This window comes from Hemicordylus capensis, chromosome 1 (genome assembly GCF_027244095.1).
Source record: "Hemicordylus capensis ecotype Gifberg chromosome 1, rHemCap1.1.pri, whole genome shotgun sequence".
Lineage (NCBI taxonomy): Eukaryota > Metazoa > Chordata > Lepidosauria > Squamata > Cordylidae > Hemicordylus > Hemicordylus capensis.
The window spans coordinates 179,684,585-179,969,656 of record NC_069657.1 but is presented as its reverse complement, the minus strand read 5'-3'; the positions used below and the strand labels follow the sequence as shown (position 1 = coordinate 179,969,656).

Below are 285,072 nucleotides of genomic sequence, written 5' to 3'. Positions count from 1 at the left end.
AATCATGCTTACAGCATATATTAACATTTATATGCACATGTGAAAGTCAAAATATTCACAGCCCATACCTATGTAATAATCAATACTTGGCAGCAGTATTTTCTGCATTCTGCTGAACACTGCAAACATATATCACAGAACATCTCATGTGCACATTTGACTGTGCAGCAAATGGATACAATATGAGAGCAATAACAGTACACTCAGAGGTAATAACATCAGTTAGCAACAAATCCTGCAGTCATTCCATACCACTTGCCTAACCTCTATCAAGACTTCTGTTTGTAGAAGCACAACAGTCAACTGGACAAAGTGTTAATCTAGATGCTCAACACATACTGTCTTGGATTACCTTGAGCAAATAATTTACAATGCAGCCCTTAAAAGCCAGTGTGATTCAATTGTTCAAATGTTGGATATAGATTCAAATAATCCCTGGTCAACTGTAGACTCACTGGGAAATCTTGGGAAAGGTTTGTCTCCACTCCAAATCACTATCTGTAAGGTGAGAAAAAGAGACTCTCCACATGGAGATTATGAAAATGAACCAGGTAAGATTGTAAAGCACCTTGCAGAGATTTTATAATGACTGATCGAGAGCAAGTACCTTGGATTTTGGGCTAGATTTCTACCCCCAGCTGTGTAAAAGTGTACAATCATGCAAAGCACCACTCTCCCAGCCATGCCCTTGTTGTCATAGTCTTACCTGCACCTTAGTACACAATATGTGAGTATGATCCCTCACCAGTTGTTATAAGTTTTATAAGTAATAAAATACTTCTTATAAGTTATAATTATTATAGGTTATTATAAGTATGATCCCTCACCAGTTATTATATTTATGTTATAAATAAAAATATGACACAGAGTAGAAAACCACCCAAAAATGAATGGACTCCCTATGGTGAGGTGGTTTGTTTCCCATCCCCATGTTAAGTCAATTGGGAGAAAAAACACCCCAGAAATGAATGGACTTTAAATGATGGTGTAGTTTCTATTCCATTACCATTTTAACTAAGTTAGGAGAAAACCAACCCCAAGAATGAAGGAACTCCCTATGGTGGGTAAGAACATAAGAACAGCCTTGTTGGATCAGGCCCAAGGCCCATCTAGTCCAGCATCCTGTTTCACAAAGTGGCCAACCAGATGCCTCTGAAATCCACAGGCAGGAGTTGAGGGCATGCCCTCTCTCCTGCTATTACTCCCCTGCAACTGGTACTCAGAGGCATCCTGCTGGAGGTGGCCTTTAGCCCTCCAACTACTAGCCGATGATAGACCCCTCCTCCATAACGTTATCCAAACCCCTCTTAAAGCCATCCAGGTTGTTAGCTGTCACCACATCTCGTGGCAGACAATTCCACAAGTTGATTATGCATTGTGTGAAAAAGTACTTCCATTTCTTGGTCCTAGATTTCCTGGCAATCAATTTCATGGGATGACCCCTGGTTCTAATGTTATGGGAGAGGGAGAAGAATTTCTCTCTATCCACTTTCTACACAACATGCATGATTTTATAGACCTCTATCATGTCTCCCTGCAGTCGTCTTTTTTCTAAACTAAATACTGTAGCACCAGCTATTGTAGCCTTGCCTTATAAGAAAGGTGCTCTAGGCCCCTGATAATCTTAGTTGCCCTCTTTTGCACCTTTTCCAGTTCTACAATGTCCTTTTTAAGATGTGGTGACCAGAACTGTATGCAGTACTCCAGGTGTGGCTGCACCATTGTTTTGTATAAGGGCTTTATAATATTAGCCATTATATTTTCAACCCCTTTCCTAATGATTCCTAGCATGGAATTGGCCTTATTCACAGCTGCTGCACATTGAGTCAACACTTTCAATGAGCTGTCCACCATGACCCCAAGATCCTCTCCTGGTCAGTCACAGAGAGCTCAGAGCCCATCAGCGTATACTTGAAGTTCCTATGCCATTCCCATTTTAAGCCAACATCCTGTTTCTTTTTAGAAATTTCTTTTTTATTTCCCCTTGCAAGCTAAACGGACCTTGAAAGATGATAGTGTCTGAAAAATAGTCTGAGACACTGCATAGTTCTCTGCTCCTAAATCAGGGCAGATTAAACCATCCGCTCAGACCTAGTGTCAGGGGCGTAACTACCATTAGGCAAGGGGAGGCGGCTGCCTGGGGGCCCCCATGCCTCGAGGGGCCCCCCCAGAGGCAAGTCACATGTGAAGTGAGTGTGTGTATATCAGCGAGGGGCCCATTTTATAATTTTGTCTCTGGGCCCACTCCAGCCTCGTTACGCCCCTGCCTAGTGTTTGGAATAATAAATTCACTCAAAAGCATCTGACCTCACAGAATCAGGCCAGAAGAACAAAGCCAAAACATCTACCACAGCAACAACCACCACAACATGTCAGCTTCAGTAAGCCTGACATCAGTGGATCAACCACTTACAGTACATCTCTGGTCTTTTCTAACTTTTTCTGGTGACATTCTGCACCACAACCAGTTCGTCACTGGCCCATTGCAGACATCATACAAGAACACACAGGGGCAGCATGTGAAACAATCAGAGACACTGTCATATGAACATAGGAAGCTGCCATATACTGAGTCAGAACATAGGTCTATCTACCTGTAGCTCAGTATCATCTACACAGACTGGCAGCGGCTTCTCCAAGGTTTCAGGCAGAAATATTGCTCAGTCTTATCTTGGAGCTGCCAGGGAGGGAATTTGGAGCCTTCTGCTCTTCCCAGAGTGGCTCCATCCCCTGAGGGGAATATCTTATAGTGCTCACACATCAAATCTCCCATTCTTATGCAACCAGGGCAGACCCTGCTTAGCTAAGGAGACAAGTCATGCTTGCTACCAAAAGACGAGCTCTCCTCAAGACCTACCATGAGACCATCCCACACTTTCTGCCCAACTCACCAAGAAAGGTGGAAGCACTGCTAAGATGCAGAAACATCCTACCAACAAACAGGAGATATGTACCCTGGGAAGCAAGCTGGAGGGCTGCAGCAAAGCTAGGCCTGCATGCTGTGCTGCAACGTGTACAGCCATGGAACAACACCTGGGGTTGCTTCAAGTGAATTGCTCCTCTCTATGCACTCCCAAACCCTGCTGGAGCATGTGCTGAGGGGTGATTCAGGATGAGGGGAAGGGCACAATCTTGAGGCAGTTTCCTCTTCCCTCTACAGGTGCCTGGACCTGCCAAAACTATTTCCCTGAGGACTTGGGGACCCTTACGGAGATAATTTCATGAGGCACAGGCAGCTGTAGAGCAAAGAGATTACAGCATATAATCTCCATCTGGTGTGTTGATGGAGGTTAGCGTATATGTCAACCAGTTGTTCCTTGCAGAATGCCTTTAGCTTTTACAGTTAAACATTAAAACGTTACTAAAGCTAGATAAATATGTTTATATTTATTGTGGGGGTGGGAATCAAATATAGCAATAGGAAAAATAAACAAATCAATTAACCTAATAGTGTTATTATAGACTATGCAAATTAATTTTGAATACATTTTTAAAAACTTTAATATTAGAGTGTAAATCCATTTTTTTTAACTGAAGAAAACAACGCATGTCATCTAAAATTAGCATGGAATTTATCATTACAAAACTGTAGAATATGGGACCATCAGTCAGTCAGTTTATTCTGCTACTGTGGATTTTCTCATTGTTTATAATATGTTAATTCTGACAAAATTGCTATACCCACATTTTAGATAATATTACCTACTTAGGGTTATAAGTTATTATTTTCAACGGAGGCAGCAGCCACCATTCTGCCCTTCTGCCTCATGGGAGAAGAGAGAGAGAGAGAGCTTTGGCTTTGGCTTGCCTTGCCTTGCCAGCCTCAGCCCAGCCTACCTTGCCACCCAGCCTGCCTGCCCCTGCTGGCTGCTGCATGCCAGCCTGGGAATGGATTATCTGCTGCATTGCTTTTTGGTTCCTGAAAAGAGATTCCCCCCCCCCCTTTCCTGCCTACTTTCAGAACACCTCAGAAACAACAAAACCCAGTACCCCATGGGCTTGTGAGTATGGGGGTAGTTGGCACCCTGTGTGCACGACACCACCACTTGCTCTGGGCCACCCCGGTGCCCCCCAAGTAGAGTTATGGGGCTGCTGAAATCCCCATTATTCCCTATAGGGGGAAAACTTAAAGATGTGCAAACTTCACAATTTATTTAAAAACCACCCTTTCCACCAATTCCTTTGAAATCTAGATGGTAGCAGGCACCCATTGGGGCACTACCACCTGACCCACTCTTCTGCCCCTGAAACCCCCTTTCTGCCCCGAATCTGCTGCAAAGACATGCCAACTTCAAAACTCCTTTAAAAACCAGCCCTTTGCCCAATTCCTTTGAAATCTGGGTGGTAGCTTCCTTGCACCCACTGGGCACTACCACCCACCACAACCCACTCTGGGCCACCCTGGTGCTACCCCCCCCCCCCACACACACAGAGGAGTTATAACTAAAGCTGCTGAAATCCCCATTATTCCCTATGGGGAAAAGCTTAAAGACGTGTAAACTTCAAAAATCATTTAAAAACCAGCCCTTTGCCCAATTCCTTTTGAAATATGGGTGGTAGCTTTCTTGCACCCATTGGGAACTACCACCCTCCACACCCCACTCTGGGCCACCCTGGTGCCCCCCACATGGAGCTATAAGGTTGTTGAAATCCCCATTATTCCCTATGGGGAAAACCTTAAAGATGTGTAAACTTCAAAAATTCTTTAGAAACCACCCCTTTGCCCAATTTATTTGAAATTTGGGTGGTAGCTTCCACTCATTGGGCACTGCCACCCCCCACTCTTTTGCCCCTGGGACCCTTTTTAAAAAAATTGAATCAATTCAGATTCAGAAAATTTGGGTACAAATAGAAGCTGGGGTGATTTGGGCGGGGGGGGGGGGTCAGATTTAGACCGAATCCAAATCAGGGTGTTTCAATTTGGGTGTAAATTGAAATGAAAAAATCGATTCGTGCACATCCCTAGAATTCATTCATCTCTGCCAAATCCATTGCCATGTCTCTTGTTGTGGTACTACTGTTTGTAGATCACTTTCCTACTTATTTTGAAAATTCATTTTTATTTCTTCTGATTAAATCAAGGAATTTATTAAGCCAAATACCCCTTTGCTATTATTTAGCCATAACAATAGCTCCACCTGTCCTGGCTCTCTAATCATTCTTTATTTTCTAATTATGTATGTATTGCAATTTTTTATCCCCATCCTTCTTCCAAGGAACTCGGGGTAGTATATATAATTCCCCCCATTTTAGCCTCACAATTAGTGGTATGCACGGAACCGCACCTCCACAGTCCAGCACTGGGGGAGGCTCTGTAAGGGAAGGGGAGGGTGTACTTACTCCTCTCACCGCTTTTCTCCTGCCAGCGCACCTGCTTTGTAAAGCATTTGGGGTGGCAGGGTACCTCCATGCTACCCATTCCCCCATTCCTTGGCAAAAGGCCTCAGAAAGCCTGACTGCATGTGTGCATGTCGCGTGCATACGTCAGACATGTGCACACGCATGAGACGTACACACGCACACGACTTGCACATGCGCAGTCAGGATTTCTGAAGCCTTTTGCTGAGAAACGGGGGAAGGGGAGGCAGGGGGTTACCCTGCTGCCCAAATGCTTTACAAAACAGGCGCACCGGCTGGGGGAAAGTGGCGGGAGGGGTAAGTACATCCTCCCTCACCCTTAAAGGTCCACCCCCCCCCACCGGCGCCGAACTGCCGAACTGGCCCCGTGTCTGGACCGGTCCGGAGGCATTTAGAATGGCCTCTGGACCTGTCGGTGCACATCCCTACTCACAACCACCCCGCAAGTTAGGTTGACAGAGAAGGAAAAGAGATGGCAGCAGGTAGGGTTGTGTCAATCCTCCAGGATTTGGCTGAAGTCTCCAGGTACTAACATCAATCTCCAGGTGACCATTGAAAGCAATTCTGGACATTTTAAAAAGATATATATTTGTATTATTTTATCTATAATATAAACAGAAAAACATAAGAAAAATAGAAAAGACATAAGAAAAGAAAAACAAAAAGTGATCAAACGATGCAATTACAATGATTCTCATTACAATCTGTGTACTTGCACCTGAACTCTTTACACTATCATCTCCCTCTTCCCTTCTCCAATCCGAAAGATAAATAGCTGCAAATCTAAAAACATTAATAGTAAGGTTAATAATTAGTGTACCTGTTATCTGCGCAGAACATTTAGCATAAATAAATAAATAAATAAATAAATAAATAAATAAAATATATCTACAAAAAGAAACCAGATCTTGGATGGGGAACCAAACTGTGATATATTATATTGAATAAATGCTTCCTGTGTCTGAGGGGAAAAAATCTTCAGATTTGTTCTTAATATATGCAGTAATTTTGACCATTGATGCATAATCCCAAAGTCTAAGATACCAATCATCTAGAAACGGAATCATATTTGTTTTCCAGCAAGAAGCATAGAAGATTCTTGCTGCCGTTATCATATATAAAGAAAGTTCAGTGTATCTTGCAGGAATATATAGTTTAGTGATATTTAACATTAAGATCTCTGGGGCGGTGGGGGGAGGAAAATCTATATGCAAGATTTGCTGCATCTTCAAATGTATTATTTTCCAATTTTTTAAAGCTTTTTACATGTCCATCACATATGGTAAAAAGTACCTTTCTGTTGTAAAATGTACCCTTCTGTTCTGTACATTTCCAACAATCCCCAGAGTATTTGTTGTTCATCTTTGAAATTTCTACTGAGGTAATATACCAGCATAGGTACATTTTATACCAGTTTTCCCTCAAGGTACTATTCACTGTAAATTTTATGTTTAACTTCCATTGAAATTCCCACTGTTGCATCTCTATTGTTCTGTTAAAATTCTGTATCCATTTTATCATACAGTCTTTCACCTATTCTGATTCCAAATTGTATTTCAGTAGTAATTTGTATAAAAGACCCAATAAATGCTCTGAGTTCTTTGTTATTAGAGTTTCAAATTCTGTTAAGTCTCTTCATTTTCCACCTTGCTTCCATAATTCTTCTTGGATTATACTATTAATCTGTGAGTAAAATAGCCAGGAAGGATGTTCATCCCACTCTTGACTTAAACATGGAATAGATTTCATTTTTGATCTTCCTACCATAAGATTTTGCAAATTGTATGCTCTTCATTGATCAAATTGTTTTGCATTTTGCATTTCTCCATGGAAATATATATTTGATATCAAGGCTAGAGGCGACAGTGCTGGACTTATCCTTTGTTTACACTTGTCTCATACTTTTAATAAGCTGTACCTAATAGAGTGATTTTTGATTTCTACATCCACTTTCTTTACTTCTGTCCACAAATATCTGTGTAGGCCATTAGTCATATCTGATCCTCCCATATTTGTAACCCATCCATATGGAGCTTTGAGCCACTCTGGAATCCATGTTAAACAACTGGCATGATAATATAGTTTCAGGTTTGGAATAGCTAAACCTTCGTGTTCTTTTGCATCTTGCATAACCTTAAATTTCACTCTGGGCCAGGGGCGTAGCCACCATTGTGTGAACGGATGCAAAGGACCGGGGCCGCCAATGGTAGGGGCCGCTGAAGCCCCCAGGGGTTTTCATTTGAAGCCCCCACATGAACCCCGCTTACGCCTACGCCCAAACTAATAAGAGCCCTGAGCGAGTGCTCACTCATCCTTTTCAGGCAGTGCTTGCTCCCTGAAAATGATAGGGAAGGGCTCACTCAGGCTCTTCAGAGCTTGAGGCCATGCCCCCTTTATACATGATGTCATGCGCAAAGGAGGTGTGGCCTCAAGCTCCAAAGAGCCCAAGTAAGCCATTTCCTGTCATTTCAGGCAGCACTTGCAAACACTGTCTGAAAAGGTTGGGCAAGCACTCGTTCATGGGTGGAGGAGGATTTCTTTTGGGGCTCAGGCACGCCCTGTGCATGTGACGTCATGTGCATGGGATGTCGTCAGAGAGGCTGCCGGGGGCTGGACCCAGGCTGCTGCTTGTCTGGCTCCACACCAGTTCTGGGCTTTTTATTCGTCCAAATAAAAGAGTTCACCTGTCCTTGCCATTTGTTTAATGTCTTCTCTTCGATTCGTATTGGTAACATTTGTAATAAAAAGTTAATCCTAGGCAAGACATTCATCTTAATCGCTGAAATTCTCCCTAACTATTAAAGATTTTATTTTTTTAATCTGTTCAGATCAGCCAGTATATTCTTCCATACCAGTAAATAATTATTTCCAAATAAGTCTTTGTTTGCTTTGTTACATTAATCCCCAAATATTTCACTGGTTTAACGCTGGACTGAAATCCTGTTCTTTCTTCCAATTCTTTCCGTTCCTCATCTTTAATATTCCATGTTACCATCTGCATCTTACTATTTTTCAGTTTGTATCCAGAAACCCACCCTTATTGTTCAATTTTCTCCATTACATAGTCCAGTGAAATCTTTGGTTTGGGAATTGTTGATACTTACTACATCATCCACATATAGCTTTATCTTATGTTCTTGCCTGGCCATCTTAATTCCTGCTGTATCTCCCACGCCAATGGTTCCAGAGCCAGAACAAACAACAACAGTGAAAGTGGGCATCTGTGTCTTGTACGTTTTGTAACAGAACATGTCTTTGATATTGCCCCATTCACTATTACTTTTGCTTTCTGATAGATACTTTGAATCCAAGAAATAAAATTTGGTCCACAATTCATCTTTCCCAGCACCATAAACAGGAATTGCCATTCCAATTATCAAAAGCCTTCTCAGCATCAAGAAAGACCATCACTGTTTCATTCTCCCTGAGGTAATGTTCTCAGTGGCATTCAAAATATATCTTAAATTATCTTTCCTATGTCTCTTTGGAAGGAATCTGGTCTGATCAAAATGTATTATATGTGCTAAAAATCTCTTCAGTCTTGTCGCCAAAATAGCTGCAAAAAGTTTGTAGTCCACATTCACTAATGAGATAGGCCTATAAGATTCCGGACGTGTTGGGTCCTGTCCTTCTTTCTTGTCCATGTGTTGGGTTCTGTCCTTTCTTTAAAGATCAATGTAATATAAGCTTCTTGCCACGTGGCAGGTATACTGTGACAATATTGTATTTCTTTCATTGTTTGGATTAATGGTTTAACCAGTATATCTTGAAAGGACTTGTAATACAAGGCCGAAAACCCATCCGGGCTGGGCAGCTTATTCGAATTTAGTCTTTGTAATGCCTCTCTAGTTTCCTCCTCTGTGATAGGTTTATTTAACATCTCTTTTTGTTGCTGTGTAAACTCTTTAATTTGTGAATTATCTAATTCTGGACATTTTAATAGCTTTATATTGTGAAAAATATTGGAGAAAAAATTCCCAGGAACAGCTTTGGTCAGAATGGGCAACCTGAACAGCAACAGCAGCATTGTATGAGTGGGCTGGACAATGGAATTGCTTTTCTTCTCTTGGCTGCTTGGCGGCGGCAGCGCTTACCTGCAGAGCCATGTACTAAAGTTCTTGAAACATCTGCTGAAAGCTCAATCCTAAGCAGCAGCAAGGTTAGTTGGGGCAGTAGGGATGATGGTCCAGCAGAAGGAGATATGCTACAGGTGCAAGCTTTCAGTGCTGTATCATTTCTTCTTGTTTCATACCCCTTCCACATCCAACACAATTACTAGGAAATAAGTTGAGGAAACATGTATAGGGTTGCACAGACAAAGAGGCCCTCTTGTAACTGTTTTTGTTTTGCAGAATTTTAATCTAGCTTCCCGCCATCCCCACCTCCACCAGCAGTTACTGAGCAGCAAGTCCCATTCAATTTAACGGAATTTACTTCTGAGTAAAAATGCTTAGGATCATACACATAAAGAAAAACATCCCTTTCCTTTTTGTGGGGGGTAGGTAACTCTGCATTGTAAACCTTGTGTTATCAGCAGTAGCTGCTGCGGTCTGATGTACAGAAATCTTATTTTATCTCTGTATTCAAAAGGTCCAAGTTTTTGCATCCTCTCTAATAAAAGCCTTGGTGTCTGTCTGTGGACGGACACCAAGGCGTGCGTTCATGCCTCCCTGGGCTGTTCTGGGCATGCGCGAAGCGCATGCCCAGAACAGGGCAAGGGAGACATGACCGCCAGCACCCAGCGGCCATCTTGGGCAGCCAGAAGCGGCTGCCCCGAAGAAGCCGGGTATGCGGCGGAGGGGAGCACTGGCCGAGGCAGCGCGTCCATTAGCTGCGGCGCGGCCGAGACGAGGCCGAGGCACCCAGAAGCGGCCACCCAGAAGAAGCCGGGAAGAGGCGGCGAGGGAAACGGTGGGGCCAGAAGCGGCCGTCCCAAAGACAGGAAAGAGGTGGCGGGGGAAATGGCGGGGCCAAAGACTGGGGGGCCTCCTGCTGCCACCCTCCACCTGGTCCGCACCCACTCCACTGCTGTCACCCACTGTACTGAACTACAGCTTTTCTGTAATTTTTACTGCCATGTGCTGGGATGGAGGATGAGCTGAGCAGGCCCTCCCCCCTCCCATGGTGGCGGGGATGGGTGGAGCAGCCGCTGGGCTGGACAGACAGGCCCAGGAGCTGCTCCACCCACTGCCACCACAGTGGGGGAAGGCCTGCTTGGCTCAACCCCCACCTCTGTACATGGCCACTAAAATTACAGAAAAGCCACGGTTTGGCATGGCTGGGCCTCGCGGCAGCAAGGGGAACGCTTGTGATAGGGAGGGAGGCTTTGCAGTGGCAGCAGTAGTGGTGGTCCGGGTGCCAAAATCAGCTAGCTGCAGCACTGCAGCAGGGAAGTAACTTGCCTAGGGAGCAAGAAGTTGCCAGCCCTGCTTGAAACACCTATATCAGACAGCAGCAATATAGGAAGATGCTGAAAGGCATCATCTCACACTTCACAGAAGATGGCAGTGGTGAACCCCTCCTGTATTCTACCAAAGACAACCACAGGGCTCTGTAGTCTCTAGGAGTTGACACCGATTCTACGACACAACTTTACCTTTATTTGCTCAATACAAACCAAAACAATTTTCCAGACTTGTTACTAGAAAATATACAGCATATCAGCATTAGACATACCACTTCTCCAGTAATGGTCAATTTATAATGTATAGATCAGTTTAAAGTGATGAGATGTTAAATACATTTGATATTTCATTTTAACAGGTTCTTTCTTAGATGTATAGATGCTAATGAATTCATTAGGGATGTGCAAAACATTTTGGGTACAGAATGATCTGTACTGGAATCTGCCTGTTTCGGGTGATTTGTGCACAAAACAAAGTGCCCCTCTGCAAGTCCTGAAAGATTCGGCTCCAAAACAAATTGCCCAAATTTTGTAGCCGAATGTTTTGTTGTTTCGGACCTCCATTTTGTGGTGATCTCCGTGTAGTCTCCATTTTGTCTTTGATGTCTATTTGAATTTCCTGCCCTTCCAAGCTTCAGATCAGTGAATGAAAGCATGGGCTGATCTGCTGACGATTCCCTCATGGTTCCAGATTGGCTTTTTTGGCTCTTGGCACTCCTGACTGACCCCACATTGGCCAGGGGAAGGGTCGAATAAGGGGCAAGGGTGGGGGGGAGTTCAAGGAGGGATTTTCAATGGAGGCAGCAGCCACCATTCTGCCCTTCTGCCTCATGGGAGAAGAGAGAGAGAGAGAGCTTTGGCTTTGGCTTGCCTTGCCTTGCCAGCCTCAGCCCAGCCTACCTTGCCACCCAGCCTGCCTGCCCCTGCTGGCTGCTGCGTGCCAGCCTGGGAATGGATTATCTGCTGCATTGCTTTTTGGTTCCTGAAAAGAGATTCCCCACCCCCACCCCTTTCCTGCCTACTCTCAGAACACCTCAGAAACAACAAAACCCAGTACCCCATGGGCTTGTGGGTATGGGGGTGGTTGGCACCCTGTGTGCACGACACCACCACTTGCTCTGGGCCACCCCGGTGCCCCCCAAGTAGAGTTATGGGGCTGCTGAAATCCCCATTATTCCCTATAGGGGGGAAACTTAAAGATGTACAAACTTCACAATTTATTTAAAAATCACCCTTTCCACCAATTCCTTTGAAATCTAGATGGTAGCAGGCACCCATTGGGGCACTACCGCCTGACCCACTCTTCTGCCCCTGAAACTCCCTTTCTGCCCCGAATCTGCCGCAAAGACATGCCAACTTCAAAACTCCTTTAAAAACCAGCCCTTTGCGCAATTCCTTTGAAATCTGGGTGGTAGCTTCCTTGCACCCACTGGGCACTACCACCCACCACAACCCACTCTGGGCCACCCTGGTGCTACCCCCCCCACACACAGAGGGGTTATAACTAAAGCTGCCGAAATCCCCACTGCATCAGAGGGTTGTTGTGATGATAAAAGAGGAAACCACAAACACATAAAACACTTAGTTTTAGTGGAGGTATGGCTATGGGGGCTATTATGTACTTCGAAATGTATTACCACACTAGAGATGTGCACTAATCACGATTTGACACATGATTCAGAACACATCCCCGACCCATTTAAAAATGGAGGGGGGCAGGTGCATACCTGCTGCTCTGTCACTCCCTGCCACTTGCTGAATCGGTGGTGCCCCTCCCAGCTATTTTCATGTGCCAGTGGTGCTCTCTCCCAGCTACCCTTGTACGACTTCAGCATGCACATGTCCTCCATGCATGTCAGCATCACCTATGTGCAGCTGTGGGAAAGCACTACCAGCACACAAAAATAGCTGGGAGAAGCGCCGCTGATTTAGGAAGTGGTGGCGAGCAGTGGCAGAGCAGGTATGCAACTGCTCTCCTCCATTTTAAAGGGGCCAGGCATGTGTTCTGAATCACGTGCCAAATCCTGATAATTTGTGTACATCCCTACACCACACCACTGAATAGAAATATATTGGCTGACATGATGCTCAGTGCAATGCCATTGTTGCCCTTCAGCTGGCGGTCCTGCACACTTGATAGGCAGCCCTAGTGTTGTGCAGCTGTAATTTATGGTAAGATTTTTTTTAAAGAGAAAGGGAAATCATTTATTCACTGACTAAGAATTGTATTAAGGTATTCATGGCAAATTGGTTAAATATAACTTTTGTTTAAAATTTATTTTTTCCAAAATCTACTGTTACATGCCTTCAGTCCTGGTCATTTTTTGTGGGTCTGTGGTGATGGTTCCCATCCTTTTTTGCACATACATCTGCTGGTGATCTGAGATACTATTTAGATAAGTAGTGTGATGTCCATAGAATGCTCATCAACACTGTAAGTTCTCAAGGAATAAAGCTGACGGCAGCAGAATGTTCACAGTCCAACTACTGTGAGGGAAGGGGAAATTGTTAGGTTGCTGGAATTAAAACCTCACAAGTTCTAGGAACAGAAGCCTATTTGTATGGCCTGCTGAAGACTCATGACCAAACTACATTAAGGCATGTGCTTTGAGCTGACAGGTTGTTTTACTGTCTAAGGAGTACCTAGGGAAGTGATTTGCAACAGGATTACTGCAGAAGTGAGGGGCTGCATCCGCCTCCCTTTGCCTGCATCCTCCCCCAGCAGCTGCTCATTGCCCAAAGAAAGAAACTTCCATTGCACTCTATATTTGATATGGCTGCTGTGCCTCTGACGGTTGCTTAGAATATTGCCTGTTCTGGTGTCACTGTAGTATTGTAACCTAGCAATTCTAAGGGGACAACAACAAGGGCTAAGAAATGAGGTAGGAGCAGAATTTAATCTCACACCTTAATTTAATTATTTAGCTACAGGCTTCTAGTTTAAGGTGGGACTATATAATATTCTGATCATAATGTGTGCCCACCATACATACATATAAAAGTAGAAGGGTGTGTGTGTGTGTGTGTGTGTGTGTGTGCACAAGAAAAAACATGAGATAAATGTTGTATCCACTCAAATACATTAAATATTACAACTAAAAATACCAGTTAATTAATTAGCCTGAAAAATGGATCAAAACATACATTTTTGTTAATTTTAATTGAGGGTATTATCTGGGAAAACCTGTCTGTGTTGAGGGCATTGCTGTCGAATATTTCTGTGAAACTTGCAATTTAGGCAAACAGCAGTCTAGCAAGGGTGATCTGCACATAGGAATGGTGATCAAGAGAGGGCCATGCCACTCTGTCAGTGGATTTGACTGTGGAAAGTGGCCATTTAAATGCATGGACATTGTGTTCAACTGATTGATAGATGATGTGCAGCATACAGAATATCTGCTTTGATGTTTTTAATGAGTTCTACCAGAGAGATTCATCTCCCAGAAGGGACCAGGGACCTTCCACATCATCCAAAGCCAACACATTAGCCACTGGACCATCCTGGCCTGTAAAAACCAGAACCAACAAAACCACCACGGAGCTAACTATGTAGCAGATTAGGAAATTGCCAGTTACTTTTAAAAAGAAATGGTTATGCTTTTGCACTTATAGATATCATGACCAAACTAAGGTGGAAGAGTGCGGTTTTCGATAGAAGGATGCACTTGAGTAGCCATGAGGCAGGAGGCGCGGGGGGAAAGTGCTGCGCATTCTGATAGATAGATGAATGGATGAGGAGTCTTTTTAAACACTATGAAGTCCCTCTTTCTCCCTTTCACCAAACACTCCCAATTGAAATGAAAGGCTCCTCTGTCCTATCAATGTCAATGGGGTTTTGTCATTTTGAAAAGCTTAATCAAAGCAGCTACTAAGCATGCTGAGTGACTCCTGGTCAGCATGAAATATCTCAGCTGTTCCAAACTATTTTGATTTGAAATTACTATAAGAGTGTAGAGGGCTAATAATTTTAATCTCCCCTTCCCCTTTGTTTTTAAAGGCCTTGTTGTTTAAAATGATCTGCAGGATGTCAGAATACAACTGCATGAAAACAATTCCAAATAATGGCCGCAGTGCCTCAGCTTTTTAAACTTTATGCCCAAGTATATAATTCACTCTAGAACTATCCAGCCTTAATGTTCTAGTGGGAAAATTTGCACTTGGCAAGCAATATTTAGAAGTCATGAACAAGAAAACCCATTTATGGAGTTGCTTTTTAAAGCAACAACAAGATGCCTGTAGTTCTTCTGCACATCTGAAACTGCCTTCTGCCATTGGTCCATCCAGTTCAGTATTGTTCACACAGACTGGCCATGGCTCCCAGGGTTTCAGACATGATTCATTCCCAGCCTCACCTGGAGATGCCAGGAATCGAACTCAGGGCCCTTTGAAAACAAATTATATACTCTGCTACTGAGCCATGGACCCATCTTTTTATCTAGTACTCACAGAAAGTTTTTTAAGAACCCACTATAACAGTGAGATCTTACAGCTTACAGACCCCATTCTGGGGTTGATTTTCCTCTTGCGGTTGCATCCGGGGAGGTTGGCTACAGGCCCATGGACCTTGAACTTCTTAAAAATATTGGCAGCTGTTGTCACAGGAACATCAAACTGCTTGGAGATGGTCTTATAGCCTTTGCCTTTAACATGCTTGTCTATAATTTTCTTTCTGATCTCCTCAGACAACTCTCTCCTTTGCTTTCTTTGGTCCATGTTCATTGTGGGACACACAATGATACCAAACAGCAGAGTGACTAATTTTCTCCATTTAAATAGTCTGAATGACTGATTGAGTGACTGGAGACATGTGTGATACTAATTTTAAAAAACAGCTAATTTGAAACATCACTCTAATCCAATTATTTATTATCTTTTCTAGGGGTACCAACAAATGTGTCCAGGCCCAGAATATCTTTATTCTGGGACTTTAGAATATCTTTGTAGAATAAGCAATACTTTATCTCTTTTCACACTTGCTTTGCTTTACTCGATGACATATCAAAGGCATACATGGGACAATTGCTTTTCATTTAATCGCTTTTCAGGAGGCATAAAACACTTTTTTAATGAGCTGTAAGGGTACCAACAAATTTGTCCACGTGTGTATCATCCGTGATAGTGCGGTGATATAGCTGTTCCTCCACATAAGGTAACTCCTTGGAACTATGAGATAGTGAAATGAAACATGCCATGGTATTTATGTTCACGATACGGTTCTACATTTTAAGTTTGAGCAATACCTTGACTCCACAACCTACTCTAAAAAGGGGTAAAGAAAATGCAAAATATGCTGTAATGCTTTGGAAACAAAGCTATTAAAACATCTCTATAGCAACTGATTTCAGGAAACAATATATTGGCAAAGATATGAACAATATCAGAAAACTGGCAAATAGATTATTACAATATTGTCACCCTTCCCAGGTTTTGATTTATTGTGTGCCCATCACTCATCTGGAGCCACACTGTCTCATCTGTTGGTTCCTGCATGTCACATGTGGCTGCAGCAGGAGAACTGTTCCCTGTGGGAGATGTTGGTGCCTATGAACACAGGCACTCTCCAACTTACAAACAAAGCTCCATAACCTATTATATCAGTGAAGTTCCAAACTTACAATTGCCAGTCCACACATACAAACAAGTCATCCCTCAAAGGAACAATATGTGTTCCAAGTTATGAACATCCAACTTACAACAAACCTTTGTAACACAACCTGTTTGTTAACTGGGGGCTTTCTATAAGTTCATCCTCTATGTCAGGAGCAAGCATAAGGTTGCTCAGGAGCTCCTGATAGCTCTGGGGATTATCTGAAGTAGCTCTCCAGGCATTAGGACTTGCTTCTTCCTCCCTTCCCTTCCAAATCTGATTGGCTGGCTGAGTGGGGCCATGGCCACATCATTTTCAATTTCTCTCTCTTTGAGTGATCAGGGTTGCTTTTACTTTCTCTCCCATTAATTTCTTTCTAGTTTCATCTTCTACCAAGCAACCCCTGGCCGCATTCACATATAACATGGAACCGCAGTTGAATGGGCCAAAGGTTCCACTGGCATTATTCCAGAATGTGGGGAAATGTGGTTTTGCACTGTGATGAAATGGAGGCTTCAGATTCAGAAATCTAATCTGAACCCTTAGGTTGTAGTGAGTTTTGTCACTGCAACCCAAGTTTGGATGCAGCCTGTGTGTTGGAACCGCAGGCTGCATCCCCTGGAACTGGAGTTGAGGGAGGAAGGGAATGTGATTGGCTGTGTGTCTTTCATTGAAGAAAGAAGTCCAAACAACCAGTTCCCTCTCCTCTCTGCAGTCTCACTGACTGCAGAAAAGATGGTCTCCCTATTGTCCAAATGCGGACGGACAGGAGAGCAGGGTGGGGGAGGGTAACCACGAGTCCATTGGACTTGTGGTTCTGCATTAGATGTGAATGTGGCCAAAATTGCTCTCTTCCTGTCCTGCAGTAATCAATCAATCTTTATTACGGTCACAGACCAGCATAAAGTACATTTTAAAACCTAAGTAGCAATAGATTTTACACTCTAAGACTATCATAAGATGATTTAAAATATACAATAAGAAATATAAAAGATACTAAAATACATTATTAACATAAAATGATTTAAAATATAAAAAACAGGCATGTGATTGCACTAAAAATCTAGCTATGGCTCTAACAAGAGACATAGTAGAATGTGGGCTACATTTTGATTTAACTACGGCTGCAATAAGAAGCATAGGAATAAACAATGGAGCAGTACCCTAGATTGCGTAGCATGCTTAAAACGTAAGAAAAGGTTTAAAAAGATTTAAAACAAATAAAATCATGACAGTCATCATTTAAAATAATAAGAGCTAATATGCGTTAAATGGATATCGTATAATATAAACAAAAATATAAGCCAGTAAAATAGTAGCCAGGAAGTTGCAGGTCTATAGGTTGTTGGGTTTCCACACTAAGGCAGTAGCCATGGCTCTGAGGTGGGCTCTGAGCACGCATGATCATTGTCCGCTGGATATTAATCACTGCCGCACAGAACCTGGCGACACTGTAGGTGGCCGCAGGGTTGCTAGCGGAGAGCAGCAAAGAAGTGTAAAACAGGTCTGCAAATTATGTAAGTGTAAAACGTGCTGCAAATTATTCTCTTCAATTTAGCTGAATTGTACTTGGGTTTTTATTGCCTGTGCATCCCAAGTAGATTTGATCAAGTCTCCTTGCCTTCTAAAAAAGTTATGTTTTAGAATGTCTTCTTTAAAAAATCAATACAACTCCCTTTTTACTTTGAACACAATTGTTTTTAAAAGACATATTGAATAGTCATGCTGTGATTCTGGCACATGGAACCACAGCAATAAACATGCTTTCCGCTGATTAAAGGAGAGCAATGCCTCAGCTGTGCTAAAGACCCCTGTGGAAGGGGCCAAAGATAACAAGGATCCAGTCTGTTGCAGACATCAGTTTCTTCTTAAAGGTTATTTAGTATTAATTATAGTTCTTCATTGCACTTGATAGAATCCAGCACGTGTAGGACAAGCGTTGTGGAATTACATAGGAACTGATGTAAAAACTCCAAGCAAGCATGGATCTTTTACTGCAGTGCTTTGAAATAACCATGCCTTCCACCTCAAATTTAACAAAACATTATAGAATAATTTGTTTTTGTTTTACTGACAGACACCTTCTGCTCTGAAATGCCTTATGAAAAGAAGAAAATTGGCAAATAAAAATGCAATAATGAGAGGCTTTGCCTACTGAATTTCTACCTGTTGCTTAGGTATAAAAAGTACAGCAGCATAATGTACAGGCTCCCTTTGGAATGTATAAGAACACTTGTTGAAGCACTCAGTTTCTACCATGTCTTAACAATAGTTAGAGGCTTTTCTCAGACAAAACAAAGACACTCAAAGCCACAGATGGTAGTTACCGCTTATATAGTCCATCTTACTGAGTATATATGAGTGCATAGCAAAGAATTTGATCTAAACATGCCGTGTAAAAGCACTACAGTTCTGTACGTAATTATTAAAATGGGTGGTAGGGCTGCTAACTAGATTTTTAAGTTGATCAATCATTGGCATTTTAACTAATGCATCACTAAACTGATTTTAAATAAAGTTACAATTCTCCATAATGCCAACCTCGGTACTAGCATAGTACCTAGATACTAGGTACTAGCATAACTCACAAACCCACTGATAAGAATTTGCCCTCACTAGTTAAAATTAGCTCTCATAATTAATCTACTTAAACCAATTGAAGCCCTAAGAATACTTGGAGGATGAGGGTGATTCTCACAATTACAAGGATTCAGATTAAAGAAATAATAATTCTTTACAATATTGTTGTAAAGTTAAGAATTTTTTATTACCACATCAGGTTATTCCAGACATTCATTGAAAAGACAAGTTTTCTGAAAGATGTGTGTCAGATGTTGGGGGGGGGGGGGCGCAATTTCAGTGCTTGCCCTAGGCGCCATTTTCCCTAGTTACGCCCCTGTGGGTTTGCAAGATTCTTTGCAGCTTTGCCATGTTATTTCCACCTGTTTCTGGGTATACCCAGTGCAGTGAGTCAGACACCAAGGCAGAGGGGAGGGCTGGCCAGGAGCTGTTGACGTCAGCTAAGCTGTTAACCCCTTGCTGGGTCGTAGCTGAGAAATGGGCAAAAGCCTGTGTTAAACTCTCTATTTGTCCCCCATTTTGGTTCATACACCCTAAAATTAAAATCAGGATCACTGCTGAGATAAGGCAAGCATCGCTTAGCTGCTGGGTAACAAGGTCAAACTGGGAGTGAGGTACTTGTCCAGCTATAGAGCTTCGGACCCCTTGTCTCGGGGAGTTTCCCTCCTCAGCCCTCTGATGAGACAATTTTAAGGTGGATTGTTTGATATCTGTCTCCTGGGGAGCCGACTTGGCGGTGGGGGTGGGGCTTCCATGGCCAGGGCTGAGAATCTGTTCTTGGTACTCACAGCAAAAGAGTCAGCCAATGCTGCCTCAGTGGGGGGTGGGGTGAGGAAGTTTTCAATCTTTAGCTGGTTCTTCTTCCTTGTTCTCTCCTTCCTTCCTGGGGGGGCAGGGCTCTTGCTGTTGGGGCTCTTCAGCAATCTTTTTCTCCCCCTGGGAGGGGTCAGCCCCTTGGGTGGCATGCCTGGCGTGGGGGAAGGTCCAAGTACAGGCAAGAGCTTGGAAATTAGGCTATTAGCCAATCGCCGTCTTGCCCCTCCCCCTGTCCTGCAGTAAGTTTTTCCAGAAATTCAGGAGTTTTAATGTCCCTTGCTCTGTTGATGTAATTTTTTGTACAATCGGTTACTTCCTCCTCAGGCTGCCATTTTGTGACTGACCGACTGATCCCACCTCCCCAATGTTGTTCTTTCATGCTTGTCGCTCCCAGGCTCTGTCAAAAAAGAAAAGAAGAGCGGGAGAGGTTGGTAAACTCCTGGCAGCTTTATGTCTTCCCACTCCTGCTCTGCTTAAAATGGGTATGCAAGTATCCTTGCCTCACAGCATGGTAGTGGTGGTGATTCATAGGCACCAACATCTCCCACAGGAAGCTGTCTATAGCTGCAGCCACCCTTAAAATCTGTTTGCCCATGCAAGTCACTCCTGGGAATGTGTGGTCTCATTGGCACATATATACACAAAATACAAAAAGTACAAGTATGATCACTTTTTCTGTGGGATTCCTTAGCTGGATTAACATTTTAGCTAATGAGAACACTGGCTTCTTTCTTCAGAAAGAGATTTGCTGTACTCCGTGCCTTTTACATTTCCTGTTTTTTCTTGTGTGTTCAGCCAGAAATTAACCAACTTTTAGCTTGGGATAAACCTGGCCCTTGTGATACACCCCTCTCTCAGAGTGGCGTACATAGTGATAGGTTAGGCTAAGAGGTCATGACTGGCCCAAGGTCACTAAGTGAGATTCATATTTTCCTTATAGTTCTGCCTGGCCCATGAGATCATGCAGAGAGGTTCTCCTGCATGTCCCACCACTTTCTGAAGAATGGTGTCACGTGGGCAAGCCTTCTCAGAGGAGGCCTGGCTTTCTGGAACTCTTTCCCCCCTGATCTTAGGCTTGCCTCCTTCCTGTTTAACTTGAATTCTTTTTTGTTCCAGCAGGTCTTTCCCTAACTTTATACATATTAATCTTTGACTGTCCTATTTTAATGATTTCCTTTTATCCTGTATTTTGATAATTTTAGAGGTTATTGGGTTGTGTTCTATTGTGTTTTTAATTTTGCTGTAATCCTCCATGAATTGTTTTATGGCAGGATATAGCTCTTTAAAATAATAATAATTAAAAAAACATAAATAAATAGATGAGAAAGGATTTATGCCTACTCCTTCCCACTCCAAGGCCAAGACTTTGACAGCTACAGAACACTGACTTTCAAATACACAAAACAAACCTGTCAAGTACTCTGATTTCTGTAAAAGATCATTTAAGATTGCAATCTTCTCCACATTTACTTGTGAGTAAAGTCCCATTGAACACAGTGGGACAGACTTCTGAGTCAGCGTGTGTAGGATTGGGCTGCAGGTAAAGGTCCTCACTACAGTTTTCAGGCTTAGTAGCAAACAAATGCAAGCCCCCCTTAAATCCCTCAATTCTCAGTTTACATATAATAATATCACATAATACAGGATGTGGTGATAGCAGGAACTAACAGCCTTGACAAGGCTTATGGCAGGAAGCCAGAGCATTCTTAGAGGACCACTCCTGCCTCCTGGGACAGCGTTGCTAGAGGACTGAAATCTGTCAGAAATAAACATTTACCATTTTTATTGCAGTGTGCATATAGTATACTCAACAAACAGCAAGCTTAAAATAATTTGAATTGCCCATGAATTGAAAAGACCTAGAGAGTGAATGCTGATCATGTACCAAATAGTCAGTTGCCGCAACTGCACATGCAATCACCACAGCTGCAAATCCCCTGCCAAATGGTGAAAATAAATTTACCTGTTTGCCTGGAGTTCCAGTCCAGATGCATTCCTCCTCTCTACTTGGCAGGTTTTATAGGCAACTGATGTACCCAGTGGTTCATCTGCACAACATATCGGATTGCTATTGGATAAATGGTTACTTTGAGACAGCAAGATCGTTTGGCACTCCAAGAGACACTTACCTGCCAGAGTCTACCTAGAGATACTTAAAGCAACAACTGGCCAGCTGATCTACTTGTTTGTGAAGAATCAAGTGCTCTGTATTATTAAGTGGCCAAACACCATTAGGTATTACCAGGCACAGCTCTACGATAAACAGCACTCTCCTTTGGTTCCCAATCTCAAAGCTAATTTATCAGTATTGCCACATTTTCTCTCTCTGTCTCACTGCAGACAGTATATAGACTGGCAGTATACCGCTGCCAGTCTGTGTAGACAATACTGGGCTAGATAGCCCAATGGTCTGACTTAGTATATGGCAGCTTCCTATGTTCCTATTCAACAGCAAGCTCAGCTTGCTTCCCCCTTCAGGTAGATGATCACCTGGTTTGACCACCCCTAAGGCCAGATCTGGGAATTATTGTCAACATAGAGCAGCCTAGGGAGTAGACCTTGGGGATAGGATTGCAGCTCAGTGGTACAGCATCTGCTTTGCATGCAAAAGGTCCCAGGTTCAATCCCCAACATCTCCAGGTAGGACTGGGAAAGACTCCTGCCTGAAACTTTGGAGAGCCAGTCTGTGTGGACAGTACTGAGCTAAATGGACCAATGGTCTGACTCAGCATAAAGCAGGTTCCTATTAGTTAGGGGGGCAATTTTGCAATGTATCTAGCACGTTTATACAGTATATCACAGACTGATATACAATTCTACTGTACCTCTGTATGGATTTTGATCATAAGCCACTTGGGAAGTCAGCTTTGGCTGAAAGGCAGAGTAATAAATAGATAGATAGATAGATAGATAGATAGATAGATAGATAGATAAAATCCCATGCTTTTGTTGAATAGGTGTGAAGCTGTAAATGTGAAGGTGAGTACTCATTTTATGCTGTGTAGAGTCAATGCTTCTCCTTTTAGCAGGTTGATTTAGCCCTTTGTTTAAAAAGTAAGTAATATAACACAATGAAAAAGGGTAAAGGATTTGGAAGCCTCATAATGTGTTTTCTGCTCCTCTATCCAGGGACCCAAACTGTGTTTCTAAGGTGGAGGGGCTCAAGGTGGGCTCCAGGAATGATGACTATTGCATACTTTTTTTCAGACACATGTTTGCATCTGCTATTTAATGGTAAAATAATATAACTACACTCTCTCACATTCAATACTGTTAAATGAAGTTTATAACTATTGTATACAGAGCTGAATGGAAAAAGGAAACAAATTTAAATTCTAGTCACTGATCTAAGTAATAGGTATAGAACACGTATAGAATTCAATTTGAGAATTCATGATAAAGCTAAGCTATACTAATTCCTTCTGAGAAGGAAAGGAAGGATGTAACAAAAGAGTCTTTTGTAAAATGCTATAATATTTTCTTTTTTATTGGAACATCAACTGGAAGGGTGGTTTGGAATGTCCTCCCAAGCAGTTATGCAACGGTGGGAATGTATGCCAGATATGGAGGACACATGGACTCCACAGGTGATTCAGAGGGCTGGTCACACATCTCATCTAGATCAGGCCTCTTTCCCGCCCCCACTTTCTCCACCACATCAGTTTCCCTGAGTTCAGCCTGATTCCCAAGGCACAGCAAGTAAGGCTCTGAAGTCAGCTGTTGGGTCTTAGAGAACAGGCTGCACTTCTCCCTCTCTTTTATCAGTCATCCCTGATCATGCCTCTGGATGTAGCAGTTGCAGGGAAGTAACATCAGGAGAGAGAACATGCCCTCAACTTCTGCCTGTAGGCTCTCAGCGGCATCTGGTGGGCCACAGGATAATGGACTAGATGGGCCTTGGACCTGATCCAGTAAGGTTGTTCTTATGTTCTTATGCCTGGGGGAGCCTCAGCCCTCTCTGCCATCCGCCCTTCCAAGGTCCTGCTCTTATGTCTCAGTTTCTCAGACACTTCTCACTGTGTCACAAAATGTAAGCCTGTGGGCAGTCTAGTTTTATTTATTGGACAGTGTTCTACAGTGTTCCCTCTAACAGGGATTCCCAGGTGTTGTTCACTACAACTCCCATAATCCCCAAGCAAAAGCCATTGCAGCTGGGGATTCTGGCAATTGTAGTCCACATCTGGGAATTCCTGTTAGAGAGAACACTGGTGCTCTGTTCAGAAGGCTCATATTTAAGATCTTCCTATATTAAAATCTAGAACTGTAGTTAATTCACTTGCTTTAAAAAAGCTTTAAAAAACCAACAACCAACCAAAAATGAGGCTGGGGAGAGACAGAGTAACAGTGTTAGTACATCTTCTGTCACTTATACTAGTTCATGACAACAAGGTGAATATACTTGGAAAATTTTAATTCCGGCCCCCCGCCCAAGTTTCAAATTCAGCATCAAAGTGATCATTAACATATTAACCAGCAGTTTCTTATTCAAACAGCTTTATCAAAAATTGCAAAAGAAATGATCTTGTGGATATTCTCCAATGTTCAGGCAGTCATTGCCAATCCAGAAAGCTTCCAAAAGTTCAAGTCTGTTAAAATTAGAGCAGTTCCCATGAGACTGAAGGCCAAGAAATTTAGGACCAACAAAAGAAAGTACTTTTTCACACAACACATAATTAATCTATGGAATTCTCTGACATGGGAGGTGGTGATGGCCACTAGCTTTGATTTTTTTAATTTATTGTTTGATTTTTATACTGCCTTTCAAAAAGTATCCCAAGGCAGTTTAAAAGTTAAAATACAATAAAATCCCATAAAAATCACATATAAAACCTTACAATCAGTAAAACAATAAAAACCATAAAAAACCAAAACACAACCACCATTAAAAATACAACAGAAACAGGAAAAGCTTAGAGTCCCGGCAGCCCCTAAGGGGTAAAAGCCTGAACAAACAAAAGGTCTTTAGTTGTGGGCACCAGGAGTCAAAATTGACTTGACGGCACACTTTACCTTTAGTTGTTTTTTAAAAGCAGCCACAGATGTTAAACAGCAGACATTCACTGAGAGAGCAGTCCAGAGCCTGGGGACAACAACAGAGAAGGCCCTGTCCCATGTGCACAGCAATTTAGCCTCTCTCAACATTGGCACACAGACCAAAGGCCCCTCTGACAACCTGTTGGACAGGCAGAAATCCTTGGGATGTCCTTCAGGTATCCACGTACCAAACCATTAAGGGCTTTAAAGGCAACTTGCATTGGATCTGGTTCCCCTAAGAAGTTGAACTGGGGTATTGACCGATTTAAAATCAAGCAAGTTGACTGTTTTAAATATTTAGGGGTAGTTTTCCAAGCAGAAGGCAGTTTAAATGCACATAAAGAGTTTGTAATGCAAAATGCCCAAAGAAGTACTTCAGCAATCTTGGTTTTTTTCTGAACAAGAAGCGGACAGTTTATCCTGGCTGCCATCAAACTATAAACTAAACTGTTAGCCCATCTCTTATATGGTGCCCAGTTCACCTTTTATTCCAGTTTCACAGCCTTAGAAACAACCCAAACCAAGTTTCTGAGAAGCCTACTTAAGTGGCCTGCTGTGTGCCTAATGGGATTTTATATTTAGAGGCAGGTGTCCCAAGTGTGGAAACTAGGGTCTGGCTACCGGTATGTAGTTTATGGCTAAAACTTATTTTTCTCCCTAAGGGTTTGGCACCTTTGATACTGAAGGATGTCTTTCAATCATGATGGAAATTACTAATAGTGAAGAAATACCATTTACTTGGATTCTCTCCAGAGCTGTTGATAGCATGGGGCCATGAACATGCCAATCTAGCTCTCAAACAAAGGCTTCTAGATAGTGCATGCCAAAACGATCTAAGTTGTGTTACAAATAAGTTTTACCTTGGGAACCAAATATATAACTCCAAATCACCTAGGTATGTTAGTATGTTAACGTTGTCTAGGTATAGAAGAATGTTCTCATTGGCACCTTTTAATGCTCTCCCATCAGTGGTTCTGGAGGGTAGGTTTAAGCAGATCCCTTATGAGGAACGGGTATGCCTATGTTGAGATGGAGAAGTTGAGTCTATAGCCCATGTTTTATTATACTGTACTTTTTATCGAGATGCTCATATTTCTGTTATAGCTCCTTAGTCAATACATTTTCCAGGTGAGTTCAGATTAGTTCTTTTGTTTGTTTTCTCCTTGCTGACCCTGACCCTGACATTATGTATAATGTAGTCAAATTTTGTGTGGTGGTCAATAGAATCAGACAGATTTTGATACCTAATCCAATTCTTATAATTAGGATGAACTGTTATTAATGTTTAAAATTTTGTCTGTCTACTTTTATTGCTGGTCAAAGACCGAAATAAAGCTGAACTGAATTGGATCCTTAAACAAATTGGCAGCCAGTGCGGCTTTTTCAAAATAGGTGTAAATGTGCTCTGAGTGAGCAGTTCTAGAGAGAAACCTGGCAGCTGTATTCTGCGCCAACTGAAATTTCTGAATATTCCTCAAGGAGCAGGGAGGGACTACCCTCTCACGCAACTGGAGTTCAGCTGGTCGCAGTTTGGTGAACATCTGCGGTGTGAATTTGAGTTAAGAATTGGAACCCTGGCCACAATTAACTGTGGTTATCCATTATGTCTGAATGTGGTCAGACTGTAACATACCAATTCTCAAAGGCCATTAAAAATTATTCAAAGAGTTGGTGGAAAATCTTGTGCAAATGGAAGAACATCTCTGGATTTGGAGGGCACTTTTCTCACGCAACACTTTTAAATGGTTGAAAACAGCCCTTCCAAGAAGAGTCCTTCAACTAGCGAAAGGATACCTTTGGTTCCAAGCCTGAGTATTCCATGTGAGCTTTACCATGCACCCCTATGAGAATAAATGCCTATAATTCCTGCCCATAATTAGGAAAACAAGTAAGGTTTACAGATCATGCCTATCTTTCGTCAAGCCATGTGGCCTGGGGAAGCAGGAGGTAATAATCCGATGATGGGGAATAGTTTGCCAGACATCTATCAGTCAAGAAGTGCTGTGACTGACTGACCAACACTCTCTCACACATTTTATAGCAGCTTTCCCTTTATTCACAGGAAAAGCTGCTGCAGATAAAAAATATATATATAATGCAGACACAGGGAACACAGTATACTAAGAAGAAACATACCTCTATTTAAAGCCTACTTTCCTGACCAAGAGAACAAATCTCAAGTTCCCAATAAAGAAGCACCAACAGTGAGTTGGGGGTGGAGGATAGGGTGACTTGTTCTCACAAAAGCAATCCTTTCCCAGAGCTCAGTTTTGCTTGATAATGTCCTGTTGGGCATACTCCATAATTAATTGAAAACTTCTTAATTAAAATACAGCCTACTGGGGAGGAATGTGGCAGAGCTATAAACGCACTGCTATCTGATAGCAGTTGCTATCAGTTCTTTCTTTCTTTTTTATCCTCAAAGCCCTTGGATACTATGTGAATCAGTGCTGTGTATACTTAGTCAAATTACACAGAAGAGATAGAATTCCCCTAGCTCTAGGTACAATCTCTATAGATACATGTGAAACATTGGGCCACAGAAACATTTCCTGGTTGGCTTACTTAATGCTTGAAGACTCTCTTGATTATTTCTAAACAGAAATAATGCCTTCCTGTGAATTTAGGCTGGTGTTCAAATCCCACTTGTTCCAGGGGTTTATTGTGGCTTGTTGAACTCCTGTGCTAGTCAGACCTATTGTGAGGTGGATTCACAGCTGGCTGAAAAGCCGTATCCAAAGTGCTCATTAATGGCTCCATTAATACCTGAAGTGAGGTATCATGAGGAGCTCACACAGACAGGGGCGGTCCTTCTATGAGGCAAGGTGAGGTTGTCACCTCAGGCTTGAGGAGGTGTGCAGGGGGTGACAAACACTGCCCCACTGCCACCATGGGAGCATGGCTGCAGATATTGTCCTTCAACTCAGGCAGCAACCTTCATTGGGCTGTCCCTGCACACAGAGCTCTCTCCTGGGCCCTGTGCAGTTTATAACAGGGATTCACATAAGTGACACTCAAATACTCATGAGTACCAAAAAAAATATGTAAAAGAGTACCCCAAACGTTCAAAAAATGCTCCAATGAGTACAGCCTGGAGCTGCCTCGCTAGCCTGCCCCCTCTTCCCACAGGCCGCCCTGGCTGCCACTCCCTTGTTGCTACTTGCCAGCAGCTCTCTGGGCCTTTCAGAGGCTGCGCGTTCATCTGTCAGGAATGCTGGAGCACAGAGCAGGCTGCTGGACTACAAGAATCCCAAGGTCTCTTCCTACTCTACATCCAGTTATTCCATTTCAGCTTTCTGCTGCTAGCAGTAAAAAGGGACGGCAACGGACTTCCAGTATTGTCAGCTCAGTGCTGTTCCCGGCTTGAGGAAACTTGAATGGGATTTCTGTTTGAATGATATTTCGGACTTAGGGTGGTTTCAGATGTGCACTTTAGAGCATATTTTCCTTATTTATAGATAGTCATACTAACACTGCCAATATTAATACTACTACTAATGTATATATGGGGGAAGAGAAGAAGCATCTATGCCACTCCAAGTACTTTGGAGGATGTTGATGCGGAGGAGGAGGAGGAAAATTGTATATTTTCAAAGTGAGTTTCCGTATGTATTCTTTGCACTGCCTACCTCTGGTAGCTTGAGATCCGAGTAAATGACAATATTCTAATCCCCCCACCCCACCCCACCATCCTCTTAAGACTGAAACACTCAGAAGAGACTTGAGCAAAGGGACTTCGTGTAATTTGAAAAGTCCACATTTACTAACTTGAAAAAGAGCAAAGGTGCACAGGATTTTAAACTGAACATGTTGAGTGCCATTGAGCATGTGCAGAGTGCCTGTTGTCACTGAGCAACTATAGCTTGGCTTTTGCTCACACAGGATTAAGCAGCAGAGCTTACAGGACAAATGGCACAACTTTTAACCTGGCTCAGCTCTCTGCACCTCCATCGCCCCCTTTAGAAATTCGACACTGCCTTCATATTCCATACACATAGACAGAGTTATTCATTTTACCCATTACACACAGCAGTCAGGGAACCAGAGAGATATTAAAGCAAACGAATACACCGGATTACTTCAAGAGATACAATTTCTACAAACAATTTAGAGAGAAAATAAATTCAAATTGCACTTCATAGAATGGCATGAATATTCCAGGTTACTTAATGCAGATTTCCCTCTCAAACCTAAACAGCACTGGCACAGTGAAGATAGAATGAAGAAAGGAATGGTGTTAAGCATATATTATGGTGACTTCCTACCACAAAGTCTGAGCTGTTCCACCTCTTCTCAGATTCAAAAGTTAAACCTGATGTATATTTCTGACTCCAAGTGATAGTTCAAAGGACACAATTTCAGCTGAAAAAAATCCTACCCCAAACCCCACAACCAGAAAAACTAGCCAGTTTTTAGGCCAATTTTATATTGTTCTGCTGTCTGTTCACTTTTATTTTTACGTTGGTTGCTGCAGAAAGGGGGCAGTTGTGATGTGGCCTCCTACCACAACCCCAGAGCCTTCCTGAGGCATTTGGGGTGACAGGAAAGTGCTGCTTGCAGCCCCTTCATTTGCTCACACAACTCAGTAAAGTGTGCTGTCGAGTTGGTGTTGACTCCTGGCGCCCACAGAGCCCTGTGGTTGTCTTTGGTAGAATACAGGAGGGGTTTGCCATTGTCATCTCCCACACAGTATGAGATGATGCCTTTCAGCCTCTTCCTGTATCGCTGCTGCCTGATATAGGTGTTTCCCATAGTCTGAGAAACATACCAGCGGGGATTCGAACTGGCAACCTCTGGCTTGCTAAGCAAGTCATTTCCAGCTGTGCCATTAGGTGGCTACACAACACAGTACACTCACTTAATTCTATGCAAGAAGAAGGGGGAGAGAACAGGGAGGCCAATGAGAGCTGTGCTCTCCTATTGCCCTACCACAAGGTATATGGCAGGAGGAAAATGCATGGACTCCTGCGGACAGAGTGGGCAGCACCTGGCTTGCAGTCCGAGGGGTGTGTGTGTGTGGAGAGAAGAGAGGGTAGAGTGCTCCTGTTGACTGAGCAAGCAGGTCCCTCAGGGGCACCTGCTTCCAAGCCAGCCTCACCTTTACAGCAATGGGAGTGCCTGGATCAGTGGGTGGTGATGAAGACAAGATTGCTACAGTCAGCAGAGGGGAAGATCAAGACCTCCATCTTCAGATGAGGAAACAACACAAAGCAACACTGAAGGGTTAGAACATCTAAAGCATAAACTACGCTAGCATAAATTGAACATACGAAGTTGGGTTATACAGTGCCAGACCATCGGTCCATGTACTTGACAGTTTTCCATGCCCAAGGCAGATGTCCTGCTACTTCGGTTCCCCTTAACCCTTGTTGCTAGGGATTAGCTCGGGACCAACTGTGTGCAAAGCATGTGATCTGCTCCTGAGCTGTGCCCCCCACCCACCCCCAAAATGTCTGCAGATAAGCTAAACCAGTTTTGGAAGCTGAGTTCACAAGCTGCAGCAACTATTCAATTTCTCTCTTTTGCTCTTCCTAGTTCCATATGAAAGCAAGGAAGCATGCTCCTTAACCTTATTTATAGGTGTTTCCCCCTCTGCGGCACCAGCCTGGTCTCCCTTTTTGATTGCCTGTTTGTTTCAAGTACTGCTTTCTCCTGCATATCTACTGATAGGAAGAAACCAGTAAGTGGAAGGACACTGGAAAATGCTTACAACCTGTAATTGGTTGAATTATATTGAAACAATTCAGTGCATGGTTGCCATGAGAGCCATGGTGTAGTGGTTAGTGCTGGACTAGGATCGGGGAGTCCAGAGCTCAAATCCCCATTCAGACATGAAACTCACTAGGTGACTAATGTTCTCTCTAATTTTTTTAATGCGTGCGCTGAATGATTTTGTCCTGGGCAGCAGTATCAAGGCAGTGTGCGCGCACATGCATTCAGAGTGGGACCTTCCTGATTCAATCTGAGCAGCATCTAAAGTTAACCGAGTGGACAAAGAAAATGTGTGAGTGCATGCACATGTGCATGCCTTAGAGGGAACACTGTAGGTGACTCTTGGTCAGTCACTCATCTTTCAGCCTAACCTACCTCACAGGGTTGTTGTAAGGATAAACAACAACAAAACGTGTACTTCACTCTGGGCTTCTTGGAGGAAGAGTGGAACATACATGTGAAAACAAACAAAATAAACAAAATCCTTGGAGTCCTGCTGCTCCAGAATTGTGCCCCTAACCCACTACCTGATGCAGCCCAATTCACCTTGCTTTATGATAGGCAGGGACAGTGGCTGCTTTCGGCCGACTGTTGGGTGCTACAAGGGCAACGAGATACACACCCTGCCCGGGCCAGCAGAGCAGCTCTTTGGGACCCATCTGATTGTTGCAAGCTTTACAAGCAGTGCCTCTCTTCACACTCCTTGCAAAGCTTGAGGAAGTATGAGGAAGATAGACAAACATTCATCCTCCAGCTTTCAAAGCTGACATGGGTCCATTTTGAAAGGGGGCTGACCATAGTTGTGGGGCAAGGCAGCATTTTGTGCCTTGACTCAAAGACCATGACACCATGGGCCATTCCTGATGATAGGACTGTCTCTGGAACTGAGGGTTACAGCCAGTGTCCAGAGCTCATCCAGTTCAGGTATCATGGAGATCTTTTCTGGATCTGTGATGATCTCCAGTCAAGTCACACTCTAACAAGCTGCATGGTGTAATAACATAGGGATAATCAATGGGATTATCATATTATCATAGGAGGGAACACTCCCCCAGGATCTATAGAAAAAAACATTGGTGCAGGGTGTAGTCTGAATGCACACGGTGAAGCAATCTGAGGGTAGGCAGATATGGATCCAGATTTGCCTAGATGGGAGATTACTTGAATGGTCTATATATACCACTACCTTTAGTTCCACAGAAAAAGGATGGGCAACATACACTTTTGAAGCAATACTCAACATACTTCTGCTATACTGCAAAACATTCTTGCATTCTGAAGTAGCAAATAGCTTATATATGAAAAATCAGGTCTTCATGGCTTTACGTGTGGATTATCAGTTCTAAAATTAACCTGTCGTCTTCAAAGCCGGAAGTGAAAACCTTTTTCTGTTAGAATGATTACAATGGTTTGAACGTCTGGATTTGAAGCCAATTGTTCCGTCTGCTGCTGCTATAAGTATCATACTTCTGTGATTGAGTTTCAGATCAGCAGCAAGTTGCACAGGATAAGCTAAGGAAGCAATCAAAACTTTGATGAAGAAAATTACATTGTGAAATAGCAACAGCAGCTCCTTTGTCATTGAGACTGCTCTTCAGAGATGAAAACCAGACACTTCAGATCGTTGTTTCTGTACATACAAGAGCTGTTTCCACACTGCCACACCCATGTCCCTCTTTCAACTTGCCTTCTCATCTCCAATATCCTTCTAACAGTAGAGGCCTCCCTTGTTATTCAGTTGGGTAACTTCCTGTGTGATCTTGGGATATTTATACTTACTGCAATCAAAATACCAGTTCTAAAAGTAGCTATTAAATTGACTTTGAAGACCATTTAACTGTTGTAACAGCCAAACTATCTGTAGAAATTACACAGAAAAAAGCATTGTGTGTAACCTCCAAAAACCTTTAATTTTTAGCTGGTTTCCAAAGTAATTCATGTAACATACTGAGTGAGAAAGAGAGAGACACAGATGCTGCTGAATTCATTATAAACCAGGGGTGACTCCAAGGGGTAGTAAGGGCTAGTGGGTGTTTCAAGTTGTTTGGCTTGCTTCAAATGGCAGACAGACTATCTTTCAAACCAACTATATTTTTATTTACAGTAAACAGGTTCACAGAGCTTTCTCATTTTGTGTCCTTTCTCCTCTACAGCTAGGCAGGAAGTGGGCGTTGCCCTCAACTTCTTCCCTGTTCTTCCCATACTGTATACTTTAACTAGTCTGTCTCCAGTCACCCACTTCAAGTGCATTTCAGTTAGGGCTGCCATATTTTGGCTTTCCAAATCCTGGTGCCCAATTTGCATATTATGTAAATTGGCTTGAAAACAATTTTGCATATGCAAATTAGCAGCTGCACTTTCCAGTTGACTTGTATTTCTCCAACAATAGTTGGGGGAGATATCTTTGCTTGACCATTTTCCTTGACGTATTAACATCAGCAAAAGAACAACAACAAAAAGCACAGCTTTTTAATTAAGGCTGCAATTGTGTACACACTTATTTGAGAGAAGTTCTGATTGAAACCAACAGTACTTACTTCTAAGTAGGCATGCATTGAATGTAAAGCCAAGCAAGTCCTTAAATATTATAATACACAGCCTGGTAGGCAGGCAGGCAGTCATTTACATCACAAGTAAGCTATCCTCTCAACTGCCCAATAGAGATCCCCTGATGATAACAAACAAAGGCAATATTCCTCAGGGGATTTCTGTACTTGTGAACCACTCCCAGCTAGCCTCCTGTGCTACTTCTTTTAATCAAAGTCCAGCGGTTGAGCAGAATAGTGACTGCACATTTTGCTCCATAACTCCGCTTCTACAAGAACTAGAGCTTAGCTCTTATTAAAAAAAAAAGAAGAAGAAAGCTGAAATCCAGGCGAATCCAAGTGGGCTAAACAATTTGGGTGCCGTGCTTAAAATCCGGGCGAAAATTCCGCAGGGCATGGCAACTCTAATTTCAGTTCCATCTTGCCAGCTGCAAGGTGACCTCCTCCATATTGTTCCACTCCAATCTCAGTATGTGTCATTGGTACAGTCTCCCCTTCTGCATTCTTCTCCTCTGAACTGTTCACAGGCATGTCTCCCTCTTTGTCAGCATGTGATGCAGATTCTGTCATTGTTGCCTTGTGCTGAGCCCTCAGTTGGTATTTGTGTGCCTCATTGAGTCTATGGGTACACCAGATTCTTCTGCTGTTTTCCGGTGGTGTCACCTGTTACGTCTGAAAATCTGTCCATTGTCCATGTGCACCTTATAGGATCATTGGTTCTCTTGCTCAATTACTGTTGCTCATTCCCTTCCGGAATGCTATTAGTTTCTGATCATGATCCTGCTGTGCTTGCTGTAGACTATCACTCTATCCTACGATTTGCACATCATCAGCTATTGGCTGGATTCTTGACAGTCCCTCCAAAGCTTGGGGCAGCCTGTTTTGAAACACTTCAGGGGCTGGACGGATATCCACTGGTCTCCCCAGCCAATGGTATCTGCCCAAGACTGTGGCAAATGTTGTCAAATAACTAGATTCTTCATCCAACTTAATATGCCAGAATCAATTTTTTACATCACAGACAGAAAAGAGCCTTGCTTTAAATAGGTCTGGCAATATATCTTCTATAGCGGGGAGGGGGAAAATGGCTTTTCAGTGTTTTAGTCAAAGGTTTGGGGTCTATGCATATCCTATTTCCCTGATGGTTTTCTAATCACCACCATACTGCTTATCCAATCTGTGCTTTTCTCCACTGGTTGTAATGGTGCCTAAAGCCACGGGTACTTTCCTCTTCGGTAGCTTAACTGGCGGTACACTGACGTCAACCCCCATTTTTAAAAACTCCATCTAACTGTCCATCCCCCTCAAATACATACCTAAATTCCTTTTGAAACCTTTTCCAATTCCAGTTTCCATCCTCTCTCAGCTCCTGAGTCCTTCTGCCATCTATTTCCAGTATGTTCTGGTATTGTACCGTTATCATCAGATTCATTGCTTGAGCTGCCCTGCTTCCTATTGGGGTACTGCAGTCTCATTATCTACCACCACAAACTCTAGCCTGTATTTCTTCGTTGCTTTTGGATTCCGAATGTTGAGTTTAAATCTCCCAACAGATATCAGGGTAGTGTGGCTGTACGTTGTTAACAACCGACACGACTAGACTCCTCCAGTGAAATCCTGGGGCTCACCAGGTGCATGGGGATAAAATTGCATATGGCGGTACAATCTAATTGGAACTGAATAACTTCATCCCCTAGAATTTTATCCTCTAGAATTTTATCCACTACAATTGAATAATTTTATCCCCTTGAATTAAATAAATAATAATAAAATAAGCATGCTTGAAAATAAATGTTTTTGCTGTTCTTTTTTATTCTCCTGCACTGTATTTACCACTTCATCTGATACCCACAGCCTGTCTTCACATTCACTTCCCATATTTACAGTGTGCACTCTAGGTTTGGGCTTTTGTTGTTTTGTTTCAAGATACACTGGGATGCAAAGTGGTTCAATTTGTCACAATTGTGGCATAAGCTGGGCATTTCTCTTTTCCTCTTGGCTGTTCCCCCCCCCACACACCCATACTTGCATTGCTCTGTGGTGTTGTCTGTTGCCTTTATATTTTGTTTTCCCCTCTCATTCCTGATGACTGTATGAATGGGTCCCACTGTTTGCCTTTCCAGGGCTCTAGCCCTGTCCTTGGATAACTCTGATGCTCTGCATATTTCCAGACATTTCTCTAAAGTTGTCCACTTCTCGCAGCAATCTCTCTTTCACCCAGGTGTCCACACAATCCTGTCCCTAATCAATGAGTCTTTAATCATTCCAAAACTGCAGCTGTCTGCTAGGATCTTTAGATGGATAGAGAGTATTCCTCAGTGCTTTCCTCTATTGCTTGATTTCTGGGGAAAGAGCTATACCTTTCTACTGTTTCATTCTTTCTGGGGTTGCAGTGGGCATCAAAACAGCCCATGATGGCAGCCAGGGTCTGCTGTGCTTGGGGAATGTTTGCACACACCATGTCTCACTCATCTCTCTCCAATCAAGTATAGGAAGCATTTCATTTCCACAGCCTCCCCTTTATCTGCCATGGCAATATCTACATACACATTTAAAGCCTCCTTCAGGTCTTCCAAGTCTGTGCTAAGTTCTGGGCTTGTAGGCTTCATATCGCTGGTGGCTTCAGGCCCTTCATTATTGCCCTTGTTTTACTCTGGGTCTTTTCACTTTTGTTTTTCTGATAACTCACAGCTGATTGTTTTCCTGTTGCTTCTTAGGAGTCAGCCTGCCACCATGTTTCAAGTTGCTTGGCTTGCTTCAAAGAGCAGCAGACAGACGCTCTCTCTTTCAAACAAACGTTATCTTTTTATTTAAGGTAAACAGGTTCACAGAGATCTCTGTTTGTGTTCTCTCTCCTCTACAGCTAGGCAGGAAGTGGGCATTGCCCTTAACTTCTTTTTGTTTCCTCCCATATCCTATACAGTACTTTAACAAGTCTGCCTCCAGAGACTCTTTTAATATTGCTACAGTGGGCACCTGCCCCCAAATATTTCCCACTTCCCCATTCATCAGGCTGGAACTTTACTGCAAAGTATCAGACAATACATGAGAGGAGAGCTGGTCTTGTGGTAGCAAGCATGACTTGTCCCCTTAGCTAAGCAGGGTCCACCCTGGTTGCATATGAATGGGAGACTTGATGTGTGAGCACTGTAAAATATTCCACCTAGGGAATGGGGCTGCTCTGGGGAAAGCATCTAGGTTTCAAGTTCCCTCCCTGGCAGCATCTCCAAGATAGGGCTGAGAGAAATTCCTGCCAGCAACCTTGGAGAAGCCATTGCCAGTCTGTGTAGACAATACTGAGCTAGATGGACCAATGGTCTGACTCAGGATATGGCAGCTTCCTACGTTGTTGTTCCTAACACAGTCATAGTATATTATGGTCCTATAGCTTGAATTAGTTATTTCAAACATTATTTAAAGAAGCCTCATTAACTCATTCCTCTACCCCATAACGAGCATCAGGAGCCAGGTAGTTAGGAGACTTCTCCAGCCTCCCAGAAGTCAGGGAAACCCTTTAGCTTACTTCCTGGGTAGGAACTGGACTGGATGAGCGTCTCATGTGTGTGTAGGGATGTGTGTATTTCCGCTGCAAATTTAGCTGCCCTGCTACTGACTTCTCTCCCCACCTCAGTCTCTCCTGTCACATGGTCATGAACAGGGAGAGAAAACTAATCTGAAAAGCAGAATGGAAGGTTTGATCTAATCCAAAAATACAGTACAGTATTTTCTAACAGGAATCTGGCCCATTTCTGAATAAGTCAAGAAAGCATCTTTAATAAAGAAATAAACTAACAACATTAATTGCCTTACCTCTATAAGTATTTAATGTATAGCAAAATCCTCACCCCCTAATACTGCTCTTTGCCACATTTGGCCACCCAAACTAGTTGTTCTAGAGTTGCCCTATTACAAAATCAATTACAGTGGTCCCTCTACTTACGAAATTAATCCATTCCGAATGCACATTTGTAAGTCGAAAAATTCGTAAGTTGAAAAGCGGTTTCCCATAGGAATGCATTGGGAACGGATTAATGCGTTCCGGAGCCTAGAAAAAAGACCCAGACCCCCAGTAAGGCTTGCAAACTGCACAGGAACATTTCTTTTCAAGAATAAACAGGCAGTAAACAGGCAGGCAAGTCAAGGAAACCGCATGTAAAATTCGTAAGCCGAGGAAACCCCATCTAAAAATTTGTAAGTCGAGGAAACCCCATCTAAAAATTTGTAAGTCGAAAAAACCGCATCTAAAACCGGATCTAAAACTGCCGTTTGTAACTCGAAAAATACTTATGTCGAGTAGTTTGTAAGTCGAGGGACCACTGTATAATAAATACCGTTCAATAGGCTAGATAAAATTCTAGACTTTTGGTGAAGATATCTGATTTCTTTGCATAAAATGTCTGTGCGTCTCTGTCTTGCACTTTAGTCATAAACATTTTATGTGCAGGTTAGACCCAATTATGTGGAGGTGAGCAGTAGAGTGGCTTTCATGAAAACATGCTCAGAATCATAGCCCAACTTCTAATGGTATTTCTAAGAAATGGCCTGGAAATATACTTGTAGAGCCAAAGGCCTACAAATATAGATGTGTTTAGATGCCCATTGCAGAGGTTTCTGAATATGATAGTTTTTAGAGTGGTTGACCACTCTAGAAACTTTAGAAGTTGTTTCCTTCTAAGTTGTGAAGGGTGAAGAACCTTTTGGGGATAGAGACAGGTATTAATAAAGTTGCTGTGAACCACTCTGAGTCTATGGATTATGATGGGGTAGAAATATAAACATGTCCCTTAACATTTAATCATTTCCACGGCAGCATTTATCTGGAACTCCTCTTCGGAAGTTCCTGTTACATTTGTACCCAAGGGCCAGCTCTCATGAACCAACCAGCCTGGCAGTGCCCTTAGTGCCATCTTTGGCACTTGATTTTAAACCATGGCAACATTTCCCACCCACCCCCAGCCCTTAAGGATATGATTTGCCCGTAAGTGCTCTTTCATATGCACAGACCCTGTTACATTTGTATTTTTCTTTTTCAACTGATTAAAAATATATTTTGTAATCTCCTTTGGCTCCTTAATAAGGGGGAAAGCAGGGTACACGTTTTTTGTTTTTTTAAAAATACATATAATAAATAATCCAGGACCTTTTCTGATGGAATTATTTTCCTACATGGAAAGCATTTTCATGAGGATAGATGGTTGTGTATAAATACTTCCCCCCTGCGTTTCAGGGGTGGACCCTGCTTAGCAAAGTAGACAATTCATGTTTGCTATCGCAGGAGCCACACTTCAAGGGTGCCACCTCTGGCCCCTGGGCCTTACAGACATCAGAGACAGCCCCATATGAAAGGTGCTGAATTTCTCAAGTAGTCTTAAAATCGAGAATCAGTTTTATTTCTCAAAACAGTTTCTGCAACTGATCCTTAAAAATAGATTGGGCTTGATAAAAACAACAGTAAAGCCCCACGGATTTCAATAAGAAGAGTTAGGCTCATGTCATGCTGAATGTATAACTAAAATCAATGGGATTTAAAAGTGACTGTGTCTCATCAGTATCCATTAACTGCAAAGGGGGTTTCTATAGAAGTCTTAGAATTTAGCTGTTTGATACAGGAAAAAAAAAAAACTAAATTGGAAACCATTGGGTTCAAAACTATGCATTCTGTATGCTGACTTTATGACTGCTTTCAGCACTGCTCAACTTTGGCTGTCCTGCAGTTGTTGGCCTACAACTCTCCTAATCCCTAGCTATTGGCCACTGTGGCTGGGGATTGTAGGAGTTGTAGTCTAAAAACAGCTGGAGGGCCCAAATTTAGCAGGCCTACTTTAGACTCATGAACACCACACTGAAATGCAATGGCCAACTTCCTTTTGAAGGACTACATGAGGGCTTATTTGCCCACCTCTGAAGATCTCTGGGCTATATACAACTTGAAGATAGTAATCTGTCTTAAAATAGTGGGTACATCCATTTAATTTCAGTAAAGCTTTCATAGTCAAACCTCTTTATCTAAAATATAAACATTCTCAGGTGCATAAAGTAAAGTGACAATAAAAATTGAGCTGACCAACAAGGGTTCCATGCCACCTATAAATGTCCTGAAAGTGTTTATATTTCTGCTATTGGAGTAGAGGTGAGGCTAGACCTTTGCCAAGAAACAGGCAAGTCAGGCATGAAAGTTACCTATTTCCAACAGCACTGGGAATTTGCTAAACAAGTAATGAACAGGGTTTTTGTTTTGTTTTTTAAAAAATTAGGAACACAAAGGTAACTTACCTGCAGTTATGTTTATATCATACAATGATGATATGGAGCATCAAAGTGACATTGTGCTGTAAGCAACTGAAGCAATTCATCCTTTGCATTTCTGGTGTATAGTTCTAAAGTTCCAACTCTCCTGGATTAGAAAAAACATCTCATGTATACTAGTAGTTCCAAAAGCTCTGGTCCTCTTCTGTTGGCTATATAACTTGCTCCAGATGTTCAGCTCATCAGATGTCTGCTGTGCACACCTTGACTCATGTCATGTGTGTAACTATCAGCCACTATTTGTGTATATTAGCTATATTTGTTGTTCTGGACTCATGTGCAAATATGGCTTTCCTTGTTCATTTCATTGTTGGGATAGCTCCACACATGTATCTCCCAGAACATCGGATGATGTTCCCAACATTAAAGTGAACAAAGCAGATGATGCTCATTTGTGGAAATCCTTATAGAACCAAATTTCTGGATAGAAATTTGTAATCAGCGTGCCCTTATTTTTCTTTTTCAGGGAATCTGTATTGATAAAGTGGGAGAAGTGTAGTGGTAGTAGTGATGTTACAAGAACTAGTGTATTGGTACATTTCCTCTCTTGCAATGCAATCACTTTTTATTATAGCCTCTGTTGTTTTTTAATCTAATACTACAAAGGGAATAGAACAATTCTGAATCAAACTCTTGGGATTTACAATAAAAAATCATCCAGTAAACTTCAAGCGAAGAGGAACGAGCTTGAGAGGAACAGCTAGCTGGATCTTATTTCTTGTATCTTCCACTAGAACAGAAAATAAGGCATTTTAACTTGACACATCAAAAACTTATACTCTAAGTCAGGGGTTCTCAACGTTGGGTTCCCAGATGTTTTTGGACTTCAACTCCCATAATCTCCAGCCCCAGTGGCCTTTGGTTGGGGATTATGGGAGTTGTAGTCCAATAACATCTGGGGACCCAACGCTGAGAATCCCTGCTCTAAGTCATTGATGTTTCAATAAGAAAAAAAAAACTGTTCTGGAGGAACGAGTGTTTTATTTTATTTTTCTTTAGAAGCCACTCTGTTTCTCAGTGGCTGATGGTACCTTCTGGAGCATGACTTGAATGTTGTCAGTGACTTAGGAAAGCTTTATGAAGGTAAAATGTATTGGAGATAGAAGCTTCTGGCTATCCTATGATTTCTGGAAATGTCATCAGGATTGGCAGGGTTTTTGAGGTTTATGAAAGATGTGGGTTAACAAAACATTCCAAGGTTGAGGCATATTCAATTATCAGAATATTTGCCAATTTTAAAATATGCTTCTCTTTACCAAATACCAGAACTTAGGGTCACCTGACAAAAAAAAAAAAGATCCAGGACAAACCAAAAAAGCATTTCTTTGAACACACAAGTCTTTGCTAGAATATGCTGTGCTGGCCACTAGCATGAATGGCTTTTCAAAAAAGCATTAGACAAATTAATTTAACAATGGTTATTAGCCAAAAATGAAAAAAAGGTGGAAACTCCAAAGATGGTATGCCTCTGATGGCTGGGGACACATGAGAATTGAAATCAAGATGACCTGTTTGTGAATTTCCCATGGACAGCTGGCTGGCTGCTGTTGGAGGCAAGAGTGCTAAACCAGGTAGTGATTCTCTGGTGGAGTAAACACAATTCTTATGGGCATTGGTCCCCATGGAATAAACATTACCTGTGCTTAGTATCAGATCCTTCTAAAAATATCATGAAAATATATAGGATGTAGTTAACTACATACATGGAATTGTGATCCTTAAAGATATCTAATTATTTACAAGACAATTGTGATCTTCACAGATAACTCCTGCAAAAGGAACCAAATGAACTATTCCCTTTTTAAACTACAAGAGAGCTGTGAAGAATATACTGTATAACTAATCATGCAATCTAATATCTAAATGGACCTGCAGGATACCCAACATCTGTATTAATATCTGGACACAGCAGGTAAACTGAGAGCTGAGTCCCATAGTTTCTATTACAACCAAATTATCATGGCTATACATATTTAACTCAGCATTAATGTTATGGTTATTTAATAGTACAACACAGACTCCATTTAAAGTCAGGGACATGCACCCCCCTCCCAGACTGGTGTTGTGCAAGCATGGCCCCCTTTCGGAAGAGAACATCACAGTGAGGTTTTTTGTGTGATTTAATCATAATATCGACAATTTTATCAAATTTTTACAAAACTGATATTCTTTTTAAAAAATCTAATTCTTAGTAAGACTAGAATGGGGTTCTTTTAAAATAGAAAAGCATTATTATGCTACTGCTCTTCTGGAATACTCATATTAAAAACCCTATGTAGCAAAATACAAACTGTAGCTAATAAAAGGTAATTCAGTCCACCATGATACTTTATACCATTAAATTCTGGGAATCCACAATAATATTGCATTATAGCAAGTTGTCTGCACAATGGCATTGGCAAATTTAAATATAAAACAAAATTCCAAATGTAGCCTGTGGCCATTACTGATATGGGACATGAAAATGTGTTCTTTTTACCCTTTGGATATTGTTTTCAAAGCTAGTGCCAGCAATAAATTTCAGTCTAAATAATCATTTATAGGAACTAAGACTTTTTCATAAATAGAAGTTATTAAATGGTGTTCATAAATGCTTCATGATAGAAAGAAGAATAATTCCTTGGTTTTTTATATAATTTTATCACAACCCACCAAGAATAAATAAATAAATAGACACATGAGGATAGTTAGCACTTTATATCCTCAAAATACCACACAAACATCCACTATTCAATCTAATGAGAGGCTAATTAATCTTCTGGGGCCCAACTTCAATGTCCCACTTGTGATTTCTGTCATTGTGCCAAGTTACAGAATTAAATTATTCCACTTTCCAAAATGAGGGTATTTTCTGACTCTCTAAATATAGGAGTATCTCATCATAAGTTAGAAAGTTGGCATTTTTTTAAATGTTAAAATCTTCTGTTAGAAAAATATAGATTTGTTAAACAAAAAAATAAGTATAGAAAGAAGGGTTGGGCCTTGATTTAAAAAAAAAAGTAATTTATGCATTAATGCAAAGAGAAAGAAATGGCTCTATGGGCAAAATTCAAGTACGAGTGACCAGCTTTTTAATTGTAAAGTAGGTGCAACATTTTTTAAAATGTTACAACACTGCATGACCTGTAATTCTCACAATATTTACATTAACTGCTTACATAAAACCATAAAAACTCTAAAGAGGAGGAAAAAAATCTGTATGGACTGAAACAAACTACTCCTAGCACTCACATCAATGCCAATATTAACCAATGAAATCAAGTGCACAAAAATACTTTACATAGTCTACTAATGTAAAGTATACATTGGTGAGAAAAGTACAAACCTAATTAGTTAAAATGTCAAAAGAAGGGTTGATCAATACAAATCCAGGGACCAAAAAACAAAAAAAAGCAAACTTAAAAAAAATGATTATAAACACACAACCACACACCCACTCTCTCTTACACACACACACACACACACACACACACACACACACACACACACACTCATGAGTATTCATGAATAGAAACATCTGTTTAGACGAGAGCAGAAAGCAGGCTGGTACGAAAAATGGACAACATTAACTCTTTAAACGTAACAAACACATCAACTTGTAACAAAAAAAATAAAAGAGTGCTAACTAAACTACACAAAAGATCACTTCACATGAGTTTTCATGTAGGACTGTGGCAGGCTACCCTGCCATTACACAAAAGACAAAATGAACCTACCCAGCAGAAGGAAGGGTTCCTGTCTCCAGGCCACTGTAGCTTAGTGTAGCTAATTGCATTCCATCAGGTTGGGGTGTGGAAATAGGAATAAGAGCTGTCTGCATGGGATAAGCACACTTTATCCAGCTTAGCGTTAGTGCTATGTGCATTGGCACAGGAGACCTGACCATGGGAATGTCCTTCCTTGAGATCTCTTGTTCGCTGGGGCTATTGGGGCTCATATCACATGGAAAATAGAACTTGGGCCCTGAGAAGGTGAACTGGGCAGAGAATGACCAGAGGCACTCTTACCCCTGGACTTCTGGGCCGAAGTCCAGGGCCTCCACAGCCCCTGGGCCCCCCAAATCCTCTTTAGTCTGTCCAGGGTGGTGTGGTCGCCCGGCCAAGCATGACGATGCTTAATTTTCAGGGGAGGGTGAGCCTCCAAAGGCCTTTAGGTCCAGGCTCCAAAATTACCTAGGTGCACCTCTGACTACTCCTTGTACAAGCACTAAATTTTGGTTATCAGTATACTGGTACTGTTATCAGCCACAGATGATGCTGACTTACCAGCAGTCTTTGCTAGAAGAGGTAACTAAGCCATTATAAGGAATGAAATCCCAGGATAAAACAAAATGGTGGCTCCCAGATGAAGAGGTAGTAGATGGTCCTAAGGACTCCCATCGTGGGACCAGGCATGGTGAACCGAGATTAAGTATTGGGATGCCTGGAAGAGGGAAAAGGCCATTGCCACCAGAACCAGCACCAATGCTGAAAATGACACTGTGCTACATTAAAAAAAAAAAAGATATTGGTGTTTTGAGAATGGCTCACAGCTTTAGGTTTGTGTATCTGTAGTGTATGATCATCTTTCTAACATACATGTTTCACATTTCTTTCAAACTTAACATAACATAAATAATCTGGTTAATAAGATTCAACCTGCACATTTCTGCCACATTAATATATATATTTATATATAATCTGTTAATGGTATAAATAATTCTTTTTAAATAAAATAAATCTGATATGTTACATAATACTGATAAAACCACTGGCTGGGATCCAAAAAGAGATCATTTAGGCATGTTCAAGGATCTGGGCATGCCTGATGGGATTTTGGACTTTATGTGGTTTGCCACCTCACAGTGGGCAGGATCTGTTAAAAACAAACAAACAAACAAACAAACAAACAGAGAAGCCCCTTTGGGTGCACAGAACTACTTCTTTAGTTCTTTGGATCCCAGCCACTGCTGCTAGTAGTTTTGTAAGCCACCTTTCGCTTCTAGTTTATTAATACTGTAGAATGGATGTCTCTATGGCAGGCGAGGCAATTCAGTGACCGCTTGCACCGACAGTCTCACTGAACTCAAGAGAGACAAACAGGCACAAATGATCACTGACACCCCCTTCTTCTTTAGTTTTGGGAACACCTTTTTGCTCTACTAGCTGGTCTGATAGCGAACAACAATATTAGTAATGAGAACTGTTCATAACACTGGGCCATTGCTCTCATACATTTAAAGGAATGTGTTCTCTGCTTTAACTAAACCAGACTAGCCAATTTGGCTTCGAAGGGTTTCAAAATGAATGATGGTGTAAGGTGATTTTGATTTGAAAGCAGGTGGCTATGAAACTCTGTTAAAGCAATATCTGACTAAAAATATTCTATCTAATTTTTTTTAATAAAAAAATTCTACAGTACTCTAAAACTCAGGTAAATTTTTTAAAAATGCAACCAGTAGTTGCAGCTTTTGACTTCTTAATTCAACCTGCAATCCCACATCCCTTTCGGAATCTGCAAGGTTGCACTCTCCTACAGAGACCTGAAACGGAGTACAGTACTTCCAGGCAAGGTTCATTCTAAACAGACACTATAAATGAACACTCAGTGGCGAGAAGTGTTATGTCATAATTAAGGTATTACATAATCATGCCTTTCCACTGCTGTTAAATACAAAAACAGCATCTTTTACATTATTATATAAAAGCATTTAGGCTGTATTTTTATTTATCACTTTACACTGGTAGTCTCTTGTATGTGTACTCAATAGAAACCAAAGAATTTTGTACACTATTTTTTTGTACAATAAAAGATAAAGTGTGCATTAGGTACGCTTGTACATGACAATATTATACATTATTTACATTTCAGATATCGCCATGAAATTCTGTTTTATCTATATACACAATGAAAATTTTGCAGAAACATTTGGACTATTTCTTATAATCACAATTTTAGTATTATAGAAAAAAGGGTTCTATAGACACACTGTAACCTTTTGAAGATTTGAACTGACTTCTTTCTCTTTACCAACAAGAATACTGTACCACTGTTTTGTTTAGCACCCTGTGGTGATGAAATCTATCCATATATATTTATGTGCATGTTTGTTTCTATAAGTACTGGACCAGTAACAAAGACATTCAATGTTATCTAGAGATCTTCCTCCTCTTCGGTTTTGGAGGCTTCAACTGTCTGTCTCCCTGTGGAATTTGGTGTACCTGAGAAAAGAAGGATGGTAACATGAGACGTTAATAATAATGAAAAAGTAGGATGGATAACAACAAAATGAATATGACTTCTTGGTATTTATAGAATGAGTGTTCAAAATGCTTCACATATATTATCTCAGTAATCCTTACAGGCAGGGTATTAGTAGGTTGAATGCTACCAACTGCAGTCTCTCCCACTGTAGCCCCCCATGACTGCCAAATCCACTCCTGGGGTTGGAGGAACATCCATGCGCAAAGAAAAGACTGAACAATAGTGGCTTGCCTAAAGTGACTACATCATAGCTGAAGTATGATTTGACTTCTGATTCACAACTCCTTCTCTTACATATTGTGTCTATGACTGACTATATTTCTATGAAAAACTAGTCCTCCTGTTGCTAAAACTTTATATGGCATTTTAGATCAACAAAAAAGGTTTACACATAAAAAAGGGCAGACACATTATTCAAGATAATGAGACATCATCAGTTTGCTTTTGTAACACAATTGAGCACACATATTTTTAGGTTCATGCATTTTCAATTGTTTAGGGACACATGTAGTTCAGGGGCGTAACTATAATAGGGCAAGGGGAGACAGTTGTCTGGGGGTCCACTGCCTTGGCCCCCCCCCGAGGCAAATCACATGACTGACTCCTCCAGCCGCACACCCGCCCGGGCTTCCTTCAATTGTATTCATCCTCCAAAGCTGATGTGAGTGTTAAGACCTGGAGCTACCAGAATAGCATGTCCTTCTCAAGTACCATTAAATGACCTGCATCGTCCACAATTTACAAAACCTTAAAAAATAATAATTTAGGATGATGTTCTATTGTGGCACATAGGTGTGTGTGTGTGTACACACACACAATTTTACTATGCTTTTTGTTACCACTATTCAGCCTCATTTAAGATTACTTTACTTCATGAGCTGAGCTTCAGTGAGGGGGCCCCCCATTTTATAATCTTGTCTCTGGGCCCACTCCAACCTTGCTACGCCTCTGATGTAGTTACATGCTCAGGTTATCAACATTACAATAAGAGGAATGAAGCTGTCACTAGAACATGAAAACTGTGGTGTTGACATCTGTATTGGCTTGGATCCAGCAGAGCTCTTTCACTTGGGTTGGGTGTGTCCCTGATTTTCAGAGATTTCTCACTCCAACTGAACTCTGTGGCATAGTGAGTGTCAACCAGATTGTTCCCCAACCCTTTGGAGTGGCTTTTCAGGGGCTACAGTGGACAGAAGGAGTGGGGAAACCTTGTTCTGCAAGTGGAATACCAGTCATGGTTTTTTGGGTCCATGCAATGGACCGGCTTAGATGTTATTGGAAACCATGGCTTCAGGTGTCCTGAGCAAAGCGTGCCAACCCTTTCCTCCACCAACTCTCCCCTCACCTCCTCTTTATGTTCCCTGTCAGCATACAAAACATGTCATTCTTCCCCTCCACCACCCTGGAGGACCCTCCAGGCGAGTTTGTTTCCTCCCCCTGTTCATACTCCCCACTATTCCAGTGTGGCCTTCATGTCCCCCCTTGTTGCCTCACAAAAGTCAGGAGAAACAGCTAATGAATTGTGCCTCACCTGACCTTGTTAGCAGGTCCACCATGAGCAGTGTAAGGTGGAATATACTATGCATTAGTTGTAGGTTAATTATAGTTATGTGTGATTTGTTTCTTCAACCTTTTACACCGCAAGCAGAAAAATCACGATAAGCTCAAAAAATGGTTGAAATACAGTTATAATACAGTCTAAAGATAGAATACCACCAGGTGGCAGACAGAGATTTATAAATCCATGATAGGTATAAGCACATGAACCAGGAAGGAGCATGTGATCTTGACCAAGGCCCACTTGCAAGCTCTTAACCATATTTAAGAGTCTCTGAGCATTACTTTTGTATTAATCCTGAGATACCAATCAACACTTCAGTTTTAGAGGAAATAAGTAACAGTCTAAGGTCTTCAGAAAATGCTGAGACTAACTACTTTCTAAAGTTTTGGTTTAATTTCACTTGCAAAAATTATGGCATGATAGTATTTTGCTGGAAAATTTTTTAAAAGAAGTGAAATATTCTAAATACTTACATTACATGAGATACTTACATTCCCAGACATTTTGTCAAGTTCACTCATTGCCTCATGTATAGCAGCTTCTAAATGATTATTTAACTTCCCACTTCTAGGATAAAAACAGGGGAAGTTTAGAGTGATTCCCAAAATTCGTTGTAATATGCCATTTTAAAACATATTGCAAATAGAAATAACATTCCATTAGCTTCTCAAAGACAATAAGATACCGTTCACTGTACAAAACAAGCTTTCAGCTGAACACTGAGCTTAAAATTACAATCAATTTCTCAAAAAGCATAAAAACTGAAGGCAAACTGCAACTAAATAAAATAAAAACTTGCCTCTCCTGCCACAATACAGTAGAAAAGCAATCTAACTGCTTGATACATGGATTGAAATTAACTTAACTGTTCAGTCTATATTTTAATTTTACCCCTTTAAAAATAAATCCTTGCTTATAGCTACAAACGGTGTAACAGAAAAACACATTGATTGAAAGCAGAGCATGGGATAATAATCTTTTCATTGAAGTGATGAAGTGGATGTTTGAAGAAAGAATAAGTTGTCGTGGCAGAGGAGAATGAGGAAGATAGTGGACATTGAGATAATAATGTGCCCGTCTCTTTAATTTAGCTATGTACATCATTGTGTGTGTCAAAATTTGTGCCTCTCTCAAAGGCATGAGTCAACTCCTTGGGCTACTTCAAAGAACCACTAGGGTTCTGAAGAGCTGTCAACAACTGCTTGCTTTACCTGCCTGCTGAACACCACAGCATATCCCACAGCTAGTGGGAAAAATGAGACTTTACAATCAGCCAGTTATAACTCACTCTGTGACTTCCACTTTCAGTATAATTACAGAGTATTTCATGGTATCTGCAGCCCTTGTGGAGCTTGGGGTTCTCACAAGTGTGAGTCTTTTAGTGCTGCGTCACGAGGTTCTTATTTAGCTTTAAACTGCATTAGATCGTGAACTTGTTTGGCACAGTGAACCACCGTCTCATTCTGTGTTAAGCACCATGCCTATTGATGGCACTATATGAACAATAATAATCTTCAATTTTAGGAACTGTATTTGAAGTATTAGGTGCAACAAGCGCTTGTGTTCCTTTTACTGCAAGCACAGCAAAACCAGAAGGCCCCCACACAATGGCAAAGCAGACATGTGATGGCATTCATGCAGGATCCATGCAATTTCCTACATGAAAGTCATACCCAGGTAGAACATTAGTCTCGTATGAGCAGGAGATAACTTGACAGTATTGTGTGCTGTCGTACTGGAACCATTTGGCAGACCAGTGGTTCTGATTTTATTGGATTATTTGAAAGGCTTCATTAATGTGCAACTTTTCATAAAACTTACTGTTCACTGTTATACATACATTAGGAGTTTCACATTTCAAGGCCAGACTGAGGACTCCATCCCACCAATACCATGTAATACACAAAACATGGCTGCAGCTTTTAATTTTAACAGGAAACTGACCTAATCATGTTTAATCTATTATTTACCATTTCAGTAACACTTTAAGTATGCAAAGTCCGTGGATCAAGACTGAAATATCAAGGTTATTTGAAGAATGGGGAGAAATAGTAATATGACGGGGATGTTGCAATCGCAGAATATACCTCCATCTAGAATGCACAAGCCCAAGTTGTACTTGTTCGTCTGAAATGTTTGCATGACATGATCAACTTTATAGGAAAGCAATATCTTTCTTTCTTTCTTTCTTTCTTTCTTTCTTTCTTTCTTTCTTATTTATTTGATTGATTGATTGATTGATTGATTTTTATACCGCCCTTCCGAAAATACACAAATATAGTTAACGATGTTTACTCAAACATAGTTGCAATCTCTGCTGGAAACAGGAGGGAATTATTATTAACAGGAGGGTTATTATTTTAAAGCAGAACCAGCTCTGAAGGGGCAAAGCTATGTGCCTGGCTGCCTCTAGAACTGTGGACTGTTTCTTCTGAGGGCACATTGTTCTTCGGCCAGAAAGGATGTGCATGTTTTCACTGTCCTGAGAAAATCTTAAGGAGAGACACTTCCTGAGAGGTAATAGGTGTCCCCTACCAGTCTTTGCCTGTATCCCTAACTGATGATACTGAAGAAACTTGTAACAAAACCAAAACTAATACAAAGTGTCATTCATCACCTATTAAAGGGAAACCACCATCTGACACGGTATCATGTAGGATGAATTTGGGTGGCTGGCCCTAACAGAAAACTTTCTACTGCTTTAACTCACCAGGCTCATCCATCACTGGAATGCACACTAAGGACTTTCATTACCATGCCAGAGCAGCATCTCTGTAGGGAGATCTCATGTGGCCGTGCATTATGTGTGAATGATACAATCATGTGTCAAGAACCTGTTGAATGGTTGGCCATGAACATAACATACCTTAAATTTTAACACACGCTGAAACAAAATGCAAATTGTGAATTTCCTCCTATTATGTTCATTAAATTATGTAAAGTTACAATGCAAAGTTTAATTGTATAGGATATTTATCCTATATCTATTTATGGGCAGATATAAGGTATTTCCTTGGGTCCTATGAAGCTACCAAAAATCATCTACTATGTTGATAGTTTCCTAAAAATTAAACACACACTAAAATTGCATCAAGATTACTTCACTCAACTGCATGTTTGTGCTACCTCATACTATTATTTTAGTGTGCTCGGCACAGTGATTTAATATTTTCAAATAAATGCCTCAGCCCTTATGCCCCAGCTTTTCTGCTTGTGTGGTGTTAAATTTGCAAGGGGTGTTTGTGCTTTGCTAAATAAAAAGGGTGCTAATTGCCTTCTTCTCTGTCTGCTGTGCCATCTCCACAGGTCACTCGCTTAATTGCTCACCTGCTTTCTGCTTCTTAATCTATTAAGGTGCATCATTTCCCCTCTACAAGCTGCACAGTGGCATTTAAGATGTGGTCTCCTTTTCTGTGCAGTAATTACAAATGCAATACACTAATCAGCTTGTCAGGGAATATGTTAATTTCATGTCCTCTGGCAAACTGTGGATGGCCTTGGCTCTCAGCCAGGGATTGGCTATTTGCCATGTTTGGGATTAAGAAGGAATTTCCCCCAGGTCAGATTGGTTAGAGACAGGTTGGAGGGAAGACAAGGGGGGCTTCCTTCTCTGAAAAATCTTTATCTGTGTGCTCTGCAGGAGAGTTTCAGTCCTTTCCAGAAGTCCACTTCCATCCATCATGAGGCCAGTGTCTCTGACAGAGCAAGGCAAGAGGACAGGACATGTTTTCTGAACCTGGCTCTGTCACCTGTTTCCCCAAACCAAACAGCCCTCCAGGACCTCAGTAGGAATGTTTCCTCTACTCCAATCCAGAAACTGAGCTTGAGATGGAAGGGAAGAAGGAGACACTTTATACTATCTCTTCCTCTTCCAAGGCAGGCTCCTAGTTTGGGATGTCTGTATGGGGCTGCGAGCAGAGAGCGAAGCAGTGAAAATGTGTTGCTCTTCCTTCACAACCTTAGAGATACTTTCCCAAGAAGCATTTCCCATGGCGCTTCTATCAGTAGGTTTAAGTCAAGGACAGGTTTTGTCTGTCCCAAGTGCAGTACTTTACTTTTACCCATATAAGTGACTGGCTGCCATTCATTCCAATGAGAAAAAGGCATATGTTCAGGACCATCAGTGCGGTGGGGACTACGTCTACACTAGAAGATTCTGCCATCTCCCAAATGTGACCCCATTTATTTTGTCCTATGAAGCTCAGTAGAAGACAAAAGACTCTAGAGCAGAGGTGCACAACCCAAATGCCCTGCTGGCCGAAACTGACTGTGACTTGGTGTGTGGGGGCCATGGTCAATCTTTTGGGGGCTGATTATTAAAGTAATACTTAATATTAATTAATTAAATCAAATCAAAATGAATTCAATTACAATTTAACTTTTGTTGGCAAGCCCAGATTAATTTAAAATTAAATTTCATTCTAATAAAATACATAAATACACTTGTTAAAACACACACACACACACACACACACACACACACACACACACACACACAGAGAGAGCAGAGGCTCCTCCATGTATTCACAGCCCTTCTTGATAATTCACAAACAAACTAGCCCCCATGGTTTCACAGTTTATTATTCATACAAATCACCCCACTTAAGATGGAGCACTTGTAAGGAAAAAATTAAGAGAAGTTTTTATCTGAAATTTTGTTTAAAATTACATCTTGATCCTTCACCACAAACTCCACCAGTATGAAAGAGAAAGGGAGGCTTGACCAGAAAGAGGGCGAGGGGAGAGAGAGGGGTAGAAAAAGGAAAAGGGGATGGGGCAAGCTTGAGGGGAGAGAGAGGGAGGGAGGGAGGGAGAAAGCTAAAGAAGAGATGGAAAGAGGATGGGTAGGTTTGGCTTGAGAGAGAGGGAGAGAAAGACCGCCCACCCATTGCCATCATTTCCTTCCCGCTCGGCCTCTTTTGCCTGTTCGTCACTGCCATTCGCCGCCAGTTTTTTTGCCCACTGGCTGGCCACCGCCGACACCATTTTCTTCCCTCCCTGTCCCCGTCGCTATCCAGCAGCTGCTTACGAACTCTCGTGAGAGCTGCCACACATGGGATTTGTGATGGGTATGCCAAAGATAAATATATATATAGATTGTTGCAACTTTTATCAGACCAGATTGTAGTTCATATGTATGCAAAATATAGAGGAGTGAAACATGACTGTTATGCAAGTCTCCTGGCTTTCTTGCCATTATTGCAATGCACCAAAATAGATTCTGGACAATTCAGCAAGTCCTCAATGCACTGGATTACTATTCACTTTGATGGGCTTTGCAGGACAGCAGCCAGGGTCTTAAGATACAAATTAACATTTCTTCAAATCGAGTAGCTTTTTCTAGCATACCCTCCCATGCAATACTCCTCCTCCTAATAATAATAATAATAATAATGATGATGATGATGATGATGATGATGATGAATTTATTGAATATATATTAAAATAACACAAAGTCAGAACCAATTAATCACTAACGATATCAAAACTGTTGAAGAAATATTGTGTGTGTGCATGCTGACAATATTTTTTAAAAAATCCTACCAAAATGTTGCAGATCAGTACTCAGAGATAACCACTGTTCCTCTGATATACCAATGACAAATAAATGCAGGATGAGAAATACTTATAAAGGCTTACCTCACTATCCGTGGACTCAACATCTGCGGTTTTGCATATCTGCAGTTGGGTAATGGACACCCGACCTTGGCATATGCAAAAAAGATCTGGCCAAAAAGGGGTTAATTCCACATGAGTCAGGGGTGGCTGGCAATGACCTCCGAGGACATTGCCTGCCACCATCTTCTGAAGGAGAGCCATTTTATGGTTCATGCGTAAAAAAAAAATACTACCCCAAGCAGTAGTGTAGCTGCCCCAAGCAATAGTGTACTGGAGGGGTGGGGTATAAATATTTTAAATCAATAAAATAAAATAAAAATTAAAACACACACGCTTAATTTTCTGCCAAATTTGGGGTACTTTTGCACTTGTGGGGGGGGCGGCATCCCTGGACTCCTGATAGCCCACGAAGTGTGGTAGGGCACTTTATTTGGCCTCTTTTTTTGCATTTTTGGGGTGATGGGGGGTTGAGTCTGGGAACCTAACCCCCGCAATCCCATAGACTCAATTACTCATTATCCGTAGGTTTCGTTACCCGCAGTAATCTGTGGGAACAGAACCTTGCAGTTAATGAGGTACTCATGTACTATGTATAAAGTCCTGCAAATATTGGGCTGCATCCAAAGGTGCCCTTCTGCTTGTGGAAAGTGATTTCCACTCCCAGAAGGACCGTTTTCCATTTGGTGCTAGAAGAGAAAAGTGAAACTAAATCCGGAATGGAATGAGTGTATACTACATTGTCAGGGAGCAACAGTCCTTCAAACAGGGCCGGTGCTACCATTAGGCCAACTTGGCAGCTGCCTAGGGCGCAGACCTCAGAGGGGCGCAAAGTATCAATCAAAATGATTTGTGTGCCAAAATATTTTCTTTTGTATTTGAGAAAGACAATCAAAAATTAATGTATTACCTATTCTTGCAATTTAAAGTAAATTTAGCAGTTTCAAGTTTTGTGCTTTTCATTTTTTCTACAAAACATCTGTTTTTGAAAATTGAAGTTGAAATTTCTTTGCGGGGTGCAAGTACTTAGCCTTGCCTAGGGGGTAAAATAGTCTGGCACTGGCCCTGCCTTCAAGCTACCTTCATTTCTCTGAAAACACAAAATTGTTTCTATCCAGGCTGAAATGTTTTGTAAATATAAAATTACTTACTTTCTATTCCTCTTTCTTACATGGTTGTAGGCTTCCAGACCTTCTGTTAGTGTCTTCAATTTGTCCGGCTCCACCTGAGTAAAGGCATAAACATCAAACTACATTACTCAGGCACTCATATTTTAATTTATTTTATTTATTTAGATGATTTCTTACCCTAGCTTTCAGGCACAATGCCTCACAAAGCAGCTTACATAAAAACATAAAACATAGCAGTTTAAAATGAAAAGCCAACACTTATCAAAATCAACAAAAATAATAAGATAAAATAAAACACGTTCACTAAAATGCAGGCTGTGTGGATTAAAACTCTACAAACTAAAACAGGAACTACCAATGACTTCCTGGAAAAGATGTGTTTCCTTTCTAAATACTACCAAAGACAGTCTGGTGGATCTTTCTAGGGAGGGCATTCCAAGGCACAGTGGCATCACCAAAATAGCCTTGTCTCCAGTCACCCATTGATGAATTGGGGGTAATGGCAGGACAGAGAGCAGAGATGCTAATCTTAGGGCTTGGGCAGGCTCATATGACATGTCTTTTAAAGCAGTGGTTCCCTTATAATTAGCAAGAGGAGGGCAACTGTCCCATTTCATTCAGTAGCAGCTGGTGGTGATGGTGGTGGTGCTTTGTGTTTAGATTTGTGAGTCCTTTAGGGATAGGGAGTCATTTTCTTATATCTTTTGCTAGGTTAACAGCTTTGAGAGCAGCTGTTACTGTTGAAAAGTAATATAGAAATATTTTAACCACAACAAGATGGGCACAGGCAGTATTTCAAGTTTCCTGTCACAGGCCTTACTAAGCATTTTACAAACAGGCAATCTTCTAGTCTTTGGAACTTAGTGATCATTATTTCTTTGGTCCTAATGCACAGAGGTTGCCGGTTCGAATCCCCGCTGGTATGTTTCCCAGAGTATGGGAAACACCTATATTGGGCAGCACCAATACTGGAAGATGCTGAAAGGCATCACCTCAGACTGCGCGGGAGATGGCAATGGTAAACCCCTCCGGTATTCTACCAAAGACAACCACAGGGCTCTGTGGTCACCAGGAGTCAACACTGACTCGATGGCACACTTTACCTTTAAAGCACAGCTACACAAGAGCTTCATATCAACAGCCACAACTCACAGAGAGAACACCAACAAAAAACCCCCAAAAGGCTCAGCACTCAAACTAAAACATATTCTGTTTTTTCATTATAAATTAGCACTACAGTCCTTTGCAAATTTATCCTACAGAACTCAGCACACGTAAAAAATATGCTGATCTCACTAGAAGGTATGATCTAAATAAGAAATTATGTATGATATATTCTGTATTACTGCTATGGTTACTATGGGTTCGATCCAGAGATGCTTGAAAAGAACTCTGCTCACAAAATATATTTAAGTATTTTTGTATACCACCACATGCTTATTTCTCTGGGTGGTTTACAACAAACACAACACAAATTTAAAAACGGGAATTAAAACATTAAACACAGTTTTAAAATGAGCCACAATTATCTGGTGAATAAATGTGTCTAGAGAAGTGTTTCTCAATGTTTTTGGAGTCATGGACAGGTACATTATTCGTGCGCAGTTTCCCAGACCAGCAGTTAGTAAGGGGGTCACCCCCTTGCCCCCCCACCCCCTGGCACCCCCCAAAAAACTATTTTGGGCAGCTCTCCAGAGCTACCTTCTGGGCAGCCCTCAGTGCTGGATAATGTTCATTTTGAGGAATGAACGATATCCAGTGAGAGCTGCCTAGAAATGAGCTCCGGAGAGCCCCAGTCGGCCGTAAATTGTTTTTTTGGGGGGTTATTTTTATTAATGATGCCTCATGGACATAGTGATGCCTCACACCCAACACCTTGCGGACCAGCACTGGTCCCCAGACTGGTGGTTGAGAAACACTGGTCTAGAGGGTCTTTTTAAAAACTGTTAGAGATGCAGAGGCTCTTATTTTGAAAGGGAGCATATTCCAAAGCCTTGGGGCGGCAACAGAGACCGCCTTCTTCATGTATCCCACCACCTATTATGATCATCTGGGGAGGTCCAGTTGAGGTTGCCACCAGCTCGGTTGGTGGCAACTCAAAACCAGGCCTTTTCTAGGGTTGCCCTGGGACTTTGGAACGCACTTCTTGACAAAATTAGAGCCTCCCTTCTCTGGATGTGTTTAAGAAGCACCTGAAAACATGCCTGTTTAGTCAGGCCTTTAGTTTATAGTTTTAAGTTTTAGAGTTTGTAAACTGTTTTAACTGTATTAATGTCTTAATTGTTGTGTTTTTAGATTGTGAACCGTCCAGGGACTTGTGTATTGAGCACTAGTAAAATGTGTTCAATCGATCAATCAAAATAACAGAGAAGTCTTGTTCCTGAGTAGCCTCCAGACAAGCTGGTGGTAACTCTAGATGGACCTCTCCAGATTATTTCAATGGGTGGCAGGCCTCATAGCGAAGAAGGCATTCTCTTAAATACTCTGGGCCTAAGCTCTATAGGGCTTTATGGGTTATAAGTAGTAATTCGTGTCCTGCCTAGAAACATATTGGTGTTTACACATTAGGGGTGTGCACAAAACACATTTTGCGTTCCGTTCCGAGCATGGAACAAAATGCAAAATATGCGAAGCATTCCGTTGGAATAGGGTGAGCCAGTTGTCTGATGCAACAACCGCGTCCTTCTGGACTGTTCTGGCACTATTTTGGATTTAAAAATGTTTCCACTACTATAATAAGAGAACTATACTGCTACTAGGGATGTGCAGAATGTTCAGAAATTGGAACATTCCGCCTCAGAATGGGCTGTTCCGAGCTTGGAACAGAACACTCTTTTAAAAAGGTTTCCTGTTCTACGCTCAGAACAGAATGACCCATTCCAAGGTGGAACGTCCCAACCCTGCTCCGGCTCTAATTTTTTAATCCAAAATGGCGGCTCGACTGGGGCCAGGACATTCTACCTCAGAACTGGTTGTTCCGTTCTGAGCTTGGAACAGGACCCTGTTTTTAAAGGGTGTTCTGTTCCAAGGCAGAGGCCCATTTCGAGGTGGAATGTTCCGACCTCGGAAGGTTCTGCATATCCCTAATAGCCAATGTAATTCTTTTAATATAGTAGTGATATAGTCAGTCTCTTCAAATGACTCGGAAACCAACCTGTATTTTGTACCCATTGCAGTTTCCAGTCTACATACAAAGGCAGCCCTATATATAGTACATTACAGTAGTGAAGTCTACCCTTGCTAAATGGGCAAAGAGGCATCCTTTCAACAAGGTGATTCCCTTTATTTAGCAGGGGGAGAGAAACTGGCACTATCCATCCCCAGCACAGTACCCCCAGTGACTGTTGCTGGTTTCTATCATATGTTTCTTTTTAGATTGTGAGCCCTTCAGGAATAGGGATCCATCTTATTTATTTATTTCTATATTTATTTCTATATTTCTATATTTGTTTATTTATTTATTTATTTCTCTCTCTCTCTCTCTGTAAACCACTCTGGAAACTTCTGTTGAAAAGCGGTATGTAAATATTTGTTGTTGTTGCTTTCCAACATATGCACTACTGTTTTGAGGTCTGTCAAAACAAAGTAAGGCTTTTCCGCATGCAAAGAAGGGCACTTTCTGAGGACTAAGGGACTCTCTGAAGTCACAGTGAGGGGATATAGTGGGGAGTGTAAAATGAATAAATCAAATGGTGGCAACTTGCATGAGAAGAAGTGCCTACCACTCATGCAAGGGACTCTTCTGGATCCAAGCTATGAATAGATTATATATTCTTTATAATGTTAACACTGAAATTAAAGTCTGTTAACTATTGATTCTCTATGTTCCAAATCCAGCCATTTTATAAAAGACAAAGATCCAAATACACAAAGGGGTGTTGTTTTTCAAGTCAGGGTAAAAAGAAAGGCGAGATCACCAATGGCAGGTGTTATGAACACCAAAGGCTTTTGATGAGTTGACCCATCTCCAAACATTGGCATTCATTAGGAAGCTATAGTAAGGGAAGGCTGAATGGATTTTTAGGACAAACAGAACACAACAGCAGCACAACGTTACACACACACACACACACACACACACACCCTTATGTGGAAAAAGTAAGTAAACAGTCAAGGAGTTTGTACCACATCAACTAGAGGCCCGGAAAGGAATAGCTTGTCCACATGATTTAAGTACAAGTGAATTCTTACAATTCTTAGAATTGTTAGTTATTAAGGCACCGAAGGAACAGAAATGTTGTTTTGACCCCCATTCCACTATAGAATTTATTCCACTATAATTAACAACAAAACTACAAATTGGCCAACACTGTAGAGACTTCAGCTGCATGAAAGTAATAGAAATTATAGATTTCACTAACAGATGGCTCAAGTCAATTCTGTTCCTAATTGAACTTTGTAAAAGCGTGAGTTCTCTTTATTTTGTGCAGCCATATGTACCAATGAATTACAATTATTATTTGTAGATAACATTGTTTTTCAAGCAGTATTTAATTTTTTCACAGTTCATTTCATTTCACCAACAAAAACATTTAGATTAACATTTAAAATTCTAAAATAGTTCCATTATTTTACCCCTATTATCACTTTTATACAGCTTTGGTGTGTTATTTTATCAACTCTTTGTAGAGATAAACAGCTCACTTACAAATAGCAGCTAATTTCTTACATTTTATGAATGCCTAAAGCAAAGTGAACAATTGCAAAGTAAACACTCTTACTATGAACTTTCTGGAGAAAACTTATTTGGTCGACAACCTTCACTGAGAACACAAGTCTGAAAGCAGCCGCAAGACTGAAGCCTGATACGTCAGACCTGAACATCTGAGTAGTAGAGGTTCCTGTACTGCCACACCAATGTTCCTCTTAGCAGTAGCACAACACTTCGTGATGCTACATCAGTAGAACCTTTGCTATTCCATCTCTCTAGTAACTCATCTCCAGACACTACTAACTTAAAAAATGTAAATGAAGGCATTGGCTGTGCAAAGCGGCAATACCACAACTGCAAGTGCGCTGCAACACATCCCTGAAAGACAAACACTTGCTGAAAGAACCTCTCATCTACTATTGTGAATCCCACCCAGATAAGAGTGTTGATGGTTAATGAAAACAGTGGCTATAATATTAGTTTACATATCTAAGTCAGTAATCCAAAAGGCTTTGGTTTAAGGTGAGAGTTACGAGGCTTTCAATTTTCAACAAAAAACTATCAGTTGTATCAGTAGGATATGATTGTGGCTGGGTTAGGGACCTGTTGGAATTCTGGCTAGATAGTTATTATACAGGTAGCATTTTGGGGAAGCACTGTGCCTTGTGGTCATGTACTAGGCAGAAATTCATCAGGGGCATCTCTAGCAAGTGAGTGGGGAAGCTGCAGTTGTTGAATTTCTGTCTGGATGCAGGCTTTTCCATCCCAGTGTTGAGCCAAAAGACCAAGGCAAAGTGTGGGTGCATGGAGGTGGTCATCTTGCTGCTACCTTGTAATTTTCACAAGGACCTCACCATCCTGGCACAACTTCCATTGCCCCTGCAAGCTATTCACCATCCTGTCACATTTACTCACAAGCCCTTTTGCCTCCCTGAATGCCCTCACAATGCCCCATTACCTTGCTGCCACCCCAGCAGAGGGAGAAACAAATGCCCGGGGTGGGGGGGGAGAGGGGAAAGGGGAAATTTGTTTAATAATAAGAATGCCAGAGTGCTGCTAGAATCTCCTAATCAAGCAGCTATGTTCAGAATCAGAAAGTCACTCCCTAACTTGTTCACCTCAACTCTGACTTCAGAATCCTAAATGAGCAAAACCACTAATCTGGTCTGCACTTTTAGATAATTAACTTTGTTGTTATGGGGAAGCATGGACTAAGGAAATACAAAAAACTCCACACAAACCCCCCAAGCACTTATGCCTCAGTGTGTACCTGAATATCTAAAAAAAATTTTTTTAAGGGGGCATTAAAAAATTATAAGATATGTTACCCAATGGCAAAAAATCATAGAGTTGTTTACTAGAGTTTAAGGGCCAATATTTGAACTGCTTCATCTTAGCCGTTTTATATCAGATCTGCACTAGATTTGGATAGGTGGTGCTATTTGTCACCTAGTTGATGCCTTAAACTTTTCAAGCAGACTGGACTGATGGCTTAGATTGATAACCAATAGAATTATCATGGCTTATTACAGTAGAATGTTGGAACAGCTCCTCATCTCAATTACACTAGCAAGACTGTGCTGGTAACACTCACCCCTAGGCTCATTCGGAACATATGCAGTTCTGCTATTGCCATGTTAAAAGGTTCTCAGACAGCAGGGCTGAGAACTGTCCTTTTCCTGGACTGCTATTGCAAAGGTACACAAGATGGTGTCCATAGTTTATACATTGTCTTAAATTGAGTCAGACCATTTGAGCTATCTATATAGACCATATTGTGTGCTCACATAGTGGCTATCACATGAACTAAACTATATATTGTATGATGAAAATTCATATATATTAGTAACTTGGAATGTTACTAATGTAATATGTAATGTAAATATGTAATGTAAATATGTAATGTAATGTAAACTAATGTATAATGTAATTTGTAATGCATTGTTAAATCTTTATGGATGGTCAGTTCAAATTTATTTCTTTTTAATAAGTTTCATATTCTATATTACCTATTTTTGTTCTTGGGTTATTTGTTCTCTCATTTGTGTATCACAATAAACTTAAAAAAAAACCAAAAACCCAACCCCAATTCTTCAATACAATTATTGAAGAAAGTGAGGGACTGCGGAGACTGCGCGCACACAGACACACACACCCCGGTTAGAAACTGATTAGCATTTCTGAAGTGGGTTAGTGGTACAGGAGGATGGAAATGGGTAGTAATAATATAGTAAAGGTGTCATGTTTCCCAGTTGTGGGTTGTGATCCCAATGAGATTGCTGAAAGGAAGGAAAGGGGCTGCCAATCCCTGACTGCTGCAGGTCCACGTGTGTGCATGCACATGTGCTCAGCTCAAATACAGAAACAATAATAGTGACTGTGAGCATTTGCAGAGTGCTTTCCCCTCAGAACTGAATAATCAGTCTCCTTAGGCAGAGCCTATAATTTCCATCTGGCACCTCCTGATTAGAACACTACCGAAAGGAATGTGGAGGAAGAAGGTAATCGACCAGAATGAGAATGAGATCCCTCCTTTCACCAGTATGCTCAAATCTTGATCTCACTCTCTCCAATCTGACTAATAGCAAAACTCAACAGCTCCTAAGTTTTGCTACCGTTTCTGTCCTGCTGTAAGTGCAATCATGTTAAGACCATACACATTCACCTGTGATGTCACAAGTAGGATGAGGATGACTTGCTGCAGGGAGGCTATTTACTATAGCATCTCCTTGCTGTCAGAAATACATGCCTTGGCCCAAGGCAAATCTTTGATGGTTTCTCATTACAGAAATTGCAGATGGCATCACTAGAAGTAGATTTTTTAAAAAAGGACTTGGGGTATATCCTTCATTCTGGTTAGGTCATTTCATTAGTTATTACAGCTGGGATCCAATGGGCACTATGGGATCCAGAGGGGATTACAGCTGGGATCCAAAGGGGCAGGGACCTTTGTGTACCGGGTGCAATGTGACGTCTTGGGATGATGCAGGAGACTTGATAATTTCCCCTGTACATGCACAAGTGCATGCGGCTGCTTGGATTCTGCACACTATCTATTCTACCCAGTTTTTGGATATGTAATAAAATTACTTCCTTTAGGTTACCATACAGTTCGTATTTAAATCGTATTTAGCAGGATTAAATAAAGCTAATATATATACATAAATATACATTAAAACATATCAAAATACTGTAAGCTGCCTTGAGCCTATGGAATGGAGAGGCATTCTAATTCAATAAAATATATAATTAATGCAGCATTGTACATATTTAATTAGTTTAGATTGGTTCTATCTCTAAGTCTCACAAATACTGCAGTAAAACAAGTTCCTGTCTGGAATTCTAGTCATGACACAGAAAAGAAAACTCTCGGCACACTAAAAAGTATAATGAGAAGTATCTTTCTAAAAAGCGGACACACACATTTTTGACTGAGAATAACCCTTGTTAAATGTTATATAGATATATATGAATAAATATACCTTCCCATCCTCAGTGCTTTGTTGACACGAGTTGTGAACATCGTCTTCTCTTACTAATTTACCAGGCCATGAAGTCAGTCCTTTTATTTGGCCCCAGACCAAGTCCCCAACGTTAAACGTCCTTGGCCTGTAATGTATCAACTCATTTGAAGAAGGGGAATCGGGATTCCTTAGGTCATCTTCACTACTAATGCTTTTAGCGTCTGAAGGACTAGGCACACACCCATTAATGCTTTTGGCATTAAAGTCTCCATTATAATGGATGTAGTCTTTAACTAGAGAACTTTCAAAGCTATTCGAGGAACTTGGAGACTGCTCCTCCACTGCCAGGTCTTGCTTGGAAGCATTCAGCAACTCTCCAAACCCTCTGCTCTGTTGAGGCCTGTTTCCATTTATGTGTGCACATCGCTCCACAGTGCTCTCTAGTCTCTCTTTAAAACTCATCATAGTTCTTTTGTAATTGCTATACCTGAAGTTCTCCTCCAACATTTTATCACTTTGACAGTTTCGCTGTGGTAACAGTATTGGATGCTGCTTGCCTTGGACTAATGGCAGTGTGGAGACATTGTTGGGTCTTTCGTGGCAAGGGCTGCTGTGGATATGGGATGAATGGTCTAAAAACTCCTCACACTTCCATCTGTTCATTTCCCCTCCAGGACTTTGCTCCCCTTCCCACTGTTTTTTGGGTGTGTTGCAACCTGTTGGTTTATAATACTCTAAGCTATCCCCCTCACTGGAATTTTTAAGGTGTTCTGAGTTCTTCAGTATTCGTGCCCCCCTAGTGTTCCTTGTCCTACCTTCATGATCAGAAATGCCAATGTTTCTTCCATGGATTACTGCGCTGACAGCACTGGACAGATTTAATGGGTCACCAATAGAGGCTGTGAAGGCACTCATGGCACTCAGAGCTGGAATTGGGCTCATTTGTGTCGTACTGTTAACTGCAGTGGTAATTACTACTTGCATTCCCTTGCTTGCAGCATCCACCACTGCCTTGTAGATTGCATCGACAGAAGCATCACCCTGGGCAGCTAGATTGAGGTTGTCCTTTGCCTGCTGCCCTACAGATTGCTCCATCCTTTGCTGCAAGTTGCATGCTGTATCTTGAAAGGGAGGAAGTTGGGTGTTGGAACTTTCAGGAATTGATGGCATCCCCATCTGAGAGATCATTCTCTTGTTCAGAAAAGCAGCCTCTTCCTGCATTCTCACCTTTTAAAGGTATAAGGAAGAAGAAGAGTTAAAACTTATTTCAGATGATGGATGTTACATCTAATCAGGAAGTTGAAAATAGTGGATGAAACTACTACATGACACTCATCTAATAGATTCACTTTATTACGATCATAGATCAGACAGGCTGTTTTATATATCTTTTTAAAGAAAAGGGAAAAGAAAACAGCAACAAAGCATTTTCACTAATGAAAATTTACAATAATGCAGCAAGATGTTAACATTACAGGACATATCTATCAGACATAAGACAGTAAGAAAATAAAAATATATATAATTGAAATGGTGTATTATTCTTTGAGAGAGAAAGAATATTCTTCCAAAATGTAAAAGGTTTCCTCAAACCATGAAAGATAATCTGGATGTTTGTTTGAGTAAATTATAAGAGGACACCGATGATTAATAAAACAGTTTGAGATCGAGGTCCCTTGAGAAATTTGAAGTTGTGTTCCATCAGAACAATGTTCCAAAGGGATATATATCATTGCTATATGGAGGGCAATAACTGATCTTCCTAGGGATATGCAAGTTTCCTTCTGGCCACTAATAAGCTATAGGCCAAAAAGTCTTTCTAATTAATTGCTTTTTCTTTTGACTGTATCCCAATTAAAGCTAACTGTAGATCTGCTGTAAGTTAAACAACGAGGTGGTTCCCACAATCAGTGGGAACCGCAGATGGGGTTAAGTGGGCAGAGTGGGCTTAGCCCGCTCTCTGCACAGAGGGCCTGCAGAGCCCTGGGCGGTCGGACTGGCCACCCACACAACTGCTGGCTCCATCACCCTCCAGTTGGGGGTCTACTCATGAGTTGCCATGGTGCGGAGCTGCGCTGCAGCAACACACGATCTGGAAGCCCGGGTTAGAGGAGCGCTTGCTCCTCTAACCTGGGCTTAGGGGAGATAACTTTGGTGGGTTACCTGCTTTGGTGAGACCGGGCTCGGCTGTGAACCCGGTGGTTCTCACGTGCAGGCGAAATCGGGCTAGGCTCCCTTAGCCCAATTTCACCCGATCATGAGAATCGCCTCAACATCTAGGCCATTTCATGGCTCTGACTTATTTCTGACCCTGCCAGAGTCACTTGACTGTCATATCTGCTTTTTCAGAAAAAACTCAAGAACCTATTAGGACCCAGGGACTGGACGCCATGCCTGTAAATAGGCAACCCCCGCTACCCTGCCTTTCTAATCCAAACCACAATGTTCCACACACAAGTAGGCGTACCATAAATGTTTGCTGTAACTAGCGCTAAAACAGCCTATTACAGAAATTTAAGAAGCTGAAATTTCTATACCATTTTTTTCCTACCTTGACTAGCGGTACCAACTGCATACTATGGTAAACCTTCTCACTCTTCAGACTGAACCTCCATTTTTTTTCCTATCCTTAATTGCTACTTTTGGCTAGGATTCCAAAGATCCACAGAACATGTAAAAAAAGTCATACAAAACTGGTCTGGGGAGTGTAATTGAGAAGGGCTGACATGTTGCATACATAGGTGGTGGTCATCCACCTGCACTGCTGTGGGCTTAGGGTGAGGTGCCGGCAGTGTCGGGCATTTGCACAAGAGGGCAAATACTCCAAGGAGCCCACCTGTGCTCCAGAAATGCTGATCAGATTGGAAATGGGCTTAATATAAAAATGTTTTCTTAGCTGAACATTTGCAATCAAAGTCTTGATAGTATCATCTGAGTAAAAAACAACAGAAAGAATATTTTTAAAATATGCATTTATATGGATATGTTTCAGAATCTCAAAATCAGGGGGAAACTGTAAAAACATGCAATAAAAGGTTATTGGGTATTACTCATTCTCATGTCTTTTCATTTTCCTTCTAGACATTTTGCTTTAGTTTACCACAGGTGAACAGCCAACAAATGCTCATAATTTTAGGAATATTAGTGGATGTAAGATGTACTGATATGATAAAATGTAAGCTAAAGATTTAACTTCCAACAGCAACAAAAAGATTAACCCACCCCTGCAAAAATATTAAAACAGCATAGTTATTTGTATTCTGTTTCATGGACACACTCCCTACCTGAAAATTCTGGAACAAGCAAGCCATAGGGTTGGGGTTGTTAGGTGGCCCAGGAACAGGTGGCTGTCCTTGAAAGCCTTGGAGATTCTGATAGCCTTGGAGAAGCTGCTGCTGTTGATTTGATGGGAACATTTGATTGTTGTTGAAGAGTGACTGCAGATGACTTAGTTGATGGTTATTAAGAGTCGTGTTGATCGATGTCATGTCACCTGCAAATCCAAACACATGGATATTAACATGGAAAACCAACACCAGACATTTCCCAAGGACACGTGTGGATTTTTCCTGAGTCAGATTACCATATAGTGGCAAAGATATAGATTAAAACTTTTCTTTGCAAGTCTTTAGTGAACCAGTTGTCTGTGATACAATACAATAGAATGGATTTCTTTCGCTGCTATCACATCAATTTAAGCTTTGGTAGACAGAGTATCTAATTCTCGATTACCCTTGAAATAATATATAGATATACTACAACAACAACGACAAATATTTATATACCACTTTCCAACAAAAGTTTCCAAAGCGGTTTACATAGTGAAATAATAAATAAATAAGATGGCTTCCGCCAACAGCAACAAAAAGATTAACCAACACCTGCAAAAATATTAAAACAGCAGTTATTTGTACCAAATACCAAAGAAATATACAGAGTAAGGTATAGCATAATTAATTTCCTAGTATTCTAAGACGCATTCCAAAATGTCACACTAATAAATTAAAAAACCTGTTCCGCCAAGTTTTCAGTAACATTCAGAACGTTTCTTGAGGAACCAGCAATTTATTGCACAGTTTACATGGTTTCCATGTAAACCACTTTGAGAACTTTTGGTGAAAAGCGGTACATAAATATTCGTAGTAAGAGTAGATTATTGAATAAAAAATGTTTTAAGTCTTCACTTGCTGACATCTGAATTTTTAAAAAACTCATGTTAAAAATATCTTAACATTACTATGATTTTGTTAAGATGTGCCTGCAGATATCAACAATACCAGAAAAATTTAAAAGCATACACATTGGAAGTCCATACTGAGTAATGCTGGACACCCAGAAGGAAGTTATGCTTGTCCACAGAGAGGAGGGGCAATTTTAGCCAGTCTCCCCTTCCCACTGCTGTCCTGATGACCCCCCCCATATGTCCCAGAAGATCCCCCAGTCCTCAGAGCCATATTTTCAGGGGCACTGGGGCAGTAGAGGGAAGGGAAGATTGGTTAAAATCACCCCACCCCTCCCTGTGTGAGGGAAACCTCCTTCTGTGCATGCAACACTAATCAGTGAGTGACCATTGGTAAGTCATTTTACAAACTATTTCTGAATAATGCAAACAAATCTTTAAATATGTAATTTACAGCAGAAGATTAGAGGCTGCAATCTCAAAACACATAGTTGATGCAAGCCAGATTAATAGTTGTGACTGGGATCAAAGAGCCCCATGGGTACATCCAAGTGTATCCGTATATGCACTGGGGTTTTCTAAATTTTCTGTTCTGACAGCAACAGCCTGTGCTGCATCAAAAGCTGTTGTAGGAGCAGATGCTCATAAATGGGTAAATGGAGGGGTAGGACTCAGAAGACCTGTTTGGTGTATGGAAGCTCCATTCCCAACCTTTTGTATCCTGGACTATGTCACTAGTGCTTGTGGGATGTTAGACAGCAGGCTTAGACAACATTTTAGCCATGTGGACCTAATTTAATAACAATTCTGACACCAAATTTGGTTTTATTGCAAGTTCTTCCCAAGTTAGGCCTGTGTGTATAGTAAAAATGCTTTTGCAGATGCAGAATACTTTTAACTTTTATTAACAATAATTTGCTGAACTCCACTCACTGACATCCATCCATCCATCCATCTAAGTATCCATCCATCCATCATTCAGGGTAAAAACCAAAATCTGGCAGACTCAGGTCCAATTCACACAATTAAATCTACCACTGTAAAATCATGACTGGGTTTGGGTTTTCAACTAAATGGCTTCTCAAGTGAAAAAAATGAGGTACTGATGAAGATATTACCATCCTAGACTTAAACATGTGAACTGGAGCTCAGCTTTGTTTTAAGTAGATGTTTTTCAAACAGTTTGGAAATTTTTAGTTCTATGCTACCAAAAAACCAACAATCCCAAGAAGTATGAGAACATAAATGTACAGTGCTAGAAGAGCTCTGAGTTTACTTTGAAACCTGTGCAAGACTGTACTTGGGCTGCTTTTTAATGTATTGCTTCATAGTAATCTAGAGATTGGGTATATTGGCATATTTATGATTCATAAATTGATTTGGAAGCTTCTCATCTATTGTGCAGCTACTCATACTAACCCTGTGATGCCTTGGATATATTTTAAATAAAGCACTGCATTTGCAAGATGCACATGAGCCTTTATGAGATTCGAAAAATGTAAACACCATTCCAATTGGATGAATTTAGATGGCATCAGACTTTCTAAACAATAGAGTATTAAAATGCTATTTAAAGTTTTCTGTCAATCGTATTTGCAGTTTTTCAGTGGAATGGTTAAGAAGTTGACAAAGCATAAACCTTTTAGGAAAAAAGTGCAATGAAATTGAGTTTTGAAAAAAAGGTAGAAAATAGAAGTTTCCCCTTCCCACCACCATTTTTTTTCCTTTTTAAAACCTGTGAAAATATTTAACTTACCAAGTAGACCTGTCCCCAGTAGAGGGTTAAGTAGCTGTGGCACCACAGAGTTACTGTTGAGTTTAGCTGGACCAGATGTACTCCCAGCATTATTAGATATGTTCAGCAATGTTTCTGCCATTGACACCACTGCTGTCCCACCAAGTGTTGAGACAGACAGTGCTGCCACTGCTGATGATGTAGTGGCTGTGGTAGTGGTAGTCTGAGAGGAGGTTGCTATGGAAACCTCTGGATGATTAGCAGTGGTGCCCGATGTAGAGTTCAGAACACCTCCCAACAGCTGGGGATTCAAGGTCATTAATCCTGAGGCCCCAGTGACAGCTGGGAGGAGCAGGGGGTTTGAAGTAGTGTCTGTGCCTGAAAAGCTTGGGAAAGGGTTTCCCAGGGGATTGGTAAAGAGGGTCTCAGCTCTGTTGGTGTCTGACTGACTGGTTAGCAAGTGATCTGGTGGTGGGGCAGTCATCTGTGTTACTGAGGGCACAGGATTGTTTTGCTGTTGCTGTAAGAGATCTGAGATGGACAGACTGAAAGGTGCTAACGGGAGCATGGCAGCTGCTTGGGCTTGGTTCTGAAGAAGAGCTGCTAGCAGCTGAAAATGGACAGGTTGCAGCACCTGCCCATCCACATCACTGGAGAGCAAAGCTAAAGCAGCATTTACATTTGGGTTGAGAAAACCTAAAGGATTGAAGTTGACCTCAGACTTGCCTTCTCCTGCTGAAGGCTGCAGTATATTTAATAAATTCTGGTTTAGGAGGTGCTGCTGATTCACTGGCAAAGAGATAGGTAGAGAACTAAAGAGGTTTGGATTCAAAGAGTGCGGAAGATTGTTGTTTGAAGCGCTGTTCTGTGGAAAATGCAGAGCATGTTCATGGCCAACGAACGGAAAGTCATTTCCAAGAGGGAGCTGGCTATGAAGTGGGTTTCCAGTTGCGGTTGTGACGATGACACCATCTTGAAGAACAGATGTTGTCTTGGTGATGGCAGGTTGACTGGTGCCAGCTACAGCTGTGGATGATGATGGTCCTGCCCTCCCTGCAGATGAAAAATAAAAGTAATAATGCACACTGGAAGATAAATATTATAATGAGCAATGGTAATGAACTTGTCCAAGTATAACTGTGTGAAATACTAAAGAAAAAACTAAAAGTTATATCACGTCTTACAGTATTCTTAGGAACATAGGAACATAGGAAACTGCCATATACTGAGTCAGACCATTGGTCTATCTAGCTCAGCATTGTCTTCACAGACTGGCAGCAGTTTCTCCAGGGTTGCAGGCAGGAATCTCTCTCAGCCCCATCTTGGAGAAGCCAGGGAGGGAACTTGAAACCTTCTGCTCTTCCCAGAGCGGCTTCATCCCCTGAGGGGAATCTCTTGCAGTGCTCACACATCAAGTCTCCCATTCATATGCAACCAGGGCAGACCCTGCTTAGTTATGGGGACAAGTCATGCTTGCTACCACAAGACCAGCTCTCCTCTTCTTGGTAGCTTGGTTCTTGGTAGCTCACACAACAGATTACACATCATAACTGTAAAAACAAACAGAGCTCTAAAAGATTATAATCAAAGATGCAGTGCTGTTGCTAGAACAGCCTGTTTGGGGCCCACAAACAGTACCCCACTACGTGATTTGGAACTGCAGGATTACAGTCTCCATCTTGGTTGAGCTCATGGGCATGAACGCTGCACATGCCCATATTTGGCAAAATTCTCAAGTTGGTCTCTTAGCACAAGCAAACATGGGGCAACAATTACCCAAGGTCAGTATAACAAGTGACTGCAAGGTATAACCCTATGGCCCTCTATTCAGAGAAGGAAGTTGGCTGAGCAGATGCAAGTTAAGGAGAGAGACTATTTCTCAAGGAAATAGTAAAACTCCTTTTTTTTTTTTTTTGGCATAAAGCAGGCTTCTGCAACCTGTGGCCCTCCAGATGTTGCTTAACTACAACTCCCAGCATACCCAGCCACAATAAATTGTGGCTAAGGATGCTGGGAATCGTAGTTCAGCAACATCTGGAGGGCCACAGGTTGCGGAAGCCTGGCATAAAGTATTAGTTTTAGTAACTGTCTTCACAGAAACTCAAATAAGACTGAGTACTCCCAACCCACCATCACTGCACTAGCCTGGCATGAACCAGAAGGAACAGTTGGTATCAAAAGAATCATTCTCTCCCCACCTGGAAGGTCTTCTTGGTGTGTCAGATAAGATTTGAGCTCACCCATTCATTCCAGCCCATACAATTTCTTCAAACAATTTCATGTTATTGTTCATCAAGATCGCACCCACCAGTGAACGAATCAAACAATACTGAATTCTTTTGTCAACCATGGGTGTCAGCCCCAACTGCAAGGAGGTGTGACCTGTGTAATGCCTGAAGGCATGATTTTGTCTATTTCTAGCCCAAATGCCAACAAATGTTGTGCTTTGGCTTTAGCTATACCATCAGCTACAGCTTTTGCTCTAGTCTTGATTCCAGCTTGGATCTCGGCCTCCTGTTTGGACCTGTCTCCAGACCCAAACTGCACACCACGCTTGGCTGCCCTAGAGAATTGGACTCTAGAGACCCGACCACCTTTGGATTTTTGTTGGTACCAGACATTATGCTGGTTTCCTGGCTTGCGAGTGGCATACTTGCTTCTCCTTTTCCCTTCCTTGTCTGTGCAAAGAGATCCACCAATGCATGCTACCTGCAAGTGTGAATCACCACCGGATCTTGGATCGGTAATACTAGTTGCCTATCTTCCTAAATCTTATCTCCCTCTTCTCTTTTCTCTTTAAGTCTAAGTCTGCTCTTCAGGTCATTTCTCTAGCCAGCTCCAAACTGATTCAGTAATAATTTGAACCTTAAGCTAAAACACCTCTTCGTGAGATTATAAATTAGTGCTATTGGTTAATATTTTATTGCCTCCTTGCCTGCTTAATCAATTTTTCTCTTCTTGTACAATGAATTCCCTAAATCTCTCTCTCTCTCTTTCATTATTTCCAGACCAAAACTTTGAACAAACTCATTTTGTAACACACTGTTCACTCTTGTCTCGCTAATGCCCCCAAACAAGCCCAAAAGTAGTCTTTGGGTGCTCCACCAGCATTCTAGAACAATTCTGTTAACAGTGCTAAGGAGGGCTCAGTTGTCATGGTGCATGTCAGCACCAGCGATGTTGGGAAATGTAATCAGGAGGCCCTAGAAGCAAAATTGAGGCTGATAGGTAGCATATTGAAGTCCAGGACTACCAAAGTAGCATTTTCAGAAAGGCTACCTGTTCCACACACAGAGCCAGTGAGACAGGCAGAGCTGAAGGGCCCCAATGTGTGGATGAGATGGTGGTGCCGAGAGGAGGGGGTTTAGATTTGTTAGGCACTGGGATACATTTTAGGGCAAGCAAAGCCTGTATAAAAGAGATGGGCTGCACTGGAATCAAGATGGAACCAGACTGCTGGCACATAAAATCAAAAAGGTCACAAAACAACTTTTAAAATGACACCTGGGGAATTGCTGACAGGAGCTGGGCAGCATCCGGTTCAGCAAATGTCATCCCTTAAGGTGTGAGGGTGTAAAAGCTTCAGATAAACCAGAAGGGGACAGTGTAGAACCAGGTAAAGAGTAGACAGAAGGATGTGCTAGCTGGTCAAAGAGATCAAATGACCAAAAGAAAGATAGCACACACCAGGTAAGAGATTCAGTATATGGTGTTCATATGCTAATGCCAGAAACCTCCAAGCCAAGAGGGGCAAGTTGGAGTGCTTGGTTGCTAATGAAAACACAGATATAGTGAGTGTAACGGAAACACTGTAGAGCAGTGAGACCCAGTGGAACACTGTTATTCCAGGATGTAAACTCTACTGAAAGGGGTGAATTGGGGGGTGGAGTATAACTATATGTGAAAGAGGTGATAGGATCCAATGAGCTAGAAAACCTAGGAAGACTGGAGTCCTCCACAGAAACTCTGTGGGTGGCAATACAAGGCCTTAAAGGGAATGTGGTATTAGGTGTCATACCTGGGTGGGTCAGGTGTGATAGGAAGAACACTGTGGGAGCAGGCAAGGTGAAGTCAAACAAGTAGGTCAGTCTCGTAAGGGCAGGCAGGGTTGAAGTCCAAAACCAAGCAATGAGTCAGAAGCAAGGGAGTCTAAGAACAGGAAGCAGGAGCAGAACTAAGGTAGCATGCATCCACAACCAAATTGCTTTTGCAAACGGTGGAAGCAAACTGAGGCCTTAAATACAGAGCCAGCATTGCAGCCTCACCTAAGCCTGGCATGTCTTAAAGGGGCTGCATCCTATTTCTTAAGCGCTGGCTGTGTTATATCTGGGTGACTGATGGTGAGGATTGGGTTCATCCTCAGAGGACACAGGCAAGGGTGTGTTGAGGGCATCAGCAGGTGCTGGCATTTCCATTGGAAGGGGGTGAGGGCCCCTCAAAGTTTACTTCGTCCTTTCTCAGCCAGAGTCAGGCTCAGGGGTCACAACCACTTCACCTCGAGAGCCCCTGATGTCCAGCTCAAGGAACATGACCCCTTCATCCTGGGATTCCTCCATGTCAGACTTGGGGTTCATGACACTAGGGACATGCATCACCCTTCCGATCAAAATGCTGACAGTGACTGGGAGTTGCAGAAGGAAATCAGGGAGGTGTCAAAAAAAGACAGATCTGTAATAATGGTTGACTTCAATTACAAATACATAGGCTGGGTAAATTCACATTCATGTAATGACAAGAGGCCACATTTCTAGATATGCTGAATGACTGTGCCCTAGAACAGTTGGTCATGGAATGAACCAGAGAAAAGGCAACCTTCAACTTAATTCTGAGTGGTGCCCTGAACCTGGTGCCATGGATCTCAGTGTCATTGAACTTTTAGGGAAAAGTGACCATAGTGTGATCAAATTAAATTTTGAATTTCAGAAGAGAAACTTCTCTAAAATGAGTATTTTGGTGAAAAGAAAACTGAAAGGGAAAATCAAGAGAGTCACACTTCGCTTCAGAATGCATGTAGTTTATTTAAAACCACAATACTAGAAAGCCAGTTAGATTGTACACCAAAAAGGAGGAAAGATACCACCAAGTCTGGGCCTGCATGGCTAACAAGTAAAGTTTAGGAAGCTATAAAGGGGAAGAAGATTTCCTTCAGACACTGGAAGGCCTGCCCAAACGAACAGAAAGGAACATCAACTCTGACAAAATAAATGCAAAGAGACAATAAGGGAAGGAAAAAGAGAGTGTGAGGAGTATATATCTAGTGTCAACGGGAATAACAGAAACTTCTTTAAATACATCAGAAGCATGAAATCTGCCAGGGAGGCGGTTAGTCCATTAGATGATGAGATAGTGAGAGTGATTATGAAGGAGGATATGGAAATTGCAGAGAAGCTAAAAGAGTTATTTGCATCTGTTTTCATGGCAAAGGATACTGAACTTATACCTGTGCCTGAACCGAGCTTCTCAGGGAGCCTAAAGAACTGAGTCAGATAGAGGTGACAAGAGATGACATTCTAAACTGTATGAAAAAAATAACAAATCGCCAGGGCCTGATAAGAGTCCTTAAACAACTCAAATGTGAAACTGTGGACCTTTTTGAGGGGGAGATTCTTTATTTGATTTCTATGTAAATGTAACTTAGCCCTACAATCAGGGTCTGTATCAGAGGACTGGAAAGTAGCCAATGTAACACCTATTATCAAATAGGGATCTGGGGGGATAGGGGAAATTACAGGCCGGTTGGCTTAACGTTGGTGCCAGGCAAATTGATGGAAAGCATTCTCAAATATAAAATTGTTAAGCATATAGAAGAAAAGGCCTTGCTGAAGGAGAACCAGCATGGCTTTTGCAAAGATATATCTTGCTTCACCAACCGTCTGGAGTAATTTGGGAGTGTCAACAGGTATGTGGATAAAGGTGATCCAGTTGATATACTATACTTGGACATTCAAAAAGCTTTCAACAAAGTTCCTCATCAAAGACTCTGGGGAAAACTTAGCAGATATGGGAAAAGGGGGCAGATTCATGTGTGGATTGGTAACTAGTTGAAGGTCAGGAGACAAGCAGGTAGGAATAAATGGACAGTTCTCTAAATGGAGGAATAAGAAGTGGGGTCCTCCCACTTCTGTACTGGGACCTGTGTTTTTCAATGTATTCATAAATGATCTAGAAGTTGGGGTAAGCAGTGAGGTGGCCAAATTTGCAGACAACACCAAATTATGTAGAGTAGTGAAATCCAAAACATATTGCAAGGTGCTCCAAAAGGATCTCTCCAAACTGTGGGAGTGGGCAACAAAATGGCAGATGTGGTTTAATGTTAGCAAGTATAAATTGATGAATATTGGGGCAACCCCCCCGCCCCACTGCAATATATATGCTGATTGGGTCTGAGCTGTCGGTGACTGACCAAGAGAGAGATCTTGGGGTTATGGTGGACAGCTGGTTGAAAGTGTTGACACAATATGCAGCAGCTGTGAAAAAGGCCAATTCTGTGCTTGGAATCATTAGGAAGGGGCTTGGAAATAAAAATGCTAATATCATAATGCCTTTATACAAATTTATGGTGTGGCCAGATTTGGAGTACCGTGTACAGTTCTGGTCACTGTATCTCAAAAAAGACATTATAGAATTGGAGAAGGTTCAGAAGAGGACAACAAAGAGGAACAGGGGCCTAGAGCATCTTCCTTATGAGGATACAACAACTGGGCGTTTAAGTTTATAAAAACAACAACTGAGGAGTGGCACGATAGAGGTCTATATATGTATGGTGTAAAGGAAGTGGAGAGAAAGAATTTTTTCTCCCTCTTGCATAACACTAAAACAAGAGGTCATTCCATGAAACTGATTGCCAAGAAATGTAGGACCATGAAGAGGAAGTACATTTTCACACAGCACATAGTTAATCTATGGAATTCTTTGCCATGGGATGTGGTGACAGCCATTAGCCTGGATTGCTTTAAAAGGGGCTTAGACAAATCCATGGAGAACAGGTCCATTAATGGCTATTGATCTGGTGGCTATGGGCCACCTCCAGCCTCAGAGGCACGAAGCCTCTCAATACCAGTTTCAGGGGAGCATCAGCAAGAGACAGGGCATACCCTCACCTCTTGCCTTTCTGCTTTCCAGAGGGATCTGGTGGGTCACTGTGTGAAACAGGATGCTGGACTAGATAGGCCTTGGTCCTGATCCATCAGGGCTGTTCTTTTGTAAGACATCAAAAACTGTATTAATTACCACACAACAGCCTGTTTTTTTTTCTTATTTTTGATTTTACTGTTGTTTATTGCACTGGATCTCAATTAGTACTTTTATGAACAGAAGAAGGGGAGAAATGGCAATTATTGTTGATTTCCCCTGTCCTATGTAACCCTCTGTGCTCCCTCAAATGACTCTGAGGATTGGTGGGACCCTCAGGAATAGAGTTTTGTGGTGGTGCAGACAGGGCCAGATTAAGACATGCTGAGGCCTGAAGCTATGTCAGGCTTAAAAGACCCTGTAACATTACAAGAAGGGTCAAAAGTCCCACCCTGGCATGTCACCTGTCCTCGCTGCCCTGCTCACAGTTACAGCAACATTCATCTGAAGAGATGAAGACTGCGTGCAATAATGGTTGCAGGTGTTGGTCTAAACTGGGCCCTGGTCTAATAAAATTTCAATATAATTTATTGTTATTTCTGCACAGATTTATAAATCCAATATGATAAATAATTGTGACTAATGATAAAAGAAGTCTGGTTCTGGATGCCACCAGCGCGTTTGGTGGTGACCCATGACCGGGCCTTCTCTGTGGCTGCCCCAGGGCTTTGGAATATGCTCCCTACTGAAATAAGAGCACCTTCTCTGTTAGTTTTCAAGAAGATCCTAAAGACTCTCCTGTTCTTGGAGACTTTTAATTAGAATTAATTTTTAATAATTTTTAATAATTTTAAAAACTTGTTTTAATAACTATTTTATGCTATTGTTTTTATTTTCATTTATTTTAATTTGTGACTTTAAAATATTTTAAATTTTGTACCTCGCCTAGAGAGATGTACATATCAGGTGGATGAAAAATAAATAAATAAACAAACAATTATAATGATAGTTTTTTTCTCGTTTCTCCTTTAGTTTTCAATCAATTATGTAAATCTAGTCATTTGAGGGGTATTCTTGGTCCTAAATCTGACACTAGGTACAAGATTGCAGAGGGAAAGGCAAAGATCACCTTCTCCTCCACTGCACAAAGATAACTTTTTCCTTCTGCAGTAGTACTAGTTTGTATCCAATAGTAGTATTTATGTTATGATATTGTTAACTGCATTAAGAAAACTGTTATATACACATGTTAAATACACATACAGATTAATATGTTAAAAAATAAGTGCCTTCCATATCTTTCTAAAAGTGGACCCAGTGAGGCAATCTTCCAAGAGTTTAGTTTCTCTCAGAAAGTGCCTCTGAATAGCTATCTTGGTTGATCTTAGTCGGACTCCATATTCAAACCACCTGATATTTTCATATGAGAGGGAACCTGAAATGCACCTTCAAAGAATATTAAGCTTGTTTCATGAGATATATTTTGAATTAATTAGTGCACTACTGAAACATGTGGCAAGTTCACATTCTAATGATTAAGACTGTAGAAGGATTAGAGAGGGAGATTAGCAATAAGAGCAAATGCATTCTATTCTCAAGACTGCCACCATGTGGATCTATGTATCTAGGACATATTGAGAAACACATCAAAGAGGACAGACTATGACTTTACATGAAAGCACAAGTTCTGAAATTGTCAGGATAAAACCGATAGATAGAAAGGAAACTAATTCCGAAGTTCATTGTAGAATTTTAAGGATGTGTTACTGGTTAGCATAAAGAATTACATTCTTTTCTTCAATAAAGAAGAAGTTGCAAATGTGTGTAATTTATATTCCACTCTTTCTCCAAGAAGCTCATGGAAGTAAAAGTGGGGTTACAACATCTCGGTGAGGCAAGCTAGCCTGAGAGGTAGCAATTTGCTGAAGACCACTCACTGAGTTTCAAAGCTGAATGTTAATTCTCTTCTGAGGGTACTCAACATGTAAACTCAAATTGTAAAGCACTTCACATACAATATGAATAGTACTTCCAGTGATAATCACAGAACTAGCAAGCACAAACATGCCCATTTGTATGGGCATCAATTTCATTTCTTAGAACCATAAAAGGTTTTTGAAAAAACTTAATGTTTCAGTATTTTCCTATTATAGTTCTGGCTTCTTGACCGATATCATTTTATTTGAAGTAAACAGCATGCAAAATAATTATTGTTTATTGGGCCATCCTAACACAGAGGGCCTTGAAGGGTACTTCTTGGTATTAACAGAGTAGAAGGAGATTTCTGTAGTCCAAGAGAATATTCATATTAAAAACGGAGGTTAATACAAATTGGCAAACTGCTCAGTGAGGGATGCATGAATCACCATTTTCGGCAACTCCACAGCAATAGCAAATAGCACTGGAAAGATGAAGTTGAAGCAGGAGTCTTAGGAGTGTTTTTAAAGTGTTGGGGCTCAATGCAGTCGAGACATAATGAATGTCGCATAACCAAGCATAAATCAGCAGTTTGTTTTTTTCCTTATACATTGTTCTGAAAGTAATCAAAATCATTAGGTAGGTGTGTGAGAGATAAAAATTCACACAGACAGGTGAATCTATGGTGTGGTGGGAACCTCTTAGCATTCACAAGGGGAAGGGGAAGAGAGCTGGCAAGAGTATTCCTCTTGCCCTGCTGCTCCTTGCCTCCCCTGGCCCCAGTGATGACTGAGCTAACCAGTCCCTTCCTCTTACCTTTGCTCACAGCAAGAAGAAGAGGGAGATCATGCCAACGATATAGTGAGGCCAGGGCTGTCCTTAGGGTGTGGCGGCCAGGGCAATTACCCCGAGCCCCGCACTGGTACAGGACCCGCTCTCAGCTCTGGACACACTGCAGTGCAGCCTGCCCTCCTCTCTCCCCCAGTCCCAGCCACTTATCTTTCCCCCACAGCAGCCCAGCTGGAGCTGATCTTTTGTGTAGATGTGCAGCTTGAAAGGCTCCCAGGCAAGCTGCTAGAGCTCCTTCTCTCTCCACTTCTCATCTGTTCAGTGGGTGGGCGGGGAACTTCAGGCTTCAGAAAGGCCTCCATGCAGGCCTTGCTGAAGCCTGAAGTTCAGTTCAGGCAAGCAGGCAGAGTGTCCAGTGCTTGCCTGCCACAGCTCTCTGCAGACCCCCTGCCTTGCCCTGCCCTTGCCTGCTTAGTAATGGAGGTATGATGTGATTTGCTTTTTGTAGTTATCTCTCACCCCCACCCCCCACCCGAATATTTAGGAATTGGCTTGCTATAGGCCTTTGGTATTGAGCAGAGATGTAGGGCAGGGTAGAAGGAATATGTATATTTAAATTGAAGTAGATTATACAAATTGTTGATCTTTAATTTTTTTTTTTTTAAATTTAAAGAATCCATCAAAAAATGTCCTATAAGTGGCTTGTTTCATGGCAGAAAATTACAAAAATGTCTGGAACTGAAACCCCACTTAGACCATCATTCCACCCCCATATGGAAGAATTTGCCCTTTGCCTTCATAAAAATACCCCCCTGTCTGCCCCAGCCTTTAAATCACCTGGGATGACTTGGCGTAGGTCTTTGGTATTGAGCAGAGATGTAGGGCAGGGTGGAAGGAATATGTATATTTAAACTGAAGTGGATTGGACAAATTTTTGGGTTTCAATATATATATTAAATTTAAAATACCCATCCAAAAAGTCCTATAAGTGGCTTGTTTCATGGCAGAAAGTTACAAAAATGTCTGGAACTGAACATACACCCCTGCTGGATCAGGCCCAAGGCCCATCTAGTCCAGCATCCTGTTCCACACAGTGGCCCACCAGATGCCGCTGGAAGCCTATAGGCAGGAGTTGAGGGCATGCCCTCCCTTCTGTTGTTACTCCCCTGCAACTGGTACTCAGAGGCATCCTGCCTAAGCCCCACCTTAGACCATAATCCCACCCCTATATGGAAGAATCTGTCCTTTGCCTTCATAAAAAAGGGTAAAACACCCCCCTTTCTGCCCCAGCCTTTAGATCACGTGGAATGACTTGGCATAGGGCTTTGGCATTGAACAGAGAGGTAGGGCAGGGTGAGAGGAATATGTATATTTACATTGAAGTGGAATGGACAAATTGTTGGTTTTAAAATATTTTTTTGAATTTAAAAAACCCATCAAAAAGTCCTATAAGTGACTTGTTTCATGGCAGAAAATTACAAAAACTTCTGGAACAAACAATTTAATATGTCTGTGTGTGTGTGTGTGTGTGTGTGTACACACACACACACACACACATGATGTTCAAGCTGATTTGCAACCCAGGAGGTCTGAGAACTGTGAAGCATGTATTGTGCATTTCATTTTTTATTTTTTTAGAAATACATTATATGTCCAAGCTGGTGCACATGTCCAAAAACCTCACTCACATTATTTACACTGTATATCATCAATCAGTATGATTCTGTAATGATATGAAATGTTAAGGAGGCCCCGCACATGCTGATTCGTCCCCAGCCCCACACCCTACTAGGGACGGCCCTGAGTGAAGCTGTTGGGCTCCCTCCTGCTAGCTGGAGAAGAAGGTGGCAGGGGAAACAAGGCAAATCTACTGACCCCAAATTTGCTGCCTGAGCTGACAACTACAATCCTCTTCGTGGTAGGGCAGCCTTTGGCAATTTGGGGGAAAAGAACAGTAATCTTTAAAAAGTGGAGGGCAAAGGGGAAAACCTTTCTGTTTTGTTCTCCTCCCTCCTAGGTATTTTGTCAATAGTGACACATCCCTTAAGTTTTCTGAAGCATTCTTTTATGCTCCAAGTTTGGGGCCTATATTGCTTCCCTCTTATCTGAAGACACAGTACAATTTACTCAGAAATGGCTGAGGCCTTTTAATAAGGCATGAGTTGCAATCCTATGCACACTTACTTAGCAATAAATCCCAGTGAACTCTGTAGCACCTACTTGTGAGTAATCTGCATACAACTGGATAGTAATAAATTAGATGAAGCCTGCTCTCTTGCAAAAGGTGAGGGCAACCTGCAGAGGCTGCAAATGGGTCACATTAAGTTAATTATATTCAAAGGAGATCTCAGTCATCTTTCTCAGTACTAAAAGATGCAAGCAGTTCATGAATATTAACAGAATGGGAGAAGTGGAAGTTTGTAGTAGTAGTAAGTAAGTAAGTAGTAAGTTTATTGCGGTCACAGACCAGATTAACAAACAATAACAATTAATAGAAGTTTGCTGTTCAGACTTCTTTGGCCTCTACCTGAACCTTATTTATTTGTTTATTTATTTAATTTCTATTAAATACACACAGACACATGTATGTTCTGAGTCCAACTTCGTTCAGCTGGGGTTCTCCTGCTAGGCTCTACTCTGCTGCCAGCCACAGCAAGTAAGATGCTGCAGCTGCTGAATCCTACAGAAAACAGATAACTGCACATCTCTTTATCAATAAGATAATAATCACTGACTACAACTGATGTGTCTTTTGCTTAATTATCCCTGTCAGAACTCAGCCCCCACTGGACAGTCTTTGGTGGAGGTTCTAGTTTTGAAGTCCCCATGCTTCTGGGCATATGAGCTGAAGTATAGACAAAATGCAATTATTACATTATCAGACGGCTCACAATCTAATGGAGGGGTAGTATAAGATGTGTCACCTCTGATTTACTATGAAATATGAGGAACGAATAAGGTGCAGCCTGGTGGAGAGGTCAGTAAATGACTTGTGATCTGGCATGGAAAACAAATGGAGGAAAACAGTAGCTTACATTTGCTCATTCAATTCATATCTTACCTTTCCCACCCAAAAGAAACCCAAGGTATCTATCAGCATCAAAACAAAACAGTTGTAAAACACAAACATTGACTGGATCCTGCTGGAACTTGCTGTAGCCATTAGAAATCATGCCAAAAAGAGGTTGCTATCGATCACCTCGCCTTCCTCTCATGAACTGATAAAAGACTCATAAAAGAACTGATAAAAGACTCAGTAGCCAAGAAGGCCCTGAGTGCATCACTCGCCTGGACCTGTAAGAAAGTCTTGCCTACTTTGCACTACATTCCCTCAGAAGATCTATTATCACATTTCCTCAGATGCATGAACAGGCAAGGTTTGAGCACTGGCACACAGACGTGATTTGAGCACACTTTGGGCTTGAAAGGGGTCCTTCTTAGGGGGACTTCTTAAGTCCTTAGGGGTCCTGCCCCCTGGGCAGAGTTAGATGCAAATCCATCCTGGAAATAACTTTTAATTGATCAAAACAAAAGGCTTGATTAGCCTGGAACCCACAAAACTCTTGCTCCTGTTCAGATATGTTGCAGGATAAAAGATAGTCAAGTCGCCTCTCTTAATGCAAGTTCTTTTGTTCCTAACTGGCAGCAACATATACCACCACCACCACCACCACCACCACCACCACCACCACCACGAATATTAATATACTGCTCTTCAAACAAAGTTTTCAAAGTGGTTTGCACAGAAAAATAAATAATACATAAATAAAGATGACCCCCCTGTCCCCAAAGGGCTCACAATCTAAAATTAAACATAAGGCAGAAACCAGCAACAGCCACTGGAGGGATGCTGTGCTGGGGTTGGATCGGGCCACTTACTCTCTCCCTGCTAAACAGAAGAGAATCGCCACTTTAAAAGGTATCTCTTTGCTCAGTTAGCAGGGGACAGTGATTCCCATTCATTACTCATAGGATTGTATGTTTTTATCCTGTAAAAGGAGGTGTCTGCTTGACCTTGATGACTCCCTACCTCTCTCACTATGTTATTTTTTAGAACTCCCTTCAGACTGGGAAGTTAAATCTGTCCCAATATGCTTATCAATCCATACCAATTATGCAGCTGGCTACCCCAATGCTGCTTCATTAGATTTCCTCCTGACCCACTGCAATCCTATCTAGGGCATCAGGAAAGCTCAATCAAGAAGGCTGATTGCATTCACAATGGAAAGTGTCATGGGGCGGGGGGGATACAGGAGTGCAGGAAGTTGTGCCAACACTGAAATGGAAAGCAGATTTGCCCAATTGGGGAACCTAAACTGAAACCCCCTGCATTGATCCTTTTAGACTGCAACTTGGAACCAGCAAGTACATGCCACTGAAATAAAATCTAAATTTCTTCAAAAATAAAACATTCCAGATTGAATTCCAAGGCATTGTTCTTCTATACGAACCAATTAAAAATTTAATCATATATTGGCAATTATTATTAAAAATATTAGACTGACTGGAGTTCATAGTAATAGTAATATTATACTAAAAGGTTATATTCTCTCTCTGAATTGATGGAAGGCTATTCATGAACTTATGGGGTGGGGGAACAGACAAGTAAGCAAACATACTGACTCAAATGATTTTATATAGGTCACTGCAGTCAGTCAGAAAATGTTTGCTATTATGAACATTTAATCTAGGCTATTTATTTATTTATTTATTTAACATATTTTTATACCGCCCAAATTTAAACACCCCCATTCAGATATATTGGTACTCAGAGATGCAAATAGTAGATAAATGGAGTTATTGGCTGCCTAAATGTTTAGACCATTCACCACTGAACACTGTTTCTTGATTACAAAAAGGATAATTGCTCCAGGGGTGTATCTACATTATACATTTAAACTAGTTTAACAGACATTTGTACAGACAACCATTCTTCCCAGGACATTCTGGGAACTGTAGTTCCACGTGGGAGAGATTTGACACAATTGTCAGAATCCTCAACAAACTCAAGTCCTAAGAATCTTTGGGGAAAGCCAGGACAGTTACACTTGAATAAAAATTAATATAAGCTTGCAGTACAGGTAGGACCCAAGCCTCCCGAGCAGACTATCTGGCAATTGCTGCGATTTGCTTGAGTGAGTTTTCACTTCACAGCAAAACGTATTGGGACTGCAAGTACAATTGCATTTTAATAAGGGACAATGAGAAAAGTGTTATTTATATTTCTGGAGAACTAAATAGCCTCCTTAGTTTTAAGAAAGATGATATTATGGCCTGATGACACCAGTATATGACTAAAGGTTAACCTAAACACTACTGTCTAATCTTATTACCACTATTAAAATTGGTGGCCTGCATGCAGATGTGCTGAGAATTAAAAGGAGCTTTGCAAGAGGGCCAGACTGTGTTCCTGCATACTGGCAGCGGCGGTGCGGGTGGTGGGTGGTGGGATGGGGGATGGAGATATACAGGGAAACCTCCCCACAATTGATGGGGAAGAAGGGCTGCATATTTGTGCTGCCTTCGAACATCAGTGGAAGAGAGGAGCTTGCAGTTGCAACCCTCAGCTGTTTCATGGTGTTTCAACCCTCAGTGTTTCATGGTGGGTGTCAGTGAGGAAAGTAGCTATGCCCTCTCTCCCCCTCTACTTCTAAAGTCCCTCTGCCTCTTCTTCCCATCAGTAGCTCCACCCCTTCTATCAGCATTGCCTCTATTTCTGCCCCTCCTTGCAATCTCAGCTCTCTCTTCCCCATGCAGGACTTGGCTAAGAAGATCACCTGAAGTGGGGAGGGGCTTAGATTCTTGAGTACCTAATTGACATTTTACTATACTTTAAAGTTTCACAGTGCTTGAAATACTACAAGGTATTTGCCCCCACCTGCACTCATAGAACCCACCAGTTTCCTTTCTTCTCACAAATATGCACATGGCCACTTAAAAAAAGAGCAAGCCTTTTTTCTCCCTCTCCCACAATATAAACATATCTGGGGTATGTCCTTTAGGCTGCAATCCTATACACACAACAGTTCCTTGAGAGTAAGCCCCCATGAATTCATTAAGGCTTTACTTGGAAACTGTGTAGAATTGGCAGCAATTCTATGCAACATTTACTCATCAGATTTGAAAACCAAGCCATACAGATCACAGACACAATCAAATAATTTATGCTGAAGATCTCTCCTTTCAATACTACTACTAGTCAGCCCCCCCTCAAGTTTACAAAACAAAATAACCAACCAGCAGCAAACAAAAACTATTATAATAACTAGAGAGGCCAGGTTCAGACATAACATGAAACCGGAGGCTGGTGAACCCGCTGTTTCAATTTTGAACTGTAAAACGCATCACAGATGTTGGTCCAACCATGGTCCAACAACCTCAAATTCCAGGAGAGCGGAGCTTCTCCTTGCTGCTGGCTCATGAGGCCTATCCCAGCAAGCTCCATGACCATATTGTGGGCAGAGCATCAGCAGAGTGGCTGCGATTGGCCACAATCTCCAAAGGGGCATGCTGACTGCTATTGTGTTATTTCAGAGCAGTCTGCCCATCCTAGGCATGGAAAGGCATGGAAATTTAAATCTCTCTAAATGCCATGCCATGCCAGTGCTTCTTCTGATAGCGATGGCACCACCACCCCACCTAGAGTCTTGCACCCAAATAGTCCAGCACAAGGATGATGGGGGGCACTCAGGGAAGGGAAGAGAACATGATGACTTCTCAGGAGAGGATATGTAGGTGAGGGAGGGCAAATAATTATTGGGGGGGGGGTGGTGGCCTGTTCTGCTGTGATTTAGGATGTTCTTGCGAGGGATCACCCCAGCAAAGCAGTCCATGTAGACGAAATCAAACTCCAGCTCCACTGACAGCTTGCTGCTGGTGGGCTCGCCCTCTCATAAGAGAGCCAAGCTATAATGGAGGATGAAAGGGTGAGATCCCTAGGTCTCCCTTTGGATTGCATGCTCACAAGTTGAGCTAACCTACCAAAGGGGACCCTGCTTGTGTGGGGTCCCCAACTCTCCATGCTTGCAGAATCTCTGCAACCTCCCCCACTTCCCTGTGAAGCCTTGCACGCACTCAAAAGAGATTTGACTCCATGCATCATAGCCTGGCCTCATGCGTGGACAGGGGAAACACTGGGTTTTGGGATGGACCAATAAACTCATTCAAAAGGAGGTGGCTGTTTGGTGGTGGCTCCCAGAGGAAGTGTCAGCTCATCATATCCCAGCCCTTTCTCACGCAGGTTTCTAGATTTCTGAATGTTACTAAGTTTTCTAGTGAAATTTTAAAACAGAAAAAAGGAAAGGAAAAGAGAAAAGCTCCCAGCAAATGCTGGAGAAATCCAATGCTTTCTGAGGACTTGGTAGAGCTCCTATCTTTTCTGAACTCAAGACTGAGTGCCTCCCCCCTTTGCACAAATGATGACTATGCTTTAGAAAAGCTGGAACACCAACACAATGTTCTCTGTCTAATAAAAATGGGGCTTCCTGCTTCCTTCCAGCCCCATTAAAAAACTGTTTCTGCCTCCAGATGCTCCTGATTAGTGGTCAGGTAATTCAGCCATAGTGAGCTTTTCCTTATTGGCCTCCGAGGCTCCTGGAGGACCTGGAAGTGGCTCCTGGAGGACTAGCTCACCTTGTGACAACAGACAAAAAGCTGATTATTGGCTAGGAAGCTTTTTAATATTAAACTTGGGGAGGGAATGCTAATGTTGTCCATCAAGAGCACAGAGCCTGGAACCCACCCAAGCAACACAAACTGCAGGTCCTGGAGCAGCAGAGTCTTGAGAGATAGAGAGGATGCATATGTTACTGAATTCAAAATGATGCTGGCAATTTATAGTTAGGTGTGTAACATGGCAGCTGCAGGTGGAGATCTTTAGTGGGACTGTGCCCACTTTGCCCCTACACAGGAACCACCACTTCTGCAGGGACACTCTACCTAGTCTGTCATAGGATTCTAGAGTACTGGGGAGCTCCCACATGTGGGTTGTAGCTGGGTGTTTGTAGATGGCTCAGTCATGATAAGAGGCCAGCAAAGAAGATTCAGAGTAGATTCTGGCTACACTTTGGCTCAGCATAATTTGTCCCACCGAGAGAGGGGTCGGCATAATCTTTAGGATTGTCCCCACACACTGTGATTTGCACCCAAAATGGGCTACTGTCCTCTCCTGCCTATCTTCATTACCAAAGGGATCAGGTAGGATGAAGAACAGAACAGTTCCTACCTTTTTCTTGCGTAGGCACGGAAGGAGAATGGGCGGGGGGGGGGGCTTCCTGTCTCCTCTATAGCAAGAAGCAGACCAACTTTGAAAGTTATGAATTTGATCCTGCCTCTTGACATCTCAAAGTATGTGACTTCACGGGTGTCCAGGCTATTAACCTGCTCCTGAGGGAGAAACAGTCTTTTGTTTTGTTTTTAAAGAGATGCAAGAGAGACCATAACGAGAAATTCCTCTAGGAAAAGCTATATGGTTTCTATAGATTCTTGGTTTCCTGTATAGGTTGATTCAAATAGTTTTTAGAATATAATTGGAAGAACAGTGAAGTTCAGAGAAAGGTTCTCTCTGACAGGCACTCTTTAAGAGGATGTTCTATATAGAATAAATATTAATTCAGTCAGAAAATCTCATCCAAGAATCCTGTTCCCCACCACCTTCAATAATTCCGAGAAAGGTATTTCTAGAAAAGGCACATATCTCATACAAAAATATTCTGTCTGTATATGACAGCTATTAATTATGAGCTTGCCTACCCAAAGCTTCCTATTAAAAAAAAGTTGATAGTTGAGAATTTTTAATAGATGCCACAAAATTTTTTGAGGTATTTAAAGTGTTTAAAACAAACTAAACAGCGAGATAAAAGTAAAGTAGCCTAGTAGCAATGAAATAAATATTTATGAGTTATTGCCAATTAAACACTAGTCATATTCCTATATGCCACAATAAATAAAAATGCAAATGCTGACACAGGGATATAGGTCTGAGTCTTTTGCAAAAAGTTAATGCCATCACATTTAAAAAGGCAAACAACGTTTTAGAAGCAGTTTCACAAAAAGTTAGCATTTCTGTGGTCTGTAACTTTGGCCAAGAGCATTTTCTAATGATGTATCAGAGTGCTGCTATCATGTCTGCTTCTATTAGTTTTGTTGCTACTAATTAGATCTCCTGCTGTTTCTTTTGCATCTATATTGGAGGTTTCATATGCTGATGTTAATTTTGGTAAACTTGCTTACCAACAAAAAGAATGATAGGATGGATGAAAGTGCATGAATAAATAGTCATCGAAAATATACTAGCTGCATCACAACTACAAACACTGGTTTCACAAATGACCAACCTCTATTGCCTTTTAAGAAGATGCTCATATGATGAAAGGCAACGTTATTTACATGTCACCTTTCAATGGCAAATAAGATGGTCTTCTAACATCTGCAAGGATCACTATTTATTATCAACACTTATTGTTCTGTCTTTCCTCATCCAGAAATCCTCAATTTCTCTAAATTGCTTAGGCAAGAAATTCAACATAAATAACCTTCTGAAAGAAGTGTTAACATCCCACACTCCCTCTGATTTCATGCTTTGTGTGGCCTTAATAAGGAAGAAAAGAGACCAGCTCAATTCAGCTTTACTGAATTGTTCCCAAAGTGAAGAGTATTTTTATAAATAAAAATGCAAATGCTGACACACAAATATACATTCAGCCATTATACAGGTGAAACTTGGAACATTAGAATATCGTGCAAAAGTCCATTAATTTCAGTAATGCAAATTAAAAGGTAAAACTGATATATGAGACAGACGCATTACATGCAAAGCGAGATAAGTCAAGCCTTAATTTGTTATAATTGTGATGATCATGGCGTACAGTTCATGAAAACCCCAAATCCACAATCCCAGAAAATTAGAATATTACATGGAACCAAGAAGGGTTGGTTATGCATTTGAGGTTAAACTTCTATAACACTACATCAAAGGTGACTATGGACTGGTTCACACTTACTGGAACTATATGCATAGTAGGGGAACATAAACACTTGCAAACTTCCAGTACATATATAATTCTACATGTGATGCTAGTTTCATGCATATACATTGGTACCATCATTTTGCAGGAGGAGGACTGTGTACATTGCACAAACATATACACAGTCCTTATCAAACATGACAGCGGTGCATGATCCTTCATGAACCAGTATGAGCATGGATAAGCACAAGCCAGCACTGTTATAATTTTAATTTTATACGTAATCATATAACTCTGTTTAAGGCAATAGCCTGGTCATGTGCTTACTAATGGGCAGCTCTTCACAACTGCATTCCACTGGAAAAGTGCTTCACTAGTTTCTCTCCTTAAGAAACAGGAGCTTCCTATATCTCACAGAGTTTACCTCACCTTTTGCCAGTCTTGGAATTATTACAAGGTTAACAGTCGCAATTACTACAACGGCAGTTAGGGAGTTTATATAAGCCACTACATAGATTTGAGGTAATGGTATAAATGACGTGTGATAAGATATTAAGGAGTTGAAAGTCTACTTTGACTGCAGACAGAAAAGGACATCTACATTCATTTTAGGAAATGCCAATTTGAGGGCCTTTGATACAGGACTGATTCATGTATTACTCTGGGGTATGTGGCCAGCTGCAACTTTCCACCTAGGCTACCTACTGTGCCTATGCAAAATGTCCAAGTTCTCCATCACAAACCTGTTCCAACCACAGTGCATCACTGATTTTATGACTCAAAATTTTATGACTCAAAATAAAAAGTTTTCTTTTTCTTCACTCATACGAAGGGTGTACTAATGTGAACTTTGTAATGTGTGAACTGGGAGCTCAGACTTCAGTCACAGCAATTTTCAAAATGTACAATGAATACTTTTCAGATTGCGAAATTCTCATGGTTGATACATTAGAAGCCAGAATTTCAGTAAGTTGAGTCTTCACCTTTGCGATGACATAAGTTATGTGAAATAGCCCATAGGATTACATATATAGCATCCAATGTAACTCCCATTTTGATCTACTACCTAGCCAACCCTATCCTATTGGGCAATACTACAATATTTCAGCATTGAACACAGATCTATTTCTACAACTTGGTGGTTTTATAGTTTTCCAGTCTTTTCCCCCCTGAAAGAGCATGCTACAGACCAAAACCAAACAAAATGTCTGTGAATAAAGTCACAAACGCTTTCTTTTCCTGGTTGAAGCTATTGTATTTTTCAGCTACCCATCTTAAAGGCAGTAAACTATATCCATATCCTTCCAAAGATTCGTTCAGACAAACTTGTCAGAATTGTTTGGCTCAAAAATCCTATTATGAATCAAAAGTCATATGCAAAGAGTTTAACAAAAAAAGTGTTCTTACTTGCAGATGAGGCATAGCAGTGCAACCATCTGGTTTCTTCAGAAAACAGAGAATGCAGAATTTCTTATAATTGGTTTTCATATTCCCTTGATTTCTAGGGCATTAAATGGCCAGCATTAAAAAGTTTCCGGAACTTTTAAGGCATAGTGGGAAAAGATTTGGCCCCTCAAATTTTTAGGGAATCAAAATATTAAAAGATCATTTGAAGATAATGATTTCAAAATGGTAGTGCACTCACTGGTAACTTCTAGGTTTGATTACTGCAATGTGTTCTATGTGGAGCTACCTTTGTATGTAGTTTGGAAACTTTAGTTAGTTCAAAATGTAGCAGGAGCAAGACAGGAAAGTAACTGGGGAATCCTGTTCTCACTGCCTATTGGGCCAGCTACCTATTTGATCTAACTGAAGCTAACTTATCTATTGTGGTTACTGTTGTATTATAGTTTTATCTTTTGCTGGTCATTGACTGAAATAAAGATTGATTAGTAGAGCAAAGGACAGGATAACCCATCATGAGGGATGATTAACTCACACACTGTGTAAGAAATACGAAGTGCTGGTAATTACATTTAAAGTGCTAAATAGCTTAGGACCAGGTTACCTGAGAGAGCTCATCCTTCAGCATGATCTCCACTGCACATTAAGGTCATCAAGAGTAGTCTGTCTCCGGCTGCTGCCAGCTCATCTGGCGGCAACTCGGGACCGGGCCTTCTCTGTAGCAGCTCCTGGGCTGTGAAATGTGCTCTTGATAGATATGCGAGACTTAAAATCATTAACAACCTTTGTGAGTGCTCAACACACACTTTTTAAGCCTGGCTTTTAGACACTCTAAAAATGATTATTGTTTTAATTTTATTGGCTCATTTATTTTGTTTTTATCTGTTTTTATTGATGTGAATCACCTAGAGCCATCTGGGTGAGGTGATATAAAAATGTAGTAAGTAATAAATAAAATAAATGTATCAAAATGTAAAAATTATTAACCATGATATGAATATGAAATACATTGGTCCTGAAGTAGCACTATTGGTGCACAGTAACAAACAACCTCCCACAGAAATGCATACTATAATCCACTTTAACAGATTCTTGCAACAGTTTTATGGGGACCCAAGATGAATACTGCAATGCAGATATAAGAATAGAAATTGTACTGGCAGCTTAGATTTGCATAGCTCTCTCTTCCCAGATCAAAGCCATCATGTTTAACTTTTTACACAAAATAGCATGGGTTCATATATTTTGGAAGTTAAATTAAATTCAAATTCTGGTATACTCAGTATTTGAAATGAAACTGAAAGCTATTGTCTCCCAAAGTAGCCATGTATTCTTGCCAGCTGGCTCATAAGCAATAAAATAAAATAAAATAAGTATGGATACCAACAAACGGCTGCCTCTAACCTCTGCCCTTAACAAAAATGCTCTTCTTCAGGCCTTCAGCCAGCCTAGAAGAACTTGAGGATCACAAACATGGGGAGATGTTTCAGGAAACCCAAACCTTTCCCCCACTTCTGCCTTCCTAGAACAACCCCCTATTGTATATAGCATGAAAGGAGCGTCGTGAAGCTGGGGGCGGCTCGTGTGAGGCTGCCGCAACCCTTGACCCCACCCCCGCATCTGACGTCGGTCACAGCCCAGCTAGCCCCGCCCCCGCGCCTGGTCTGACTCCCTCACAGCAAAGCCCGTGTTGCACTCCTGTTTAACTGTCCCAGACCAGCTCCTAGGTACAAGCCACATTCCTTCTTCCACACTGCCTGGGGGCTTCAGCAGCACAGGCGTGGAGACCAGGGAGAAGTAAAAGGCTTGAATACAAGCCCAGCTATTCCCATGGAAATGGAGAGAATTGAACTGATAGTTTTGTTGCAGCTGCCCCCAGCCCCCTTCTGATTTCTCTCTCAGCTCTTACCACCAGAAGAGTAGGGAAGTCGCAGATCAATCCTGGGCTTACTCAGAAGTAAATCCCATGCTGTTCAATAGAGCTTATTCCCATGTAAGTGCATACATGCAGCTTTAGCTACATAGGCACGGAGGGATGACAACCTCCTCGCTTTTCCTGGAGATAATCCCTATTGAACTCGGTCAAACCTACTTCTGAGTAAACCTGCCTGGGACCGGGTTGCTGCCGGCTCCTTGCTGCCCAAGTTTCATCTCGCTTTCCCAGGATTGGGTGGGTTCTCCTCGCATGCCTGCCAGCTTCCCCCACCCCTTCCCGCCACAGGAAGGAGGATCCACCCGATCCCAGGAAGGCGAGATGAAACTTGGGCGGCAAGTCTGCAACTTCCCTACTCTTCTGGTGGTAAGAGCTGAGAGAGAAATCAGAAGGGGGCTGGGGGCAGCTGCAACAAAACTATCAAGTTAATTCAGTTCTCTCCATTTCCATGAGAAAAGTTAATTTTTTGCTGCAGCAGCTGAAGCACTCGCTGCTCTCTCTTGTTCTTGTCCATGGCCCACCTTCTGCTTTTGCAAACAATTTCCAAGTAATTTCCCGAGCCCCACCAAACCTCCTAGCAGCCAATGTGACGGGACTGGAAACTGGCACAAGGAAAAGTCTCCAGCAGAGCGGTCAGCTCAGCAAGCATTGAGAGGAGTAGTGAGGCTGGAGGCTGCCGCTGCAACCCCCTAGCCCCTGCACCCCGCGTCTGACGTCAGACACGGAGGCGTGTCCAGGGCCTGCTCATGGCCCGATTGGTGGGCGGCCCAGGTTCTTTGAACCCTTTCGCCCAATAGTGGATCCGTCCTTGTGAAAGTGCTGGATGTTTCTGGAGAGCACCAAAGGAATAAAGTTTCCTTTTTCATCCCCTCCCCCTTAAATCTTAGTCTACAGCAGAAGGAAAGGTGTAATTTTGCCCAAGAATATGCATCCTCGCAACTCACATTCACTCTTCCCCATTGGATATTATAAATCGTTAGGGGTTTGAGCAGGTAAATACCTCCCCGCCTTTTTCTTTTAACCTCCCTTTCTTCTCTTTTATCCTCCCTTTCAACTGGCATTCAAACTGCCCTCAACAATCCATGGAACCTGGGCATCACTTAGCTTTTTATAGGAATTTCCCCTCTCTCTTTAATGTACAAACCTGAGAACCCCCAGTGTACAGAAACCATTATTTTAGAATTATTAGGCCTTGATGGGGCAAGAAAACTGGAAAAAGACTCTGTAGGAAAAATGTTCACAAATTTTGAGCTACATGTATGCAGAGAAAGGGTGAATTTTTCAACCCCTTTCGGTACATGGATGGCTTCTGATTCAGTTCTATTATAGATAAAATAGCTGAACCCGCACAGAGCATCTGTGCGGTAGTTCACTTCCTTTTTGGGGTTAGTTGGGAGAATTTGTTTGCCTGGTCCTCCCACAACTCTCTCACTCGCTCTGCCCCCCCACACCGCCTCTATCGCTCACTCTGTCTCTCTCTCCGTGCTGTCTCTCTCCCCCCCGTGCCTCTCTCGCTCGCGCTGTCTCTCCCCCCGCGCCTCTCTCGCTCGCGCTGTCTCTCCCCCACGCGCCTCTCTCGCTCGCGCTCTTTCTCCCCACGTGCCTCTCTCGCTCGTGCTCCCCCCACGCGCCTCTCTTGCTCGTGCTCTCTCTCCCCCACGCGCCTCTCTCGCTCGCGCTCTTTCTCCCCACGTGCCTCTCTCGCTCGCGCTCCCCCCACGCGCCTCTCACGCTCGCGCTCTCCCCCCCCACACCTCTCTCACTTGCTCTGTCTCTCCCCCCATGCCTCTCTCGCTCGATCTGTCTCTCTCCCCCTGTGCCTCTCTCGCTCACTCTGTCTCCCCCTCCCCGTGTGCCTCTCTCGCTCGCTGTTTCTCCCCCTGTGCCTCTCTCGCTCACTCTGTCTCTCCCCCCCCACGCACCTCTCTCGCTCACTCTGTCTCCCCCCCACCTGCCTCTCTCGCTCGAGTCTGCGGCCACTACCAGTTGCCAGGCCAGGCCCACCAGCGTGGGCCGGCCAATTCTTCTCCTCCTGGGTGTGCCAACCAATCAGGCGCATCTGTAGCCCAGCCAATCAGCTGGGCTGCCGGGACGCATTTTCCCCAGGCACACCTAGGAGAAATATATAGATAGATAGAATAGATCTAGTAATCCTTTGTTCATCTACTCTTCCCAACTGCTTGCTAATAGTCCTCAATGTCCTTTAATAGATAGCAGATCTTTAGGGGGCATATGTGGTAAATTATTTGGAACTTATGTTTGGAAACCTGAGATTGAATATGGGTATCTAAATTATGTTCTTCAGGACATGGGTCTAACAAGGTTAGAGTGGGCCTTGGGCCAAAAAGTGAAGATAGGCCCCTCCCCCCACCAACCTCCTAGTCTTCATCTTTGGAAAGACGGGAGGGGAGAACAGAGACCAAGCTGTTGTTGAAAGGTTGGGCACTCTCCCCCACACGTTCAGGGGCATTTGTCCTCCTTTGTTTAATTATAGCTACGTCCCTGCTTCAGAACAATTTTCTCAGTTGTGATTGGCTTTAATAGGAAAATGACGAACGAATGACAGTCCTGTTCATAAATACTGGGGGAGAGAATGAATGGAATTGACCAAGATGTTGTGGTTGGTTTTGAAAGAACTCAGTAGGTTCTTCTTTTGAATTAAATAATTGATTTCACTTACCTTGACCTTCTTTGATATAATTTCTATGATATCATACCAGAAAGTCTCACTGGCTTATGTCTTCCCACAATATAAAAATTTACTAAAGTGTTCCATAAAATGTTCCTTTATAGATGCTACTCAAAGTTTATAAAGAGTTTTAAATAAAACAACCATTTATCTTTGACTCACAACATCTTTTAAAAATCCATGTGTATAAGATCTTATTCTTGTAAGAATAAATTCTTATTGGACACCATCCAATAAGTATTGTGAAGAGAGACAACGGCTTGGATCCTAAGTAGTGCAAATGCAATGGCTCTTTCACAAAGTGATTTCCCCCTTCTCCCTAGAGCAACTCCCCAAGTCCACCAAAATGCTGCTCCCGAGGATTGGGGGACCCTCCTCACAAACAGTGTAGGACCTGTGAGGGAGGCTGTAGTAGAAGAGAGGAATTCTTTAAAACTAGGTGTAAGCACCTTCAGCGAAACTGCCCACATTTGGTTTCTAGGTATTTTCCTTTCCACAAAATTCTTGAGGAATCTCTGGCCTCCAGGACAGACTTTTCAGGCAGCTTAGAGAGCTGCAGTAGGGAGGAGAGGGACGGGAAGATTGCTTGTGCAAGAACTACTGATTTGTGCTCCTTAGGATCCCGACATTCAGGAACATTCAATGCTCCGACTTCTAAGACTTCTGCAGGGAGCAAGGTTCTATTTAAGGTGCATAGCACCTACTCAACATACTGAAATTAAAAGGACACATTAGGTATTGCCTTCTTGTCCTTTTAATTTCAATGAGACTATGTTGAGTAATTTTCCTCATCATGTCAGCCAGTGAGTTTAGAGGTTCCTGGTGCATTGGTTCACTGAGAAAATTCTAGTAAAGACTAGAGATATATATATCACAATACAAACAAGTTCTCTCTTTTGGAAGGCATAATAAGACAGAGCTAGCTACCAATTAGTAAAATGTAATTGATATCTGATCGCATATAGCAGAGATGACTCAAGACAAATGGCATTTCCTAAGGGGGAAATTTGATATATAATAATGTCCCATAACTCTGCCAATTGATCTCCTCCTCCTGAAACCCCTTGCTTACATGGGCAGGAAAGGAAACACTGGAAAGCAGAGAGGGGTCAGGGAAGGTAGCACACTGTATTTGGGGAACCTGCAACCTTTTACTTGAGGGAGTTTTCTAGGAACCACACAAGGGAATATCACTGTTTTAGGGAGCCACCATATTAATCACCACTCCCAGTTTGTGTGGCTAATAAGCAAGTGCTAAAGATGGTCAAACTTACCTGGAATCAAAGGAGAATTAATGTGAATATAATACCAAAGTGAGCAACAAACCCAAACTTAACTACCCACACCCGATCTTAATTGTCATATTTCCACATATATTTCTGCCATTTTGCAGACATTTTGCTAGTGTTAGTCTATGATATGGACCCTTTTGTCTGATCCACCTACATATGCATCCTATTACATAGTAACTGAAGGGAGTGGGGAAAATTTCCTCATACTAAAGAAAAGCAATAGTATGCATCAATGCTCAGACAAAACCTTCTGAAAGGAAACAAATACTATCACCAAGCTCTACTTTAACTGAGAAAATGCCATTCTTGATGTTGTATTTAGATTGCATATTTGCTGATGAATTAGGTTGCCAAGAATTTGAAACTGAAATTTTCATACCTTTCTTGAAGAGAGGCAATGAAACATACATTTTTTAAAAAAAAAGAAATACATTCTCCAGAACATCCAGATATATTGACAGTTGCTGGAAGAAAACATACCTGTTTCAGGACTGGTTTGATTGCAACTGCTCACAATGCTGTTTGGTATCACTGGAGTGGAAGGTGCTTGGATTCGTGGCTGAGCTGGGTTCAGATGTAAAGAGTTTCCTAAAACCATTCCAGACTGGTTGAGCACCCCACAGTTTCCACTAGCTTGCATCTGATTTATTAGGCCTGCAAGATGGTTGTTTGGGCCAGGGCCTGGGCTAGTGCCATGGCCAAAGTTAGTGTTTGAATTCTGGCAGTGCATACTTTCCCCTCTTAAAGGTAAATTCTGCACCAGAGAATTCTGAAGAGTGCCGGAGTTCATATTAGTGTCTGTGAAATGCAGCTGGTTAGCAGAGCAAGGCAAAACAGTATTTGAGCTCCCACAACCAGAAGTACTATTGCTGCTTATATGAGAACTTTGACAGCTCATGGACTGAAGCAACTGGGACATAGAAGTGATGGGAAATGAACCTTGGTTCTGTTTTCTTATCAAATCAGGCCCAGATTTAGGAACACCATCTAAGTGAGACTGTCTAAGCAAACTCAACACTGTAGTGGTTGGTGGTTTTCTTTTCCTCAAAGGGTCTTTTTGTTGAGACATCAGTTTATCTCGTAGTGCTGCTCGACCACTTTGCCCCTCACTTGATGGTAGAAGCATGTTGGCAGTAGGAGGAAACATGGTGTTTAAAGTGCTATGTCCATCATTGCTGCCACTGCTGGCAACAGTTCCAGAATTGCTACTGCTGTTGCTATTGTTACCAGCAAGTTTATTTTGATTTGCTAGCTGTGCTTTGGCTGCTGCTGAGAGTAAACTACTAGCTGGAAAAGAGGCAGCATTGTGCTGGTTCAAGATCTGATTTAAAGGCATTCCCAGCAAGCCAGGCTGACTTTTCATGGGCCCACTTCCAGCAGATACAGATGGAAACGCTGCACTGCTTGGAGGATTTAATACATTACTCATTCCAGCAATCAACGGGTTAGGGATGTCCTTATATTGATGTAGTCCATCAGTCTTGGTAGAAGGACTTGATGGCATGGATGGTCTAGGTGATCCTATTGTTGACCTTGGTGATCGAGGAGGAACTTTAATATTACAAGATGACTGTGGTCCTACTGGAGGCATCATGAAATTTCCATGATCAGATGATGTGGAAGATGAACGTGATCTTTGGGGCGAAGCCTCAATCCTTCCAATTCCAGATCCCATCATATGAACTGGAGATGTTACTGGTGAGGGTGAGAGAGAGGTTGAAGCAGAGTGCTGAACTCTTTGCATGTGACTCCCATGGTTTGTGTGACCAGGTTTTACAGTTGGCAAAGGGAGATTACTTGGCAAAGGAACAACGGCTGGAGGCATGCTTACATTCATCACAGGTACCTGAGAGTGGACATTTGAGTGATAAGTACTTGGATTAATGATAACAGGATTCTGATTCACTGGTTTGCTAGGAATGGGGTCAAGAATGCCAAGTGGGTCCTTCTCTGAAGTTAATGGCTTTTTCTGAAGAGCACAAGAAGGTGGAGGAAGTGGTGGAGGACCTTGAGGTGGTTTGTGGTGAAACATTGCTCGTGGTATTTCCATACTAGCTGAGAAATTACACATGGGTTTTTTCATTACAGGACTTTTTGTGGCCAGAGTTGGGGAAAGAGGTATATTAGTCCTTCCAGCCATTGCACAAGACGACTGCACAGGAGAACCATGTAGCATTACTGAAGGGGGGGATAGGGGTGTTCTGTTCATATGAACAGGACTAGAGTTGGGTGCTCCATGAAAACTTGAATTATTCCTTGTGAAAATATCTGGACTTCCAAGTGGGTCTGTCCTAGGAGAGATTGAGCCATCTCCATATATTTGTGATCCTGATGAAGCTGGACTAGGCATTCCTCCATGACTGCCTCTATATGGAGACTTCTGTCCATGTTCATTACTACCCAATCTCTGCCTAGGATAGACAGAATGAAATTCTTGTGGCTGGCTTCCAGACATCTCTTGCACATAAAGCCTACCCATGGCGTTTGAGGCCCCCATCATCAATTTGAAAGGAGTCTTACATTCTGGCATCACAGAATTTGTAATTCCTTCATGGGATTTATTTCTGATTGATCTTGGAGTTGCTGCTCGTGAAGATACTATTGGAGTTGCACCTGATTTACAGAAAAAGAGAGTTACATTCTTGAAAATAAATGAAACAAAAACTGAGTCAAATTCTTTCCCCTGGGCAAAACTATATAACAGTACTGCACATACAAATTAGATATGAAATCCTCTAAGATGCCTCAAACCAAAAACTTGGGGAGGGGGCATGTACCTCACTTCCCTTACCAATGTGATAGCTTTCAAGCTAAAGCAACTTCTGTTGTACTGAACTCTGTTGTACTTCTGTGCCAACCACTGGTACATAGCTTATAGCTCAATATGCATCAGCTAACACTGGATGTCATTAGGATCCCATCTGGCCCAATAAAGCTGCTGATGCCAGCCTGGCTCCTCAATCTGAGCATCTCATTGTTTAGATGTAGTCTGAAGGGCTGACTGATTGATTTTTTGTGCAATTCTTTTTTTGTGCAAATTCTTGTTGTAATCCTTAAACCACCCTGTGAAGCATTATTACCATTCTGAAGCTCAGGATGAGAGGGAATGGCTTGCCTAAAGTTACCCCATGGCAGAGGTGAGATACTCCTTTGAAAAGGGGACTTTCTCATTCCCAATAGCTTAAATCCTTTCTGTCATATGCTATGGATCCATAAGCAAAAACCTTTATGTATCTTCTTTTTAAGAAGATACTAGGCCTCTTCAACACTAACAGGCTGTTCTCACACACAGGCAAAACAGCCCAACCTGTTTTTGCCTGCATGTGAGAACTGCCAGGAGCTGTGCAGCTCTCTGTGGTGGTACGGCGGCAAACCTGCAAGAGAGCCCTGGCTGTTAGCCTGGGTTAAGGGTGCAAACATACCATTAACTGACCGTGTGTTGGTGCCACACAGCTCTGGCACTTGCGCGGTGCATTATGGGAGTTCCATGAGCCTCCTGACCCCAAAACCTCCCTGCTGCCAGCAGAAGCTGGCAATTGTTTGGGCGGGCAATCTACCCATCCAGCAACAAGGAGAGAATCGTCTGTGGGGAGGGCAAGCTTTTTGAGGCTCCCTTCCCTCACCCCTTAAAGCCCTTCTCATGAATCGTTAGGACTATCTGCCTGAACCAAAATGTGGCTTTCCATGACCTTCTTGAATTTACTTTTAAGACAGTCACCAATAACAAAGCAAAATGAAGATAGGTCAAATTGCATTATCTCACATTTAAAGCAAGTAGTAAATCAATAGTGATGTCAAAAAGTTTAAAGTGAAATTACAAATCCTAGTGTATTTTGAACAAGTATAGGTAATCTCTTTCCTGTTCAGCCTGATAAGATACAGCATTACCCCGTAGCCTCTGATCATGCTAGGTACAAAACACTGTTCCAGGCCTTGAGGAAAAGACAAAACTAGCAAGACTGTGCACCACCGGATTGCTAAAAGGTCTGACAAGATAAGACCCTTCAATCTTCCCTCCAACCTTCAGTTTATATTCAGCATTCTGGTGAATACGTCCAGAATTTCAGCATTTCACCTATTTATGATTTTGGCTGCTGTGAATAAGGAGGTTTTAGGGGTTCCTGATGCTGCTTTTTTCTTACAGGTGTTTATTTTTCAAAACTGCTGCAATTTTATATTTTGCTGCTGTTTTATTACTACATTGCATATTTTTTTTAAAAGTTTTTTTCCCCTGTATACAGCCCTGGTGTCTCCTTGATTAAGGATGGTAAATACATTCTACAAACAGAAGTGTATATAACGGCATATAAAACTCCCTTATAAAAAGGCAGACCATTAGTCCATCTATTGTTGCCTTATTTGGCTATTATATTTCCCAGACCAGCTGCTCAAGATCTTTCAAACAGAAAAGCCAGAGATGGCAAGTAGGATCTTCTGCAGGCAAGGTAGGGGTTCTACCAATGAGTACAGCCCTTATAGGTCTATGACTTTCAAACTCAGGAACAAAGGAACTTTGTGAACCACCTAGAACCTTTAGAGTCAGGCGTTATATAAATTAAATAAATAAATAAATAAATAAATAAGGGGGAGGTTCATAACTAGGGGGCAAAGCAGAGCAAAACTGACCATATACAAGAACTTGTTTAAACTGTCATGACTGGTCCAGTAAAGTTACCCTATAGTATTTGTTTGTTCTACCTCACTTTGTATGTTTTGCATGTTGGCATTATAAACAGATGCCTTTTTAATCAACGGATTTCCCACAGTATATTAATTACTTCTAAAGCCATGCATGTCAGCATGTGAAAAATGCCACTTACTTGTTCCACCCCCAGGACTAGTTAGAACCAGTGAGGGATGTGGTGCTTCCATGCTTTTATGAAGTGTAGCCACTGCAATAATTTTCCGTTTATGGATGCATAGCTTAGTGACATCTTCATCTGCTTTAACATCTTCAGCTGTTCTTTGTGTTACAGCAACTCCAGGATCAAAATTAAATACCTTAAAAGTAATGCCCAGAGCCACAAGGTTACAAATACACTATTTTTGGTTAAGCATTTCCAAAAACACACTTTGGTGTACACTCATTTCCAATTATAAATTAGATTTACTTCTTCTTTTCAACAACTGACCATATAAATTGGCACTTGAGAAAAAATCCTGGTTTATAGAATACAGTAGATTATCACTGCTAACACCAGTGTAAGACGACAGATGAATGTTAGGAAATTAATAAATATTTTAACTTCGTTTTGTAATATATTAGTATTAATTAGTATATGAATTCTTGTTTATTGTGCATGGTAACGGCCTTGACTTGTTTTGTTTTACATTTTATATCCCCCTCTTCCTCCAAGGAGCCCAGAGTGGTGTACTACATACTCACAACAACTCTGTGAAGCAGGTTAGGCAGAGAGAGAAGTGACTGGCCAAGAGGCACCCAGCAAGTTCCATGGCCAAATGGGGATTTGAACTTGGGTCTCCCCAGTCCTAGTCCAGCACTGTAACCACTACACCACACTGGCTTGTACATACATTATAGATTTATATAATGCCAATTCAGTTGGCAGCTACTCAGAACTGGGCCTTCTCAATAGCTGTTCCTGAGCAATGGAATGTACTTCCTGCTGAAAAGCTGGGCCTTAAACCTCACCTCTTTACCCAGGTGTTTGGAATGGTTTAATCTGTGTTTTTAATTGTCTAGGTGACAGTTAAGTTTTAATTGTTGCTTAATTCTAACCGCTGTTGCATTCATATTCATTAGGATAGTGAAGCTGATGGTATTTCCTTCAAGCTCCACTACAGAGTGGGTGGAAATGTTCTGGATTAGATGAAAAACCGCTGTTGCATTCATATTCATTAGGATAGTGAAGCTGATGGTATTTTCCTTCAAGCTCCACTACAGAGTGGGTGGAAATGTTCTGGATTAGATGAAAAATTAATGCAAATGTTTGAAAGAGGATCAGACATACTCAACCATTTACCAAGTTATCTTCTTGGCCTACTAGCATAACTTATTTAAAAAACTATTTTGTTTCAAATTAATGGTTGTTAAATCTGCGTCCACCACATGAGAGATTAAGCACTAAAAACCCCTAATTTATGTCAAGTTAATGTTTTTAGCAGGAATTGGAAGACATTTAGTTCAATATACAATTTTTACATTCAGAAAATTCACAGGTATTTGATTTTACCTTAGGAAGGATGAGAGGACATTCTAAACCACACTTGCATGTTCCGTCAGTCAACAGGTATGTTTTAACCTGCTCCAAACAGGACAATAAAGACCCACTAGGACTGAAAGAAAATGTAACAAATATACGTTAATCAACTTTTTTAGAACAATTTAGGCAGCAATTTAGAAAAGAACAAAAAACCAACCATAGGGCACTGTTTCACTACTCCACAGCAGTTTTCACCAAAAAGTTAAACTTCAGTTTCTAACTTATTTGCCTCTAACCTACATTTTGCACTAATTATTCACAGCTTGACATTTCAAAGACAACCTATTTTTCTCTTGGGTAATAGACAAGGGTACCATCTTGTCTATTAATCTATAACGCACAGGATTGTGGCACTACTGGTGTGAAGCCTTTTCAGGCTAGATACACATTACACACTGCATGAATAAGCTACAACAATAAAATATCTGATTTCAGGCAAAAATAAAAAATAAATCAACAACTATGACACACATATTAGATGTTTTGAATCAAGCCATTTCTAACCTGATTGCAGGAGGTCCTACGGTGCAACCAACCAATGTTGCACAGATATAGGCAGAATACAAAACTAAAGTCACAAGTCTAGCTTGGAAAACTAACATCCAGATGTTTATTTGCATTGAACAGAAATGCTTTTCACAACAATATTGCTGATATACACAAAACAGTTCTTTAATAATACAATTTCCTTTACAACTGTCTATGTCTTTCCTTCCATAATTGCCACATCGTTTTTCTTCTGATTCAAGGTGCTGGTTAGATTGCATATGCCTGCATGATGTTCCATGTTCACACAAAAGGAACAACTATTGAATGTAGCCCAAAGCAACATGTTATATTGGGGTGCATGTTATACTGCATTTAATCTAGCTACTTCAACAGCTATTTTATTTTAGAATAATTTTGTTGGAGAAGCAAAATACCAACTTTTAAAAGTGGACAAGGGGCTCAAACATATACAAGACAACACACACAAGTCTCCCTTTTCAGCATTGACAATTTTCTTGGAGGTGTGTAGAGTAATTCCAAGAAAATGCGCACCTTGGAATGGAATGGTCTTCTACCTTCTCCAGTATCCTTCAGTGCAGGTTCCATATATTTTGGCTAGCCTCTTTAGTCAGCCAAAACCTATGGCCAGCACAACTCTACCTTTTTTCTGTAATCAGAAAGGAAGGAACAAAGTATTGTCTCTGATGGTATGCTGAGTTTCAAAGACACCGAATGCCACTCAAATGCTTTGGAAGGTCTGCAGTTCTTCACCTTCTCCTCCAGTTCTAGCCTCTGGAGACAGACAAGGGTTCACCTGTGTTACACTACACTTAAGTGTTAGGAACAACTCAAAAATGCAGCAAATTGCTAGATCCTTCTAGCTTTGAAGAAAGGAAGACACTACTCTCACTAAGGAGAAATAAGAACAGGGCTGCTTGCTGTGGTAAGCAAATTTGCAGACCTCTGGCTCAAGCAAACAAGACTTTAAAAAAATGCATATGTGGCTGACAGGAGTCCACAGCAATGGATCCAATTTAAGTGATAAAGCGTCAGGGAAGTGCAAGGAGCTGATTTGGGCAATAGGCCTGAGCTTCTGGATAGTGCATGCATACCTTAGTCTGATTTCTACGGTACCCCACTCTGACAAAACAAAGGCAAAAGCAGAAGAGCAGCACCATATGAATTCCTAAAATGAAACAAATGGTGGTGGTGGGGGGGGGGAGAGGACGACTCCCATAGGTGCTGGTAGATTTCAATGGATTTATTTAATACATATAATAATACATGTATATCTTTTTACTGATTCATTTCATATGGATAAGTTCAGTATTGCCTAATGCATTTCAAGCTAAAATGCTCTTCTTCAGAGGCAATTCTTAAGTAAAAGAAGAGATGTACTGTACATATCAGGCGATATAGAAATGTGATAAATAAATAAAGTTGATCACAATAGGTTGTGTTTGTTTCTTTATATAAATTCATCCGATCTGTAACTAAGGGTTGTGGGGGAAGAATAACTACGTCAAATACTGGTACCTGCAAAATAGTGCACACTCCGACTAAACCAATGGAATCTGCTTTTTAAGTTACAAAAGTGGGTAACTTTTAGGTGTGGATATGCAACATGGAGTATCTGCTTTTAGGCATGGCTTCATATTGTCATGAATCTTTCCTATTTCCTCTGATAAGCTATTTGGCACCACTCTTCCCTACATTCTTGTCACCCCGGCTTTAAAAAACAACTTGCTTTCTTGCTCATACTACAAACCAACTGCAGGTCTGTTGCTGCTCTACAAGACAAACAAGATTGAAGGATTGCTGGAAAAATGCAGCAGCATGGAACATAAGAAGCTGCCATATACTGAGTCAGACCATTGGTCCATCTAGCTCAGTATTGTCTACCCAGACTGGCAGCAGCCTCTCCAAGGTTGCAGGCAGGAATCTCTCTCAGATTCTCCTATCTTGGAGAAGCCAGGGAGGGAACTTGAAACCTTCTGCTCTCCCCAGAGTGGCTCCATCCCCTAAAGGGAAGATCTACAGTGCTCACAAATGTAATCTCCCATTCATATGCAACCAGGGCAGATCCTGCTTAGCTAAGGGGACAAGTCATGCTTGCTACCACAAGACCAGCTCTTCTCTCTTGACAAGTTTATCAACCAGCAGCTTTGTCCAAATCTTCAGGAAATGAATTATGGCTTGTGTACCTGACTCAAGCCCTCCACATACAGACAAAGAGGGTACGTGCATGCAATTATGCACACAGGAAAAACAGACTCCGGATTTTTAGTCAGATGCCCCAGGCAGCTCAGTCCCTGGTGCTAGCTATGACACTATTTGGCACAGAGACAGATCACACCTAGCACTGTTTAAAGAAATAGAGCAGAAAAGAAACTAATGGAGTTTTGAAACATAAATCCAGGAAAATAAATTTTTTAAAAATCAACTTTAAACATTTTCAATTTAACTTGTGACGGCAATATAATTAGGGAGTGTTATGCTGGACATTCTTGAAAGTAATACAATCCAGAACAAAATAATACCATAGCAAAGGAAGATGGGGGGGGGAACCCCTCATTTAAGCGGCAAGGTTAAGCTATATAATTAGAATAACAGAAAGATGAAGCAAATTATTATTTGAAGACTGAATCAAACTAGATCTGTTTATAAGATTTATTTTCATATTCTTCTTAAAATATTATATACATTTGGTCCAAATAAGTATATTACTCTTATTTTCATGTTTCCTTTTATCACATTGTTGCTAGACAGACATTGTTGTTAGACCTCAACTTTATAGAAATGCAGTACAGGACGCCCTCATTTTACTCAGAGGTTAGGTTCTCAGCCGCTTGAACCTATGGGAATCTGGGGGTTGGGTTCCTCAGAAAATTTCCGAGTCCCCCAAATCACCCCAAATCATACAAAGTGGGAGGAGGGAGCAGAAATACAGGTGAAACTCGGAAAATTAGAATATCGTGCAAAAGTCCATTAATTTCAGTAATGCAAATTAAAAGGTGAAACTGATATATGAGACAGACACATTACATGCAAAGCGAGATAAGTCAAGCCTTAATTTGTTATAATTGTGATGATCATGGCGTACAGCTCATGAAAACCCCAAATCCACAATCCCAGAAAATTAGAATATTACATGGAACCAAGAAGACAAGGATTGTAGAATAGAACAATATTGGACCTCTGAAAAGTATAAGCATGCATATGTATTCAGTACTTGGTTTGGGCCCCTTTTGTAGCAATTACTGCCTCAGTGCGGCGTGGCATGGATGCTATCAGCCTGTGGCACTGATGAGGTGTTATGGAAGACCAGGATGCTTCATTAGCGGCCTTCAGCTCTTCTGCATTGTTTGGTCACATGTCTCTCATCCTTCTCTTGGCAATGCCCCATAGATTCTCTATGGGGTCAGGTCAGGCGAGTTTGCTGGCCAATCAAGCACAGTACACTGTATACTTTTCAGAGGTCCGATATTGTTCTATTCTACAAGCCTTGTCTTCTTGGTTCCATGTAATATTCTAATTTTCTGTGATTGTGGATTTGGGGTTTTCATGAGCTGTACGCCATGATCATCACAATTATAACAAATTAAGGCTTGACTTATCTCGCTTTGCATGTAATGCGTCTGTCTCATATATCAGTTTCACCTTTTAATTTGCATTACTGAAATTAATGGACTTTTGCACGATATTCTAATTTTCCGAGTTTCACCTGTAAGTGATGAATACAGCACTTTGCCTTGGTTGCTCCAGCTCCTCAATTAACTGTTCTCTTTGCTAAGCAGGGCCTATCCTGGTTTACATTTGAATGGGAGACTACATGTGAGCACTATAAAATATTCCCTTAGGGCATGACGCTTCTCTGGGAAGAGTAGAGTACAGTACCTGCATGCAGAAGGTTCCAAGTTCCCTCCCTGCCATCTCAAGGCATGGCTGAGAGATACTCCTGCCTGCAGCCTTGGAGAAACTGCTGCCAGTCTGTGAAGACAATAAAGTACTGAGCTAGATGGACCAATGGTCTGACTCAGTACTGTGCAGTATAAGGCACAATACAGTACTGTATTGTCCAATACAGGATTGTACAAAGCACATACACTCCAGAGGAACAATCCCAAAGATGACCTGAGCAGCAGCTCCACTCCAAAGCACTAGAAACTCCAGACTCCTTCAGAAAGACACTCCAAAGCACTCCTAACTCCTCCAAGAAACACACGCCAACCTCCACCTTCAACTCCTCAACAACCCACAAAGCTCCTCCCTCAAACCACAACACTATAAGGCACATGCTAAAAGTGAAACCTTATTGCAGATAACGAGACGGGGTTTATGTTTGTCAACAGTAAATAAGCAAAACCATGCAAAACAAACCCTCAGAAAATGAGGGCCATTTGTACTGTGTTGGGCAACAGGGTTAACATTCACTTTACATTTCCATAGAGTCTGTGTCACTGATTCCCTCTCTCCCACCCCCAAGTGTCAGATACCAGTCCAAGTGTCTGCACATAGTCTAGTATTTACAAGGGCTGCACACTGCTCACCAAGAAGCCATATCCTTCCACTGAAATATGTCAGGTGAAACAAGATCTTTTCTTATTCTCTCCCATCTCTATTCCACTTTCTCTCTTGCTCATCAAAAATTCCATTTTTAGTTTCATTTCTATCACTCTCATACAAGATTTTCAAGCAAGACCTGAAGCATGTGTCCTGTTATTGCACACACAGCTCCAACCAGTTGACAGTGACAACATTCACAGTCCTTATCCCAATTGAATGGAATACTGCCATCCTTACAACCTCTTCCATAGCTAAAAAAGGCAGCTTAATAAACACACTACCGGAAGGAAGGAGGGCAAACATAAGGGACATAATGGAAAAACAGAAGTTTTATCTTAGATATTAATCTGTGCTATATGGAGTCTACTGAAGTTAACAATCAGATTTCCAGTTCTTTACCATTCCTCATTTTCAATGACCTCTCACAAGAGGTCCACCTGGCCCCTTAAATTTTCACTTTTAGGTGTTTGCATCACCTTGCTTTGCTAGGCCTACAGCCTTAAAATAGATTATTTTTTTGGTCTCCTGTGGTATGTCTGTGGTTTGTTGCACTCTCTCTTGATTTGTTGCTTTTAAGCAATTTTGATGGGAGTTTTATTTAGACTATATTGTTTTTAATATTACTGAACACTGCCTTGGATTTTATTTTATTTTTGTAGAAATGTGCAGTTTGCATTTTATAAGTAAATAAAATCTGTGTACAGAATCCAGACTAGTGTTGCACTAGTGTAACGCTTTGCATGATCATAAAGACATCACTTAAGGATGTCGTGCTAAGAAAGTAACCCATTCCAGACTAGTTCTTGAGTTAGCAGAAAATGTTGCACTACCTTCTGTGCAACATGGGACATGAGCTTGTTGTTCCACAACCCCTCACACAATCTCATATATGTCCCAGAGAAGGTCTTCCACTAGCACTTGCGCAACAGTGCAGAGCTGTGCAAACCACTTGGGATGCGTGGATTTTCTTCTATTACACTAGCACAACTAAATCAACATGACATTCTGGTTTTCATGGGTTGTGCCACTAATTAATCAGCATTTATAAGCTGCAGAACCAATTCCCCCCCACTTTAAATTGTATTATCAAATGTGATAATAGGGCTGTGTTCCTTTTAGGGAAGTGTGACACCATCTAGAACCAGCAGATCAAAATAGTCTCCTGAGTTCCGACACCGCACAATAAGTACCTCCGTCTTATCTGTACTCAGCCTCAGATTATTATCCCTCATCCAGCCCATTACTGCCTCCAGGCAGACATTTAGGGAGGTTATGCCTTCTCCTGATGATGTTGGCATGGAGAAATAGATTTGGCTGTCATCAACATACTGATAACACCTTGCACCAAATCTCCAGATGACACTCTCAGATGTTCCAGGAAGATTCTATGGTCGATAGTATTGAAAGCCACTGAGAGATCCAAAAGGACCAAAAGAGTCACACTGTCCATTCCTAATTGGAGATTATCCATCAGGCCCAATCAAGGCAGTCTCCACCAGTGGTTGCTCTAATTTTTTTCATCTGTGCGGAATGAGTTTTATTCTGGGTGGCAGTATCAAGGTAGTGTGTGAGTACCTGTATTCAGAGTGGGGCTTTCCTGATAGGATCTAAAATGAACTGAGCGGACATCCAAAAACTTACGAGCATGTGTATGTGCACACGCCTTAGAGGGAACAGCCCCCCGCCCCCCCAGCTAAGTCTCTTAGATATACACCAGGTTAGCCTCTTCACTGATAATCAAATCACGGATAATTTCTGGTTGATTCTGGACTGACCTCGCATTACAAAGGAGCAAGGTGAGGCTCTGTGGGTAGTTGGCGGTGTTCGCCGAGGTCAAAGAGCTGGCAGGACAACTGGAAGGGGAAGCAGCTATTACATTTCTGATTTCCCTTCTCCTGTCATGGCCTGCTGACCTGTCAATGCCACTTCTTCTATTCCCCACCATCACTGGAACAGCTGCCCTACAGTCAATGGACACACACTGTCTCCCCATTTCCATACAAACTCCGACACATTATAGACTAATTTCACATTAGTCTATAATCAACAGCTCATTTCTCTAATAGTATTAATAAATACAGCTGTGAGTTTAAGGAGCAGTGGGATTTTATTTTAGACAACTAGTGTCTTGTAAGCTAAGCAGATGACCATTAATTGGCACATCAACTCACTCTACCTGTCTCATTTAACCATCAGTCAGCCTCTTCTAATGAGTTTAAGTGGATGAGTGACCTGCAAGAAACAGACTATGTTGTCCATAGTTTCTCCAGGATCCCTCACTTGGGGATCACTTGCTAGTGGTAGCAAGCGACTGAAGAAAAAGAAACCATTAAAGGTCAAGTTATACACAGTCACAGGGTACAGAATTTATTGGACAATACTGTTGCAGACTGCAGGTGATGAAATGTGTGCTTGAATGTATCTCCATATAAAAATTTTCTTGCTCATGGAAACCTAGCATCTCAGGGATCTGGCCTAGATAACTCCCAATGTACTATTTTTCTTCATGCGGAAAGCTGTTTAAAGGAATAGAATTCGTGTGAAATCTGTCACCTGTAGTCTGAATTGGTAATAACACAGACTGATAGTAATGTAGTCCATGGCACAGCATGCTCTAGGCACTTCTGCATTGTAAAATCTATTCTGTCTACCTACCAGAAATGGTACAATCACATGAATGCTGGGCCACAGCATTTGTACAGCTACCTGTACTTCACTATATGCAGACCCAGCATCCATGATTTCGCATATCCGTGGTTCAGTAATTGACGGCCAACCTCATCATATGCGAGAAAAAAACTAGCATAAAACATGTTAAATTCACGTAACTTCGGTTTGGAGACAGAGATTTAGCCAAATGGAGCCATTTTGTGTCTCATTTCATTTTTAAAAACGTTTCCCCCCCATGAAAAAAAAGGAAAGATTTCAACTTCTGGGGGGCTGTTGGATTGCTGGAGGCCGAAGGAGCACGATTCCAAGCCATGAAAGGGCACTTTATTTCACCCCCGCTTCCCCCCCCCCTTTTTAACACAGTTTTTCAGCTCTCCGGGAACTTAACCACCACAATTCCATATACCTCGTAATTTGTATGTGTGGTTTTCATATCTGTGATAATTGCAGGGAACGGGACCCCCCGCGAATACCGAGGTAGTGCTGTATGCATATATGAATAGTCTGCAATCCTATGGAAACTTTCCTGAGAACAAGTCCCATTGAGCATAGTGGGACTTAATTCCAACTAAACAGTCATAGGATTGCACTGCACATTGCCTCTACATTCTGCCCTGACTGACTCATGCAACATTTATTGCATCTTTTTAAAAGAGCACAATACAAAATGAACAAATCTACCATAGTACTCACCCTTCCAAGATTTCACCCCCACCCCCCTGAATCCAACTAGCAAATGTAGAGGAAAAGAAAGACAGCACAAGAGTGACAGAAGAAAAAGCAGTAAGAAAAGGTTACATGAGATACCCAGAAATGAAACAAACTAACAACAAATCAACAAAAAGCATCACCACCAGAATTCAAAGAGCTCTAAGACAAAATACCAGACCAAGATACCAGAATTTTGGTAATACCAAAATATCACTGAATTTAGAGCTGGCATCACACTTATTAGATACTACTTGACTGTGCAAAGCTTCTTCCTCCAGATTTTGATGTGTGGTGGGTTTGATGCCTGCCTTTCAGTGTTCAAGGATAAGACATTAGCTATAATGGAAGCTCATACAGAGTGATTTAAGTAGCAATTCTAAATAATGCAAAATGCATGTTATGCAACTGCTTACCTAATATAAAGAACTCCATTTTGATCCACCCGCCGTTGCCAACCAACCGGGACTTGTACTGCAGGCAGCCCTCCATCCTTATCTCCACCATCACACTCCTTGCCTCCATTCATTTTTCTGATTCCGTTTATGACTCTTCAAAGATATCAACAGTAAGATGATATCCTTATTTTATATGTCATTGTGGCCTTCAGAAGGCAGGTATACAGTACAGATATTCCCAGTTTGTACAAAGTGCATTGGGAAGCTCTGGCTCAGTTTGGAACCAAGTCTGTAAGATCTGCCATTTTGGGGGGTGGGATGGGGGGTGGGGAGGGTTAGCAAGTCAGTTGCCCATTCTGATCAATGTTAAGTATGAAATGTTGTATTCCTTATGTAGACATAAGGATAGCCTAAATGGGTAAAAATTAATGTTTCCAACTTGGGAAAATCATAATCCATCAATGCTCTGTTACTGGCCAGGGAGCGAGAAAAAAAGTTTATTTCTAGTTCAGTAGCATGACTCCAAACTTAATGATTAATTAAGTTAATTTGTATTTTGGGAGAATAAGTCCCATTTTTATAGGCAGCCAAGACTTCCAGGTATTAAATCTTCTTATATTCAAAGTTCTTTTTGCTTTCTTGTCCTCTTCCATTCGTTGTCAAAGGTACTGATGGGCAATTTTCGCATGATGATATAGTTCCAATATGAAACCCTGAAAAAGAAAGCACACAAGCATTTAAAGTAACACCATCATAAAATGAAATTTGATACTGTTTCTGTTCTCTTATTCTGCCCCCCTGCCACCAGCCAATTGTTCCTGAGGCATGTGGGGTGCCAGGAAAGTGCTGCTTGCAGCCTCTTTGTTTGCTTACACAACTCAGGGAAGCAGAGTGTGCCGTCAATTTGTTGTCAATTCCTGGCGACCACAGAGCCCTGTGGTTGTCTTTGGTAGAATGCAGGAGGGGTTTACCATTGCCTCCTCCCACGCAGTATGAGATGATGCCTTTCAGCATCTCCCTATATTGCTGCTGCCCGATATAGGTGTTTCCCATAGTCTGGGAAACATACCAGCGGGGATTCGAATCGGCAATCTCTGGCTTGCTAGTCAAGTCAGTACACTAAGAATTCTATGCAAGAAGAAGGGAGAGAGACCAGGGAGGCCAATGAGAGCTGTGCTCTCCTATTGCCCTACCACCAAGGTATATGGCAGGAGGAAAATGCATCACATCAGTTCTGCCTGCTCAAGAGCTGCTTCATCTCCTGTCACCTGGTTCTAATGGACTCCTGCTGAGGGCAGCCCCTGGCTTGCAGTTCAAGCAGGTGGTGGAGGGAACAGAAGGCAGAGTGATCTTGGTGATGGAGCAAGCAGGAGCCACCTGATGCCAAGCCAGCCCCACCTTTACGGCAATGGGAGAGCCCGGATCAGTGGGAGGTGATGAAGACAAGATTGCTACAGTCAGCAAAGGAGAAGATCTAGACTTCCATCTTCAGATGAGGAAAAAACACAAAGCAAGGCGGCAAATTAACAACTCTGTCCTCGTCTGATATATCAATATTAGAAGTGCATCTTGAGTTCAACAGGAATTATTCCCAAGCGAGTATGCACAAATTGAAGCCTTAAAGTCAAATAGCTCAGTTGTCGAGAACTGAAAGAAGTTTTAGAAGCTGAATCGAATAGTTGCAGCAACTGCTCAAGCAATCTCCTTTCTCCCCATGCACACCAAAACAACTACAAAAGAGCAAAGAAACATGATCAGCAGCCTTATTTATATGCACACACTAGAATAAAATATTCTTGCCTGCTTCTCCTTTTTTTTTTAAATTTAAGTACAGGTTGGTGAGAAAACTGTAGAAACTGATATCCAAAGCAACAGGGTGCTGTGAAATGCTTTAATTTAGTAGCATTTGCTGGGATGCCATTCTAATTGCAAGAATTAAATGTATGGTTGTCACAGCAACCACTTGTGTCAATCGTTGCATTTGTGTTTGAAAATGGTAAAGGGGTATAAAATCTGCTGCCCAGGATACTGCCCTGAATCCAAGTAGGATATCTTGCCATCATAGCAGAGCATGCAAGTGGGAAGAGCAAGACCGGATGCCCAAGCTTCATGGGAGGAGCCTCCTGGGAAATAATTCACATTGCCTCCGGCATGGAGAGTTCACCAACTGTACCCTAATAGATAGGTTTGGCTCTTCTCAACTACTGCCACTACATTCATCTGCACTTGGTGCCGTTTTAATAGAAGGTGTGTTGCTTGGTAGACACCACACATATGAGGGTCCACTGAGGGTTCCACAGGAGCTACAGGTCTGTTTTCAGTCTCAAGCTGGCACCTCCTTGATGGAATCGGCACCTCTTAACTTTGGCACACCCTACCATGCTGTGCTGCACTGCAAAAGACAGCAAACCAAGACTATTTATTTGTATAACTGGTAGGAGATTCACAGAATCTGGAACTATCTTGTACTGACTTATCTAAGTTAGATAAGTTCCTGAGGGTTTTTTTTTTTTTTTTTTAAAGAACCCCAACCCTATATACCATTATCAAACTCAATCTAGCATACAGGAGGTTGGTTAGGGCAATAATGCCAGTTGCAGAGATTTCGTTCATGGTTTGCTGGACAGCTTGCAAATACAGTATGCTGTATAAGGAAAATATACATAAGGAAAATGGTTATTTCTCTATGTAAACCGCTTTGGAAACTTTTGTTGAAAAGCGGTATATATCAGTATTTGTAGTTGTTGTAGAGTTCAAAATAGCCATTACCAGCACCAGGGGCATAGCTAGGGAAAAGGTGGTCCATGTTTACCCTTCTTCCGGGCGGCCCCTTAAGAAAATATGGAAGGTTGGAGCTGGAGGGGCGTTGCCTGGGTTCTTTGAACCCACCTGCTCAATTATAGCTACACCTCTGACCAGAACTCAGCTCATAAGTGTCTCCCAGAGCCTGAGCCTCATTTAGTCCTTCCATGGAAAGTGGGACTACAAAGCTAATCCACACTATTATGATTTCATCAGATGTTTGGTTTGCCTATCTGGGATAGCAGGAGTGAGGGAAGCTTAGGGGTCTCTGAAACCAACAGACCCTGAAACCAAACCTAGGCATCAGAAATGAAACATACCCCATTCTTGCAGATTCTGTTCACGATGCCTCTGACTGAATAGTTCAGCCATTTCTTGGTTCAAAATGGAGAGGAAGGGAAGCTCCTGAACTCAGTCTAAGGATGAATTTTGATATTGTTCTTTTTATCTTTAGGTTTGTTGACTAGGTAGATAGTACTCTCTGAAGCAAATGTAAAGGCCAGTGTATGGAAAAGTGTGTTAGCGATCAGGAGAAAAGAATGAATAGGAGAAATGTGTATGTTTGTTCTAAGGGGGTACTGCAGGAAAAAAAACCCTGCAAGAGTACTGTAGGGTTTTCTTACAGTACAGCAAATATTTATATACTGCTTTCCAAAAAATGTTCCCAAAGCGGTTTACACAGGTATAATTTTTTTTTTAAAAAATGGCTCCCTGTCCCCAAAGGGCTCACAATCTAAAAATAAAACATAAGACAGACACTAGCAATAGCCACTAGAAGGATGCTGAACTGGGGATGGATAAGGCCAGTTGCTCTCCCCCTGCTAAATAAAGAGAATCACCATTTTTTTTTGTTAGCAGGGGATACAGTATTCTTGTTGATACTGTATTAACAACTTGTATTAAAGAGAGTATTTCTGTTATTAGCATATTTTTCCATAAATAAAATGTCTACACTAAAAAAGATCTTACAGTCAATCTACTATATGGACAACATACAGAGAATAACCCAAACTGCCAAATGAAATCAGTAACAGCATGCAATGGGAAACAGGGCTATATGAATCATTTGTATAAGTTAAAGGATTGATCATGGGGGCTAATGTCTAGCTGCTTCAAATTGGGGATGTACTATAACTGAGAAAGCTTTCTTCATGATGGTCAATATCTTGCTTCTAACATACCCTTGGCATAGTTTTGGAATTTTTTTTGATGTGTCAAATGCACCATAATTTTGCAACTCCAGAGAAGTACTAATTCAGATGAACAATCTTATTCCTAAACAGACCAATTATATATGCTCTTGATTTGTTTGACTGTCCTTATCTGTTTAACTTAACATGGGCTCATTACATTTCACTTCTTTCATACTCTGAAGATTCCAACTCTCCATTAGATTATCAGGATTAGAGTCAAGATCCACACACTGGAGAGCACAGATGAAATAAGTCATGACCACTGAAATGAACAGGGGTCAAGTTAAAATAAGGAATGCTATTTTATTTAGTTATCACCAGCTTAGTTCAGATGCTGCCCCACTTTATATGTGGCAAAGTGGGGCCTAAAGAGGAGATATTGTACCATATAAACTAGCAGTTTTCCACATGGCATGAATGTGTGTGTGCGCACAAGCACATGAAGCTCAACATAGGGCCCATACATTTTGGATGGGCTTGGTAACCAAGACAAAATATGTGGTTGCTATTAACCTGTTATAACCCATAACATATCCTCTATATTAGAACCAAAGATCAAAACCAAAGATTGGCCCTGTGTCCATTTTAAACGTCCCTACCAGAAACTTTTGGGTCATAGGCATGCTGAACTCATAGGCATGCTTAACTCAAGAATTATCTATCTAAAGGGTGCACTGTTAGAATAGTAAATGTTTATCTGCTCTTCCCCTAAGGAAGACATCCTGTTGTTGCATTAATGTATACCTCATGTTGATCCTTCCTTGCTGACTTACAACAGGGTACATTCCTAGATTGAGTTATGCCTGCCACATGTTATTGAAACTGCTTTCTTTCTTATGCCTAGTTTGCAACACAATAGGTAAAGCTGGCAACCAATTGTTTTAGGCTGTTATCTCCAGCAGTTTGATTGTTTACCTCCTAAAATGTCTGATACGATTTATCAGGTGGTTTTCCCTTGAAATGAAGATGTGCTTTGTCATGAGAACTGGGTGTTTGTAGTTTAGCTATTAACACGTATGGAGATTCATGCTGGATGTTACACTGCACCAAAGGCTTTATGTTCAGATCAAAGGATCAAGCTAGTATAAAGACAAGGGAGAAGCAGGCATAGATTCAGCAATCATTTGCTCAAACTCACTGACTCCGTTAGGCTTTACGACCAAACAGAAGTCCCACCAGATGTGGCTTGTGGCAATTCCCTCTGCATAGCAGGGAACTGAAGCAAGTTGCGATCTGCATTCGGCTCTGGGAGAGGATCTCCAAGACACATTATCTGTCGGCCTATCTGCCACCTCACTGGTCACAAGCTACATGGCCCAGCAACACTCACATGCTGACATCACCTAGAATCGGTAAATTCGGATTCTGTACAAATTGTAGTTTCCGAAGTATGTACAAAGGCAGCCCATGTAGAGGGCATTTCAATAGTCAAGCCTGGAGGTTACCAGCTGATGCACCACTGTTTTGAGATGTTCCTCTTTAAGGGCGATTCAAATCATGACAAGGAATCCCTGATAAATCAATATGAGATTGCTACAGGAGTAGTACTTAAGACTCTTAAGTTTATAAATTCCTTAAGATACATATACAGTAACAATTAATTCTACCATTATCAGAGGCGTAACTAGGGAAAACGGCGCCTGGGGCAAGCACTGAAATTGCGCCCCCCCGCCGCGCCCCCCACCATACATGGCCGCTTTCTCACCATCCTCCCTCAGGTTTCTGTCGATCATCTTACTCCTTTCCACTGCCGCCTTGTCCTCTGCGCTCAGGGTGCAGCCCAGTCCATCCTGGGGGCTTTTGATGATAGATGGAGTTTTTTTTAAATATCAGAACTGTAGAGAGGAGGACTGCGCTTATCGTTTCCTCAAAATATTTCACTACAGTTGTTAAAAGAGTGTGTGTATGGGGACTGGGGAGAGGATAACCCACCCCACCAAAAAGGAGGGATGCGTGTGTATGCGTTAAAAGTGCCTAGTTGTCAGCAGTCAAGGGCTTAAGGGGGGGTAAATATGCCCCTCTGCAGATACACTAAGGCAAGCTAGTCCTCAAAAAGAGATAAGTGCTCGCTCGCCCGCCCACCCTGCACACGCTTCCCTTCTCCTGCTCCTCCTTGGCTTCTATGCCTCGGTTTCCTCCAGGCAGGGACAATGCTGATGCTGTTTGTACAGCCAAAAAGGCTCCACAGGCGCCGCCACGGTCCCCGCACCAGTAGCAGCGCCTCACTCGCGCGCCCCCGCACGCTGCCTCAAAGCCAACAACACCTCCTTAACTGAAGAACTGTTGAGTCTCGCTCGGCGGCTCGCGCGTACCCGCGGTCTCTCTGTCATGTGCAACGGTTCTCACTCGGTCTCTGAAAGAAAGGGGAGGGGGTGCACTTGAAGCGCATGTGCAAAAAGAAGAAGGCAGAAGTCGGCGGGGGGATGGTTAGCATTTGGGACGATAGTAGAAAGTGAGGGGAGGGGGGAAGAGAAGGCAGAAGAACCCCGGATGAAAATCTTTAAAGGCGGTTACTATTACGCCCACTGACTGGCTTGATTCCATCCTGCCTTCATCAGAAAATATGCCCACGTGACATCAGCGCGCGCATTATTTAAACCTATAAATAAATAAATGGGTGGAGGAGGAGAGGAGAGAGCGAAACCTTTGGGGGGGATTGAAATGTAAATGGTTGTCTCCTACTGGGTAGCGGGAGGAGGCAGTGAGATAAACGTGTACGAGGCGAGTCAAAGAATGTTGGCAGTGAACGGGCGTGGAAGGGACCGCTCATGGGGGAGGGGGCGCCGACGCACTCCCTTGACTGCTGCTGCTGAGCCAGAGAAATTTTTATGTTAATTTTTTTAAAAAAAATTGGGATTGGCGGGGGTCATGGCGGCGCCCCCCACGTGACCTGCAAAGATGGCGCCCGGGGCACGTGCCCCCCCGCCCCCCTATCGTTACGCCTCTGACCATTATTAAAATCAATATATACAAAACCCAGTTTATCACAGTCTTGTCACACCTGGGCCTTTCCTATTCGGCAGGCTTAACTGAAGAGGGGTATTCTAGAGCAGGTTATGAAGTTATCAATTAGCCGCATATCATTGCAACAAAAATAATTCAAATAAACCTTGGGGCAGTCCGCATACGGCTGCTTTAATGCTCTTCTGTTCGGTTTCTTCTGATTTTTTTTCTGCGCACCATTCATACTGCTTGCTCCCAAGTCAACATGCACAAATTGGAGGGAAAGCCTTTCCATACCGGGCACTGGGCTCTGGGGCAATCCATTTCTCCGTGCCCACCCCCACAAGGACTTCTCCCAACATTCCCAATGAACACCCACCTGCCTTTCTACCTCCTTTCCCCACTCCCCACCCCAGCCAACAAATTGAGTCTGCATATAAATAAGCAGCAGCAGAGTGCTTGTGCAAGTGCAGCCCTCCTGTCTAAGGCATGCACACCTTTCTTGAGCTGTATTTACCTGTCTAGCAGCAAGAGGGCCTTCCCACTGCCACCACTGCTGCTGCTGCGGTGGGGACTCCACTTGCCCCCAGCACCGGGCTTTGCTTCTCACCGCCACCTCCTCATCAGCTGGACAGCCCCAGGAGCTGTTGCTACCACCAAGAAGCCAACCTGTAGCCCTGGCTGCATCCCCTTCATTCTGCATGGAGGATTGCTACTTTTGTTTGTTTGTTTTGGGGGGCAACTTCTCTAAGACCAGTAACTCAGCTAAACAAACCGCTCCCCCCCTCCTTTTCCTTTTGCCCTTCAGGAAGTGAGCCTTGTGGAAATTCAACGAGATGAACTGTTGGATTGCTCCCTCTTCTGACAGTCAAAGTTCCGCAAGATCACGGAGCAAAATTTTTAAAAAGGAAAGTTTAACAAGCAAGGCTTTAAGAAAAGGCAGTTTATCAGTATGTCCCCTCCATATATCTCGGAAGAAACATTGGGGTATATCGGATATTTCGGATTAGGTCAAAAAACAACATTAAAAGTGGATTTTTAAAACCATGGACATAATGCGGGCTAAGCTCCAGTGCTCTGGGAAAAACCTGAATTGTATATGGAGTGTTCCCCGATATCTCACACGGTCTTTGGCGCAAAGTAAAGTCGCTGTCTGGGAAAGACCCTGGAAAGGGGACCCAGGATAGAGCTATACAGATAGGGAGTGGCTCAGTTCTCAGCTGCTCTCATTGAGAACTGCAGAGGATAAAGTAGCTGAATCTGGGACACAACAGAGAAAAGGGGGGAAGCCTGCTACAAACCACAGATGCTAGAATCACATTGACTGTACTGTTATTCACTAGATAGGCATTGCAGTGGGGCCAAAAACTGCACTCCGGAATGGCATGGGTGGCAGTCTTTCCTACTTGTCACAGTGAGTGTTACATTTAGTATCAACTAGAAATAAAGTTCAACTATTTTCTTACTATATGTGACTTGTCAAATATGATAAACAGCAAAAGTAATTTGCATAATTGTCTATGGAGATTTTCACATTCTTTTTAGCTAGTACTGTAAGTAGGCACAAAGTGCTTGCTTCAGCTAAGAATGTCATTTTCAGACCAAGTCTACTTGCTGTCAAGCCTTTTAACCTTGAGAAGTGTTTGAAGTTGGACTGTAGACAGTAGTGTCAGGGTTTTAGCAATGTAAAAATAGGAGCATGTGTATGCTTTCAAGACATAAGCCACTTAGCATTAAAATTTCAATTTTTTTCTCCCTCCTTCAGGGATAAATGCTGCATGGAACACATGAAGACCCACAAGACAAACGTACTGAATAGTCCTAGCAATCATAGAACAACAAAGTATTCACAATGCCCACAGAACATTTCAAATGATAGCTTTCTATTCAAGAATGGCACTAGAGGGAAAAATCATTTTAATCAAGTGCTGAGGAACAGTGGAGAAAAGACAGTTTATTACCTTAATGCAATTACTGTAATGCAATATAATTGAGTAGTATGCACTTTAAATACATATACAGAAATTCTGAGACATTTTTATTGTAGCTATTTTCCCTTACCTATACATTATCAGTGCATATTCATTACTGAAATAATCAGATACCACTTCCATTTTCCTATTAAATTGTACACTAACACAAGGGAAAAGTAACTATCATTTGTTATCTTCCGATCTTTTAGAAATATGGTCCATAAATAAATTTTGTTTTTGTTCAGAACCTAATTACTCATTCATTCTATCCTCTGACAGTAAACTCCCAAAACATACTTCTCAGATTCTTGTGGCACATTGTCATAAAAAAACACCTATGGGTTCTGAGCAGACGTTTTTGTTTGAAGTGAGAGTGTATTAAAATTACACAGGCAACAAGTTCTTCGGGTAAGACAAGCATGATACTAGGCAAACATAAATGATGGTCTTTCTGTCCTCAGGCGTTTTACAACTTGGTTTCATTATAGCCATTGAGGATTCTTTGCTTTTCAAAACAAACAGCTTGTTGTGTTCCAGTGACTCAAACAATATTAAATGATAGCAATGTGCTGGGTACATAGCTTATGTATTTATTGTCTAAGAAGGATTTAGAGAATCAAGCTAACATCCATGAATACCCACTTCTGAGCATGGAAAAGAAAATATTCTCCATCTGATGGCTGACTGTTTAATGCTGTAAAAACCGTGTGTGTGTGCGCGCACACACATACACACAGTGACAAAATAGCTAACACAACATTTCGCAACCACAAGAGCAACTTCTACTCTTCCCAGAGCGGCTCCATCTGTCCCCTGAGGGAAGTACCTTACAGTGCTCACACTTCACACTGGAGAGGAGAGCTGGTCTTGTGGTAGCAAGCATGACTTGTCCCCATAGCTAAGCAGGGTATGCCCTGGTTGCATATGAATGGGAGACTTGATGTGTGAGCACTGCAAGATATTCCCCTCAGGGGATGAAGCCACTCTAGGAAGAGCAGAAGGTTTCAAGTTCCCTCCCTGGCTTCTCCAAGATAGGGCTGAGAGAGATTCCTGCCTGCAACCTTGGAGAAGCCGCTGCTAGTCTGTGTAGACAAGACTGAGCTAGATAGACCAATGGTCTGACTCAGTATATGGCAGTTTCCTATGTTCCTATGTTCTAGTCTCTCTTTCATATGCAGTCAGGGCAGAAACTGCTTAGCTAAGGGGACAAGACCAGCTAAGCTACCACAAGACCAGCTCTCCTCTCTTGAGAGGAGTGGTCCCACTTTGCTTTGGGGCTTGGCCTGTCCCCTCATCCTGAAAAGTACTTCACAGGACTGGGCAAGAGGCATGATGATTTCCTGTATCTTTGCTACCGGCAGTGAGGGAGCAGGAAATTGTGCAAATGCAAACTGTAGTCTGTGTGGGGTGGGGATGGAAAGGAGCGTAGCTAGAGGGAGGGTGTGTGCGAGTGAGTAAGTCAGTGTGAGTGTGCCTAGAGGGACTGTGTGTGTGCATTTGTGGAGGGAGGTGTGTGGTGTGTAGAGTGGGAAGTGAAGTACTAGAGGGACTGTGTATGTAGAGGGAGATGTGAGCGGTGCACAGGTGCTCTTACCCCTGGACTTCCGGGTGGAAGTCCAGGGTCCCCATACCTCTTGGAGGCCCTTTCAAATCCTCTTTAGTCTGTACCGGGGTGTGTGGTCACCTGACCAAGTGTGACTGCGACCTGCACCGGGGTGGCTGAGTGTGACCTCTGGGCAAAGAAATATCTAGGATGGGAATATGTTAAGTTGCGTGTTAAACTGTTTCTGCTAATGCATATTTGTATAAATATGCCTGTTTTATAGTCTTACATTTTTGTGAGTTCAGATGCTGTTTGTGTCCTCAAGAGCCCATGTGTTAAAAATACTGCATGTGTCACTCTGTGTGTGTGTGTGTGTGTGTAGGGGGGTTGATGCTTAACTTGCAATGGGGCCCCCGCCAAAGGCCATTAGGTCCAGGCTCCAAAATTACCTAGGTGCACCTCTGGTGGGATGGGGATGGAAAGGAGTGTAGCTAGAGGGAGGGTGTGTGTGAGTAAGCGTGACTAGAGGGACTGTTTGTGTGTGTAGCTAGAAGGACTGTGTGTGGGGGGGAAAGGAAAGGTTGTGCTGTCGAGTCAGTGCTGATTCCTGGCGACCACAGAACCATGTGGTTTTCTTGGTAGAATACAGGAGTGGTATTGCCTTCTCCCACGCAGCACCTTCTTATGTTGCTGCTGCCCGATATAGGAGTAACAAGTATATGGGAAACACATCAGTGGGGATTCAAACCAACAGCCTCCTGCTCTCTAGGCAGGTTGCTTCCCCACTGCAAAACTGCTCACCACTCTTTTCATGGTGCATTATTTGTTTCCTGGTGTGTGGTATGTGTGAGACTTATGTGCACACACTGCCTTGATACTGCCACCCACAACAAAACTCTTTCCGCTCACTGATGATAAAAATTAGAGGGAACCCTGGTAGTTAGCAAGTTCTCTAGGCACTAATCTTTTGCTTAACCACCCTCTTTTCACTTTCAGTACCCCCGTTGGCCATCAGTAAAGCAGTAAATTATGATCCAGTCCCTCAGAAAACAGTACTGAAAAATACTGAAATCTGATGGAGTAATGAGAAATTATGATCCAGTACTACCTAATGGTGCAGTGGAGAAATGACTTGACTAGCAAGCCAGAGGTTGCCAGTTTGAATCCCCACTGGTATGTTTCCCAGACTATGGGAAACACCTACATCGGGCAGCAGCAATACAGGAAGATGCTGAAAAGCATCATCTCATACTGCGTGGGAGATGGCAATGGTAAACCCCTCCTGTATTCTACCAAAGACAACCACAGGGCTCTGTGGTCACCATGAGTTGACACCGACTTGATGGCACACTTCACTTTACATCAGAAAACATTATCCACCGGAAAAGCTTACCCCAGTATTGCATGGGTGCTGAAAATTCTTGGTTAGTTCATCATAAATTAAAAAAGTATACCTGGACTTTCAAAAAGCTTTCAACAAAGTTCCTCAACAAAGTCTCTTGAGAAAACTTAGCATTCATGGGATAAGGGTAAAGGTCATGTGTGGATTGGTACCTGGTTGAAGGACAGGAAACAGAGGGTAGGTATAAATGGCCAGTTTTCACAATAGAGGGAAGTAAGAAGTTGAGACTCCCCCAGGGATCTGTACTGGGACCAGTGCTCTTTAACTTGTATCCAGAAGTTGGGGTAAGAAGTGAGATGCAGGAGTGGAGCCACCATTGGGTTCAAAGAATTCTGGCCGCTGCCAGTCAGGGGCCAAGATGCGGTGGCATGATTTTGTTCCCAAATGGGACCATGTGGCCCCGTTTGCAAGCGACATCTGCCAGCGCTGTGTTTTTAGCGCGGCTAGAGTGACTCTCCCTGCCTTTTAAAGGCAGAAAGAGCTGCTCCTGGCCGTGCTGCAAATGCAGAGCTGGCCAATTTCGCTCCCAAACGGGGCCGCGCAGCCCAGTTTGGGGAGTGAACCCCTGCCCCCTGAGTCTGATGTATGATGCAGGGGGAGTGGCTAAATGCACCCTGTGTCAGACGCAGGGCTGGGGGGGGGGCGCACTGCGGTGGCAGCAGAACCTGGGCCACCCCTTGGCTCCCTTCGCGCCTTGCAAGGTGGCCAAATTTGGATATGACACCAAACTATTTGGGTAGTAAAATCCAAAAGAGATTGTGAGGAGCTCCAAAGAGATCTCTCCAAACTGAGGGAACGGGCAACAAAATGACAAATGCAGTTCACTGTTATCAGGTGTAAAATGATGCATATTGGGACAAAAAACCACAACTGCACTGTTCTTATGTTCTTATTTGGAGGAAATTGCACTTTGAGAATGGAACCAATTCACTAGGGGCATAGTAGGCTGGAGATCTTTAAACAGAGGCTGAAGCCACCCATTGGGATTTTCTAAGCTCTGGATTTCCTAGACTGAATAAGGGTCTGGGCTAGATGGCCTACAAGATTGCCTCCAATTCTATCATTCCATTTAAAAAATATTATTACTAGCTGACCCGTGCGGCCGCCGCCGCCCTGCGGGGGCCGAGTGCGGCCACCGCCGCCTCGCCTCCGCGGCCGGGCCCGGCCAGTCCCGCCGCCTCGCTTCCGCGGCCGGGCCCGGCCAGGCCAGGCTACCTCTCTCTCTCCTCCCGCCCCCCGTCTCCGGTGGGGCAGAGTGCGGCGGCCGCCGCCAGTGGGCCTGGCCGGCCCCAGAGTGCCGCCGCCGATGCTGTGGCCGGCCCCAGAGTGCCGCCATCAGGCCCGCCGCCTCGCCTCCGCGGCCCGGCCAGTCCCGCCGCCTCGCTTCCGCGGCCGGGCCCGGCCCCGCCACCTCGCTGGGCCCCGCCGCCTTGCCCCGCCTCGCTGGGCCCGCCGCTCGCTGGGCCCCGCCACCACGGCCTGGCCCGCCGCCATCGCTCTGGGCCTGCCGCCTCGCCCCGCCTAACGGTCGGGGCCGCCGCCACCTTGCTGGGCCCACCGCCTCGCTGGGCTCCGCCGCCGCGGCCCTGGGCCCGCCGCCTTGCCTCCGCAGCCGCCCAGCAAGCGAATTCTCCTGGGTGTGCTGCCAGCCAATCAGGCGCCCCCTGCAGCCCAGCCAATCAGCTGGGCTGCTGGGACGCATTTCTCCTGGGCACACCCAGGAGAATTATATATATAGATACATTGAATTGATCTGTAATTTTAAAAACAGCATCCAGAAAACCAAACTAATAATACAAATGCATATACCACTCATATAAGAATATACTGAAAGGTAGAACATGTTATTTTGTGGCAGAGATTTTCAAAGAATGTATCTCTAATACATTCCGTAGCCAACAGTGGGTACTATCACATGCACATTAGTTGGATCAAGACTGCAAATAAGGAAATAAGTCCAAATATGCACATGTAGGGTTGGATTGCTCATCCCACTGAAATAAAAGGAATACAAGCAGTGTTTAAATGCCTAGAAAAAAATAAAGTCCCAGAGCTCAGCTCCTGTCTGTAAATATCAGCCTGTAATCTAGCAACCCAATTCTGATGCATGAAGCTTCTTTGTATACTCAGCCATGGAGACATTCTGCACATGCTCAGAGAAATTTTAACTTATTTTCTTATGTTCTAGGGCTGACCCTGGCATTGAAAACAGTTACTAGAGTTGAGCCTTAACACAAATTAAGCCCTGAATGCCAAGTCTTGTCTGTGATATTCAGCGTCAGGTTGAAATGGATTGGACTGCAATTAATTTATGTTGTATTCTATTCAGTACTTTAACATAGTAGATTAAGGGCATATTCATGTGTTATCAAGAAGAATGAGAGCGACTTCCTCGACTGTAGCAGCATGGAAAAAATACGTAGGAAAGCTGCTTTCACACTGCGGTAATACTGTATGAATCAGCCATATATTACCACAAAATGGCATGGCTACATTAAGCTGTGGGTTTTAAAAGGACCCTTTTAAAATAAAGGTGGAAATAAAGACAAAATTCTTATCAATTAAACTGACTTGGATCAAGACAGCTTTTCTATATATCATTTCTTTTACAGGTAAACAAACTAGACATATGGCATTTTCCCTCACTACTGTATTCTAGCTTAAAATACAACACGAAAAATCTGCTAGCTTTCACTTACATGCATTGGGTCGGGGGGCAGAATCAGAAGATACACTGTCACTGAATCTGATCAGTGACTATGTAACACTAGCATCTTTCTTTAGAGTTCTGGTAAGCATTTAACAATTTTTGCAAAATGCAATATAAAAACCAATTTTAAAGAACATCTCAGTCACGTAAGAACACAAAGAATCAAACAGTATATAATTACATTAAATTGTCTTGCTTTGCATCAGGAGCACTAATAGTGCAGATTCACTCAGATTCAACCTCTGTGCAAGCAAGTGTCAAAAATATAGTGGGATAGCAAATTAAACCTGTACATTACGCTTTTGTACTAAAGTACTAAGTCATGTGACCAAGCTATTTTTAGAGACAGTGAATGTTTTCCCCAAGTGCCGTTCTTAAAGTTGTTTACTGAAACATTCAGCAAATAATCAACAATTTCAAGAGAAGTCTGGCATTAAAAAGTACTCTTAACATAACAGGTTATGTATTAACACAAAATTAACTATTCTTGTTGAAAAATGTGTACTATTGTGAGTTAATTCATATTCTCTCTCTCTTGCATTACTCAACCATAAACATGTTTATCAGTAGATTTCAGTGGGACTTCATTCACAGTAGGTATGCGCACATTGCTTCTGCGGGTTCGTGTCCGGCAGAGCTGTCCCGGGTTGTGAGGAGTTTGATTCAGGCTCCTCCCAATTTAAACCAATCCCCGAGGACTTTGTTCTACTGTGATGCTTTTAATGGGTTCTTTGCAGACAAAATCTCCTGTATCCAGGCCGACTTGGACTCCACCGTTTTTGCAGAGTCTCTTAAGGTGATGTCCAGCAATCCCTCTTGCAGTATTAGATTGGATCAGTTTCAATCTGTGATGCCTGATGTTGCCGGCCACACACTTGATTTGGTCTTTTGTTCAGATCGGGGGGGAGGGGTGTTCCCTGAGTACGGGATCCTGTGGTTTCCCCATTGTCATGGACGGACCACTACCTGGTTAAGGTTGGTTTTACAGCCACAACCCAGCCCTGCAGGGGTGGAGGACCTATTAAGATGGTCTGCCCGAGATGGCTGTTGAATCCAGTAGGATTCCAAAAAGCCTTGGCGGGTTTTGATGTTGGTCCTGCCAGTGATTCTGTTGATGCCCTGGTGGGAACCTGGAATAGGGAACTCAGCTGGGCAGTAGACACGATCGCTCCTAAACTCTTCCGATCTGCTTTAAAAGTGGCCCCTTGGTATACAGAAAAGTTACTGGGTCTGAAGCAGCAAGGTAGGCGACTGGAGCGCAAGTACGAAGAACTCGGCTTGAATGTGACAGGACATAGCATAGAGCCCATTTGAAGGTTTATGCGGCCATCCAGAAGAACCAGCCGAGTCACACTCCCTCTGTCAATTCCCTGGTGAAGGTCATCTATCAGGCTGACCAAGGCCATCTCAACCCCATAGCCTGCCCTAAAGCCAGTTTGAAATGGGTCTAGATAAGCAGTTTCCTCCAAGACCACTTGGAGCTGGCCAGCCACCACCCTCTCAATCATCTTACCCAGTCATAGGAGATTGGAGACTGGCCTATAATTATCCATCACCAGGGGATCTGGTGGGCTCCTTCAAACAAGGTGGTATCATGCCACCCCCCACCCCAATCAGTGAGAGGTATTAATAGTATCAACGAGGCCAGTTCCAGCAACCTCTCTGCAAGATGAAATCAGCCATGTTGGGCAAGGATCCAAAGGACAGCTGGTAATCTGTACCACTTCAAGCAGCTTGTCCACATTCTCAGGAACCACGAACTGAAAATGATCCAATCTAATCTTGCAAGAGGGATTTCTGGACACCTCCCAATTGCCCTGCAGAAATATTAGAGTCCAGACCAGCCCTAATGAGAGAGATTTTATTTGCATTTAACACATTGAATATGTCAAGTAATACATTGTTTCCAGAAACAGATATGAAACAGAAGTAGCTTGAGTTAAACCCCTAACAATGAATTTGCAATGGATATCCATAAAGTCAGTGGTAGATCAGGCCCAAGGCCTATCTAGTCCAGCATCCTGTTCTACAGTGGCCCACCAGTTGCCTCTAGGAAGCCCACATATAAGAGGTGAAGGTATGCCTGCTCTCTTGCTGTTGCTCCCCTGCAATTGGTATTTAGAGGCATCTTGCCTATGAGAATGTAGGTAGCCTATAGCCCTCACACCAGTAGCCATTGATAGACCTGTCCTCCATGAATTTATCTAAACCCCTATTAAAGCCATCTAGGCTGTTGGCTGTCATCACATCTTGTGGCAGAGAATTCCATAGGTTTATTATTATTATTAATCATATTTTTATACCACCTGATATGTAGATCTCTAGGCATCATGTGAAAAAGTACTTCCTTTTGTTGGACCTAAATTGCTTGGCAATCAGTTTCATGGGATGACCCCTGGTTCTAGTGTTATGAGAGGGGGAGAAAAACCTCTCTCTCTCTCCACACCATGCATGATTTTATAGACCTCTATCATATCTTCCCTCAGTTGTCTTTTTAGCCTACTTTCCAGTAGGCTTATGAGATCACCCAGCATTCTCTGCATGTGTCTGTCCGTGTGTCTCCCCTACCTATCAACTTCACAATGCCTAGACCAATATTAACAAAATTGGGTACAGTTGTAGGGACACATAAGGACACCTCAACAGCATAGTTTGTGATTATGTCATCCATCACGATCCAAGATGGCTTTTGAGGCGCAAGTGGGCTAACTTGTGAACCACCTAACCAATTTGAACTAAATTTGCTACAGCTGCAGGGATACACAGGGATGCCCAAATGGCGTGGTGGGTGATGATGTCATCCACTCCAATTCAAGATGGCGACCATGTGAACATCTGAGGCACAAGCAGGCCAATTTGTGGACTGCCTAACCCATTCGAACCAAATTGGGTACAGTTGCAGTGAGTGATACACAGGGTCACTTCAATGGCACAGTTCAATGTCATCATCCACACGGTTCAATGTCATCATCCACACGGATTCAAGATGGCAGATGTGCAAACCTTTGAGGTGCAAGTGGGCTAACTTGTGAACCACTTAACCCATTTGAACCAAATTTGCTACAGCTGTAGGGACACATAGGAATGCCTTAATGGTGTGGTGTGTGATGATGTAATCCACTCCAATTCAAGATGGGGACCGCATGAACATCTGAGGCACAAGTGGGCTAATTTGTGGACTGCCTTACCCATTTGAACCAATTGGGTACAGTTGCAGTGAGTGACACACAGGGACACCTTAGTGGTGTCGTTTGTTATATCACCCACCCTGATTCAAGATGGCGGAACCATAAACTTTTGAGGTGCAAGTGAGCTAACTTGTGAACCGCTTAAATGATTTGAACCAAATTTGCTACAGCTGTAGGGACGCATAAGGACACCTCAAAAGTGAAGAGTGTGACAATGTCATCCACCCCAATTCAAGATGGCAGACACATAAACCTCTGAGGCAACAGTGCACTAACTTGTGGACAGTCTAACTAATTTGAACCAAATTTGCTACAGCTGAATGGACACATAGGGATGCCCCAATGGTGTAGTTTGTGATTATGTCATCTACCCTGATCCAAGATGGTGGATGCATAAACCTTTGAGGCCCAAGTGGGGACAGTCTAACTGATTTGAATTAAATTTGGAACAGCTGTAGTGAGTGACACACAGGGACACCTGAGTGGTGCAGTTTGTAATGATGACATCCATCCCGATCCAAGATGACAGACACATGAACATTTGAGGCACAAGAGATTTAACTTGTGGACCTCGATTTGCACACAATTTAGTCCAGATGTAAGACAGTGAAAGGAAAGCAGGCTGATTGGTTCTTACTAGAACTTGTTTCTAAACTAAAAAGACCCAGGTGTGGTAGCTTTGCCTCATAAGGAAGGTGCACTAGGCCCCTGATCATCTTGGTTGCCCTCTTCTGCACCTTCTCCTTTCTATAATGTCCTTCTATAATGTTCTATAATGTCCTTCTTATGGTGACCAGAACTGTATGCAGTACTCTAAATGTGGACACAGTATAGTTTTGTATAAAGGCATTATGATACTAGCAGTTTTATTTTCAACCCCCTTCCTAATGATTCCAAGCATGGAACTGGCCTTTTTCACAGCTGCTACACAGCTGTTGACACTTTCAACGAGCTGTCCAAGAGCCCTCTCCTGGTCAGTCACAGATAGCTCAGAACCCTTCAGTGTGTATATGAAGTTGGAGGTTTTTTTGCCCCAGTGTGCATCATTTTACACTTGTTAACACTGAACTGCATTTGCCATTTTGTCATCTCTCCCAGTTTGGAGAGATCCTTTTGGATCTCCTTGCAATCTCTTTTGGATTTCACTACCCTAAATAGTTTGGTGTCATTTGCAAACCTGGCCACCTCACTGCTTACACCAACTTCTAGATTATTTATTAATGAATTGAAAAGTCCAGTCCCACTACAGATCCCTTGGAGACCTCACTTATTTCTCACCTCCATACAAATTACTGTCAATTTATTTCTACCTTCTGTTTCCTTTCCTTCAACCAGTTACCAATCCACACATGAACCTGTCCCCTTATCCCATGTCTGATAAGTTTTCTCAAGAGTCTTTGATAAGGAACTTTGTTGAAACCTTTTTGCAAGTCCATGTATAATATGTCAACTGGATCACCTTTATCCACACAATTGATGACATTCTCAAATAACTCCAAAAGGTTGATGAGGCAAGATTTACCTTTGCAGAAGCCATGCTGGTTCTCCTTCAGTGGGGCCTGTTCTTCTATATCAGGGTTTCTCAACGTGTGGGTCCCCAGATGTAATTGGACTTCAACTCCCATAATTCCCAACCAAAGGCCACTGGGGCTGGTGATTATGGGAGTTGAAGTCCAATAACATCTGGGGACCCACACATTGAGAAACCCTGTTCTATATGCTTAACAATTTTATCTTTGAGAATGCTTTCCATCAATTTGCCAGCAACAGACATTAAGCTAACTCGCCTGTAATTTCCTGGATTTCCCCTGGATCTCTTTTTGAAAATCAGTGTTACATTGGCTAAGTTCCAGTCCCCCAGTACGGAGCTGATTGTAGGGATAAGGGGTTCTCCCCCCCTCCAGGAGGAAATTCTCCAATTTCACATTTGAGTTCTTTAAGGACTCTAAAATGGATGTCGTCTCACTCTGACAATTTTTTAATTTTTAATTTTTCCAGACAGCTGTAGAAAAGGCCCGGCCCCGAATTGCCATCAGATTACTTGGGGGTGACCCGCAAGTGGACCTCTACAAAACATCTTAAAAAGTGGTGGGAGTCCTTAAGGAGAAGGTGCTCTCTTAAATATTTTGAACCCAAGGCATTATAGGTAATAACCTATTTTGCTTGGAAACGTATTGGTAGACAGTGCGGTTCTTTTAAGATCAGTGTTATATGGTCTCTTTGGGTTGCCCCAAAGACCAACTTGGCTGCTGCATTTTGTACCAATTGCAATTTCCGGACAATGTTCAAAGGCAGCTCCACATAGAACACATTGCAGTTATCAAGTCTGGATATTACCAGCAAGACTATCATTGTTTTTAGGTCATTCTACCCTGAAAATGGCTGTAGCGGGCATATCACCCTAAACTGCAAAAAAGTACGCCTGGCCACTGCTTCAACCTGAGAAACCAGAGAGGCCTGGGCCAATAAGCACTCTCAGATTACATACCTGTTCCTTCTGAGGGAGTGTGACCGCTTCCAGAACACAAAGCTCTAACTCATCTTCTGAGTTATGACTCCCTACAATAAGTACCTCCATCTTGCTTCGACTCTTCTTCAATTTGTTCCCCCTCATCCAGCCCATTACTGTTATGCTGTTCCCTGATGAAGATGACATGGATAAATAGGTTTGGGTGTCATCAGCATACTGGTAACACCAAGCACCAAATGATATCCCCCAGACGTTTCATGTAGATGTTAAAAAAAAACATAGGAAACACTGGAGCCCCGTGGAATGCCATATAAGGCCTCCTATTTAGAGGAGGAATAGTCTCCAAGCGACACTATTCCAGAGATTCCATTAACTCTGGAATCCCCTTAAGAGATAGGAGTGGAACCACTGCAAAACAGTGCCTCCCACTCCCACTCCCACTCCCACTCCCACTCCCACTCTCACTCCACATAGATGATCCAAAAGGATACCATGGCCCATCGGCCACCAAGAATGGAAAAGTATTGAAGGCCACCAAGAGATCCAAAAGAACTATCAGAGCCACACTCCCTCCATCAGTTCCCAATTGGAGATCATTCTTCAGGATGATCAAGGCAGTCTTAACTCCATAGCCTGCCTGAAAGGTGGTTTGAAATGGGTCCATATAATCTATTTCCTCCAAGATTGCCTCCAAGACTGGAACTGGGAGGCCACCACCCTCTCAATCACCTTGTCCAACCATAGAAGGTTAGACACACCTATAATTGCTTAGCTCTGAGGGATCTAATGTAGGCTTCTTCAAAAGTGATCTTATAATTATCTCTTTGAGACAAGGAGGCATCCTGCCCTCCTCAGGGGTGCATTTATGATTTTAACAAGACCATCTCCAATAGCCTTCCCACCAGAGATCAGCCATGCTGGGCAAAGATCAAGAGAACAGGTAGTAAGCTGCACCACTCCAAGCAACTTGTCCATATCTTCAGGTGTCACAAGTTGAAACTGATCCAATCCAATCACACAAGAAATTTCTGGACACTTTCACCACTAGACTCTGTTACCCTACAGGTATCCAGATCAGCATGAATGCGAGGGATTTTATTTGCAAAAAACTCATTAAGAGCATCACAGTGGGTCACTGAAGGATGCAAGTTAGAATTCATGGAAGAACAAGCTTGGATTAGTTCCCTCACAACCTTAGACATCTCTGCCAGATGAAAACTTGCAGATGCAATACGAGCTGTAAAGAACTGTTTCGTTGCTGTCTGTATTGCCAGAGCATAGATCTTTAAATGTGCTCTATATTGTAACCTGTTGAAAGGTTATATATTGTAACCTGTTGAGAAAATCGAGCCTTTCTCCACTTACACACTAATCTGCGTTTGATTCAATTTCTAGGGTATGCCTGTGGTTCAGGCTCTGTAGCACCTCGATTGATAAGAGGCTCTTGCTGCTACTGGTCAAACTGTATGACAACACGAATCTTAGAGTGAGATGCAATTGGCAGGGCCAGTTATCTAGGCCTATTAGTACATCTAGGAGGGTTAAATGGGTGCATTCTGGCCCCATCATTGTTCAATATCTATGTTAACTCTTTAATCAAGTGCCTGCAGGGCTTAGATATACATGCTCTGAAGTTGGCTGACAGACAGCTTCCTGTTCTTTTATATGCAGATGATACTGTCATTTTGTCCCAGTCACAAGTGGGATGAGAAGAGAGCTTAAGGCCTTAGTCCTCTGTTGTGAGGAATAGCAGGTGGACATTAATGATCAGAAAACTAAAATCTTGGCCTTCTCCAATAGGAGAAAAAATAAATAAATGTAGGATTGACAATCATGATATAGAACAGGTTAAATATTTTAAGGATTTGGGGGTTGTATTTCAGGATTCTGGGAGGAAGACTGCCCAAATTAGATATGCTGCTGCTCAGGCACAGAGAAGTGCATCAGCTACTCTCAACGTCCACAGGTGGCAAGAAAGAAAGTTCATTCCAGATGCCATCAACTTATTCAAGGTGAAGTTGATGGCTCAAATGTTATATGGGGCACTGCTGGGACACTATGCTAACTATTCCCTCCTGGAGCGGGTCCAAGCCATATTCTTAAGAACATTATTTCTGACCCTGAAATGTATTTCTAATGCCACTTTGAGACTGCAAGTGGGTGTTATCTCAATAGAGGCCAGAGCTTGGTATCTAATACTGGGCAAGAATCAAATTAATGCCCTCTGGTCTCCTTCCCTTATTATTGGATAGGCACTGCTTGAGTTGGTGGGAGAACTGTGTTAGGAAACTCCATACCTACGGTCTTTCGCCTGAGACAATCCTTTCTGTGGGATTGGTCGGGGCCAAAGAACTTAGTAAACAAAGGATCTGAAATACTGAGTTTCAAAATGACCTGTTGAGGACATCTAGGTCATTCCACCTGCTCAGTGGTGGGATGAGAACTCATCCAGCAGATTATCTATACTTCTTCACCTTCCCTAAACATAGATGGGCCTTCTCGAGGGCCAGTATGAATGCCCTCCCCTCAGAACTACTGGCTGGCAGATATAGCAGAATTCCAATTGAGCAGAGATATTGCCCCTGTAACTCTGAGGAGATCAAGTCAGTTGCACATGTGCTCCTGACCCTGTTTTACACAACCTGCCAGGATATTGGACAAATTCTATGTTAAACTATCGGACCCCACAAAGAGCATCTGTGCGGTAGTGCACTAAGCCTTTGGCCTCTGCTCTGGAGACTTTGCTTGCTCATCCCCACCCCTCGCCGCTTGCCCATTTGTGTCCCCACCATCCGCTCGCCTGGCAGCTGTGGCCATCCAGCCCAACCACTTGTGCTTGCCCGTTCATCCCAGTCGCCATAAATGCCCCGACTCTCCCCCCCCAACCTTCAGCCCCAGCTTCCTCTCCCCCCCAACCTTCAGCCCCAGCTTCTTCTCCCCCTGCTCCGTCAGCCACCTCCAGTTGGCCTGCCACCTCATCCCACTGGCCTCTTCCTCAGGCCACCCTCACAAGAGTTCTGCCACGCATCCAGGACCGGCACGTCCTGGAGAATTATAGAGATATTTGTTAATAGTTGTGAAACTATTGTGAAATTCTATTCTTCTGTTGTGAAATTCTATTGTTCTGCATTACAAGTTTGACACACTTTGCTCACTAATGGTTAGATCCAGTGTACAGATATGTTATTAATATGGCTATATTTAAATTTTACATTTGTTTAGATGATTTGATATTGGTCAAAGACTGTAATAAAAACTGACTGATTGACACTCTAATCTTCTACTTTGCTGCTTCAGCTCCTGAAGTTCTTCCACATACCATGAAGCTAGTTTTGAAGCAGGTTGGAGAGGACATTTAGGTGTGATTGTGTCTACTGCCCTAGTGAGCGCTCTATTCTAGATCTCATCCAGGGCAGCAACAGAATCACTGGATGAGCCAACTATAAATCCTCCCAAGGCTTCTTGGAGTCCTATTGGATCCAATAACCTTCTTGGGCAGACCATCTTAATAGGTCCTTAATATTTGCACACAACAATTCTCTCTCATTCATATATGAAGCAATGTATAAATGATGGGTCAATATTTTAGTATCTGGAAAGGGCTTAAAGAACCTGGAACAATAACGTCAGTCATATATAAGAAAAACATTAGTAGCTAGTTAACTAGTTCTACCTAGCTATTACTTTGATTCGGTTGGTTCTGTTGGCCACAATAGTTTCTAACATGCTGAACCCTACTATTCTCTAGATGCTGTATGGACACAATTCTTATATAATGTTCAAAGGACATGTTGCCTCCCCTTTCACTTCAAGGCCTTGGGCTGAACAGGTAGAATGGTGATAAAGGGAAGACCTTTCTTGCTGGCAAAGGTATATGCAGTGAACACCAAGGTGTACGCTTAATGAGAATTAAAATTTGGAACTGAGAAAGAAGAAGTGTGGTTGTAGTGACCAGCCTCCCTTCCCTCTATAGACTTAACAGGAAGTCAACCCTTGTCTTGACTGACAGGCTGGTGAACTCCAGGGCACAACCAATCAGTAGACTGGGGGTGGGGGTGGGACCTAGAGAGGTGTATATGGGAATTCTGGGAACAAGAACGGAAGTTCTGCGTTAGAGGAGCAAGGCTACATGTGGCAATGGAGTTTGCTGCAACAGGAAGAGTGTAGCTCTTGGAAGATAGAACTGCAGGGGCTTGATTCTCAACAGGAGTTTGGTGAGTTAAAGGAAAGGAAGCCTGGGCTTTGGCTTCGGGAAGATTAATTTAGGGGAATGTTTGTTTAGTCAGACTTTGCATTAGAAACTTACATTTCTTTGTGTGTGTGCTTTTGCATACTCCTGATATTGTTCTACTATTTTGCCTGTAATGTAATTAAAATAAGAAACACTAGCCTATTCTCACCTTACCTAGGGCATTGCAAAAGACTCTATAAACATTTAAGTGTGCCTAAGACAACCCGTTTTTGTAACCTACTAAGTATTCTTAACTGTAGCTAAAAGCTGAAAAAGCCTCAGACAGAAGCAATCTGTAGTAATTGAATGAGACTTTTAAAAGTTCTTTTCTTTTTACAAGCCTCTCTGAGTTGGTTTTTAACTCAGGAAAAGTGGGGGCAAAGGGGGATTTCTCTGGTGCAAATACATCCTCAAATGTTCAGCAGCTATCAGTTTTCTCACCACATGTAGGCTTGCAAGTGGAAGATTTTTGTACTTATCCAATAGCAAAATAAAGAGAGTTTACCCAGGGATTCCACCCCAAGCCCAGGGAGATTCAAGCTCTTTTGATAAGGGGGTGGTGGCGTCAGCATTTTGAACCTACTGATAACACAGAACAGCTTTAGGAGCAACCTAGCCAGGAAGCTCAGGAGGAACAATTCAGCATTTCTTTCCCTCACGTGAGCTTGTTCTGAGACAAAGGCTCTAATCTGCCACAGTGGAGCAAATACATTATGAAGTATAAATTACATTCAGACAGACCTGATTATTCTTTAGGATATACATTCACTTCTCTGTCTGTATGAAAAGAAATTTCTAAGTGGGAAATCCTGGAATATTTTTTAAATCTAGCTACAGTACTGCAAGTCTCATACAATACAAGACCATGTGAGCATAATAAGAGCACCAATGAAAGAAACCTTCATTGGCCAGGGACTATCTAGTCTCGAATCCTGTTTCTGGCAGTGGCTGGCCAGATACTTGTGGGAAACGTATAAGCAGGCTATGTCCGCAACAGCTCTTCCTTGCTTTCTTTTTCCAGCCAGCATCTGGTATTCGGAGATATATTATCTCTTAACTTGGAGGTTATGTTTAGTTAAAACAGCTAATAGGCATAGATAGACCTATCTTCCATGAATTCAACTAAAACATAAGACAGTGGATAAAACCAAGTGCATTTTGTTGCTTCAACAATAGCTGCTAGGAACAACTAAGTCCCTTTTGAAAAAATACCAAGTATTGACCTAATGCTAACAGGAAGGTCAGTGCAGTTCTGTCTATCTGGGGTTTGTTCTAGTTCTCTGCTGCAGTTTTCAGAAATCTAGAAAAGTGTCTTTTGATTCTTGCTGTCGAACCAGTGGGTTTAGAGAATGTATCACCCTTTATGTTTGGTGTATTATTCCTGCTCCTGTATTTTAGGAACTCCATTCTTGATGGAGAATTTTGACCTTTATATGGTCAAAACTCACCTGCATCTTTGGTGATTAATTGATATCTCATACCAAGGCATGACTCAATAATAGGGCCTCTGTGCTATGAGAGAACTAAAAGATATGTGGAGAAGCAATGTTTTGATAACTGGATCTATTGACGATAAGCTTTTCAACTGGTCTTTGTAATTCCTCTATAGTTCTAAATAATCTGCCCTCAGATATAAAGAGTTTCAGACAAGAGAATAATAATGCTAACATATTCTGTGAATATTCATTACCAGCTTGGGTCATTACTTAAACTTAGAAAAGGGTAGGGGGGAAGCACCTTCCTATTTTCTGATAAATTATTTCATCCTTAGCATTCAGTGACTTGCAGGAAAGGGATTCTTGTGACAACCTTAAATCACTTTTAAAAATATCACATTACATATCACATTACCTGATCAACTTAGCATGTAATCACTCCATAAAAATACTGCACTTAAGGGGGAGGGGAGGAATTCAACAACACTTTTCTAACTACTGTCCATCCAAAATATGACAATGTTGATAAAGAATAGATGCTTCCATTATCCACAGTACAGCATAATCTGCTAGCCTCAGTTTATGCTCCAAATTATTTTCAAAAACCATTTTACATAAGAGATCATGAACAAAGACAAGGGTTTTACTGCACACAAAGACCTTAACTACTGCTTAGTCTCCAAGAAAAAACATACAAATGAACATAAATACTGATACTGACTTCAATAGAATGTGAGCTATACTTTAAATCTTCAGCTGAGGTTTGTCTGAGGGTGGCACCGGCTCGTCTGGTGACAACTCAGAGGCAAGCCTTTTCTGTAGTTGCCGCTGAGTTCCATCCCTGTTGACCTTTAGGAAACAACTGAAGACACTTCTCTTCAGCCAAGACTTTTAACTATTTAGTGGTGTTTATGGGTAGTTATTTTATTTTAAACCTTTATATGTTTTAAATTGTTTTAAAATGTCTTAGTTTTAATGTCGTAAACTGCCTAGAGACTTCAGTAGTGGGCAGTATACAGGTGGGCAGTATACAGGTGAAACTCGGAAAATTAGAATATCGTGCAAAAGTCCATTAATTTCAGTAATGCAAATTAAAAGGTGAAACTGATATATGAGACAGACGCATTACATGCAAAGCGAGATAAGTCAAGCCTTAATTTGTTATCATTGTGATGATCATGGCGTACAGTTCATGAAAACCCCAAATCCACAACCCCAGAAAATTAGAATATTACATGGAACCAAGAAGACAAGGATTGTAGAATAGAACAATATCGGACCTCTGAAAAGTATAAGCATGTATATGTATTCAGTACTTGGTTTGGGCCCCTTTTGCAGCAATTACTGCCTCAATGCGGCGTGGCATGGATGCTATCAGCCTGTGGCACTGATGAGGTGTTATGGAAGACCAGGATGCTTCATTAGCGGCTTTCAGCTCTTCTGCATTGTTTGGTCTCATGTCTCTCATCCTTCTCTTGGCAATGCCCCATAGATTCTCTATGGGGTCAGGTCAGGCGAGTTTGCTGGCCAATCAAGCACAGTACACTGTATACTTTTCGGAGGTCCGATATTGTTCTATTCTACAATCCTTGTCTTCTTAGTTCCATGTAATATTCTAATTTTCTGGGATTGTGGATTTGGGGTTTTCATGAGCTATACGCCATGATCATCACAATTATAACAAATTAAGGCTTGACTTATCTCGCTTTGCATGTAATGCGTCTGTCTCATATATCACCTTTTAATTTGCATTACTGAAATTAATGGACTTTTGCACGATATTCTAATTTTCCGAGTTTCACCTGTACATATAAGCTTCAATCAATCAATCAATCAATCTTCAGGTTATAAGAGTAGTCTTGCAACTTTACTACATGATTTCTTAAATGAAGCAAACTAACATTTTATAAATTAATGACTAGGTAAGAGGAATGTAACTTAGGTGTAATTTAGCTGGACAAAAGTTTACAAACAATGGACAGCAGAGATGAATAGCCATTAGGTTTATCATAATATATCTAAAATCGTAGACAGTGACATTGGTGCAATGACTATAATAACTATATTAGTTATTATAGTCAACTATAGTTAACTAAAATAACTAGCTAACCCACACAGAGCATCTGTGCGCTCTCTGGGGCCAGCTGTTCCTCTCTCCCTCCTGTCCCACTCTCCCTCCCCCTTCCTCCCTTCTGCCCCACACTCTTGCCCCTCTTCGCCTCCCTCCCTCCCACCCCACTCTCTCTTGCCCTCCCTCCCCCTCCCACCCCCCCTCTCACCCTCTTGCCCGTCTCTCCGGACCTCCCCCTCCCCCTGCTCCTCTTTCCTGCCCTTCCCCTCTCCCCCCGCCCCACTCTCTCTTGCCCTCCCTCCTGACCCACTCTCTCTTGCCCTCCCCTCCCCCACACTCTCTTGCCCTCACCCTCCACTCCCCCCCAGCCCCACTCCCTCTTCCCCTCCCCCACTCTCTCCTCCCCCTGCATTTTTTAAAGCTCTGCTTACCGGGCCTCCGCCGCTCCTCCTACCGGGCAGCGAACAGCAAAGTCCCACCGCCCAGTTCCCTCCCACGGGCTCCTGGTCCCGGCGCCGCCTGGTTGAGAGCCGCCTCTGCGGCCGGGCCCAGCGCCTCCGTGGCCTGGCCCGCCGCCGGGCCGAGGCCCCCTTTGTGGCCAGGCCTACCACGCCAAGTGCCACTTCTGTGGCCTGCTGCCGCCACTTGCCAGTCTCTGCGGCTGGCCTCTTTGGGGCTGTCCACCTCTCCCCTTACCCCCGGCTTCCGCCCCAGTATCTGGGCCCGCCGCGGCTGGGCCCACCACACCACCACGGCTGGGCCCATGGCCACTGTTGCCGGGCCAGGCCCGCCAGTTGGGGCCGAGTACCGGTTCGACACCCCCCTGCCGCCATTGGCCTGCGCCCCAGCCAATCAGATGGCTCGCCGGGACGCACATTCCATGGCACACCTAGGAGAAAAATATATACAGATACCCCAAAACTACAGTATACTAAAATCTTTATTTCATGTACATCCTGCTCTTCCTTCAAGGAGCCCAGAGCCGTGCACATGGTTACGTTTATCCTCACCACAACCTTGTGAAGTAGGTTGGGTTGAAAGATAAATAACTGGCCCAGAGTCACCCAGTGAGGTTCATGGCTGAGTAGGGAATTGAACTCGGGTCTTCTTTATTAGTTTATTTATTTATTAGGACCATCCAAAATTCCACCAAGTTGTGAGCAATCTTTTGCCTTCTTGAGAACCCTTCTTCAGGTAGGATTTCATCAAAATGCTTGGCAGGGGAGTCGGGGGGTGGGGAGAGAAACCAATGTTAAAATTTTAAAGCCCAGAAGTCTGCACTAACAGTCTTGAGATGCAGTGCAGGAGATGTGCACAGATAATTAGATTAGGTAAACTTGTTTAACTTCTCCTGCACTCAATCTTAAAACTGTTACAAACTACAGACGTCTGGGCTTCAACATTATGCCCTCCACTCCTACCCTGAGTGTTTTGTTCAGCATCCTGCCTGAAGAAATGTTCTGGAGAAATCAAAATCTTGCTCACAACTTTGTGACATTTGGGGGGTCCTAATATATTCAGGTATTTTCAGTACCAGTTTATAGTTCACCTAATGAGTATTTCTCACTTCACCAGAGTATTTCTTAATTACTCTTTATGCCTTTCAAAGCAAATATGCACTCTTCAGTGCCACCACGGTTGTGGAATTCCTTTCCTAGAGAGATAGGCAGACTCATCCCCAGTCATCTTCGGACAGAGGGTGAAGAATACTAATACAATGAATATTTATATACCACTTTTCAACAAATGTTCCCAAAGCAGCTTACATACATACATATAAAATTGCCCTCTGTCCCCAAAGGTCTCACAATCTAAAAAAGATAAATAAGATGGACATCAGCAACAGCCACTGGAAGGATGCTGTGCTGGGGATGGATAGGACCAATTGCTCTCCTGCTGCTCAGTAAAGAGAACCACCAGTTTTTAAAAGTGCCTTTTTGCTTAGTTAGCAGGGAACCCTTATCTTCTGGAAGATGGTTGATTCTGCTCCTTTAAATAACTTTATCTTCTGCTGTATTCTAGGCAGTTGCTATCCATTTTTCATTTGTTGATGGATTTTACTCATTTTATTATTCAATTCAATTCCTTTATTATAGTCATAGACCAGCACAGTTTACAAACAGAAGCCCAACCAAAAAACAAAACAAAAAACCCTACATGACCTACAGGGTTATGATACAGGAGTTAAGCACATAGTTAAGCATAAAGATCAGTTAACTTTGATTCTTAATGAAATCCTGGCGAATTTTACTAGCTGTTAAACAGAACTTAGCCACATTATAAGATCTCAAGTCATTCTTGTCAGTTAAAAGATAATCAAGATAAAAAGAATCTCATTTTATTATAGTAAGCTGCATGTTGTAAGCTGCTTAGTTATTTTTCTGTTAATAGCTGGATATAAATGAATGACAATTAAATAGTGGCTGGCACCAGGTTACAACACCAGCTAAGTAGTGGTAGGTTCCAAGTGACAACACCAGCCAAAGTTTAAAGGTAAAGTGTGCCGTCAAGTCAGTTTCGGCTCCTGATTACCACAGAGCCCTGTGGTTTTCTTTTGGTAGAATACAGGAGGGGCTTACCATTGCCATCTCCCACACAGTAGGAGATGATGCCTTTCAGCATCTTCCTATATCACTGCTGCCCGATATAGGTGTTTCCCGTAGTCTGAGAAACATACCAATGGGGATTTGAACTGGCAACCTCTGGCTTGAAAATCAAGTCATTTCCCTGCTGTGCCATTAGGTGGCTAGCCGAAGTTTAGGGAACACTAGATAAATGAGGCAGAATTTTTTTTTAAAAAACCCTTTCACTCACATTATTAGCAGTGTCCATGCAGTATTTTCATATACCAAATACTCTTTAGTCTGATTGCTATACTTTCGTTTGTCAAAAGCTCTACTTCCAGCAGGAAAACCTGAATATTTCTCTTGTGTTAGTAGCAGTAACATGTCTATCCAAACTGGGTTCTTTCAGACCAGGCCAAGTATTTTTATGTAAGACCAGAGTTGTAGCTATAATTGAGCAAATGGGTTCAAAGAACACGGGCCCCCAGCTCCTAAGGGCCCCCCAGCTCCACCCCTTCCTATTTTCTTCATTATCTCCCTCTCTCCGAGGGGCCACCGGAGAGAGGGGTGGACACGGGCCCCCTCTCCGCTAGCTACGCCCATGTGTAAGACATCTATGTTCTATACTGATAAAAATTCTGCACTGAACATCATTCTAACAATTTATTTATTTATTTTTTATTTATTTATTAAATTTATACCCCGCCCAAACTTACGTCTCTGGGAGGCTTACATCTTAAGTAATTACATGTAATTGAAATTACATGTAATTTCAAATTACATTATGATAATATGGAATGCTGAAAAAACTCAGTTTTTTAAATTGTGGATTTTAGAATATTTGGCTCTTAAAACCAAATGAATACATAACATTTATTTCAAGTTTAGTACTGAATTTTGATAATGACAGCAAGATAGATTTTACTAATAAGCGTGTAAATCAAAATGAAATCTGCCTATTTTGTAAATATTTAATTTGGCATGTTTGATTCTGAACTTAGTAATTTCATTTTTATAGAAAATAAAAACTAGTCAATTTAGTTTTAGGTAATTTAATATATATATATTTTAGAGTGCTATTAGCCAAGTGGCATGAGGTAGTATATAGAGTGAGGGAAAATGTTTAACGTCCATAAAGAAGAAGCTAGATAGAAGGCACAAAAGCTTTACTCTCTGAACACTGGAACACTTAATCCTATCTGGCGGTTTGTAGACAGCTCAGCAACCATATATTATGGCAATTTGCTTTATTCCTAAATAAAAGCTGGGATTCACAGGATTCAACAACAAATGTTAGAATCCCACAAATTCCAGTACACAGACATATTTTTAAAATGAGAAATGAAAATGATGTTTCTAAGTGTATGAGAATTACATCTACAAGTTCAAAATAAAGGCATACTAATTTAAAGAAAATACTATTTCTTCATCAATAAAAGTGCTTTGATGCATTCAAGTCTGCAAATGAGCCCTGTTGCTCCAAACCATAAGCAGATGAAGGCTTCCACATACATACATAGCCAATGCATCTATATATTGGCTACATATTCCAACTGCAAAGCTTGTAAGAGCCCTACTTTACTGGCCAATGTCTCTTTTTATGTTCATCCAGAGCCTCTAGTTGTATGTACAACTACAAAATGCATGCAAGATTGTTCAGTAGAGGTTTTGCTCAAACATATTCAATCAAACATATGCAATACAGTATTTTCTGAGCACTTCTGACTTTTAAAAATCCATTACATTTAGAATTAATTCAGAAGGATGTTCTTAACCAACATCTAGAGACATCCAGCAACTTAACATTTTGTGTTTATACCAAATGTAAATTCAAATTCTACTTCTGGTGAGAACTCTGCTTGACAATGAAACATAGGTATATTCTATTTAAATACTCCAATCACTATTTGCGTATATGCAACAAGAAAGGAAATGGTTGTAGTTCAAAACAAAGATGGAATATGGTATAACACACTCACATTAATAAATAGGTTATAAGAATAATATAGAACAGTAACATATTTTTATGCTACAGAGACAACCAATTGCTGAAGAAATTTAACATGATCTTTATACATAGTTTGAATAAAAACAATGATTATGCATATTTTGGAGATACTCTTTTAACTAGTCTACACTTATCTATGCTGCAGAATTAATTTAACAGTAACAAAACAATTTATATGAATTTTAAGAAAATCATAAGCCATGCAGCTGACTCCCAGCTAGTTTTTCAAAAACTAGGTCATAGAGACAAAAATGAAAATATTAGGTAGATATATATTTCTAATAAATCTATTCCAGAGCATAGTGTTTACTAAATCTTTACATATAGAGCATAGATTTCACAGTCAATAATATCAGTTTGAATTGCACCTTACTGACATATAATAAATGGAAGTGGGAAATTAAAATCTACAATGGAGGATCTGACTGAAAGGAAAAGTGCACTGTGAAACATTATACCCGTCACCAGGCTTTAAAGTCGCTGCACACAGTATATTGTTAGTATTCTACATATATCAATGTAGATCCCAAGAACTGTAGGCGACATTCTGATTGTGCAGGGGACTTTCCTGGCCTCCACTTTTTATATCCCTCCCAAAGCTGCTCCTGAGTGTTATATCCCTCCCAAATCTGCTCTTTTCAGATTAGCACGTGATTTGGGGAGAGGGGAGAATTACTGGAAATTGAATGACCCCCTCCTCCACAATTGCATTAGCAGATGCCTTTATTGTGTTCAAGGGGCAATTTGGATCCAAGTCACTTACTTTAGAGACACATGCTTTTAGATTCTGTGCAACATAATTCACAGTCTACCAATGAGAGAGATGCCACTAAATGTACTGGTATACATACTTTTTCTTTCCTCAAAAGATCCTGGGTGGCATCTAGAATGATACTAGCACAAAGAAGTGTTACTGAAAGTCATTTTTGCTTTCTCTCCCTCCTCTCAGCAGTTCCTAGAGTCACCTGAAAAGAACTTTTGACAACCGCTTGGGATATGGTGCAGGTGACAGCAGGGAGACTTCAGAAATGGCTTATGCCAATTCTGCCTTGTGTTTGTACCACTCTGGATGTCACCCTCTCCTCTGCTGTTGTCTGCTTATGCATACCAGATTCTCAGAACTGTGGCTTTTATACACCATTCCAGGTTTTACAATGGGCCAATTCACACAATCAGTTGAGCTGGTAGTTATCAAATCATCAGTTTATCACTTAATAAGCTTGCCTCCAGTGATCACACTGTTTGTGAAAGCTGATCAGCAATAGCTTTCATACATTCAGACTACCAACTGATATCAAGTAATACCACCTGAACAGTGTTCCCTCTAAGGTGTGCGCACGCTCACAAGTTTTTCAATGTGTGCTCAGTTAATCTTAGATCCTGCTCAGGTTGAATCAAGAAGGCCCTATTCCGAATGCACATGTGCACACACTACCTTATTACTGCCACCCAGAACAAAACTCATTCCGCACACAGACGAAAAAAATTAGAGAGAACACTGCACCTGAGTTATCAGTTGATAAATATGGTTCATTAATTGGCTTAATCTTGCAACTCCAACAGTTTGCCTGAAGACTGACAGCACTTCCAAGTGGCTTTAAATTTTATGGGACTAGTACTTTTGGTTAGGGGTGTGCACGGAACCGCGGAGCTGCAGTCCGGCACTGGGGTGGAGGGTTCCAATAAAGACAGGGGGGGCTTTACTTACCCCTCCCAACAAAGGCACCGTATTTTTTTTAGCAATCGAGCGGCAGGATATTTCCCTGCCACCTGCTTCAATTCCCGCTCGGTGCAGCTCCTCCTTTTGTATACATAATCGGGCGGCAGGATAGCTCCCAGTCCCTGCCGCCCCCTTCAAACTAAGCCCCGCTTGGCTGGTGGACGCCCCCTTCAAGCCCCCTGCAGCCCCCAAGAAGACCCCTGCCGCCCCCTTCTTGCTAAATGTCTCCCCATTGCAAGAGGACGGCAGGAGAACTCCCTGCCGTCCCCTTCCCCTTTGCCGGCTGGGCTGCAAATGGCTTCTAGGAAGCCTTTTGCGCGCGTGCGTAAAAGGCTTCCTAGAAGCCATTTGCAGCCCAGCTGGCAAAGGGGACGGCAGGGAGTTCTCCCGCCGCCCATTTTCTAAAGTTAAGAAACTTTAGAAAACGTTAAGAAGTTAAGAAACATTAGAAAACGGGCGGCGGGAGAACTCCCTGCCGTCCCCTTTGCCGGCTGGGCTGCAAATGGCTTCTAGGAAGCCTTTTGCGCACGCGTGCAAAAGGCTTCCTAGAAGCCATTTGCAGCCCAGCCGGCAAAGGGGAAGGGGACGGCAGGGAGTTCTCCTGCCGTCCTCTTGCAATGGGGAGACATTTAGCAAGAAGGGGGCGGCAGGGGTCTTCTTGGGGGCTGCAGGGGGCTTGAAGGGGGCGGCCGCCAGCCGAGCGGGGCTTAGTTTGAAGGGGGCGGCAGGGACTGGGAGCTATCTTATGTATACAAAAGGAGGAGCCGCGCCGAGCGGGGATTGAAGCGGGCAGCAGGGAGATATCCTGCCGCCCGATTGCTCAAAAAATATGGTGCCTTTGTTGGGAGGGGTATGTAAAGCCCCCCTGTCTTTATTGGAACCCCCCACAAAATCTATCCGAACCCAAACCACCCCGTGTCTGGACCGGTCTGGAGGCCTTTAGAATGGCCTCCGAACCGGTCCGTGCACATGACTACTTTTGGTGCCTTCTGTGTAGACATATAAGGGTGTATTCATATGTTTAAGTGCAGCATAATTCACAGAGACCAATGCGGAGTTTGTATTCAACACAGCTGGTCATCGACAGCAGAGAAGATGAGGAAGGGCACATCTTCAGTGCATCTAGTTGTAACCTAACAAAATAGGGTTCTTGGGAAAGCTACTATTGAGACACACCCCAAGGAAAGTAATCCACATGGAGCAATTTCTGTGTTACACTGTTAAGCAATTTAAGTGCTCACTCAAACAACTCTACAAAATAATATGTGCAGAGTTTCTTTGTTCAGAAATGGACAGGACCTATAGAAACATCCCATGACTTAAGAAAACAACAGTTCCAGTTAAAAGGCTAAGCACCTATGCTTATGCATCAAGGTGCTCTGTACAGACAAGAATTACGACTAAGCAATCTGTCCTAACCTCAACAGGTTGAGCTTTGATGCTTCGACTCCAAGATCCATCCAGTTTGTATTAACTTATTTCCAACAGTCTTGAATTTCTAGACTGCAGAAAAACTTCCTGACCCACAGTACCACTTTATTATTGTTGAATGGAGGCAACTTGAAATCATCCAAAAGCTTACAATTGTCACAAATTAGTGTGGCTAGATGGACAGAATCCCGAACTTATGCTAAACCACATGTCACAATAAATACTACGTGTAAACAAAAAAATATGCTGTCTTGGGGGAACATTTTTAGGGTCACTTCGTCTTTCAAGCATGCAGCTGTCATCAGACCCAGAAGATAAACTTTTTCTCCACTTGACTTTAAACCCTAACTCATTTCATCCAATTTCATTCTCTCTGGATTCAATGGCTGTCAGCTTTGTGCTGCTCTTTCTGTTGTATTCTATCATTCAGAAGATGCTCTCTCACAAAGGTGATTAATCTATTACAAATGGGGGAAGAGGAAGGAAGAACTGTACCCTGAAAAGTGAACAAAGAGGCACCTTTTAAAGTGGTGATTCTCTTATATTTAGCAGGGGAGGGGGAGCAACTGTTCCTATCCATACACAGAACAGCACCCCTCTGAGAGTTATTGTGGGTGTCTACATTATTATTATTTTTAGATTGGAGGCCTTTGGGTAACCATGTTATTTATTTACTAGTATCTTTCAGCCCGTTAAATTAACGGGAGCTAGTAGCCTTCTCCGCCCTCCCCCACCGCCTCCTCCCGCCCGGGCACACCGCCTCCTCCGGCCGGGGCCATCCGGGGCCGCTGCCGCCTCGCCCGGCTTCCCCCGCCGCCTCCTCACTTTGCCCGGCCATCCGGTGTCGGCGGCGTCCGCTTGTCCTCGGTGCAGCTGCCCAGCGGCGGCCGCTTCTCCTTGGCCTGCCACTGCTCCTCCTCCTGCCCGGGCCCACCGCCTCCTCCGGCCGGGGCCGGCGCCATCTGGGGCCGCTGCCGCCTCGCCCGGCTTCCCCCGCCGCCTCCTCGCTTTGCCCGGCCGCCCGGCGTCGGCCGCTTGTCCTCGGCGTGGCCGCCCAGCGGCAGCCGCTTCTCCTCGGCCTGCCGCTGCTCCTCCTCCCGCCCGGAGTCGGCCGCTTCTCCTCGGCCCGCCGCTTCTCCGCCACCCGGCCAACATGGCGGCCGGTGCCTGCGTCCGTGTCTCCCTCGCCGTGTTCTGCGCACGCGCACCACGTATGCACAGAACACCCGAAAAAGACACGGACGCAGACACCAAGCATCTTATTATATAGGATTATTTTTTCTATGTAAGCCACTTTGAGATCTTTTGTCAAAATGTGGTATATAAATATTTATAGCAGTATTAATAGCAGTAGAGCATGAGATCCAGAAATGAAGGATGGCCAGAAGACAGAAAAGCTCAGTGGTTGATTACAACCAAACAGTGACTTTGCAACCAAACTAAATGGGGTACTCCTTGTTAATCTCTTAACAAGAGCTATCAAGTATCGATGAACCTTCAAAGCCTTCAAAGAGTAAACCTCACATTAGCTATGGTCCAGATCAAGTATTAACTTCAAAATCCACATATAGTGGGGCTGGTGCCTACCAATTTGACATTGTTAGCTGCTTTAGCTTCCAAATGCAATTCCAGGATGGAAAATATTGCCACTTACTATGCTTCAGAATACCTCCTTCAACATGATAAATAATAAGCAAGATGTCGAAGTACTAGACAAGATGCCCATAAGAAAGAAAAGTAAACCTAACTTTTTTGTTTACACAAACTAACGGAGTTGGTTGAGTTGATTTTGCTTGCACTGCAAAATCAGACAGAAGTTACTCCAAGGATCATCTTTCCAAATCAAATACACTATCACCCAGCACCAAATTCCGACATAATATTAATCTAACCTGCTTTTAAAATGCTTCCAAATTAGGCAAAATTCTCAAACAGCAATTTACAGTGGGTATAGGAAAGAATCACCCCCTTTGATAGACCTTAAATTCTGGTTCCCTTACATCCTGAAATGAAAACACAAAGAAAATTCCCTTCACCAGCTGTACTTATCCAATGCAACCTATAACATCCAACTGAAAAACATCACAATTACAGTCCAGAAAAAGTGTCAGAGACAAAAAACAAGAATTACTGAGATGGAAAAGGATCACACCCCCAATGTCAATATTTTGTTGAACCACCTTTTGCTTTAATAACAGCCTTGAGTCTGTTGGGATACTTCTCTATCAACCTTGCACATCTAGACGGAGCAATATTTGCCCACTCCTCCATACAGAACTGTTCAAGTTCGGTCACATTGGATGGTAGGTGTTGGTGGACTGCTATCCTCCCTGGATCTGGTTGGCCCTCCAAACTGGATGGAAGAGCAAGGAGGAAACTGGTAAGAGAGGTTACCAAGAGGCCAATGGCCACTCTGAAGGAGTTAAAGGACTTCATGGCAAAGAGTGGTTGTTCTGTGCATGTGACAACAATTTCACGAGCGCTCCACAGATGTGGCTTGTTCGGGAGGGTCACAAGGAGAAAGCCACTTCTCAAGAAAGGCCACATTAAAGCTTGTTTGAGCTTTGCCAGAAGGCACCTTGAAGATTCTGATGCCAAATGGAAAAAGGTCTTATGGTCAGATGAGACCAAGATTGAACTATTTGGCCTCAACACCAAAACAGTACACCTGGCGTAAATCCAACGCAGCTCACCATCCACAACACACCATACCTACAGTGAAGCATGGAGGTGGCAGCATCCTGTTGTGGGGGTGTTTCTCTGCCTCAGGGACTGGGGCCCTCGTTAGGGTAGAAGGAAAAATGGATGGGGCAAAATACCATCAGATTCTGGAAGAAAACCTACTACCCTCTGCCAGACAGTTGAGGATGGGCAGAAGATTTACCTTTCAACATGACAACGATCCAAAGCACACAGCAAAATTGACCACACAGTGGCTGAAGGAGAAAAAAGTGAACGTCCTCATGTGGCCCAGTCAGAGCCCAGACCTAAATCCCATAGAAAATCTGTGGAGAGATTTGAAGATAGCAGTCCACCAACACCTACCATCCAATGTGACCGAACTTGAACAGTTCTGTATGGAGGAGTGGGCAAATATTGCTCCGTCTAGATGTGCAAGATTGATAGAGAAGTATCCCAACAGACTCAAGGCTGTTATTAAAGCAAAAGGTGGTTCAACAAAATATTGACATTGGGGGTGTGATCCTTTTTCAGTCTCAGTAATTCTTGTTTTTTGTCTCTGACACTTTTTCTGGACTGTAATTGTGATGTTTTTCAGTTGGATGTTATAGGTTGCATTGGATAAGTACAGCTGGTGAAGGGAATTTTCTTTGTGTTTTCATTTCAGGATGTAAGGGAACCAGAATTTAAGGTCTATCAAAGGGGGTGATTCTTTCCTATACCCACTGTATTTCATCAGCAAAGTACTTCATTTTGGTACTGCTCACATTGCAAACTCAGTTAATTTCCTACTCAGTTGCTGCTACAAGCAGTACCAAAGTACCACTTACTACTCTTTAAAGGTGCATCCAGAAAAAGTTAAATTCTCATATTGTGCTGGCCATTTGGAAGACATTATTCTAAGAAATTTATCAGCATTAGGATAAAGGAATAATATGATATATATACTTCATATTACTCTATATCTTCATAATAAGGTTTCACCATGGGGGGTGGTGGGGAGAAAGGAAATAACTTACTTAAGCAATTCTAAAAGTGACAGAAATGCCTCCAAAGCACTGGAATTGCAAAACTCCTTGGAAGGTCTAATACAAGGGCGCATAACTCAAATGCCCTGCTGGACTGGCACCAACCATGACTTGGTATGTGGGGACAGAGATCATTTTCAGTGCATTACTACATTAAAATTCATTATTTAAAATATTAATACAAGCAAGAAGCAGAGGGTTGGAGCCATGGGGAAAGGCGAGGGGAAAGAGGGGTGAGGGATGGTGTCAATGGGCTCCAGCCCAGGGGTGGGACCAGCAAGGCAGGAGGAGGCCATCTGGTCTCAAACAGCCAGCTGCATTGAGCTACTGCTGCTCATCAGTAAGACAGGCCGAGAACTCTCCAAGGCTCATGCAGGATATTCCTAATTGTGGTCCAGGAAAAAAAAGTCTCTGCAGGCCGGACTCGGCCTTATGCTGCTCAGGCCTGATAGGGTATAGTGCTCTGAAAGGCCGCTCTGCTTTCTCATATAGTGAATCAAAATTCTACATATTTTTCCTGAAAAAGAAAAGAAACACATACACACACCCTGCATACCAATAGCATTTATATGAAGCCAGTTTGTCTAACAGACATAGGCTGCATTACATTATCCAGTATGCATTCTTCATTCTACCCTGAAGGGATAAATTTGTGACAAGTTGCTTAAATGGAAAAGAAGAAAAATGGCTCCATAGCGTAGCACAGTGAAAAGGTCCTGTGGCATCCTAAAAACTAGATGGTTCTTTTGATGTCAACAGCCTACTACAAAAGTGGTATGGAGTAGAGTAAAATGCTGGTAGGCATGTAATATTATCTGTTTATTTCACACACATACTTCACATCTGTGTACACATACACACAGATGTGAAGGCAGAGAAAAACAACAAAAAGGGGAGGGCACTCTTCTTCATTTTTGTCCCTTTGAGACACTTTTTTCAAGTTTTCCAGTGAAAAAATGTGAGTATTTGGGAAATATTGAAATAAAACAGTTATGTAATATTTTCTGTTTTACAATGATGAGCTAAATGCTATTTAAAGCAAAATTTAGAACTGTGTTTCAGTTATGCATTACTCTCTCAAAATGCTTTCTAGCAATTACAGGTAATCTACAGTTTTGGGAAATAGAGATGTACAACTCAAATTCTCTTCACCTGCTTCAGATTCCTCCATCTTCTGCAGCTTATGAAAGAAACTGGTCTATGTTTGGAAATAAACACAAAAATTAGGGAAGTGCCCGAACCAGCTCAGGCAGCTGCGGGCGAGGCAGAGATCGGTTCCTTTAAAAAGCAGGTAAGCAGTCCTTACTTGCTCCTCCGCCACCCACCACTTTTCCAGGGGCAGCGCTCACTGTCCAAAAGGCTGAGAGTAGCTGCAGCACTGCACCCAGCAGCCTACATGCAGCATCGGCATGCACATGGCTTCTGTGCATTCAGCCACGTGTGGCCTTTTGGAGATGTGTGCTGCTCCCGGAAAAGCGGTGGGGTGATGGAGAATCAGGTAAGAACCTGCTTACCCGGTTTTTAAAGGAACTGATCTCCATCCCGATGAACTGGTTCAGATGCGGGTGCCCGACCTGGTTTGTGCACATCCCTACACCAAATCATAAGAAAGAGGAGAGAAGCTTATTTCAGTCCATACAAACTTTCCATTCTCTGATGTACTTGAAGATATAAATAAAAACAGAAGTTGGAAGTTTACTGATCTTTCAGAATCTGATATTGATTAGGGGAAAATATTTAGAAATATTTTCAAGACTTTATTATTTACCGTTTAAATGCCATATGAGCATTATCTAGCTAATTTGATGATGATACAATACTGAAGAGTTCAGAATTTGTATACAGTTTAATTCAATATCCACATTAACTGATAGTACTTAACACAGTAATTCCCCAGGCTAGAGGAAATCTCAAAGAGACGATATTACTCCTATACTAAAAGAGCTACACTGGCTGCTGCTAAGTTTCCAGGCAAAAAACCAAGTGCTGGTTATAACCTAAACATCTTAGGCCCTGGGTATTTAAGAGAACGTTTTTTGAGATCATCTGGAGAGGTTCATCTGCAGTTGCCACTGGCTTGTCTGGTGGTTTACTCAGGGATGGGCCTCCTCTGCTGCTGCCCTGAGCTTTGGAATGCACTCCCTGCTGAAATAAGAGCCTCCCCATCTCTGACAGCTTTTAAAAAGGCAGTTAAGACATATTTGTTCACCCAGGCTTTCAATTAGACTTCTTAACAGTTTTTAACATTGTGTTATATTTTAAATTATTTTAATGTTTTTAACGTTTTAATTTTGTTTTAATTTGTATTGTTCCATTGTAAGCCACACAGAGACATAAGTTTTGGGTGGTATATGTTAAATAAATAAAATGTAATGAAATTTTATTTTTGCTTTTGTGCTTACCTAGGTTATGTAAAAAAGACCACTTTAAATTGTGCAGTCCTTTTTCACTTGCAAACTGGCAGATGTTCAACTACTTGAACAGACTACTAATACTGATGATGAGGATGAGGATAATTTTATACACACATTGGCTGAGGTACACTGAAGAAATGCCAAAGTGAGACTTACATTACAGTAAACACCACACTGTGGTATTAGGAATATGGTACGTGATCTGTAAGCCACCTTAAGGTGCAGCGGGGAAATGCTTGACTAACAAGCAGAAGGTTGCCAGTTCGAATTCCTGCTGGTACTATATTGGGCAGCAGTGATATAGGAAGATGCTGAAAGGCATCATCTCATACTGCGCGGGAGGAGGCAATGGTAAACCCCTCCTGTATTCAACCAAAAGAAAACCACAGGGCTCTGTGGGCACGAGGAGTCGAAATTGACTTGACGGCACACTTTACTTAGTGATCTGTATTTGCTAGAACATCAAACCAAAGCACGGCTCATGTAAGAAATATGCTACACATTAAGTGGCCTCATCAGGAAGGTGCATAATTTGATAAGCTAGAACAGGAATGGCCATCATTTCCAACTTAAGGGTCCCTATACCTTTAACAGCTGCACAGAAGTGGATTTCAGCAGGTGTAGCTTGTCATGTCACATTGCTGCTGCTGGTGCAGAGGGTTGAAATGTCACACCCAGCCAGTTCTCCTTATCTCAATAGGAGGGCTTATAATGCTATGCCACCTCAGAGCTAGCAGTAAAGAGGGTTGGCACCTGCTGCCACCAACCTCTCTGTCTTGCTCATATTCTCCAACTCACTCTCATTTCCTGGTTTAAGGATATGGCATAAACACAAGAGCTGGAAATATATGCTGAACACTTTTATATTTTTCTTTATAAACGTTATTTAAACGAGTATCCGTGGACAGACTAACAATTCAACTTGGCCTCAGAATAAAGTTAAAGTCATTCCCAAAGTGCACACCTTTTAGAATCTTTAGCTCTCAAAGTTTCTTTTGCTCAGCTCTCTCAGGAGAGCAAAGTGACCACATCACCACCAAGGCACCTCTCATTTTCTCAAAACAACAGATCAAGTACTCATTCATAGAGTATTGGACTGGGAACAGCCATACAGAAAGAGAAAACAAATAAGACCTCTGTGAGAGTAACTGAATCCCTGAGCCATCTGGCCATTGCTTCTCTGACTGATATCAGGGAAGACCTGTCATTATCAGGCTGGAGACACGCACTTTGCGACTACTTTTGACACCATACATAATAAGATAAAGTGTGTCGACAAGTTGATTTTGACTCCTGGAGCCCACAGAGTCCTGTGGTTTTCTTTTGGTAGAATACAGGAAGGGTTTACCTTTGCCTCCTCCCGCACAGTATGAGATGCTGCCTTTCAGCATCTTCCTATATCGCTGCTGCCCGATATCGGACCGACAATCTTCTGCTCAAGCCACTTAAGGTGGCACCATACATAATACTGGATAATATACATGCAGTCATTTGCAGATGACACAAAAACCTAAGTTGGATAACTTACTGGACAAATATGACCCTTTTAAATGATGCTTGGTTTATCTGAGCTTAAGAAAACACTGTGGACAAAAGGCATTATCTTAAGAATGTACTATGTTCTATGATGGAGCTTAAGAACCAAGTTTAGGAATGAGTAACTTATCAGTGCTTTCCATTTATCAAAGATATGCTGTTCAGGCAACATTACTTCCCTTTGCTTCCATATTATTATATAGCAGCAAGCAGAAAAGAAACCATTTCTAAAAATGTGCATGTATAAATAACCAGAGACTTCAATTAAGTCAATAAATTGAATGCCATTAAAACATCTTAGAAACAAGTGACAGGTTTTAATAATATGTTTTATGACTGAAAGCAGACATTTGTTTTCTAAACAAATCTTTCTATTGACAGGAAAGGCATACAGTATTTTAGTTTACTTGCAATCCTTACTCAGTATAAAAACAGAATTAAAATAAGCTATTGACAAGTAAGTCAATATAATACAAAATGGCAGGAAATTATTCATATATGTCACCTATGCTAGAAAAAGGAAAAGCAGTTGTAAACTCCCTATGACTTCGCACTCACCCCTATGAACTGTTGGTTGCCATGGTAAGCATTTGTCTGTATACTGCATATTAACATTACAACACCATTCCCATTTCTCTCAAGGAATTAGAAGCTGATGTTTGGACTCTCTATTTAAGAAAATTAAAGGGTTTTAAATTATGAGTTTCACAGAAGTATACTGCAAGTGAGAAAAGATTTCTTATACAATTTAGGATACAAAGTAAACCTGAAGCCTACAATTTATTTATAGTAGCTGTTTTGCATGCATCTATATCTCCATCTTGCTTTCTAGCCAGAATAAAGCAGTCGAAGTGAATATAACGTAGAAGAACACTGCTATTGGAGTAACAGGCATGAAGGTGCTTTTCTTGTAGACATAATTTTGTCCCGTTTCCAGGTTAACTTTTCTAATCTAAGTAGGGAAAGTTCTGTTAATTTATTGACTATTTATCACTGTGGGGGCTACAACAAGCCACTTCCAATTAACTCTGCTCTCCTGCACACCAATTTGCTTATTGTAAACAAATGTATACAAGTATCACCAAATAATATAAAATGTCATCCATCCATATAGTTGTAAGCAAAGAACACAACAAGAGGAACCTGCCAACTTAATGTTATTCCCTACATTATAGTTTCTCAAGGCACAGCCATTCAAAGAGTGGGTGTCCACACTCAGCCAGATTAGCTTTCTGCTCAGGTGTTAGCAATAACATTCCAGAGAATTTTCTTCAATAAATGTGCCTGTTTTAATGAGGCCAGGCAAGTATCACTCCAGCACAATGAACAACAGGATGCCTCAAGTAATTCAGACGAGCACGTTTCCACTAGTGCTGGAGCTTGGCCCTGGTTCAGCATTGCCTCTGCTTCTGTCTGGAGTGATATATATGAACCTTGGAATGGGAGAGGAGTTCCACTGTGGGACACTGGTGCCACATACTGGTTCTTGTATTCCTTTGAAGGAGTGAACGCTAGTTGTTTAGGTCTATTTGCTCCAGGATCTTTCGTCTGGGCCAGAGGTCTCTGCTAAGGCTTGCTCCTCCTCCTCTTCCTCCTCATCTAAGTCAAGGCGGCTTCTGACATTTTTCCTACCGCAGTATTCTTATATACAAACTATGGCTGACATCCACATTAAGTTACTTCTTAGTATCACTCAGGAATTACCCTAAAGGTGATCTTACTGTCAATAAAATGTCAGCTGAGTCATTTAGTTAGGATGTCAGCCAATGCATTCTTCCTACCAGACTATATACAGGCAGTAAGCCACTTTTTCAAATATGAGAGGGTTTTTAAACTTCTTGATTCAAAATGAGAGGTGCATCTAGGTAATTTTGGAGCCTGGACCTAAAGGCCTTTGGATGCCCCTCCTCCCCTGCAAATTAAGCCTCATCATGCCTGGCCAGGTGACGATACCAGGTCACCTGGGACTACCATACCTGGGACAGACTAAAGAGGATTTGGGGGCTCCTAGGGGCTTTGGAGGCCCTGGAATTTGGCCCCAAAGTCCAGGCACTTCCGATCAAAATATAATGATGTCACATATAGTCTGAAAAAATCCACTTGCACCTTAACAAGATGCTGCTTTTGAATACTAGCACAGTAATATGAGAAACAATACATATGCATAAATAATTACAAATCAATAGGTTCATAAGCTGTACCACTCTGATTCTATTAGATCAGAGGATAAAGTGAATCAAGCTACCAGAAAACCATAATTTTACAAATGCAAACCACTAGGATATTACGATGTATAATGAAACTAGATAGGACACTGAGGACTTCATTAACAATGTAAATTTTACATAATTATTTCAAATAACTAATTAGATAAATCAAATGTGTAACTTTTCCGATTTTGGTATTACAGAGGACATCTGTAAGTGGAGATGAAGATGACAATTTTAATACTCTTAGGGCATGATCCATTGCTGATCACGTGCATCTGTACATGAGGAATCAGTACAGGGCTCAAGAGAGCTCTAATTTTTCCCCTTTTTCAGAGCAAATGTGCAATGGACCATGAACCATGGAGGGCTCAAGGATCCAATGCTCCCTTGGTCTGGCACAAGTTACTTATGCTCTGAATCCAACTGACGCAGTCAACTTGTCAGTCTATCTGCATGAAGGCGGCTGCCTTTGCTCAGGAATGGATGATACCCTTGATGTCTTGTGAAGATGTGTTTAAATTTAGAGCAATTTCATTCCATTCCCTCCCTCCAAATTCTAATATATATTTATCCATTAAGAAACAGGGATGGGGGGGGGGGGGACGGACAGAAAGAAAGAACATGGTGTTTTTCAATCTGTTTTTTTTTTAATAGTTAATTTTAGTACTCTTATTGTATCTGTGTCTATCTTATTGTTGTGAGCTGCTCCAAGCAGTGGTGCACTGGAGGAGCGGGGTATAAATATTTTAAATAAATAAATAATAACATATATTGTTTTTTAAAACTTAAAGTGCCCAGTCAATATAAAGTTAAAAAGCACATAAAGCCAGCGTGGTGTAGTGGTCAGAGTGCTGGACTAGGACCGGGGAAACCTGATTTCAAATTCCCATTCAGCCATAAGACTTGCTGGGTGACTCTGGGCCAGTCACTTCTCTCTCAGCCTAGCCTACTTCACAGGGTTGTTGTGAGGAAAAACTTAAGTATGTAGTACACCGCTCTGGGCTCCTTGGAGGAAGAGCGGGCTATAAAATGTAAAAATAAAATAAAATAAAATAAAAATAATAACTGACACATCCAATAAAAACATTTCCCTGAATAGTGACCACACTATATCTGGAGAAGTACTAGTATGCCTTCTTTTCAGCCCTGTCACTTAGTTTTTCTTCAGTCACCCAGAATTCGGCAAGGAGAAACCTATCACTAGGTGCTACTTGTAGAACTAGCCAATGACATGGCCTTTATCTTTTTCCCATAGCATGGTTAAAGTGTTTTTGGGTTTTTGTTTTTTTAAGGAAGAAATTTAGGCTTAAGGTACCCAAAAATGCATTTAATCTTCAGGCAAATGAAGGCAGCCATTTTGTAACAGAATGCAACATGTAAATGCATCCTCAATGTAGTCAAGAATGAGTTGGCACAAGTGTCTGCCTAGCTTCTCTGTGCCAGCTTTGTGGGAGGGGCAAGGAAATTGACAGAGTCTTTATACGTTTTTAAAGTTGGAGAGAGAAAAATAAGAAAGCCAGAAGAAGACGGATCAGAGGTGCTGCATGAAAGTGCAAACAACATTTCACACAATGCATAATCAACTTGTGGAGTTCTCTGCCACAAGATGTGGTGACAGCCAACAACCTGGATGGCTTTAAGAAGGTTTTGGGTAACTTCATGGAGGAGAGGTCTATCAATGGCTACTAGTCGGAGGGCTAAAGGCCACCTCTAGCCTCAAAGGCAGGATGCCTCTGAGTACCAGTTGCAGGGGAGTAACAGCAGGAGAGAGGGCATGCCCTCAACTCCTGCCTGTGGCTTCCAGCAGCATCTGGTGGGCCACTGTGCGAAACAGGATGCTGGACTAGATGGGCCTTGGGCCTGATCCAGTAGGGCTGTTCTTATGTTCTTATGTAAAGCTGCTGGGAGGCCTGAAGACAGGGGCGTAACTACCATTAGGCAAGGGGAGGCGGCTGCCTGGGATCCCCCACGCCTCGAGGGGCCCCCCAGAGGCAAGTCACATGTGAAGTGAGTGTGTGTGTATCAGCGAGGGGCCAATTTTAAAATTTTGTCTCTGGGCCCACTCCAGCCTCGTTACGCCCCTGCCTGAAGAACTGGTGAGTGCAGCTGCATTAGGGATATAGTTTTAGACACGATAGCTGGGTGTGTTTATCCTACCTTGTTTTATTATTTTTGACTCATATGTTGGGGGGAGAGATTTGAAGGGGGAAATCTTGCTTTAAAACATGTATATTCCACCTTTCTTTCAAGAAATTCAAGACAGTCAGAGGTGCAGCTACGTAATTTTGGAGCCTGGACATAGTGGGTTTATGGGGGCTCCCATTGCAAAATAAGGATCCTACACACACACACACACACACACACACACACACACACACACACACACACACGGTTTCACACAGCGCAACACCTGTGCCCAATATCAAAGCCCTAGGCCAAGCCATTTTAGGAGATCTAAAGAGTTGGGCAGATGCTTTTGTATGAAGGCAAATGGCAGATTCCTCCACATGGGGGTGGAATGATGGCCCAAGGGGCTTCAGTTACAGAAGTTTTTGTAATTGTCTACCATGAAACAAGCCAATTATACAACTTTTTTAAAGTTTGAAAATGAAGACATTGACCAATCTGCTTCAAATTAAATCTACAGAGCCTTCCCATCCTGCCCTGCATCTATGCCAGATATCAAAGCCATAGGCCAACCCATCTCAGAAATACACAAATGGGGGTGGGGGTAATCCATACAAGCCTCATATAGTCCCTGCCATACACCTTCTGCATGGCTGCCATGGTGAGGCAGGCACAGCACACAAGCAAGCAGTGGGAGAGGGGAGAGGCAGGGTACACGGGCTCAACTGTCTACTCCTTGGCAGCCTCAGAGCCCATACTGCTGCAGAGACATGAAGAGGCTTCCATGCTAGCCCTGCCTGCCCACCCACCAAATAACTGGTGGTCAGGTCGGGCGAACCAGGGACAACAGCAGCAGCCGCCTGCCCCCACACAGGGAGAGAGTCTTCCGATTGCCAGCACCAGGCTTCCAGTGTGCTGAGCAGGGAAGCATTGTAGAGCCTGTGCCAGGTGCTCTAGGAGGAGATTCCTGGTGCTGGCTACTGGCAGGTGTGCTGCTGGGACCCTCCATAGGACTAGGGAGGCCTGCAAGTCTGGGCCTAATGGCGCCTCTGAAGGCAGCTTACATACTAAAAATGTTACATAACAAAAAATTTAAAAACCATATAGAATACACAACATAACATTGTTCTGACAAACAACAGAAGGAGGAAAATGAAAACAACCTCAAACAAACTTAAGAGAAGTAACCTGGAAAATGTGTGTTTTGCTAGCCACCAAAACAACCCCATAGAGGAATCAGTTGGACCTCCCATGGCATGGAGTTGCATAGGGTGGGAGCAGCCTTAAAGAAGTCCTTTCTTATGTAGCCACCCGACATACCACCAAAGAAGGAGGCACATGCAAGAGAGCCTCTCGACAGGTTTTCACTGGATAGGCAGGTTACAATGAGAAAACCTAGATTTGGAGAAAACCTCCAAATCCTCATTCCCAAGTTTTAAGATTTTAAAAGTATTTTGATTTTTAAATCCTAACTGTTGCAATTTTTATAAAGCTCAACACAGATCATTACACCATATTCTTGATTCAATATGGAGAATTACATGTGTTTCCAAGTGAAGCAGAACAGTCCCTAAAGCCTTAACTTTGCTACCAAACTACTTTTTGATCTTTTTTTTGCTTACTGAAGTAGTAACTGGCAAAACCAAAATCCTGTAGTATCAGCACCATTTTCATATTATTCAGACAAACAGCTCATCCAGAAAAGAAATACAATTTCAAATATACAGTAGTTCTAATGCAAGACTGATATAATTTCAAATATTAAATGTTGTTCCCCAAAATTATAAATTATTCTTTAAAGCTGCTTCCATATCCTGAAATACACTATGGTTGCAAACAGTATTCTGATCTAACACCCAAAGTACAGATAAGAGCTGTTCTGCACGATAGGTGGGTTAGTTGGCATTGTGCACTTCAGATAATATGGCAGTGTCAGTAGGAAAAGATATACAACTCATTATCATCTTCAACAGGTGAATTAGAAAAGCAACAGCAGCAGTTGGAAAGAGAAAGAGCCCAACTGACAAACACAATGAAATCTCATTAATTACTGTGCTTCTGTGAATCATGTGTGTATAGCTCTGATACAGGCATGCACAGCAGGGTATGTTGTTGACAAGATGCATAGCTACAACAGATTCCATCTTTCCGAGAGATCCTATATCTGTGTAAGAACTCTGGGGTAAATAAACAATGCTTGCTGTTTTGGCTAATGTACAGGCATCTTATTCTTGAGGGGTGTGTGTCTTATGTTGACCTGGCTGATCTGTGGTGTAGTTGTGTGACTGATTGGCCTTGGCAGCCCTTTTCTTATTTCTTCTTCTTTTAAGGGGGTATCATCATCCCCAACTGCATTCTGGAGAATGCTAAAGACATCTACGGTAGTGCCTGAGGGGGGAAATCTATATTTCTTTTCCTACAGTATCCAGCGTGGTGTAGTGGTTAGAGTGCTGGACTAGGACCGGGGAGACCGGAGTTCAAATCCCCATTCAGCCATGATACTAGCTGGGTGACTCTGGGCCAGTAACTTCTCTCTCAGCCTAACCTACTTCACAGGGTTGTTGTGAGGAGAAACTTAAGTATGTAGTACACCGCTCTGGGCTCCTTGGAGGAAGAGCGGGATATAAATGTAAAATAATAATAATAAAAAATAATAATAATGGAGTAGTTCCCTCCAAACCCTTCCTTTTCCTCATTGCTCTGTCAATGCACCTCTGAAAATTTACAGAACCCTTAAAGTCAAGTACACTTCTTTTCTGGTCCTCCATTTCCTGCTATGAGGAGCTGTGATTGAGCCAAAAATCTGGAGATAGGTGGGAAATTTCATGAAAAATTCCTGGCTCCTTCTAAATGAATGCCCCTCCCATTTTGCTGTTGGGTTTGTAAAATCAGGAGTATAGAAAGAAGTGGCCATGATAGCGAGAGGAGTGTTACATTATACCTCCTCACTCCAGTAATCTCTGCTCTCATTCTAATTTTTGATGGTAAGCTCTCATACGTTTTCAAGCTTGTCACAGCTGCTATGTTTTCCAAAGTGAAGACAAAAAACCTCAGGATGTCAAATCCAGTGCTTTATATCAAATTCTATAGGTCAATTATGAAATGGCATAGTGGCAACAAACCAAAAACATGAGGATTTGCATTCCCATTTATCTATTTTATGTTAGAAAGTTGTTTTCCAATGATAATAGATTAAAAAGATCAGGGAAAAAAAATCAGGTACACTACAGGCTGCATCAACATAAAATTTATATATCTATTATATTAATTCTCCTGGGTGTGCCTTGGAATGTGCGTCTCAGAGCCCAGCTGACTGGCTGGGCAGCAGATGAGCCTGATTGGCTGAGGCGCACCCAGGAGGATTGGTTGCCGTGGCGGTGGCAGCAGGCTGCGGAGGCCAGAGGCGGCGGCAGGCCCAGCCCGGCCACGGAGGCAAGGCCCAGGAGGAGGAGAAGAAAGGGGGGAGCAGAAGTGGCAGTGGGGAGGAGAAGCAGCTGGGTCTGGCACGGGCCGGCCGTGGTTAGGAAGCGGAGACTGGGGCAGAAGGTGGGGGCGGGGAGAGATAACCACCAGTCCCAAAGAGCGCACAGATGCTCTGTGTGGGGTCAGCTAGTAAATTCCTATTTGAGTTAAGGACATGAAAACACATGTCTACATGGTGTTTTACAATACCACTTTTCACATATCAAATATTGTAAGCAAGATTTGGGGGCAAACTTGTTTTAAAATATGCTTATGCAACACAGATGATTGTGTTGACACAAAATAAAAGAAAACACTAAGCTAAAAAGTAATTTAAATCAGTGCTGGAACATTTCCCCCCCAGAGTTAAGCAACTGCATACACAGCCTGATGACATACACTTTAGAATCAGTGACGGATGGTGAATTTTGGAGTTGGTGGGGCTGCATGTGTGCGCTGTGTGTAATATGGTTAGGGCATACAGCATGGACAATTTCAGCACATCTATACATTTTTCTTGGACACACCAGTCTCCATTCAATGAATAATCACAGTCATTCACATGCTACTTTAGGGATAATATTTATTTTATTTATTTAAAATATGTAGTAGGAAATTGTCTCAATGTGTGTATAGTGCATTTTCCTCACTCTTGATAGGATTCCATTCTTCCCTTGTTTACTCCAACTCCTCCCCGTTTCTGCTGCTTCTCCTGTGTCATGTCCCCCCCACCCCCACTACTGAATAAAATGAGGCAGGTGCTCCTTATCCCACTTTTGGGATCATTTGCTACACATGGAACATGCTTTAGAACATATAGTACAAGATTACATATGTGAAGGAGCAAAAAAGTTAAAGAATAGTAAAACAATACCTTTATGAAAGCTCAGAATGTGAGGTTTTGATTTATACAAAATTCAATTTTCAGACTGGATGCAAAAAAGGGAGCAAAAGGAAGCATGGGGGAGGCAAGTAGAGTACTATGTCAGAGCAGCTAGGTAAAGTTTGGGTAGGGGTGGTTAGCGGGCTGTAAGAAGGCAATTAGCAGGCTGTAAGCAAGCCCCACCACCCATTGAGGTTGTCTGAGGAGGTCCGTCTCCAGTTACCATCAACTCGTTTGGTGGCTACACAGAGACAGGCCTTCTCGGTCGCTGCCCCGAGATTGTGGAATGCGCTCCCTGCTGAGATATGATCCTCCCCATCTCTGGCAATTTTCAAAAAACACCTGAAAACCCTTTTTTTTTGCCCAAGCTTTCTCAGCTTCCTAATATTTTGGGGTTTTTAATTTCTGGTTATTTTTAAATTGTTAAATTGTTTTAAAGTTTTTTATATGTTTTTAACTGGTTTTATGTTATTGCAAACCGCCCAGAGACAAAGGTTTGGGGCAGTATACAAATTTGATAAATAAATAAATAAGAAATAAATAAGAAGGCAAGAGGGCAATCCATCATCTCCACCAAGTCAGCGACCTCACTCGCCTTCATTAGTGAGGAGGCCATGTATGCTTTATTTACATTTCTATATGGCTTTTTTTTTTTGGTCAAGGCTACTCCATAAAGCTGTTATATAATATAACATCATGAAAGTGATAAAACAGTACAATAAGCATTTATATTAAAGGTGAAAGTTCCATTCATTTCCAAAGGATCTTCTCTGAAATAAGAGTGCAGGGAGGCAAATCTACATGTTACATTAAAAGCATATGTTGTCCCTATGCTTTTTTTTCACTGACAAATTGTACTATTTACTTAGGCATACTGTGTGCCATTTGAAAAACACATCCACTATTAAATCCTGTACAAGATTTGTTTCTCAAAAGAGGTTATGAACATTTGCCAATTTTTAAAGTATTATTAATCTGTTGACCTTCTTTCATCTAATACCTTGTTTTACCACAAGATGCATATACTTGTCTTCCCATTCAACCACTTCAGAATATTATCGGTCTCCAGTGTTTAGCATATACTAATCTTGCAGCACAAAACATTCAAGAAAATATTTCTTTGATTGCCTTGTCAACATATTTTGCATGCATCAACAGAGATCTGAGTTTAAGTCTATATTAAAATACTCTTAAGTATCAACTTCACGTTTAAACTTCCAGCCCAGTGGCCTATAAGTCCTAGAGGGCCTGCAGTGTGTGGAGAGGTATAATACATTTTCCTCTCAGGCTACAGTCCCGATGAAAACTGTTATAAAAACTGATATCTTTCTCAGGAGGAAAGCTCCCATTATACCAGTGGCACCTTCACTCCCAAGGACAATAGCAGATTTCGGGTGTGGGGAAATTCTTGTCAGGACAATGGTGTGTGAGGAAAAGGCTAAACATCCCCTTCTTGCATTCTGTGCCCCAGTCATTATGAACTCCCCCTAGAGCTGATACTGCATTTAAGTTTTTAAAAAGGAAAAAGAAACAAAAGTGTATTGCCAAATAATGTTTTTAATATGTACTTTGGCTTAGAATCCCACTTTGGAAATACAAAACCCAGCAGTTATCAGATTTGCATCCAGTACTTGTGCTTTTAGCTAGCTCAAGAGAAAGGTTAATTTGAACCCAGGTTTGGAATTCTGGCTCATGTATGTCTTAGCCCAGTCACAGAAATATAATCTCTGAGCATGAGCATAATGCCTTTCTTCCACCACTAGGTAAATTATAAGAGCTTATGGAATTAGAGAAATAGAATTTCTCTGATTATGGAATTAGAGAAAGGAGCTTGGGGAGTAGGGGATAAGATCAACAAGATAATGATCCAATACTGTGGCAGGCATCACTCCTCCTACCTAAATACACCAGCATACTCAGCTATAATATCCTGTCTCCCTTTTCATCCCCTAGAAATAACTTCATGCAATTATAATTAGAATAATTACTCACAATTCCAGATCCCATAAACATAAAATACATTCAAAAGATACCTGTCCCATAGATGTGTGAATTTTTAAAAAATTCAGAGGCTGTTAACCAATATGTTGATTCAGGCTTTGACAAGACCCTTTTGCATAAGTGAGCATGCTCAACCCTATTCCCCTCCCCCACTCCCACCAGAGCCCCTGGTGGCGCAGTGGTAAAACTGCCGCCCTGTAACCAGAAGGTTACAAGTTCAATCCTGACCAGGGGCTCAAGGTTGACTCAGCCTTCCATCCTTCCGAGGTCAGTAAAATGAGTACCCAGAATGTTGGGGGCAATATGCTAAATTATTGTAAACCGCTTAGAGAGCTCCGGCTATAGAGCGGTATATAAATGTAAGTGCTATTGCTATTGCTATTGCTATTGCTATTGCTACTGGAGTTTGAAAGAGAGACACACAGCAATGTGAAAACAAACAAAACCTCTGGTTAATGCAGTCTTGTATTAAGAATGAAGACTATTTAACTGCATTTTTTTCTTTTTGGCTTAAAATAGAGGCGGCTCCCCTGTACAGACCAGAGTTCTATCCCATCTCCATTCCCCACTCCCACAGCTAAAAAAGAAGTAGCTTTCCTCAACTCAGAAAGCTAGTATGACCAACTCATCATGACACCAACACAAAAATTACCATTTCTCAAATACAATACTGAAAAACCATTAATTGCAGAATTTGCCATATGTTGCAAGCAAATTGTTTATACAGTACAAGAGAAAGGCAATCCAAGACACAAATATGTGCAAAGGAAAAAAGTATTTTAAAACAAGATTATTTAAATTGTCACAGAAAGCCCATTACTAGCTATCTGCTATTATGATGTATATTTTTAGCCCCAATTTGATACAAGCAACTATAAGACTATATCTAGAACACACATTTTAATCAATATATGAATTTAAAAATTACTCTCTCTTACCTTTCCTGTGTAAAATCCCAGATTTTAAAAGTCTGTACTGTAAAAAGTATCATCTTCAGCAATTATTAATACATCCAGTAATATATTCTATCCATGGCAACCTGAAACACAGTTAAAAATTAAGTTGGTTACAATGCAATAAAATAAAACCACCATTCTTATGCACAGCTTTCTGTTGACATCGTTCAAGGTGACAAATGTTTACGAGCATGAATTCCCTTCGCTGAATGCAGAAGCCATATTACCTGTTTTTAAAAGACAGGAAATTTATAGATAGCTTCTAAGATACATATTGGAACCTAGTTCCTTACACAGTTAAATATTTTATTTTTATTCCTATTCTGAAAAGCTATTTAGAGCTGGAGATTTATTTTACACATAGTATATTCCATTTTAAAATATTTTAGAGCAAATCATGCTATGTAGTTTCAGATGAAACTAGCTTGACCCACACAGAGCATCTGCGCGCTAGTACTTGATATTGCTCAGTCTCATAAATTTCTTTAGACACACAGTTTTTGATCTCTTGATTTGCCGATACAATAGTTAATGAGTCAAATAATCTTACTTTTTAGAGACCTACATAAATTGGACCATGACTAAAAACTGGAGGACGTAGATGTCCTCAAACAACCCATGGGGCAATGAAGCCTGTCTTTTCAATTGACACCTGACATGACGCAACATCGCTCCCTGTACTCAAGCATGTGTGAAAAGAAAGAAGGTGAAGAAAGAAGGTGATTGATGTGGTGGCATTCGTGCACTCTGCTGCTCTCCTCCAGCCCCAGTATTCGTGGCGGGATACATTTTCATTGGTTGCGGATGTGCCACCGCCTGATTTAAAACTGTGAGGGAGGGACTTGCCATGTATCACCTAAGCCCTATCTATAGCTATAGATGGAACTGTATATACAAACCATTCACATGTTACATTCTCTTATGTGTTTAATAACCAAGATATACATTCAGCCCTCATTGCTGCTGAAGGTCACTTGTTTTCTCATTGTGCTCACCACTGCATTCATACTCAAATAGTAAAACAACAAAAATTAAGAACAATTGTAATTTAATTTTGATGGTCAGGATTTATACTGGTTAGTTACATTGTTGAAGGAATTAATAGTCGAAGAAGCTCTTGTTGCATTGTGAAGCACAATGCACGTTCTAAAGGAGAAAAAAAAGAAATAAATGAACACACTTTACAATTTCTTAGATCCAAACATCCACACACAATGTGCTGAATGCAAACCTGGGCTTTTATGTACCCCAGGGGCACTGCTATGCCTCCAAAGGATCTGGGGCCAGGCCCAGATTGTCAGCACCATAACATTTTTCAACGCCCTTTTTTGGTCTGCTGCTTCCTCAGTGTCAGCATCAGAACTAAACAGCGCACTACTGCCTGGCATGTGAAACATAAGAACATAGGAGGCTGCTTTATATCGAGTCAGACCATTTGGTCCATCTAGCTCAGTACTGTCTACACAGACTAGCAACGGCTTCTTCAAGGTTACAGGCAGGAGTCTTTCAGCTTTATCTTGGAGATGCCAGGGAGGGAACTTGGAAACTTCTACATGCAAGCATGCAGAAGCTCTTCCCAGAGTGGCTCCATTCCCTAAGGGGAATGTCTTACAGTGCTCACATGTATTCTCCAATTCAAATGCAAACCAGGGTGGACTCTGCTTAGCACAGGGGATAATTCATGCTTGCTATGACAAGACCAGCTCCACTCCCATAGTGTGCAACCGCCACCACTTCCCTGCTTGCTTTTCATATGCCTAGTGGCATAATTTTCAGCTACTCTGTTACCATCCTGGTGGCGGCGAGGCATCAGGCAAGGTGAGAGACGTTGAGGGCATCCCCCCAAACAGTGGGAGCCATGCCCCTATCCTACCCCCAGACACCACTGATGTACCACTTCCAACCACAGACAATTGTGCTCCCCAATAAGGTTTTTTTTAATCCAAGCAGTGACATAGTACGATTGGAGTGAGCCCTGAGACAGAACGTGAAGATGGGCCTCTAACCCCACTCTTCAAAGAGGCACAAGGAGGAGAGCAAAGAGCAAGCTATCACCCAGCCAGGGGCCCCCACTACCTCAGGGACCCAGGGACATGCCCCTCGCACCAAATTGCAGCTACACCCCCAAAGCCAACAGCTACAAGATTAACAGGCCCAGGAATCTGATGTGTCCATAACTCACACCATCATACTTCTAGTGCACTTAGTGCACAATAGGCAGCCTGCAGTGCACAACATTCAGTCTTGGAGAAAGAACAACAACAAATCTTACAGTCACAAATGAAGTTTAAAATGAAACCACGTCGCTCCTGGCTAGCTTATAGGAAGATAACATAAGATCCTACCATACACTGCATATGGGGCACCATCCTTCTTCAAATGGAGGTCCTCAAGATTTGCTTCTTAGCAATATGAACATCTGTCAACATTGACTTTTGTAAACAAAAATCTATTTTGGTATAACAAAAAATAAAATAAAATCACAAAGTAGATATGTACCTGAAGAGTGAACATTTCTCCAGTTACTAACATCTTAGCAACAGCAACAGGATTATTTGAATTATAGTAGATGATGCAAAAGTGAACATTTTGTGAAGATATCTCATTAAAAAGAAAAACATTTTCAATTCAGAGCTGCACTGAAAGTTGCAAGGGCCTAGAAACTAGGGATGTGCATGAACCTGTTCGGAGGCCCTTTTATGGGCTTCCGAACAGGTTCAAACACTGGGAGGTTCAACATTCAAGGGGGGGAGGGTCATTTTAAGGGAGAGGGAGGGTGCACTTACCCCTCCCTCCGCTGGTGCTTGGTATTTGCAAAGTCTTATGGAGCGGCAGAGTACGTCCTTGGTGCCCCATCTGCTCCCTGGCCGTAAGTAGATGACGCGCATGAGCGCACATGCCGCACTCACGTGTGAGCCCGTCTGATGTGCATGAAGGTGGCATGGACATGCGTGCCAGTTACTTCTAGTCAGGGAGCGGACGGGGTGGTAGGGAGGAACGCTGCCGCCCCATAGGACTTTGCAGATACTGAGCGCCGGCGGGGGGAAAGCGGGGGGGATGGGGGGTAAGTGCACCCTCCCATGACCTTAAAGTGTGACCCCCGCCATTGAACCACACCTGCCTGGTTCATTGCACATCCCTACTTGGAACTAGACAGGGCCTGGCTTTCTACTTTTAGATAGTTGCTAACAACTGTTCCTTCCTCTCCATATCCATTTCTCCATTACTGTCTTCTATATTATGTATCTGAAAGCCATAATCATGGCTATAGAACTGTGGGGGGTGGGGACCCCAAAATATACACAAATGTGGATACATTTATTAACCTGTAATATACCAAAATCCTGCTCACCACTAGGGATGTGCATGGAACCGCGGAGGCGTGGTCTGGCGTCGGCAGGCTCTCCCTTTAAGGGCGAGGGGGGTTGCACTTACCCCTCCCGCTGCTTTCCCCCCGCTGGCACTCTGTTTTTTTGAACCAATTTTGGGGCAGCATCATTCTTCCCTGCCGCCCCTGCCCCAGTAGTTTGTAGGAAATACTAGAAGAAACAAGTGTGCGCCCGCCGACACATGTCATGTATGCAACATGCACACGCAATGTGTGATGTACGCGGAGGGCACGCAGGGCAGCGGGCTCACACGTGCTTGTTACTTCCTGTATTTCCTGCAAATGATGGGGACAGGTGCAGCAGGGAGGAATGCTGCCTTCCCAAAATCGGTTAAAAAAACCCAGAGTGCTGACGGGGGAAAAGTGGTGGGAGGGATAAGTGCAACCCCCCACCCTTAAAGTGAGACCCCCCACCGGCACCAGACCGGGCCATGTTCGAACCGGTTCGGAGACCTCTATCATGGCATCCGGATCAGTTCGTGCACATCCCTACTCACGACATACAGTCCTTACAATACATCCCCAAATGTGTAGCAACTATAAATTTAAAGAGTATACTTTATCCTCTCTTTGAAGACATTGAGCCGGGTTTCAAGATCGGTGAGACTCGGTTTGGTGAGCTGAACAGGGAGAGTGGGCTAAGCCCGCTCTCCCAGCTCACGATCAGGGAGGGAGCCCTGGGCGGCCAGATTGGCCGCCCACATGATTGCCAGCTCTGTGATTAAGCTGGCAGGGGCTGCGGGGAGCGAGGGCCCGGAAGCTCCAGCATGCCCTGTGGAAGTGCGCAGGGCATGCTGACGAGACCTCCAGAGCCGGGAGGTGGCTTTTCGCCTTCCCTCCAGGGGTCTCCTCGTGAGTAGCTGCACCGCGGCTACTCACGATAAAAAAACTCGGGTTTGCTGAGTGCTTGCTCCGCAAACTCAGTTTTAGGGGAGGGGTATTTAGGCGGGTTAGCCACTTGGAGGCCACTGGGCTCGCTTGCGAGCCCGGTGGCTCCCACGATCAGCCAAAATCGGACTAGGCTCCCCTAGCCCGATTTTGGCTGATCGTGGGAACAGCCCCATTATTGAAGACACTGACCATTGCACAACCCCTGCAGAATGCTGTTAGATACCTTAGGTGAAGACCATAATGATAGAAAGAAAAAAAGGTATTTACTCTATGTTGCAGCATCAGAAATTTCTATTTATGCAACTTGTAATAATAGCTTACCAAAAAAACCCCAAAACCAAACACAAGACACCAAAACTCCTAGATTTTACCCTATAGCATAAAATAAAAGCAACAAGTGTTTGAGACAACTGGGTAAAGACTACTGAGACCAGAAAATTCATTAGAGTAGTTCAGCACTTCACACTGTTTAAGACTAAACTACTTGCACGAAGTGAAAAGCTAAGACTGCCTCAAGCAACAATAGTCTAGATATTATTTCGTTTAACACAGTTGTGTCATCTCACAAAACTGCCAGCTTTTTGGAGGAGACAAATTCTGAGTTAATGAGCTACAGACTAAGGAATTTACTTTCAAAATCAGCAAAACTTTATTGTTAAGTGTGATTGAGATTGTTATTCTCCTACATAAGTGTGGGTACATTTTATAATAATTTTTTTTAAATAACTGTGACAATTTTTTATTTATTAGTGTACAATAATTGTGTGCATACATGGTAGGAAGAGAGGCATGCAGATATTATGTTGAAAGAAGCGGTTTTTAAGTGTGCATTGTCATTCTAGAAGATGTGTCTTCGGTTGATTTGCCAGCAGTGATGCAAACCTTTGTCGATGTATTATTAACAGTTGTGATCCACACTATATCAGGACTAGGATGACTTCCCAGAATACTGTAGATTTTGTGTTTACAACTGATGAGAAGCTCCATTTATTGAGCTGAGGTAGTGATTCCTGGTAAGGGTTGACATCCTATGCTCAAATTTAGTCACTTAGCCCTTTAAAAAGCAATATACCATTTTTGTAAGGATTACTTTATAACCAATAATTCTTACCATCTCTACCTGCAATTCAGTGAACTGCTGAGAGATCTCATGAGAGTTAACTGTTGAATGAAGAGTTAGTAAAACTATTTGCATCTCTACAAACACTGGAGTATCTCATATGAAGAGGTGATTCTGTTTAACAAAACATTCCAAATACTTACAAAGCTTATAATTGTTCTAGAATGCAAAAAGTTGCCTCCTCTTTCTTTATGGAAATCCAAGTCTAGGACACACACAAACACACACACACACACACACACACACACACACACACACACACACACCCCTACCAATTTTTATATATTCTGAAAGATGAGAAGGTTTCTCCTGGACAAGAACAAAGGTCCATTTAGTCAAGATGGCCAACCAGTGGCTTACTGCCCTCACACCTGGAGGAAGCATATAGCTATCAAAACTAGCAATCATTAACAGACTTGTTCTCCATGAATTTGTCTTAATGGCTATCTAAGTTAATGACCATTGCCAATTAAAATAAAATAATTATTATGATTATAGTTATTATTTCTTTTCGATTTTCTGCGACTGTATACTTTTGACATTGAGTTTGTTCTTCCAGTAGCTCTACAGTCTCCAGCCTTGGTTGCTCAGCTGAAGATCCCGAGTCCTGTAACCCATTTTTCAACAAGTGCCCAGGGACTCTAGCACTCAACATGGCCCTTGTTGACCTGGGTGACGACCGATCCGGTATAGAATTTGTTTTTCTTGTTCTCACCATGGTTATGGGATTAGACACATTTAGTCTAGCTTCTCAGCAGAAGCCTGTCTGGTTTGGGTGACCATCCAGCATAGCCCTCTGGATTTTCGAATACAAACTGACAAGCATTTAGCGCACAATATGCTGGATCTGACAGTCATCAAGAAGAATCGGGTTCTGATAACTGATGTTGCAATCCCAGGGGATAGACGAGTCAATGAAAAACAATTGGAGAAAATAACTAAATACAAGGACCTTCAGATTGAAACTGAGTGGCTCTGGAAAAAGAAAACAATAGTGGTGCCAATAGTTGTTGGTGTCCTTGGTGCAGTACCAAAAGAACTTGAACACCATCTTGACACTTGGGCATCAATAAAATCACAACACATCAACTACAGAAGACCACACTACTCGGGACAGCACAGATACTACGAACCTATATTTAATTTTTCTTTTGTTATCCTAGACCCTTTGAAACGGCCCGATAATTAAAGTACCAAATCCAGTCAATAACATCTGGTAGACCATGTATAAACAGCATAATAAATAAAATAACAACAACAACAACTTGATTTGTTAGTCACCCCATAACAAATTGTTCTCTGGCTGACATAGCATTAAAACATCAAATAAAAACACATAACACACTAAATCACAACAGACCAAAGGGAGGGGAAATACAAAATAAAGAGAAATTTAAAACTTTTAAAAAATCAAATTTAAAGGGCCTGAATGAACAAAAAGGCCTAAAAGAACAAAGTGAAGAAACCAGGTGAACCTCACAGGGGAGGCTATTCCATAAACAGGGTGCAATCACCAAAAAGGCCTTCTCCTTAGCGGCCAGCTGTCTCACCTCATTTAGCAGGGGCACTCAGAGCAGAGCCCCCGAAGATCTTAAGGTCCGGGTCAGGACATATGGGGCAAGGAGCTCTCTCCGGTAACCTAAGCGTAAGCCATTTAGGGCTTTAAGGATTAAAACTAGCACTCTGAGTTTGGCCCAGAAGTGGGCTGGGGGCCAGTGCAGCCGAAGAAGCACCAGCATAATATGATCAAGAAGTCCAGGCACAGTTAATCATCTTGCAGCCCTATTTTATACCAGCTGCAGTCTTGGGCCCGTTTTCAAAGGCAATCCCACATACAAGCAGTAATCTAAGCAAGAGGTTACCAGATAATGGGCAACTGTGGCCAAGCTATCTCTATTCAGGTAAGATTGCAGTTGGTGTATCAACTGAAGTCGATAGTTAATAAAAGTAATATATACATTATGCACTGTATGAAGTAACTGTGAAGTCTATGTGAAGACTGTGTGTCTTAGATCATCTGTACCTTTGTATTTTAATTATGCATTGTTTTTATTATATTGTAAAATGATTTGAGATTATTTTAATGAAAAGCAGTCTATAAACTGAACAATAAACAAAGTAGTGCTTTGTTTTGAAACATGTCTATGCATTACTTAGGAGAATTTAAAATCTACTGGATTGTTTCTGCCAAATTGAAATTATCTGCCAAATATTTTGAGACTCATTTAAAAAGCAACTTATTATGCATGTTCATTAAAAAGGTTATTATTATTATTACATTTATATCCCGCTCTTCCTCCAAGGAGCCCAGAGCGGTGTACTACATACTTGAGTTTCTCTTTCACAACAACCCTGTGAAGTAGGTTAGGCTGAGAGAGAAGTGACTGGCCCAGAGTCACCCAGCTAGTTTCATGGCTGAATAGGGATTTGAATTCGGGTCTCCCCAGTCCTAGTCCAGCACTCTAACCACTACACCATGCTGGCTGTATCAAAAGCCCCAATTATTAGAGCCACAAACAATTAACTGGTAAGCTAAATGGTAATTTTTTTAATGTGAAAGGTTACTTCCCACAACCCTCACAGAATTATAAGTTTAGCTGAAAATCTTTCAGAAGCTCCTGCATACAGCATTTGATATCTGGTGCAAAATCTTAGGCTATTGTAGCCTTCCTTTCCCCTTCCCACAATGATCTCTAAAGTTCAGGGGATGAGCTTGGATGCCCTGAATGATTAGGTGCTCTTCATGTCTTCCAGTAACTTCCTCTTAACTTTGTCATCACCTGCACATATCTTCTGTTTGTCAACAACAGATACTGCTTGCATCCACACTTTTAAAAGAGAAGGGTGTGTGTGTGTTTGGAATCAGTTTATGACTGTCAACCTCTTATTAGACAATCCTGAAAATAAATCTAAAGTTCCCTAGAGTTACAGCAACACCTTGTACACAACAAAGTCCTAGTCACAAAGACACTGGGGTTATCTTTTGTAAATCATTCAAGGAACAAGGTCTAATTCCCTGCTAATGAGCAAGAGGCACCTTTTCAAAGTGATGATTATCTTTATTGAGCAGGGGGAGAGCAACTGGCCCTATCCAGCACCAGCACAGCATCTCTCAAGTGGCTGTTGCTGGTGTCTATCTGATGTTTCTTTTTAGATTGTGAGCCCTTTGGGGACAGGGAGACATCTTTATTTTTTAATTCTTATTTCTCTATGTAAACCGCTTTGGGGACTTTTGGCAAAAAGTGGTATATAAATATCCATAGTAGTAGTACAATAGTAGTAATACAGCAACTGATAAGTTTATTCAGCTTACATACTTTAGATATCTGTTGAATTCTAAACATCCATATGCAGAGCTTCTCTACAAAGCTGTCACTGAATACCATATTGCAGTAGCAGAATGAGACAACTGCATGTCCCTGTCTTTGAAGAACACTTGTAAACGCAGCCCTTGGCAGGCTGGCGGACCACAGGACAGGAACTAGGTTGTGCTTGTCTGCAATTAGTGGATTTGGAGGCCAACTGCCATGGGACTGCATGTCACCATAACCTGAGGGCCCCAGAGAGGAATGATAAATAAAAGGTTTCAGTAAGTTTAAAGCACACCCACTCTCCATGCCTGAAAGCAGCAAGAGATCACTTCACCTGTCACTTACATCCTCTAGACATGACCCTGTTGATAATAAATTATTGTTCCTCTGGGCATGGACCACAGGGACTGGTTCAGAGACATGCTGTATGCAAAATGCTTAATCAGTTTAATCCTTGCTCAGCTGCACAGAGTACATCACTGATTACACCATTCACAAGAAGAGGGAAATTCTCTCCTTGGGGCAAATTAGGCAGCTCTTATGCCTGTATTTATATGCCCCCTTTCTTTTGTGAACCATGGTGGATATTACTCAGTTGGGATGCACCAGATGGAGCATGGACAGGCCCTGAGGCATGAGTGTTGCAACTGAATGTTTTGTTGTGTATTGTGCTTGGCACAGCATGCAGGAAAGTATGGCCAACATACTGCCTTAAAGTCCCCCTTGCTTCAATACCATTATATTGGTGTATTTATTTTTTAACAACATTTTAAAAACAATATTTTATTAAAAGCCAACATAGATAACTCTTCCATAGGTATCTGAATATAATAGTCCATAATAATTAACTTAAAGAGAAAATAAGCCTATTTAGAGGTGATTGAGTAATCAGGACTGATCAACTTCTATTGACTTCAGTTACTTTAACACCAAAGTGATGTAATTCATTTATGTCTTAGTAATTCGTCTTAGTAGCAACACCACCTAAATAAGTGAAATAATTTAAAAGTAAAGGAATTTGTGAAGTTTTCAGTCTTCACCATTTATTGGTGTTTTAAGGCCATGCACAGTTGTAAGAAATCAATTTTATTACCCCTTTCATTTAGCATTTCATTTTGTACTTTGTACTGAATATTAAGAGTTCTACATGTCTTGATTTTTTCCTCACATACCATATGGCAATCTTTGCAACAACTAGAGCAATTGGTCACCTGGCTGTACTTAAGCATGGCAAAATTTTGTCAAATATTTGAGTAACACTAGGGAATACATGTGTACTTGTGAATCTGCACACTCCTTCCTGTTCTCACAAAATAATTAAGAATATACTTATATATCGCAAAGCAGTTTACATGGCAAAAAGGACGGCTCCCTGTCCCAAAGAGGCTCAAATCTACAAAGAAGCACAAGGGAGAATGCAGAAACAGACACTGGGAGGATACTATGCTAAGTTGAATAGGGACATGTGTTATCCCGCTGCTAGGATAGCGACACTTGCCTCTTTGCTCCACCAGGAGGGATTACTTCCTCACCAGGAATTAGTTACAGTGTTTCCTAGTTCAAGAAAACCACAGTTCACTGATATATCTAAACCAGCAAGCTATCGTTTATATGTCCCCAACAAATCAGAACTGGAAAACAGCTTCAAACTGTGGTTTACAATTCTGATTTGGAGGAGGGTACAGATCACAAAACCAATGTCCCAATCCTCCAAACCATGGAAATATTACATTTGAAGAAGCAGAATGGATGTGAATAGACTAATACTGTTGACTACCTTGTATTATATAATTTGGAAGACAGCCGTGCCTTAGGGAGTATGACATATAGGTTAAGGAAAACTACTTGAACTAGAAATTGAATATACAAGTGCTTTTCTGAAGCCGTTTGAACTGGAAATAAGTAAGACAAAAAACTCAAGAGTTTGTTTTTCTTCATCTTTTCTTATATTGAACAGTAGTTTGATCATATCTGCCCCACACAGCCTAATTCAAGCTCAATACAGTAGTTGATGGCTTAGTCATTGAGAAGACGAGAGTTTATAGGCTTGATCTGAAGCTGCACTACAATGCAGTATGTCCAGTGAAGAGGCATAGAATTAACATTTTAGAAGGCCAGAAAGGAACATTCCAGAATGTGCGGTAATCATAAAGGAACAACGTGTAACTGCAGTTCCCAGTTCAAGCTCATTTACTACTCGGTGTACATTTTCTTAAATTATTAAACCTTGCTGTATCATCCAAGAGTTAGTTCAAACAACCTTTTAATTAGTAGGATTTAAACTTCAAATATTCATTTTATAGAATATTGACCATAATAGTAAATTTGAATTTCAGAAAGATCTCCTGCTCCTCTTGGGTATGATGCTATTTTGGAATTATTAATCTGGTTATTGAATGTTAAAAATCTACTGAGAGTAACAGTCAAAATATAATGATATTATTATTTTCTTCTAAAGAACTACATAAATATTTAAATTTTAACTAAGCATATTTCAGTGTAAAAAGTAGTATATTCAGCTAATTTCAGTGGCAGGATTGTGTATGCAAAATTTGGTATGTACAGATCATGGGGAAGTATGACTTTATTTCAGAAAACTAAACACATTCTCAAATTACACAATAGATTATATTTATTCTGAAGAATTGTTCAGATTAATTTTTATCAAAAAAATTTGAAATGATTATTTGGTAATTTTATTTAGTACTAAAGCTGATACATACTTGTGAACTCATTAGGAGGTGAACCAGCTACAGTTCAATTAATCATGGATAGATGGAGGATATTTTTGTCATGATGTTCTAGGAAAGCCACCATCATCACCAAACAAGCTTTTAGGCTTGCTACTATTTGTTTATTCTGGCTAGTTTTCTTCAGCAACCAACCAACAAGAAACAGGAACATGTATTTTTGAATTATTAACTGTTTTCATTATAAATGTAAGGTGTTCTTAAAAAAAAATCAATAGGCAATTTTAGCCAAGTCAAAATGATAAACTTAAAATTTTGGGTGGCAACTCAGTCTTATTCACCTTTGTCTACCTGTTTGTTTATTCATCTGCAAAAGACAAACTTTGTCTTGTTATCTCTCAAGTCTCATCCCTCATCGCCATATGTCTGTAGACAAGTATGTCTACAGAATATAATTAGAAGTTATTATTACTATTCATGAAGATATATTTTATCTAGGTTCTTTTTCTACAAATTGTTTTAAGAAGAAAATAAAATCCAATTTAAATTTAAAAATCCGTTTAAGTATTTTATTTTATTTTTTTTAAAGACACTTTTTTTTTAATCAAACCTGCCCACTTTTTTTCTAAACTAAGAAGGCCCAAACATTGTAATCTTTTTCTCATAGGTGATTCACTCCAGCCCCCTGATCATTTTGTCTGCCCTTCTCTGCACTTTTTCCAGCTCTATGATATATTTTTAAAGGTGCAGATACCAGAACTGTACACAGTATTCCAGGTGTGGTCACACCATAGACTTACATAAGGGTATTACTACAGCAACAGTTTTATTTTCAGTCCCGTTCCCAATGATCCCTAGCATGAAATTAGTCTTCTTTACAGCCACCACGCACAGGATCGACATTTTCAGTGAACTGTCTACCATGACTCCAAGATTTTTATTTTATTTTTATTTATTTATTTACCGCCTGACTCCAGAGGTTCCAGGCAATTCACCAAAACCAAAACCAAACAAGAACAGCAATTAAAACAAGAATTAGAAATCTAACATATTCAAAAATTACAGCAATTTTAAAAATCTAAACAACAATTTATTGTAAATGTTTGCTGGTAAATGACCAAATAAACTTCTCTCTCTCTCTAAACAAAAATTAAAACGTTAACACTCAGAAATTACTAAAAGCCTGGCTTAAAAAATGTGTCTTAAGGGCTATTTTGAAGGCTGGTAAATCTGTTAAACTACAAGTGCCTATAGGAAATGCATTCCACAGCCCAAAGATCATTTTCCTGGTCAGTCATTGTCACTCAAACCCCATCAACATATGACATTTTTAGCCCTAATGTGAATCAGTTAACACATTGAACTGCATGCCATTTTCCATTCACTTAGGTAGGAGAGATCATTTTGGGCAATCTTTTTTTGTTCTTACCACCCTGAGTAATTTGGTGTCATCAGCAAACCTGGCCACTTCACTGCTCACCCCTAATTCCAGATCATTAATGAATAATTTTTTTAAAAGTTACATACACTGGTCCCAGTACAGACAGGGGTGGATTAATCTTTTTGCTGCCTGTAGGCAAAAAAGATTTGCCTCCCCGGCTTGGGGGGGGGGCGGTTGGGGGGGCAGATGCGGGAAAGTTAAATCTGTTCAAAGAACTTTTTCCAACTGCTGCTGCACAGTGGGGATGGTAGCAGAGATGGGGATGGCTGGTGGGGTGCGGGCACTTAGGGAGGTGAGGATCCTGAGGCAGGGAAAGTGGCAAGAACTCCTGCCCTGAGCCTGCCTGCCCCTCAAATGAAAGGCTGGGCCATTTCCGGGCTCTCTCTGCGTGTGCAGAGGCCTGAAATGGGCTGAAAAAGACCCGACCTCTCATTTGGTGGCAGGCGGGCCCAGAGAAGGAGCTTTTGCTGCTGTCTCTGCTGCCACCCTCCCCGCAATTTGCCACCTCTCTTAATTTGCCGCCGTAGGCAAGTGGCTATCTTGCCTATGCTTTAATCTGCCCCTGAATACACAGCCCTGGGGGGAACCACACTTTGCTGATCTCTCTACTGAGACAACTGTCCATGTATTCCTACACACGCTTTCTGTTCTTTAACCAGTTACCATTCCATTGGACGACCTATCTTCTTATCCCATGGCCAGGACCCTTTGGTGAGGGACTTTGTCAAAAGCTTTTTCTAAGTCCAAGTATACAATACTTTATCTACTGGATCACTGCTATCTATATGCTTGTTGACACTTTCAAAAAATTATAGGAAGCAAGTGAGACAGATCTTACACTTACAGAAGCCATCAATGCAGAGTAATAAGTAGTGTCATACTTGGCCTGGGGAGATCTGGGTTTTAGCTCTGCATGTTGGGTGATTTTTGGCTAGTCATTCTCTCTCTTTCTCTGGCTAACCTATTTCACTTGGTTGTTGCAGCCTCAAAAGCAGATATTTGATAAGTGGACCTTTTATATTGGATCAAGAGAAAGAAATACTCCAACCGATTTATAGAATGAAAGATTTTTATTTTTGAACTTCTGGACATTACATAATTGTATGTATGATTTCACTACACTGTACAGAATTTATTCAAATGACCATTACTCTTTACCTGAAATTTTATAAAGGATATACAGGGGCAGGGGAAATACCCCTAAAGTAGATGTTTGTATGACATGTAGCTTGGTGCAGAAAGGGTAGCATAAAAATATGAAAAAAACCATATATTCGTCAAAATAAGAGCTATCTATATACGTTCCCTTTGTCTCCACCTGGAATAAGGTCTAGGTGTATTTAAGAGACTGCCTTCTTTATCATGAACCTGCCGCCTATTAAGATCATCTGTTGAGGTCTAGTTATGGTTGCCACAAACTCATCTGGAGGAGACTCAGGGCCAGGCCTTTTCTGTGGCTGTCCCAGGGCTTTGGAATGCACTTCCTGTCAAAATAATAGCTTCTCCATTTCTGATTGTGTTTTTAAAAGTCCTTAACATCTGTTTTCTCAGGCTTTTAATTAAAATTAATTTTAAAATGTTTGTTTTTATTCTGTAAAATTATTTTGCTTCATTCTGAATTGTTTATGTTCTGTGCAAGTGTTAATTTTTTTTTTAATTTTTATATTGTAATTTGGATTATATACAAAGCCTAGAGATTTATATAACAGGCGATATAGAAATGATAAATAAATAAGCAAACAAACATTGGCTCTACCATATTCCAGTCAGAGTTGCTATTGTTCTTTGTAACATTACATGACTAATTATCTTATTTGTAAAAATAAAGAAATGCCTCATTGCTTTCACAGACTCAAGAAGCAAACCATTACAAAAAGACAAAGATGGCAAGATCAGTCACAATAAATAGACATGTACATGAGACTCTACCCCTCCCATCTTTCTTATTTTCATCTGCTAAAAGGAATTCATCAATCCGCCAAAAGTGAAACCATTTTTGGCATTTCTAATTCCACATATTTCTGGGCCATTCATGGCTTAATAACCATAGATGAATGGATTGTGTTCTGTTTTCATTAGAAAAATGTAAATTCCTTCTCAAATGGCTAATTAACTGCCTGAGTTTCTACAAAATCTTCTGTATGGCTTTGAATGAATATGAGGGTATTATACTGCATTCTCTGTCATTGGTTGCGTACCATGCAGTGACGACTATAACACTGCATCTAATTTATAACATTTTAATTATATTGACCATAGGAAGCATCACCTCAGGCCTTACTACCAATATAAAACTGGACACAAAAAGTTTATTTTGTATGTTCCAAAACAAGTGACAAGGTTTGTTTGTTTTTTAACATAATCATAAACAATGCAGCTGATACAGTTGAAGGCAATGGCAATAGTGTCATTAAATTTATTACTGCTAAATAAAAGAAAAAGGTTGAAGCCACTCAACCTAATGTATTTTTCTCTAAATGATAAAGCTTAAGAACTGTGAAATTGAAACAGAACTCTTTCTAGTTTTCATACACTACACCAGAGATACACACAGACACACCCACCCAATACTGTCTCTTCAACACAAGGCCCATCTGTGAAGAACTGGCAACAGGCTTTTCCTATGCTCCTCAGATGGGGGCAGTGGTGTTACCAGGAGGAGCAACAGGTGTGTCTATACAGCACTGCAGGGGATGTGGACAGAGATCTTTCATGTTGCTGATCCTGGAGATAAGTCATGAGCTGACAAGTCACTGTTGCATGTCTGTAGCCTGGAAAGTGTAAGGCCTACGCTTACGGCCACCAACACTGCAGACTAACAATGCATACAAGATTGAGCAAGGATGGGCCTGGCAGTGTTTTTGAGCGCTTCTGATTGGTGGGCCCCGACAGCAGCTCAGCTATGCTGACCTCTGCCTCTGGCCTTGAATTGAAATTTCAGCAGTAGGTTTCTCGACAGACGGATACACAAATGTGTTGCCAAAATAAATATGAAGTTGTAGAAGTAACCTGAAGAAACACTGTAATTAAAAATGGCCACCTATTCCGGCATCAGAAATGTTTCATCTGGATAATCTGACCCTAGCTCTTCCCATTTTTCAAATGAAGCCCTGCCCATGCAACAGTGTGACATCATGCCCCATTATATGGGCAGAAGTACAAGGAATTTTTTTTTTAAACCTGGACTCAGCAGCAAGTCTTTGCCAATAAGCACAGCATCACAAATAAAGCTTGATGGAAGATGTAGAGGGAGTGAAGCTGATCTGGCATGTGTCCTCCGCTCCATCTAAATAAGTTATTGGTCTACTATGTTTTTGCTGGCTAGAGAAACTGAAAATGAGAAAAAGAAGCATCTTCTGCAACTCTTGATCAAAGGCTCACACAACCTGTACTAGAGAATGTTCAGACATTGCTCCTCAGTTTCCATACTAGAGAGGTACAACTCCCAGAAGAGCTGTGCCAAGTGATTTTTCTGCACCCATAGACCAGCTCTTATTCTTCCTGTTTGGAAGACCAAGTTCTTCAGAGATGCTCAAGGCCACCAAGTTTGAGTGTAGCTGAACTGGGACTTGGTCCCAGCGTGGTGTAGTGGTTAGAGTGCTGGACTAGGACCGGGGAGACCCAAGTTCAAATCCCTATTCAGCCATGAAACTAGCTGGGTGACTCTGGGCCAGTCACTTCTCTCTCAGCCTAACCTACTTCACAGGGTTGTTGTGAAAGAGAAACTCAAGTATGTAGTACACCGCTCTGGGCTCCTTGGAGGAAGAGCGGGATATAAATGTAAAAATAACAATAACAATAACTTGGCATCTAGCATGTTCAACATACAATATGTATTAGAATACTCTATTAACACTTATATCTATTTAACAGTTTCCCAGACTTATTTTGTTCAATGGAGGCTAAGGTTAACTGAAATCTGTCATCACTATCAGCAACAAGAAAGTCAATTTTGACTGAGACACTGGACTTGGCTTAAAAAAAAAAAAAGAGTTTTACAGTAGCTGCACTATTTCAGTGTAACTGACTTCTAGCCCTCTGGATAGTTATTAATAAGTATTCAGTGATACTACAGTTATAGTTTCAAATTACCACTAATTTTCTCCTCAGAAAAGTGGACAGAGATCAAGAACCACATTGCCCATCACAGGCTGGTTCATATTCTTCCAAATGACTGACTGTGTAACAAATACAATAGAATCATTTGTGTATAGCAGAATCTAAGAAGCATTTCTAGAATTTCAGTGCAATATATGAATGTGATGAAGTCAACCTTAAGTGAGCAATCTCATCTCACCAATAGTTCACCTTGGCCCTTCACCTTGGACTTTCATAAGCTGCATATATAAATTTAAAATGGTATAAAATGACTAAAGTTGGTGTCATTCTCTGGAGAAATACTTGAAGAATCAATGATTCATGGATGTTTAAACCATGCCTTTGCCTTGGTATTGGCCAAGAAGCCGAGATGTCTAACAAAAATGCAGCATTCACTGATTACAAAAATAAGTTTTAGAACATAATACTTTATGAACATTAGTAAAATACAGATAACAAAAATAAGTCTTAGAACATAAGAACATCCCTGCTGGATCAGGCACAAGGCCCATCTAGTCCAGTATACTGTTTCACACAGTGGCCCACCAGATGCCTCTGTGGAGCCCACAGGCAAGAGGTATGCGCATGCCCTCTCTCCTGCTGTTGCTCCCCTGCAACTGGTATTGAGAGGCATCGTGCCTCTGAGGCTGGAGATGGCCCACAGCCACCAGACTAGTAGCCATTGATAGACCTGTCCTCCATGAATCTGTCTAAGCCCCTTTTAAAGCCATCCAAGCTGGTGGCCATCACCATATCCCATAGCAAGGAATTCCATAGATTAATTATGCACTGTGTGAAAAAGTACTTCATCTTGTCGGTTTCCCAACCTTTAGTTTCATGGGGTGTCCTCTGTTTCTTGTGTTGTGAGAGAGGTAGAAAAACTTCTCTCTGTCTACCCTCTCCACTCCATGCATAATTTTACACACTTTGATCATGTCTCCCCTTACTTGCCCCTTTTCCAAGATAAAGAGCCCTAGATGTTGTAGCCTAGCCTCATAAGGAAGGTGCTCCTGGCCCCTGATCATTTTGGTTGCCCTCTTCTGCACCTTTTCCAGTTCTACAATATCCGTCTTAAGATACGGTGACCAAAGCTGTACGCGCTACCCCAGATGTGGCTGCATCATAGACTTGTATAAGAACATTATAATATTTGCATTTTTTATTTTCAATCCCCTTCCTAATTATTCCTAGCATGGAATTAGCTTTTTTCACAGCTGCTGTGTCCTGAGACGTCACTTTCAATTAGCTGTCCACCACGACTCTCCTGGTCAGTCACCGACAGCTCAGATCCCATATGTGAAGTTGGTGGTTTTTGCCCCAATGTGCATCACTTTACACTTGCTTAGATTGAACTGCATTTGCCATTTTGCCACCCAGTCACCCAGTCTGGAGAGATCTTTTTGGAGTTCGTTACAATCCATTGTGGATCTAATTATCCTAAATAGTTTACTGTCATCTGCAAATTTGGCCACTTTGCTTGTCACCCAACTTCTAGATCGTTTATGAACAAGTTAAAGAGTACTGGTGCCAGTACTGATCCCTGGGGGACCCCACTTACTAACTACCTCAATTGTGAAAACTGTCCATTTATTCCTACTCTCTGTTTCCTGTCATTCAACCAGTTACTGATCCACACATGAATCCCCTTATTCCATGACTGCTAAGTTTACTCAAGAGCCTTTGGTTGGGGAACCTTATCAAAAGCTTTTTGGAAGTACAAGTATACTATGTCAACTGGATCACCTTTATCCACATGCCTGTTGACACTCTGAGAGAACTCCAAAAGTTTAGTGAGGCAAGTCTTTTCCTTGCAGAAGCCATGCTGGTTCTCCTTCAGCAAGGCCTTTTCTTCCATATGCTTCACAATTTTGTCCTTAAGCAGGCTTTCCATCAGTTTACCCAACACCGAAGTTAAGCTGAGCAGCCTGTAATTTCCCGGAACCCCCTGGATCCTTTCTTGAAAATTGGAGTCACATTGGCTACTTTCCAGTCCTCTGGTACAGAGCCTGATTGTAGGGACAAGTTATATATGGTTTTAAATAAGTGGTAGCAAACATGAATTGCTCCCTTTGCTAAGAAGGGTTCACCCTGATTTATACTTGAATGGGAGACTACATGTGAGCACTGTAAGAGATATGGCTGATCTGGGAAGAGCAGAATGTCCCAAGGTCCCTCCCTGGCATCTCCAAGAAGGGTTGGGAGGTACTCTTGCCTGTAACCTTGGAGAAGCTGCTGCTAGTCTGGATGGATCAATGATCCTCCTTGGTACAAGGCAGCTTCTTATGTTCCTATATAGTGGATTCAAAAAAGGGCACTTAAAGCTTTGTTTTTCTCTAATTAGGAAGTTTTAAAAACATGAATAAGGAGGGGTGAGTGCTGATTAGTCCTGATTCAGTTATAAGATTGCATAAAGGTTATCTAAAACACCAATCACTGGAAATAAAAATCCAAATCATTGTACAACAAACCACTGTAAACAAAGACAGTTTTCATGATATAACTTGCCACAATACTTGCACTCATTATAGCTTTTAACTTCTTTCCAAAATACATGGAAACAGAATCATTCTTTCACAGTAGTGGAATCAGCTTCCAAATTTGGCTTGAGCTTGTTCCATGCACAAGCCAACAGAAGTGATCAGAGTTCCATATTTGACCGCCAGGCACAAGACCATTGCTAGCAGCCTGTGCTAAACCACCTTAGGCCTACTGGTTAGTATACTTTATTTGTGTGGCATAGTAGCTTCTGTCGCGATTATGTATTTATTGAGTGGTTTTGTATATTTCTCACATATAAAGTTGATAAATCCATTATTGTAAGATTGAATGGACACTAAAAGGTGGCAGCTGTATATGCAAGCTCGTTGCCTATTAACTCAGACAAGTAAAGGTACTTGATCTGCACCCTGCCTGTATGAACGTTTTTTGGGAACAAATTTTTTTGGGTTTCTCAGTAGATCCTGAGAGTATAAATACTAGACTTGTGCAATTAAGCTTTGAAGGGTCAAAGCCAAATAATATGCATATGGCCCCTAATCCCACATGGAGACAGCCATTCCCTCTATGGACGTCCATGCAGAATGGTCCAGGAAAGACCCTTAAAGGGACCTAGAGCTGCAGGATGTCTGGGAAGGTGCGTGGGAAGGTGCACACAAAACACTGGGAAGTCCAGTCCTTTGAAGCTGAATAACTGTACAGGTGTAACATTTATACTCCCAGGAATTATTATGAACTGACAAGTGTCAGAAGTTACCAACTCACCCAAAATAAGCACATATCTAGTACTAATCCAGCTACCATTTTTTTCTTTCTATCTATCTATCTATCTATCTATCTATCTATCTATCTATCTATCTATCTATCTATCTATCTAATTTTTAACTCATCTATCATGAAAGCTGTGTGAACTACTGCACCACAACCATTTTCCTTGTGCAGCATCTCAAAGTTAATGTGTGTTTTTATTTTATTAAATGTTGAATTAATGTTAGTAAGTGGATATTTCTGTCTCAGGAACAACATGCTTTTCTTTCCATTAAATATTTATCTTTATGGTTAGCAAGCAAGATTACAATCTGATTATTTTGTTGTTTTTGTTAATTTGATTTCTATACCGCCCTTCCAAAAATGGCTCAGGGGGGTTTACACAGAGAAATAATAAATAAATAAGATCAATCCCTGTCTCCAAAGGGCTCACAATCTAAAAAGAAACATAAGATAGACACCCAGCAACAGTCACTGGAGGTACTGTGCTGGGGGTGGATAAGGCCAGTTACTCTCCGCCTACTAAATAAAGAGAATCACCACCTTAAAAGGTGCCTCTTTACCAAGTTAGCATGTTTGCTTTTCTTCATATTAAATTAAAACATGTAGAGAAAAATGAAAGAGTGTGAAACTTTGGACACAGTGTAGTTTTAAAAAAGGTGTGTGTGTGGGGGGGGATAGCTATTTCCCAAGATTGTGCACTGGGCTGAATTTACATAAAATTGCACTAAATGGAAAGGGATGTCCAAAAATGCTAAATTTCCCACATTCTATATTCTTTTCACTATGTTATCTAGATTAAATTTCTGTCACTTCCAATATTAAATGTCTGAAAATCAGACAACAAAGCCAAATGGGAAAGAATTCCAAAATCAAAATGATTTTGTTTCATACTGCCACCCATCCTCTTAGTGTACTTATAAAATATCCTGCACTGAGACTATCTGCGTAAGCAGCCTTCTTGTCAGCATTTCAGAAGCAGTGGCTTGAAAAAACTGGTCAATCATCATCCAGAGCAACAGAAAGATGCAGTTCTACAGACAATGTTTCCTTCTTCTAATCAACAGGACAGTGCACCTTTTGGATTAACAAACTTTTGCTTTAACTGCATTCTCCATTTGAGTGCTGGATTAGATAGTCTATAACGTCACCTCCAACTGAATGTTTACATAGTCTGAGCAATAGGACAAGTTTTTTCTGGCAGTGAAAGCTTTGGAAAGCTTTGGAAAGCGAGGATATGAGGCAAGACAAGGAAAGGAGAATTCAGTAGATAAGAGATAAAATGGCCCAGTTCAGATGCAAGGGGAAACCATGGTTCCCTGCTAAGAGACTGAGCCTCAGCAAGCCACAGGCTCATGTGCTCTCTGCCTCCTTCCTCCTCCTCCTCCTCCTCATATGCATGAGAGGAGAAGAAAAGCATTTACTTTTGATTTTAATTTAACCACTATTCTACATTACATATGAAAATCATCAAGTTGTGGTTTAAAATCCTGGTTTGGTTTTCCCTGTGATTTCAACTAAACCACAGTTCTGGCTTGCATATGAACTGTGTTGAAACCCACTGTTCCCAGAATTCGTATATAAGCAGAATTGTGGTTTAGCCAAAACCAAAAGTAAAAAAATAAATAAATCCTTCTTCTCCTCTCATACATAAAAGAGAGGAAGGGGAATGTGCAGAGACTCATTTCCAGAGCAAGCAGCTATGGTCTCTAATGACATCTGAACCAAGTCAATCTGACAATGGACAAGATTTGGTCAAGTTCAGTCTGATTTGGCTGTACGCTCCAAGAGATTCAGAAGCTGAGAGTGTGCATATTTGGGGTTCATAACTTATTTGTGACTGATAATACCACAGCCTCCCTGCTCCAGACAGCCTTGAAAGAAACAGATAATTTAGACCCATTTCAAACTGGTTTTTGAGTGGGCTATTTTAGGTGGGAAACTGCCTTGGTCGGTCTGATGGATGATCTCCAACAGGAAACTGATGGAGGGAGTGTTACTCTGTTGTTGGATCTCTCTGTGGCTTTCAATACTATTGACCATAATATCCTTCTGGACCATCTGAGAGGGTTGGGATTGGGAGGCACTGCTTTGCATTGGTTCCACTCCCACCTCTCGGGCAGATTCTAGATGGTGTTGCTTGGAGACTGTAGTTCTTCAAAATGTGAACTTTTATATGGCACCCCCAGAGCTCCATACTATTTCAAATGCTCTTTAACATCTACATGAAACCACTGGGAGAGATCATCAGGAGATTTGGTAGAGGGTGTTATCAATAAGCTGATGACACTCAAATCTATGTCTTCATGTCAACATTATAGGGGAAGATATCACCTATCCCAATGTCTGCCTGGAGGCAGTGATGGGCTGGATGAGAGAAACTGAGATTGAATCCAGATAAGACTGCGGTACTTATTGCGTGGGGTTGGAACTCAAGAGACGATTTTGATGTGCCAGTTCTGGATGGGTTCACACTTCCCCAGAAGAAACAGATATGCAGTCTGGGAGTACTGGGAGACATCTTATTTGTTATTTCTCTTTGTAAACCGCCCTGAGCCATTTTTGGAAGGGCGGTATAGAAATCGAATTATTACTACTACTACTACTTCTGGATTGAAACCAATCCCTGGTGTCTCAGGTTGAGGTGGTGGCCAGCCAGAGCTGCTTTCTAGCAGTTTTGGCTGATAACAGTTTTGGCTGATATATACTACCTCAAAACAGTAGTACATATGCTGGTAATCTCCAGACCTAACTACTGCAACATGCTCTATGTAGGGCTGCCTTTATATGTAGTCTGGAATCTGCAGTTGGTACAGAATGCTGCAGCCAAGTTGGTCTCTGGGTCATCTTGAAGAGATCATATTACTCCTATATTAAATTAACTACACTGGCTACCAATAAGTTTCCAGGGTACTGGTCATATGGCTTTATAACCTATAAAGCCCTAAGCAGCTTAGACCTTGGATATTTAAGAGAACATCTTCTTCATTATGAGCCTCATTGCCCATTGAGTTCATCCACAGAGATTCATCTGGTGGCTACAAAGGGACAGGCCTTCTTCATTGCTGCCCGAGGACTCTAGAATGTGCTTCTTGCTGAAATAAGAGCCTCCCCATCTCCAACTTTTAATCTTTAAAGACACATTTTTTCATCCAAGCTTTTAAGCTGGACTTGTGGTTTCACATCATTTTAAGGTTGTCATTTCTGTTTTAATTTACTTTTTGATGACAAATATTTATATATCGCTTTCAAAGAAAATCCCCATAGCGATTTACATAGATATAAACAAACAAACAAACAAACAAACAAACAAACAAACAAACAAATTGTTGTTGTAAACCGCCCGGAGACAGAAGTTTTGGGCAGTGTACAAATACAAACCAATCAATCAATCCAACATATGCAATAGCCATGGACTTTGCTATTCATAGATTCAAATCTACATTTAGTTTTTTTACAACATTTGGTGGGGGGAAATGAAGAGATAAGTGAAACTGACAGCAATCATTGAAATGTCACACACAGGTCCAATGCAAATGTCATGCCAAACCACTAATTATGAGGCTTAAACATAGCTTGGTTTGGTGTTCCAAGCTGACAAACCATAGTTTTCAATCAAATAAGAACCAGAAACCATGGTTTGACATGGATTTACTAACTGTAGTTTGTTCTATCTTTGTTTTGCTGTTCCATCCAGATTGACAAACCATAGCAACAGCCTTGGATGCTCTAACACTCCCAGAGAGTGATAGGAGTGTGTAACAGACACAAAATGAGAGCACTTAAGTAGCTCTTTCTGATGATTCCTTACGCACCAAACCATCCATGTGCCAGCTCTGCTGCTGCAGAAGCATACACCTCTCCGCAGTGCATCCTCTTTCAGCAGGAGGAAAAGAAACAGCATCTTCAGCAACTGTCCAAGGCAGCCCCTCAGCTATCACATCTAACTAAGTAGGGGGCTCCTGTTGAGTCTGTGTTTTCACAAGAGCATGGTTAGTCAGAAACAGCCCTTCTTCAAGAGATGTGTTCCCAGCTAATCCATGGAAGCAATGCTGAAATTCCAAACTACTGGAGATGGAGAAGGGTGAGTCTTTTTTATGACCTGCCATTAGAACAACTATGCTTGTTTGGTGAGCTATACCACAACAGTGTGTTCCAGGGCTTCAACATGAGAAGGTTGTGTTCTAAGAAAATCGCCTCAGTGGAACACTCACTGACTGTAGACCAGTCTCTCATTTCATTAACACAAGCCATGTGAGAATGAAAAATCCCTTCATTGCATCGTTTTAATTGCTAGATGCCACACCTTGGTGCTTTCCATGATACATTACAACAAAAAAGACCATTTTTTAATACAGCAATTGCACATCTCTAAGAAAATAGGTTGCTAGAATAACCTCTGGAAATGGGGAGGGAAAGGAAAAGGTTTGCATGGCTGCAATGTTAGTAGTAGGTATTTATTTCCAAATAGTTAAGGGAGAGGATGCTCTAAGGCAGGGTTTCTTAACCTTGGGCTCCCAGATGCTGTTAGACTACAACTCCCATCATCCTCATCCACAAAGGCAATGTCTGGGGATGATGGGAGTTGTAGTCCAACAACATCTGGGAGCCCAAGGTTAAGAAACCCTGCTCTAAGGAATACATCCATGAGTTTTTGACAAGAATTGTATGTAGTTGTGTTGCTCCATTAGGAAAAAAAACAACCTGGGGGGATATCTTTATTAGGACTACCTAAAATGTAGCAAATAGCCAGCAAGCTTTCAAGTTCTCCAGTACGGGCAAGACGTCCATCTAATAAAAAAGTGACAAGGCAATACAAAGAATGATGGGGGGAAACCCATAGTCTTTTAATTGTAAAAGTCTTAAGATGGAATATAGGATGTCTTATGCAGTCTTAACTAAATCAGCCTCTGCTAGGTGAAATGTGGATTTCACTTTGTACTAATTTCCACTAGGACAAATTGCTGTTACAAGCAGTTCTTTGGTTCTGTTTTCAGGACTAAGTGTGGCACACACGAGTCCTTTATAAGGCAGAGTGCAGAAGTAAGATGGAAGCTTTCACAAACTGCAGACTTTAGGGGTGCTTATTATTTATTATTATTATTAATGTTGCAGTACAGCTGCCACCCTTGCTGCTGTCTGTGTGCTGCCTGTGCCTGGTGGATTAATTTTTGGTTTTTGTGGTGCCTAGCCTGCCAGACTCCCTCTCTTTAACTTTTTTCAGGTTTGTTTTGTTTTGACCGTTTGGGTGGGTGGATGCCTGACTGGTGCCCACCTGCCCTCCCACCAGCTGTCAAGTCCCTGTGTCTGCTCAGCCCAAGAGTGCATCTGAAAGCAACACCTAGCAGACTCTAGCTGAAAATGCCACTAGAAGCCCCAGCTGAAGATGCTAGATAGGTGACCCCTCAATCAGGTTATTGGTCAGGTTATTAGAACTTAGAGTTCTTTACAGAGAACCTAGTTTGGGGACGAGAAGGATTAAGTGGCAGGAAAGAAGGGGTGGGTTAGAGAGAGAACACAGTAATGCCCTGTCCTCCATTGCCTTCCCTTCACTTACATCTGCCCCATTGTTGCTCAGTTCCCTCCAAAAACAGTCCCCCCAATAAAACCTGCTTCTTCTTTTTTTAAAAAAAATTTATAGCTTATGTGTTCACCACAGTGCTACAGATAGCACTGTGTGTGGAACACAGACCATACAGACCCCACTGCCCATTAAAGGTGCTTCTTGTACCGTCCCCTCCACCCAATCAGGGTTAGGGCTTAAACTAAAAACAAACCAAAATGCCCAGAAGCAGAGCCAGGAGCACAGTGGGAGGGTGAGAGGGGCCTACTCCCCAAGTTGTCCCTGCCTCTGATGTGGTTGTGTGCAGGCTCTACTACCCAGAGTCGCCTGGCCTTGCAGCACAGCTGCCTGTGGCAGTTGAGGCAGAAGTAGAAGACCCAAGAATGAAGGGCAATGCGGTTATGCCTGACATGCTGAGCAGCTGGAGGGACCTCCTGGTTGCAAAGGTTAGGCAAGCTGAGGAAAGGAGGCTGGGGTGCAACCAGGAAGAAGTTGCTAGAGCACCTACTGCAAGTGTGTATCCCACCCCTAGCAGCAGTACTATCACCACAGCTTCCCAGTCAGGCAGTGTAGGTGATCATGGCAGGGCCAAGTGAGCCAGCAGTTCTGCTGTCGCATTTCCACCCAGTGGTTCATGGAGAGGTTCCTTGGTGCCTTGCCAGGGGTATGGGAAGAGCCCATCAAGCCCTGCAGCAGTGGTGAGCAATGTGTCCTGCAATACCTGCAGGAGCTGATGTCAGACCAAAAAATGAAGCCAATCCAGACAACGCATTATCTAGTCTGTCTGGACTTGGCGACAGTTGCTGGACAATTCCTCTCATGCCCACAGTTGAGAGAGACAGAGAATCTCCATGGCCAGGGGCACAGTGACACCCCATCGTGCATACTTGGATGCCAAGATGGTGGAGAGGCTGGTCTTCCTGAAGGCCAATCTTCCCCTGCTGGGCTATCCTAAGCTGGCCATGGAGAATGACTGACTCATGGTCAACCCATCCTGGCCAACCCCAAACCCAGATGAGTCACAGTCTGTCCATTAGTGCTGCTGAAACACACAGGCACGCCACTGCCATGGCCAATGATGAGATATGGACTGGTGCCCTGACCCATGTATCAGGCTGTCAGCTGGGGCCCAGCACTAATCTGAGGTTTGGTGTGTTATCCAGACACAGGGCGGCAAGCAGGCAAGGATGTACGCTTACACTGGAGAAGAAAGAAGACTTTTTGTCATGGTAAGAGATTAGCTCCATGTCCGGCCTTGAGACTACCTTGTGCTTCACTCACTGCTCTGGTCTGCTCTGCAATCTGCACTGCAAAGTGTCCTCACAGTCAAAATGTAGCTGAAGACATTGCTGTAGTTGAGCTTATCGCTATGTTTGCTGGCTGCTAAGGTTGCTGCTGTGACAGCTGTTGCAAGTGAGAATGGAGTCATAATTGTGTGTGAGAGAGAGCAACATGTGCCAGTGATGCTACTGCAGTGCAGGCATTGTAGCTGGCAGTTGACTCTGGGCTAGTGATTCTTTTTTGGCCATCTTTGGACTGTGTGGTGCTCTGTGTGGGGAGGGTCTGTGTGTGCTTCTGTTCTGCAGTATTGTTTTGCAAGGCAAGGTTGCAAAGTGTGCACACTCTGGTTGTTTTGCTCATAGGGAACAATGGGGAACTCTAATCACCTCACTGATATTCATGGGTAGGTCCTAGGGACACCAAAGTGGCTTGGGTGGTATGGCATGGTGGGTACTAACTACCATCCAACCCACCAAAGAAATTGGTAAGTGGGTGATTATTTTATTTTTAAACCTAAACCCCCATAAGATCCTATGGGTGTTTTGAGGAAAGTTTTTTGTTTTTAATCACCTGCTTGCCCATTTCTTTTGTTGGCTGCGTGATAGGAGGCACCCATTTTGCCCTACCACCCAACCCAATTTCCCGAATTTCTGATTCGATTCGTCAAATCGACTGGCGCCCAGATGAAACGATTTGATTTCTTGCTGTTTGATTTGAGATCAAATCAAGAAGAAAAATCAATTTGTGAACACCTCTACTCTGTTTATGCCCTGCTAGAAAAGCTGCTTCCAGGGGAAATGTTGAGAAGAGCTTCAACATCCAGCTCTTGATTATTATTTGGCTATGAATAGGTGCAGCCATGTACAGGGTCTAGAAGATAAAAGGGGGTGTGGGGAGCTCACGCTTCTGAAGTGTGCACAAAGCTAGAATTTAAAGTTGGCTTCTTGTAACGTTGGCACATAATTTCAGTATTCAAGCTATATTCATGACCTCGTAGCCTAAACTTAAAGTTTCCCCCTTCCGTTCAGATTCCTAGTAGGGATGTGCAGAACCTTTAAAGCTCAAAATGTTTTGACTCAAAACAGGCCATTTTGAGTGTTTCAAGCTCGAAACAGAACACCCTTCAAATGAAGGGCCTGTTTCGAGTAGGGGTGTGCATGGAACCACCAAACTGCGGTCCGCCAAACTGCGGTCTCTGTAAAAAAACTCCCAGGAGTCCTTTGCGCGTGCGCACATTGTGCGCGCACTTCACGTCTCTGTGACGTGCGCGCGCACAAAGGACTCCTGGGAGTTTTTTTACAGCAACAGCGGGGAAGGGGCGGCAGGGAGGTATCTTGCCGCCCCAATTACTCCTACAATTACGGCGCCAGAGTGGGAAAGCGGCGGGAGAGGTAAATAAACTCTCCCGCCGCTCTTAAAGCTACCCCCCACCCAAACCGGACCGCCCAGGTCCGGACCGGTCCGGAAGCCTTTACAATTGCCTCCGGACCGGTCCGGGCCCATCTCTAGTTTCGAGCTCACAACACAATGACCCGTCAGAACATTTCGAGTGCCAGTTTGGATGCCTTGCTGATTGGTTTCGTTATACAAATCAACTTGATTGTATAACAACAAGCCAACCAAGAGGCAAGGAGATCGTAAGCCGGTGCCAAAGGCAGTCAGCAAGGCCTCCAAAATGGCGCTTGGGACACTTGAAATGTTTCGTGCTCATTCCATCAGAACAACCAGCACAATCAGTTGTTCTGACAGAATGTTGCAGGCATTTGTGTTCCATTCCAAGCTTGGAATGGATTGCAGATCCCTTTCCCTGCACATCTTTAGTCTCTAGTAAACACTGCAATTGGCAGATAAGAACTTAATTTGTATCCATCGTCCTATTAATTTTACAGCTCCAATCTCATTATCTGCAACAGAAAGGAGGGCATATTAACCAGAGCAATATCACAAACCATATCATGCCAAACACACTTCAGATGTTCTGTGAAGTCAAGATTAAACCAAAAGTGCTTGAAATGAATCACAGAATAAGCTAGGATCAGGCTTAGCATAACTGACCCTGTTTTGTTTCATAACTGGCATCATAACTGATCCTGGTTCCTTTCTAACCACAATCAGAAGCAAAAGTCTTCCAACTCACATGGGGGCAGGGGAGGGCAAAGAGTGTGCTCTCAAAGCTGAGGAATGGCATGTGAAGCCAAGGTTTAATATTTACTGTGTGTAATGACTGAACTCTCCCCTAGCATAAAGAGATACCTTCACAGCTGAAGATCAACAGAAATGATTCAGAGCCAATAACTGTATCTGAGGGTAAACTGAGATGACTCAGATGCCACCATTACAGTGCTTTAAGATGGGAGAGATATTATTTAATAGTCATGTGAGAAGCTGTGAAGTGTTAATAAGCTGTGAACATTCACCTTTTAGGATAGCACTGTTCTACTGGATTCTCTCCATTGTTAGTTGCAAAGGTTCTTGTATGGAAGAAAAACCTATGATGCCTCAATTGACTCTCAGTCTTAACATAAAATAAAAGCATAAACTATTCACCTAAGTTTAAAACTTACGTCTGTCAGGAGCAGAGGAAACTTTAAAGTGTCTGAATCTTAGAATAAGCACCTCCTCACATCTTCCCATGTATGAACTTTCCATTACTCCTGATCAAATTTCAATGCAAGTCCATGTCTGCAGGCAGAGCAACTAAATCATGTTATACTGACCCTCTTCCACAGTATGAAAAACAAGCGATACAACATTACACATGTAAGAATGCTACAGTATCGGATACAGTAAACACTTTTTACTAAATCTGACTATTGTTGGCATTCTATAAATAATACCAAAAGAGAAATTAAAATTAATTTAGGAAAACAAAAAATTTTCCCCCTAAAACCTTTGTTTTAGGAGGAGTTGTTTTAACAGAAAGATTTCTAAGTATTGCAGCAACAAACATTTTAAGCACCTTTAGTTTATTATTTTAGCCCAAGTGTGTTTTCTAATGGACTCTGCAAACAAGGATGCTCTTACTGTAAATTGTTAGAATTTCTCTGCTCAGCCTTAATTACAGTTTATTGTCTTGCTCAAATGAGAATGTACAACCCCACATTATCCAAAGTCATAAGTCACCTTCCTAGAGAATAGTAAAAACAGGCTACATATTTACTGTAAATGTAAATTTTCTAAGTTAAAATATTCAAAATGGGGAAGGTGTTTTCTTCAAACCACAACTAAGGCTAGGCAAAGGGTAATCTAATTACATAGAATTCTTTGAACGTATGCACATGTTCAGCAAATTATGTATGCTGCCTGTCATTTGCAGTGCTAGTGTTACAGGGTAGAGGAATAATTTTCAACAATTTCCCTTTCCCTTCTGAAGTACACTGTGCCTTTTGGAAATATGCCCTTGAGAGTTGTGTGACCTTCAGGGACATATTTTAAGGAGGCACAGCAGGCTTCAGAGGGGAATGGAAGACAGGTGAAAATCACACATTCCCCACAGCACTTCAAGAAGAATGTTAATCTACCATTTATTGTATATCAGTTTTATACAGGAGCCCCTGGTGGCGCAGTGGTAAAAACTGCCGCCCTGTAACCAGAAGGTTACAAGTTCGATCCTGACCAGGGGCTCAAGGTTGACTCAGCCTTCCATCCTTCCGAGGTCGGTAAAATGAGTACCCAGAATGTTGGGGGCAATATGCTAAATCATTGTAAACCGCTTAGAGAGCTCCGGCTATAGAGCGGTATATAAATGTAAGTGCTATTGCTATTGCTATTGCTATACACACATAGACATTCATACAACATGATAGATGACCAACACTGTTATGGTGCAATCTTCATCTTGTTTCATTGAACAAGATGCCCACCAATATCACCACATCACAGATGACTGGTTTTGGAAATTCTGAGTAGCAACAGTATTCAAACACATTCCATAAGATCTCAATGGCTAGCAAGGGTTAACTTTAAATTAAGTCAGAGCGCTAACAGGAACAGAGATCTTTTAAAAGCACAACTTTTGTTAGCCTTGTTTTTGTCAGGTTTCTCTGATTTTGGGGGTAAAATGGCAAAACCACTGTTTTTCTGCACACCTACATTTTATTTATTTATTTAAGATATATTTATACCGTCTGATATGTACATTTCTAGGAGGTGCACAAAATTAAAAGTAATATTTAAAAGTCAATACAGATTAAAATACATAAGACAATAAAAAGAATAGTATAAAACAGTTATTGAAACAAATTATGAAAATTAATTCTAACTAAAAGTTTGCGAGAACAGGAGAGTCTTGAGGGCCTTCCTGAAAACAAACAGAGAAGGAGATGCTTCAGCAGGGAGCATATTCCAAAGCCCTGGGGCAGCCACAGAGAAAGCCTAGTCCTGGGTCGCCACCAAACAAGCTGGTGATAACCACAACCGGACCTCTCCAGAAGATCGTAACTGGTGCCAGGGTTAATGTCAAAGGAGGAGCTCTCTTAAATAGCCTTGACCCAAGCTGTTAAGGGCTTTATAGGTAATAATCAGCACTTTGTATTTGTATTGGATTTCCGCAGGGAGCACATTCCACAGCTCCGGAGCAGCCATAGAGAAGGCCCGCCTCCGAGTCGCCACCAGATGAGCCGGTGGCAACTGGAGACGAACCTCCTCAGATGACCTTAATGTGCGGTGGGAATCGTGCAGAAGAAGGCTCTCTCCAAGGTAACCTGGACCTAAGCCGTTCAGGGCTTTAAAGGTAATCACCAGCACTTTGTATTTTGCCCGGAAACATATCGGCAGCCAGTGTAATTGTTTCAAAATAGGAACCTAAACACCACCCCACCCCCACCATAGGGTTAAGGTCTCTATTTGAGGTTTTGTTATCCGTGGAAATAGGTGGGAACGGAATTCACACAAATAAACAGGAACTCCTGTATTGGCAAAGTTCTCATTGTCTTGGTGCAAACAAAACAAAACATCTCTTTTACAACTACCATTTTATCATCAGTGCCAATAACTGCCTAGGAGAGTTATACAAACTATGACTCCTGGTTCTGAGAGAAGAGCATGCCCCCCCTCCAAAAAAAATATCAAGATAATGGTTTTCAAAACATCTATATGGAAGTAACAGCTTTTCTGCCTATTGTACCATTGTTCCACTACCCCCCCCCCAATTATTGGCATCATTGTTTTTTTAAATTTCTTGAACTCAATACTCCAGCTTTAATTTAAGTTTGAATATTACAAACAGTTAGAATCCCGTCTTTGTTCTGCAAGTTAATACCAGCAGCAGAACAGAGATGGAAAGTATAAACAAACTCTTTAAATAGATTATAGCTTTGAAAGCAGCCAAGCAATCTTTAGCCACAACTTTTGCATGACAAGAACTGAACGGGAATACTTTAAAATACTGCCTATTAATTAAAAGTGGTAAGTCTTTTCAAAAACAAGACTTTGATCTAAAGGTGAGTCTGCCCATGAACTAAGCGGTTGACAGTTTCCTCTTCTGATTGTAACCTCACGTATCACATTGAATGGCCCTCCAGAGGGCTCTATGATCTTCAGTAGTTGCTTGTGTGAGTGAGAGAGACTGTGGTCGGAATAGGGGCCTGAAAATTCTTGGTGCACCCAGAAACACTCAATACAATCCTTTAGATTAAAGCTATAGGAAGAATTTTAAAAATAATTGTCCTAGTTTTCTAATTAGCATTAACTACTAAATTAAACTCAGTGAATTGAATAAATGCATACGATCTGGCACAAGTTAGGCTCAAACTAGATGAGAGACTTTAAGCATGTGCTATGCAGCTGTGAACCGTTTTCTGTGTAAAATAACATGTGGGGGCCTTATCTGGATTGAGCCCACAGCAAAGAAAGGGATTTAAACATTTTGCCTCCACCCTGCCTCCACCAGAGATGCACAACTTCGGCCCTCCTGCAGATGGTGGACAACAACTCCCAACATCCCTGACAGTTGGCCACCATGGCTGGAAATGATGGGCACTCTTGTCCAAACACAGCTGGAGGGTTGAAGTTGTGCAGCCCCAGTCTGCATCCTGATTCCCTCCCCGTTCACAAACACACACTTGGAGGAAAAAGCTCCTATTGGCACCTTAAGACATACAGCCATAATCAGTTTGCATGTAACTTGCGCAACGCATGTGAAAGAGGATCCTTTGGATAGAGTTTGAAATTTTGTGCACAGGTTTCTTGAATGAACAGCTTCCAAATATGAGAAATATTCTCATATGGTGTAGTAGAAGCAACCCCTTCTCATACAACCCCTCCCCCCCGCATAGCTTTGGATTCCAGTATTTTTAAAAAAGTACCGTAATTTTTGGTAGCAACACTGTGGCGGATATATTTTTAAAAGTTGTTTTTTGTTGCCTGTGGAGTTTACGCTGATGTGGTGTTTACCTGAAAATTTGGGTGAAAGCCGGAAAAGTGCTCCCACAGATGTGGCGTTTACATGAGATTTCTGGGCGGTATTTCTGGTGGCGGGGGGATTGGCGCCCAACAGGCATAAGAGCTATATGGCTAGTTTCAAGCTAAGAGTTGTGCTAAAGAGCAGAAAAGATCAGAAAGAGAGGAGCAGCCCATGAATCTGAAGTAGATAAACGTGGCATTTGTATGTGGAAATCAGAAAAAGGAGACCTGGCAAGTACACCGAAATCAAAACACGCAAGGAGAAGTGGTGTTGCAGCCTGGCCTGATTTGGAGAATAACCCCGAGGAATGGATTAAAGAGCAGAGAGAGAAAGGACTGCCAGTCTCTACTGTGAAAATCCACCTACAAGCAAATTTCATGGCAGAACAAATGGGAATAACTGCCTTTAAAGGTAGCCCATATTGGTGCTATAGATTTATGAGGGGAAAGAATTTATCTGTGTGCACTAAAACAATGGGACAGCAGCTGCAGGAGGACTACTGGGGGGAAACATGAGTGTTTTTAAAGTTTGTTGCAAATGCTATTGAGCGGGAAAAATTTGTGCAGTCACAAATAATAAATATGGATGAAATTCTACTGACGTTTGACTGTCCCCAGAATAGGACTGTGAATGAAAAAGGAGAAAACACAGTTTCCATAGTGACAACCAGAAATGAGAAGACATCTTTCACGTGCATATTAGCCTGCGCCGCAACTGGTGACAAACTAAAACCAATCCTAATTTTTAAACGGAAATCTATCCCAAAAGGCGATTTTCCTTCAGATGTTATTCGTGCTGAGAAAGGGTGGATGTGTGAAGACATAATGTTAGAATGGCGTAATGAAGTTTGGCGGGGGGGGGGGGGGGAAGGAGCTTTTTTCCAACCACGTGGCATTTTAATAATCGACTCGATGTGTGCACACTTAGTGGTTTCAGTTAAAAATGAATACAAAAAGGTATCAGCTACACTAGCTGTGATTCCTGGTGGTTTGACCAAAATCTTGCAGTGCTTAGACTTATCTGTGAACAAGGCATTTAAATGTGAAATGTGAGAGTGTTGGGAAAACTGTATGAGGAAAGGCCTGCATTTACAAAGGGCAGGAAAATGGGCAAAGCAACCTACGGAGAGGTCACAAAATGGGTTTCAGAAGCATGAAAAGCTGTTAAAACTTTTTCAGATATTTCTGGTTTCACAGAAGCTAGAATTATACAATCTGAAAATGCTGAAAACAATGCAATTGACATTTCACAAGAGGATGAAAAGGATGAGGATGCAGACTATTCTGAAAAATTAGATTAGCCTTTTTAAACCTTTTTATTTCAGAGAGTGATAATTCAGACTTTGAAGGTTTCCTTTCAAGTGAATTTGAAATTTATAATTTTTGGAATGTGATGTGGGGGGAAAAGCAACCAATGTTTCCTTTGAAGGTTATAATGTTATGTGCTTAAAATAAATAAGGTTATAAATAAATAAGGTTTCTTATGAAGTGTAATGGGAAATGACTTCTACAATATGATGTGTTAAAATAAAAAATAAAAAGTCCAGCATTTATGTCTCAATTTCCTTTCATTGCATTCGTTTCGTTTCATTTCGTTAAGACTGATGAGGATATGGGTTACAATACTTAGCTGTAGTAAAATTTTAAACTTAGCTGTATGGTAGTAGAATTTTAAGTGTTCAACTCAACCCCCCAAAATGCATGATGTCCCACTCTAATTGTGGTGTTTATGCCGATGCAGCATTTCTGGTGGCTTTCTGAGATTTTTCAGCCTTTTTTCCTTACTGCGGCGTTTACGCCGATGCAGCCTTTCTATCAAAAATTACGGTACATATTTACATCTAAATCTCTTTAAAATGTCACAGTTGGAAGACTGTAAAAGTGGATATTCACGTTAAAGGCAAAATAAACCTAAAATACTAAGACAAACTAAAATTAGAGAGTTATATTTGTGGGGGGCTTTTAACAAAGCTCTTCAGTATATTCCCTTCCGAGCCTATAAGGCCTCTAGGGAACTTAGAACAGGAACTTTGAAGGACCATTTAGGGCTCACAGAAGTCACCTTCCCTCAATGTCTCATGAAACCTTCCTCTGATTTATCCTGTAGAACTCATGACTGGCTGGCTACCAATTCTGAGTCCAAATGCTTCACGGCCATTTTCAACAGCCCATTGGTCAACTGCCGTCAACCACAGGCTTATTGCTTACACAGTTTTCCTGTCTTCACTTTATTTAGACCATTCCCCACCAGTTCATAAGTGAGAGCTGCCTGTAGAAAATGGAGAAATCACAAGTGTTAAGCACAGCTGTGATTGGGAAAAGACACACACTACTACCCCCAAAAGATACAGCAATCAAGACAAGAGTTCCAGTCTTTGGCATTTGAAGTGAATCAAGAAGTTCCAACTCCTGACAATAAGAGGCGGTAGACAGATAAGAAAAATTGAGTACATCTGCAGTTTCAAAAAGTGAGACATGCAACAAACTGTATCCCAAGCCCCGCAAAAGAGTGCTAGTGTTCAGGGCTCCAGCCAGCCTGGAACAGGAACCTTATAGTCTTGTTCAAGCCTCACAGGATGAGGAGGGAGGAAAAAGCAACTTATTCCCATTGCCTTGACGTCTTCCCTGCGGTGCTACATATTGCTAGAGGTTCATTCTGGAGCAGGCTACCAGCAGAGGGTGCTTTTAGAGAGTATGTGTCCTTTCCTATCCCTAGGGTAGTTACTTTAAACTGTTAAAAGGTCTGAACAGAACAATCCTCCCTCTTTCACCTTGGCTTCATTTTTTCTTAAAACAAAAAAACTTACATGATAGAATCAGTTTACCTATGTCTGAGTAATGAGGCTCAACCATACAACAAGCATGTAAGTTAAGCAATCTCCAACTGGGCAGCTTTATGTGATGCAAGATCTGCCTCAGCATATTATGAGAGTGCTATATACCATTTTTATTTGGGCTGGATTTCAGAGATAGCTATTAAATAGAGATAGGTAATTTAAGTTTTCAATATTTTGTCTCTTTTTTAATGGTGCTGCCCATCTGAATCTTCAGTATGTGATAGCATACAACATATCACTGATCACAATCACTGATCACGATCAGTAAGCCCGCTCTTCCCGCACACGAGCGGGGTGGGAACACTAGGCGGCCAGACTGGCCATTGCTGGCTCCGTGACGGAGCCGGCTGGGGCTGGGGGGAGTGGGGGCTGATCGGCCCCCGGAAGCTCCAGCATGCCCTGTGCGAGTGTGCAGGGCATGCTGGCGAGACCCCCGGAGCCGGGAGGCGGCTTTTCGCCTCCCCTCCGGGGGGGCTCCTCATGATTAAAAAAAAGGGGGGGTTTGCCGAGCGCTCGCTCCGCAAACCTGGTTTTAGGGGAGGGGTACTTAGGCGGGTTAGCCCGGTGGCTGCCAGGATTAGGCAAAATCAGGCTAGGCTCCCCTAGCCTGATTTTGCCTGATCGTGGGAATAGCCCCATTGTATGCTAAGATATTTTTGTCAGCTAGATCACTAATTGGGCACTGGCAGGTCTGTATAGCAAACATAAATGAATGAATTTATTATTACAGTCAGTGAACAGCAATCAAAAAATAAAATGGAAAATTAAATTAAAGTAAAAAATCAAAAACAGGACTGGGTAATAGAGCATCAAAACATATACATACAGAGGTCTCAATGACAATTAATTAACTGCTCCTATCTCAGTTTGCATGCTGTGGCACAGAATCTTGCTACCCCAGCTGTAATTGCTATATACTGGTCTGCCAGAAGAAAGGAAGTATAATCCTCTTTTGATCGACCTGGCATGTTTTTTAGAAGTGTTTCAATCCAGGCAATGAGAATGTCCCTATAATATAAACAATATAAAGCACATGTAAAATATTGCCCGAACATAGCTGGCTCCTGAGCGGTATTCTCTTAAGTCTGCCGTCCAAAATGGCAGAAGGCAGGGCATTAAACCGCACCAGCAAGAACGCTGTCCTCTGGTTTAGAGTGGTCAAATTTGTAAGGTATGCTGCTGGCTGAGGTTAGCAAGACTTAAATCAGATTACTTCTCCATATCCACAATACATTGTTTAATAATTTCTTTGGTGGCATCATGTCACAATGAAAGTAGATATTGTGGAGAGAAGACATATCTGCCCAATTAATCATGAAGGCTCTTATACCAATTAGAATGGAACTCATTTTTCAATACCAGGGGGGCAGGACCCTGATGGCAAAAATATAATTTGAACCAGTAATTCAATGTGTGCGGCCACCCCTGGGCCTCGACTCTGGTTAAACTCAGCTCTAAGCGTAGGATGGCATTTGAAACACATATAGGCACTTGGAATATGGCACAAAGGAATCTAGACTGAACAACTTGCATAGTTTTGAAGTCGCAGGTGGAACAGATCTAGACCCCGTATAGCACTTGTGCCAATGTTTTGGCCTAGTATATCTTAACAGCTGCTGGTATAAAATAGTCCCTTCTAGTATGGAAAATTTTTAATATAGTAGATGCACTATTCTGTGCACATGCTGCAGCATGTAGCATTTGTGTGGGAAACTATGCCCAGTTACTTATAGCTCCTAACCTTCTCAACACTACTCCTGTTAGTCTGCCATTTGTGTTTTTTCAGTCTTTTGGCAAATACCATAACCTTAGTCTTTGTGGTATCTATGACTATGGACTCATCTTCACAGAACTGTGTAAGTCTTTGTAGCGCTCTCCTCATGCCGACCAGTGTCCTCAATAGTACAGCCACATTAACAGCATAAAGTAGGACTGAGATGGGTCTACGTGCTAGTGTAGGCTGATGAAGGTTGGGATTATCAAGAAGGGGAATTAAAAATACAGAAATTAAATAGAAAAGGAACACGCATACATCCTTGCTTAACCCCCTTCCATGTGGCTACCAGTTTGGACAGATGATCTTTATGATTGCACTGTATACCCAAAATAGCTTTAGTTGGGTTTCAAAGGGTGCGGGGTGGAACTCAATGGCCAAAATCGAGGGTGGAGAGAAACTTTAGGCACATTTCAGTGTTGCAGAATTTTGTTATGTGAATTGGACTTCTTCCTCTTTGAACAGAACCCACCACAAACTGAATTACCATCTGATTTTGAAATTTACCATATTTTAAAATATAGTTTCCCCACACAGAGTGAAGAGCAGAGAGGATGAGATAGGAAGACTGCTGTTGGTAAAAGGTAATCCAAAATGTCCTTAGTCATGTGTATCTACCTAAACAGTTCTTTGGATTCTGGCACATGCTAGATCTTGATAAAACAGCACTCAGTGCTGCCCAGCTCTGTGGCTCACCAATGTGACTCATCTGGGCTATGACGTCTGGCTCAGAATGAGCTATTTGTCCATGTGTTTTTTTTTATTTTGAAACCACAAATATGGCACGAAGTGAAATACATGAAAAGAGCAAGAGAAGTACATGAAAAAAGTAACAAAATGTTCAGATAGGTGATATTATTAATTATTAATTTTATTAATGTGAAATTATAAACATCAAAACTGTTTGTTAATTCCAGAAACGTGAACATACACTATTTTCCAATATAACCATCTACTATTTTGACACATCTGTTCCAGTGACTGATAAGCGCTTGATTCTATCAGAAACAAAAGTTGGACTTACCATGAAAGGTTCTTTCTCCTCAGAAGTAGGAGGTCATTGTCCACAAAGGGTTAAATTCCATCCCTTTCTCCCAGCAGACAGGAATTTCAGGTAGCTTTCAGGTAGCAGCAAGTCTGTCCCTTCTCTCAGCATGCCTCAGGAGCCAGATCCCCAGTTCTGAGACTGTCAAGCTCCATGGAGACCCATATAGGGACAGAGTACAGATATCATATGCAAAGGAATAAAGGATAAGACAGTATGTATAAAATGGGAACAGGACAGATCAGTTCGTCCGAGCAAAGACAAAAGGACAGAGCGTTAGAGAGTGAGAGGGCAAGCGAAAGAGGTCCCAACTCTCCCGTGGGCCCTCTGATTGATCCATGGGTGGGCTGAATGACCTCCTACTTCAGAGGAAAAAGGACCTTTAACATTAAGTCCAACTTTGCTTTCTCCCTCAGAGTAGGAGGTCATTGTCAATGAAGGGACATACCAGAGGAGTGAAATGTAGAGTGGGAGTAGATCAGGCACTAAAACACTTCTTGAAGCATTGTGTGTCCAAATGCAGCTTGTGCAGAGACAAAAGGAGTTTATCTTGTAAGGCTTAATGAAAGGTGAGATGGAGGACCACATAGCAGCCTGGCAGATTTCTGCCAATGGAGCCTGCACTGCAAAAGCCACTGTGGTAGAGGCAATGCAGGTCAAGTGCTCAGTAATGCCTTGCAGAAAAGAAAGGGATAAGGCTTAATAGGCTGTGATGATGCACACCCTAATCCAATGCGCCGGGTTGGCTTTGGTTACCTTTGGCCCCAAGGATGCGTGAAAGGAGACCAATAGTGTCCAACCTTTGTAGCTCTTTCATTCTACAAACATAAATGCGCAGAGCCCTGTGCACGCACACAGACATTCTTTAGGATGTTTCGGGTCTGGACAAGAGGATGGAAGCACGACCACCTGGGCCCAATGAAAGGTAGAGTTTACCTTTGGGATGAAAGTCTGGACTGTCTTCAAGACTATCATGTCCAGCTGGAACACACAGAGCTCAATTCATACTGAAAGAACCACCAAATCCAAAACCCTGTGGGCAATCATGCCTGCAGCTAAGAAAGCGACCTTGTATGAGAGGTATTTAAGTGGCACCTAGGCGAGTGGCTCAAAGGGCGCCTGGGTTAGTGTATTCAGAACCCTATTCAGGTTCCCAGAAGGAAAACAGTGGACAGGAGGCATCTAAGAAAGGCGGCCCAGGTAGCCTGATAAATCTAATTTGTGCCCAGGCGGCAGGAGACCAGGATGGTATCTTGTACCTCTTTGGAGGACCCCTCTGCCTCTAGGATTGCACACTCACCCTCAGGTGTGGAGTTGTAGCCAGGTGGAGACTGGGTGGATCAGAAGGCTCTGCAATAGCAGGTACGGCTGCTGAGGGGGACGCTGTGGTGGAGAGAGCTAACAGATCGGCAAACTATGGCTGCTGTGGCCAGAGAGGACAATTAAGGTTATCACTGTCCTGTCCATGCTGAGTTTTGCTAGCACCTTTGGAATGAGAGCAGGGGCAAGAAGGTGTACAGGAGGCCAGGGAGATGTGAGCATGTCCATATCCCCTGCTGAGGGACATTGGCAGTGGATGAAAAAGTGTGACCATTTGTGGGCAGTGAGGGATTAATTATTATTATTTACATTTCTATACTGCCCTTCCAAAAATAGCTCAGGGCAGTTTACACAGAGAAATAATAAATAAATAAGATGGCTCCCTGTCCCCAAAGGGCTCACATTCCTCACATTGTGGATGCTCACAATCAGTGTTCCACACTGATTGAAGCCAGGTGAATCTTGGCTCAGCAAAACAGTACATTTTTTTCCTCCATAAGGATTTGCACCTGGTGGTTCACGTGAGACTTGGTGGTTCACGTGAGACTTGGCTGCTGTGTTGTCTGTCCGAATCAGGATTTGCTCCCCTTGCACAAGGTACAGGAAGTATTCCAAGGCCAGTCTGATGGCCCGTAGTTCCAGCCAATTGGTGCTGTGATGCTGTTCTGTGGCCGTCCACTGCCACTGTGTCCTTTGGGTGCCGCAGCACACACACACCCCAACCCAACAAACTGCCATCTGTAGTGAGTATAACCCTGGTGGGTTCTCTCAGGGGGATGCCTTTGGTCATCACTGAGGAGGTGCACCAGTGCATGGACTGACAAACCTGAGTTTATAGGGGTGCTCTCATGCTGGTGTGGTTGGTTAATTGGTTCTGGAAGGGAGGGAAAGCCCACTGTAGCAGTTAAGTGTGCCGCTGTGCTCAAGGCATGCAATCTATGCATGCGACCATGGAACCCAAAACCTGAGCCAATACCATAAGATCTGCTTTTCTCTCCTGTCTGGGAGGAGGGAGATGGTCGCCGAGATGGTATCGAACCAGGCTCCCAGATGCTGCAGCCTCTGAAACAGTCAACTGGCTCTTTGTTTACCATGACACTGTGCAACTGGAGAATCTGCACTGCCTGTTGAACGTCCTTCCCTGCCTGGGTCAATGACGGTAAGCGAATCAAGATATTCTCTAGGTATGCATGTATCTGCATTTCCTGGAGTCCCATATGGTCCACTAGCACTGCCAAGATTCTGGAGACTTGTAGTGCAGAGGAGAGGCCAAATACCAAAGCCTTGTATGTGGGAGATAGGCCTTTGTCAGATCTATGGAGGCTAAGTCATTGCCTGGGGCTATGACCTCCTTGATGGACTGTAGGGACTCCATGTGAAACTGCTTTTTGTGTATAAGGCAGCTGAGTCACCTGCGATTCAGGATAGCCTCCAAAACTCCATTTTTCTTGGGCACAAGGGATAAAATTGAGTAAACACCTTGACATGATTCTGTCGATGGCATTGTCTCTATGGCCTGGGTCTGAACCAGATGACAAATCACCTGCTTCGTAAGCCAATTTTTGGTAGGGTCTTTGGGATCCAGAAAGATGATTAACTAGTCAGGGGGAAAGGTGGTGAAATCAAGGCAGCAGCCCAATGTTAGGGTGTTGAGCACCCAGGTGTCCTGCATGGAGTTGGCCCACCTTGAGGCGACAAGCTACAGCCTACCCCCATGAGAAGATAATCAGTTCTGCTTATGGTTGGGTCTTGTTCCGGCCGGTGGGCTTTGGTGCCAAGATGCCCGTCAGAAATCAGTTCTGTTTCTGGTTCCCCATTGGTTACCAGCTCCCCACTGGGGCCCGCCAGAGGAGCAAAATGGCCTGTTGTCACAAAACCTGGAACTTTGTCTGGAGGAGCGAAAGGAATGGTGGTTGGCACACAATGGTGTACACATCTCACTTTGCCCAGATACATAGCCCTCTTTTTGTCTTGGGTCTCTATTAGGTTCAAGTGATTCCCCAAATAGTTTACTTCCCTTGAAGGGAGTAGCAGCCAGATTGAACTTGGACCTAGAACTTGGACCATCTCCAAGCAGTTTGATGTTCCTGTGACAACAGTTGCAAATATTATTAAGAAGTTCAAGGTCCATGGGTCTGTAGCCAACCTCCCTGGAAGTGGCTGCAAGAGGAAAATTGACCCCAGAATGGGCAGAAGGATAGTGAGAATGGTAGACAAAATACCAAGGATAACTTCCAAAGAGATACAAGCTAAACTCCAAAGTCAAGGTCCATCAGTGTCTGATCACACCATCTGTTGCTTTTTGAGTGACAGTGGGCTCAATGGAATAAGACCCAAGAGGACTCAACTGTTGAAAGAAAAACATTTTTAAAAAGCCAGACTGGAATTTGCTAAAATGCATATTGACAAGCCACAATGCTTCTGGAAAAATGTCCCTTGGACATATGAGACAAAACTGGAGCTTTTGGGCAAGTCACATCAGCTCTTTCGTCCACAGACCAAAAAAAATGAAGCTTGCAAAGAAAAGAACACCACACCTACTGTGAAACACGGAGGAGGCTCAGTAATGTTTTGGGGCTGATTTGCTGTGTCTGGCACAGGGTGCCTTGAGTCTGTTCAGGGAACAACGAAATCGCAAGACTATCAAGACATTCTGGAGCGAAACATACTGCCCAGTGTCAGAAAGCTCCGTCTCAGTCGCAGGACATGGATCCTCCAACAGGATAATGACTCAAAAGGCACAGCTAAAAACACCCAAGAATGGCTAAGAACAAAACACTAGACTATTCTGAAGTGGCTTTCTATGAGCCCTGATTTGAATCTTATTGAACATCTATGGAAAGAACTGAAACATACAGTCTGGAGAAGGCACCCTTCAAACCTGACACAGCTGGAGCAGTTTGCTCAGGAAGAGTGGACCAAACTACCTGTTGACAGGTGCAGAAGTCTCATTGAGAGCTACAGGAATCGCTTGTTTGCAGTGACTGCCTCTAAAGGTTGTGCAACAAAATATTAGATTAAGGGTCCCATCATTTTTGTCCTTGACATTTTTATTTGTGTTATTATTTGAAATATTCTGTTGCATCAAAACTCTAAAGCAAAGTCTGATTTTTGTTAAATGTGGAATAAACAATAATGGGTGCCAATTACGTTTGTCAGTTTCAAGTTATTTCAGAGACTATTGTGGGTTCTTTTTTTGTGGAGGTGTACCAACACATTTGTCCATGTGTGTATATGCTACCAAAAAACCCCAAATAGATTTATTAATGTACATAACATATTATAGATGAGAAAATCATCCCCCCGCTTTTTGCAGATAATTTTGCAGAGGGTAAGATTGCCAATTAATTAAGCCCCCAAATTTTCCACCACCTGTCCATATATACTGTGTATCACAGGATAGTCCAAGTGTCAGTGTACTCAAGCTATTCGGCTTGAAAAACAAATATATTCATAGCGGGCAAACAGGGAACAGTATGTTTGGAATAAAGTAAAGGAGGGGATATGATTTTGTGGGAAACAGGCAGCTCTGGTAGCTTTGAGTATGTTTAAATATTATTACCTGGATCGAAAGTGTTACTTGAAGTGCATTCAAGGGATCAGGTACAATGACTTTTAAAGAGTTTTCTCTGAACAGGAAACCCTAATTTCATATCTTAAACCCATCAAAGTGTCAATTCTTTTATAATTAGCACAGGGAGAGCAACTGGACCTATTCAATCCTAGCACAGCATCCCTTCAGTGGTTGTTACTGTTGTCGATCTTGAGGTTCTTTTTAGAATGTGAGCACACCCATTTTATTATGGTTCTTTTTCTATGTAAACCACTTTGAGAATGTTTTTACTGAAAAGTGGTGTATAAATAGTAGTAATAAGTACATTTCAAAAGTGGTTTGCCACGGGGCTGATGTTTGAAAAACCCACCCCGACCCCAGCACATAGAACAAGCTGTGCACTACATTAGATCTGAGAATTTGTGTGGAAAATGGACCATGACAAAAGGTACAAATACTATTTTTGTTTACTTCTCAGAATATAGGGAGATAAGGTCTGTCCCAAAGATATCTGAGTTAGATACCAAGAATTTTAGTGTTCATCTGTCCATAACCATAACCTGTACAGCCTATTTATCTAGCTCTCTCTCTTGCCCCTTTAGCACTTTTTGCTAAAGACAAACATATAAGCAGATCTAGCACACTGATTTCTGAGTGTGCAATTCCCATTTCTTTTGTACATATATTCTATGTACTAATACAAGGGGAAGAAAGAATATATGAATCATCATAGCTCACTTATGAAATCTGAACTCCAAACGATCATTAACAGAATGACTACTTAATGAACCTGCATGTGGATATAAAACTCCTGACAAAAATCTATATGAACAACCGTATTGGGTATCTCTGTGCAAAAACGATCTTTGGTTTCAAGTCATGCTGCACAGAAATCTTCACAGGAGAAGCTCCTCTGTTTTCCTTGTACATGCTGGGGTCCCTCAGTACTTTGTGCTTGACTCCTGCCTGAAACCTTGGAGAACTGCTGCAGCCAATGTAGACAATGCTGAGTTAGATGGATCAGTGGTCTGACATGGCATAAGGCATCTTCTTATGGCCCTATTGCACAGATGAAGAAAGGTCAAATCATGCCCAAAGATAGGTAAAAGAGTCAGTAAGGTAACATCTAGGTGCTTTAAATGAACTAAAGTCTTCAGGGACAGCTAAATTACATCCCAGGGTAGTGAAGATCTCAGAGTTGCAGTCTGTCACATTTAACAACTCCTGGGGAACAAATGAGGTGCCCAAAGTCTGGAATCAACAAGTGCTACCCTTATCTTCAAAAAGGAGACAATGCAAACAGGTCAGTTTGATGTCCATATTTATTTATTTATTCGATTTCTATACCGCCCTTCCAAAAATGGCTCAGGGCGGTTTACACACAGAATAAATAAATAAATAAGATAAGATGGCTCCCTGTCCCCAAAGGGCTCACAATCTAAAAAGAAACATAAGACAGACACCAGCAACAGTCACTGGAGGTACTGTCCTGGGGGTGGATAGAGCCAGTTACTCTCTCCCTGCTAAATAAAGAGAATCACCACGGTCAAAGGTGCCGCTTTGCCCAGTTAGCAGGGGTTGACATACTTGTTAAAGTCTTAGGACAGATTAAGCAGTTGGGCCAGGTTCCTCTTGTGGTGAAAGACAAATGCAAAATAGGTGTTAAGCAGATCTGCCTTATTTCACATCGAAGCTATAGACCTACCACTTCCTTGACCTCCCTTTTATTTTGGCAAAATAGAACTGGTCTTGTGGTAGCAAGCATGGATTTCCCCCTTTGCTAAGCAGAGTCTGCCCTGGTTTGCACTTGAATGGGAGACTACAAGTGAGCACTATAAAATATTCCCCTTAGGTCAGGGGTTCTCAACCTTGGGTCCCCAGATGCTGCTGGACTACAACTCCCATCATCCCCAGCTACAATGGCTTTTATCACTTCCCTCATTTCCTCTTTTACAGCCAAAAATATGAGAGGAGCATTTGGCAGACATACAGCATAAATATTGGACAAAGCCATGGGCAGTGCATGTGAAAGAGAAACATCAAGGTAAAGCAGTGAACACAAAGATATCTATCTTGCTGTGGAGGCAGATGTGAGAAAACGGAAGATATGGCAAACAATGTATACAGAACAGCTTTGTCCCACTATAAATCTAAAAAGAGGCAACGAGGGAAGTAATGAAATTAATTGGCTATTGAGCAAGGGTGTGTATTTCCTACTTATTATGAGATTTGTAACAAGATTGATTTGTATTGCTACTGCGATAGGATTGGCTATTTGCTGTCAGTTTGCCGAGTCATGATGCCTAGCTATTGTATTTAAGAGCATGCTTCAACCACTAGTGTATAGCATTGAAGCTGATGTGTTGCATTGAAACGTTTGCTAACTCTGGACAACTATTTTAAGTTTTTACACATTAAAGAGGTCTTTTAGAAACCTTGTAGATTTTGAAATATGTGTTATGTTATACCTTCTTAAACAAACTAAACAAACTCTTGTTTTTGGCAGCCCTAGCTAGCTTCTCCTTTTTCTAAACTATAGCCCCGGCACCATTCTTACAGGTTTGAACTATTCTTCACAGTTTCCTTCCTATGTTACATTTTTGGAAGTTTTGAATCCATGAAATAAACTGGACAATCTGGAAAAATGAAATATATACACAATACTTATTTTTGTACATATTTACTTGCTTCATGGTTTTTAAAAAACAAAATCAACTATGTATAACCGAGTTAGCAGAGATCTTGTTTAAAAGAAGAAAACAGAGGCAGTCATAATTAAATTTCATAATTCTATCAAATAAGAATTACAAATATAGCCAGTGTTAGAGATTAACCTGAGGTATCTGAAGATTTAGATTTTGTTCATTAAAAATTAGGGAGAAGGAGCCAAAAATAAGAACAAACAACACAGCAGTAAATAAAATACAACTTTTATTATCTGGAATTAGAAACAGTCTTCCTGCCTGTTAGCAAAATCTACTCTAGAAACAGAAGAAACTCATTTCCCGAGTTCTCTTCAATCTTCATATTAGTTAAAGCATTCTGAGAGAGCAATGGACAGGTAGTGATAACCTTTTTAAATCGTGCCTTGGAAAACATCTCATGCATCATTTAGAAAGAGAAAATATTTCATCAATTCCACACCCAACCACCCCAGTTTTCCCATTGCTATGCTGGGAAAACACATAAAATAACTTTCCCCAAACATTTTATTCTAATTCTGAGCCTTCACGTCTGCAGTTATATGCCCCTCCTTTAATTTGCCCTTCTTGCTTCTTTGTGCTGCTACACTCATATTTCTATATGTCTCCCATTCTTCCTTCTCACTGGAATAGTCTGCAATTGTGCCTTCTGTATCGTTACTCTTCAGAATCTTCCATCCCTCTCAGACTCTTCTTTAGGATTTCTAGCCACTAGCTGACCCCACCGCCCCCGCACAGAGCATCTGTGCGCTCTTTGGGGCTGGTGGTTACCTCTCCCCCCCCCCACCTTCTGCCCCAGTCTCAGCTTCCAGACCCAGCCACCTCTCTTCCCCACTGCCACTTCTGCCCCCCCTTTATTTCCCCCATCCTGGGCCTTGCCTCTGTGGCCGGGCCTGCCGGCGCCTCTGGCCTCCACGGCCGGGCCCACCGCCGCGGGACCAATCCTCCTGGATGCGCCTCAGCCAATCAGGTGCGTCCGCCACCCAGCCAATCAGCTGGGCGCTGCGGCGCACATTCCAAGGCACACCCAGGAGAATTATATATAGAGATGGAAACCTTCCTAATTTTTCTCCAAGCTTCAATCAGCTTTCCTTAAATTCAGGATACACATTCCCTCCCCTTGATATCATGAAATCCATTTCATTTATGGACTCATTTATTCCTATGGTCCCTGCACTTTTAGTTCATCAATCAATTTTTCTCTTTGGTAAAGGAATACATCTAGCAACTGGCTTCCCTGCTACACTTTCTTGTGAATTTCTCAGCATTCACTCCACCATCCTGCTCCCATCTTGTCACACACATTCTTGTCACTAGTATTTGGCTTTATACCTGGTTCTCAGGTGCCGGCATTCCTAGTCACAAGAAAGATCTCTCCCCAAGTACAGTGCTTGTTTCTTCAAACACTGTAAGCATGGTGAGTGGGAGGGTGGAACTTACAGGCTGTACATGAGTACAGTGGTGATGGGTAACTTTAACTCTAAGCAGGGCTTTTGAATACCCACATTCTGTCTTAGTAAAGGCTTCTCCCTTTATGTTACAAAAATATACCCTTTCAGCAAAATATCTGGTCTATATCCCGATGATCTTTTGCTTTCATTATTGCAGTGTTCTCCTCTCTGGTCTTCTGTTTTCTCACTTCTGTCTATCACTCTGCTGTCAAAATCATTCACTTCTTATCACTTTCTACACATAGCAGTTCTCCTCAAATCTCTACACTGGCTTTCTGTTTCCAGATACTATACCCATTTCTTGTCTTCACCTTCAAAACCATCCGTGGCCTTATTTCTCCACTCATCCAGATACATCCCTGCTTGTGATCTTTGTGATCTTTGTGATCCTCCACATCCACCATCCTTAGCCATAGAAAGATATCCTGCTACTTCAAATGACTCTTGCCCTACTGTCTCTTATGCCTGGAACTGCCTTCCTAAACTCCTCTGAGACACCACTTCTTTTACTTTGTTGGGGCTCCGAAGAACTCTGCAAGTCTGCAAGTCTCCCCTGGAGAAGGGAGACACTCACTTGTGACAGGTAGTTAGCAGTAACAGATATGGGTTAAGAAAAAAAGGTGGACAGCAATCTGTCAATGGTGTTGCCGCTCTAATTTGAGAAAGTGTTTTTATTGGGTTGTTTGGGTAGAGGGCACTGAGGACAAAGACAGCTTCAGCAACAGCTAGGATCCCAGGGAGGAGCAAGGCCTTGATGGAGGAGACCAATTTAAACATTTTCTCCGAGAGTCTGAGGTGCCTGAAGGGGCTAGGAAGGAACCCAGAGCAACGCTAGCAGGCCCTTGGGGCTTTCAGGTGCTGAGGGGACAATCACCCCCTCCCCTGGAAAGTACCGGTCTTCATGAAAGTACCAGCCTGAATGTTTGCCCAATATAAATAGCCACTCATCTAGGGCAAGATGCACCTGCACAAGAGCGGATAGGACCCGTTTTGGAAACTGGATGTGAACAAAACAAAATCCATGTTTTCATGAATGATTAACATAAATGAATGTGCACAATTAACAATGGTATTTGTGGGTATAGGAGCTGTTTGTGGTTTTTGTTTTGGAGTGTAGAAAATTTTGTGGACATATTTACAGGGCTTATTTTAAAGATTTATAATTTATGTTTTATAACTGTGGCTGTTTGTACACAAACAAAAATTAGCACCCCTGGAAATTTGGAGTTCAGAAAGCGGGGGGAGGGGGGGAGAGCTTCTATATGGAATTTCAAATTTCACCAAATCAGTTTTGAAAGCTGAATCAGTTTTCCTAAGAGGCATTTCCCAAATCTCCATGGAAGCTGAGGTCCCCCAACTGCTCCTAAAGTATTAGCAGAACCAACTATCCTACACTACCATTACATGAACCTTCATCCTCTCCAACGCTTGCCCAAGATCTGACATTTTCATTTTTGCATTCTCAGTAGTATGGGATTGGAAGCACAAAGAAATCAAAAGCGATAAACCAAATGCAGAAGAGGTATGCTCGAGTCTAATGCTTGCGATAGTGATGCTGAACTATGGCAGTTACTGGATCATTTGCTAAATACTGAAACCATAAAGATTCTGAAACAGGAAATTGGTAGCAACACTTACCTTCCTGAAACTGTGTTTAAATCAAATACTGTTCTCAGAAAATTAAACATTGCACACTTTTACCTACCAAGATCTATACAATTAAGATCACACAAAAATCTCAGGAAGCTGTGTTGGTCCACTAGGAGGCAGGGGAAAAGAGAGCTGAAGGCAAGCATTACTTTTATTAGAACCAACTAAAATGTCATCAAGTTTCTGGGTTCTCAGAACTCTTGTTCAGGTCTGATGTTAAGAAAAACGATGGGTAGGGGAAGATAATAGAATAGACAAACTTTGGTATGATAGAAAGCCCCCAAAGTCTGTGCATCTAACAGTCTTAAGATGCAGAGCGGGATGAAGAAGAGGAAACAGAGGATAGGATGGACTTGTTCATAAATGATCTAGAAGTTGGGGTAAGCAGTTAAGTGACCAAATTTGCAGATGACACGAAACTATTTAGGGTAGTGAAATCCAAAACAAATTGTGAGGAGCCCCAAATGGATCTCTCCAAACTGGGTAAGGGGGTGACAAAATGGCAAATGTGACTCAATGTAAGTAAGTGTAAAACGATGCATATAGGGGCAAAAAACAAAACAAAAACCAACTTCACATACACGCCAATGGGATCTGAGCTGTCAGCGACTGACCAAGAGAAAGATTTTGTGGTCCTGGTATACAGCTCATTAAAAGTGTCAATTTGGTGCGTGGCAGCTGTGAAAAAGGCTAATTCTCTGCTAGGGTTAATTAGGAAGGGGATTGAAAATAACAATGCTAATATTATAATGCCTTTATACAAATCTATGGTGCAGCCACATTTGGAATAGCACATACAGTTCTGGTCACTGTATCTTAAGAAGAATATTGTAGAACTGGAAAAGGAGCAGCAACCAAGATGATCCGGGGTCTGGAGCACCTTCCTTATAAGGTAAGGCTACAGAATCTGTGGCTCTTTAGTTTGGAAAAGATACAACTATGGGGAGACATGACTGAGGTCTATGAAATTATGCATGGAGTAGAGAGAGTGGACGGAGAGAAATTTTTCTCCCTCTCTCACAACACTAGAACCAGGACCATCCCATGAAACCGAAGGTCGGGAAATTTAGGACCAACAAATGGAAGTACTTTTTCATACAGCGCATAATCAATCTGTGGAATTCTCTGCCTTGGGATGTGCTGATGGCCACTAGCTCGGATGACCTTAAAGGGGGCTTAGACAAATTCACACAGGATAGATCTATCAATGGCCACTAGTCTGGTGACTATAGATTACCTCCAGCCACAGAGGCACGATGCCTCTAAATACCAGTTGCAGGGGAGCAACAGCAAGAGAGAGGGCATGCCCTCTTGTCTGTGAGCTTTCCAGAGGCATCTGGAGGGCCACTGTAAAATAGGTCCCAATTCTTATTCATTTCTATGGTGGGGGTGGGGGAATAAACTCTAATTGAATCCTTAGAACCTATTAAACACACACACACACACACACACAGAAGAGAGCGGTAAGCCCAGTTTCACCAAGCTAGGAGAGGGAGACATTTGTTGTGACTGGGGGCAGGATTCAATCTTTGGCAAGTTTTAGTTGCAGGACTGCTGTCCTCCAAACACAAGCCTCTCTTCACAACTCCAATACATCTCCAACATTCAAAAGAAATTGAGAGAAAGCCCCCAGTTGCTACCCGCATTTAGAGAAGTTATTGAAAGGGAATTCAGAATGACAGTGCTCTGTGATCAGGGATGATAAAAATCAATTTAAAATAAAATAATGGATTTTTAAAACTTAAATCATTTTTTTAAATTTAAACAGGATTTTAATTTTTAAAAATTAACAAACAAGGACCTATGTCAAAGATATCCTCATGAATCTTAATCATAAATAAATTATATTCTGTGAACATATTAACAGCAGTATACTGGGAACGATAACAGACTTGATCAATCCTAATCTGCAGGTGGTGTACATGCAGCACACACAGAGTCAAGCCCCTGATTCCCCCTCTCCAAAGTGCAGAGACATTAGGCCCATTCACATGTCATGTTCAACACTCATACGATGAGTGTACAGTGCACACAGGTACAGTCATTTACTTGTTATACTGAACGCAGATACAGAAGTACACCTTTTATATGTACCATACATTTGAAGGAACTGTATCCAGGTTCACTTTTTAAATGAACACAAGTACAGTCATCCACAGAAATACGTGTATAGACATCTGTACACTCAAACAGTATAATCTATGAATCGGGCTAAAGAAGGCCAATGAATGAATAGAGGATTGGGCAGGGTGGGTGGAATGGAGTAGATCTGAGCAAGGAGAAGTCTGGATATCTATGCAAGGGATAGGGAAGGAGAATAGAAAGTGAAACCAAAAGTGAACTGAACATATTCATGCAGTGTTGCACTGTTATTCTTGGTTACAAACTCTACAGAATTGGGGGTGGAGTAGCACTCTGTGTTAAAGAAGGAATATACTGTAATCCATCAAGCTAGAAAACCTAGGAAGACCGTAGTCCTCCACAGAATCATTATGGGTGGCAATACGAGGACTGAAAGGAAACCTATTACTAGGGACGTGCTATTGCCCTCTGGATCAAAATGCAAAGAATGCCTGGAGTTGGAGAAGCAAATCAGAGAGGCATCAAAGAGACACAGAACTGTAGGGCTGCCAAGGAAGTGCAACACAGATACATCGGGCTTCACAAGATGAAATGTCTCAAAAATGAAGGGACTAGTTAGAAATGTGCTCGAATCATTTTTGGCCCCTCTTTGGAGAGCCAACGAAAGAATTCAGGCTCCTGCATCCGAAACATTTCAGTGAGGAGCACCTTTAAGAAGGAGGCAGGCAGGTCCTTCCTGCTCCTCCCTGAGCTGCCTCCGCCCCAGCCACCCCATCGTTGTGATGTCGGGAGCCACATCCCATCAGCACAGCATTTTAAATGAGACAGCAGCACAGCTGCTGCTTTTAAGTTAACTTTGAACCACAACAGCACAATGATGGGATGGCGGGGTGAAGGCAGTTCACGGGAGGAGCAGGTAGGACCTGCCTGCCTCTTTGTTCAAGGTACCACTCCTCACCCCCTGGGGCTAGTAAAAAAGGAAGCTGAAAGGGGAAATCAGGAGGGTCAAATCCCTCCAGAAAGCATGGAACATATTTAAATTTGATATACCGCCAAATCCACAGACTCAGGGTGGTATGCAAAACAAGAATAGCATCTGAGATTAAAACAAAAACAAAACAAAACAAAAACCTTTAAAGGGCAAACACCTGGTGGAAAAGAAAGGTCTTCAATAAGGTTTTAAGTGTTAAAAGGGAGGAGGCAGACCGACTCGGGTGGGGGGAGTTCCAGAGTGAAGGGGCAACAACAGAAAAAGTCCTTCCATGAGGCCTAGTACCATGGACCTTTCTAAGACCAGGGACTGATACAAACCAACCTGAGAATATCTCACAGGACAGGACAGAACTGGCTAGGAGAGGCGGTCCTGAAGGTAAACAGGCACTAAGCCCTGAAAGGTTTTAAAGGTAAGAAACAGCACTTTGAACTGGACCCGGAAGCAAATAGCTAAGTGCAGCAACTGCAGGAGAGGTGTAACACTATCATATATTCTAGTGCCCATGATCAGGTGGCCCGCCACATTCTGGACCAACTGAAGCTTCCGGATTGTCTTCAAGGGCAACCCTAGTTAGAGTGCATTACAGTAATCCAGATGACAAGGGCACGGGTTACCGCTGCCAGGGCCTGCTGGTCGAGAGAAAGCCGCAACTGGAGGACCAGCTGAAGCTGGGCAAAGGCACCTCTGGCCATGGCCTCCAACAGCTATTCAAGCAGGAGCCACGAGTCCAATAGGACCCCCAAGTCATGGATCACCTCCTTCAGGGGCAGCACAACCCCATCCAGAGAGAGACTCAGACTCGGCAACTGGCAGGGTCGAGAAGAAAGTAAAAGCAACTCAGTCTTGGTGGGATTAATCCTGAGCTTGCTTTGGCCCATCCAGACCCTGACAGCCTCCAGATACTGGGCAAGCACAGAAACGGCATCTCCAGAGTGGCCTGGGGTGGCAATATACAACTGATTATCATTGGCATATTGATGGAATCTCACCATATACCAACGGATGACGTGCCCCAGCGATTTCATGTAAATGTTAAAAAGAATGGGTATAGAACTGAGCCCTGAGGGACTCCACAAAGGAGTGGCCACAGGGCAGAGCACTCTTCACCAATGCATACCGACTGAAAGCGCCCACTAAGTAATGAGTGGGACCACTGCAAAACAGAGCCCATAATATCCAACCTGCATAGGCGCTCCAGGAGGACACCATGGCTGATGGTATCTGAAGCTCCTGAGAGATCTAAAAGGACCAAGAGAGGGGCACTACCCTCATCAAGGTCACGATACAAGTCATCAACCACAGCGGCAAGTGCCGTTTCCATGCTATGCCTTCGCCTGAACCTGACTGACAAGGATCTAGAAAATTAGCTTCATCCAGAACTCTCTCATGCTGAGCACATACAACCTTCTCCAAAACCTTCACAAGAAAAGGGAGGCTGGAGATTGGTCTATAGTTATCAAGGACACTGGGGTTGAGAGAAGTCTTCGTCAAATGAGGGCTCACGACAGCCTCTTTTAAGGCTGCTGGCACAGACCCCTCATGAAGAGAAGAATTCATCAACTCCCAAAGCCAGGATCTTACATTCCCACTGGCTAGTCTAGTAAGCCAGGAGGGGCAGGGGTCCAGGCTACAGGTCACAGCACCCATACCAGAGAGAATCCTGTCCACATCCTCGGCCTCAACAAGCTCAAAAGTATCCCAGATGAAATGATAAGACAAAGTCTCTGTCACCTCATCAGATCCTGTGCAATTGGAGTCCAACTCCCGCAGAAGGCGAGTGACTTTATCAGCAAAGAATCTAGCAAACATGTCACAGCGGCCAGATGGAACCTCCACTGAATCATCCTCAAGCAGCAAACAGGTAATCCAGAATAAAGCCTCTGGAAGACAGTCAGCTGATGCAATAAGAGTGGAGGAGTGAGCAGATGTCACCGCCCTTACCGCCACAGAATACTCCCGAAGATGAGAGTGCAACTGTGCTCGGTCGGCTTTGGCATTAGTTTTCCTCCAGTGGCACTCCAAGAGTCTCTTAAGGTGCTTCATCTCCCTAAGCTTCTGATTAAACCAAGAAAGCTGGGATCCATGAATCCTGAGAGGCCGCTTAGGGGCAATCTCATCCAGAGCCCTCGTGGTCTCTATGTTCCAGGTCTCAATGAGCTGCACTAGAGAAATGCCCACCAGGTTGCTATGAATATCCCCAAGTGCCCTCTGGAAACCATCAGGATCCATAAGGTGCCTGGGGCGGACCATCAAGGCAGGTCCACTGCCCAGAGACAAGGAGCAGTGGTAATCTGCATATAGATCCGGGAGTGATCAGACCAGGGCAGGGGAGAGATGGCTATATCTCCCTTATTCAGATCATGTCACTACTGCTCCGAGACAAAAGACCAGGTCTAAAGTGTGTCGGCCCACATGAGTCAGGCCTGTGACTACCTGCATCAAGCCCATGGTTGCCATGGAGGCCATGAACTCCTGAGCACATACTGAGGCCCACCAGGGGCTGGAAGGTTGAAGTCTCCCAAGACCATAAGTCTAGGGGTCTCAAACACCAGCCCTGCCACGAGGTCAAGGAGCTCGGAGAGAGTATTGGTTGAGCAGCAGAGCGGCTGGTACATCAGCAGAAGGCCAATCTTGTCGCGTAGGCCCAACATCACAACAAGGCATTCACAACCAGTCATCTGCAGGGCAGGGCCCTTGACCAATGCAAGATCTTCTTTGAAAATCACCGCAACTCCACCACCCGGGCTATGGCCTCAGGGCTGATGAAGCACATGGAAACCTGGTGGGCACATCTCAGATAGGGCAACATCCTCATCTGGGCCCAACCAGGTCTCAGTAATGCAAGCTAGGTAAGCCTGTTCCTCCAACAGAAGATCAAAAATGGAGAAGGTCTTATTACAGACCAAGCTGGCATAAAACACCAGCATCCTAAGGCCATGAACACCTGGACCCAGGAAAAAGGGAGGGTGAATGGAAGAGAGGACCTGAGACAGCAGAGACTCCTTCTTCTAGGATGACAAGCCCCCCTCCTCCTGCTATACCTCCCAAAGCCCATCACTGTGAGAATAGGCCACCCAATCCCCCCATCAGAAAAACCACCTCCAGGAATAGCCACATAACAGGGAGCCCTAAAGGGCAAAAAAGAAATAAAAAACTGAAAACTATAGAGAACCTAGGAAAAATTAAGAGAAACAAAACCATAAGAATCGGTAAGCAAACATAACTGAAAATCAGAGTCTAAAAACAGAATACGGTACAGTCTCAACTCAACTGGCAGAAGAGATGTTAAAGAAGAGTGGGAGGAGACAAGCCAGAAGCCACAGATGAGAGATAGGAAGATATGGAAGAAACGGGGGGGGGGGGGGTAGGGAGGATCGGAGTCACCCTGGAAAACAATTCCAGGTGATGAGAGCATGAAAGGGATTATTAAGGAGGAAAAGAAGATTGCAGAGAAGCTGAATGAGTTCTTTGCATCTGTCTTCACAGCAGAGGATATTGACCATATACTCACTTCGGAACCAAGTTTCTCAGGCTTGGAAGATGAAGAACTGGACCAATTTGAGCTAATGAGAAAAGGTGTTCTAAACTGACTTGAAAAACAAACAAACAAACAAACCAGTTTGCCATGTCCAGATGGCATCCACCCAAGAGTTCTGAAGGAACTCAACTGTAAAATTGTTAATCTCGTAGCAAAAATATGTAACATGTCCCTACGATCAGGCTCTGTACCAAAGAACTGGAAAGTAGCTAATGTAACTCCGATTTTCGAAAAGGGATCCAGAAAACTACAAGCCAGTTAGTGTAACGTCTGTCCCAGGTAAATTGATGGAAAGCATGCTTAAGGACAAAATGGTTAAACATACAGAAGAACAGGCTTTGCTGAAGGAGAACCAGCATGGCTTCTGCAAGGACAAGTCTTGCCTCAATAAATCTTTGCAGTTTTTTGAGAGTGTCAGCAGGCATGTGGATAAAGGTGATCCGGTTGACATAGTATACTTGGAGTTCCAAAAACCTTTTGACTAAGTTCCCCACCAATGGCTCCTGAGGAAACTTAGAATCATGGGATAAGGAAACAGGTTAATGTGTGGACTGGTAACTGATTGAAGGGCAGGAACAGAGGGTAGAAATAAATTGACAGTTTTCACAATGACATCCTCCCCACACACCGGCAGGGATCTGTACTGGGACCAGTGCTCTTTAACTTATAAATAAATGATCTAGAAGTTGGGATAACCAGTGAAGTGGCCAAATTTGCAGATGACACTAAACTATTCAGGGTAGTGAAATCCAAATAGATTGTGAGGAGCTCCAAAAGGATTTCGCTCAACTGTGTATGGGAGACAAAATGGCAAATACGTTTCAATGTAAGCAAATGTAAAATGATGCATATTGGGGCAAAAAAACCCCACCCCTACTTCACATATACATTGATAGGGTATGAGCCATCAATGGCTGACCAGGAAAGATCGTGTTGCCTGTGGGCAACACAATGCTGGACTAGATAGGCCTTGGGCCTGAACCAGCAGGTCTCTTCTTATGTAGCCTTGAGGAAACCTTTTTGTAGTAGACAGCTCGTTGAAAGTGTCAACTCAGTGCGTGTCAGCTGTGAAAGGTAAATTCCATGCAAAGGATCATTAGAAAGGGGACTGCAAATAAAAATGCTAGTATTATAAAGCCCTTTTACAAATCTATGGTGAGGCTGCATTTGGAGTACTATGTACAATTCTGGTCACCGTATCTTAAGAAGGACACTGTAGAACTGGAAAAGGTACAAAAAGAAGCAACCAAGATGATCAGGGGCCTAGAGCACCTTCTTTGTGAGGCAAGGCTACAGCATCTGGGGCTCTTTAGTTTTGAAAAGAGGTGACTAAGCCACCTAATGGCACAGCGGGGAAATGACTGACAAGCCAGAGGCTGCCAATTCAAATCCCCTCTGGTATGTTTCTCAGACTATGGGAAACACCTATACCGGGCAGCAGTGATATAGAAAGATGCTGAAAGGCATCAACTCATACTGTATGGGAGATGGCAATGGTAAACCTCTCCTGTATTCTACCAAAGACAACCACAGGGCTCTGTGGTCACCAGGAGTCGACACCAACTTGACAGCAACTTTTCCTTTATGGGGAAATATGACAGAGGTGTGTAAAATTATGCATGGAGTAACGAATGGACAGAGAGAAATTTTTCTCCCTCTCTCACAATACTGGAACCAGGGACCATCTCATGAAATGGAAGGTCTGACAATTTAGGAACAACAAAAGGAACTACCTTTTCACACAGGGCATAATTATTCTATGGAATTCTCTGCCATGGGATGTGGTGATGGACACTAGCTTGGATGGCTTTAAAAGGGGATTGGACAAATTCACGGAGGACAGGTCTATCAATGGCTAGTAGTCTGGTGGCTATAGGCCACCTCGAACCTCAGCCTCAGATGCCTCTAAATACCAGCTGCAGAGGAGCAACAGCACGAGAGAGGGCATGCCCTCACCTCTTGCCTATGGGCTTCTCAGAGGTACCTGGTAGGCCACTGTGGGCAACATGATGCTGGACTAGATAGGCCTTGGGCCTGATACAGCATGTCTTTTCTTATGTAGCCCTGAGGAAACCTTTTTGCATATGTATGCTCCATTGTTCCTGTACCTGTGGATAAGACAGGCATATGTATGAAATACAAACTGTGCAACAAAGAAATGCAAGGCCTCATTGCCCAAATAAACAGCATTATGAGATAGGTACACACCTCTTCTCAGGGTGGATAAAAATCAATGATTTAAAAAAATATATATCAAAAAAATCAGATTTTTTTTTAATTTAAATCGGATTATTTAAAATAAAATGCTTTTTGAGGAAAATATATTACCATCCAAAGGTTATTCCATCATGAAATAAAGATTAGTTTTTTAATTATGTAGAATAAGGCTGTATATGTTTAATTTTTTTGGTAAATAAATTCCATTAATCCATTCACAATGTCATGCTCTTCCAGAGGTTTTTGTAAGATTATTGGGCAGTTTCTCTGCCTACAAGATATTATCACAGATGCTTGGTTTACTTTTGCAGTTCTCAAAACTGAATTTGACTCAGCAGAGATCACATGCCTCTTCTTCACAGCAAAAATGTTATGGCATGAACAGAGTTGAGAAAAAGACCTTAATCCTATTGTTCTACAAACCTATGAATACAGAATCAACCCCTTCAGTGCTAAGTTTCAAGAAGTTCAGTGAAATAGAATAGAAACAATATTTTTCTGATTGTTTAGAGTGGAATAGATCTGCACAAGAAGAAAGTGAAACTAAGTGTGAGGAGGGAGGGGCAAGCAGACAAGCAGTACAAAATGAAAGTGAAACTTTCTGAGCACAATACTGCATAGCCACAGACAGACATGTCTTTGGATCTTTTTGTGTGTATGACCTGAGCAGGCGCGTAACAACGATCGGGCAAGGGGAGACAGTTGTCTGGGGGCCCCACTGCCTGGAGGGGCACCCCAGAGGCACCTCACGTGACTCCCCATTGCCCCCTGCCCAGCCCCAAGGCCCCTCAGCCACTTGCCCTGTTCGCCGTCTCTCCTGCTTGTTCTCCTAGCCGGCAATCGAGCAGCAGACAAGCTGCAAAGAGCTCCTTTTCTCCCGCCTCTCAGCTGATCGGCGGGTGAGCGGGGCTTCCACGAGGCCTCCGTGTAGGCCTTTGTGAAGCCTGAACTCCAGTAGGGCCCAAGCCAGCCAGGAAGGGGGAGGCAGCCAGAGTGGCCACCACTGGTCTCTGCAGCAGAAGACCCCTTGCTGCCCTGCCGAACCCAGCATTTGCCAGGTAGAGTGTGAACTCCTTTTTGTGGTTACCTCCCCCCCCCCCCCGGATATATAGGCATCTGCTTGCCATAGGGCTTTGATATGGGGGGGAGGGACTGAGAAGTCTCTGAATATTTATTTTTAAACAGCTTGGAAAATTTGCTGGCTTAAAAAAAACTATCTAAAAAGTCCTATAAGTGGCTTGTTTCATGGCAGAAAATTACAAAAGCTTCTGGAAGAAACAGTATTATATTTATTTTATTCATTCATTCATTCATTTATAAATGCACTTATGTTCAAGTTGTTTTGCAACCCAGAAGGTCTGAGTGAGAACTGTGAAGCATGTCTTGTGCTTTTATTTTATTTTATTTTTCTTGTGTGTGAACTGCTCCCCAATAACTTGCAGGGACTTCAGGGTAAATCTGGCCAACATGTGAATGCAGCACCTCTATTCCAGAGGAGATGTGTGTTAAAGGGCTTTAAAAGCCTCCTGTGAAAAACCTCCTGGAATTGAACTTGACTGAATTTGTTCAGAATTCTGAGAAAACAAACATAGGCTCACCCTGCATGGTTGAAAGTCTCCTTTGCTAATCTGCAGCAAGGGGTCCATTTTAATCATTCATCTTTCTAGTGTGTTCTAGGCATTAGAAGTAAAACAAATGTATAGTACTCAATGTATATCACTATATATTGTGACGTGTGCGTGTGTGTATTCAGTGAAATGTATTTCCAGGAAGCATACTTATTTTGGAATATCAGACTTAAATCCTTGGGGGCCTGGGGTGTGCGGAGGCCCTGGACTTTGAGTGTGGGGGGGGGCATTTTAAAATCTTGTCTCTGGGCCCATTCCAACCTTGCTACGCCCCTGGACCTGAGGTTTATCACATTCTTTCCTTGGAGGAAAAAACCTATAATGGCAGCAGGCCGTAAAAGAGACCCAGTTTGGCAATATTTTAATGAAGTTCCTTTACCTATCGGTAAGGCAGGCATGCGTGCAAAATGCAAACACTGCAACAAAGAAATGCAAGGCCTGGTGGCCTGAATGAGGCAACGTCATGAGAAGTGCCGTGATGAAGATGACCAAAGAAACACATTTGAACAGGCAGGATCTTCAGGTAGGTAAACATTTTTATTGAATCATATAATATTTCTAAAGACTGCCTTGAACTGTCATGTTTGAGCAAAATTATATTTCTTATTATTACTGCATGTTACTGTCATTTGGTACAGTTATGAAGAAAAGCAAATATTCCTTTTGGGGCAGTGCTGTGTACAATAAGCAGAAATTGTATAAACAATAAAATAACAGCATTGACTTTTTTGTTTAGGGGAATTCATGGATTCTGGAAACTATCCACCTTCAAGATCACCATCCTCATGTTCTACAGTTTCAGAGTTATCCATCCAGGATAGTGCTTCATTAGCATCATCATCAGACACCCACAGCCACATATCACTATCACCTAAAAGAAAGAAAAAATCCTTCCCTCCTGGAACCACCATAGATAAGTTTGTGATAAAAACTAGCAGATTAGAAAAAGAGTTAATTGATGAAAAAATTGCCCAGTTTGTTTCTGCAACGAACTCTTCTTTCCGTCTGACTGAGAACCCACATTTCATTAATATGGTTCAGTCACTGAGACCAGGATACAGTCCACCCAGCAGAGCAGATGTTGCAGGGAAACTGCTGGATAAAGTGTATGACAGAGAAATGGAGCAATGTGCAACAGCTCTGGAGGGTAGAATTGTTAACCTAAGTATTGATGGGTGGAGTAATGTCCACAATGATCCTATTGTATGTGCTTGTATAACAACAGAAGAAGGGAAAGTCTTCCTTGCACAAACAATTGATACGTCAGGAAATGCACACACAGCAGAATACTTACAAGAAGTGGCAGTAAAAGCTATAAAAACATGTGAACAAAAATTCAAATGTCTAGTACGCAGTTTGGTCACAGACAATGCTGCAAATGTATCCAAGATGAGAAGAAATTTAGAAGAGCAGGAAGGGAATACAAAGCTAATAACATATGGTTGCAGTGCTCATTTGCTGCACCTCTTAGCCAAAGACTTAAGTGTTCCAGAAATAAAGACTAATGTTGTTGAAATTGCTAAATACTTCCGTAACAATCACTTTGCTGCAGCAGCTCTGAAAAGGATGGGTGGAACCAAGCTAACGCTCCCACAAGATGTTAGATGGAACTCTGTGGTGGACTGTTTTGAGCAGTATATCAAGAACTGGCCTATTCTGATGACAGTTTGTGAACAAAATCGAGATAAAATAGATGGCACTGTCACGGCCAAAATCCTCAACATTGGGCTTAAGAGAAATGTTGAACATATGCTGAGCATCCTGAAACCCATCTCTGAATCTTTAAACAAAATACAGAAAAATAGCTGTTTTATTGCTGATGCTGTTGAAATTTGGAAGGAACTGAGTGAACACTTAAAAACAGAACTACACATGGACAGAATTAAATTACAAGCATTAAAAAAAGAATGGGACAAGTACTGTCTCCAGCTCATTTTTTGGCAAATATTGTCAATATCCAGTACCAGGGTCAAAACTTAAGTGCTGAGGAAGAGGAGTTAGCTATGACATGGGTATCCAGCAATCATCCATCTGTAATGCCAACTATAATAAACTTCAAAGCTAAGGGGGAACCATTCAAGAAATATATGTTTGCTGAAGATATTTTAAAGAAAGTCACACCAGTGAACTGGTGGAAGTCACTTAAGCACTTGGATTTAGAGACTGTTCAAGTAATGATTTCACTTTTAACAGCAGCAGCTTCTTCTGCAGGCGTTGAAAGAATATTCTCTTCCTTTGGACTCATTCATTCTAAATTGAGAAATCGTTTGGGACCTGATAAAGCAGGAAAGCTTGTTTTTCTTTTCCAGATTATGAACAAATAAGAAGATGAAGATGATGAGTGAGCTACAGAGGACAGTATTTAAGTTTTTCATGTGTAGGCTGGGCTGACAGTCTAAGTTTCTTAAAATATATATATTTTGTTTAGCCAAATTAGTTAACAAACATGGATGTTTGTTTAAGCAAATAACATATGCTGTAATGTTATTGTTTCAGTTGAATAAATCTATTTAAATTGTTATTATTAAGGTAATGATTATTTTTCTCCTTCCTAAGTACAACAGAAAAGTTGTCCAAATATGAATGATTAACCTATTAAACTGGGGATAAAAAAACTAATATGAAAAGTTGTTATTCTAAAAATCTTCATCTACTTGCATATTAAAGTTATACCAGCAAGAATTAGTCTTTATGTAGAAAACTATGATTTAAATCAAACCTTACTGACTAGTGATTTAAATCGTGATTTAAATCGTGAATTAAATCAGTTTGATTTAAATCAAATCCACCCTGCCTCTTCTAATAATGAAACCTACATCTATCCCTCAATATGTATTAAAGTTACGTAGGACAAGAATATACTTTTACTAGAAAAAATGATGATTAAATAGAATCTTCCTGACTAGTGATTTAAATCATTAAGATTGAGTCCTGTGAAGCAATTTAAATCAATTTGATTTAAATCAAATCAACCCCGTCTGTAACCGAAAGGTGAACACAAGCAATCAGGTATTTATTACATTTTTATCCCACTCTTCCCCTCATACACATTTCATTCTCACAACCACTCTGTGTTGTACATTAAATTGAGAAGTAGTGACCAGCTGTATGTGGATTGAAATCCAGTTCGCTCTGGTTCCAGTAGTCTAATATTCTGCTACTTTGAACTCATGTCTGTGCCTGGTATAAATGACCTCTCCCATCTTGTGTTTAGATGTTAGCAATTTGCACAGACATAAATGATTTTGATTTTAAAAAGAACAAAAAAACAACAACAAATTTTGCTCCCTTTGGCAGAGTGGTCTGCTGCATGTCCTTTTAAATCACGCTGAGGATGGTAACGGGCGGTGGGGGTGGTGGGTCCCTCAGCTTTTTCAGTGCAGAACTATTCGAGATGGAAACTAGGGGGAGCAACCGTGTTCAGAAGACAGCAGACCCATAATTAAAGCTTGCCAAAGGTTGAAATCCTGACTCAGTTGCAGCAAACTGTCTCAACACAGATTTGGGTCACTGTGTATATTCTTGGCTCCAAAAAATCCAATTAAGGTGGACTTTCCATTGAAATTAATGGGAAATGTTGCTTCTTTTCCCATCACGGCCAAGCTTTGGTTTTAATGCACTTCCTAATAAATATTTGAATGTCACCCCCCAATGCTTGTGCATCTAGTATTTTCTCATGTCTGTGGTCCTACCTCAGGTGGCAGAAGATCAGCCTCCTCAACAATTCAAAGCAAGCTCTTATCAACCATTGCTCTGTCTAACACTGAAGGAACTAAGCTAACTAATGCACCATCATATGCTATGTATCTATTGAGGGCACATGAGTAAAAGTGCCAACGAACATAAGCACTTGGATCTCTCACCAGCAATTGTTTAATTTAAAAGTGACTATAGTTTATATTTTACATGCTCTAATATTTCAAATGAGACAACCATGAATAATTATTTGGAGATGAATCTGGTGAAGTTCAACAAAACCCTACCAATATTTGTGTTAGTGACATTAATTTTGTTTTTAAATTCTGAAACGTCATATATAGACCCCCCTCTCCCATTTTTTAAAACAAGTCAATGCCAAGCTTCTTCAAATAAATCCCATTTTTAGCCAATACATCAGTATTATTTCAAATGCCACTGTAAATGCAAGCATTTTCAGGGCAGATAAATAAGGAATTGTTTTGTTTTCATTAAACTAAACAAGATTTTGACTGGTTGCTAAAAGCGGCTGAAGTTCCAGCCTATGATTGCCTAGGGAAGAGACCTTGGGATTGTGGCAAATAACTCACTGAAAACATTAATCCATTGCACTGCAGAACTGAAAGCAGCAATCTTTGTGGTGGCAATTATGAGAGAAGGGGTAAACAACAGCTTTATATCAAGGTAGTATTTATCCTGTGACTACATTGTGGAATACTGTGCATAGTTCTGGTTGTTATATCCTGAACAGAATATTGTAGAACTGGAAAAAGTGTGGGGTGAGGGAGAGGGGAGAGGGCTAAAAGAATCCAGGCTTTGGGGAGCATATGTATTTTTTAATCTATTTTATTTATTGTTAAAATTCTATACTGCCTTTCATTAAAGCAATCTTAGGGCTGTTCACATAACAAAATTCACAATTAAAATATTAAGCTAAAATATAAAAATACAAACCTGATTAAAAGATTAAAAACAAGCACAATATATCCATAAAAAATACAAAGCAGCAGTAACAGAAACAATCATATAAAAGCCTGGGTAAAAAGCCAAGATTTCACTCACTTCCTAAAAACTGTGATAGAGACTAAGGTGTGTATGCCCATCGAGAGAGCATTCCAAAGTCTGGGGGCAACAACTGAGAAGGCCCTCACACACAGAAAAGTGAAAGCATCAGGCCACAGTGAGCTGTGGGTATGCAATAAAGCCACCTTGCTTAATTTAAGGAGCTCATTTTGGGTCAGTGCCTGGAACTGCTGGGGAACCCCTTATATATGTCCATTATATATGTGCTCCATTATAAGAAACTGGGAATATAAGGTGTAGCAAATAAGTATCTAAATTTGTTGGTGCAGAAATTTTTACCACGCTTGCTTGCATCTGGGTACACTATTCACATGTGCACCTACACTTTGAAACCAAAAGGCAGAATGACTCAAATCCAAACTTGCAAACATGAACAACAAATTGATCACAGACTGTGGCAAGACAACATCAGGGTACTCCAGAGGCACGAAGAGACTCAGAGGCAAGGTTTCTAAAAATAAAGTTTATGTTTGTATAAGGCAGAGGCACACTGTGAAAATATGGTGTTTGGCAACCTTGGTAACCACAAGGCATGAAGGCAACTCTGACGGAGGGAGAGGCTTGGAGAACCCAGTGGTTGGCAAGTATTAGAATGTGGGTGGAAAGGCAGGCGGGGGGTGGGGAAGAGAGAGAAGGTGAGGGAATACAGAGCAGCATTTTATACACATCCTCTAATCTGTTGTCTTGTGAGTCGGTCAAGGGTGGTGAACCTCATCAGAGGGTAGTCTCAGGGGTCCTATACACAGAAATTCTGCCACAGCAGCAGCCAAGGAACGACAGAAGGCCAGCTTGGCACTAAGTTCCATGGGCTAAGACACTCTGTATACCAACAGCCAAAGAAAGCACTGGTTTTCCCAAGCAGTCAAGTGCAGGGGTAAGGTCACAGCAAGCACTCACAGTGAACAGCCCAGTCTCAGCAGCTCCACCCCATGTTTCAGTGGTTCCGCTTTATGGTTCAGTGAGTCCCCAAGCCGTCAGGTACAGGGATTAGGACTTATTCAAGCCTACCCAGAGAATGATCCAAGAATGGTATACATTTCAAGCATGTAAAGTGAAGTCTTAGGCAGGTTTCCAGGTCTAGGGAGGTCTTATTTATTTATTTAAAACAAACAAAACCAACCAAAGCCATCTGACTCTGAGGCGCTAGGTGGTTCACAACAGTAAACACAATAAACACACAATAAAACAAACTATTAAACAACAATGAATTAAAGCAATGCATGTTATGCGGGCAAAATCCGGTCTTGACTACTGCAATGCACTCTATGTTGGGCTGCCTTTATACATAGTCCGGAAACTGCAACTGGTGCAGAATGTGGCAGCCAGGCTGGTCTCTGCAACTACCAGAAGAGTACACATTACTCCTATTTTGAAAGAACTACACTGGTTACCAATAGGTTTCTGGGCAAAATACTTATTTATTACCTATAAAGTCCTAAATGGCTTGGTCCCAGGTTATTTAAGAAAGCACCGCCTTCTTCGTGAACCCCAACACCTATTAAGAGCATTGGTAGAGGTCCAGTTGCCGTTACCAGAAGCTCATTTGGTTGCAACTCAAAACTCGGCCTTCTCAAGGGTTTCCCCAGGCTCTCCTATAGGAAATCAGAAGTGCCCCCCACCCCCCATCACTGGCTGTTTTTAAGATAATCTTGAAAATGCACCTATTTTATCAGGCTTTTATTTTATAATGTTTTAAAGTTTTATTGATGGTTACTTTTCCTGTTTTATATTATTTACATTTTAATTATTATGCTATAATTTGTAAACTGCCCAGAGATTTTATATGGGCAGGATAAAGATGCAATAAAAACAAACCCAAAACAAACCCAAAACCAAAACCAAGTCAAGGATCACCCAAAAATAGTGACTTCAGCTCCAGTGATTCTGGACTTCATTGTCCAGAGCAGGCCTGCTCAGCTTTGGCCCCCCAGGTGTTTTTGGACTACAACTCCCAAAATCCCCAGCCACCATGGCCAATAGCCAGGGATTATGGACGTTGTAGGCCAACATCTGCAGGAGGGCCAGAGTTGAGCAGCCCTGGTCCAGAGAGATGGGGGACTCAGCAGCTCAGTGATTCAGCTCAAAAAGGAAGGGGTTTGAGCACACAAATGAGTGCTTGACCAAGCAAGCTGAGCCAGACAGTAGAAGGCAGACTTTCCCACATCACCTTCCTCTAAAGTCATACACAAAGGTCTAAGAGCCATGTTTACCATATTCTTAGAGTTCTTATGCAGCAAAGATACATGGGGGGAGGGGCGAAGTGAAGGGCAGTTCTACTCTTTACTAAAAGTGAGTATATAGTTGCTTCCCTTCAGTCTAATTCCAGACAGATATGTGGGGTAGGAACATTTTTGCTATTCCCCTCACCCCCCCAAACAGAAAGTTTTCCATACTTTATTTTTCCATGAAAAATTTTCAATTTCTAAAATTTCTACTTGGCTACCTGAATAAATTATGCGACCCAGTGAAGGGAAATTAACATAGTGGTTTTTAAAAATTGGGATATAAGTAGGTCAAACAACATGTCAAATCAAATCACAATCATTTATGGCACCAGCAAAATTTGTACAATATATATATTTTTTAAAAAGAATGCCGATTTTATGGGGGGGGGGGAGAATTTGCATGGGATATTTTTCTGGAAGGTTTTCCAATGCAAATCTTTCCGCAAAAGAAAAGACCAGACCTGGCTAGCTGATGCCTGTGTGCTGCTATCTGCTGCGAGGGATATGTGCCTGCCAGGATATCTGAAGGCCTAGAATAAAATATCTGAAGGCCTAGAATAAAGTAAAAGCAGTTATTTTCTGTTTCTGCCCCGACATTTCCCCCCAATATTCCCAGTGGAAAAATTGGAGACTTTAGGAAACACTGAAAGAAACCTCTTATTTAACTTATTTATTTAATGTATTATTTTATTTATTTATTATAATTTATTTATTTAACTTATTTCAGAATAAGTTAAATGCTTAAGTTAAAAGTTGCCTTTACTCCCCCAAAAATGTTTTCTACTAACTGCACAGTAGAATTTATATCCCAATTTTTTAAAATCAGTGTTAATTTCCCTTCACTGGAAATTCCCTTCACCTAAAGTACTAGGCAATTGCAGTTTCTGTACTGTGGGTGCTTACAACTGTTACGTCCTCATCAACTTCAAATGCCTTTAAATTTTGCAGCACGTAAAAGAAACTCAAGTATGGTTAGAAATGTATACACCAAATCAAGGAACAAGCTAACAGGAAATAGGAGGGGAGCTTATTTCAGTCCATGCAAACCTTCAAGCTTTTGAAGTCCAAGATGAGAGGAATAAAATTTCACAATTGGAAGGTACAGATAACTTGAGATGGTAGTATTCTTCAAAGCTATACTATTTGAATGACATGATTATGCATCTGATGTAGCTAATTTTATTCATGGTTACTATGACACTTACTATATGTGAGGATGATATATTACTGAAGAGTTCAAGTATTTTATAATTAACTCAATATCAAAATTTATTGATAGCCCTTAATGTTGTGAAAATCTTTGCCAAGAGTGGAAAGTAGTTTCAATAGAGGATTGCTGCTTGTGAGGTCTACCCTCATCCCACAGGTGCTTCTGGTAAACAGGTGTTGAAAGTGTTTGTTTTGTTTCTTCCATTTCTGGATAATGCTGATATTATCCAGTATCGAGAGAAAACTGTTAAGTCCAGATAATGAAAACTTCCTTTTGCTTACTACAATGTTGATTGTTTCCATTTGCAACTTCCCCCCCTCTTGCATTTTTTTTAACAGCTGGAAAAAACTAAAATATTTAGGCTCTTGCAGCTGCAGTAGACTGGTGCTCCACTTCTAAAAACGTAAGTTATAATATTAAACTAAAAGAGTTTATAATTGTTGTAGTTTTGCTTACTGCAACATACTCTATATGGGGCTGTCCTAGAGAAGCATTCAGAAATTGTAGCTAATTCAAAATGTGATGGCCAGATTTTTATTGGGGAGGCCATCTGGATTGACCATATCACTCATATATTGAAAAAAGCTGTACTGTCTGCCAAAGTAATATAGGAAACTGCCTTATACCAAGCCAGACCATTGGTCCATCTAGCTCAGAATTGTCTGCACTGACTGAGGCTTCTCCAGGATTTCAGGCAGGAGTCTCTCCCAGTCCTACCTGGAGATGCCAGAGACTGAACCTGGGACCTTCTGCATACGACTTGTTTCCAAAGTCAATGGTGCTATTATCTTGAAAACCCTGAACCGTCTGGGTCCTAGATGTCTGAAGGATCACATGCTCCCCAGTGAATCTACCCAGCATACAAAGTCAGGGGGGGCGGGGGCGGGTCTCTCTTACCCATCTATGGGGGTGGGGTCTTCTCTGCATGCCTGATACTTGGCAAAGTCTTTTAAGTCATTGCCCTCAGACTGTGGAATGCTCTCCCTGAAGGTTTATTCTATTCCCTCACTGCTGGCCTTCTGTTTTGTCCTTGATGACACTATTTTTAAGACAGGCTTCTGGGTGGGGTGATTTAGACCCTTAATTCTTATAGGGGCTGCCACTATGGGGTTTTTTGTTTCTATCTAGTTTCTGGAAGGTACCCACTGTTCTATTGTTTTAAGTGCAAATTTTACTGGATTATATTTTATGCTGCTTTAGGGCCTCCTGGCAAAAGACAATTATAGAAATATCTCTGACCACACATGTACATTCCTCATTGCTCACCACTTATCTTGATCTTTTTCTGCAAGAATAGGAGGTTGGGAGAGACTTTTGTTTTCCTTCTTTCTTTCAGGCTTCAGGAATGTCTACATTACACTTTTTTAAAATATGGGAAAGGATTAAGCAAACACAAGGAAGACAGATTAATAGAATTCTGTTACCAATGATACATAACCTCTATATTCAGAGGCAGCATACATTTGACTAGGAGATGGTTGCCACTTCCTTGACCTGCATTTGAGGTTGCAGAAGCATCTATCCATTGTTGGAAACAGAATGCCAGATTAGTTTACCTTAGATCTGCTCCAGCTAGGTACCAGTCATGTCCTTTGTATCCAAGCTGATCCTGCAAAAAGATAATCCTTATGTCCATGTATACATGTACAAGAGTTACAGGGATTCCATATTTATTATTGCCAGCATCCCTTTGTTCAGTCTCTCCGAGTCTTCTCTCAAACCTTTTCGCTCTATCTTGAATTTTGCAGCTCCTCTAATTTATTCCATTTTATTGTGATATTTATTCCTCTTTTCTATTTATTAATAGATAATATAGAATAGATAATTGAATGTTAAGCGCTTAGGGTTTTTTTTAAAAAAGCAGCATATAAATATTCGTTCTATTCCATTGGCTTCCTTTCTTCTCTTGACTTCAAATTGTTTCAGTTCTCTTGCCCCCTCAAATTGTTTCAGTTCTCTTGCTTCCATTTGTGCATTTTCTTGACTCATACGTCCTGCTCTTGCTCTCTTCATGCCTCTGATATGCTTGGTCCCTTCAAACTTACATCCTCTGTTTCCCCTTCTGCACTTCTTCCCTCCTTTGCTGCGCTCTTCCATTAGAACTCAGACTCGTGGAATCTGCCTAGCTTTTCCCATTTGTGTAATTAGACACCTAATAAAAACTCTGTTCTATCATTCCCTAATTCACTGTATACTACCTTGTTCCTCTACTCCTATTTACTTGTGTCTCTAGTCTTATTATATTATAAGACTAAAGGCTGTCTTCGGTTACATATCACTCCTAGTTTATGTAGTATCACTCCTAGTTTATGTAGGCACTCTATAAAAAATTAAAATGGCCATACAGACCAACCAGTGAACTTCAACTTGTGGAATACATGACCAGAACAAGTGTTTAGATTAGAATGCTTGTGCATAACCCTGAGAAAGAGTGATTCAAATTTACCTAGTGCATTTTCTTTCTGAAAGTTCTGAAATGACTAGGAGCCAGGAAGATCATCTTTACCTGAGGAAAGGGGCACCTTATCCTTAGTCTGGAGCAATGCAGATTTACAAATGTTAAGTCTAACTGGAAACAAGCAGAATCTAAACAAACATCTATGCCAAAACCCAAAGCAAAGAATTGGAAAGGGCTGGAGGGAATTTAAAAAATCCATCTTTTTTTGGATATGGACAAAGAAACGTTCTGCATGTGGGACATGCAGGAGACTCAAGGAGGCTAAACCAAATCCCAAACCCAAGAGGTTACCAGTCCCAAACCTCCTGAACCTTACTGATAAGTACTAACTACTTTAAAGTAATTTTATTACAACTACCAATGACTCCCTAAAAGGTAGGGAAGAGCACAGAGTAGCAGAACCAGGCCTGGTCATTGCAGATGTCATCAGTCTCTGACACTGAATGACTTTACTAGTACATAACACTAGTTATGTACTCAAGACCTCTCAAAACTTTAATTTTAAGGTATGCCTTTATGCAGTGTTGAATGTCCATCCAACTTGTGCTACTTCTTTTCTAGTTTGTGTAGAGCATTAGCACGGAAGATTGGCAAAACCTACTTCTGTGATCAGTGCAAAAGAGAATTGACTTTTGGTGCACGGGCTGGAGCTGTACAGATAGCAAACTTCTCCTAGTGGAGCACACACAGATCTCTCATTGAGAATGGGGTTGTAGCTCAGTGGTAGAGCCCATGCAGAAGGTTCCAGATTCACTTGCTGGGATCTCCAGGTAGAGCTGGGAAATACTCCTGTGTGAAACCCTGGAAAGCCACTGTCACTCAGTGAAGATTACTGAGCTAGATGGACCAATGGTCTGACTTCATATAAAGCAGCTTCTTATGTTCTTTTTTCTTTCTTTCAGAGACCTATGTTTGTATACCCTTTTGCTAATCTTTAAGAGAATGCCTACTTCATTATGAGCCTCACTGCCTACCGGGATCATCTGGGGAGGTCCGTCTGCAGTTGCCATGAGCTCATCTGGTGGCTACTTAGAGACGGGCCTTCTCCACTGCTGCCCTGAGGCTTTGGAATGCACTCCTTGTTGAAACAAGAGCCTCCCCATCTCTGATAACTTTTAAAAAGGTTTTTAAGACACATTTGCTCACCCAGGCTTTTAATTAGACTCACGGCATTTACAGTGTTTTAAAATAGGTTTTAAATTTCTTTTAAATTGTCATGTTAACATAAGTTAACACAAAACCCACATCTCTGGGGGGTATTGTAAACTGCCCAGAGATATGGGTTTTGGGCGGTATATAAATGTGTTAGATAAATATGTTAAATAAATATGTTAAATAAATAAATAAATAAACATTACAGCAATAAGAAGACTGGTCTTCTAGAACAATCCCTGGAAGGGAAGTCTAAAAGATTAAGAAGCAGGCCTATAAAGATTTGTAGAATGATACAAGACAGAAGAATTGCACTGGCTGCCAATAAGTTTCCATGTGAAATACAAAATGCTGGTTATTACCTACAAAGCCCTTAATAGCTTGGGTCCAGGGTATTTAAGAGAGCAACTTATTTGTCATGAACCCTATCACCTATTAAGATCACCTGGAGAGGTCTGGTGTCGGCTTCCAACAGCAAATTTGGTGGCAACTTGGGACTGGCCTTCTCTGTGGCTGCCCCAAGGCTTTGGAATATGCTTTCTGCTGAAATAAGAACACCCCCTTCTCTATTTGTTTTCAGGAAAATCCTCAATACATACCTATTTCTTAGGCTTTTAACTGAAGAATTTTAAATGTAATATGTTTTTATTTGTGATCTTGTTTTATTAGTTTTGTGGATTTTAACTGTTTTAATATTTGTGGTGTTTTTAATTTGTATACCACCTAGAGATGTCTATATCAGGCGATATAGAAATATGATAAATAAACAAATAAGATCCACACAAGAAAGTGTCTCAACAAGGCAGGATGGAAATCGATATTCAATCCTGTCATCTGAAGGCCATTCTATCTGGAATCTACCTATTAAGGGCAAGAAGCGGTTTCTTCCAGCAATCAATAAATGTATGCTAAACCTTTTTTTATGGGGGGGACACTTCAAATCTATAAAAGCAGCAAATACCTCTTCTCAGTAACCTAGAGAGTTGTGTTGAGACCATTCAGTTTCCAGACTTGTAGTAAGCTTAGGTTCACATGAAGAACTGATCCCTGATGATCATCACGTTTTTTTTATTTCTGCTCACTGCTTTGATACTGTCACCCAGAACAAAACCCATTCCACACACACTTGAAAAAAATTAGAAGGAACACTGCCAAGTCTCATGAGCCAGTACTAGAATGCTTTAGAGCTAGGGTCAGAAGGATGTAACTAGGATCAATTCCAGCTCTTCATGATCTTGAGCAGAATCCTAAGAAAGATTTGAACTGGAAGGAAGGTATACAAAAAAGGGTCCTGGGCCATGGAACCTTCAGTCATGGAGTTACACTTCTGCTAACCTTGCCAGACGCTTTTTGAAGTAATTTGGTTGTTGATGGTTCCTTGCAGAGGTAGAGAGAGCTGTCCTTGGGATCACTAGTTACTTAATGATCTCACAGAAGATCTCATTGGAAGAGCACTACATTTCTGGCTTCAGCTTCTTTTGCCATTCTGATACCATTTTCAGGTTGCCTGGCTTCTCCCCCCTCCCCCCGCTCGGAACAGGATGTTGACCTTCCCAGAAGACAGAGACTAAATTTCTTCCATCATTGTGGGAAAAGAAGCTGATTTGTCCCCCCCTCCCCTTCCTATTGATGAAGGCCTTAACTGTCAAATGATCAATTCAGATTCATGACTGTTCCTGAGAGTCCTGAACTTCCTGGCCAAAGGTTCTCAAGACAAGGTGGACAGCTAGAAAGTCCAGTCAATTTATACTGTGATGCATTTCTCAGCTGGATAGGCATTACAAAATCAAGTCAATAGATTCAAGAGATGAAGCACTACAGCTGACAAATTAATCCATCATATGAATCTATCTGCTGCAAAGATATGAGGGGGCTACTATAGGGATGTACATGAAATGGATTTTGCATTTTGTCTCAAGCTCGAAATGAAACACAAAACAGCAGTCAAATTGGCAGTTTCAACACAATGACTGCCAACGTTTTGAGTGTTTTGGCCATAGGAAACAATGGAGAAACTTAAAACACCCAATTGTTCCCCATGGGTAGCTCCTAGGGACACACTTAGTGGACTGGGTGGTAGGGCACGATGGGTGCTACCTACTACCCAACTCACAAAAGAAATGGGCAAGCAGGAGATTTTTAACTAATTTTTAATCTTTTCCCCAAACCCCCATAGGATCCTATGTAACCTCTTCAAGAGAGGCATAAGGGCTCTGTCCGCCAGTATTCCCTCTAAGGTGTGCACATACACACACATTTTTTGGATGTCCACTCAGTTAATTTTAGATTCCGCTCAGGTTGAATCAGAAAGGCCTCACCCTGAATGCATGTGCGCACACACTGCCTTGATACTGCCACCCAGAACAAATATAATTACACACAGATGGGGAAAAAAATTAGAGAGTACACTGCTCTCTGCCTCCCAGTCCCTTTGAATACATTATGAAATTCCCTCCTTTTGTGTTTCCCCCTCCCAGCCAATGGGGGCAACACTTGATTTATATAACAAACTGATCAAGAAGCAAAGAGATTGTAAACCAATCAGAAGCCAGTGCCAGAAAACCAATCAGCAAGGGAAAAACAGGCCTCCAAAATAGCACTCAAAATGTTTCCATCGAAATGTGGTTGTTCTGGTCCGAGCTTGAAACAGGCCCTTTTTAAAGAGGTGTTTTGTTTCAAGCTAAAGATGGCCCAGTGTAGATATTCTAAATATTCTGCACATCCTTGGGCTACTAATACCTTGGAAAAGACTAGAGGAACATAGGAAACTGCCTCATCCCAAGTCAAACCATTGGTCTACCTAGCTCTGTCATGTCTCTACAATGACTGGCAATGGCTTTCAAGGTTTCTCAGTTCTACCTGGAGATGCCAGAGATTGAACCTAGGAACTTCTGCATACAACACAGATACTCTACCACTGAGCAAGGTTGAGTCAGGATAAATGGTAGTGCTCAAAATGGATATGTCTGCTGTAGGGAGCTACATTTTGAGGGACGGGAAGGACAGAATAATAAAATATTATTCTATTTGAGTCAGAAAACCCATGGGTCTGAGGACCTGCTTTGGGCCTGATGACCTGCAGACATTCCATGAGAGGCTTTGCTTTTTCAAAGTATGCTTCAGATCCAAAATAGCTCTGGTTCCATCACTTTAAGCACCGTTTGCCACATTACTGTCAAAAAGTCAGTGCAGTGGTCAATCAGCCTTTCCCTGAGTGACAAAGCATTGACTGAGGGCAGAACACTGAAACTACGCAGAACTAGTCAATGCCAGGATGGGTTGACACCTGGGAAGTCTATGTAATCCACACTGAGTTCCATGATGGAAACAAGGCAGAATATAAATGTAATAAATAAAGTAAATAAAATATGCATTATCTCATGGAAATCTTCACCAAATGTTACAACTCACCAGCAGGTACAGACAGAACTGCAATGAAGAATTGGGGCGGTGGTACTCTGAAAGCATCAATAGGAATTACCTTCTCGATCCATTCCAGCGTTACTGGGAGGATAGTCTCCCTAGGAGAGGCACGTCTGGGGTTGCTTTATCCCTTTCCAAGTCACCCCAGACCTCAATCCAGGTGAATCGGAAAGCCAAGCAGGCTACTGCACTGGTTCTCCTGAAGTGATAAGGCAAAATGGTAGCTCCAGGGGGAAAAAAAAAACAGGACAGTTACCTGTCCCTTATTGCCTGAATGCTGTGAAGTAGAGAAGACGTGGTCAAACAGATCCAGGACAGATAGATATAAGTTTATTCGGTCATTGACCAGCAAACATTTAGATCCCGGACAGCACCACCATAATGTGAAATAACAGGTTATTTATCTGTGCTTAGTGTTTCTCTTCCAGAGAAGAGGCATCGGAGTTGTATCTGAACATGCCTTCCTTGGGTGTGTGAGCAGAGAAGCAATACTCTTTATTTAAGCCTGTGTTTCTGGTGGATAAACTACTGCAAAGCACCCACCCCTTAGCCTTCTAGCTGAAACTTAGCAGGGGATAGGAAGAAAAGAAGTTACAATTTTGAAAGAGGATACAAGAAGTAGTAAGGTCAAAAAGGTAGCACTGAGGGTACAGTTCTGCCTACATTTGCTACCAAGTTTGCTAAACTGCTATTGGAAACTCTGAACTGTTCTGAACAGCCTATAAGCATTTCCTCCTAATTCTGTGATTAGGTTACTTTAGAGGATAATTGGAGTGATCATATTTATGTATACATAACAACCAAGAACCAAATTTGTGTCATGCACGGGGAACAACGTTTTGCATGTATGGCATGGGAAAGGTGATTTTTGCCAGTATTCCTTTCCTCTACCGCGCTTTGCACCTTCCAGAAATAAGTCCCTCAGGGTTGTGGAACATCTTTTCAGGAGGCAAAGATGAAAGGGGGAACCAGCAAAAAAAAACCTCCTCCCCCACATGTGTGAAACATATTCCTTGCACATGACAATTAGTCCGGTTGTCAATCAATGATTACTAATGAGTAAACATACTGAAACTACAAAAAGGTACTGTTTGTTAGTTACTAGTCATCATGACTGAAATATATCTTCCAGAGTATTCTTGTCAGCTGAAATCAATGGGAAGTGCCAGCAAGCAAGCATCCCTCAAAACTAATAAGTTTTGAGAACCCCAAACACTCAGATATTTGAAGTTCAAATTATACTTAAAAGATCCATGTAGGAAAGCCCTCCAGAATAACCCTCTGCTCTTAAGACTGGTTCAAGAAAAGTTTATTCACCTATAAGGTAACTTTGCCCCATACTCGGGGTTTGCTGACACTGAAATGTTTTGGATGACATGAGCAAAGCTAGTTCAACACCACAGTGTTACAGGAACAATACACTAGCAATTATTGAGTCTAAGTGGATTCATGGTTTGAAAGCTGACCTGTTTCGAAGTCCAAAGCTTTTTTACACAAACTAGGGTGCTTGCATGACTCAATTTCAGTAAAACCTACTCCTGAGTAAACTGCACAGGATTGCAGCCTAAGTCTTCATTGTCAGCTGGTTTAATGTACTGAACCACGTTGAAAGAGATCCTCCAATTGAACTGTCAGTCCCAACTACAAGAAATCTGAGTACACAAGCACCATAAAAATGACAACTACAATCCTCAAAATAGGTATACTGTGCAGTCCAATGTATGACAAACTAACCTGGATTGTGTGGTTTGCTAACTATCAATCATAAAACCAGTTTCTAAGAACAATTTCATATGGTACATAAGGTTATGCAATGAAGAGGCCCTTAAACCATTTCAATGTTCCCCCTCTAATTGAGCAAAGAGGCGCTTTTTAAAAGTGGGAATTATCTTATCTTTAGCAGGGGGAGAGTAACTGTCGCTATCCAACCCCAGCACAACATCCCTCCATTGGCTGCTAGTGGTGTCTACCTTGTGTTTCATTTTAAACTGTGAGCCCTTTGGGGACAGGGGACCATCTTGTCTATTTTTCTATGTAAAATGCTTTGAGAACTGTTATTGAAAAGTGGGATAAAAATATTTGTTGTAGTAGCAGCTACACTGCTCAAATCTTTCTGCACAGATGAAGCTGTATATGTTTTCCAAGATGCTTATCTTCATGTCTCCCTAATACAATTTCTTCTAGAACAGGTAGATTCCTTCCCCCCAATACAAGATTGCATGTGTATAACATGTATACTCTGGTTCCAATACTTAGTTCACCTCTAAAAAATGTATTCCTGTATACATTGCATTGTTTCAGATGAATGTGCAGTCAAGCCTTTAACATTTCCATCAATTATTTTTAAATAGTATGCTTCTGACTTTGTAAAGGCCTATCCATATGCTTAAATCTACTAGTTTAGACTAGTTTATTTACTTAGCGTAACAGTTCAAAATTATACAAGATGTCTGTAGAAGTTTATCTTGCAGTCAGATATAATGCATATTTACTTCAAACAAAGTCCTATGAAATTCAACAGGGCTTTCCAAAGCATGAAGGCATAGGATTTCAGCATTAGATCCTGACCATCAACCCTGTCATATGGAATGAAGTCCAATGCACATAAGTTGCATTCAATATAAAGCAAGCATAGATAGGACTGCAGTTTTAGATGTTAAGATTAGCTCATTCTAGATTTAATACAGTAAGTACAAATTCTGATTGCTATGTTCAAAAGATGAAACTCAGATTTATTGTGAACCATCAGCTGAAACCATATTTGTCTCCCCTTAAAATTATTCTGTCATTTAAAACAAAGAAGAAGCAAATAATTCCCTCTGTACGTGATTAACTTACACCATTCATATTTGGGCACAGATCAAAATTAGAGCAACATTTGAAGTTATACCTGTGAACCAAATTCAGGTTCCTGTGTGTGCATGATGTACATCAATGGTACCTTAGAGTAAGAAATTTAAATAGCATGCTATTTCACAATTGAACTGAAAGTAGCCAGTTTAGTTTAAGCCTAAAAAGCCACCATATTTAAAAATACAGGATCTGAATAAAAAGGAACACTACTTTAGACATTAATTGTTTTACTCTTCAAAGGGCCAGTTGCCTTGCTTTCACACTCTGAATACTGAAGACAAACAGCTCTTCAGAAGCTCGGCTCAAGTCTTCTCTATAGTGTTTGTGTCCAAGTGCCCTTCCAAGTTTGTTCTCACCAGTCTTTTCTGACTTGATTTAAAATACTTGTTTTATGTTGCCAACAAGATTAGAAAAGGTACCCTCTACCACAAATTCTATTATCAGAGATAGCATTCAGAAGACAAGAATTATTTGCTGACTTCACTTCAAATATTATCCTAAGGAAGCAGCATGTTATTTTGGTCAGATTTCCTGGGCCTATTGAAATGCATAGGCCATCTGTGCACATATCACAGTTCAAATACACCTTGCAGGCTTTCGTAAACCAAGAGGACAATATCCTTTTTCTTTAAACAAGCTATTTTAGAAGAGTACAAAAAACACAAAAACAATAAGTCTGCAACCAAGCTGTTCAAAGCATGACTTGCAATGGTTAATCTTTTCCAAGTTCTTCCTTCACTTTTTGCAACTTAAAATTGAGTCTGAACTTTAAATTAGTCAAGCTTCTATCTTAAGGACTTTTAGAGAGAAGTACTCATCCAAACAACTGGATTTATATTATTTTTATTTATAAAATATATCAAGACCAGAGTGTGATTTTAAACTCTCACGTTCACATGAGAATCACTTCCCTAAACAACAAGTTTGCTGCTTAACTACCAAAGCATTTGATAGTCATTAGCAGAAAAGAGACAACATGAATACTATGAATGAGTACTATTATGAATACTATTGAGAAAAACTATTTCAGATAAGATTGTCTAGACCCTGCAATGACTCAGACATGTTAAACAGATGGACTATTATTTTGCTTAACATTAAGCACAAGAGACTTTGCAGGGTCAGGACCTCAAAAGTGACATAACCTGAATAATTAATTATACTTAGAAATAAATGTGTTTCAGTTTCGTATTACCAACATTCAAAACAAAACATTCAAACACAATGTAGACACTTTTGGGTGGACAGCCAAGCAACGCCTTTTCCAAGACATCTTTTGATACAACATCTGTCTCTCTACACAGTATAGAGGAAACTTCCCAAAACCACTAGTGATAAATACCATGATAAAATCCTTCTATAAAAAGCAGCAAATACTCCTTGGAAGACTTGTGTGTGTACTTGAATCAAAAGGAACACCACACACACAAATATATGACACTGGACTAAAGAATAAGGAATTTTAAAAACCCAAGAGAAAACGTGGAATAAGAAATCTCCCTTTACCCAACGAGTGAACAGAACACTGACAGACACATAGTCTCTGTTTCTTGAAATAAAACACAAAACTGGCACAATCCAATCTGACTTAAAAAAATTAAGCCACCACTTCATCAATCAATAAACCATCAAACTGCTATTTTCAAAAGTAAAAGAAAGAGAGAATCAAGAAAAACAAACACCCTCCCACCACCCAGATCTGTTTGCGTCAGAGTGAAATTGTGGAGCAGGAGAGAAGGCATTGCTTGCCTCACCTCCCTTTCCCATACATAGATAGGCTTACCTTGGCTGCACCCCACTTTTATTTCCTCTCCTGGAGCAGTAGAGAGAGAAACACACACAAAGGGTAATAAAGGGGGAGGAGGGGAGAGTAGGGGGATGGGGGGAGCTGGTGAACTGGCTGCTGCTCGTGTGTGTGTGTGTGTGTGGGTGGTGAGGTGTCTCCAGTCAGGGCCAAAAAGCAGCAGCAGTAACAGTAGCAGAGAAGGAGACAGGGCTATGTTGCTAAGAGGCTTTTGGTCTCTTTTCTCTCTCCTCTGACGGCCAAAGCGGGGGAAGAAACTCTCCTCTCTCTAGGTCTCTCTGGGATCCTCTAGCTAGACTGGGGGTGGGGGAGAAACTCAATCTCCTCAGGCCGAACCCTCCCCGCAAACCAATTCAAGGTGGAATTAGTGCTCTGTCCCTTTAACAATATAAATAAAAGGTCCCCCCATTCTCCCCCTTCCCTCTCTTCTTCATCATCAGCTGCTGCTGCTGAGACTCTGGCTCTGGCTGGGAGAAAGATGGGAGGTTGTCACTGCGCATGCGCTCCAAGGGAGCTTGCGGGGTTGAAGAAGGGGGAGGGAAAAAAGGTTGCCTCCCACAATACCCCGCGCGGCTAACGAACCCGGAAAAAGATCCCACAAAGATGGAAGGGAGAGTGGCAGGAAGTTGCGGGAGGGAAAATCCGAGGGTGAACGGAAGTAAGCAAGCAGGTGGAGGCGGAAAACAGCGGAGTGGCGAAGCGGCACGCGACTGGAAGGTGGCGTTGTACGTGTCTGTAAGAGGTATACCCGTGCGCGCGCGCGCCCGTGCCCCCCCCCGCCCACACAGTGTCATGTGATAGGGATGCGCGCGGAGGTTTGTGGGAGGTTCTTGATGTTCAGGGAGGAGCAATAGAAATACAGGCTACGGCGGCGAGCGGAGGATTCGAGCGCTAGAGCGAGCCGTTGTGACCGGCACAGTTAACCGTGGCCTGAGCTCGGGGGTCTGGGAAGAAAGAAGGTGAGTTCGTGGGAACTGGATGTGGCGCGGCTTGAGCGTGGAATTCTCTGTCCTGAGTTTTAAAATTTCTCTCATCTTCTGACCGAGCGGGAGGCTCCCTTCAACGGCGCTGGGCTGCTGCCTGCCTTTCTTCTTTTTCTCCCCGCGCTGTCCCCCTCGTGGGGGAGCGGGCCGGGAGGAGCGGGTGCTGCAGCCGGATACTTCTACGAGGTTCCTCCGCCTGTTAAGGGTCGTCGATCTGTGGGAAAGGGAGCGGGATTTTATTTGTTTCCTACACTTACATTTCTATACGGCCCATAACTTGCGTCTCTGGACACGTAAACCACTATTCTAGCTAAGCTAGGCTTCTGATTTAATGGGCTGTATCGTGGGGTTGCCAAGTCCAGAAAGCGGAATTTCGCGCGACGACGCTTCTCTCGTGAGCGCTTTTTTGAAGGCGTCGTGATGCGCCTGGTGCATTCCTCAGCAGGATCTGGCCCCAGAAGCCCCAAGGCGGCGGCGGCTTACCCAGCCCCGGAGCCAACACGATTAGAATTTCTCGAGGGCAGATTCTTAAAAACAAAACAGGACTTCTTTCGTTGATTTTATGTGAGATGTCCTGAGAGCCCTTATCGGTGAAGAACACGATAAAAAGACTTAGCCCCCCCAACAACCTGAACGTCCAAACTATTGTTTCCTAGAAGGGGGAGGGGGAAAAATCGACAGAGGGCAGCTAATGCTTGGAAGGATGGATGCATAGCTAAGCTGGAACAGCTGCTCTTAAGATCCAGTTCATATCCCATTTGACACGAGTCTCAAAGACTTAAGTGAAGCTATACCCTTGAAATAGAGAAGAGATGAACTTCCTAGAGACTACATCATCTAAAACTTCTGGGCTATCACTGTCAAGCTTATAATGGCCTCACTGACAAATACACAAAAACAAAACTCCAGAACTACTGAAAATGGACCCTTCGCTCCCATTTTTATTTGTAAAAATAGCTGTGTGTGTCCCACCCCCAATATTGAGAACAAAATTAAAAGCATTAAAAGTGACATATTTAAAGTTAAGTGTAATTTCACTGGTGGACATTTTGAGAAGGAGATGCCATTCTGGGAAATATAATCAGATATGCTCCATAAAATGCATTTTTCTGCATTCCCTTCTCTTCTTTTTTCAAAGAAAATACCACTTGGCATGTGTTGCTTAAAATGATCCATCTCTCTTCCAGCTTAAAGTGTGTATGTTGAAACTTCATAGCTTTAGGATTTCTCAGATATTTTCATGAAACTGGTTAAAGGGTTTGATGGGGCTGCTGCTCAGTGGCAGAACACACATTTTACCATTGCAGGAAGTCCCAGGTTCTTTTGCTGGTCAATGACAGAATAAACTTATCTCCCTCTCTCCCAGGTTCAGTCCTTTGCATTTCCCAGCAGAGCATTTCCCAGGTTCAGTCCTTTGCATTTCTCCGCCCTTGTCTGTAACTGTGGAGAGCCCATCAGTGTTGACAATGCTGATCTGATAAGACAACTCCACATGTTGATAAAAGCACACCTTTTAATTTTTGCCATAATGTAAGCTGCCAGTAGATGAAATGCATGGGTGGTACAAACATGACCAGAAGTAGAGGATCCTTGAACCAAAAATGTTAACCAAGATGGTATGAGATTCCAAGTAGCAGCAAAGTGGGTGAAGTATATTTTAATTTAAAATACTTTAATTTAAAACATCTACTTACACCCTCACGTCTTTATAGTAGGTTCATAAAACTGGAAATCAGGTGAGGATGCAGATGCCTGGGCTATTGGAGACGAGAGCTGATTTTGTGGTAGCAAGCATGACTTGTCCCAGGGTCCACCCTCAGGGGCGTAGCAAGGTTGGAGGAGGCCCAGAGACAAGATTTTAAAATGGGTCCCTCGCTGATACACACACACAAACACACTTCACAATATATAGTGCACTCACATCCCCATTATGAATATGGTGAATATCTAGTTCACATTGAATCTAGTTTTTTTTACTCTCTGCTCCTGCCGATCTCCAAGAGACTCAACATAATTCATAGGGGGGTGCAACATGGGCAGGTGGGGAGTCGTGTGATGTGCCTCTGGGGGGCCCCTTGAGGCAGTGGGGCCCCAAGACGACTGCCTCCCCTTGCCTAATGGTAGTTATGCCCCGTCCACCCTGGTTGCGTATGAATAGGAGACTTGATGTGTGAGCACTGTAAGATATTTCTCCTAGGGGATGGAGCTGCTCTGGGAAAAGCAGAAAGTTCCACGTTCCCTCCCTGGCATCTCCAAGATACGGCTGAGATAGATTCCTGCCTACAACCTTGGAGAAGCTGCTGCCAGTCTGGGTAGACAATACTGAGCTAGATAGACCTGTGGTCTGACTCAGGATATGGCAGCTTTCTATGTTCCTAAATCAGTTAGAAAGGGCAGTTCAAATAAGAGATTCAAATAAATCAATTTGAAAAAATCTATGTTGAATATAAAGGAAAATAAACCAAAATAAACAGCAAGAGTTTCCATAGTCACTAAGGTTTTCTATATTCTTGTAGCTTAAATAGTTCCGTTTGTACAAGAGGAAGAGGTGATTTTCTCCAGACTTCCATTCTCTCTGTAGCCTTGAAAACCTGCTTCTGAGGTTTGGGCTCAGGTTTGTAGGCTGAAGCAGGCAGGATTGAGATCTGCAAAAGGAGATAATAATGCCCTTCCTTCTTGCATGGGCTAAAATTCTTCCACTCACAATATTAGACACAATCAGAGCAGTAGACACAATCGCTTCTAAGTGTGCTCTCCGACTTGCTTTAAAGACAGTCACGTGATTTAGAATGTAACCAAAATATATAAGGTATCTTTGTAATGCTGACTAATTTCTAGAGACACATTGGCTATAGGGCTCATCAAAATTTTAAGCACTGTATAGAAAAACATGTATTTCTCCCTCAAAGTAGGATGTCATGGTTCACAAAGTGTTACTTTCCACTCCTTCGCTCCCAATAGACAGGAAATTTCAGGTAGCTGAAGTCTGTCCCCTTCTCCCAGCATGCTCAGGTGTAATTCCCCAGTTCCTTCCTGTCTTCGCTCCTGATCAGACATATACCTGGGCTCATGCCCAATTTCTAATCTGCTTTCATACTTTCTTACCAGTGAGCTTTTTCCCTTTTTTGCAACTTGGCATGGTCTTCTCACAAGCTGGGGACACCTTAGCAGATTCCCTATCAGAGAGCACGGGGGCGGGGGTTTACGGGGGGAGGGAGATAAAAGTAAGGCGGACAAAAAGAAGGCTGTTAACAGCGACGCCAGGATTCCCCTTCCCCACGTGGCCAAGAGAGGGAAAAGATGCCCCCTCCCCAAAGGAAAGAGTGAGAAAGAGAAACAAGGGACCATAACTGCTCTGCGACAAAGCTAAAGATAGAGGCTGCTTGCGGTGATTCACTGCAGCAGCCTGCAGATCGGTGGATGCATGTGTTCAGCGGGGGGGGGCATTCCCCCTTGTCCCCTGATTCCGCCCACACTGGGCCACAAAGAAAGGGGGGAGCTAACTGGTGCCTCCCTCTCCGGCGGAAGCTCACATGCTGCAGTGACTGGAGCACAGGCTATGTCGCAGCCTAACGCCACCGCGGCTCCCTTTCTTTCATTGGCTGCGCTGGCAGGCAGGGATGGGGAGACACTCTCTGCGCTCCCTCCACTCAGCTGGACTGCGGCACTGGGAAGTGAGGAGGGGGATGCTCTTCGATTTCTGATCTTCAAAATAATTTTTGATCATTCCATAGCCTGCATTCTTGCTACTGGGAGACTGACCCCTAAGTAATGTTCTAGACTTGTGTCCAGTGACACCAGCACAGGGTTTGTTTTTGTGGAAGATGTTTTGTCAGTGTGACACTCCTAGGCCAATATACATGAATAGGGACCTGTGATTTTTCACCCTAAAATGAGTCTTGGGACAATCAAGTATTAAACACCTGCCTCCAGGAAGCTATATTCTACAAGATGCGCTAGCGTCATGTCCACCTCAAAAGATTTTTTGGTGGTGTGAGGTGTTAAGAGCATCTGATGGGGGGAGGTCTTCTGGTGGTAGGAGTTTATATGCTTGGGTGGCTCAACATTTATTTTAGGGTGTAAAACCCCCAGCACCTTAGTCATACTTGTAGTTTATAAGAAGTATATCAATTGATGTTTGGCATCACACTTGGTAATGCTTTGAGTTTATGGCAGGACACAGTGTTATAGCATCTTGTTGTAGCTAGTCTTGTGGTGGTGGTATATGATCTGGGGTAGTCTACAGCAAATTTTGGAGAGCACAGGTATGGAAACTGTAGTTCCTTATTTAGACTTCTTCTGCAACTTCTCTCCCCTACCCCTTTTTTTAGGGCTTGAATTACAATGAGCAAACGCAAGTTGAAGAAAGAGAGCTTCACAAATGGGGAATATATCTCAAAGGTTAGTAATGGACTTATAACATTTATTGAATTTGAGAGGTTTATAATTTAGAAATTTAGAATGGAGCCCTCATGTGAAAGTAGAGATGCATTTGTATATATCCCTGTGTAGAAGTAGGTTATATCCATGTGTCTGCCCATTCCTTTCTATAGACCAGGAACCCTGAAAATGGTTAAGTGAGAGGGAACTCAAGGTGGTCAAGATATGATACATGTTGCCTACTGTATTTATCTAAATCCAAGACTACGTTTTTTCCAAATTTTTATAAAGTTGGAATAAAACCTTAAAACTTTAAGACGTCTTAAATTCAGAGGCCCATTCCTTTTTAGTATAGGCAGGTATAACCTGTAGTTAACCTCTACTTTTTAAGGGGGTAATCTTAAATTCAGAGTCATCTTTGATTTGGGTAAATATGATAGTTCTCCAGTGCATTTTTACATCCACTTACTTAATGGTAAAATAATAAAGTTACCTGCTATCAGTCAATACAGTCATCCCTGCCAAACACGTTTTTGAGTATCCACAGATGGGAAATTGTGTCCGGTCTCGCCATCCACAACCTGAGTGTCTGTGGTTGGTGAGATTTTTTTAGTGATGGGTGGGTTCTTTTGCTATTTTGGGGCGTTCAGAGGTTCTGTCAGCTCATTCCTTTTGCTGACCCTTGCTCACTTCTCACGATGTCTTTGAGTGATTTGGGGTGTCCCCCCCCCAAATGTCCAGAGGTTCAATCTGTTCATTTCTCTGGGTGACCTTTGGCAATATTAAGGGATTGGCTGGGGAGTGGGGGTTGCTGGGTGTTTTTTCCTTTTTTCCCCTTTTTCCTTTTTCCTTTTTGTGATCTCGGTTCCCCTAACATCCTCTTTCCCATTCATTTCAGTGGCTCACCAACTGCGGGGTTTTGCTGGAATGGAACCCTCGCGGTTTGCGAGAAATGACTGTATTGATTGATCATAACCATATGTGCACTTGAGAGAAAAAAGAAATCTAAGAACTGGTAACTGACCAAAGTAAAACTATAGAGCACTTATGGAATTCAGTTATGGAATACTTTATGATGGAACTCATCCACTTGACACCAATATACAAAACACAAATGTAAAAAAACTCACTCTGTATGTTTTCACTTTGATGTGAGCCTTACTGAATTTTTGGATTATACTGCTAGAGAAAACAAAATAGCAGGAATTTTGTTAAGTTCTGTTTTTTCAAAAAGCAACAGATATTTTTACATGGTCCTTCTTGGGTAATTGGATTACTGGGGACAGAGAGAAAGACTGATCTTTAGTGCGTAGGGAAGCATTTCGATGAGCGCCACAAAGATGAGTGTTGTGCTAGTGTAAAGTGAGAAGATAATGCCTTTCTAGGCTGTGCTGCTCTGAAATACTGCGCAACTGCTAGCACTCTGGAACCCATGCAGGGTTGCTCAACTCACTATGCACTGTGTCAATATCTTCCACTTGTGCAAGAATTATCTGAAAGAATTATCTTTGCACAATGTCATTGCACTACATACTTATGCTTATGTAATGCTAGTCTGGATGCAAGTCTGTTTTGTGCTTTTTGTGTGTCTTGGAACTTATTAAGCACCAAAGGATATGATAAAATTGCCTGAGGCATACATAAATAGGATATTGGCTTGTCAGTGATGGCTAGCTTCGTCTTTTTGAATATTTTATATCTAACTCAATATTCACAGGTGCAAAGAACATTGCGTGAAAGATTTTGTCATCAGACTGCCAATGGAAAGTTGTTTGGAATTGAATTTCAGTACAAGTAAGCAAGCAGTCTCGTTACTTCCCCCACCCCTCCAGCCTATTTCCTTATTGGTTCTCTGAACTCTATGGAAAGCCATGAGTTCAAACAATGGTGTAATTCACACCCAAAGGGCTTCTAAAAAATACCAAGACCATGTAAGAAGTGGAGAAAGGGGTGTTCCTAGTGTCAGGAGGCTCTTCATGTCCCCTGTCCCTTCTTTCCTAGCAGAGTACTTCACCTGTTGTAGTGAAAAGCAACACCCAAACTTGCTTGAAATAGGGATGTGCACAGAACCGCGGAGTTCCGGTCTAACGCCAGTGGGGGTGGCTCTTTAAGGGTGGGGTAGGGTGCATGACGTGCAGCGGGCGCACATGCACATGCTACTTGCTTATTTCCAGCCAACAATGGGGGAAGGGGAGGCAGGGAGGTACGCTGCCAACCCATGAATTTGGGGGACTTAACAGAGCGCTGGTGGGGGAAAAGTGTCGGGAGTGGTGAGTGCACCCTTCCCTGCCGTTAAAGAGCTACGCCCACCAGCATCGAACTGGCGGAACCACCAGTTCTTCAAACCGATTCGGGGGCCTATAAAGCACCTCCAGACCGGTTCCGTGCACATCCCTAGCTTGAAAATCCGCTTATCCTTTAACGGATTACTGTTGCAGTAGCATGTCCTTCATGCAGTATCACTGTCTCACTTTCTCCTCCTTAACACATCGCTTAACCTAACCTCCTTAACCTTAACCACTTCCTTAACCTAACAAATTACGTGTTTCTTGTGCCAAAGAGGGATGGTACTTGGAGGGTTGTACTGGATCTCAAGCATCTAAACAGATGCTACAAGAAGAGGCAGTTCCGTATGGAATCCCTATTCTCCATCAAAGAGGTAGAGAGAATAGTTGGACAAAAGTCAGGCTTTCTTTCTTTGTCAGATGAGCATTGTACTGATGGAGAAAAGAAAGTTCAGCACAATCAGAGCAACATAAAACTTGCATGCAACTTTCATAAAACTCAATTTAAAACAAGCAAGCCAAATATAGTATCCACAGTATAACTGGCACAGTGTGCATCGGCAGAAGACACCCTTCTTCCCTTCAGAACTCATGAACTCCACTATAAAAGTCATTTGACCCTCAGCCATAGCTTTTTGTGGGGGCTTGGGTAAGTTCCATAAGAGAGAAGTTTAAGGAAAGGTTCATTCTATTAATAAACATTGTGCTAGGGTACTCTGCATATTACCCCATATTTATTGGGATGTATTTTCTTTTTTGTGCAGATGTAGAGGACAGAATATATAAACGTGGGTTTTGAATGTGTTAATAATTATTTTCTCATTATAGGATAATTTTCCTTCCAAGAAAAAACCCCTAAGCATATCACCTTCAGAAATTTACATAAATGACAGCTCCATAGATAGCAGCCATCAGCTACATTTTCTTTCTTTTTTTTATAAGGAATTGCTAGTTAAATATATAATGTACTTTCCTGGTGCATGAGGGTTGTCTGGTTCATATGATATTCTTGCAGTTATAGTATTCCTCTGAAATTTAATGTCTTATCAGTTTCAGTTTTTTATATTTAATGTTTGCCTTATTGACAATAAATGTTGGTGCCTCCAGTATAAGAAAAAGTCTTCTATAATTCTGTAGATGAATACAATGACCAGGTTCATATGCAAGACAAAGCTAGGAATGAATTTGAGTTTTCACAATGTCCCATAGCCTTGGTGTGACAAAATGCAGATCTCCATCTTAGCTCAAGACTGTTTGAATGAGGACAATCCTTGCCTTTTGTCATTGAAAGGGCAGAGCCATCAAGCTCTGGTCTTAACACACACACACACACACACACACACACACACACACACACACACAAAGTCTAGGAAGTCACCCTTGAGAATGAGTTGTGTAGCCAGCATGCTCGTTGCTGACAGGATTAATTTGACTGTGAGGCTAGTTTCTGGCCTCCAAAGCCCAGTTCTGGTCCTGTCTTGCTTCGAGCTGCAAGACTGCAAAAGAGCTCCAGCACTTTCACACAGATTCAAGCTAGTTTCTCTCTTCCCCCCTTAGGTTTTCCTCTATTTTCCTTTCCTCCCCACCCTTGCACAATCTGAAAAGGGAAGGGAGCCTTTTTTCTTTGATTTGCCAAAATGCTAAACACTTTTTTCAATAGCCAGTTCTTCTCATTGGTTTTTATATTTGTTTTTTTGTTTTTCTCTTGCTCTCCTCTGGATGGAGCCTGCTCATACTGGGGAGATGCTGCAGGCAGTGGTCCCTCTAATTTTTTTCATCTCAGTGCAGAATGAGTTTTGCTCTGGGCGGCAGTATCAAGGCACTGTGTGTGCACATGCATTCAGAATGGGGCCTTCCTAATTCAACCTGAGCGGGGTCTAAAATTAACTGAGCAGACATCAGAAAACTTGTGAGCGCACTCATACCTTAGAGGAAATAGTGGCTGCAGGGATTTCTCTCCGAGGGTCCCCAATCAGAGGGGAGAGGCAGACAGCCACATTGGGATCCTCCTGCTAGGCCCAAATGGCACCACTTGGCCTCACCATCACAGTTGGCCATTATGTCTTCCGCTTCACTGGTTTCCAGTATTCTGGTAGTCCCTGGGCCGAAAAAGGCCTCTAAGCGCGGAGATAAGCAGTCGAAGCCTTGCAAGAAAGCCACAAAGCCATGCACAGTGAGACACTTTAATTAAGGCTGTCTGGGGATACTGACCTATCTTTTGGTTCCATCTTTGCTCTGCTGCCAACCAAGCCTGCCTTGCATTTGCGGGAGGGGGAGCCGGCCTTGCCATGCTTCCCCCCATATCCCTAATCACCCCTGCAGGGGACAAGCTGTAGCAGTCTCCAGATCAGACCTTTCTGCCTAACAAACCAGCTATTTCAGTACTGGATCAGCCTAGTCCCGTGAAGTTTCCTGCTGGCATTCCCAGACCAATTCCTGTGAGAGACACCCTCCCCCCTCCTCAAGGACCAAGGGAACTTTTTCCGCCTTATGTGGCTAAGTGACTAAGGGAGTTCATAGCTAAGGAGTGCCTTGTTCTTCACACTCATCTTTAGCCATTACCCTCCTCCCTTTCTGCCTGTCCCTATACCCCCTCCTAGGAACCCTGGGGGCCTTTCCTGGCCTTTCTTTTTATCCTCCCCTGGCTGCAGTCCTTGTAGGGAGGCCATTCCACCTACAGAGCGAGGACATTTTCCTCCAGGCCGGTGGGTTCCAGGCACAAACAGTGGGCTTCTCATTCATCACCTGAGGCACTGGTGGTACTCCTAAATGGCCAGTCCCACATTCAACTCCTAGCGCCCTTTGGATGTGTCACAAATCCCTGGACCTGCTCCTCCAGTATCTTCAGTTTTACTACCTCCTCCAGTACATCCCCCAGTGCCCATCCAGTTCAGCTAGTATCAGATTCTGACTCCTCACTCTGGCCCTGTGGACATTTTCCACAAGACTCCCACAAGCCTCTTGTCCACCCACAAGTGACAAGGAAGAGGGCGAGTTATCTGAAGAAGAGGCTTCTCCTCAGGTGTTCATATCCTCATGCCTTTTTTCCACTGCTGACATCTAGGTCCTCTTCGCTAAGGCTAAGTGGGCTATTAATGATGTCTCCCCCTCAGAGGCCTCAGCACTGGACCAGAACATATTTCCATCTTTCTCTGGTCCTAGGGCTACAGTCCCTTTTCCTCCACTGTTCCATAATATTATGCTGGCAGAATGGAATGCCCCTATGTTGACTAAACGTGTAGGGGCTGTCTTAAGAAACTTGATTCTCTCCCTCAGGACATTATATCACTTCTCTCAGTTCCTCTTGCAGATGCTCCAGTGGCTGAACTGGTCTCAGGTGCTGTTATGAACAAGGAGGGCCAAGAACAGCTGAAGGTGCCAAAGGATAAGAAATGTCATTTGCTCCTCAGGAAAGCCCATGATGGCCACGGTCATCAGAGCAGCAGCCACCAATTGGATCTTTACCTGTGCACCCATCCTTTGGACAAAGGACCTCATCCAGCACCAAGCCCAACAGAATGTACACCTTACCTTCGATTGCCCACACAGCCACAGGTTCCTTGTCAATCACGTAAAGAGCCTTCTTTGCCCCTTCCAGTCCCTCCAACACCTAGGGGGCCCTCTTGGACACAGCTCAGGTATAGGTCTCTCTTCCCCTTGAGCGCAGGGACTGGATGGCATCCCTGCTGCTTCGCATACACCAGACTTCTGTGGACCTGATGCTCCTATCTCAGGTCCTGGGAACCATTATAGTGTGTCTGGAATGCACTCCATGGGCCAGATGGCACTCATGTCCCCTGCAGTGGCTCTTCCTCCCAGGAAATGGTCATGCCTGCATCTCCTTTACCTACAATTCCCTCAACCTTCTGGTCCCTCAGGATATCACAGTTCATTCCGCTTGCAGTGCATCCACCCCAGCAGCCTTCTCGGCACATGCACTGCTTCTGGACATCTTTAAAGCAGCTACGTGGTCTTCCATTAGTCCTTTCATTATAAAATATTCTCCTTTCAGGAGGACTTTGGCCATAGGGTGCTTCAACAAGTTGTTTAACTACATCCTGTTCCACCTATCTACTTAACATTTGGGTATGTCCCATTTTGAAGGATGACCTGCACTGGGGGAAAAGGAACATTGGTCTTTCTATGAAGGATTCTTTTTCCCAGTGTTTGGAGGTCATCCAATCCTCCTATGTATGTACGTAGATGTCTGCTCAATGGGCTGGGATCCAATGTTTGTGTGGAGATGACACCCAGGGCATTTCAGTTATTGGGATATTTTCATGCTGGAAACAGTGGCTATTCCTGCTTTGTGTTGAAACCTTTTTGCCTTCCTAGGCTCCTCCCTGGCTCCTCCCTCTCTCCCCATGTCCATATGACTGACTTTCCTTAACAGTCCCAAACTGGGCTTTGGCACCTCCTGCAGCCAGAAACTAGCTTCACATTCAGATTAGTCCTGTCTGCAACGGGCATGCTAGGTACACAACCCATTCTCAAGGATGACATCTGTACACTGGGATAAAGAACTCTTCACAGTAAGACTAATGTTCCTTTTCACAATAGGTGATCAGCTCAAGCCAGACCTGCCTTTAGACATGGAAGTTCAGACCCATTAAGGAGGAGGAACCACCATTTTGGAGGAAAAATCTCAGCCCTGGATTGGCCTAAGATCAGTGCTGCATCAGAGATATGTCCGCTCTTTCCATTGGATCTCAGAGCTGCCTATCTCTGGGATAGTGGGAAAGCCTTTCCCCTCTTTAAACACTATAAAATAGGGGCCAAGTACCCCCACCATATTGTCACTAGTAAAGTCATGCATTGCTAGTAACCAGGCACCATGTCACAAGCTGCTACTAGTGTCCCAAGGAAAAGCAGGAGAGATTAATGATCTCTCAGCCAAGCCAAGGGCCTGTTTACTATTAGACTAAGGTAAAACTGCTAATTAGTTAATGTTTCTATATTTTCTTTTGCATTCCTGTGTTCTTTTCTTTACTCCCACTTCCCCTATTTCCCCCAGTCCCTTATTCCATATTCAACTCTTACTACTTAATAAATTTCATATATTTAGAAGTGGCTTCAGTTTGGTTTAAAAGGTTCTAGAAGGTTACTTTCAAATTCTTCTCTTGTGCCTTGAACCATCATGCGCTACTGATGAGTTGTTTTTAGATTAATATACTATTTGTCTAGAGCTGGGTTATGTGGACACTGGTAATACAGTGCCTCTAAGTCCCAAGCCAGATAGTTGTAGGTTGTTGAAGCCTGGTCAGTGACTTTAGATCAGTCTTCATTTGCTGGCAGACTATCTTGAAGGGGCAGCATGCTCCTAAATTGGGATCAGATCAGTCTCTCTACTGAGGGTACCTCCCACAAAAGCATGGAGTAATCACTTGGTGACGAACACTTGCTCCCACTTTGCACATGAGGAGAAGAAAGAATTTATCTGATTCTGGCTTAGAATAAGCAAAAATCTCTCATATCTGAATCAAGAGATCCTGACTTATTCCAGCAGGCACAGCTTCAGATCCTGATCCTGAAACTCTGGCTAGAATAAGCTATGATCACCTGGTTCGGATGTAACAAGAGATTCTGGCTTGTCCCTGCTTGTCCCTCGCACATGAAGGGAAGTGGGGATGAGTGTGCATGCACCTGAGGCTAGACCACATTATCCAAACCCAGATTCAGTCATGGCCGTGTTACATCTGAACTGGCCCATTGGGCTACTCCTAAAAATTTATAACATATACGCAACACTGCTTTGCCTCAGTTAATAGTTTTTGTTGTTGTTGTTTGAGGATTAATCCACGTTAAAATAGTTGTATTTTGCTTGCTTGAAAAAGTTTGAATTCATTTTTTAGCTTTCATTCATGAAGTTTAGTTATTTGTATTTTCCCCCCATAGGCATTTACTTGAGCTGTTAAAACGTACTGCTGTCAATGGTGAAAGCAATTCTGCACTCATTATTGGACCACGAGGATCAGGAAAGACTCTGGTAATATTTTCATTATTGTGTTCTTATTTATGGAGACCCATGAGGATGGTTACAGTTCTGTTCATATTTCAAATATATTGGGTTTACAATTTCAGAAACCTCTGCAATATTTTATCAATGAGTTCTGAATTTAAATTTCAATGTAATTCCACTTTCTTTGATATCGGGTGCTGTTAGGTTGCTTTGCTAATATGAGAGGAAGAAAACTTGATGTTCTTAATGTTAACTGTCAATGTTGAATTGAATTGAGCAGGCTATCTGAATTTTTACTTTTTAAATATATTAAAAATGTAGCCCTTGAAGCCATTGACTTTGCTTTAATTACTTCAGTTGTGTTTGAGAGAGAAGTTTTAGATGATATGGTATTGGAGTTCCTGGGTGGCATACAGACTAACAGCACTTGCAGAAGTTATTTCCTCCATGATCTTCCCAGCCACCTGAAAAGCAGTTGTTGGGGGAATCCTCTGGCATCGTGGCTGTAGAGGGTTATTGCTGGAAACCAGGCAGTAACATCCTCTGTCTGGGTTCTGGAAAACCCCTTCCCCCACATCCATCCGTGCTACAACCCATGTGATTGCCAAGAAGCCCTCAAGAACAGCCTTTTGGGCGATTCAGGGCTGCAGTGGAAGGATTTTGTGACGTGCGCACGCTTGCACTGTCTCACGCAGGCTTGTCAGCCACTTCCGGTGACATAGGTACTAAGGAAGCATCGGGGCTGCATGGAGGTACACTTCCGATCCGATGATCCCTTTTGCAAATGGAGCGCTAGTTGGAGGGAAGCGAAGCGGGGGGTAAGTGCACCCTCCCCCGTCCTTAAGGTCAACCCCCCACCTTCGTACTTCTCCCGCGTGGTTCCATGCACATTCCTAGTGGTGGCAGCCTAGATCCTACCAAGATTACAGGAAAGTTTTGGGAGAAGCCTTTACTTGGAAAGCATAGAGGGGATGATTCGGCATTTTTCTTCCCCTTACATGGGTTTGCTCTGAGACAAAGGCTTGTAATCAGCTACAATCATGCTATCAGTCTTTCAGTTATGTTCTTAAAGTAACTGTTTTTGTGTTTACAACTGTTCTTTTTTAGAATTTTGTTATTAATGTGTGGTGTGGTTAATTTTTTCTGGAAGGAATGGGGATGTCAGCAGAACTCAAGGTTTGAAGTGCCTATTTAGCTTACATCCCCAAAAGAGGCAGCAGCAATGTTGGCAAAAGGGAGCAACTGTGTGGAGAAGGGTGTGTGTGTGTGTGTGTGTGAATGGTTTCATTAGGAGTTGAGAGGAGTGAAGATTATATGTTTAGTATTAGAGCGAGTTTTATAACACAAAATATGCTCCCCACACACACTTCCCCACACACACTTCTTATATGGCTGGCATAAGGGGAAATTATTTTTATTTGATTTTTCTCTGCCTTTTAAAAAAAGGGTGGGGAGAGCAAATGTATGGAAAGGGGGGCATGAACAGTGCCTGTTCATTTTGCCTTTTGCCCTAGTAACAGCTGAGAAGAATTTCTGTAAGGGCTGGTGAAATCCAGCCCCCTCACCCCAAGAAAGAGTAACCTAAAGGGCAACCGTTATTGCATTCTAATGGTTTAACCCATGCCCCTGAGGTAGATTGGGCCTCTTCTATCACATAGGCCTCAAATGCTTACCAGTGTTAGTGTTGCTGCTCCTATGCAACAGTGGCCTCTTGCTTCATTTGACCATCCCCGTATGTCTGCCTGTCGTGCCTAAAGGTCCTGGGCCCTCTGGCCATTACAAGAAACTTGGTAGCCCCTCCTGCTTTTTACAATCCTTCTGCAAGGTTGGAGAGTTGTAAAAGCAAAATAGGAGCACTGAGACCTAGCAGTTCTGAGGTAAAACTAAGGAAGACACCATTGTCATAGCTAGAGCCAAGGCCTGTGTGACTGATCTTGTTCCCCTATTTACCTCAGAGACATGAGTTAAATCATTCAAGTGTAATAATGGTGGTTGTTTATTTTCAAGAGATTTCTCATTCCCTGGTGGCAGAGTTCACCAGCCCGGACACAAACAGAAGACCTTGTGGTCTTCACTCCCCTCATCTCTACTCCAATGTAATTTTGATTAATAGTGAAGAAACTTGTGTTCATGCAGGAATCTACAAATGTCAGAGTTCCTGAATTTCCTTTTACAAATTCCTTTTCAGTCTGTAGTGACCAGTCTCCCCACCCTCTAAAGAGTTAATAGGAAGTGAACCCTTGTCTTGACTGACAGGCTGGTGAACTGCAGGGCTCAACAAATCAGTCCATGGGGTGGGTGGGACATGAATGCTGCAGGGTGGGGGGGAGGATTCTGGAAAGAAGAAAGGAAGTCTGTCCTGGCAGCATGGAGGACATGCAGCAAATGTGTTTGCTGCAGTAGGATGACTGTAGATTCTTGTAAGACAGGATTGCAGGAGGCTTGATTCTCATCAGGAGTTTGGTGAGTTCAAGAACAGGAAACCAGGGCTTTGGCTTCAGGAATTTAGTCTAGGAAAAAAGTGTTTAGTCAGACTTCGCCGCCGGAATTTATATTTATTTGTGTGTACATTTTCCTAAGTATCTGTTATTTGCAACTGAGTAACTAAGATTTCAAAGTGTGCCACCCCAGAACCATCTGGGCACTTTTGAAGTATTCTTGTAACAACTAAGTATTTTTAAGTGTATCTAAAAAAGTTAAAAGCCTCAGATGGAACTAGTCTGTAGTAATTTTAATAAAAAGTCTTTCCCCCTCATTCTTTGCTTTTTACAAGCTTCCAAGGGTTGGTTATTAACCCAGCAGGAGAAAAGGGGTCCAAAAAGGGGATTTCTCTGGTGCAAAACGCGTCTCAATGAGAGCTTGGCCAAATTAACAATTGTTTCTATAACTAGCAATTATAGAAATTGAATGAATGAATAAAATAAACTCCACGTGCAGGCAGAGGCCTGAGAGAACAATTGGATTTATACACTTGCTTGTTAGTGAGGAGGAAAAGTGAACGGGGCTCTTTGGTCACTCCAATTCCCATTCAGAGTAGCCTTTAGGAGAGATCTGGTGGCAGCAGTAACTTACCAGAACTGCTGGGTTTACCAGAATCTTTTTCTTAGCTTTTTGGGTTTTGAAAGTTAAAGATTTTTAATTGTTCATAGGCAGCTTCTCTGAGCATGCTGCGGAAATGACTCATTGCTAATAGGAGCCCTTCCTGGCCTAGGTGACTGAGAAGGCTGCTAAGAGCTGGTTAAAACCAGATCAGCCAATTTATTCATTAACTGACCTGAGTCAGGAAAGGAAATTTCCACACACCGATCCACTACACAGTCATTTTCAGTAATCAGCTCAGAACAAATCCACACAATTCAGTCCTTCCTTCCACACTCATCAGTAGGCTGTAGGGAGATTGAGCAGTGTTGATGTCATAATTACTTCAGCAAATAGAAGAGCGTTTTTGCTCTGCCAAGAATATGTGAATCTTTAAACAGGATTTTTAAACAACTTCATTTTTAAACGAAATGAAAAATTCACACTACCTAATGGTTAACTGCCTAATGGATTAATACTAAAAATGTTATGAGAGATTTAGGAGACATCTCCATTCTGCTTTCATTTCTATGACTGAAGATCCAAGATCCGGTTATCACCATTTCTGTACTACTATACTAAACATTTGTGAATTTATCAACTTTTTGGCAATTTAAAAACGTTTATATTAACACACATTCTAATTGTCATCTGAAAGGCTGAGTAATGATTCGTATGAACTAAGTAATAGAAGTTCTTGTCCCCCTTAAATATTAAATTAAAGCAGAGCTTTTATTATGCTGAAAGTATACTTATAGTTTGGTATTCTTTGTACAGCAGTACATTCACGTTTTAGAATTCTGTATTCTAATCTTGTACTTACATTTCAGCAAGTAATAGGTAAGAGGAAATTAGAACAGAGCAACTTCATCTGAATAGAAAGAACTGCAGTTTTGTTTTTAGGTGAACTTAAAAGTCTTGCAAACTTAAATTGTGCTTGTGCTATCATTTTAATACTCTTGATAAATGTATTGATATAATCTAAATTTGTCCTATACAAGAAGTATATAACATACTGTACAGTACACAATAACATTAATTACAGTTCAGTACATATCCACAGAGAGCCACCTAATGGCGCAGTGGGGAAATGACTTGATTAGCAAGCCAGAGGTTGCCGGTTAGAATTCCCACTGGTATGTTTCTCAGACAGTGGGAAACACCTATATCGGTCAGCAGCAATGTAGGAAGATGCTGAAAGGCATCATATTGTACTGAGTGGGAGAAGGCAATGGTAAACCCCTCCTGTATTCTACCAAAGACAACCACAGGGCTCTGTGTTCGCCAGGCGTCAACACCGACTCGACAGCACACTTTACTTTACATTACATATCTTCCATAGCTTTTAATATGGAAACTTCAGTTAAGCCTAATGCAGCAGACGGATTGGTCTCTGGGGTTACTCAGAGAGACCATATGATGCCTGTTCTTAAACAGTTACACTGGCTACCAGTATGCTTCCAGGCAAAATATGAAGTGTTGGTTATTGCCTTTAAAGCCCTGATTGTCATAGGCCTGGATTACCTGAGAGCACCTTTCTTTGCAAGATCCCCAGTGCTCATTAAGATGATCAGGAGAGGTCCATTTTCAGGTTCAGCTAGTTAATCTGGTGGTGTCTTGGGTTCGGACCATCACAGTAGCCACCTCTAAGTTGTGGAATGCATTTTCTGTGGGCATAAGAAGCCTTCAAGAGAATCCTAAAGACACATTTTTTCAGCCTGGCTTTAAAAAATATTTAAATGGTTTTAAAATGAGTTTTATTTTAATATTTTAACTGGTTTTATTTGATTGTTTAAAATGGCTTTATTTTATGTTTTATGTTAATATTTAAATTGTTTTATTTTTGATTGCCTTTAAAGCCCTCTCCATGTAAACCGCCCTGAGCCATTTTTGGAAGGGCGGTATAGAAATCAAATGAATGAATGAATGATTGTGGATGTGAACCACCCTGACCCTTTTTGGTTGGGTGGCATATAAATAAATTAAATAATTCAGGATGGAAATTTTCATCCTGAATTAGAATATGGCACCAAAAGAGTATAATGCACTGTTGGTTTCATTGTAATCATTTTTTTCCTTCCTAGTTGTTACGTCATGTCTTAAAAAAAGTCATGGAAGTAAAGCAAGTAAGGGATAACATCTTGCAAGTTCATTTAAATGGTAAGCAATTCAACATTTGTTTGCTAAACTGGATTTCCTCACTCAACCTTGTAACTTAGCACTTTTCTGTGTTGAGTAACAATGGCAAGGAAGTATTCCTGCAAGTAAGAGCAAGCTATGGTTTGAGTTAAATCTGAGTGTGTGAGGGGAGGAAAGAGTGTGTGTGAGAGAGTCCAAGATTTGCTCATATAATGCTAAATCATGGTTTTGTGTTGCATATGAGCTTTCTGTCCCCTTTTTCATATTAAGGAGCTAGTACAGCTCTAAGGGACACCTGAGGGAGTATGGTTTCTAAATATTTAATTACAAGGCAGTTCTAATTTTTTCTTTGCTGCTAATTTTTTGATATGAGATGCTTGCCTTTTTTCTTTCAAAATATTGCAATCAGTTTAACTTTAAGGATTTAAAAAAATCTATTACAGGAGAACCTTGATATTCGTGGGGGTTCTGTTCCGGGCTGCAGCCACGGATATGGGAACCACGAATATCGGGTAATTGGTCCAATGGGATTGCGGGGGTTAGGTTCCCGTTGGCCAAATTTCACGGGGAGGAGCATCTTAGCTTGCTCTGATGCTTCCCCTGAGTCATGCTGTGCCCCCAAATTGGTCAAACAGCAGTGTTTTTTTCCTTCTATTTTTTCTACAAGGATGGGAGCCAGTTTGTGGCTCCGCCAGATAAAATGGCAGATACGCAAGGTTGGCATTATTTCTTTTTTTCACATATGTTGAGGTCAGGTGTCTTTTCCCTGACTGCGGATATGCGAATCCTCAGATAACAACGTCCATCTGTATAATGTATTTGTTCTCCTACTGTAGGGCTGCTACAAACAAATGACAAAATTGCTCTCAAGGAGATTACAAGACAACTAAATTTGGAAAATGTGGTTGGAGATAAAGTTTTTGTAAGTTTAAAAAAAACACAAGATTTACAATTATATAGATCCTTTGTACTTTCAAAATAAACATAATTATATAGATCCTTTGTACTTTCAAAATAAACATTATATACAGGTGAAACTCGGAAAATTAGACTATCGTGCAAAAGTCCATTAATTTCAGTAATGCAAATTAAAAGGTGAAACTGATATATGAGACAGACGCATTACATGCAAAGCGACATAAGTCAAGCCTTAATTTGTTATAATTGTGATGATCATGGCGTACAGCTCATGAAAACCCCAAATCCACAATCCCAGAAAATTAGAATATTACATGGAACCAAGAAGACAAGGATTGTAGAATAGAACAATATCGGACCTCTGAAAAGTATAAGCATGTATATGTATTCAGTACTTGCTTTGGGCCCCTTTTGCAGCAATTAGTGCCTCAATGCGGTGTGGCATGGATGCTATCAGCCTGTGGCACTGATGAGGTGTTATGGAAGACCAGGATGCTTCATTAGCGGCCTTCAGCTCTTCTGCATTGTTTGGTCTCATGTCTCTCATCCTTCTCTTGGCAATGCCCCATAGATTCTCTATGGGGTCAGGTCAGGCGGGTTTGCTGGCCAATCAAGCACAGTATACTGTATACTTTTCAGAGGTCCGATATTGTTCTATTTTACAATCCTTGTCTTCTTGGTTCCATGTAATATTCTAATTTTCTGGGATTGTGGATTTGGGGTTTTCATGAGCTGTACGCCATGATCATCACAATTATAACAAATTAAGGCTTGACTTATCTCGCTTTGCATGTAATGTGTCTGTCTCATATATCAGTTTCACCTTTTAATTTGCATTACTGAAATTAATGGACTTTTGCACGATATTCTAATTTTTCAAGTTTCACCTGTAGATCCTTTGTACTTTCAAAATAAACATAATTATATAGATCCTTTGTACTTTCAAAATAAACAATTCATTGTAATAACTATTCCATATTTTATGAAAGATCATAAAATAAATGCTCTTTATAGGGTGTGCCTGTTTTAATGTCATTCTCATTCTGAAATTTTCTAGTGTTGTAAATTAATAGCAATAGCACTTACATTTATATACCGCTCTATAGCCGGAGCTCTCTAAGCGGTTTACAATGATTTAGCATATTGCCCCCAACATTCTGGGTACTCATTTTACCGACCTCGGAAGGATGGAAGGCTGAGTCAACCTTGAGCCGCTGGTCAGGATCGAACTTGTAACCTTCTGGTTACAGGGCGGCAGTTTTACCACTGTGCCACCAGGGGCTCTTTAACCATGGAATCTTACCATTTTCTGGCAATAAATAATGTGAAATCAAGAGTGTTCCCAAGACAGAGATCACCCTGTCTGAATTGTGTAGGAATTTGCACTAAAGCAAACTGGGTAATAATGAAGGTCAAATAAAGGACTTTCAGCGGTACCTGTGAGAACAGCATTTTGCAGTGCAAGACAACTCTCTTTATCTCTAGGTCAACTTAGGCTACCCACCTGTTTTTGAACTACAGCTCCCATATTTCCCAGTCACAATGGTCAATAGCCAGAGATTATGAGAGTTGTACGCCAACATCTGCAGGAGGGCCAAAGTTGAGCAGCCCTGGCCTAGGTGCATGTCTTAAGCCACGGGTGGATAGATTTAAGGCTTCTGAGAGATACTCCCTCACCCCTCCAAGGTCAATACAAAATAGCAGGTTGGGAAGGTGGAGTCAGTCACAAAATGGCAGGTTGGGGAAGCAGATTTTACAATAACTTGCATTAACGCAATAAGGAATTTTAACATTAACACCCCTGAATTTCTGGAGAATTTTTCTGCAGAACAAAAGGGTAAGTAAGAGCAACTACTTTGTAGGAGAAAAAGCTGTGGAAAAATTAATGGGGAAATAAAGTAAAAGCAACCCTGATCACTCAGAGAGAGGGAGGGAGATTTAAAAATGGTTCTCCTACTCAGCTAACCAATCAGTTTTTCAGTACTGGCTGGAAAGGAGGGAGAAGCAAGTCCAAATATCTGGAGAGCTACTTTAGGTAAGCCTGAGAGCTATCCGTCTTAAGCCATCACTGACTGCATCTGAGTTAAAGGAAAACGTAACATTCAGCAAATTCCAAAATATAGTAAATTTCAGAGCTCAATATATCACACAGACCAAGAATTGGATTGTCAGTTTCAGACCACTTGGGAAGTCTGTGATGGTGCACAAATTACCCCAAAAGTTGTTTACTTAACTGTCTGGAGAATCTCCATTCTGGTCAGGTTTTCTGAGCAGAGACCAGACAATTGCAATTCCTGAACTGAGTCTTTGCCAGCTAGTGAAGGACATGACATGATCAACCTCTTATTCCCAAACACAGTGGGTGGCATCCAGCTAAATTCTCCCATCAGCAGACACTCTTTCTGCTTGTGCTAGGGGTCCTTCCATTCATGGAAGAAATTTCTATAGTGATATGGTATGCAGAAGTTGTTGCAAGTGAGAATGACTTGGAAATGGTTCACATATTACCTGGAGTCCAGGGAGGCTGTGTGTTAATTATTTACTCATCTGCTTTCTTTGCTTTGAGTAATGGGTAAAGAATGGACTTGGCATGTTTGCCGCAGCAAGATGTGCACTTGAAAGTCACTTGGAACTTGCACAGTTCACCATGGGAAAGATGCACAAGTTCCCTCATGGTGTTACAGCAGAAGTTAGGAAAAAAGATGTATGAGTCATTACTGCATCCACTTCCTTTGCTTAGTTGTGTAATGTCCCAAGCTGTCCTAATATGGAGACAGCTTGTCTTAACTAGACATTCACCATTCTAATAATTCTGCAAGATTACACTTCACAGATGCAGCTACATCATTTCTATTCAAATATTCTGAATAAAAGAAAACTCCTAGGTTGTGGCTGACTTGGACTTAGCCTTTCATATTTAAGGTTACCTAACAGTTGTTTGTTATCTTTTAGGGTAGCTTTGCTGAAAATCTTGCATTTCTTCTTGAAGCATTAAAGAGAGGTAAATACATTTTTCCTTGGACAATGACAACAATAAATGCATAGCTTTCTCCAGCATGACTGCGTTGGAAGTTATAGGCCTACCTCCATAAATGACATGATGAAACCATAGTTTATTTTGTTTAAGTAGAGTGCATTCAGAATGTGGCCTTCCAGATTCAACCTGAGCAGGATCTAAAATTAACTGAGTGGATATCAAAAAACATGTGAGTGTGCCCTAGAGGGAACACTGGGAACGAGGCCTAGACATCTTAGTTCTTGTAAATAAGCCCTTGTAGTATAAATGAATTGTAAATTGTATTAATATGCACAAGCCTCTTCATTATTGTCAGTAAGATTTCTGTGTTAATATGCTTGCAAATCCCTGTTCATGAAAAAACTGGCAGGGTCAAAAGTTCATACCTGCTGTTTTTTTAGTTTTACAGTTTTTTTGGAGGGAAGAAATTTTTTGAAAAACTGAAGGAACTTTGTGTTATACGGATTGGATTGTTTAAAAAGAACTGTTGGAACAATTTGTGTATAAAAGGAGGTTGCTTTTAGTACAGTTCAGTTCTGGAAGTTAGTTATGAGAGTTCAGTTTTGGAAGTCCGAGTTGGAGAGACCTGGAGAATCAGAGCTGAAATCACAGTTGAAATTGGTGAATCAGAGTCAATCAAAGTCAGGAGGTCAAAAAGTAAATGCTGGAAAGCTGAAGGAACTGAGGCCAGTCAAAGCTGAAGAATTGCTAGCCCAGGTTGAGCGAATCAGTGTTGTGGCTGTCTCAAGAGCTTAAATCACAGAAGAACCAGGCTGGATGGAACCCCAGGCCTGTACTGTGACCAGGACAAGAGAAGGAACAAGCCAAGTTGCTGAAAGGAAGGTAACTGCAGCGGACTATGTATTAGGGACCAGTTTAGAATAGTTTATTTGGATGTGTTTTTCCAACCATTCTTGACTCCTTTATGGTAACTGTTTTGCTATACAGAGAAACCAAAAAGCTAATGTTTTAAATCGACTAATATTTTTCCAAGGTAAACTTTGTTACATTTAGAGATTAGAAGTGGTTGCTTAATGTTCTCTACCTCATGCCTATAAGCCTTTCCACTCTTCTGAATTTTTGTTTTTGGGGTGTCTTTTTTCTTCTTTCAAAGGTGTAAAGGCTGTTGTTGTAGACCCAGCCATATAAATGAAAAGTGCTTGGTGGTAGTGGTAAAGAATTGATATCATGGGTCTGGTGGGATGTGAATTTCCTCCACACATGTCACGGGGGGGTGGGGGTGGGCAGCTGTTCCTCCACACGTGGTGGTGGTGGGATAGACAGCTATTCCTCCACACAGCCATTACTTATGGTTTATCTGGTGAGGTCTTTGGGGTTCTTTTCAAACAAAAATATTAGCTTACATCAGACCCCATCTTATAAGAAAAAGTAGCCAGGTTTTTTGTTTCTGTCCTCAAAATATGTGGCAAGCTGATACAGCCTGTCTAACTGGACCTCTCAGCAGCTTTCAATACCATGGTATCCTTCTGGGGTCATCTCTGGGTTGGGACTTGGTGGCACGGTTATACAGTGGCTCTGCTCCTACTTGGAGGGTCGTACTCAGAAGGTGGTGCTAGGGGATGCCTGCTCTGCCCTATAGATTATGAGGTGCCACAGGGATCTATTTTGTCCCCCATGCTGTTTAATATCTACATTAAACCTCTGGGAGAGGTCATCCGTCGGTTTGGGCTGCAGTGCCATCAGTGTTCTGATGACACCCAGCTCTATCTATCTTTTAAATCAGCAGGCACCAGGGAGGTAGGATGCTCTGAACCTGGATTTGGGGGCTGTTCTAGACTGAATGGGGGCAAACAAGCTGACACTTAATCCAGATAAGATGGAAATGCTCTGGGTTGGTAAAACTGGTCTTCTGAGTAGTGAGGTAAATCTGGTCTTGGATGGGGTCACATTCACCCTGAAAAAGTCTGCAGCTTGGGGGGTCTTTCTGTATCTGATGCTGTCCTTGGAGGCACAGGTGGTGGCAGTGTGCAGAGGTGCCTTTTACCAGCTATGGCTGGTCCAGCTGCAACCCTGCTTGGAGAAGTCAGACCTGACCTCAGTCACTCACACTTTGGTAACATCCAGATTGGACTACTGCAATGTGCACTCTGTGGGGCTGCCCTTGAATATGGTGTGGAAGCTTAAATTGGTCCAGAATACTGCTGCAAGGATGCTTGTGGGCGCAAGTCGCATCATGCGTGTTGCACCCATCCTGCAGTAGCTTCATCAGTTACCAGTTCGCTTCCGGGCTAGATTCAAGATGGTGGTCATCGTTTAAAGCTCTACACGGCTTGGGGCCAGGGTACCTGTTGGACCACATTTGACCATATGAATCTGTAATGGCCTTCCGCTCAGCATCTCAGGCCCTGCTCATGGCCCCACCACTAACAGAGATCCAGCTGGTGAGACATGAGATAGGGCCTTTTCAGTTGTGGGCCCTCGGCTTTGGAATGCCCTCCCTGAAGAGCCATGCTATCTCCCTCAGTGTTTTTAAAGAACAAATTTTAGAAGTCTCTTTGAAAAAAGGCTTCTTAATGTTTCATCTGCTGCTTATATCTGGTAGGTTCTGTAGGTTTTTATAGTTCTCAGTTTTTAGCTTTCAAAATAACTTTTAATTTGAAACTGTTTAAAAAAATTGTAATTTTAAATTCATTTTAGCCTGATCTTTTAACATGTTTAACTTGTTTAATTTTTTATTTTTATTTTACAGACTGTTGTGAGCTGCCCTAAGCAGTAGTATACTGGAGGGGCAGGGTATAAATATTTTAAATAAATAACTGTTCTGAATTTTTCTGAGTTTCTTTTGTGTGTGTGTTTTTAAATTCTGAGTCTATCTTTTCCCATGATTGTTTAAAATCAATCAAATATTTTTGTTATAGCTAAACAAATAAACGGACTTAGTTTTTATAAGAAAATGCTTTGCTACTCTCTTGGATTTAGAATTAAATGAGAACTTTGATAGCTTCTGCAATATTTTCTTTTTTGCCCATTAGTAGAATTTTATAGCATTACAGGTAGCCCTCATTACCCACGGTTTAGCTTATCTGCAGTTGGATCACTGGGACCCAGTTTCTTTATTCACAGGGTGAAAATAGAGTTATTTTCACCTATTTTCAGTTCTGGAGTGGCCAAAAATGACTTCTGACATCATTTCCTGCTGCCATTTTGTAGTGCTGAGTCATATTGTGGCTCTTTTCTGTTGTGGGGGGAACTAAAAAAATGAAGGTTTTGGAAGTTTGGCGGGGGCATTGCTGGTGAGCAAAGTACTGTGCTTATTTCTGCCTCACCCTGCTTTCTCTTGTGATTTTCAGTACTTCAGTGTGCTTAGGAACCTAAACCACCAGTCCCCATAGGGTTAAGGTCACTTTGTTTGCTGTTTTGTTGTCTGTGGAAATAGGTGGAAACGGAATCCCTGTGAATAACGAGGGCTGCCTCTATACAATTCTGACTTGGATTCTGAGATCCATGGACATAAGCAACTTTGCACAATCCCTCCTTGGTTCTGAGGATCTTCCACTTTTTGGCAGAACAGAGGTCTGTTGTAAAGAGGAAAGAGTAAAAGGTCGTGCAAGCTTAATTGCACTTGTGGTTCTTCAGTCCTGTGCACTGTGTGCTCCATCTTTATTGCCTTCTGTGGTGTTTTTGTTTAGCAAATCTGTGAATGGGAAGTTGCAAAGGAAAGAATTGTTACATCAGCAAGGTATGGGTTTGGGACAGAGTATTTTAAGCTGTTTGGGGCAATATTGCTATATTAAGGGATGGAAAAAAAACTAGTTGTCCCTTCTAACAATGAATGATAGTTTTTGTTCAGTCTCTCAAAAGGCATCTATATTAAGATTTTAAAGATTGTGCACATTACCTGATCAAATAATTATTCAATGTGATGACAATTATATTTACCAGTTTTGTTTACTCTGTTAGGTGACCGTGCCCACAGTTGTCCAGTACTGTTCATATTGGATGAGTTTGATCTCTTTGTTCATCATAAGAACCAGACTTTGCTTTATAACCTCTTTGATATATCCCAGTCAGCACAGACACCTATTGCTGTTGTTGGTCTGACTTGTAGATTGGTAAGATGTGCTTAGTATTTATTTATTTATATATTTAGTTGTCAGATTTATATACCGCCCAAACTTTCATCTCTCGGTGGTTAACATAAAACGATTAAAACACATATAAAGAGTTAAAACAGTTCAACAATATAAAATCAAATGCAAAATTAAAACTCATGAATTTTTAAAAACTGAGAAAGCTTGGGTGAAAAGATGGGTTTTCAGATGGGTTTTTTACAAAATTGCCAGAGATGGGGAGGATCATATCTTAGTCGGGAGCGCATTCCACAATCTCAGGGCAGCAACCAAGAAGGCCTGTCTCTGTGTAGCCACCAGACAAGTTGGCGGTAACTGGAGACTGATCTCCTCAGATGACCTCAATGGATGGTGGGGCTGATAATAGAAAAGCCACTCTTAATATATATGTCATGCAGTTCAAATAATGTTTTTCTTGAATTTGTCTTGAACTGACTTCATTTAGAGACTGTCCGAGGGTAGTTTAAGAGGCTTTCAGAGCATGTGAATCTTCTTCCAATCTCTATCTTAGGATGCTGCTTTAGAAATCATGAAAAATGGTTCTACTGAACTTAAAACAGCTTCACAGACTCATAATGTAAAGGTAAAGTGTGCTGTCGAGTCGGTGTCGACTCCTGGCAACCACAGAGCCCTGTGGTTATTCCCCCCCCCCTTTTAAAAAACGTTTTCTGTTGCACCACTCTTGTCTGAAGGAACTTAGTAAATGAGTTTTAATGAACCTTCTATATATCTACCAAACCGGAAACTACTTAGAGGTTTGATAGTGGCTAAAAATTCTAGAATGGAAATGCAAATAAAAATGAAATATTAATGAAAACCTTTAAACAAGTAGGTATAAATTTTTCCTCTTTTATTGGAGAACATTGAATTTAAGTTCAGATGTTTTCTTAAGTATATGAATACCACAGCAGAAGGAGAGCTTGAATGCATTTTTTTCAGCGCTTAGATGTCTTGAATGCTAACACTCTATTTGTTTTTTACTAGGATATTTTAGAACTCATGGAGAAGAGAGTGAAGTCAAGGTTTTCCCACCGGCAAATATACTTAATGAATTCATTTGATTTTAAAATATATCTGAATATTTGTAAAGAACAGTTATCTCTGCCTCCAGAATTTCCAGAAAAATCCTTCACTGAGAAATGGAATAAGAATATACAGGTACTTGAAATAAAAGCAGTGATTTTAAAAAAAAACCTGAATTGTTTTGCTGAAGGCTGACAATCCTAATGTGAGAGTGTGTATTCTGAGTTCCAAGGTAGTAATTAATTGTAAAGTCATAAACGGGGAGCACACATGGTACTCCATTTGTACATGGAGGAAGGGGCAGAAATGCCTTCTTATGTCAGCCCGTCATACTTTCTAGGGTGTGTTCCAGAGCTATCAACCTTGGAAGGGGACTTCTTGGTTGTGCAGCAGGGGGAAATTCAGTTTGAAAGGAAGAGCTTAGGTGAGCAGAGCAACTTCTAGCACCAGTCTAGAGCCTGGCCATTATTTTCAAGTTGCTGAGAGCAGGGTGAATGGTGGTGTGTGTTGCATATCAAGTACTTATTTAGAATAGTTGGAAACTGTTTCTCATTCCTACACTCATGATTAACTTTGAAAACATCTGCCTCTGTGAATATATTGTGCCAACATATGCAGCTAAGTTCTCAAAACAAGACCAGTCATTAATGACATGGCTATGCAGTGACCTTGCAAAATGTGTTCTTGTTTTTCAGCTTATAAAATAAGGAAATGGGAAGAAAATGCTGGCTTTTATAATAGTGCATATTAGTTCATCTAAAGAATGTAAAGATCAATAATCTGTTAAAGTGGCAATTCTTGTTTGCCTTGGAAGGAGGCAAAAGAGAGTTGGTCTTGTGGTAGCAAGCATGAATTGTCCCATTTGCTAAGCAGGGTCTGCCTTGGTTGCATTTGAATGGGAGACATGTGTGAGCACTGTAAGATATTCTCCTTGGGAGATGGAGTTGCTCTGGGACGAGCATCTAGGTTCCAAGTTCCTTCCCTGGCATCTCCAAGATAGGGCTGAGAGAGATTCCTGACTGCAACCTTGGAGAAGCTGCTGCCAGTCTGAGTAGACAATACTGAGATAGATGGACCAGTGGTCTTACTCGGTATATGGCCACTGCCTATGTTCCTAAAAATTTTATTTTGATGTTATCTTTTATTTTTCCCTGAATCTGGAATGTTTTCAGTTTAATTGCAACATATAACAACACTTCATGTGATCAGCATATCAGTATGATATTTATTAATGAGGGTAAAGACTGCAGAGTTAACTTTTATAAACCTTATACAAATATAATTTTAATCCAATTTAGTCTCTCTTAGAAGACCAAACAGTGCAACAAGTGCTGCAAAATCAATTCCATCATAGCAAAGACCTGCGGTCTCTCTACATGTTGTTGGTAAGACTATTTTGGCACCTTAATTGCTTTTGAATACTGCTTTCAATTTGTTCCATAAATTCTGAGTGATATTTTTATTGTTCAGCTTGGGAATCAACTGATATAGATAGGGAACTTAGCTTATTGAACATTGTTATGTTTGTGTTTTGAAATACATCAAAAATCTTCATTATATTGCATGCTTAAGAGCAACCATCTTTATAGTGTAGATAGTCACAGTGGATCACATCAACCTAAGCTGTTCTGGGACTGATACTTTTCATTTAAGTTTTGTTTCTGCCTGTAGGACACTATATTACTAGCCCAATTAGTTTAGCAACCATGGTTTAATGATAAACCATGGTTTAGCAACTTGATGAGCTTCAACTCAAACTATGATTTTATCTTGGTGGTTTTAACAAATGTGTGTAACATGGGACTGTGGCTTTTTTAACGGTAAAAGCAGAGTGAAGGAGGATGAGCAGCTCTCTGAGGTTCATTCACATAGCACTAAATCACAGTCTTAACATTGTGACTGAACTGGTCTTTTGTTTCCCAAAGTACTGAGTAGTCTACTTATAAAAAGTAAAGTTTAATTTGAATTAATGTTCCTTTAGTAGCTGAAAAATGGTTAAAATTCTCAAAATTTGTCATTGCAACCAATACAATATATTGTAGATTGATCAATATGCTCTTGGTCAATACTCTATCATGGCATTATGTTTTGAATAATTTTAGAATGTACTTGGTGATCAGCAGAAATATTTTTGTTTTGTCTTCAGATGCTTGCTTTAAGTAATGTAACTGTGTCTCATCCATATATCAATGCATCAGACCTTCTTGGAGCAAGCAGTCTGTATAGAATGGATTCAAAAGCAAATATTATGCATGGTAAGGAGACAGTATTTCTTCACAGACTTTGGGAGTGTAAACTTCCATGTTGGTAATGGGTTGTTAATCCTGAAACTCTGTAATGCACAGGAAAAACATTTGTGATAAAATATTGTGTAAAAATAGTTGGGATGTGCTGTGTGTATTAGTTTTACGGACCAAAAAAAGAACAAGGTAGCACCTTTTAGATTAATTGTGGTAATGTAGTTTCTTTGGCTTAATGGAGACATGGCAGCCAAATGATGATTTGTCTCTTCAGAATGCGCTCTTACCCTCCGCATGCTTCAGTTCTCTGCAGCACTTTCTGATCAATGGCGATCATTTTCTGTGGTGTCCAAATTATGCGAACTGTCGTTCCTGCAAGCCATAACTTGCCTCTGAACCAGAACAGGAAACTATAGTTTGCAGTGAACATAAGAAGAAGCCGTCTTATACTGAGTATGTCTGTCTAGCTCAGCATTGTCAACCCTGACTGGCAGCAGCTCTCCAGGGTTTCAGACCAGAAATCTTTCCCAAGCCTTCCTGGAGAGGCTGGCAGTTCTGCAACCAGGAGACTTCTACATACAAATCATGTGTTCTACCACTAAGCTTCCCATAGTGGGTTCCAGTTCTGGTTTGGCTGCTACTGCAAAGCAAGAAGGTGCAGGAGAGTGTCTCTGGATTGCAAGAGGGAAATGCAACAGTGAGCATGTCCCCAGTGGACATACTAGCCAAACCATGGTTTTGCTATTTCCCAACAGCATCACTTCTTCAAACTGGTTGTTCTCTTCTGTCCCTGTGAAGAAATCTTTCTCTAATGGAGAAGTGGTTCCGTCTGATGCATACTTTCCTAGTCTACTTCCAAAAAAAAATTATATCCCACACCTTCATAGCATCCCAGAACAGTCTATTCATAGGAATGTTTTCATACAGTGTAGCTGAAAATCACTTCCAAGTTCATCAGAAAGAAGGGCTCCTGCTTCTGTGAGAGTCAGTGCAACAAAGTAGTGACAGAACAAATATTTATACGTATTTGGTGTCTTGGTCTTATTAGGTGACTCAGGCTTGAGCTCTAGCGCCATGTGCACCTGCACCACCACTGAGATCTTTCAAAAGCAGACGTTGGGACACTTCACAAACGGTTCCTTTTGTTTTAGTAACATACCAGCTTATCATTCACAGTTGGAAATGTTTTTCTTGTAAGTTCAGAAGAGAATCCAAAGCTCGTATGCCGTTCGCAAACTGGCACACTATATTGATTGGCAAGGAATGTAGTTTTGTGTCTGGTTTTCTTCCCTGGCCCTTGCATCTTCCCAGTGTCTTTCTTCCACCCCATGCAATGCTAGCTATCGTGTGTGTGTGTGTGTGTGTGTGTGTGTGTGTGTGTGTGTGTGTGAAAAAAACTTGTCTTCTGCCTGCAGAGTGTGTAGGTGGCAGTATCTCTTGAGCAGCCAAGCTATGGTGGCAGTACCATAATGTGGGTATATATGTGACTCTTCGTATTTGGTGGTGCTCTTCCATTAGTGGGAGATCTTCTCCAGGGTGATGTGCAAGAGGTAGTGCAACATGTTGTGCAAGTTAGCTAGTGCCCCATATTGCATGGGAGGTGGCACATCTTTTACTGGCGCAGGAACTAGTCTGGAACAGAAGTTCCTTGCTTGGTACAGCTCCTTGTGCTTCATCTTTATGTTAGTGCAACAGTGTTGAACAAGCACTACACTCCTCTGGATGCTGCCCAGTAATTATATTTTGTATTTTGATATAATGCATTGGGGAGAGTGCTTAAGATGAATTTGAGGAAGGAAACATATTTTATTGCATTTGCTTTTGAAGTTCTCTCTGAATTAGACTTTATTTTGAAAACAACTTAGAGAGAAACATAATACAAAATTGTCTCGTATTGCTGGTGACACTGTAAATTAAACATCTAAAAAGCCACACTATAAATAAGAAGTATTATCTTTTCTCTTACAGGACTGTCTGTGCTGGAATTCTGCCTCGTAATAGCTATGAAACATTTAAATGATACATATGAAGGAGAACCTTTTAATTTTCAGATGGTTTATAATGGTGAGGTGATTTCATTATTTATTGCAAAACAGATGTTTTTTTTCCTTTAGAACAGTAGTAATACATATCCTTTCTAATGCAGAGTATCAGAAATTTGTTCAGAGGAAAGCACATACTGTGTACAGTTTTGAGAAGCCTGTTGTCATAAAGGTATGTATAGTTTATTACTTGTATTTCTTGGCAAAGCTTGACCATTGTTTTGCTGTCAAATGACATGAATAGTTTGAAATCAGCGTAAAGTATTGACAGCCATTTGGCTGAAAATGAAGTACCAAAGTATTGTATAATTGGCTTTGAATGAATGGGGGTGCCTGTTGATCCTCCCTGTATTGTCTGGTGCTTTACTGCCCTCTGGTGTACATTGATTGTATGTGTGTAACTTCCTAACCTGGATATGAGAGAGTTTTTGGGACTGACCAAATTTAATAGCCCAGCTTAGCAGCCATGTTTAGATTTTTTTCTATTCTGATTTTGAGATTATATTTTAATAACAAATTATTTGTATTACTTCAAAATAAAATGTAAATTTAATCTGTTTTCTAATTTCTCTGCTTGTGAACACTGTTCCCTCTAACAGGGATTTCCAGATGTTCACTACAACTCCCAGCATCCCCAGCTGCAGTGGCCTTTGGCTGAGAATTGTAGTCAACAACATCTGAGAATCCCTGTTGAGGGAACACTTCTTGTGAAGAATGGTGGGAAATGATCCTATTTATGAATTCTTTACATTCTTGTATTTTAGGCTTTTGAACATTTGCAACATCTTGAGTTGATAAAACCTGTTGAAGGCCCATCTACATGTGCCCAGAGAGAATATTTGCTAATGAAACTGCTTTTGGACAACAGTCAAATTATGAATGCTCTGCAGATCTATCCAAATTGCCCAACAGATGTCAAACAATGGGCTACATCATCGCTAAATTGATAGTGGGCTTTTGAAGCTTGATGGATCCTCTGAAAGTGTCCTTTAGTTCTTAATTAACCAGACTAAGAATCAGTGCTATCAGTGGAAAGATGCTGCAGGCAATCAATGTTTTTTCCTAAAACCGGAATGTATGTTAAAATTTGTGGCCCTAAAACTGAAATCTTGCTTTTTCAGATGTTCTGTGTCTTCATCATGCTGTTTTAATTGGAGTTGTATTGAGATTTGTCTTGCTTTAATAATTGTCTAATATATCGACAAGATAAATGTTAACTTTATAGCTTGGAGTAAAGCTAGATGCAACATTGATTGCATTGCTGGCCCTGCATTTTTGTGGGTTGTGTTGGGTTATATGACAGCTTTGGGAGGTGAGCAGCAGGATTTTAATGCTTTTTCTCAGTTGTGGACCTGATCCACATTGGGAGCCCTTTCTGTTTCTTTCTCTCAGGAGGGACCATTGGCAGCTTTGGGTCGGGGGGATCCATATCAAGCCCAGAGCAAAGAAAAAGCCTTCCCCCTGCTCCATTACCAAACTGTCTCCCCTGCACATGAGAGAGTGAGCAGTGTGATTTATGTCATGTGTAGCTTGGTCTTCAGTGAGAGTAGCTTAGAGAGGAATGTTCACTAAAATGTCAGTCTATCTTCTGCTGGAATGGAAACAGAGCAAGAGGGAAAAAACAGGTTGCTTACCTGTAACTAGTGATCCAGGAGTGATTCACACTAATGGGAAATGTGCGCACACAGCAGATGCTTCAATAGGATTTCAGTAGCTCCATCTGACCCTCTAGCTCTGCCCACATACTCATATGCTACCATTAGAAAAGGTGGTCAGATCGTCATTTCAGTTCCATGGCAACCACTGCAACTTTGACGGTAGTCTTATCCTCGTATCTTAGGTGGTGAGAGAGAAGATTGATGTAATTGAACACCAACCTGAAGTGTGGGTGGTGGGTGAGTTGTGTGAATACCTCCCAGATCACCCTAATGGATGATTAGCTAGTTAAGCTCTCAGTGGTGGGTGCAGGTTGTTGACCTACTTTATGCGACATTAACATTTGCTTTAGGACTCTTTGCCAAATGATTTACCTCCAGCCAATTTGATCCAAGACATAGTGTTTAATAAATGGCGGCCTTGCAAATCTCTTCTATATTTACTCCTGACAAATTTGCACCAGAGGAACCCACTCCATGTGTTGAATGTACTTTTCAGTCTGCTGGTGGTTTGATTTTTGGCATTTGTAAACCTCTTCAATTGCTTGTACTATCCAGCTTGACAATCTTTGTCTTGATACCTTAATTCCTTTTATATTCTTATGAAACACAGATATTCTTGTTTTCCCTAAAGGACTTTGTCCTTTCCAGGTAGAAGGCCAATGCCATTCTGATCTCTAATGTATGTAATTGTCTTTCCAGTTCTATCTGGGGATTTCTGGAAGGATAGTGGTAGCACAATGTCCTGACTTATGTGAAAGTTTGTAGCGATCTTTGGAAGAAATGATAGTCTGAAGTATTACCTTCTCCCTCAAAGTAGGAGGTCACAGCTCACAAAGGGTTAACTTCCACTCCTTGCTCCTGATAGACAGGAAATCTCAGGTGTTTTTCTGGTAGCTGAAGTCTGTCCCCTTCTCCCAGCATGCTCAGGTGCGATTCCCCTGTTCCTTCCTGTTTTCGCTCCTGATCAGACATACACCTGGGCTCCTGCCCAATTTCTAATGTGCTTTCATCCTTTCTACCAGTGAGCTTTCTCTCTTTTTACAACTTGGCATGGAGCTCTCGCAAGCTGGGGCACCTTAGCAGGTTCCCTATCAGAGATCATGGGGCAGGGGTAGAAAAGTAAGAGTCGACAAAAGAGGCTGCTAAGTGGTGCCACCATGAGCCGTCTGAGCCACACGGCACAGGGAAGAATAAGAAGACGGTCCCTACCCCCTGCTCAGCAACAAGCAAGAGAATCTTAATACAGGCTGCTTGCAGTGAATCACTGCAGCAGCCTGGGGGTCAGGAGATACACGTGGCTGGTAGGCCGGCAGTGGGCAGTGGGGAGTGGGGAGATGGCTCAGGACCTCTGGTCCCCAGAGGAGGCCCTGGACAGCATCAGTTCGCTAGAACTAAGAGCCATCAGGCTGGCTCTAGCTCACTTCTCAGTCTGCTTACAGGGTTGGTGAGAACAGACAGCATGACAGCCAAGGCCCATGTGAATGCAAGGTGGGGATCAAATCCAGATCCCTGATGGAGACCAATGCCCTCTTCCATTGGGCAGAAGGCAGAACGCAGTTGGCGTTCCCTAGAGGTTCGCAGGGCCCTATTCACCTATATTCGAGGGACAAAGGACCTAAAGCGGTCCGATGCCCTCTTCGTGTCCTTCCACGCTACTTCACTGGGCTCTAAGGTGACCTTAGCTCGTTGGCTGAGGGCATGCATCACCACAGCCTATCAAGCCCTGTCACTCCAAGTTCCACAGGGCATCACAGCACTACCTGCAGTGCAGCCACCCTGGTGGCTTTCACAGCACAGGTGTCGCTAGGGGAAATAGGCCACACGGTCCTCCATTTCTCCCCTTCTCAGGCACTACAAAATTGACTTACTTGTCTCAGAGCAGGTGGCCTTCAGGAGGATGGTGCTCCAGCAAGTGGTACAGAATTGATCCACCCCACCCCCCGGAAACCTGTAACTGCTTTGGTAAGTCCCTTTGTGAGCCGCGACCTCCTACTTTGAGGGAGAAACAAACATTGGATTTACCCTGAAGGGTTCCTTCTCCTCTGAAGTAGGAGGTCACGTGGTCAACCTGTGGATCAGGGACTAGCATAGTGCTAGGCCATGCCTCTCTGCACCAACCTTCGGGACTAATTGTTCCGATACTTGGAACAACTGTTTCTACCTTGACTAATATCTCAGGGCCTCTGTCCTCTATCCTACACCCTTTGCATGCTAACTTCTAGTTTCCACAACACTGTGGAGTTCTGCAGCCAAATCATGAATCGCGACAGTCTGAACTGGGGAATCGCACCTGAGCATGCTGGGAGAAGGGGGTGGACTTCAGCTACTTGAAAAACACCTGAGATTTCCTGTCTATCGGGAGCAAGGAGTGGAAGTTAACCCTTTGTGAGCCATGACCACCTACTTCAGAGGAGAAAGAACCCTTCACGGTAAGTCAAATGTTTCTTTCTCCTTATGGAAGCAGACATTTGGTGTATCTGCTCTCAAAGTTTGTAATTCATTTAACACTCCTAGCAGTAGTTATAGATATGAGGAAGGCTGTCTTAACTGATATTGTGGCTAATTATTCAAAGGTGCAAGTCATTAAGCTTGTTAGAATTGCTGACAAACTTTATTGACTGACAGGCTCTTATCTGTAGAAATATATTTGCTAGGGTTTTTTTAAAAAAATTGTTAGTGGATGTGAAAAGGCTGTCTAGAAATCAATACCACAGTGGCAGCTTGATATTGCTGCTAAATGTACTAAGAGATGTATTACAGTCCCTTGATCTTTAGACCAGACATATGTTAAAGCCTGTATTTCTTTTTCTGGGGGTACCTCTTTTTCCTCCACAAGCTGAATATCTTTTATACTTGGTAGCATGATTTCCTTGTTGAAGCCTTCCTTTCATTAAATAATTCTTTCTCTAGTTCTGTGGCTTCGGGTTTGCGAGGAGGCAGCATGCAAACTTTTGAGCTTCTGGGTTTATTTTTTAGCAATTGGTTTTTCTTCTCTTATTAACTAGGTTTTTGACCTTGGTTTTTATCTAAACTGAGCTGCTTAGTTTGGAAAATAGCAGAGCTACCTCCAGGATGTTTTTGCTACTAGAAGTTTGTGTTTAAATAACTATAACAGTAGATTTTTCTGGCTCGGCGTTCTTCTGTAGGGGAGTATAAGAAGTGCTTGTAAGGAGTGCCAGTAGTTCAGGAAGCAATGAGGAGAAAGCATGCAATCAAAGAAAACACATTTTTTTTTGGAAAAAGCTCCCAGCATTCTAAACCTTCTAACATAGAAGACACAGACGTACAAGCGAACATAGATTCGTCCTTTTTGCAAGCTCAATATGTAAGTACTTTGAATGCTGGAGATACTGGGGATACTTATATCTTTAATAATTCAGCCGAGGGACCAAGGATTAGTCCATTGGGGGTTTGCCAAGAACAGAATCATGCAAGCAATAAATCATCTAACGCCCATTGTAATCTGAGTGGGGTGAGCAAATCTCCCTTACTATCCATGGATGACTCAGCTAATTCACTTTCTAATGCCTCAAGGAAAACGTCCTCACCTGCTACCAGCGAGGGAATACCATTCAAAATGTCAAAACCTATATTGGAGACTTTGATATACTTATTCCAGCGTTTCTCTAAGATCTCAGCTCAGATGGACTCTTCAGCTGTGGAATTTTAAAAGCTATCTAACTTAGTCTCAACTGGCAGATCTGGATCGTGATCCGTTGAGCCCATAAGTGAATGGGTTCTGCGCCTGCGCAGGCACCTCTCAGAAAGATCACCTGTTACAGGTAAGCAACCTGTTTATCTGGATCGTGATCCGTTGAGCCCATAAGTGAATGGGTGATTAGTTAGCTGACCCTCCTAGGAGGTGGGTGCAGAAGGATGGCCTCTGAGGCAACACCCTCTTCAACACACTCCGCCCATATTCAGCCTGGCGAGCCATGCGCAAATCCACCGCATAATGTTTCATAAAGGGCTGTTGGGAAGACCATGTTGCAGCCACGCAGATGTCATCCATCTTAATTCCAGAAAGATGAGCAGCCGAAGTCGAGTAAGCCCTAGTTGAATGCGCTCGTATAGTCTTGGGCGATTCTACCCCCTGCAGCCTATACGCTAACAAGATCAGTTCTACTAACCAATGGGCAATACGTTGCCGAGACACTGGCAACCCCCTGCACCTGCCCTTATACGTGACAAACAGTTTACTAGTCTTTCTGCATTCCTTAGTTGCCCTCAAGTAGTACAACAAAGTCCGGTGGACGTCCAGAGCGTGCAGTGCCTTCTCTAATGGCGACTGGGGGGTTGTAAAAAAGGTTGGCAAGACTATTTCTTGATTTAGATGGAATTCTGTGACCACTTTCGGTCGGAAGCTAGGGTCAAGCCTCATCACCACCTTATGTGGGTAGAACTGGGTGTAGGGTTTGTCTGCCCTTAGCGCAGACAATTCCCCCACTCTTTTTGCCGTGGTTATTGCAATCAGGAATGCAGTCTTAAGCGTAAGCAACCGCAAGCTAGCCTCATGCAGCGGCTCAAAAGGCTTTTCTGTCAACGCTGAAAGAACCAAGGACAAACTCTACTGTTCCAAAGGTCTTTTAAGTGGAGAATAAAGATTCAGTCCTTTCATGAATCTCTTACACTCCGGATGAGAAAACACTGATTTCCCATCCCATCCTGGGAGTCTTGAGGATAGAGCTGCCAGATGCACTTTCAACGATACATTTGCCAGGCCCTTTAACTTTAGACTGGTTAAATAAAGCAGTACCTGGCGCACTGATGCCCACTGTGCCCTGAACTTATTCAGCTTTGCAAATGTTTTAAACCTCCTCCATTTACACAAGTAGCTACGTCTAGTTGACTTACGCCTACTATTTAACAAAATTATCCTTAAAAGTCTATTCTCCACGCCGTTAGCTTTAGCGTTCCAATCTCCGGGTGTAGTATCCTTCCCCCTGCCATTTGCAGGAGATCTGATGTCTCTGGCAGACGGTAATGGTTCCCCCTGCTCAGGCGAAGCAGCAGGGCAAACCACGCCTGACGTGGCTACCAAGGGGCTATCAGTATGCAATTTGCCCTGTCTCTTGCAATCTGCGCTAATACTCGATTGAGGAGAGGCATCGGCGGGAACAGGTAAAGGAGCCCCCTGCCCCCCACGTATTGAAATGCGTCTCCTAGAGACCCTGCACCTATCCCCACATGGGAACAATATCTCTTGCATTTTCTGTTCCTCTCTGTGGCAAACACATCCACCAAAGGGGTGCCCCAGAGATCGAAAATCTCTCTGACATATTCCCATTTGACCTCCCATTCGTGCCTCTGATTGGTCAGAGTGCTCTGACTGAGAGCATCCGCTAGCTGGTTGTCTACACCCCTGATATGAATTGCCATTGGATACATGGCATGCTTGATGCACCAGTCCCACAACCTTATTGACAAGGTGCAAAGTGTCGGTGAGACCGTCCCCCCTTGTCTGTTCAAATAAGCTATAGCAGTAGTGTTGTCCATTTGGATCTGGACCACAGCGCCTCTGAGCTGTGGTTCGAAGGCCTTCAACGCCAAAACAGCCAACAGCTCCAGGTAGTTGATATGCAGTTTGGCCTGCTGAGGCGTCCACTGCCCTTGGATGCAATCTGGGCCGCAGTGCGTTCCCCTCCCCTGTAGGGACGCATCTGTTGTGATCCATGCCGTAGGGAGAAGAGGCCGGAACAGTATTCCCTGTAAGAGGTTCTCCTCTGCCATCCACCACTGCAGGGAAGCTTGCAACCCCCTGGGAAGGTGTAACAACATGTTTTGACTGTCTACATTGAGACGGAAGTGGTCCAAAAACCACCGTTGCAGGGGCCTCATCCGAAGTCTGGTATAACGTACCGTTGTGTTGCAAGAGGCCATCAAGCCTAACAGCCTTTGCACCCCTCTTGCCTTCTGCGTGGGTCTGTTGTGATTCGCCAAAGCGATTATCTGACTGCACCTCTCCCTCGGCAAGAATGCTCTCCGTAGCTTCAAGTCGAGGACAGCTCCTGTGAAGTTTAGCTTCTTTCTTGGGGTCAAGTCTGACTTTTTCCAGTTGACACTGACTCCCAACTCCTGGAGAAGATGGAGCATCATC

At 42.0% G+C, this 285,072-nt stretch overlaps 2 protein-coding genes and 1 long non-coding RNA gene across 11 annotated transcripts; 2 read left to right on the top strand and 1 right to left on the bottom strand.

The window, feature by feature from the left end:
* Positions 1-42,025: 42,025 nt before the first annotated feature.
* MBD5 (methyl-CpG binding domain protein 5) lies at positions 42,026-245,705 on the bottom strand. Of its 3 annotated transcripts, none has more exons than XM_053263403.1 (12): positions 245,143-245,704; positions 165,002-165,102; positions 110,057-110,751; positions 101,178-101,280; positions 99,804-99,984; positions 95,464-97,596; positions 67,945-68,976; positions 65,293-65,501; positions 62,027-63,235; positions 53,915-53,988; positions 47,639-47,714; positions 42,026-45,543 (listed from the first exon to the last, which is right to left on the bottom strand). In XM_053263403.1, the coding sequence occupies exons 3-12, from the start codon at positions 110,167-110,169 to the stop codon at positions 45,472-45,474; spliced, it is 5,202 nt and encodes a 1,733-aa protein (XP_053119378.1). In that variant the 5' UTR covers positions 110,170-110,751; positions 165,002-165,102; positions 245,143-245,704; the 3' UTR covers positions 42,026-45,471. The 3 variants fall into 3 exon arrangements, with proteins under 3 accessions (XP_053119378.1, XP_053119389.1, XP_053119399.1); XM_053263414.1 differs by having other exon boundaries at positions 68,650-68,976; positions 245,143-245,700; XM_053263424.1 differs by lacking the exons at positions 42,026-45,543; positions 47,639-47,714 and having other exon boundaries at positions 53,911-53,988; positions 68,650-68,976; positions 245,143-245,705.
* Positions 175,959-179,781, top strand: LOC128330501 (uncharacterized). Its single transcript, XR_008310127.1, has 3 exons — positions 175,959-176,087; positions 178,844-178,961; positions 179,711-179,781. It is a non-coding gene; the product is annotated as an uncharacterized LOC128330501 (long non-coding RNA).
* Positions 245,706-245,749: 44 nt separating the features above from the next.
* On the top strand, positions 245,750-278,570 carry ORC4 (origin recognition complex subunit 4). 7 transcript variants are annotated; one of them, XM_053263446.1, is made up of 15 exons: positions 245,754-245,905; positions 250,478-250,547; positions 252,244-252,320; positions 256,110-256,449; positions 258,707-258,797; positions 263,933-264,008; positions 264,824-264,909; positions 267,858-267,906; positions 271,843-271,994; positions 272,997-273,170; positions 274,334-274,420; positions 275,182-275,290; positions 277,244-277,339; positions 277,422-277,489; positions 278,082-278,570. In XM_053263446.1, exons 2-15 carry the CDS (start codon positions 250,528-250,530, stop codon positions 278,262-278,264), a joined length of 1,608 nt encoding a protein of 535 aa, XP_053119421.1. In that variant the 5' UTR covers positions 245,754-245,905; positions 250,478-250,527; the 3' UTR covers positions 278,265-278,570. The 7 variants fall into 7 exon arrangements, with proteins under 7 accessions (XP_053119460.1, XP_053119421.1, XP_053119451.1 ...); XM_053263452.1 differs by having other exon boundaries at positions 245,773-245,888; XM_053263461.1 differs by lacking the exon at positions 245,754-245,905 and adding an exon at positions 245,956-246,122 and having other exon boundaries at positions 256,122-256,449.
* The last annotated feature ends 6,502 nt before the right edge of the window (positions 278,571-285,072 follow it).

Coding starts and splice junctions, on each gene's coding strand:
- MBD5 (XM_053263403.1), bottom strand. CDS start 110,169: ATGAATGGAGGCAAGGAGTGTGATGGTGGAGATAAGGATGGAGGGCTG. Junction 63,236..65,292: donor GCTTGTTCCAGAATTTTCAG/GTAGGGAGTGTG, acceptor TACCTTTAAAAG/GTGAGAATGCAGGAAGAGGC. Junction 47,715..53,914: donor GTAAGAAAGAGGAATAGAAA/GTAAGTAATTTT, acceptor TTTTTATCCTAG/AAGTGGGAAGTTAAATAATC.
- ORC4 (XM_053263446.1), top strand. CDS start 250,528: ATGGGGAATATATCTCAAAG. Junction 250,548..252,243: donor ATGGGGAATATATCTCAAAG/GTTAGTAATGGA, acceptor CAATATTCACAG/GTGCAAAGAACATTGCGTGA. Junction 264,910..267,857: donor TGGTTGGAGATAAAGTTTTT/GTAAGTTTAAAA, acceptor GTTATCTTTTAG/GGTAGCTTTGCTGAAAATCT.